Source organism: Aquarana catesbeiana, linkage group LG06 (genome assembly GCF_042186555.1).
Source record: "Aquarana catesbeiana isolate 2022-GZ linkage group LG06, ASM4218655v1, whole genome shotgun sequence".
NCBI lineage: Eukaryota > Metazoa > Chordata > Amphibia > Anura > Ranidae > Aquarana > Aquarana catesbeiana.
Genome location: NC_133329.1, coordinates 306,322,773 through 306,611,130, shown reverse-complemented (window position 1 = coordinate 306,611,130; position 288,358 = coordinate 306,322,773). Strand labels below are relative to the sequence as shown.

Genomic DNA, 288,358 nt, shown 5'->3' with positions numbered 1-288,358 from the left:
AGAGCTGAATGCATACATAATGTGTTTTACTTTGGCCAGCCCCTCCTTACTTACACTATTAGCTGCCCACTGGACAGGTAAGAAGTGTCATAATACAAAAATATAAATACACACTGTACAAATTGGAGCACAATTTTAACATTCTGCAATTACCTATCAAGATAATAATAGGATACAAAAACTTTAAACAGTACCATTTGAAAGTATTCAGGCAGGCCCTTGCACTACATGCTTTGGGGAATTCATATAGAAATCTGACCACAAAAGAGGTAGGTATAGTGTGTATGGGTTTGGCAAAGTCAGCAGATAGAGGATTGGTATCGGTTGATCTAGCGGTTGGGGGGAGGGAGGGTTCCAAATGAGTTTGGGACCCAAAAAAATGCCTCTGCCAGAATTTAAGGACACAAATAAGATTTTTACACATTTTAGGGGGTGTTTAGGGTAAAGCACTAAATACAACAAAATACATTGTTAAGTGACTAGGCGAGGTGGATATAGGCCCAGGAGAGCATGCTGGGGAGGTAAGTGAAGGCAAATATGCATGAAGGATAAAAAAAATTAAACATTCCAGCATGCATGAGGACAAAGGGGACATTCACAGCATATTACAATCATGGTAATTAGGGAATGATGAAAGAAACACAATATATTAGCAAACATTAAATACATAGAATGTGATGTTAAAGGATAAAAATCTTACCTTAACCACTTGCCGACCGCCTAACGTGTATATATACGTCGGCAGAATGGCACGGGCAGGCAGAATCACGGACCCCCCCCCCGGTGCCAGCGGCGGTTGGCATTTGACTGGGAGCGTCGGGAGGCGAGGGGGAGACCATCCGATCGTGGCCCCCCCCTCGCGATCGCTCCCAGCCAATCGGAATCCTCCCCTGCCTGTGTGTAGTTTCACACAGGCAGAGGATGTGATGTCATCTCTCCTCGGCTCGGCAGTTTCCGTTCCAGCGCCGAGGGGAGATGACATGTAAGTGCACACAACACAAACACACACAGTAGAACATGCCAGGCATACTTTACACCCCCGATCCCCCCCCGATCGCCCCCCGATCCCCCCCCAATCACCCCCCCCGTCACCAACTGACAGCAAGCAGTATTTTTTTTTTTTTTTTTCTGATTACTGCATTGGTGTCAGTTTGTGACAGTTACAGTGTTAGGGCAGTGAATATTACCCCCCTTTAGGTCTAGGGTACCCCCCTAACCCCCCCTAATAAAGTTTTAACCCCTTGATCACCCCCTGTCACCAGTGTCACTAAGCGATCATTTTTCTGATCGCTGTATTAGTGTCGCTGGTGACGCTAGTTAGGAACGTAAATATTTACGTTCGCCGTCAGCGTTTTATAGTGACAGGGACCCCCATATACTACCTAATAAATGTTTTAACCCCTTGATTGCCCCCTAGTTAACCCTTTCACCACTGATCACCGTATAACTGTTACGGGTGACGCTGGTTAGTTCGTTTATTTTTTATAGTGTCAGGGGACCCGCCGTTTATTACCTAATAAAGGTTTAGCCCCCTGATCGCCCGGCGGTGATATGCGTCGCCCCAGGCAGCGTCAGATTAGCGCCAGTACCGCTAACACCCACGCACGCAGCATACGCCTCCCTTAGTGGTATAGTATCTGTACGGATCAATATCTGATCCGATCAGATCTATACTAGCGTCCCCAGCAGTTTAGGGTTCCCAAAAACGCAGTGTTAGCGGGATCAGCCCAGATACCCGCTAGCACCTGCGTTCTTCCCCTCCGCCCGGCCCAGCCCAAGTGCAGTATCGATCGATCACTGTCACTTACAAAACACTAAACGCATAACTGCAGCGTTCACAGAGTCAGGCCTGATCCCTGCGATCGCTAACAGTTTTCTTGGTAGCGTTTTGGTGAACTGGCAAGCACCAGCCCCAGGCAGCGTCAGATTAGCGCCAGTACCGCTAACACCCACGCACGCACCGTACACCTCCCTTAGTGGTATAGTATCTGATCGGATCAATATCTGATCTGATCAGATCTATACTAGCGTCCCCAGCAGTTTAGGGTTCCCACAAACGCAGTGTTAGCGGGATCAGCCCAGATACCTGCTAGCACCTGCGTTTTGCCCCTCCGCCCGGCCCAGCCCACCCAAGTGCAGTATCGATCGATCACTGACACTTACAAAACACTAAACGCATAACTGCAGCGTTCGCAGAGTCAGGCCTGATCCCTGCGATCGCTAACAGTTTTTTTGTAGCGTTTTGGTGAACTGGCAAGCGCCAGCCCCAGGCAGCATCAGGTTAGCGCCAGTACCGCTAACACCCACGCACACACCGTACACCTCCCTTAGTGGTATAGTATCTGATCGGATCAATATCTGATCTGATCAGATCTATACTAGCGTCCCCAGCAGTTTAGGGTTCCCACAAATGCAGTGTTAGCGGGATCAGCCCAGATACCTGCTAGCACCTGCGTTTTGCCCCTCTGCCCGGCCCAGCCCAGCCCAGCCCACCCAAGTGCAGTATCGATCGATCACTGACACTTACAAAACACTAAACGCATAACTGCAGCGTTCGCAGAGTCAGGCTTGATCCCTGCAATCTCTAACAGTTTTTTTGGTAGTGTTTTGGTGAACTGGCAAGCACCAGCGCCCTAGTACACCCCGGTCGTAGTCAAACCAGCACTGCAGTAACACTTGGTGACATGGCGAGTCCCATAAGTGCAGTTCAAGCTGGTGAGGTGGCAAGCACAAGTAGTGTCCCGCTGCCACCAAGAAGACAAACACAGGCCCGTCGTGCCCATAGTGCCCTTCCTGCTGCATTCGCCAATCCTAATTGGGAACCCACCGCTTCTGCAGCGCCCGTACTTCCCCCATTCACATCCCCAACCAAATGCAGTCGGCTGCATGAGAGGCATTTTCTTTATGTCCTCCCGAGTACCCCTACCCAACGAACCCCCCCAAAAAAGATGTCGTGTCTGCAGCAAACGCGGATATAGGCGTGACACCCGCTATTATTGTCCCTCCTGTCCTGACAATCCTGGTCTTTGCATTGGTGAATGTTTTGAACACTACCATTCACTAGTTGAGTATTAGCGTAGGGTACAGCATTGCACAGACTAGGCACACTTTCACAGGGTCTCCCAAGATGCCATCGCATTTTGAGAGACCCAAACCTGGAACCGGTTACAGTTATAAAAGTTAGTTACAAAAAAAAGTGTAAAAAAAAAAAACACAAACAAAAATATAAAATAAAAAAAAAATAGTTGTCGTTTTATTATTCTCTCTCTCTCTATTCTCTCTCTATTGTTCTGCTCTTTTTTACTGTATTCTATTCTGCAATGTTTTATTGTTATTATGTTTTATCATGTTTGCTTTTCAGATATGCAATTTTTTATACCTTACCGTTTACTGTGCTTTATTGTTAACCATTTTTTTGTCTTCAGGTACGCCATTCACGACTTTGAGTGGTTATACCAGAATGATGCCTGCAGGTTTAGGTATCATCTTGGTATCATTCTTTTCAGCCAGCAATTGGCTTTCATGTAAAAGCAATCCTAGCAGCTAATTAGCCTCTAGACTGCTTTTACAAGCAGTGGGAGGGAATGCCCCCCCCCCAACGTCTTCCGTGTTTTTCTCTGGCTCTCCTGTCTCAACAGGGAACCTGAGAATGCAGCTGGTGATTCAGCCAGCTGACCATAGAGCTGATCAGAGACCAGAGTGGCTCCAAACATCTCTATGGCCTAAGAAACCGGAAGCTACGAGCATTTTATGACTTAGATTTCGCCGGATGTAAACAGCGCCATTGGGAAATTGGGAAAGCATTTTATCACACCGATCTTGGTGTGGTCAGATGCTTTGAGGGCAGAGGAGAAATCTAGGGTCTAATAGACCCCAATTTTTGCAAAAAAGAGTACCTGTCACTACCTATTGCTATGATAGGGGATATTTACATTCCCTGAGATAACAATAAAAATGATTTAAAAAAAAAAAAATGAAAGGAACAGTTTAAAAATAAGATAAAAAAATAATAATAATAAAGAAAAAAAAAAAAAAAAAAAAAAAAAAAAAAAGCACCCCTGTCCCCCCTGCTCTCGCGCTAAGGCGAACGCAAGCGTCGGTCTGGCGTCAAATGTAAACAGCAATTGCACCATGCATGTGAGGTATCACCGCGAACGTCAGATCGAGGGCAGTAATTTTAGCAGTAGACCTGCTCTGTAAATCTAAAGTGGTAACCTGTAAAGGCTTTTAAAGGCTTTTAAAAATGTATTTAGTTTGTCGCCACTGCACATTTGTGCGCAATTTTAAAGCATGTCATGTTTGGTATCCATGTACTCGGCCTAAGATCATCTTTTTTATTTCATCAAACATTTGGGCAATATAGTGTGTTTTAGTGCATTAAAATTTAAAAAAGTGTGTTTTTTCCCCAAAAAATGCGTTTGAAAAATCGCTGCGCAAATACTGTGTGAAAAAAAAAAATGAAACACCCACCATTTTAATCTGTAGGGCATTTGCTTTAAAAAAATATATAATGTTTGGGGGTTCAAAGTAATTTTCTTGCAAAAAAAAATTATTTTTTTATGTAATCAAAAAGTGTCAGAAAGGGCTTTGTCTTCAAGTGGTTAGAAGAGTGTGTGATGTGTGACATAAGCTTCTAGATGTTGTGCATAAAATGCCAGGACAGTTCAAAACCCCCCCAAATGACCCCATTTTGGAAAGTAGACACCCCAAGCTATTTGCTGAGAGGCATGTCAAGTCCATGGAATATTTTATATTGTGACACAAGTTGCGGGAAAGAGACAATTTTTTATTTTTTTTATTTTTTTTTGCGCAAAGTTGTCACTAAATGATATATTGCTCAAACATGCCATGGGAATATGTGAAATTACACCCCAAAATACATTCTGTTGCTTCTCCTGAGTACGGGGATACCACATGTGTGAGACTTTTTGGGAGCCTAGCCGCGTACGGGACCCCGAAAACCAAGCACCGCCTTCAGGCTTTCTAAGGCCGTAAATTTTTGATTTCACTCTTCACTGCCTATCACAGTCTCGGAGGCCATGGAATGCCCAGGTGGCAAAACCCCCCCCCAAATGACCCCATTTTGGAAAGTAGACACCCCAAGCTATTTGATGAGAGGTATAGTGAGTATTTTGCAGACCTCACTTTTTGTCACAAAGTTTTGAAAATTGAAAAAAGAAAAAAAAAATTTTTTTTTCTCGTCTTTCTTTATTTTCAAAAACAAATGAGAGCTGCAAAATACTCACCATGCCTCTCAGCAAATAGCTTGGGGTGTCTACTTTCCAAAATGGGGTCATTTGGGGGGGGGGTTGTGCCACCTGGGCATTCCATGACCTCCGAAACTGTGATAGGTAGTGAGGAGTAAAATCAAAAATGTACGCCCTTAGAAATCCTGAAGGCACTGATTGGTTTTCGGGGCCCCGTACGCGGCTAGGCTCCCAAAAAGTCCCACACATGTGGTATCCCCATACTCAGGAGAAGCAGCTAAATGTATTTTGGGGTGCAATTCCACATATGCCCATGGCCTGTGTGAGCAATATATCATTTAGTGACAACTTTGTGCAAAAAAAAATTAAAAAAAAAAAAATTTGTCACTTTCCCGCAACTTGTGTCAAAATATAAAACATTCCATGGACTCAACATGCCTCAAAGCAAATAGCTTGGGGTGTCTACTTTCCAAAATGGGGTCATTTGGGGGGGTTTTATGCCATCTGGGCATTTTATGGCCTTCAAAACTGTGATAGGTAGTGAGGAGTAAAATCAAAAATGTACGCCCTTAGAAATCCTGAAGGCAGTGATTGGTTTTCGGGGGCCCCGTACGCGGCTAGGCTCCCAAAAAGTCCCACACATGTGGTATCCCCATACTCAGGAGAAGCAGCTAATTGTATTTTTGGGTGCAATTCCACATATGCCCATGGCCTGTGTGAGCAATATATCATTTAGTGACAACTTTTTGTAATTTTTTTTTTTTTTTTTGTCATTATTCAATCACTTGGGACAAAAAAAATGAATATTCAATGGGCTCAACATGCCTCTCAGCAAATTCCTTGGGGTGTCTACTTTCCAAAATGGGGTCATTTGTGGGGGTTTTGTACTGCCCTGCCATTTTAGCACCTCAAGAAACGACATAGGCAGTCATAAATTAAAGGCTGTGTAAATTCCAGAAAATGTACCTTAGTTTGTAGGCGCTATAACTTTTGCGCAAACCAATAAATATACACTTATTGACATTTTTTCTACCAAAGACATGTGGCCAAATACATTTTGGCCTAAATGTATGACTAAAATTGAGTTTATTGGATTTTTTTTAGAACAAAAAGTAGAAAATATCATTTTTTTTCAAAATTTTCGGTCTTTTTCCGTGTATAGCGCAAAAAATAAAAACGGCAGAGGTGATCAAATACCATCAAAAGAAAGCTCTATTTGTGGGAAGAAAAGGACGCAAATTTCGTTTGGGTACAGCATTGCATGACCGCGCAATTAGCAGTTAAAGCGACGCAGTGCCGAATTGTAAAAAGTGCTCTGGTCAGGAAGGGGGTAAAACCTTCCGGGGCTGAAGTGGTTAATATAGTCCTTCTGCAGGACCTGTATGATGGCAGAACAGGTCTCCGGGATAATGATCCCCAGAGCCTGGGGGGAAATGCCTGTCGAACTTGAGGTCCTGCGGGCTTCTCACCGTCGCCAAGTACCGCAACGTGGCGACTAGCCTCTGCTCCAGAGTGATGGCTTGCCTCATGCAGGTATTCTGCCTGCTGATATAAGGGGTCAGCAAAGCCAACAAACGGTGAAAAATGGGGTCCGTCATCCTGAGAAAGTTCCTGAAATCGTCAGGATTATTCTCACGGATCTCACGGAGCAAAGGCATGTGACAGAATTGGTTGCGCTGGAGCAACCAATTCTTGGCCCATGAACTCCTCCCCACCCTATTCATGGACTGGGCTTGTGTCAAAGTAAGAACCCCAACACCAAGCCCCTGCACAGCACGAATTCTACGATGAGTACATACACGTAACATGGCTTCAAAACGGTAGGCTGGTCAGAACGAAGTAACAGAACGCACTGAAGAACAGCAAGGCCTGTGAAGAGCGATTTGAAAATCAGTAACTAACGGACAAGAACACACTGAATAAACCAATGGGAACTCACTGCACGCACTGAAGACCAGATACAAACTCACAAGCGCAAACTGAACAGCAGAAAAATGAACTGAAAACCACAAGTCTGAAAAAGCGCGAATCGTCTCTCACCAAACTTTTACTAACACGAGATTAGCAAAAGGAACCTAAAGGGTGCCGCGCTTGGTATTGAACTGCCCTTTTATATGCCCCATCGTACGTGGTGTACGTCACCGCGTTCTTGATGTTCGGAAATTCCGACAACTTTGTGCGACCATGTTTATGTAAGACAAGTTTGAGCCAACATCCGTCGGAAAAAAAACAATGGATTTTGTTGTCGGAATGTCCAGTCAATGTCCGATCGTGTGTACAGGGCATTACACTTACACAGTGTAGGATGGCTTCATAAAACAGAGGGGCTGGCAGTGATTTATTTTTTTTTTTACCTTTACAACCACTTTATTTCACTTTACTTCTGTCCTGATGACAACATATACAGTATCTTGCATCTGATTCTTTTATAACTCATTTATAATATGTTTGTATGGAGCAAATTCATTAGTTCATTAAAGCGGGGGTCTCCAACCACTGGGCTGCGATCTGTTACCGAATGCGGTGGGCAGGTGAGCGACCACAGAGATGACATCATCTCTCACCTCCTGCCCTGCTTCACCGCAGTTCCACCCTCACTGTGCAGCCATGGGCAGCAGAGAGATTACATCATCTCTCACTGCCCACCCTCTCTCTAGGACCCAGCCAATGCACATGTGCAGAAAAGCTGGGGAGAGACTGCCAGAGCCCTCTTTCTCTGCTGTTACTGTTGCTGGCCACTAAATTGCCTTCACATTTAAAAAGTGACAAGCGGCATCTGTATTTTTTGGTGACAGGCAACAGAGGGAAGCTTCAGCTGGTGGCTGGATAGTGACATTACACATCTGGTGGCAGGCGACGTGGCAAGTGACAATCTGCATCTGGTGGCAGGCAAAGTGGCAAGTGGCAATCCACATCTGGTGGCAGGCAACACAGAAAGTGACAATGTGGCAAATGACAATCTGCATCTGGTGGCAGGCGACGTGGCAAGTGACAATCCCCATCTGGTGGCAAGTGACAATCCTTATCTGGTGGCAGGTGACGTGGCAAGTGACAAGCTGCATCCTGTGGGAAGTTGATGGTGGCAAGTGCATCTGGTGGCAGGCGACGTGGCAAGTGACAAGCTGCGTCTCGTGGCAGGCGACGAGGGCAAGTGACACGCTCAGAGCTCCTACTGATTCTGCATTATGGTTAGTTGAACAATTTCATTTTATATTACAATGTAAAAATATAAATAATGCGCTTCAATTATCCTGACACCATATCAACCATGGTACAGTGATGATTGAAGTGCCAACAGCAGCCATTACCCCGACAAATTGCCTGCGAAAAACTTGGCATTAAAGTATTGGATAGTGCTTTCAGCAAATACTTCAGAATTTTTATATATATATATATATATATATATATATATATATATATATATATATATATATATATATAAATATATACTGTGATTCTGTAATTGCCAAATATGCTGCAGAAATCTCCCTAAACTAAGTCTGGCTGCAACCATTTTAACTGTGGGCAGCTGAAGCTGCTGTCTGGTCACTTCCTGGATTTACATAGACACACAGAGGCACACCTCCAGCTCTGCAGCTCTCATTGGCCCTATTATGACTCATCTCCCCTCCCTTCCTGGCAAACTCTCACGAGAGTGAGAGAGAGAGAGCTGTGCATGATGTCATAAGCCTAGGCTTTTTTTCAGACAAGAAACAGGAAGTGGGCTGTATAAGATATTTACTGGCAGATTTTTTTTTTTTTTGCTTTCCAAAGTTAAAACAACAAGGGCAGAAGATTTCATAGATGGAAAGATGAAAAAATGACTAAAGTTCCGCTTTAATTGGTAAAATTTTTCTGAAAGTGTTCTTAATTTCTTAATACAGCATTTTTTATGTATGATATATATACACACACATATATATATATATATATATATATATATATATATATAAAATTACATTTTTTGTCTGAGAATAGGTCCTTGTTTATCCTAAGCACAAACCTGCTGTACACACTGTTACATTGACATCACATACAAGGCGGTAAAAAAGTCAGAAGGGATCCCATGAAACAGATTTGAGCCCTGGTAAATGGAGCAAGTAAAAATGAAAGAAGAACAGGTTTCTATTAACTCTACAGATGCTCAAATTTAAAGTGCATTCTATGCATTAAGATAAAAAAACCTTCTGTATATAGAAGCCCCCCTAATACTTACCTGAGCCCCATCTCTATCCAGCGATGTGCATGAGTGCCTCGGCCATCCGGGACTCTTCCTTTCTGATTGGCTGAGACACAATCAAAGTTAGCTAGCCAGGAGAGAAAGGGATGGGGCCTAACCACAGCTCCATGTCTGAATGGACACACAGAGCTGCAGCTCGGCTCGAGTGCCCCCATAGCAAGCTGCTTGCTGTGGGGGCACACAACAGGAGGGAGGGGCCAGGAGCCCCCAAAGAGGGACCCGAGAAGAGGAGGATCTGGGCTGCTCTATGAAAAACCATTTCACAGAGCAGGCATGTATAACAAGTTTGTTATTTTTAAAGGAACAAAAATGAAACATTAGTATCACTTTAAGGTGCATTTCTGCACCATCAGGGACCTGCTATATGTAGCTCTAAGCGTGCTGCCAAATGTTAGAGCAGGAATGACCTTGAACATGTTGACTTGCTGTAATGCCGCGTACACACGGTCGGAATTTCCGACGGGAAATGTTCGATAGGAACTTGTTGTTAGAAATTCCGACCGTGTGTAGGCTCCATCGGACTTTTTCCATCGGAATTTCTGACAAACAAAATTTGAGATCTGGATCTCAAATTTTCCGACAACAAAATTCATAAATTCTAATCGTGTGTACACAATTCCGACGCACAAAGTTCCATGCATGCTCGGAATCAAGCAGAAGAGCCGCACTGGCTATTGAACTTAATTTTTCTCGGCTCGTCGTATGTGTAGTTGACGTTCGGATTTTCCGACAAGATTTGTGTGACCGTGTGTATGCAAAACAAGTTTGAGCCAACATCCGTCAGAAAAAAAACATGGATTTTGTTGTCGGAATGTGCGATTGTGTGTACGCCGCGTAAGAGTTTTGAAGCTAAGTTGCTACTTAAAGCGGACAGACACAACAGGTATGGTTAAATGTTTGTCCTATTTTTCTTATGCTGCCGTGTACACACACGACCGGACTTTTCGACAGCAAAGGTCCAACAGAACTAATCCACCGGAAAATTCGATCGTGTGTGGGCTTCATCGGACCTTTGCTGTCGAAAAATCAGACGGACTTTGGAAATAGAACATGTTTCAAATTCCTCCGACGGACTCGAGTCCGGTCGAAAAATCTGTTCGTCTGTATGCTAGTCCGACGGACGAACAACGACGCAAGGGCAGCTATTGGCTACTGGCTATGAACTTCCTTATTCTAGTACGGTCGTACGTCATCACGTTCGAATCAGTCAGACTTGTCGGAACTCCATCGGAACTCCGTCGAAAGTCTGTCAAAAAGTCCTGCGGAGATCAGTCCGTCGAAAGTCCACTCGTGTGTATACGGCATTAGATTTATGTGTTTCTGTAGCTTGGAGCAGTTTTTGATACTCTCTCAGCTGCATGAGGAATTTCCCTAAGTTATTTTCTTTTATTCTTGTAGTGCACGTAAAAGTAGTTATTTTGGATGCTGGGCATTGTAATAGTTAACACATCAAGAATTATTGGACCTAACGGCTGATTCCTGCCCTGTGGGGTGATTATATAAGGACCAGATGTGTCAGTTCTTGTACAGTTATCATGCTGTAAATCTGCTTTTAAACTGTTAACATGTGGGGTTAAATAAACAAACAAGCTGAATAAACGCATTTCTATTTGGACACATTTGTATATAGAGAGCACAATTGTGCAAATTGTCTCCCCATGGCTAAGCTTTATTCCATGTCACAAATACTTAATTTTTGCTGTGACACACTATTAGAATTTCAAAACCTTGTATACACAAGAGCCAGCGCAAGCAAAGCATATGTCTGAACAAGCCTTAAACGTATTCCGTAGATCAATTTTAAACATTAAAAACTAAAAGTCTTGTCTAAAAACTTGAACCACGCATTTTCTGTTCTAAAGTCTAAACAAACCACCTTAATGTGCATTACTGATTTTCTTTTATTTTGTTACTAGGAACCTAATGTCCTGCCCAGCTGCTGTTCTGTTGTCCAATGAAGGTACTTCAGTGTCCATCAGAGGCATCCATATTTGATAGTACAGTCAAGATCAGTTGTGCTTAGCCCAGATGTCAGTCTTTAGCAACAAGTTAAAAAATAGGGTTTTCTTGTCAGAAACTGGCATATGTGATGTCTGGTCCTAGGCACTAGGTCTTAGGCAGGACTTTTACACATTTATGTTGAATAATTTTTTATTAAGAGTTTTAAGGCTTTACCGGTAATCCAAAAAACAAAACGAAAAAAAAAAAAAAAACATACATGTATCCTGTTCCAACAGCATAGCAAAACACACATGCAGTATACCAGGAGCAGAACATTCTAAGTACGGTGTGATGTAAAGGTAAGAATAGTCATTGTCTATAAGGCATATGTATAAAGTGCATCTAATCTAGTAGTATATACAATAATCTCTACCGGAGTACAATAGAATAAGCATTTGAAAAGTCCAGGTATTCAGTAGGCAAAATACATCCATACTATGTAATTCTACAGTATATCCTCAAGTTTTCTCAGAAATAAAGGAGTCAAGCTTATCATACAAATGTACGATTTTATCCAAAAAAATTTAAGAATTATCTGGCAAGTACCCCAGTTATGTGTCATTTTTTCAGGACCCCATAAACAGCACCACCAAGTGTCTGAGATAGAGGGATTGATTCCATGCAGAAGCGTAGGGCAGCGATATCACATAGATAAAATACGGTTATTACGCTCTTGCGCGAGAAGAGATAGACATCTTGTATGTTATTGCTAGTATGTTGCCCCATTCCATATTGTCTGAAGATACATGCAATTGTTTCAATTTTGAAAGCAATGGAGGTGGGTTTGGATATGACTCCTCCCAAGACAGTCACCAGGCCTGCACGAAAAAGTCTCTTTCAGGTTTCTTACTCCAGCAAGGTCCTCCTCCTGGCTCTCAATCTTTGTCCAGCTGCCTCCTTGACTAGACAGCTTCTGAGAACCACTTCTGACCTAACTACAGCTCTAAGCATTGAGCACAAGCTATGCCCCACAGGCTATGGGCATACCAGACCAGACAATTCAGCAGCACTTCCCCAGGCTGCAGCCTTGAGGAAGAGAGTGTTCACAAGGTCCACCCCAAAAATGTATGCTTTCCCCCAGCATGCACCAGTGGCAATAAAGCCCCTACTGGTTGGACAGGAGAAACATTACTATTCAGAATTTAGGATCACTGTGGCATCCCACTATTGCCAGAGATACCAGTAGCACCTACTGGCAGCAGAAGGGAAAACATCAACACTGAGCTTAGGGGAATACCAAATGAACAAATTAACTATAAATCAGCTTGGGCTGAATATCACTCAGCAAGACTAATTTAAACCACTTTAAGACCAGACCTTCCTGCACAGACCATTTTTCAGACTTCAGCGCTGTCACACTTTGAATGACAATACATGTAACAATGTACCCAAGTAAATTTTATACCACTTTTTAGAGAAAGATATAGCTTTCTTTTGGTGGTATTTAATAAAATAATCTTTTTCATAAATGTAGGCCAAAATGTATTCTGCTACATTTCTTTAGTAAAAAAACAAACAAATCAGTGTATATTATCCACATGCCTACTGGGCAATTAAACCCTCCTCCTGACCAGACCAATTTTCAGCTTTTGGTGCTCTCACACTTTGAAAGACAATTACTCAGTCATGCAATACTGTACCCAAATGAATTTTTTGTCATTTTTTTCATACAAATAGAGCTTTCTTTTGGTGGTATTTGATCACCTCTGGGTTTTAATTTTTTGCGCTATAAATGAAAAAAGACCGAAAATTTTGAAAAAAAAAAAAAAAACGCATTTTCTTAGTTTCTGTGATAACATTTTTCAAAATATTAATTTTTCTTTGTAAATTTTGGCCACAATTTATATTGCTACATATCTTTGGTAAAAATAACCCAAATTAGTGGATATTATTTGGTCTGTGTGAAAATTAGAGAGTCTACAAGCTGTGGTGCAAATCATAAAAAATTGATCACACCTGATGTACTGGTGGCCCATCTCATTTCTTGTGACCTGAACAAGCCAGGAAAGTACAAATACCCCCCAAATTACCCCTTTTTGAAAGTAGACATTCCAAGGTATTTAGTAATATGCATGGTGAGGTTTTTGATGTTGTCATTTTTTCCCACAATTCTTTGCAAAATGAAGATTATTTTTTCCACAAAATTGTCATTGTAATAGGTTATTTCTCTCACATGTATACCACAAATGACACCCCAAAATACATTCTGCTACTCCTCCTGAGTATGGCGATACCACATGTGTGGGACTTTTTCACAGCCTAGCCACATAGAGAGGACCAACATGCAGGAAGCACCATCAGGTGTTCTAGGAGCATAAATGACACATCTTGTTGACTACCTATTACACTTTTGAAGGCCCTGGAGCGCCAGGACAATGGAAATGCCCACAAAGTTACCACATTTTGGAAAGCTAACACCCCAATGTATAATCTATGAGGCATAATGAGTGTTCTGAATGGTTCATTTTATTTCCAGAAGTTTTTGGAAAATGTGGGAAAACAAAGAAAATGCATTTTTTTTTTTTTACACAAAGTTTTCCATTTATAAGATATTTTCAACACATAGCATGTACATAGCAAAAATGACACCCCAAAATACATTCTGCCTCTCCTCCTGAGTATGGCGATACCACATGCGTGGGACTTTTTCACAGCCTAGCCCCATAGAGAGGCCCAACATGCAGGCAGCACCATCAGGTATTCTAGGAGCATAAATGACACATCTAACTTGTTGACTACCTGTTACACTTTTGAAGGCCCTGGAGCACCAGGACAATGGAAACACCCACAAAGTGACCACATTTTGGAAATCTAACACCCCAATGTATAATCTATGAGGCATAATGAGTGTTTTGAACGGTTCATTGTTTTCCAGAAATCTTTGGAATATGTGGGAAAACAAAGAAAATGCATTTTTTTACACAAAGTTGTCCATTTATAAGATATTTTCAACACATAGCATGTACATAGCAAAAATGACACCCCAAAATACATTCTGCTACTTCTCCTAAGTATGGCGATACCACATGTGTGAGACTTTTACACAGCCTGGCCACATACAGAGGCCCAATATTGAAATAGCACCTTCAAGGGTTTTAGGAGCATAAATTACACATCTCATTTCTCAACCACCTATTAAACTTTTGAAGGCCTGAAGCACCAGTACAGCGGAAACGCCCACAAAATGACCCCATTTTGGAAAGCTAACACCTCAACATATAATCTATGAGGCATAATGAGTCCTTTGAACGGTTCATTTTTTTCCAGAAGTTTTTGGAAAATGTGCGAAAAGAATGAAAATGCATTTTTTTTTACACAAAGTTGTCCATTTATAAGATATTTCCAACACATAGCATGTACATAGCAAAAATGACACCCCAAAATACATTCTGCTACTCCTCCTGAGTATGGCGATACCACATGTGTGAGACTTTTACACAGCCTGGCCACATACAGAAGCCAAATATTGAAATAACATTTTAACTGTGGGCAGCTGAAGCTGCTGCCTGTTCACTTCCTGGATTTACACAGACACACAGAGGCACATCTCCAGCTCTGCAGCCCTGCAGCTCTCATTGGCCCTCTTATGACTCATCCCCCTCCCTTCCTGGCAAACTCTCATGAGAGTGAGAGAGAAAGAGCTGTGCATGATGTCATAAGCCTAGGCAAATGACCAGACAAGAAACAGGAAGTGGGCTGTATAAGGTATTTACTGGCAGAAAAAAACATGTTTTACAATCCACAGTTAAAACAAGGGCAGAAGATTTAATAGATGGAAAGTTCAAAAATGACTGATGGTCTGCTTTAAGTACCCTAAAAAATGTACCTTTAATGTTGAATTCTACCTGAAAAATAACAGTGTGCTTCCTGGTATGTAAGGTTGCCTATGCACTTATTTGCCTATGGCCTCATATCTGTATATCTGCGGTGTGTGATGTAAGGCACTGTGTTTCTGACTGCTAGTCACATACAATTTAGACTAGGATTTTGTGGTGTCACTTGTGGTGTTACTGTGCTGCTCACTTGCAGTAAAATCTAACATAAGGAAGCAATGCCCTGCCTCTACCAAGGTGGTAACCTCCAGACAGAGATACTGTGTAAAAAGGTATGGTAAGTCAGTAATGGGGAAAAGATCAGCTGCTTGTGAACCACAGACAATATTAGTGGCAACTCAAGTGGGCCCATGGCAGAAAAGGAAAGATGGGCTCAACATATTTTTTTATAATTAAGAGATGATAATAATTTAAAGAAAGCTACTTACATCCTTCGCAATGGAAGTAAAGAAAATATAAAGCCTTTAATTTAGCAATGTCATTTTCTTTTTTTTTTTTATAATTTTCAATTTTTATTAGGTTTCAACATATGCAATACAGTAGTTTAAAACATAAACAAAGGAGAATAAAGTGATAAAAGGGAAATGGTAGTCACAAACAGCTCTGGAGTGGGGTCTATGTATGACAAAATTAACACACAATCCACAGACATAGGTCAACAAGGAACAGCACTATGTAACAGGGAGAGGTAGCGCTGAAGTAATTACAGTGCAGGCTTCTCTAACAAATAGACCATCAGTAGGGTCCGTGATTTATTTTTGCGTGGCCTGCTATTCCAGAGAAGAAAGAGAAGAGGAGGAAGGGAAGAGTAATAGAAAGAAGAAGAGAGAGAAGAAAGGGGGGGGGGGGTGAGAGGAGAGGGAGAGAGGAAAGAAAAAGTATAAGAAAGTCGCAATCTGAAGGGCGCGTCTCCCCTGGGCTTCAAGCAATCGCATTGTACAGAATGGAGGGGGTTCTCATGAGATCATGGGGGGTCTATTCTTTGATGCCATGGTTCCAATATCGCTGTATGTCTGTCCACCCGGTCCGCTAGTCTAGCCTCCACATCCTTAATTCTGGAATAAAGATCTTGTAGAGACGGAGGGTATCATTGTTTCCAGTAGAGGGCTGCTAGACATCTGGCTGCTGTTAAAATTTGTGTGGCCAACTTTTTGGCTAGTGTGGAAAGTTTAGGGGGGGGGAAGACCCAGTAAAAAAAACTTAGGGGAGAGAAGGACATTTACCTCGAACAGCCAATGGAGCAGTCCCTGGACCAAATGCCAATAGGGCTGGAGGGATGGGCGGCTCCAGTAAATATGAAGTAGCGTGCCCCAGTCCTGGAGACACCTCCAGCAGCGATCCGAGGCCGATGGATATATAGCATGCAGGCGTGACGGAGTTAGGTAGCAGTGTCATTTTCTGTGACCACACAGTCAACAATAATTTCATGATCGACTACATAGCTAAGAAGACTAAGTGATTATTGCATCATGGGGGCTTTTTTCCTATTCAGACTTACTCATCTCTTATGCCGCGTACACACGATCGGAAATTCAGCCAGCAAAAGATCGATGAGAGCTTTTGGTCGGAAAACGCGACCCTGTGTATGCTCCATCGGACTTTTGTTGGCTGAATTCCAGCCAGCAAAATATTGAGAGCATGTTCTCAATTTTTCGGTTGGAAAAAGTTCCTATCCGAAAATGCGATCGTCTATAGCAATTCCGACGTGCAAAATTCCTACGCATTCTCGGAAACAATTCAACACATGCTCGGAAGCATTGAACTTCATTTTCTCGGCTCGTCATAGTGTTGTACATCACCGCGTTCTTAACGGTCGAAAGTTCAGCGACCTTTTGTGTGACCATGTGTATGCAAGGTAAGCTTGAGTGGGATTCCCGTTGGAAAAGCCATCATATCTTTTTCCGACCAAAATCCCGATCGTTTGTACGCGGCATTATTCGTTTTTCCATTATTACAATGAGGTTATGTTAACTAGCCATTAGAGATACATATGGATATTGATAAAGTTCCCCAAATAGCATGACACCTATTTGTATGCACTTGTTTCAGCCCTACAGAACTGGACAGATACATAACAATATTGTTTGGGCTTGTAGGCGTTGGCTGGCTGCCTTCCCAAGTGGTTTGCTTTTGGCTACTTGACCAATGGCATCATAAAGTGCTTTATATTTTCCAGACTCTTCAGTACAGGGTTCATCATTATATTTTATGAACTGCAACATTAATTTACTGTTTAAAGTGAACCAAAGCTTTAAACATTAAAAACCCACCACCACTGTGCTAATATTTATCTAACTCTCTTTCTAAAAGAACAATTCTGCCACAAATTTAGGCTGTAATCATGGTTGTGGGTAGGGATGGGCGCATTCTGGTCGAACTTTGGTTGTTCGTTCGTTCGACCGTTTGTTTGGCCCCCAAACTGACCACAATGCATTGCGGAACTGAACAGTGCATTGCAAGCCCTGATTGGCTGAAGCAGTCAAAGCTTCAGCCAATCAGGGCACAGAGCCCTGTCAGAGTCACGATTGGACACTGTCATCATGATTTTATCCAATAATGGCTCATTCCCACCCCACAGTATAAAAGTATTCTTTCAATGGCAGTCATTTTCAGTGTGATTTTGGCGTGGAGAGAGATAGAACAGGGCTCTGTTCAGTGCTATTAGTTAGTTAGTGTGCTATACTGTGCTATTTTGCGTTAATTGTCAGTGTAGAATATTAGTTTAGTGTCAGTCTGGGGATTGTGTGAGTGTAGTGAGGAGGACCATCATTCAGCTTTGCATAGTGTGTCATTCATACATACATTAGTGTAGAGACAGCTCATATAGTTTCAGTGTAGTGTAGTGAGGCCATGTCAGTAATCTTTACATTAGTGTATAGCTAGAGTAGGGACAGTCTAGATAGCGTCAGTGTAGTGACGGTTGAACACCGTCTATTTAAATGCGTTACTGCCAGTTTAACGCCGTTTACTTCTGTGTGCGTTACTGCCAATTTAACGTCATATAATTTTGTACGTCACTGCCAGTATAACGCCATTAACTTCTGTGTGTGTAAGGCCCCTTTCACACGGACGGATAGAATGGTGCTTTTAGCTACGGATTTTCTAGATTTCTACCGCAGCTAAAAGCACACAATGCTTTCCTATGGGCCCATTCACACACTGCATTTAGCTGCGATTTCGTTACATGCAGTTCCGTGCGAATAGAAAAAATAGAATTGACTGCGTCCAGGAGCGATTTAGCGCAGCTATCTGCACATAACCGCAGGTAATCGCAGTCTTTTGTGTCAACTGCGGATAGCAGCGTGAGAAAAAAAACAAAACAGGAAGCACATCATAGAAGCAGCAGGTATACCTTGAAAATGACACAGGAAGTACAGAGGGATAAAGAAGAGAGCATGGCGGCACGAGATATCCCCCATGAGGCCATCATAGCACTGGTGCATGCACGACCGGAGTTATGGGACTCAGAATGCCCAGGATATGCCGACCGAGTGAAGAGATCAAAGTGGGAGGAAGTATACAGATTTGTCACACCGCACTGGGACGTTCTGTCTACAACTGAACAGGATAACCGAGGTGAGTGCAACGTTTGTCGTGTCTATGTAGCAGGGTACACATGCATCATAGCTGTTTCCCATTCCAACCAAACTTAACCAGAAGCTGAAGATTTACCCCCCTAAAAATGACCAGGCCATTTTGTAGCGATACAGCACTGCATTGCTGACAACTGGGCAATGCTACAAACCAAATTGGTTGTTCTTTTTTTTTTCAAATACAGTGTCTTTGGGAAAGGTTGTCTGTACTAGTATGGTAATTAGTGAAATAAAAAATTGCGGGAGAGACAGCGACATTTTGGCAGACACATTGCACACTTTTCACCCTTTTTTGGGGAGGGGCCAGTACTAATGGGAAATCAAATGGTTGGTGTCTCCCCTAGAAGTGTTTCTTGGGTGGGGGGTGAGAGCAGATCTCTCTCAACTTTTGTTCTTAATGCGTTATGTTTGATATATAACAAATTTATACAATGAAATATATATTGCAGGAAAGGAGGTTTATACACGATGGAGGTCCCTACACGACCGGTACAAGAAGCAAATAAACGAAGGGAGGTCTGCGGATAGAAGCGGAGCACCCTCAACTCGTCGTAGGCCTAACCCCCATGCAGAGGCTTTGTCATTTTTGATGCGCACCACCGAGATGCGGTCGTAAGTGTGTATATATATATATATATATATATATATATATATATATATATATATATATAGAGAGAGAGAGAAAGAGATATCTCTATATATATATATAGCGATATATCTATATATCTCTATATATATAGATAGATATATCTATATATATCTAGATAGATAGAGAGAGAGAGAGAGATATCTATCTATCTATCTATCTATCTATCTATCTATCTATCTATCTATCTATCTATCTATCTATCTATCTATCTATCTATCTATCTATCTATCTATCTAATATATTTTCACTTAATTTTACTTTGTGGGCGGTATAGCCGCACTGTCCCATTGATCGATTTAATGATACATTGATACACACTGCTCCTTTACCACTCTGCTGCTAGCATGATTTTTGTTCACGTCTTGCCAGCACACCACTCCATTTTAAATGGTGTTCAAACCCCTTTTTTTTGTTCAAAAATATTCCCCCCCAGCTCCAGATAGAGGTCTACTCTGTAGTGTACACACGACACTATTCTGTAAACACTCATTTTTTTTTTTTTAAATCTTATTCTTACCTAGAACTGTCTCCAGTGTTCCTGCAAGAGCAAGGCGTGCAAGTTCGTCACCAGAAAATGATCACGCTGACCCAAGTCAAGAAACCAATTCAGAGACAGTTTCATCCCAAGATTATCAACCGGTCACTCAAGAACCTGCGGTATGTATTTTCAAAACGTCACAACCTCCATCCACAATAAAATTATTTATTTATTTCAGGTACATATATAGCGCTGTCAATTTACGAAGCGCTTTACATATACAATATACATTCACATCAGTCCCTACACCCTCAAGGAGCTTACAATCTGAGGTCCCTAACTCACATTCATACATACTAGGGACTAGGGATGAGCTTCGAGTTCGAGTCGAACTCATGTTCGACTCGAACATTGGCTGTTCGCAAGTTCACCGAACAGCGAACAATTTGGGGTGTTCGCGGCAAATTCGAATGCCGCGGAACACCCTTTAAAAGTCTATGGGAGAAATCAAAAGTGCTAATTTTAAAGGCTAATATGCAAGTTATTGTCATAAAAAGTGTTTGGGGACCTGGGTCCTGCCCCAGGGGACATGGATCAATGCAAAAAAAAGTTTTAAAAACGGCCGTTTTTTCAGGAGCAGTGATTTTAATAATACTTAAAGTCAATCAATAAAAGTGTAATATCCCTTTAAATTTCGTACCTGGGGGGTGTCTATAGTGTGCCTGTAAAGGGGCGCATGTTTCCTGTGTTTAGAACAGTCTGACAGCAAAATGACATTTTGAAGGAAAAAACTCATTTAAAACTACCCGCGGCTATTGCATTGCCGACAATACACATAGAAGTTCATTGATAAGAACGGCATGGGAATTCCCCAAAGGGGAACCCCGAACCAAAATTTAAAAAAAAAAATGACGTGGGGGTCCCCCTAAATTCCATACCAGGCCCTTCAGGTCTGGTATGGATATTAAGGGGAACCCCGGCCAAAATTAAAAAAAAAAAATGACGTGGGGTTCCCCCTAAATTCCATACCAGACCCTTCAGGTCTGGTATGGATTTTAAGGGGAACCCCGCGCCAAAAAAAAAAAAAAAAACGGCGTGGGGTCCCCCCAAAAATCCATACCAGACCCTTATCCGAGCACGCAACCTGGCAGGCCGCAGGAAAAGAGGGGGGGACAAGAGTGCGCCCCCCCTCCCTCCTGAACCGTACCAGGCCACATGCCCTCAACATTGGGAGGGTGCTTTGGGGTAGCCCCCCAAAACACCTTGTCCCCATGTTGATGAGGACAAGGGCCTCATCCCCACAACCCTGGCCGGTGGTTGTGGGGGTCTGCGGGCGGGGGGCTTATCGGAATCTGGAAGCCCCCTTTAACAAGGTGACCCCCAGATCCCGGCCCCCCCCCTGTGTGAAATGGTAAGGGGGTACATAAGTACCCCTACCATTTCACGAAAAAAGTGTCAAAAATGTTAAAAATGACAAGAGACAGTTTTTGACAATTCCTTTATTTAAATGCTTCTTCTTTCTTCTATCTTGCTTCATCTTCTGGTTCTTCTGGCTCTTCTGGTTCTTCTGGTTCTTCCTCCGGCGTTCTCGTCCAGCATCTCCTCCGCGGCGTCTTCTGTCTTCTTCTCCTCGGGCCGCTCCGCACCCATGGCATGGGGGGGAGGCTCCCGTGCTTCTCTTCTTCTCTTCTTCTTTTCTTCTTTTCTTCTCTTCTTCTCTTCTTCTTCATTTTCTTCTCCGGGCCGCTCCGCAATCCATGCTGACATGGAGGGAGGCTCCCGCTGTGTGACAGCGCTCCTCGTCTGACAGTTCCTAAATAACGGGGGGGGGGGCGGGGCCACCCGGTGACCCCGCCCCCCTCTGACGCACGGTGACTTGACGGGACTTCCCTGTGGCATTCCCCGTGACGTCACAGGGAAGTCTCGTCAAGTCACCGTGCGTCAGAGGGGGGCGGGGTCACCGGGTGGCCCCGCCCCCCCGTTATTTAAGAACTGTCAGACGAGGAGCGCCGTCACACAGCGGGAGCCTCCCTCCATGCCAGCATGGATTGCGGAGCGGCCCGGAGAAGAAAATGAAGAAGAAGAGAAGAAGAGAAGAAAAGAAGAAAAGAAGAAAAGAAGAAAAGAAGAAAAGAAGAAAAGAAGAAGAGAAGAAGAGAAGAGCGGGAGCCTCCCCCCCATGCCATGGGTGCGGAGCGGCCCGAGGAGAAGAAGACAGAAGACGCCGCGGAGGAGATGCTGGACGAGAACGCCGGAGGAAGAACCAGAAGAACCAGAAGAGCCAGAAGAACCAGAAGATGAAGCAAGATAGAAGAAAGAAGAAGCATTTAAATAAAGGAATTGTCAAAAACTGTCTCTTGTCATTTTTAACATTTTTGACACTTTTTTCGTGAAATGGTAGGGGTACTTATGTACCCCCTTACCATTTCACACAGGGGGGGGGCCGGGATCTGGGGGTCACCTTGTTAAAGGGGGCTTCCAGATTCCGATAAGCCCCCCGCCCGCAGACCCCCACAACCACCGGCCAGGGTTGTGGGGATGAGGCCCTTGTCCTCATCAACATGGGGACAAGGTGTTTTGGGGGGCTACCCCAAAGCACCCTCCCAATGTTGAGGGCATGTGGCCTGGTACGGTTCAGGAGGGAGGGGGGGCCGCACTCTCATCCCCCCCTCTTTTCCTGCGGCCTGCCAGGTTGCGTGCTCGGATAAGGGTCTGGTATGGATTTTTGGGGGGACCCCACGCCGTTTTTTTTTTTTTTTTTGGCGCGGGGTTCCCCTTAAAATCCATACCAGACCTGAAGGGTCTGGTATGGAATTTAGGGGGAACCCCACGTCATTTTTTTTTTTTAATTTTGGCCGGGGTTCCCCTTAATATCCATACCAGACCTGAAGGGCCTGGTATGGAATTTAGGGGGACCCCCACGTCATTTTTTTTTTTAATTTTGGTTCGGGGTTCCCCTTTGGGGAATTCCCATGCCGTTTTTATCAATGAACTTCTATGTGTATTGTCGGCAATGCAATAGCCGCAGGTAGTTTTAAATGAGTTTTTTCCTTCAAAATGTCATTTTGCTGTCAGACTGTTCTAAACACAGGAAACATGCCCCCCTTTACAGGCACACTATAGACACCCCCCAGGTACGAAATTTAAAGGGATATTACACTTTTATTGTTTGACTTTAAGCATTATTAAAATCACTGCTCCTGAAAAAACGGCCGTTTTTAAAACTTTTTTTTGCATTGATCCATGTCCCCTGGGGCAGGACCCAGGTCCCCAAACACTTTTTATGACAATAACTTGCATATAAGCCTTGAAAATTAGCACTTTTGATTATTCATGTTCGTGTCCCATAGACTTTAACGGTGTTCGCATGTTCGAACGAACTTTTTTCCTGTTCGCATGTTCTGGTGCGAACCGAACAGGGGGGTGTTCGGCTCATCCCTACTAGGGACAATTTAGACAGGATCCAATTAACCTACCAGCATGTCTTTGGTGTGTGGGAGGAAACTGGAGTACCCGGAGGAAACCCACGCAGACACAGGGAGAACATGCAAACTCCAGGCAGGTAGTGTCATGGTTGGGATTCAAACCAGCGACCCTTCTTACTGCTAGGCGAGAGTGCTAACCACTACACCACTGTGCCGCCCACACAAAAATTATAACTGAATTTACAATGGCTGCTGCTGTTAGTACAAAATGGTTTCTTTTTTTTGGGGCAAAGTACCAAATCACTACTTCTGGCTTTGGAGGTTTTGCTGCTAATATAGTGGCATCTTTTTTTTGGGGGTGGGGGGGGGATGCCTGTGTCTGATCAATTCACAACAGGTGCTGCAAGCTCTGACACGACTTCAATATTTGGGCAAGCATCAGGTTTATCGGTATGTTGTCCACCAAGTGTGACCTCCACATCAGAAGCATAATCTATATATTCTATCTATTTGCAGGCAAATCCTAATAGGAGAATCCGGTCTACTTCCACCACACGTCGAACATCCCGTACTCAGCAAGAGCCACCTTTTGAGGAATATTTTGATCGTATAATTCAAGAAATCTGAAACCAATCACAACAACCTGCCACAAAAGTTGATGAATTCCTCAACATCTCAGACCCTGATGTGATCTTTTTGAGAATGTTACTATGTGTATTCAGGGAGATTCCTCCTGATAAGCGTACTGAAGTCAGGGGTGATATACATGCCTATCTTACGTATATAGTCTCTGCTTGCAAAGAGCAACGCCCATATCCAAAATTTCAGCCATGGGGTCTTGGTTTTAACACACCTAGTGGCTCTTTTAATAAACCAACGCCAAGTCATCGGTACCATGAGACCACACCAGTCATTAACCCATACGCAGGACCGCCACCAACGTATACACCTTTCCCATCTAATCCTGGTTTTCAAAGAATGCATGTGCAGTCACACCCACTCAGTTCACCCTCATCTTCCCAATCGGGATCCCCTATAGATGTTGGCAGTGAATCAAGCCATTCTTCCCAGCGCTCCACTTACCCAGTGTATGAAAACTTGTAGTTTAACTATTTTAGTTTATTATTTTAATGATGGTTTTATTTTTCAGTTTCTGTTAATGCTTTACAGGAGAATGTTGGACACACTCTGCAGCACTTAATTATACCTTTACACCAGGGGTCATCAAACTATGGCCCTCCAGCTGTTCTGCAACTACAATTCCCATCATGCCTAGTCATGTCTGTGAATCTCACAGTTTGACAATGCCTCATGGGATGTGTAGTTCCGCAACAGCTGGAGGGCCATAGTTTGAAGATCTCTGCTTTACACAAAGTAATGTTTACAACCCCTTTCAGTTAAGGAGACCAAGGTTAGGTTTCTGACACTTTTTCAGAGGGGCCATCTCTAAGGAGAATGTTGGACACACACTGAAGCACTTCCTTTACACCAAGGGTCATCAAACTATAGCCTTCCAGTTGTTATGCAACTACAATTCCCATCATGACAGCTGGAGGGCCGTAGTTTGAAGATCCCTGCTTTACACAAAAAATGTTTACAACACCTTACTCTATATTTATGGAATATTCTATATTTGTGGTTGCTTGAGGGTTCACGTAAGGGATTTTTTGGGATGTTATCTGTTCTACTGAGTCACTCTATATTTATTGGACGTTCTCTGTTGTACCAATTCCTGTTGTACTTGAAAATAAAAAAAAATCTCAACATTCCAAAGGAATGAAAATATAATAAAAAAAATTACTACAGATGAAAGCATCTATGTTTTTGTAAGGTTTTTCTATTTTTTATACCCTTTGTTAATTTACATAGCAAAGATAAAAATAAAAATCCAATTTGAATGAACAAAGTTGTCAACTACTTTATTTCAACAAAACAAGCAGGGTGGTGCAAATGGGTAAATACAATATTAAACAAAATCATACTGCCACGGTAGCTGTCCATCATCACTAAGAAAATAATCGCTGAAGTGTTCACGGACTTGTAGCGCATGATTGCTTGGCCGAGTGGTAGTAACATGCCCTCTGTTTTCTTCTAAAAAAGATAACGGCGATTCATTGGGCACAATCTCCTTTCCCCTTACAAAGTTATGGAGAACACAGCATGCCAAAACCACATTGACTGCATGATCCACTTCTAGATGCATTGCAGTCAGCAGTACACGCCATTTTGCACTACAAATACCGAATGCGCACTCCACCATCCTGCGTGCACGGCTCAGACGATAGTTGAATATACGCTTCTTGGCAGTAAGACCATGCCTGGTATATGGCCTGAGGAGGTGGGTGGATAGGGCAAATGCCTCATCTCCTAGGACTACTAGGGGCAGATCTGGTCCAGCAGTACCAGGTAGAGGCCTTGCCTGTGGGACATTAAAGTCTCCATACTGCAGCCGCTGGACCATCATGGAATTACGAAAAATTCTGGAATCTCCAGAACTTCCATAAGCACCAACGTCCACCGCTATGAAGTGCATGTTTGCATCACTCAGTCCCAGCAGGACAATGGAGAAGTACTTCTTGTAATTGAAATAGCGGGAACCTGAGTTTGGTGGCTTGATGAGCCTGATATGCTTCCCGTCTAAGGCCCCGATACAATTTGGGAAGTTTGTCTTCTCCTAAAATTCCTCTGCAATCTCTTCCCACAGACTGGCTGTTGGTTCCGGCATTACTGTACTCTTAAGCTCCTCCCAAATGGCAGTACAGGTGTCATGTACAACAGTCGACACTTTTGAAATTCCCATGAGGAACTGGTGATGAAGGGAGGTAAAACTCGCTCCAGTGGCAAGGTATCTGCAATACAAAATTGAGAAGCATTCAGAAACTAGAAAAAAGTATGAAATATATATAGATGTAACTCACACACTATTGTCAATAATATAAACCTGCATGTGCATGAATGTAAGCATATGTTAAAGATATGGAAAACCTACCTTAATGTCAGTAACAGCCGCTCTTCTTCACTAATGCATCTTCTCATGTTAGTCCTGTGTCTGGTAAGGCGTCCTCGAACAAGTCGCAACAATTTATCAAAACTCTCCACCGACATCCTCGTATAGTTGTAGAACTTGTCCTGATGAGTTCTCAGTTCGCCATACATGAGGGCAAAGTAGCCGATCGAAAGACGCTGCGAGGTTAAAGGGTGCACCCAGTAACGACGGGGATATCTCCTGCGCTCGATCGCTCTTCTCCTCTTCATTCTCATCAACAGCAATATGAGCATTGCCATCAAACTACCGATACATGTATTCATCTTCAAAGATTTCAGCACAATCGACAGAACACTCCTTTTCACTGCAAAACTCCAACACACACTCAGCCAGTACACAAAGAGACAGGAAATACATGATTTGAACTGCAGAGGACCGAAATGCATCATGGGTAGATTCAGGATCAAACAAAAACATTGACTACCGCAGCTAAACGCAACCGCGTGAAAAAGTTCTTTTAAGGCTCGCCAGTTCCTTAATGTCTTGCAGGACAATTTTATGGGTCAGATGGTAGACGCACCAACTAGAAATAAAACATTACTGGATCTACTGATTACCAACAATACAGACCTGTTCACGGATGTGGAAATACGGGGCAATTTAGGTAACAGCGATCACAGGTCAATTAGTTTCAGTATAAATCACACAAATAGGAAACCTAAAGGGAATACAAAGACACTGAATTTCAAAAGAGCCAACTTCCCTAAACTACAAACCTTGCTAAAAGGCATAAATTGGGATAAAATATTAGGAACAAAGAATACGGAGGAGAGATGGGTTTGCTTTAAGAGCATATTAAATAAGGGCATTAGCCAATGTATCCCATTGGGTAATAAATTTAAAAGAGCGAACAAAAGTCCTGGATGGCTTAACTCCAATGTAAAAATGCATATAAAAGCAAAGGAGAAGGCCTTCAAAAAATACAAGGTTGAGGGATCATCCTCAGCATTCAGACTTTATAAAGAATGCAGCAAGAAATGTAAGGGTGCAATTAGAATGGCTAAGATCGAACATGAAAGACACATAGCGGAGGAGAGCAAAAAAAAATCCCAAGAAATTCTTTAAGTATGTAAACAGTAAAAAAGGGTGGACAGACCATATTGGCCCCATAAAGAATGAGGAAGGACATCTGGTTACAAAGGATGGGGAGATGGTGAAGGTATTGAATTTATTCTTCTCCTCAGTCTTCACGAGTGAATCAGGGGGCTTCAGTAACCAAAACTGCAGTGTTTATCCTCATGACACAACACAGGAAGCACCTCCATGGTTAACAGAGGACAGAATTAAAATTAGACTTGAGAAACTTAACATTAATAAATCACCGGGACCAGATGGCTTGCATCCGAGGGTACTTAGGGAACTTAGTCAAGTGATTGCCAGACCGTTGTTCCTAATTTTTACAGACAGTCTACTGACTGGAATGGTACCAGCTGATTGGAGAAAAGCCAATGTTGCACCAATATTTAAAAAGGGCCCAAAATACATCCCTGGGAATTACAGACCAGTTAGCCTAGCATCAATAGTATGTAAACTCTTGGAGGGGATGATAAGGGACTATATACAAGATTTTAGCAGTAATCAGCATGGATTCATGAAGAATCGTTCTTGCCAAACCAATCTATTAACCTTCTATGAGGAGGTGAGTTGCCATCTAGATAAAGGAAGGCCCGTAGACGTGGTGTATCTGGATTTTGCAAAAGTATTTGACGCAGTTCCCCATAAACGTTTACTGTACAAAATAAGGTCCGTTGGCATGGACCATAGGGTGAGTACATGGATTGCAAACTGGCTACAAGGGCGAGTTCAGAGGGTGGTGATAAATGGGGAGTACTCGGAATGGTCAGGGGTGGGTAGTGGGGTTCCCCAGGGTTCTGTGCTGGGACCAATCCTATTTAATTTGTTCATAAACGACCTGGAGGATGGGATAAACAGTTCAATCTCTGTATTTGCAGACGATACTAAGCTTAGCAGGGGAATAACTTCTCCGCAGGACGTGGAAACCTTGCAAAAAGATCTGAACAAATTAATGGGGTGGGCAACTACATGGCAAATGAGGTTCAATGTAGAAAAATGTAAAATAATGCATTTGGGTGGCAAAAATATGAATGCAATCTATACACTAGGGGGAGAACCTCTGGGAGAATCTAGGATGGAAAAGGACCTGGGGGTCCTAGTAGATGATAGGCTCAGTGCTGGGACAAGGCCATTTGGTGCCCAGGGCGAAGATGGCAAATTGCGCCCCCCCCCCCCGGTTTTAATAAAGAATCAATGTCATTTCAAAACAAGAATATACTTAAAACAATACAAGTTCAATTATGTTTAATGCGATAGAAACAGAGTTCACTCACACATTTTAATATGTATTTTTATTTTTATACCAAATATTGACATAATTAGGAAAAGTGCAAAAAACAAAAAATTTCACAAACTTCTCAACCAACATACATGGCCTTCAGCAAAAAAGAACCCTTAATACAGAATACTAATATATAAAAGTGCAAAATCAAAGGGATTACACTATTTCTCACTGAAACATATAACATTCAGCTGTAATCTTTCCTAAAGGTAGTCGGTGCTGAATACAAAATATTCATATAAATATGAAAAGTGCACAAAAACAACAACAGACAGACATATTTTAAACAACATACAGGGCCTTCAGCCAAAAAGAACACCTTAGTACAAAATATTCATTTAAAAAAGTGCAAAATAGAAATCAAGGCAATAAATGAAAATTTACGTAAACTTGCTGAAGACAGTTGCAAAAATGTCAAGTACAGTGGTGACGGAAAGTATTCAGACCCCTTAAATTTTTCACTCTTTGTTATATTGCAGCCATTTGCTAAAATCATTTAAGTTCATTTTTTTTCCTCATTAATGTACACACAGCACCCCATATTGTACACACAGCACCCCATATTGACAGAAAAACACAGAATTGTTGACATTTTTTCCAGATTTATTAAAAAAGAAAAACTGAAATATCACATGGTCCTAAGTATTCAGACCCTTTGCTGTGACACTCATATATATAACTCAGGTGCTGTCCATTTCTTCTGATCATCCTTTAGATGGTTCTACACCTTCATTTGAGTCCAGCTGTGTTTGATTATACTGATTGGACTTGATTAGGAAAGCCACACACCTGTCTATATAAGACCTTACAGCTCACAGTGCATGTCAAAGCAAATGAGAATCATGAGGTCAAAGGAACTGCCTGAAGAGCTCAGAGACAGAATTGTGACAAGGCACAGATCTGGCCAAGGTTACAAAAAATTTCTGCTGCACTTAAGGTTCCTAAGAGCACAGTGGCCTCCATAATCCTTAAATGGAAGACGTTTGGGATGACCAGAACCCTTCCTAGAGCTGGCCGTCCGGCCAAACTGAGCTATCGGGGGAGAAGAGCCTTAGTGAGAGAGGTAAAGAAGAACCCAAAGATCACTGTGGCTGAGCTCCAGAGATGGGAGAAAGTTGTAGAAAGTCAACCACCACTGCAGCCCTCCACTAGTCAGGGCTTTGTGGCAGAGTGGCCCGATGGAAGCCTCTCCTCAGTGCAAGACACATGAAAGCTCACATGGAGTTTGCTAAAATACACCCGAAGGGCTCCAAGATGGTGAGAAATAAGATTCTCTGGTCTGATGAGAGAAGGAAAGAAAGAAAGAGGGGGACGGAGAAAGAAGGAAGGAAAGAGAAAGAAATAAAGACAAAAAGAATGGAAAGAAAGAGAGATAAAGAGAGAAAGAAAGAAAGAAAGAAAGAAAGAAAGAAAGAAAGAAAGAAAGAAAGAAAGAAAGAAAGAAAGAAAGAAAGAAAGAGAAAGAAAGAGAAATGGGGATGGAGAAAGAAGGAAAGAGAAAGAAAGAAAGAAGAAAGAGAGAGAAGAAGGAAGGAGAGAAAGAAAGAAAAAAGAATGGTAAGAAGGAAGGAAGAAGAAAAAGAAAGAAAGCGAGGGGGCCTGTAGCTGCACCCATCATTCAGATATCCCCGCACAAAGTCAAGGACGTCGTATGACAACCGGCGGGCAGGAAGTGGTAAAAAAAAATTTTTTAAACACAAAGTTGTCAATTTATACAATATTTCTAACACATAACATGTACATACCAAAAATGACACCCCAAAATAGATTCTCCTACTCCTCCTGAGTACGGCGATACCACATGTGTGAGACTTCCACAGCCTGGCCACATACAGAGGCCGAGTACAGCCGAGCATGGCTGGGTATGGCCGAGCATGGCTGGGTATAACTGAGCATGGCTGGGTATGGCAGAGTATGACTGGGTATCACCTAGTATTGCAGAGTATGGCTGGGTATCACCGAGTATTGCAGAGTATGGCTGGGTATCACCGAGTATTACAGGGTATTGCGGGGTATTGCAGAGTATGGCAGGGTATTGCAGAATATGGCGGGGTATTGCAGAGTATGGCAGGGTATCGCCGAGTATCACAGAGTATGGCTGGGTATTGCACGGTATTGCGAGGTATTGCACAGTATTGTGGGGTATTGCAGAGTTTTGCACAGTATTGTGGGGTATTGCAGAGTATTGCACAGTATTGTGGGGTATTGCAGAGTATTGCACAGTATTGTGGGGTATTGCAGAGTATTGCACAGTATTGCAGAGTATTGCACAGTACTGTGGAGTATTGCAGAGTATTGCACAGTGTTGCGGGGTATTGCAGAGTATTGCACAGTACTGTGGAGTATTGCACAGTATTGCGGGGTATTGCAGAGTATTGCACAGTATTGCGGGGTATTGCAGAGTATTGCACAGTATTGTGGGGTATTGCAGAGTATTGCACAGTGTTGCGGGGTATTGCAGAGTATTGCACAGTGTTGCGGGGGATTGCAGAGTATTGCAGTGTTGCAGAGTATTGCACAGTGTTGCGGGGTATTGCACAGTGTTGCAGGGTATTGCACAGTGTTGTGGGGTATTGCACAGTATTGTGGGGTATTGCACAGTATTGTGGGGTATTGCACAGTATTGCACATTATTGAGGGGTATTGCACAGTATTGCGGGGTATTGCACAGTATTGCGGGGTATTGCAGAGTATTGCACAGTATTGCGGGGTATTGCACAGTATTGCACAGTATTGCGGGGTATTGCAGAGTATTGCGGGGTATTGCAGAGTATTGCACAGTATTGCACAGTATTGCGGGGTATTGCAGAGTATTGCACAGTATTGCGGGGTATTGCAGAGTATTGCACAGTATTGTGGGGTATTCAGCAGTGGTGGTCACTGGTCATTAACCTCGCCTCAGCCTCCTCCCCTCAACCAATGCAGCCATTTATTAATCTGTTTTTTAAGTGTTTACTTACACAAGTTCAGACTCAGAAGTTCTGAGTCTGAACTTGTGTAAGTAAACACTAAAAAACAGATTAATAAATGGCTGGATTGGGAGGGGAGGAGGCTGAGGCGAGGTTAATGACCAGTGACCACCACTGCTGAAGATCTGAGTGAGAACACTGGCACTGACTGCGCTCTTCTACCTTCCAGATTGAATCCAGCCTGAGCCAGCCAGCCAGGCAGTAGCTCCTCAGCTCGGCTCCGCTTGATAACAGACAGCGCGCCGACACAACACAGCTCACAGCTCCCGCCTCCCTGCGCTCCTCTCTGCGTCCTCCCACCTCGCCTCTGGCCGTGAGTGACGTCACAGCGCTGGCAGAGACTACGGGACTCCTCCGTAGGGGAGTAAACAGTGTAGTTGTGTGCTGAGGGAAGGGAAGGGAGGATCATGCAGGAGCGCACAGCTGCGCCCCCCCCCATACCAAATGGTACCGCCCAGGGCACGTGCCCCCTCCGCCCCTGCCTTGTACCGGCCCTGGATAGGCTCACCAATGGGATGCAATGCCAAGCTGCTACTAACAAAGCAAACAGAATATTGGCATGCATTAAAAAGGGGATCAACTCCAGAGATAAAACGATAATTCTCCCACTCTACAAGACTCTGGTCCGACTGCACCTGGAGTATGCTGTCCTGTTCTGGGCACCAGTCCTCAGGATGGATGTACTGGAAATGGAGCGAGTACAAAGAAGGGCAACAAAGCTAATAAAGGGTCCGGAGGATCTTAGTTATGAGGAAAGGTTGCGAGCACTGAACTTATTCTCTCTGGAGAACAGACGCTTGAGAGGGGATATGATTTCAATATACAAATACCATACTGGTGACCCTACAATAGAAATAAAACTTTTTCGCAGAAGAGAGTTTAACAAGACTCGCGGCCACTCATTAAAATTAGAAGAAAAGAGGTTTAACCTTAAACTACGTAGAGGGTTCTTTACTGTGAGAGGGGCAAGGATGTGGAATTCCCTTCCGCAGGCGGTGGTCTCAGCAGGGAGCATTGATAGCTTCAAGAAACTATTAAATAAGCACCTGAATGACCGCAACATACAGGGATATATAATGTAATACTGACACATAATCACACACATAGGTTGGACTTGATGGACTTGTGTCTTTTTTCAACCTCACCTACTATGTAACTATGTAAAAATGCATGTAAACGCAGGTGATCGCATTGTACAAATGCAGCTGATCGCAGTGCCTGGAGTTTTGAATTTCACAGAAAAAAAACATGCTTTTAACTGTGGCAGAATAGCCGTCCGTGTGAAAGGCGCCTTACTGTCAGTTTAACGCCATATAGTTTTGCATGTGCTGCTGCCAGTTTAATGCCATATAGTTCTGTGTGCGTTACTGCCAGTTTAATGCAATTTACTTCTGTGTGCGTTACTGCTGGTTCATTTTGTGCGCGTTACTGGCAGTTTAATGCCATATAGTTTTGTGTGCGTTACTGCCAGTTTAACGCCATACAGTTATGTGTGCGTTACTGACAGTTTAACACCATATAGTTGTGCATGTGTTACTGGGAGTTTAACGCCATATAGTTTTGCGCGCGTTACTGCCAGTTTAACACCATATAGTTTTGTGTGCGTTACTGCCAGTTTAACGTCATATAGTATTGTGCGTTACTGCCAGTTTAACGCCATATAGTTCTGTGTGCACGTTACTGCCAGTTTAACGCCATATAGTTTTGTGTGCATTACTGCCAGTTTAACGCCATATCTGTGCGACACTGTACATTTTGTGCATTACATTGCAGTATATTATAGTGTATCCGTGGAGTGTGTCTGTGTAGTGTGAGTACTCAAATTAAAGTGCACCAAACACCTCTTTACATTGATTAAAGTGCATCTACGTCCAGATTTCAGCTTCTTCTTTACATTTGCTTATAAGCACCGCCCCCTCCCTCCCAATAATGTCTGGGAGCACAACAAGGAGAGGCAGACATTCCCTTGGCACTGTAAGGGGGCCAGTAACAAATGTATCCACAGGCAAAGGTGGATGTGATGGTCAGTCTTCAGGCAGGGCATCACTTCTTCTCTTTAGTGGGTTTGCCCATGCTATCCAGCCACAGCATGCAGAGGAGGTGGTGGACTGGCTTACTAAACCTTGTTCATCTTCCTCATCCTCTGTCACACAAGCAGAGACAAGTGTGCAGTCCCCTGCAGTTGCCAGAGTGGATAAACCTGCTTCCTTGTCCACATCCATTCCTGCCATAGCCCCAACATCAACCATTGAGGAGTCAGCTGAGTTATTTGACCACAGCGTCAGCCACTTGCCCCTTAATGATGCCCAGCCATTACTGGATTCAGCTGTTGGTTCTGAGGTTGAGGATGACAGGAACATGAGCCTAGAGAGAGGGAGGAGCACTGGTAGACAAATTGGCATTCATGTTCCCCAAACCGCAGCGTATTGCCAAGTTGTCTCCAGTGGTAACGATGAAGATGAAGGATATGGAAACGATGATGATTATGTTGCACTGTTGCTATCTGCAAACTGTGTCTCAGGCACATCAAACGTGGCAAAAACACCAACCATTTGGGTACCACATGCTTAACAAGGCATTTAATGTCCAGCCCGTTGGCAAGAGCACCTAAAAGCCACACAAAAGGGGCACTAATCTGTCCCTCCTCCTCCTTACCCACTTCAGTCTGCCCCTGCGATACAGAGTCATTACCTCTCAGCAGCCTCAACTGACAGGGATGATGGTATAGCGCATGGTGTCCCAGGTACTAGCAGCACATCTGCCAGCAGCACACCACCAGCTGTAGACTGTAGCAGGCAAATTTATCTGCCCCATCTGTGCAGCGGAAACTAAAAAAACAGTCCCACATGCCCAGCGTCTGAATGCAAGCGTGTCAAAGCTGTTGGCTCTCCAACTTCTGCCTTTCAGCCTGGTGGATTCTGCCCCGTTCCGTGAATTCGCACAATGGGCTGTACCACAATGGCAGGTTCCCAGTCGCTACTACTTTTCACGTAGGGCCATTCCATCTCTCTACCATCACGTGGAAGGGAATATTCTGGCATCACTGGGCAAGGCAGTCAGCTGTAAAATCTACCTTACTGCTGACACATGGTCCAGCAAGTATGGGCAGGGATGATATATTTAGTTCACAGCACACTGGGTAATGCTGCTTGCAACTCGAAAGGATGCAGGACAGGGCTTGGTGCTCTAGCTTGTCGTGCCCCCCACGTGCCCATACAGCTGGTGGTGATGATGTCAGACCTGTGAGCTCTACCCCTCCTCCTCCGCCACCTCCATGCCCTTCTCTGCAGAATTGTCCTATGAACATCAGGTACCCCATAAGCGTTCAAAGGGTTATTCATAGAGTCAGGCTAAAACGTGCCATGCAGTGCTTTAGCTGGTGTGGTTAGGGAACAGGAACCACATCGGAGCAGAGATTCTTGCAGCTCTGCAGGGACAGGCCCAGAGGTGGTTCACACCATGCCAACTGGAGCCAGGAATAGTGGTGTCCAATAATGGCTCAAACCTCCTGCCCGCCCTTAGACAGGGAAAGTTGACACATGTGCCATGCCTGGCACATGTCCTTAATTTGGTGGTGCAGCGTTCAAGATGCTGTCATCCTGAGTGACCCCGAGGAGTCTGCTTCTCAAGCCTCGGCAAATTTGAGACGCATGGGCAACCTCATGCTTCAAAGTCTGTGAAAGGACCCAAGAATACGTGGCATAAAGTAGAAGGATGATTACTGGTTGGCAACCCTCCTTGACCACCGTTATAAGCGGAAGATCTCAGAACTCATCCCATTCCCACAGAGAGTGCACAAGATACAATATTAAACAAAATCATACTGCCACGGTAGCTGTCCATCATCACTAAGAAAATAATCGCTGAAGTGTTCACGGACTTGTAGCGCATGATTGCTTGGCCGAGTGGTAGTAACATGCCCTCTGTTTTCTTCTAAAAAAGATAACGGCGATTCATTGGGCACAATCTCCTTTCCCCTTACAAAGTTATGGAGAACACAGCATGCCAAAACCACATTGACTGCATGATCCACTTCTAGATGCATTGCAGTCAGCAGTACACGCCATTTTGCACTACAAATACCGAATGCGCACTCCACCATCCTGTGTGCACGGCTCAGACGATAGTTGAATATACGCTTCTTGGCAGTAAGACCATGCCTGGTATATGGCCTGAGGAGGTGGGTGGATAGGGCAAATGCCTCATCTCCTAGGACTACTAGGGGCAGATCTGGTCCAGCAGTACCAGGTAGAGGCCTTGCCTGTGGGACATTAAAGTCTCCATACTGCAGCCGCTGGCCCATCATGGAATTACGAAAAATTCTGGAATCTCCAGAACTTCCATAAGCACCAACGTCCACCGCTATGAAGTGCATGTTTGCATCACTCAGTCCCAGCAGGACAATGGAGAAGTACTTCTTGTAATTGAAATAGCGGGAACCTGAGTTTGGTGGCTTGATGAGCCTGATATGCTTCCCGTCTAAGGCCCCGATACAATTTGGGAAGTTTGTCTTCTCCTAAAATTCCTCTGCAATCTCTTCCCACAGACTGGCTGTTGGTTCCGGCATTACTGTACTCTTAAGCTCCTCCCAAATGGCAGTACAGGTGTCATGTACAACAGTCGACACTTTTGAAATTCCCATGAGGAACTGGTGATGAAGGGAGGTAAAACTCGCTCCAGTGGCAAGGTATCTGCAATACAAAATTGAGAAGCATTCAGAAACTAGAAAAAAGTATGAAATATATATAGATGTAACTCACACACTATTGTCAATAATATAAACCTGCATGTGCATGAATGTAAGCATATGTTAAAGATATGGAAAACCTACCTTAATGTCAGTAACAGCCGCTCTTCTTCACTAATGCATCTTCTCATGTTAGTCCTGTGTCTGGTAAGGCGTCCTCGAACAAGTCGCAACAATTTATCAAAACTCTCCACCGACATCCTCGTATAGTTGTAGAACTTGTCCTGATGAGTTCTCAGTTCGCCATACATGAGGGCAAAGTAGCCGATCGAAAGACGCTGCGAGGTTAAAGGGTGCACCCAGTAACGACGGGGATATCTCCTGCGCTCGATCGCTCTTCTCCTCTTCATTCTCATCAACAGCAATATGAGCATTGCCATCAAACTACCGATACATGTATTCATCTTCAAAGATTTCAGCACAATCGACAGAACACTCCTTTTCACTGCAAAACTCCAACACACACTCAGCCAGTACACAAAGAGACAGGAAATACATGATTTGAACTGCAGAGGACCGAAATGCATCATGGGTAGATTCAGGATCAAACAAAAACATTGACTACCGCAGCTAAACGCAACCGCGTGAAAAAGTTCTTTTAAGGCTCGCCAGTTCCTTAATGTCTTGCAGGACAATTTTATGGGTCAGATGGTAGACGCACCAACTAGAAATAAAACATTACTGGATCTACTGATTACCAACAATACAGACCTGTTCACGGATGTGGAAATACGGGGCAATTTAGGTAACAGCGATCACAGGTCAATTAGTTTCAGTATAAATCACACAAATAGGAAACCTAAAGGGAATACAAAGACACTGAATTTCAAAAGAGCCAACTTCCCTAAACTACAAACCTTGCTAAAAGGCATAAATTGGGATAAAATATTAGGAACAAAGAATACGGAGGAGAGATGGGTTTGCTTTAAGAGCATATTAAATAAGGGCATTAGCCAATGTATCCCATTGGGTAATAAATTTAAAAGAGCGAACAAAAGTCCTGGATGGCTTAACTCCAATGTAAAAATGCATATAAAAGCAAAGGAGAAGGCCTTCAAAAAATACAGGGTTGAGGGATCATCCTCAGCATTCAGACTTTATAAAGAATGCAGCAAGAAATGTAAGGGTGCAATTAGAATGGCTAAGATCGAACATGAAAGACACATAGCGGAGGAGAGCAAAAAAAAATCCCAAGAAATTCGTTAAGTATGTAAACAGTAAAAAAGGGTGGACAGACCATATTGGCCCCATAAAGAATGAGGAAGGACATCTGGTTACAAAGGATGGGGAGATGGTGAAGGTATTGAATTTATTCTTCTCCTCAGTCTTCACGAGTGAATCAGGGGGCTTCAGTAACCAAAACTGCAGTGTTTATCCTCATGACACAACACAGGAAGCACCTCCATGGTTAACAGAGGACAGAATTAAAATTAGACTTGAGAAACTTAACATTAATAAATCACCGGGACCAGATGGCTTGCATCCGAGGGTACTTAGGGAACTTAGTCAAGTGATTGCCAGACCGTTGTTCCTAATTTTTACAGACAGTCTACTGACTGGAATGGTACCAGCTGATTGGAGAAAAGCCAATGTTGCACCAATATTTAAAAAGGGCCCAAAATACATCCCTGGGAATTACAGACCAGTTAGCCTAGCATCAATAGTATGTAAACTCTTGGAGGGGATGATAAGGGACTATATACAAGATTTTAGCAGTAATCAGCATGGATTCATGAAGAATCGTTCTTGCCAAACCAATCTATTAACCTTCTATGAGGAGGTGAGTTGCCATCTAGATAAAGGAAGGCCCGTAGACGTGGTGTATCTGGATTTTGCAAAAGCATTTGACGCAGTTCCCCATAAACGTTTACTGTACAAAATAAGGTCCGTTGGCATGGACCATAGGGTGAGTACATGGATTGCAAACTGGCTACAAGGGCGAGTTCAGAGGGTGGTGATAAATGGGGAGTACTCGGAATGGTCAGGGGTGGGTAGTGGGGTTCCCCAGGGTTCTGTGCTGGGACCAATCCTATTTAATTTGTTCATAAACGACCTGGAGGATGGGATAAACAGTTCAATCTCTGTATTTGCAGACGATACTAAGCTTAGCAGGGGAATAACTTCTCCGCAGGACGTGGAAACCTTGCAAAAAGATCTGAACAAATTAATGGGGTGGGCAACTACATGGCAAATGAGGTTCAATGTAGAAAAATGTAAAATAATGCATTTGGGTGGCAAAAATATGAATGCAATCTATACACTAGGGGGAGAACCTCTGGGAGAATCTAGGATGGAAAAGGACCTGGGGGTCCTAGTAGATGATAGGCTCAGTGCTGGGACAAGGCCATTTGGTGCCCAGGGCGAAGATGGCAAACTGCGCCCCCCCCCCCCCCCGGTTTTAATAAAGAATCAATGTCATTTCAAAACAAGAATATACTTAAAACAATACAAGTTCAATTATGTTTAATGCGAGAGAAACAGAGTTCACTCACACATTTTAATATGTATTTTTATTTTTATACCAAATATTGACATAATTAGGAAAAGTGCAAAAATCAAAAAATTTCACAAACTTCTCAACCAACATACATGGCCTTCAGCAAAAAAGAACCCTTAATACAGAATACTAATATATAAAAGTGCAAAATCAAAGGGATTACACTATTTCTCACTGAAACATATAACATTCAGCTGTAATCTTTCCTAAAGGTAGTCGGTGCCGAATACAAAATATTCATATAAATATGAAAAGTGCACAAAAACAACAACAGACAGACATATTTTAAACAACATACAGGGCCTTCAGCCAAAAAGAACACCTTAGTACAAAATATTCATTTAAAAAAGTGCAAAATAGAAATCAAGGCAATAAATGAAAATTTACGTAAACTTGCTGAAGACAGTTGCAAAAATGTCAAGTACAGTGGTGACGGAAAGTATTCAGACCCCTTAAATTTTTCACTCTTTGTTATATTGCAGCCATTTGCTAAAATCATTTAAGTTCATTTTTTTTCCTCATTAATGTACACACAGCACCCCATATTGTACACACAGCACCCCATATTGACAGAAAAACACAGAATTGTTGACATTTTTTCCAGATTTATTAAAAAAGAAAAACTGAAATATCACATGGTCCTAAGTATTCAGACCCTTTGCTGTGACACTCATATATATAACTCAGGTGCTGTCCATTTCTTCTGATCATCCTTTAGATGGTTCTACACCTTCATTTGAGTCCAGCTGTGTTTGATTATACTGATTGGACTTGATTAGGAAAGCCACACACCTGTCTATATAAGACCTTACAGCTCACAGTGCATGTCAAAGCAAATGAGAATCATGAGGTCAAAGGAACTGCCTGAAGAGCTCAGAGACAGAATTGTGACAAGGCACAGATCTGGCCAAGGTTACAAAAAATTTCTGCTGCACTTAAGGTTCCTAAGAGTACAGTGGCCTCCATAATCCTTAAATGGAAGACGTTTGGGATGACCAGAACCCTTCCTAGAGCTGGCCGTCCGGCCAAACTGAGCTATCGGGGGAGAAGAGCCTTAGTGAGAGAGGTAAAGAAGAACCCAAAGATCACTGTGGCTGAGCTCCAGAGATGGGAGAAAGTTGTAGAAAGTCAACCACCACTGCAGCCCTCCACTAGTCGGGGCTTTGTGGCAGAGTGGCCCGATGGAAGCCTCTCCTCAGTGCAAGACACATGAAAGCTCACATGGAGTTTGCTAAAATACACCCGAAGGGCTCCAAGATGGTGAGAAATAAGATTCTCTGGTCTGATGAGAGAAGGAAAGAAAGAAAGAGGGGGACGGAGAAAGAAGGAAGGAAAGAGAAAGAAATAAAGACAAAAAGAATGGAAAGAAAGAGAGATAAAGAGAGAAAGAAAGAGAAAGAGAGACAGAGAGAAAGAAAGAGAAAGAGACAGAAAGAAAGAAAGAAAGAAAGAAAGAAAGAAAGAAAGAAAGAAAGAAAGAAAGAAAGAAAGAGAGAGAAAGAAAGAGAAATGGGGACGGAGAAAGAAGGAAAGAGAAAGAAAGAAAGAGAAGAAAGAGAGAGAAGAAGGAAGGAGAGAAAGAAAGAAAAAAGAATGGTAAGAAGGAAGGAAGAAGAAAAAGAAAGAAAGCGAGGGGGCCTGTAGCTGCACCCATCATTCAGATATCCCCGCACAAAGTCAAGGACGTCGTATGACAACCGGCGGGCAGGAAGTGGTAAAAAAAAATTTTTTAAACACAAAGTTGTCAATTTATACAATATTTCTAACACATAACATGTACATACCAAAAATGACACCCCAAAATAGATTCTCCTACTCCTCCTGAGTACGGCGATACCACATGTGTGAGACTTCCACAGCCTGGCCACATACAGAGGCCGAGTACAGCCGAGCATGGCTGGGTATGGCCGAGCATGGCTGGGTATAACTGAGCATGGCTGGGTATGGCAGAGTATGGCTGGGTATTGCAGAGTATGACTGGGTATCACCTAGTATTGCAGAGTGTTAGGCGCCCGTCTTCTCTTATTGGCCTAGGCTCTTGAGTTGGCTCAGTGGAGGACCACGCCGGCGGACAATCAATTACACATACACAATGTACGTGCTGAATGATTACAATAGTTTATTGAATGATTTGCTGTTTTATGCTGTGCCTCTACAAGACTCTGCCCCATTTGGGGGCCAATCAAAATGATACACATAAATGTTCATTAGCATATTTAGTAATTTCTTAATCTTGTGATTTTCCATATATTAGTAATGTCTTCATCTTGTGACCCTAATGTTAACCCCTATAGTTCAAGCCATTACAGTTCAATGATTCCTTACTTTCTGTTAACGTCTACTGACCATGAGATGCCCAGCCACAACTTCCTAAAAAAAGCTAATTCTGGCCGTTGTTGGCCTTCTCATACCCAGCAACAGTGTACAGAGATAAAAACCACAGACAGATGTTTCCTAAGATGAAGACATCAGACAGGAATAGACAGACAGGGTGATATTGCAATGAGATAATTCAGTCATTAAGTAATACTGTCATGAGATACAATTTGTCACATTCACTGAAATATAATTCATTAAGCAGATAAGCAATCCTGAACTTATATCCTCAGGGTAAAATCAATAATCAAAATCAATAACCAATAATGCAATGTATTATGGAATCTCCTTACAATCCTCCCTTTGACCATTCGATATCATCGAAATGGTCATTCTACCTTTTCGTCACGCCTTAAGGATTCATATCCTCCGGCCTCATTTTCCTGGTTCTCGTACCATACCGTGGGATCTCTGGAAATGGAAGTCAGCTTCATGGTTTCGGAATGTGCTTCGCTACCCTTTTTGCAGAGGCATTTGAGTAACATGAAGCATGCATACAAGAACAATATGAAAAGCAGTATGGTAAAAATTGTCATTGCAGTGTTCTTCAACCATGAAGTGAGAACTGAGGGGCTTGTTGGGACTTTTTCTTATGACATTGGCAAGAACTATAGGGGGGGTTCCATTCAGGAAAGGAGTGATGTTTAAGGGAATGGCCATCAACGGGATCCTGGCTGTACTAGGGTGGAGTTTGCTGCATATCCAACATTTCTCAAAGCCAGACTTTTGTGCATAACTGTACTTAAACTTCAACAACAACATCTTGTCAGTGAAACCTGAAGGGGGTTCAGTGGGGGATATACTTCTTCTATATTTTAAACTAGATGTATTGGCTGTCTGGGCATTTCCACATATCCCTTCTAGTGACCCTAAATCTTCTGGATGGTACACACAATTTGTTATTAACCAAGTAGGTATGAATACTATCAGAATCAGACATGTCCAGAAGCATAATGTTTTTCCTGACACAAAGGTAGAAATCATTTTGTCAGGTACTGTGTACAAAGTTCTGTTACTCGTCTCTTCTCGTTGGTGGGGGATTTGTCTCGTCGTCCAGAGAGATTTGTTTTATGCCTTCTTGAATGTCCTCAAAATCTGATCGCTGTTCCTGAAGAGAGGAGTCTTGGGATGCTGGTGGAGGGTCAGGGGTCTGGGGTTGCTGTGGACACTTCTTTAACCGGCTGGCGTGGATCCAGGTGTTTCCTAGATCGGTCAGTACAGCAGTTCTGGAAACCTTCTCTATCTTCCAAGGTCCAGAGAAAATGGGTCCAACCTTCTTTTTGTTTGCCAGTTGTTTCACCAGTACTTTGTCTCCTGGGATGAAGGGATGAGTAGGTTCTGTTGAAAGAGGAGAAAAGGTGACAGAGACTTGTTCGTTCATATCCTGTAACATACTTACCAGATTTTTCACGTACATTTCCTGTTGAGAATAGATGTTAATGTCAGTGTTTTGATCTAAGAGGGGCAGCTCTATGTTTGCAGGAACTCCCATCAAAATCTCAAAGGGCGAGAGTTTTGTTCTAGCATGTGGTGTTGTCCTGATCTGAAATAGGACAGAAGGAAGGTAATCCAACCATCCTTTCATGGTGCCCCCCGTAGCCTTTTTTAACTTGTCTTTAATGTTCCTATTCATTCTTTCCACTACTCCTGCACTTTGTGGGTGGTAAGGGATGTGCAATTTCCACTGTAAGCCTAGTAGCTTAGCTAAAGTCTGTGTAACAGAGGAGCTGAAGGCAGGCCCTCTGTCTGACCATATGGCCGTTGGTATTCCAAACCTACAAACCCAATGGTTCAGTATGCATTTGGCAGCAATTTTAGCAGTCTCACCTGTACAAGGAATACTTTCGACCCAACCTGACCATTTGTCCACGATCACGCAAAGGCATTTCAAATTGCCTTTTTGTTTGGGCATGTGTGTAAAGTCTATTTGCAAATCTGTTAGGGGACCCAGGGGTGGGGGCAGGTGGCCATGTAATCCATGATTTTTCCCTTGGACATTGTTTTGTGCACAGGTCAGACAACTGCTGGTGAGGAGTTTTGCCTGTTTACTCAAATTGTTTGTACAGAAAGACTTTGCGTATATGTTTGTTAGGGCGGTGGTACCTATATGTCCTGGACCATGGAGATAGGAGAGTATGAGAACACTGCTTGATTCTGGTATGCCCAATATCTTCCCCTCTTTTGACCAAAGACCTTCTTGGTCCTTGGTCAAGCCATCCTTGACCCAAAAAGAAACATCCTCTTCTGTAGCTAATCCCTGTATTTGTGCCACAACGGTTTTGAAGTTGGGTGATGTAAAATGTTCCTTGAAGAACATTGTTGTGGGGGCTGGCTGACTAATGTATAGGGCAGCGGCTTTTTTTGCTTCTCTGTCTGCCAGAGCGTTTCCTTTGGAAACTCTGCTGTTATCCGATGAATGTGCCTTTACTTTGATGACCGCTATCCGCTTTGGGAGAAGAATCGCTTGCAGGAGTGCTTTAATTTGCGTAGAGTTAGCAATTGGCTTGTTGTCAGCAGTTTTAAATCCTCTATTTGCCCATATTACGCCATAGTCATGCGTGACCCCAAAAGCGTACCTACTATCTGTGTAGATGTTTACCTCCTGATCTGAGAAAAGTATGCAAGCTCTTGTGAGCGCCTCCAATTCTGCTACCTGTGCCGAGGAGGGTGGTAAGGCTTTTGCTTCCAATACCACGTCAGGGAGTTGGACAATGGCATACCCTGTCAGGAATGTTGCATCAGAGGGGCGAGAACAACTGCCGTCTATGAAGACGTCCTGTACTCCTGGTATGGGAATGTCAGTGAGATCTGGGCGAGGGCTGGTTATTGCTGCAACCTGTTCAACACAATTGTGCTTCTGATCAGGGTCTTGTGGCAGCCTGAGCAAAGAATGTAAAAGACGGACAGTGGGATTACTTGGTGGTGCGTGTTTGAGGGTGAGGTTAATTCCCCATCTAATAACCTTGGTAGTGTGTGTCTAGTACAGGGACAGAGATGAAAGCAGCCTGTTTGTGCTATAATCTGTTCCCTGACTTGGGAATAAGTCCCCTCGTCTGTTATCGCTGTGGGGCTGATATAGCTATGTAGGTTAACCCTCAGTACTCGGTATAGGAAACCCCTCCTTGTGGCAGGATATACTCCCCTTGCACCAAGTCGGTAGGAAAACCCGGTTGGTCTAGTGGTGAGCAGGATCCACGTCCTGTCCACACTAAGGAACAGTAAACCAAATGTGCAATGTGGGCAAGCGGGTGCTATCTCACTACAATCGGGTTCCTGATTTATGTTGTTCATTTAGTGCATATATGTGTAATGCCTTAATAAAAATTTTCTAAATCAATACAGTACTTTACATTCAATACAGTACTTTACATTCAGTTGTCATACATATATGTATCATACACTTATCTCTAATTCTCTAATTCTCTATACACTCTAACTACTGTATATACTTACGGTGGTACCTAAAAGAAAACAAGCAAAATCTTATATACAGTGGCCAAATAAAGTTACATTATATCAACATGTTATTATAAGTGCACTTTTCAATATTTTCCCCAAAAATTGGGCGTCCACTCAGCCACTCCTTATACTACGGGCGTATTCTATACTTCCCGAGTTTTAAACACACATATATATCTACCTCTACTAAACACAGTCGGACCAACCTAGTCGGACTATTCAAAAACCTGCGAGCCCTTATTAACCCTCCAAGGGACCAGCCTAGTCCGTTGCGAAGGCACAGTTATGTAAATAGGTGGGTATACAAGGTTATTTGAACATGGCAAGCATCAACACCAGTTACCAAAAAATAGGTAAAAAGGAGTAAAATGACTTACCTGTTCAAACACACCCCACTTCTGGTACCAAAACTGTTAGGCGCCCGTCTTCTCTTATTGGCCTAGGCTCTTGAGTTGGCTCAGTGGAGGACCACGCCGGCGGACAATCAATTACACATACACAATGTAGGTGCTGAATGATTACAATAGTTTATTGAATGATTTGCTGTTTTATGCTGTGCCTCTACAAGACTCTGCCCCATTTGGGGGCCAATCAAAATGATACACATAAATGTTCATTAGCATATTTAGTAATTTCTTAATCTTGTGATTTTCCATATATTAGTAATGTCTTCATCTTGTGACCCTAATGTTAACCCCTATAGTTCAAGCCATTACAGTTCAATGATTCCTTACTTTCTGTTAACGTCTGCTGACCATGAGATGCCCAGCCACAACTTCCTAAAAAAAGCTAATTCTGGCCGTTGTTGGCCTTCTCATACCCAGCAACAGTGTACAGAGATAAAAACCACAGACAGATGTTTCCTAAGATGAAGACATCAGACAGGAATAGACAGACAGGGTGATATTGCAATGAGATAATTCAGTCATTAAGTAATACTGTCATGAGATACAATTTGTCACATTCACTGAAATATAATTCATTAAGCAGATAAGCAATCCTGAACTTATATCCTCAGGGTAAAATCAATAATCAAAATCAATAACCAATAATGCAATGTATTATGGAATCTCCTTACACAGAGTATGGCTGGGTATCACCGAGTATTGCAGAGTATGGCTGGGTATCACCGAGTATTACAGGGTATTGCGGGGTATTGCAGAGTATGGCAGGGTATTGCAGAATATGGCGGGGTATTGCAGAGTATGGCAGGGTATCGCCGAGTATCACAGAGTATGGCTGGGTATTGCACGGTATTGCGAGGTATTGCACAGTATTGTGGGGTATTGCAGAGTTTTGCACAGTATTGTGGGGTATTGCAGAGTATTGCACAGTATTGTGGGGTATTGCAGAGTATTGCACAGTATTGTGGGGTATTGCAGAGTATTACACAGTATTGCAGAGTATTGCACAGTACTGTGGAGTATTGCAGAGTATTGCACAGTGTTGCGGGGTATTGCAGAGTATTGCACAGTACTGTGGAGTATTGCACAGTATTGCGGGGTATTGCAGAGTATTGCACAGTATTGCGGGGTATTGCAGAGTATTGCACAGTATTGTGGGGTATTGCAGAGTATTGCACAGTGTTGCGGGGTATTGCAGAGTATTGCACAGTGTTGCGGGGGATTGCAGAGTATTGCAGTGTTGCAGAGTATTGCACAGTGTTGCGGGGTATTGCACAGTGTTGCGGGGTATTGCACAGTGTTGTGGGGTATTGCACAGTATTGTGGGGTATTGCACAGTATTGTGGGGTATTGCACAGTATTGCACATTATTGAGGGGTATTGCACAGTATTGCGGGGTATTGCACAGTATTGCGGGGTATTGCAGAGTATTGCACAGTATTGCGGGGTATTGCACAGTATTGCACAGTATTGCGGGGTATTGCAGAGTATTGCGGGGTATTGCAGAGTATTGCACAGTATTGCACAGTATTGCGGGGTATTGCAGAGTATTGCACAGTATTGCGGGGTATTGCAGAGTATTGCACAGTATTGTGGGGTATTCAGCAGTGGTGGTCACTGGTCATTAACCTCGCCTCAGCCTCCTCCCCTCCCCCAATGCAGCCATTTATTAATCTGTTTTTTAAGTGTTTACTTACACAAGTTCAGACTCAGAAGTTCTGAGTCTGAACTTTTGTAAGTAAACACTAAAAAACAGATTAATAAATGGCTGGATTGGGAGGGGAGGAGGCTGAGGCGAGGTTAATGACCAGTGACCACCACTGCTGAAGATCTGAGTGAGAACACTGGCACTGACTGCGCTCTTCTACCTTCCAGATTGAATCCAGCCTAAGCCAGCCAGCCAGGCAGTAGCTCCTCAGCTCGGCTCCGCTTGATAACAGACAGCGCGCCGACACAACACAGCTCACAGCTCCCGCCTCCCTGCGCTCCTCTCTGCGTCCTCCCACCTCGCCTCTGGCCGTGAGTGACGTCACAGCGCTGGCAGAGACTACGGGACTCCTCCGTAGGGGAGTAAACAGTGTAGTTGTGTGCTGAGGGAAGGGAAGGGAGGATCATGCAGGAGCGCACAGCTGCGCCCCCCCCCCCATACCAAATGGTACCGCCCAGGGCACGTGCCCCCTCCGCCCCTGCCTTGTACCGGCCCTGGATAGGCTCACCAATGGGATGCAATGCCAAGCTGCTGCTAACAAAGCAAACAGAATATTGGCATGCATTAAAAAGGGGATCAACTCCAGAGATAAAACGATAATTCTCCCACTCTACAAGACTCTGGTCCGACTGCACCTGGAGTATGCTGTCCTGTTCTGGGCACCAGTCCTCAGGATGGATGTACTGGAAATGGAGCGAGTACAAAGAAGGGCAACAAAGCTAATAAAGGGTCCGGAGGATCTTAGTTATGAGGAAAGGTTGCGAGCACTGAACTTATTCTCTCTGGAGAACAGACGCTTGAGAGGGGATATGATTTCAATATACAAATACCATACTGGTGACCCTACAATAGAAATAAAACTTTTTCGCAGAAGAGAGTTTAACAAGACTCGCGGCCACTCATTAAAATTAGAAGAAAAGAGGTTTAACCTTAAACTACGTAGAGGGTTCTTTACTGTGAGAGGGGCAAGGATGTGGAATTCCCTTCCGCAGGCGGTGGTCTCAGCGGGGAGCATTGATAGCTTCAAGAAACTATTAGATAAGCACCTGAATGACCGCAACATACAGGGATATATAATGTAATACTGACACATAATCACACACATAGGTTGGACTTGATGGACTTGTGTCTTTTTTCAACCTCACCTACTATGTAACTATGTAAAAATGCATGTAAACGCAGGTGATCGCATTGTACAAATGCAGCTGATCGCAGTGCCTGGAGTTTTGAATTTCACAGAAAAAAAACATGCTTTTAACTGCGGCAGAATAGCCGTCCGTGTGAAAGGCGCCTTACTGTCAGTTTAACGCCATATAGTTTTGCATGTGCTGCTGCCAGTTTAATGCCATATAGTTCTGTGTGCGTTACTGCCAGTTTAATGCAATTTACTTCTGTGTGCGTTACTGCTGGTTTAATGCCATATCATTTTGTGCGCGTTACTGGCAGTTTAATGCCATATAGTTTTGTGTGCGTTACTGCCAGTTTAACGCCATACAGTTATGTGTGCGTTACTGACAGTTTAACACCATATAGTTGTGCATGTGTTACTGGGAGTTTAACGCCATATAGTTTTGCGCGCGTTACTGCCAGTTTAACACCATATAGTTTTGTGTGCGTTACTGCCAGTTTAACGTCATATAGTATTGTGCGTTACTGCCAGTTTAACGCCATATAGTTCTGTGTGCACGTTACTGCCAGTTTAACGCCATATAGTTTTGTGTGCATTACTGCCAGTTTAACGCCATATCTGTGCGACACTGTACATTTTGTGCATTACATTGCAGTATATTATAGTGTATCCGTGGAGTGTGTCTGTGTAGTGTGAGTACTCAAATTAAAGTGCACCAAACACCTCTTTACATTGATTAAAGTGCATCTACGTCCAGATTTCAGCTTCTTCTTTACATTTGCTTATAAGCACCGCCCCCTCCCTCCCAATAATGTCTGGGAGCACAACAAGGAGAGGCAGACATTCCCTTGGCACTGTAAGGGGGCCAGTAACAAATGTATCCACAGGCAAAGGTGGATGTGATGGTCAGTCTTCAGGCAGGGCATCACTTCTTCTCTTTAGTGGGTTTGCCCATGCTATCCAGCCACAGCATGCAGAGGAGGTGGTGGACTGGCTTACTAAACCTTGTTCATCTTCCTCATCCTCTGTCACACAAGCAGAGACAAGTGTGCAGTCCCCTGCAGTTGCCAGAGTGGATAAACCTGCTTCCTTGTCCACATCCATTCCTGCCATAGCCCCAACATCAACCATTGAGGAGTCAGCTGAGTTATTTGACCACAGCGTCAGCCACTTGCCCCTTAATGATGCCCAGCCATTACTGGATTCAGCTGTTGGTTCTGAGGTTGAGGATGACAGGAACATGAGCCTAGAGAGAGGGAGGAGCACTGGTAGACAAATTGGCATTCATGTTCCCCAAACCGCAGCGTATTGCCAAGTTGTCTCCAGTGGTAACGATGAAGATGAAGGATATGGAAACGATGATGATTATGTTGCACTGTTGCTATCTGCAAACTGTGTCTCAGGCACATCAAACGTGGCAAAAACACCAACCATTTGGGTACCACATGCTTAACAAGGCATTTAATGTCCAGCCCGTTGGCAAGAGCACCTAAAAGCCACACAAAAGGGGCACTAATCTGTCCCTCCTCCTCCTTACCCACTTCAGTCTGCCCCTGCGATACCGAGTCATTACCTCTCAGCAGCCTCAACTCACAGGGATGATGGTATAGCGCATGGTGTCCCAGGTACTAGCAGCACATCTGCCAGCAGCACACCACCAGCTGTAGACTGTAGCAGGCAAATTTATCTGCCCCATCTGTGCAGCGGAAACTAAAAAAACAGTCCCACATGCCCAGCGTCTGAATGCAAGCTTGTCAAAGCTGTTGGCTCTCCAACTTCTGCCTTTCAGCCTGGTGGATTCTGCCCCGTTCCGTGAATTCGCACAATGTGCTGTACCACAATGGCAGGTTCCCAGTCGCTACTACTTTTCACGTAGGGCCATTCCATCTCTCTACCATCACGTGGAAGGGAATATTCTGGCATCACTGGGCAAGGCAGTCAGCTGTAAAATCTACCTTACTGCTGACACATGGTCCAGCAAGTATGGGCAGGGATGATATATTTAGTTCACAGCACACTGGGTAATGCTGCTTGCAACTCGAAAGGATGCAGGACAGGGCTTGGTGCTGTAGCTTGTCGTGCCCCCCACGTGCCCATACAGCTGGTGGTGATGATGTCAGACCTGTGAGCTCTACCCCTCCTCCTCCGCCACCTCCATGCCCTTCTCTGCAGAATTGTCCTATGAACATCAGGTACCCCATAAGCGTTCAAAGGGCTATTCATAGAGTCAGGCTAAAACGTGCCATGCAGTGCTTTAGCTGGTGTGGTTAGGGAACAGGAACCACATCGGAGCAGAGATTCTTGCAGCTCTGCAGGGACAGGCCCAGAGGTGGTTCACACCATGCCAACTGGAGCCAGGAATAGTGGTGTCCAATAATGGCTCAAACCTCCTGCCCGCCCTTAGACAGGGAAAGTTGACACATGTGCCATGCCTGGCACATGTCCTTAATTTGGTGGTGCAGCGTTCAAGATGCTGTCATCCTGAGTGACCCCGAGGAGTCTGCTTCTCAAGCCTCGGCAAATTTGAGACGCATGGGCAACCTCATGCTTCAAAGTCTGTGAAAGGACCCAAGAATACGTGGCATAAAGTAGAAGGATGATTACTGGTTGGCAACCCTCCTTGACCACCGTTATAAGCGGAAGATCTCAGAACTCATCCCATTCCCACAGAGAGTGCACAAGATAAAATCTCTTGAGGACACGTTAAAGAGGATTTTATTGAACGTTTTTCCTGACTCCAGTAGGTTACAGTGTCATAGAAAATGTAGTTTTGAGTCTTCTGTTGGTCAAGAGAGGAGCGTTGGAGAAGGTGTCCTCCTAAGTGAGGCATTTGGGAATTTTTTTAGTCGTCTCCGCCCAGGGCTGTCAGCTTCCATATCCCATCGGCAGCGTCTGCATCACATGGTGGACGAGAGCTTTCCAGCTGACGATCCACTGACTTACTGGGTCATGAGAATAGACCACTGGCCAGAACTTGCCCAGTATGCTATTAAGTTGTTGGGCTGCCCTGCATCCAGCGTGCTTTCAGAACGGGCATTCAGTGCTGCAGGAGGTTTCGTTACTGATCATAGAACGCGTCTGTCCACAGACTCCTTGGACCGTTTGACTTTTATAAAAATGAATCAGTCCTGGATTACCAGCTATGAAGCCCTTGATGCCGATGTCACTGATTAAGTCTTCTTGGGATGTGGAATCTCTGCAGGACTTCGAGGCTGCTTAGCTTTGAGGGTGTTCAATCATTTCATCTGGAAGAATGTTTTTGGTATAGGTGTCATGGGCACAATTGACACCCAAAGACTGTTTGACAGGTGCATATCATTGCAATTTGTTACAGCAAGGCCAATTCTTGCTTTCATCAAGAGTTCCTCTATAGTGTTACGGTGGCAAGGCGCTACCACCACCCAAAGACCAATTTTTCTGTACCTGTTTGACAGGTGCATATCATTGCAATTTTTTACAGCAAGGCCAATTCTTGCTTTCATTAGGATTACCTCTATAGGGTTACGGAGCGAAGGCACCAGGACACACAAAGACCAATTTTTATGTACCCCTTACTTCTATCCAATGTCAAAGTGACACCAGAATGTATCCAAAAATCTCTAATCTTGTTCCCAGTGCACTACATTGTGGCCTCATCATACACACTGACTCCCCAGCTGTTGCTGAGCAAAATAAAGGCAGCTTGCAGGGAAAATGTCTTTTTTTTGGCTTTATAAATGCAATTATTGCTGCAGCAGATTCTAGACATGGTACAGATCTGCCACTTTACAGGTAGACTAAGGCCCCCCCCCCCCCCCCCCCCCGGCACTATATTGGAAGGAATTTTTCATTTTTATGCTTTCACTTTAAAAATAAAAAAAAACACTGCTCATTTAAAAATGATGTTTTTCACAAACTTTTTATTATTGATACATGTCCCCCAGGGCAGGACTCGGACCCCTATAACCATTGAATGCCCAGTTACTTGCATATAAGCCTTCAAAATGGGCACTTTTGATTTTTGACGTTCAGGTCCCATTGACTTTAATGGGGTTCGTTATTCCAGTACGAACTTTCGCCGTGTTCGAATGTTCTGGTGCGAACCGAACAGGGAATCGTTCGGCCCGTCCCTAGTTTTGGGGTAGGAGGGGGAGAGGTGTCCGGTAGCCACTTTTATTTAAGAGGTTTACACCGGTAGAGCCACTGATTGAGTGGTACACAGAGCCAGCCAATCAGTGTGTGGTATACCTTATACAATGTCCTTGCTCAATATATAGGACGCACGAAAAGAGCTTTACAGGTACGTCTAGATGAGCATGTAGGAAACATTAAACGTGGTTTCACTAAACATAACCTCTCTAGGCATTATGCCGAATACCACGACAAAAAGCTTAAAGGGACCCTTTTTTTTGGCCATTGACAAGATCAAACTAGATTGGAGAGGTATTAATAAGGTGAGATAAATCTCCAGGCTTGAAACTAAATGGATCTTTAATATGAAATCTTATGTACCGTATGGCCTAAACGTGGATTGGGATATAAATTGTGTTATTAATATTGCATAAATTTATTTTTATCATCCTATTTTATTATATAAGATTTTTTATGATATTATAAAAGTTTTTATTAAATATTTGATACTTATTATATTCAGATTGCTTAAAGTTTAAATATTATTATTATTGTGGACATGTTTTGGATATATGTCTACAGCGATATTTACATATGTATACTCTACTTATATGTTAACATTCATGTCTGTCTCGGCTTCCCTCCTTGTTGCCCGATGTGACCGTGGTTTTATTATATTTATTATATATATCATATTTCGCCGCTAGATGGCGCAATTACATATCGCTTCCTCGTTTTGCCTTGTTTAAGTTAGTTTTCCATTAGTCTAAATGGCGATGGCTCACACGCTCTAATACCATAACTATAGCGGCCCTAAGTTAAGATGGCGCCGCCGTACTATTTACTGTATTTATCGGCGTATAACACGCACGGACGTATAACACGCACATTCATTTTAAGAGGGAAATTTCAGGGAAAAAAAATATTTTTTAAATAAGGAACTTTGAAGCAAAATAAGGGTCAGTGCCCATCAGCAGCCTCACCATTGCCATCAATGCAGCCTGATCAATGCCCATCTGCAGCCTCACAAGTGCCATCAATGCAGCCTCATCAGTCCACATCAATGCAGCCTCACCATTGCCATCAATGCAGCTGCCTCACCATTGCCATCAATGCATCATCCTCACCATTGCCATCAATGCAGCAGCCTCACTAGTGCCATCAATGCATCAGCCTCACCATTGCCATCAATGCAGCAGCCTCACCATTGCCATCAATGCAGCAGCCTCACCATTGCCATCAGTGCAGCCTGATCGATGCCCATCAGTGCAGCCTAGAGGGGACAGGGAGGGTGGCAAGACGAGCGCAGACAGATTACATACAGTGAGAATCTCCTATGATAGACAGAACAGTGGTCCAATGGCGGCCCAGGAGACGGGACTTCCTATTACAGAGGCCGCCAAGTAAACAGGAGATTCTCACTGTATGTAGTCTGACGGCGCCCGTCCCGCCCCCCTCCCTGTCCCCTCTGAGGCAGCTAAAATTGAAGTATTGGCGTATAACACGCACATGCTATTTGCACCCAATTTTCATGGTGAAAAAGTGAGTGTTATACGCCAATAAATACAGTAAATGACGTGCGTGATGACGGGGTCTCAACAGCCAATCCCCCAGCGATGTCCTATCGTGACGAAACACATAGGGTAGGCTTGTGACACCTACATCATCATGTTTTTGTCTCTTCGGAGATATTGGTGTGGCGAGCGGCAGGCAGAGCAAGCCTGAGACGCCGTCGCGATTTTGATGTTTTAACACACCGCGCATTGATGAGCTTCATATTGTGAGTGCAGTTCTTTTTGATTTTAATAAATATCCCTATACATTTCACTATGGGCGGAATTTCTTTATGTCTTTGAGTGCTAAGGAGTGATAAGGATCCAGCAGGCTGGGACGCCCACATAGGTTTTTGGGAGACCGAATTCCCTATGCTTGATGAAACCGCTGGTGTGGTCTTTTTGTCTGGTAAGGAGATTACATATCCACCTTGGGTGATCAGCTTGTTTGGAAGAAGGGTCCCTCATTTTTTCACAGCTTTGTGCTCTCATTTTTCTTTGCTTGCATGGATTATTTTTGAATACACTGGCATAAAAAGGGGGGAGTTTGGGACTTTAAATGAGGCGCACTTGTCGCCTCCATCCCGGAATCAGGTATATACAAACAGGGGAGTTGGGACTTTAAATGAAGCGGTTGGATTGCGGAGGGTTGAAAAATATTAATTTAATAGTCATAGTAAATAGAATAACAAGGATTTCACATATATCAACACACATATATGTTGTTGCATAAAAATGAAGCATATAGTATGGAAAAATACATGCAGTAGTATTGAAATACTAATGGTACGACAGTAACTGGAATTAATCACATAGCCAAGACAATGCAACAACATATATGTGTGTTGATATATGTGAAATCCTTGTTATTCTATTTACTATGACTATTAAATTAATATTTTTCAACCCTCCGCAATCCAACCGCTTCATTTAAAGTCCCAACTCCCCTGTTTGTATATTTTTGAATACACTGGGACTTTATGGATTCACTTCATAATGTCACAGAATTCTTAACTTATGGTTTCTCACAAATATTCATTGTGTATTTTTATAGATCATTGATACTCATTATTCTTTGTGAATTTTATTTCATTTTTGACATCACAATATTTAAATTGAATTGTTTGTCATTTTTATTGTCCAATTTTCTATCCACAAGCTTTTTATATTTCACATATCTTAATGTTTGCAGTTTCACTCATTGAGACCTTGCTTTAGTTTCCCATTATTTCACAGAATTTTCACCATTACTGAACAATTGAAATGCACTTTTAATTTAAGAAATTCTTTTTGCATTCTTCACACATTATCATTAGCGCTGCACCCACTCCATGTTTTTTATAGGTTTGGGTTTTGTATATAGAACTGTTTGGTGCTGGCAGCTTAATATATTTTTTGATTTATTTCAAATTTCTTTATCATACACTGTTTTCAAGCGCAGCGTTAAACTGTTTTTTGTTTTTTTTTCCAATCAGTGGCTCTGCCTTAAAGCTGATCTCCAGGATACTTGTTCTACAAATACTGCCATATATGTACATTGGAAAGCTTTTAAGTATTTACATACAAATATAGTAGAAACGTACCTTCAAAATCTGTGACATCATCACTCTCATTGAAAAATGCAGCTCTGGATGGGGAAGTATTATAAAGAACAGATATGTCACATCTGCTCTCTGTGCTGTGCCACAAGGATAAATCACAATTCTCTTCATGCAATGGGAATCATAGTTGTGAATGTGCTGAATGTGGTTGGAGATGTAGGGATGGATATGCCAATGTAAACATTGCCATTATGGTCATGGCAAGGGAGAAACCAGGAGAATTCTGGCCAGTCACTCAAAAAGCACAATGTGAGTGGCAGGTCAGACCCAGAGTCTGAGATGCCCAGGCCTGCCCACTACACTGAGCCAGGTCTTAATTATATCACCCTACACTGGAAAATAGACTAGAAAAAGTATGCTTTGAAGACCAATGGCCAGAGCATAGCGGTCACCAGTATTATAAAAACGAAAAAGAGGGGTCATAGCCATTTTTATGTCTGATTCCAGCATTAGCATCTACACACAACTGTATAAAAAGGTAAGAAAAGACCTCCCGCTCCAGCTTTAAAATACTTTCCTGGATAAATATAGTGGCCATGTGACCTCCCAGCCAAGAATTCAGCCAACACAGGTTGAACAGAATTTTGTTTTGGTCACTAAGACAGTTCACAAAAAAAAATGTGCTTCAACTGTGTGTTTATATGTTTGCTTACACTTACATTTTAATTTGAAACGGGATATTATTTACAGATCATATGTATATTTGATCATTATGCTAGGTCTGTTTTCATTGGAAATGCCTAATCGTACAGCACAGCGAGTGTTTTCTGTTCTCTCTTAGTGCAAATCTATTAGTTTGTAAGGACTGAAAAAAGTTATAAACTCTTAATGCAGCTTATCCTGCCAGCATGAGGACTACGCTGAATGATTTTTGATTAGTCAAGAGAAGGAGACTGAACAAACCTGTTTGAAACAGTGAGCAAGTTACAATGCAAAAAAGTCACATCCGAAATTATTTTAAAGAATATCCATCACAATATTAAAAAAAAAAAAAAAGCTCAAAGGTCTCTCTGCATCTACACTGCTCATCTTGACTCTCTTGAAGAACTAAACTTCATGCTGAATCTTCAACATCTCAGAATTCTGAGTCAGTAGCGTGATCCTCACTGCACACATGCTATAGTTCCTCCTGCTTGTTTCTGCCATATCAGGGGAAGCTTTTGGTGTCCGTTTATGAAGCAGTGATCAGCGGTGATCCCGAGGATCACCGCTGATCACAGTCCATAAACAGTTTATGAAACAGTGATAATCGGGGGAGAACATGTTTGAACTTGTTCTCCCGCCGATTATCTCTACACACGGAGAATCCTCATTGAATGACACAGTAACGCCAGTTTATGAAGCGGTGATCTCACCGCTTCACTGGCGATCTGTGTCAGAATTCACACTCCCAGGTTCACCAGCTCAGAGGTGGTGAATCGGGGAGTGAAGAGGAAATCTGGGGGGATCTGAGGGGGAAGGAGGAAGATTTTTAACTTCCTTATGCCTCGTTCAGACCCCCCAACACTGTAAGCATGTCCCCCTGTCATATTTATGTGTATACATATTTATACATATATACATATAATGTGTATATGTATATATATATCATGTGTGTGTATATACATGTATATATAGTGTGTGTGTGTGTATACATATGTGTATAATGTAGGGGGACACATTATTTTATTAACATTAATCCACGCCGTTGAGCGGTGATAATTTATCACTGCTTGATAAACTGACATCTGGTGCTGTAATCTCGTAAAGTCTCACGAGATTCCAGTATCAGGGGACGTTCTCCACTGTTTGAAGCATTTGTAGATCACTTCACTCCTCCAAAGGTGAAGCGATCTACACCGCTTCATAAACTGGCACACAGAGGAGAAGATTCTTCACTGTGAATGCCGGAGAACGAAGCAGTGAATAGATTTCACTGCTTCATAAACGGACACCTTTATCTTCAGAAGAGTGAAGACTGACCCACAGGAGGGACAAGTATGTAATAATAATAACTCTTTGCTATGCAAATAGGCATTTTTATGAGTTTTTTTAATTTAACGAAAGTTACTTTAAGTAAGCATAACTGTAATGCCTTGTACACACAGTCAGACATTGATCGGAAAATCCAACAACAAAATCCATGGATTTTTTTCCGATGGATGTTGGCTCAAACTTGTTTTGCCTACACACGGTCGCACAAAGTTGTCGGAATTTCCGATCGTTCTAAACGCGGTGACATAAAACACGTATGTCGGGACTATAAACGGGGCAGTAGCCAATAGCTTTAGTCTCTTCATTTATTCTGAGCATGCGTGGCACTTTGTGCATCGGATTTGTGTACACACGATCGGAATTTCCGACAACGGATTTTGTTGTCGGAAAATTTTATAGCAAGCTCTCAAACTTTGTGTGTCGGAAATTCCGATGGAAAAAGTCAGATGGAGCCCACACACGGTCGGATTTTCCGACAACACGCTCCAATCGCACATTTTCCGTCGGAAAATCCGACCGTGTGTACGGGGCATTTGTGTTCTGCTTCAGTAATCTAAGCACTGAAGGTGTGATATCTATAACTGATCCAGTTGTGGTGATATAGCTTAACAGCTTAACAAACAGTCTAGTAGCTTGGCAGCTTATTGATTCAATCCAAATTACATCCTGCAGATCATAGACAGGTTTAATCCAAAAAACGTGTTCAAATCACAACAGATGAAGATCAGATAGGTCAAAAAAATCATAGTGTGCTAGCTCCAGCAGAATACAGTCCATGTCGTGAATGCAGACCAAAGAATGAAAAAAGAAGAAGGTGGGACTGACTACACAGAGCATCCCATAGCTATGGAGTGAGACAAGACAAAATTATTTAAAGGCAAAAAAAACAAAACATATGCATGTGTAATATGATAGTAAGAACTCAATATCGACTAGTTTTCCATTAAACAATAACCAATACTAAGCAAAGCATGTAAGAACCCTCTAACTACCCAACCCTTTGGCTTCAATAACTTTCAAGTCATTGATTAGAACAAGTGTGCTACAAATAAAGTCAGACTCCTAATTTGAATTCTTGTTCAAAATGGTCAGTAATTAATGGAACACAAAACACCCTTGCAGTGGGGTCCACTAGTTATGCTTGTTATTGCTAGGGGGTCTAGGAAGTATTATTCTCTTCCCCATGCCAGCAGGCTCCAGTCCTGTTCACCTCTCCACAAAGCCCTGACCTATGGATGGTCCCTCAGCATCATCACATACAATGCAAAGCTATTAAACCTGCATTGTTTGTTGAGAGTTTGAGAGTGCAATGGGTGTTGTGGGAGCATCTTAGAGAGAAGGCAGTGCTAGACCAATTGCACGGAAAGAGGGACCCTGCTGGAGCACAGAATAAGATATTTCTCTCTATTCTGGCATCCCTAGACATAGCAAACTTTTAACCCTTGCATTACAAAGACATTTTTTGTTCCAGCCTGGTTTAAATATTCGTACCACTGGATGCAAATCAGGCATTTCCAAAAGTACAGATTTTTTTAAAGATTTGCCGTTTTTCTTTAAGTCTATAATTGGGTTAATACTGCAGACTGATGTTATTTCAGAAACAATTATTTTAAGAAGTTCAACAATCCAGTTTAAACACTTAGTTCGCTCTTTCTAGTTTCTGTCTCTTTGTGGTGTTTGATCATTGGCCAATTCCCAGGATAGCCCCAATTTTGCAGATATGTTCCCCCACTGTTCCCACTCCTACACACGTGACACCAGAGACTATCAAGAGACCTCTCTGTATTTTGGGCACACAATGTTTCCATTCACAAAGTATGCCGTTGCCCAGTGTTTTCCTAACTCACCCCTAATACACCTCCTATATGAGACAGCAAACTTCCTAAAATAGCCATAATGTTCCCGCTGGACATGTTAGTCAGGGCTGTGGTATTTTTTCTGCAAAAAAAAAAAAACCTTCAGTGCTCATTAACTGCTTTCTTTCCCTATTTCAACATGACATTTTGCTGAGTGTCCACTGACATTTAGACAGTATTTGCAAGTTTTTAGACGATATATAACATTTCAACGCAAAATATAAAGCTTCAGTCTTGTTAAAACATATCAGTGATAGCAGAAATTATGTTGATTTTTAGAATATGATTTAGGCATAAGGGGTTTTGCATCAAATTTTTGGAAAACATTTAAAAACAATGCAGAAACCCCCAACAAGGGGATAGGAGAAGAATTTCCTCTCTTACCCCCTTGTTGGGGTTTTCTGCATTATAGCTAGGGATATATACCCCCTTACCCTGGACCTAGGAACCTAGCTGCATTTATTGAATTTATTTCATATAAAAACAAAATGGTTGACAGATTTTTTTTGTTTTGTTATTACCAGTGAATGGAATTGCTTGAATCCAAAAGCATATGCATTCCTGGAGTAATTTCTTATATCCACTGCACTCACATTGACAGAAATCCTTTTTTTTAAACTGGTAATTGCACAGTAGTTGGGGAATAGTGTCAAATAGTGTGTGACAATTCTGGGATCAACATCCAATAGATCATCTTTAGTCCCAATCAGGATTTGTTTTTCTCAGAGAATAGGTGCAGAAACTCCCCCTTTCCAAGTCACCCCTTTTCTCTGCTACTACCCACCTCTGAGCACCAAGAAAGGAATGAAATATATCCTCTGTAACCAGTTACAACAGAGCTCCCTGCCAGCAACAATAGATCCCCCTAATGAAAATGGACCACCCGTAACAAAATGCCCCCCCTCCCAGGAAAAATAGACTTCCAGCAACAACAGCAAATCTCCCCATAGGCAGCATCAATTGATTCTCCATCAGCCAGCAACAATAGACCCCTCCCTCAACAGTAGATCTCTCCCAGCAACAACTGACCCCCCAGTAATATAAGACTCACCCCCAGTAACAGTAGGTCTCCCACCAGCAACAATAGACCCCCTCAGAAACAATAGACCACCCTGCGAAAATAGATCCCCTCCAGCTAGAATAGATTCACCAGCAACGAGCAACAATAGACCCTGCAGCACACCCCAGCAACTCTAGCCATTACTTACAGTCAGTCCTGGAGGTCCCACAGTTTAGTTCCCCCACATTTCCACTGAAAAAAGAACCCTGGTTCCAATTGACAGATGTTCTATAATAAGATTTGCCACATCAATGTAATTTAAAGTGATTGTAAAGTCTTGTTTTTTTTCCAATAAAAATAACAAACATGTTATACTTACCTGCTCTGTTGCAGTGGATTTGCACAGAGCAGCCCCGATCCTCCTCTTTTTGGGTCCCTCTTCTGTGATCCTGGCCCCTCTCTCCTGCTCAGTGCCCCCACAGCAAGCAGCTTGCTATGGGGGCACCCAAGCCGAGTCACAGCTCCCTGTGTCCATTCAGACACGGAGCCCCAACCCAACCCCATCCCCTCTTTCTCCTGATTGGCTAGCTGACTTTGACAGCATTGGCAGCCAATGGCAAATATGCTGTGTCCCAGCCAATCATGGAGGAAGAATCTTGGACAGCTGAGACACTCATGGACATCGCTGGACAGAGAGGTAAGTAGTAGGGGGTACTGAGGGGGCTGCTGCACACAGAAAACTTTTTATCTAAATGCAAAGCATGCATTAAGATAAAAAACCTCCTGCCTTTACAACCCCTTTAATGCAAGTCAACGAATCTCATCAGATGTGACTGGCTTTTAGAAATGCAGTGCAGTGTGACACAACCAATTACCAAAAATCATATGACCAAGTTAGTCTATATAAATAGAACTCAATGTTTCAAAACTCTTGAAAGAGACCTACTATGACCAATAAATATTTACAGGCTGACTAGACCAATAAATCTAAAAAAATAATGGGTCATTTTTTTCAACCCTAAATTTCCACAAGTTGTTTTTTTTTTTTTTTTTTACTGCCGCTCAATCAAAGGATCATAAAAGTGTGCATCTCTTGCCGAATAAAGTGAAAATAACAGGAAAAGTGTTTCATTGTGTTTCAAAGATTCATTTAAAGCTGATCTCTGTGCACAAAAACGCTTATGGTAATATATGCCTCAATAGCCCCAACCTATATAAATTCATTTTATGTGCACCACATGCCTTTGAAAACCCAGTTTCTACTTTGAAAAGCAGCAGTGACATCATCATTGTACATGACCTGTGGAAAGAACAGAGCTGTGGAAGGAGCCCAGAAGCCCCATCCACTAAAGGCTGCCTACAGAAGGGGCGGAGACAAGACCAGTGACCCTGCACAAGGAGAGGGAGAAGCAATGACCAGTCTTTATTACAGGAAGCTCCTGCACAGAGGCAAAGTTTTACACCGGATTACTGCAGAGATCTAGAAGAAATACACAAAGCACACCAAGAACACACATGCCTCTTGTATTTATACAATATTTGTTTATAGCAGAGCTTTGTTTTAAAGAGCTTCGGAGGTGTGGGGATCCCAGGTAGATTTTCTCACTGTTTGCAACTCTTGTGCTTATTGATTTAAAGTGTTACTAAACCCAGGACCCTGCAATCACTATATCTGGTCTCCCACAGTACACAAAACAGGGAAATGCAATTATTTTAGTAAATATAAACTGCTAAATACCTTTTTTCATCAGCAGTTAGAGCAGTCTTGTGACTTTTATCAGTGTCTGGTTAAAGCTTGTAGGAGGAGTTTTCATTCTGCGCTGACTGTCCTATGAGGCTAAGGACCCCTGACCCTCTATCTGGAAAGTGCTGATTAGTCCTGTGCTGATCACATGCACCCTCCCAAGAAAAAAAAAAAAAAAAACTCTTTAGCAATACACACATAACTGAGCATGTGCAGTCTGTCCCTTTTCTCTGTATTATTAGAAAACATATTGGGGACACTGGAAGAAGGGGCAGTTCAGAAAAGGCAGGATCAAACAGCCTTTTTACACATTGCAGAGTGAGTATAATGAGCATGCTTTACTACATATACAGACTGATTTTACTGTTGTGGGTTTAGTAACACTTTAACAGAGTTGTAATTAAAAGTCACACAGTCCTGATGACTGTTAAATGAAAATAGCTAATAATTGTCCTGTCCAGCTCTTGAGATAATAGTTGGTAAAATGCAATTGAGTAATATATTTGGTATAATGTAATTATGATGAAATACATATACTAAAGCTGTTATACCTGCAAAATTTGTGCATTTGTATTTCTTTCTATCCATTTCTGAGATTTATACCACTATGCTCCACAGCACAGTCCAAGTTGCAATTGCAGAAGACCTGATTTATCTCTGCTGCTATTAATGTATATCTAAACCCAAGAAAAAATAGAATATATTGCAGTTTACCTGCACTTAGATGCAATGGCTGCATGGGTTTTTTTTTAGGGGTGAGTATATTAGCTGAAAGTACAGAAAACTACCTGTTGCTCTTGTTGAAAATCCAGTGTCCTGTGAAGTACACTGAAATTTCTAACAACGCGTTCAGCTTAGCAACCTCTGTAAGAACCCTAGTTACAAATGGCTTTACGAGAAGGTAAAAATTTACATATCAGGACAGAAAAATGTAATGTGCACATACTGTATTGGTTGGTAAACAAAAGAAACAGCATCTTTGTTTTGACCCCTCTGACCTTAAAGTCCAGGAACAGTCAATTCCTCCACACATGATACAGGGATGCTCTTGCTGTGCACAGTAAGTGTACAGTAAGTATAGCATTCCATAGCCATTTAGTACATGCTAGCTCATAAGCAGGTTACAATAGCTAGTTAGGCACTGTCCCGGCTGGGAGTTAATGCATTTCCCAGTTCTTTATTTTTTGGCGAGTATCTCTAGATCTGACCTACTGGTCCTGTAAATAAAAAGGACGTGGTTTGGAACCCGAAGAAGGAAGGAAGAAAGGGAGGAGTGGGAAGTCAGAGACAGAAGAAAGGAAGGAAGAAAAGGAAGAGAAAGAGAGCTGAGAATGTATTTCGTAAGGGAGTGAGACAGAGAACAAAACACGTGAGGAGCAGAAAGATTACTATCTGGATGTAAAGCCACCTGAACTTGGGGTTCGCCCCGAAGACACCAGCACTGGAGAATGCCTCTGAAGGACTTGCGTCTACATGAGAATGCCTCTGAAGTATTTATAATTGCTTGGAGTTCACCTTTGCAGGTACAGTATGTGGGGGCAGCACAAGCCTGTAGTTAGGAATAGGGGCATAGAAAAAATCCTGTTCTTGTATGTTGGACTTTGAGATGTTTATTTTTGCACTTTTCTTGAGTAAAGTATTGAAACGTTGACCCTGCCTCATCTGAAGCTACTAAAAGGGGTGTAGTGCAAGTAACTGGCACACATAATTCACTGAGTGGGTCTTAAACACATTGGGGTATGAAGATATCAGTATGGAGTGGAGTAGTATGAAGACATTCCTTCTGCCATCAGTCTGTCTTCCAGAGCAACTGGAGCAGATTCACGCCGCATAGGTTCCCATCCTGTATAAGGTTCGAGTGTGAAGTTGAGTGCACGTGTGGAGCCCGAGCAAAGTGCACAGAGGGGCCCACTTCGGTACTGGGGTATGGTAGTGGAAAACGCTGGACAGGTGGAAGTGGACAAGGCTCAGCATGTCCCTCCTAAATGCAGACAGAAAAGGTGTACATTGTCATTGGGAACCGAGAGTTAACTGGAGAACTTTTGAAGTGCAAGTGTACATGGTATTCATTCATCTCTAAGACAAGAGGTCTGCCGTAAGAGTGAGTATTCCCCCACAGCAGCCTCAGCCTTGCCCCAGGGCATGGATGGAAATGGCATAAAGCAAACGTACCCCGTGTGCGGTAAAATGACCCTGCATAAGGTGCCTTGTGTAGCCCAGAAGAACCCGCCCCGAGGGTTAACCTCTCATGTGACCCTTGCTTGGCACCCAACAAGAAAGGAAACATGGAGAATGTGACCACCTCCCATGCAGCCCTCTACCCCCAGCCTGCAAGCTCACTGCCATGTCTTCTGTATTCAGTTATTTTTTTCAGTGAGTCATTATTAAATTCCATTTTTCATAAGCAGTGGATCTCTTATTAAACTGCAATTCTCGAGAACACTGTGTTTACAAATTAGTTTTAATAATTCATACAAGGGTTGTGCAGCACTCTCAGCATGGTATTCTCTCATTTACAGAGAATCAAATTAATAAACAGCAAAGAATAGAGTATGGTGTGGTCAACTATGTAAAATGTTTTATAATCGAGGCCTGATATGGTCTTCCAGGACAGGGGATGGAAATTATTGGTTTGTACTACTGACTGCTTATAATAATAGTAGTCAAAAATTGAATAAGACATGAGATTGTTGTGTAATTTTTAACTAGCTAAATAACTAAGTTTAGCATTGGGCTGAAGAATGGCCAGGAAAGGCAACCTCTTTGTAAATGACTTTGCTTAGCAGTACAACATCAGGATGACGTCTTTGGTACAAGCTTTGTTCTTTCCTATTCAAACTACTTTCCACAATCAGAAATATTCCTTGAGTTAGACATCTTTGTTTAAAGCTGAGTACATCAGTTTAATCTTAAGTGAAGGCTACTTTTGCAGCTACTACATGGATACAACTATAAATAGGGGTCCTTGATACAGAGAGAGCTGGCTCCCTCTTATAATGTTACTTCACCTAAATAAAGTAGAAGACCAAAACTGTAATAATTTTACTACTAAGGCAGGCCATACATTCATTCCTGAAACCAAAGATGTTGTAGGGAAAGAAAATTGCTTGATTCACCCATCAACACAGTCAGTGTTGATGCAGAAATCCCTCCCACAGAGCTGTTGTGTTCTCCTGGCAGGGAGTAGCAGGAAGCCATTCCTGACAGGAGAACACAGTGATTATTGCTTTGCTATCGTCTATAGCTGCTGGCAATAATTGCATGTGAAAATCCGACATGATTGTACCCAAGTTGAAAGATGGATTGACTTGGGTAAAATCAGCCTGCCCATAGATGGTTCTTCTTTTTTTTGTAATTCCTTTATTTCTTAAATGCGCACAGAACAGTCAAACAGTTTACAAATAAAGGCATGTCATTTGAAAGTATCACAAAAGAATACAGTATTCATCGAGCAGCAATAACCAGATTGCCATTACCAGTAAGAGACAGACACGGGGGGGTGTCCAAGATTGCGATGGGAGCAGACGTGTAAAATCTGAGCTCCGCTGCCTATCCTATCTTTGAGGCAACAACCTGCATGGTTCACTGTCTTCTGCTCTGGGGGTCTGAGCGGATGATACCAAGTGGAAAGCGGAGGACGGGTACCTGCAGAACTCCACACACCACCTAAAACTGTGAGTGATTCCCGTGGTGCTCCACACGTGTCCAAGATGGCGATGGTAGCGGCCGTGTGAGAGCTGAGCTCAGCTTCCTACCTCCACTGCATATCTCAGCTTCACTCAGGGATTCTGGAGCAACAGCCTTCATTGGACACTGCCTTCTGCTCCCGGGGGTCTTTGCGGGTTATGCCAAGTGGGAAGCGGTGGATGAGTAAACGCAAAACACAACCTAATACCATGAGTCATTCCTGAGGCACTACACATGTGGCCAGCATGGTGACCCAAACTAGTTCGGCTGACCCAGTGGAAGTTCATACTGATTGGTTCCAGGCTCTTATGCAGGCCATTACTGGCTGCAAAACTACTCTGATTACCCTTACAACTAGAATAGACACTCTTTAGATGGACTTTGGTCTTATTAGAAGGGACATGGAGACATTCAGGGGCCATCTGACAGAGGCAGAACAGCGCATAGGAGACACGGAGGACACGGTGCGTGATCATACAGCCGAGCTGCACACCCTCTGCATTAAAGTTAAATCCCTTGAATTTATGGCAGAAGATACTGAAAAGCACAACTGAAGAAATAACCTGAGGCTCATCGGGGTACTTGAGTTTGCTGAGGGCCAGGATCCGGCGGCCTTTGCTGAGCGCCTTCTCCTTGCAATACTGCCTCAGGCCCAGTTTTCACCATACTTTACAGTGAGGGGCGCACAGAATGCCGTCCACTACAGGCCCAGTCGGCTCCCTGCCCCACAGCTTTATCCTGCAGCTCCTACACTTTAGGGACAGGGACCAGGTCCTCCGGGAGGCTCGGAAAAAGGAAGAGTTGCGATATGAGGCGGCTAAATTGATGAGTTTTCCTGATAACACTGTGGAGACACAGAGACTCCACAGATCCTTTGACTGGGTGAAGCAAGCACTACGCCGCAAAGGCCTCAAATATAGTAAGCTTTTCCCTGTTTGCCTTCGGGTACAGAATGGCAATACTGTTCAGTTCTTCACATCACTGGATGAAGCCTCCAATTGGATTTGAGACACTACCTAGATCTTAAAACAGCTCTTAAGACATCATGTGTTGGCCTCTGTTCGGGTTGGCTGCCTAGACTTTTGTTTCTGTTGAGACACCGATACCAACAAGGAGGGTTTTCTTCACACATGAAGGCATATGCTCGAAGCTTGCTATTGACCTTTGACCCTGCATCCTGTGGATTACATTTCTTACCTGTAGGATGGAAATACTCTCCCCCTCTGGGTGTCAACCACAAGTTTTGATCCCTCTCTTTTAGAAAGGCTCTCTTGTTCTTACTGTTTATGTGGTTTGCAACTAAGGACAGTACCCTCGAGGACCTCTCGAGAGAATTCTTCAGAGCTCCTACTGGACAATCGGCAGTGTGAATGACTCTTTAAGCTCTTTATTTACCTTTTAATGACTTCCGCTCTCCCCTCTTCTTTGATTCATAGGCCCCGAGTGGCGTTTTGCCATGTTACTGTTTGGGATCCAAGCAAATCACATTTGGAGTGATCTTGTAGGGTGGGTTGGGGTGGGAATGTTTGGCTTAGTTTTTGTTCTTTTTTGTTTTGTCTTTTGGTTCCCCTTTTTTCTGTATGGTACGTACGGATCTTAAATATGTGCTCTATATTGTGGTGGTATATATACAACAATACTGTGCTGATGTCCCTGTTGGGTCTAATGGAGGATCCAGGGAGAGATTAGAGGTTAATTTTTTCTGGTAAAGACTATCTATGGCCCCAGTGACACTGATTTCCTGTAATGTCCGGGGTTTACATTATACTAAAGAGCTCATTTGTTTTTAATTATCTCAAAACATATCAGCACCATATTGCTATTTTACAGGAGACCCACTTGGTGGAGAGCAGAATCCTGGGTCTTAAGAGACCTTGGGTAGTAACATTATTATCATGCAACCCACACGACACATGCGAGGGGGGTCAGTATATTAATCCTGAAGCACCTTGACTTCCGCTTGCTGGACCTCCATCTAGACCCTGAGGGTAAATATGTAATCTTACATGCTGTTATAGATACGGTGGAAGTGGTTGCAGTGGGAATTTATTTACCTCCTCCTGCCAGTGTTTCCGTGCTAGCAAAAATAATTCTAATTGTAGCTCGCTATTCCACTGATAATGTTCTTCTGGCTGGGGACTTTAATAAATAAATGCCCACATTTGAATAAGCTATCATCTGATGTTACCACTGAATCCGCTCTTTCTAAATGGGCAGCTGCCTTGATTTCTATGACCTGTGGAGATGGAAACAACCAACGGAGTGGGGATTTACTTGCTACTCGGCTACTTATGTCACCTTTTCTCGTATAGATCTCTTGTATGCTAGTGTCGCAATGCTCCTGATCATACAAGAAGTGTCTATTCTTCTGAGGGGGGTCTCAGATCACGCACATATGCTTTTGCGTTTGGATGTGGGGCAGGACTCCTTGCGGGGGCTGAAACTGTGGAGATTATCTAGATATTGTATTTTAGGCAAAAGGGTTGAACCCCAGATGATTAGTGCTATTTTGGATTATTGGTCACGTAATCCGAGGACAGCCTACTCTGATCTAGTTTGGGATGCCTTCAAGGCCTTCACCAGGGGGCAATATAGGACCGTCTACTACAGTTGATTCAGCTGCGGGATCGGTGTATAGGACCATTTTTAAGAAAGGGCAAAAGGGGCAGCTGCCCTGGGCCCCATCATTGTTGTGGGGCCCAAAGCAGCTGCCTCATACTTGCCAATTATCCCTGTTTAAATTCCCTTTATGTAATATGTAAATAGAGGCGGCATTGATATGTAAATGGCCGTGGACCGACAACATTGATATGTAAATAGAGGTGGCATTCATATGTATATCATGCCCCCCTGAGGTCATATTCACCATCACTTCTGCTGAATGCTGCACACTGGGAGGTAAAGGGGCATGCTGGAAAGTCTTGTCTACAACTGTGGTCATTAAGCCTAACATCAGCTTGTTCTGCAAAGGTAAGCAAATTGGAGGTGGAACACTTTTTAAGAATAACATGGTGCCACAGCACCCTGGATTTTGGTGCATGTGAATACGCACATCTCAGCAGATGCGTGAGGGTGTCATTAACAATTAATGGCACTGCTGTGTATCTGCTAAAGAGCAGCACATTTCAGTGGTGTCAGAAAGGGATTTTGCATGTGTTCCCGACACACACACACACACACACAAATGTGAACACAGGCTAAATGTCTCATTTACATTAGTGGTCAGTGTAAATCTTCTCATTACATTGGGGCTTGGTGTACAATCCTTTCATTCACACTAGTGATCAGTGTGAAGGTCCCCCTTACATTGGTGGTCAGTGTAAATCCCTCTTTACATTGGTGGTTACTGTGAATGCTCTAATTACATTAGTGATCAGTGTAAATCCCCATTACATTAGTGGTCAGTGTAGAAACTCCTCTTTATATTGGTAATCGGTAAAAAAAAAAAAAAAAACTTGCATTTGTGGTCAGTTTCATATCCTCCCTTACATTGGTGGTCCATGTAGAAGCCCCCTTTAAATTGGTGGTGAATGTAAATTCCCCCCTACATTGGTGGCCAGTGTAGAAATCCCCCTTTATTGATTGTTGATGTAAAATCCCCCATTACATTGGTGGTCAGTGTAAATTCCTCATTACATTGGTGGTCATTGGAGGTCATTGTGTATTCCTCCTTACACTCGTGGTTGGTGTAAATACTCCTATTACATTGTTGTCAGTGTAGAATATTTGTGGGTGGTGTAAAGTCCCCTGTTACATGGTGATCGGTGCAAATTCCCCCTCATATTGATGGTCAGTGTAAATCCCCCCTCACATTGGTGGTCACTGAAAATTCCCCATTACATTGGTGGTCAGTGTAAAATCCCCCACTACAGTATATACTGTACTTGCCAAAGATTTCCAGCTTTGCTCTACATAATTCAGAATTTGCCACAGTGTACTGCCTACTAACTAATCCCATCCCCCCACCACTGCCACTGATCCCATCAACCCCCCAGCATTGCCACTGATTACATCCCCCTTCCCAAGCATTGCCACTGATCCCAGGAGTCCCAGGATCCCTAGGAGTTTTCTGTCTATTGATGGGTCCCCTCATCTCCACAGTCCATGGTGTGCAGGCAATGAGGAGATAATGTGCTATAACCATTGTCAACCAATCAGTGAGGAGTAATGATGTGCACTAACCTCATGCAACCAACCATTGAGTGGTAAGGATGTCCAGTAACCTCTAGCAACCAATCAGTGAGCAGTATTGATGTACCGTAATCTCCAGCAACCAATCAACAAGGAGAAGTCATGTGCTGTAACCTCTAGCAAATAATCAGTGAGCCATAATGTGTGCTGTAACATCTAGCAGCCAGTCAGTGAGTGGTAATAATACACTATAACCTTTGGCAACCAATCACAATCTCTGCCTGATCTGATTCAGTAAACTGATTTTGAATCTAGCTGCTATTTTTTGTATGTCTCAGAGCAGGTGGAAAGTAAAATTACATGGAGGGGGGGGGGGCAAGAAAATGTTTGCCAACCAATCAATATTAAAGACGGCTCTGTTGATGCACCACCAGTGCAGAGCTTTCTCAGGTATGGCAGCAGGCAGGTGTGAGTGCATCTGCACACACAGTGAGATGAAGACTTTTGAAGGGTGGCCTGGTTTCAAGAACAGTAGCAAAGCCACTTCTCTCCAGGAAAAAAATCAGGGACAGACTGATATTCTGCAAACGGTACAGGGATTGGACTGCTGAGGACTGGGGTAAGTCATTTTCTTTGATGAATCCCCTTTCCGATTGTTTGGGGCATCCGGAAAAAACCTTGTCTGGAGAAGAAAAGGTGAGCGCTACCATCAGTCCTGTGTCATGCCAAATGTAAAGCATCCTGAGACCATTCATGTGTGGGGTGGCTTCTTAGCCAAGGGACTTGCAACTTGAACACAGACATGAATAAAGAATGGTACAAAAACATCCTCCAAGAGTAACTTCTCCCAACCATCCAAGAACAGTTTGGTGATGAACAATGCCTTTTCCAGCTAGATTGAGCACCTTGCCATAAGGCAAAAGTGATAACTAAGTGGCTTGGGGAACAACTAGCATTAGAATTCTGGAAGATACTAGAGAGCTTTCTTGAGCTCTGCCCAAGCATCAATTCACTCCTTGACAAGTGTTGCTATTTGTTATTTTTAGTATTTAAGAAGTGCATGTGCTGATTTCCAGCAACAGAGAGATAGAATGTCTTTGCCTCTGACTGTAGGATATGGGACTTTAGCAACTGTGTCAGTTCCTGTTCATGAGGCACCATGTCTGATTAAGCATTCTATTGACTGGCTGCACAGCGGGTTTTTTCCCCCTTTAGTGAATGGAGAAATCAAGATGAAAGTCTCAGTGCTCAAGAAACAATATTGTACTTTTGTGGGTGTGAGGAAAAAAAATCTTAGCCAGTTTCATTATATCCTTATGTCCAGCCAGTCTTTAATTACTATAGCTAGCTTGTTTCACACTTACTAAAGAGCTGTAAAAAAGTGATCTTAGAATATTATTTGGTCTTAAAGTACCTAATACCCTAGTCATTAGTCATTCTGAACAAATAATTGTCCTATGGACACCAGCCAACATAAAAAAATGAAAGTAAGTGATCAGTGAGTAGGAGTTTGGCCAGACTACAGATCTGATAAATGTATTTGTGCCCAGAAGACAGTCTTGGTCAGTTGAGGCATTCCTGTACATTGCCCTGTATTTCTTGTCTTCATAATTCAGAGCTATATAAACATGATACACACACATCTGAGAACACTGACTTCACACTACAGGAACATTTTACACCCACCATCAGCACTTAGCTAATGTTAACACAAAGCATCTGTTGCACATCATAGTAGTGAATCCCATGGAAAACAAAGGCTGGTATAAATGCATGCATCAGACTACCAATTGCTTGATACCCAGGGGTGGCAGTAATGAGCGTCCGGCTCGGGAGCTGAGGAGGCAGAGGAAAAACCAACCCAACAGAGCACAAACGGGGCAGACATGGCCGGGATGGGGGAATGTGTCACCAAAGATCTCCCAGTATCCATTAATGTCAACTGAAACATAAATGCATATGTATCAATAGGTGCTGCCATACCAGCATAGAAGTAAAGTAGTATATGAAAAGAGTATGTATATGCATGAACCAAACTGGTTCAATAATGGTATGAGCTAGGAATCTAGGGGACGATGGAGAAAAAAAAATGTGGATAAAAAAAAAATATATAGAAATAAAATGGAACAAAAACAATGTGATAAAGTGTGTGTCCCATATAGCATGTATCCAAGTCCATTGTATATGTCAGCTGAGATAAAAATATATGTATATCAGTTAGTACTATACCAACAGAGTAACCATGGAGTATGCAATGTAATGAAAAAAATATGTATATATATATATATATATATATATATATATATATATATATATATATATATATACACACACATGATCCAATGTTGTTCAAAGCTAGATGGACTTGGCTTGGAAACTCGGAGACAGTGAAATGACAGTGAGATGAATGTGTAATGGTCTGTACACGAATGAACCATGAGAGTGATTATAATGATGTACGAGACAATGTTTATGGCAGACCATGCTAAAGTTAAGTGCTCAAACGTGAAGGGAGTGAATGGATGATTAACATCCATCAAGGAGTGTGGACTCACCTTGAATGAAATAAACTGCTGTATGTGAGTGGAATAGGAAACAGGACAAACAGATCCCAGCCATGACTAGCCCTCAATCTATATCCTCAGAGGGCCCAGTGAGTTCCACCTCAAACGCCATGTGTGTGTGACAAGGCAGCCGAACGTGGATAACGCTCGCCACCAGAGTGGGGCGTGCCTGTGCAGACGCCCCCAAGTCACACATACTGACATTCCACGCAATAGCGAGCTGAAGCCGCAACTGTGGAAGTCGCACGGTAGGCATAGTCGCATGGCGGACGCTCATTACTGCCGCCTCTGCTGCATCTGGGTATCAAGCAATTGGTAGTCTGATCCAGCCTCTGGTGAGTATAGGGCCATGCGTTTTTGGACCCTCTTGACTAATCGTCATGATACCATGTTTGTGTTGATACTTATTTGGTTCATTATACCCCCTACAGATGTACTACACGCGCATCTACCCCTGATGAAGTGAGCATGGTCTTGCGAAATGCGTTGGGATACTTTTTATGCATGTGTACTCTGCAATTTACATTTTATACCTTGATACATGTAATGACATTTTCTACTGTATGTATCATTTCAGTGGCTTGGCTATGATTCATGTTTATGTTTGCATGACTATTTTAATAAATGTTGAGACTGCATTTACTCTGTCGATTGTTGGCTAAACGCATTCACCTCATTTAAAGTTCCGGGGCGATTTCCTATTTTGTGTTGCATATATTGGGATGGAGGTGGTTTGCAGGTGACACCAGACCTTTTACTTTTTGTCTGTTAAAAGGAGAAAAGGATCAGAGTTGCTGTCCATTAACCACTTGCCTACTGGGCACTTTAACCCCCTTCCTACCCAGGCCAATTTTCAGCTTTCAGCGCTGTCGCACTTTGAATGACAATTGCGTGGTCATGCAACCCTGTACCCCTATTAAATTTTTATCTTTTTTTCACACAAATAGAGCTTTCTTTTGGTAGTATTTAAATTGTTTTTGTTCCATTTTATTTCTATAATTTTTTTTTCCTCCACTTTTTTTCCACCCGGTGACCCCGCCCCCCTCTGGCACACGGGGACTTCCCTATGGCTTTTCCCGTGTTGTGAGAGGGGGCGGGGTCACCTGTTTACGTGGCCTGCCCTCTGTTATATAAGCAGGGCTTTTTTTCAGGGGGAACTTGGTGGAACTCAGACCCTTTGGTGCATGCTCACCACAATCACTTGTAAACACAGAAGTCTGGTTTCTGTGCTTACAAGTGACAGCTCTGCACTCTGTGTGTAACCCCCATGAACTCTGCACTCTGTATGTAATGCAATCCTGATATTTAATGCCCCTTTAAGACCCTTCTACTGTTTGTGAAATATGACCACACCCACTATTTGATGTGATTTGGAGGGTGTGTGTGGGGGGGAGGGGTTTTGGGGGGTCGTGGTTGAGTTCCAGCACTTATTGTTTGAGAAAAAAAGCCCTGTATATAAGAGATGTCACCTGAACAGAAGTGTCAGACTCCCATTGAGGCAGATCGGAGGACGAATCGAAGAAGAAGATGCCGGACGAGAAGACCGGAGGAAGAAGCGCATTAAGACAGAGGAAGAAGCGGGGGAAGAACAAGATGGAGGAAGAAGAAGAACACCGAAGGAAGACCAGAAGAAGATGGAAGAAGAAGCGGGCAAAGAAGAAGACATTACTAAAGGAATTGTCAAAAACCGTCTATTGTCTTTTTTTAACATTTTTGACACTTTTTTTGTGAAATGGTAGGGGTACATTTGTACCCCATTACCAATTCACACAGGGGGGGGCAGGATCTGGGGGTCCCCTTGTTAAAGGGGGATTCCAGATTCCAATAAGCCCCCCGCCCGCATACCCCCACAACCACCGGGCAAGGGTTGTGGGAATGAGGCCCTTCTCCCCATCAACATGGGGACAAGGTAGCCCCCCAAAGCACCCTCCCAATGTTGAGGGCATGTGGCCTGGTACGGTTCAGGAGGGGGAGCTCTCTCGTCCCCCCCCCCTTTTTTCCTGCGGCCTGCCAGGTTGCGTGCTCGGATGAGGGTCTGGTATGGAATTTTGGGAGGACCCCACGCCATTTTCTTTTTTTCTTTTTTGGCGCGGGGTTCCCCTTAAAATCCATACCAGACCTGAAGGGTCTGGCATGGATTTTGAGGGGAACCCCCACGCCATTTTTAAAAAAAAATTTGGCACGAGGTTCCCCTTAATATCCATACCAGACCTGAAGGGCCTGGTATGGACTTTGGAGGGACCCCTACACATTTTTTTTTTAAATTTTGGTTTGGGGTCCCCCTGTGGGGGAATCCCATGCCGTTTTTATCAATGAACATTTATGTGTATTGCTGGACTGACAATTCATTATAGCCGCAAGTAGTTTTAAATGACTTTCCATTAGAAATGTCATTTTGCTGTCAGACTGACAGACTAAACACGGAAAACATGCACTTTACAGGCATACTATAGACACCCCCCCAGGTATTAAATTTAAAGGAATATTACACTTTTATTGTTTCACTTTAAGCATTATTAAAATCACTGCTCCCGAAAAAATGGCAGTTTTTAAAACATTTTTTTGCATTGATATATGTCCCCTGGGGCTGGACCGAGGTCCCCAAACACTTTTTAAGACAATGCCATGCATATAAGCCTTTAAAATTAGCACTTTAGATTTTTCATGTTCGTGTCCCATAGAATTTAATGGTGTTCGCGTGTTCGAACAAATTTTTTGCCTGTTCGCATGTTCTGTGCGAACCGAACGGGGGGTGTTCGCCCATCCCTACTTATTTGGTTCATTATACCCCCTACAGATGTACTACACACGCATCTACCCCTGATGAAGCGAACATGATCTTGCGAAGCGTGTTTGGATACTTTCTTTGCATGTTGTCTCTGCAATTTACATTTTATATCTTGATACATGTAATGACATTTTCTACTGTATGTATCATTTCAGTGGCTTGGTTATGATTCATGTTTATGTTTGCATGACTATTTTAATAAATTTTGGGACTGCATTTACTCTGTCAATTGTTGGCTAAACGCATTCACCTCATTTAAAGTCCCAGGGAGATTTCCTGTTTTGTGTTTTCTCCTTTTAACAAGCCATTACTGAAAATGGATGCTGGTAATGGATATATTTAGAACCACAGGTACACCACGTACCTCTAATGGTACTTTAGAATAAATTTAAAGCAGGCAGGCAAACTTTCAAGTACATAGAAATAAGCAAAGCACATTCATTTCATGCACGTGAGGTTGAAGCCACAAGGCCCGGTACTTTCTCATATGATGCTGTTATTTACTTACATTCTGTCAAATGTACCTTCAGCAGGGAAGGGCATGAGAGTCACAGCTGGATGGAAAAAAACAGCACAGATGGTTTGCGGACTAAGCAGACATTATTCTCTTCAGCCTTCTTCTCTGTGACTCATATTGTGAACTTTGTAACTTCACTGACTGTTAGATTCCTGACCACTGGGTAGTGTCCATCATCCTTCCATGGTAAAATACATCACTGTAACCACTACAAATAAACAGGCGTTCAAACTACCCCTGGTATACTGCTATCCTCCTGACAATATATGAAATAGAACATTTTATCCCACAAGAAGACAAATTTTTCTTATCTGTCAGCGTTTTCTTTGTCTAAATATTTCCTAAGCCCTGGGGCTATTTCTAAGACTGTTTAATCACTTTTGCCTTGTTTATTCAAAATGCAACAACACTCAAATCTAGGAAAGGAACACATATGACTGTACAGCCTACCTACATGACTGGCTTCATAGAATCAGTGCTGAGCTTCTCATGGGCCGAGGAAGAGTTGGTACTGCTGCCTTGGACCACTGTGTATCAAAGTATCAGTGGGGTTGATTTACTAAAACTGCATGGTGCAAAATCTGGTGCAGCTCTGCTTAGAAACCAATCAGCTTCCAGGTTTTATTGTCAAAGTTTAATTGAAAAAGCTGAAGTTAGAAGCTGATTGGCTGCCGTGCACAGCTGAACCAGCTTCTGAGTGCAAAAGTTATGGTAAGATTTGTGTTGATTCAAGCTTTTGTTCAGTGCATATTGTCATCTATGTGAAAATAATTCAGACAGTTGTTGCATGTGATACTGCCATACATGAGCCAAACACGTGTCTTGTTATCATCCATTCTATACAGTACACAAATCACTGACTAGGATGAAAGAGACAAGTTTTAAAGATAACAGTAGGGAAGGGTTCATGAGAAGGGGCTGTGAGGGCACTCAGTTAAAAGAGAGAATAATGAGAAACTTGGAAAGCATCCTGTGTTTATATAGCTTTTGAGTGTCTATAAAAGGACCCACGTGTCAGAGTATGCTAGACCTCCATTTTATTCAATGATCATATACATCTTGTTTCTATGATTAGAACTGCAGGCCCATTACATGTTTTCTGTACAACCAGGGTGCCCATGCATGGATCGAAATTCAGCCAGTCTCTGCTGAACCGGCTGAATTTTGATCCATGTATGGCCGGCTTTAGATTAATGTTGCTAGACAGAATCACAATTGCTATGTCCACAAGGGATTTGAGGTCGAAGAAGACACTTGTGCTTTGTCATTCTTTGTTGTAGGGGGGCAGTCAGCTAGATTCAGTCTACATCAATTGACTGTCATTGTTGCCTCGAGATAAAAAAAAAGGCTCCTCTGCTAGATCGGGATTTATGTTTTCACACATACAGTATCTACAAAGCAGACCACCTTCTTATAGTAAACTTAAAACTCACATCCAGTTTTTAACACCAACCCCCCAACATACATTGTTAATTACTTTATAATTTCTGTACACTTTTTTTTTCCAGACTTTTGACTGGTCACGTGATGTCTTTGGGTCATCTTTTGTTTGAAGCAGTGGTGGATGGTTCTGAATATAAAAGGGAATAGTACCATGTAATGACATCAATGCTGTTCTCTGCAACATTTTACTGTGCAGGGCAATACAATTAAGTGTTCATCAGGGTGACTTTGGTGCTTAGAGATGTTTTCAGGTGACTTCTGTGCTCCCCCTTCAGATTACCCACTCACCGGCTCCAAGCATCCCTGCAGGGGTAGTAGGCATGTAGTGCTTTATATGGAGATCACTGCTCCCTGTTGTCTGCGGTGGATGCCCCGGATATGTCCTGGCTGATTGGTAGATGCTGTTTATGCCAGATACACCTGGAAACTTCTTCCCTCCAGTCATGTGATAAGGGGATAGAATGAGTGAGAACGGGCAGACTTCCTTCACTGCACAGCGGCGCTCTCTATTGCCACCTGCAGGCTGGAGGGTGAAGAACGCCGAATCCTCCCTGCAGGTATGCTTGGAGCCGGTGAGTGGGTAATCTGAAGGGGGAGCACAGAAGTCACCTGAAAACATCTTCTCTAAGCACCAAAGTCACCCTGATGATGTTCTGGTTTTGATGCAGATAAAAGTTTATGGGACTATTACTATATACTAACTGGTTTTGATGCAGATAAAAGCTTATGGGACTATTATTATATATTAACTTGACCTGTTTACTGCAGCATATGTTGGGTTCAAGCTTCACTATATAATTTGTACTGTATTCGCTTGGTTGATTTTCTGTGGCTGATCTATCTATCTATTTATGTAGATGTGATAGTATACATTAGCATATATATATTGAAGCGTATCTGCCTATACATTATACTTATATAGACAGCCCATATGTATATTATTCCTTTTTTAACACACATTATTATATACCCCATTAAATCAACCTAGGGACCTAAGGGCCTCTCTTTACCTATTTTATACCAACCACTTGGGTTTAGTATCTCATACACTAACTGAGAAGGTATAGGTATTGACGTATGATTCTCTAGTATTAAAAAACACCTTTTGTGGTTTTTCCTAATATGCGGTGGCATTTAGGTTTTTCTTAGGTAGCGCCATTACCCCATTTAGGTAGTTCTCCAAGATGTTTGTTCCTTCAAAAGTGTGCAAGTATACCTAAAATTTGATGTGGTTTTGAAGGCACAGGACAGCCACACCAAATATTGATTTGATTTGGCTTTCTCTCCTTTTTTTATTCTCTATATTGTTAGTTGTTAAAAAAAAAAACCTATTAACACATCTATTTCTGAAAGCATTTTTAATTTAAAGCAATATCCTACATTATTATTTAGGGCTGCCTGGGATCTAAGGAGCAGTTTTGGCATCTGAAAGACACCATGGCAACATCTGAATCGATGACCAAAGCCTTTTCAGCTCAGTTGTAACAGGATGGGTAATAAGCTGAATAATAAGATGGGGAGTAACCGTAACTTTCAGTTTACTAAACGTGTAAAGTTGGAAGCCATAAGGCAAAACAGGTTCATGCATGCACTGAAGAATAATGAAAGCCATACAAACATATGAATGCTAAACAAACATGGACTCTTCACACCAATGTCTCTGTGACTCAATCAGGGCAAAGCAGGAGATACACGGCTTGAAATTCAGTCAATTCCTGCTGGATTAGCCGAAATTCATACTGGGTGGCCGTGTTGGCACCATCAGGCTTGACAAACTTTGATTGAAAAATTGAAAATTGTTGGTCACACAATGACTACATCGGTTGTTGCGGCTGTCTGAATACAACAGATGGTAGGCAAGTTTCTTGGGTGATTTCTCTAAAGCTACAGGCTGAATCAGAGACAACTAAAAGTGTAAAGATAGTGTAACATGTGGCTGCATCACTTTGTCCCTGTAAGACTCTATAAAAACAGAGAGTCAAGCTGAGAATCCCTACTTCACTAAAACAGTACAGAACACAGCTACTTCAGACTATTCTCTTAGCCAGTGTCCCTCTCAGTGATGTTCTATTATTATGTTCTGGGTAGCTCTAATAACACAGGTGAACAGCTGAAGGGATCCAAGAAAGAATTACCACTCCACTGAGGTGCTCCCTCCTCAGTGACTGGGCCTTTTGGAGAAGCTGTATGTCGTTAATCTTTGGCCCGGCTGTCCACATGCTGTTTTGGACAGTGGGGGTCTTCCAACCTGGCTACAGATCATTTGCCCAGCTACCTTGGCCTCATCAAGTGTGGCCTCTCTGAGCTGCTTGGGGAGGAAACCAGACACATCTATCTTTCCTGGGCATGTCTAGGAACCCAGTGAGTTGTGGGAAAAGGAGTTAAAAGGGCCTGTGCCTGCATCTGGGTATGATGAGTAAACAAGCACTCTGCTACACAGTGTCATTGTAGATCTGAGGGGGACATTCAAGGGAAATAAAAAACAGCATTTTTGCTTTCACATGATTGGATGATAAAATCATCAGAGCTTCATCTCATTTCAGAGCTTCCCCTCAGATCTACAGCGATCTACAACGACTGCACTTACAAGTGCACTTTTAGTGAAAAGTGGATTTGCCTTTAGTAAATCAACCCCACAGTGTCTTTACACGTCTAACAGTCTATCATTTGTGTTGGTAAAAATTCACTTTTTCTGTTACTAACTTAAAGTTGTACCATTTATATAACTGCGCGTTAACATAGGTCTATATGTTATGGTGGTACTCAGCGGCTCAATGTAGCCAAAACACAACCTGGAGCAAGTTTCCACCCATTGCTTTTAGGGTTCTTTCAACACAATGAGCAGTGTACTCAAGGTGGTTTATTTGCTAAAGGCAAATATGCTGTTTACTATGCAAGGGTAGTTGCACTTTGCAAGGGAACTTTTCCCAGAGCTTAGTAAATACGATAAAATGTCACTTTGAAAAGAGTATCCAATCATGTGCAAGGAAAATAAAAAAACTGCATTTTTGCTTGCACATGGTTGGATAATGGAAGTGAGCTGACCATCACCTCACTTACAAAGCTCTTGGGGAAAACACCCCTGAAAAAAATGCAGTCTATTTGCCTGTATTAAATCAACCCAAAGTTATACATGAGACCTTGGCATCGATGGCAGTAGAAGCACATGTTTTGCGCTCAAGTGACAGTGCAAGTGCAAACACCACATGTTCTGCTTGTATGTTTCAATAAACCATAAAAGTAGCAGGCAGGATGGGTCACTCTGGGTTCTATCAGGGCTGTGCAGACTAGCCATGGAGGTGGGGCTTTGGTGACCCTTGATTTCCATTGTACAGCTACCCTTTATGTAGAAAAAGTCTGTGGACAAGTTGACTGCAATGTTTTTGTTTTTTTTAGGATTAGTTGGTAGTCATAGATGTAAGACGATTGGTTTCAGATCCAGGCAATGACATTAATAAGTGTCTTGATACACCTCCATCTGATCATGGTCAGGGAAATAGTTCACTTTTTCTAGCTGGTCACTTTTGCTCACCTGAGATAAGACAAACACATGGGTTGCCTTGACGGATGATACGAAACATGAATAATTATATCTTGTATTCTTGTATTTCACTTGCTTTTAATAGTGTAATAATAAATGAAATAATTTTTAATTTGGTGTATTGCCTCCCATACTGTGCCGCTATAGTCCACTTTTACAGGCAACAGGAATGTTCTCCCGCTGTTACCTATGTAGCGGTGTAGTTGCCACTAGTAACAAACATCCACCATATCACCCTGTTGCCAGACTCCCATATATCACTTGCAGAGACAATGAACAGTCCTTTGCTGGTTTTGTTTTTGTTTATTGGGGGGTACAACTTGGTTGGGGAAAGGGGGTATATGGGAAGCCCATAGAATAATTCACTTTGCCATCATATTTAGAGATTTGTTTACAGATTAGCACATAGTTTGAGTCTGAAGTGTTGATGTACACGTTTTAACAATTACAGTCTTTTCCCTGCATCACCATGCAGACTATTGCTCCTCCTCTGCTTAACTCCTGCAGACTATTACTTCCAGAACTTCCTCACCCATGACCGTGTAAGGATGAAGACATCGCTCTTGCCTGTGTAAGAGTGATGTTCCCAGAAATACTTTCCTCCTGCACAAACTTATACTGTAGTTATTAGTATAATTTCACATCTTCTTCTTTAAGCAAAAAGGACCTACTCTGAATAGCAGACTCTGGTTTCTTGCTGCTACGAGGCCAGAGGCCTGCAGTACCTCTCCCCAGAGGCCTAGTAGTTTAAAAGCACATACTGAGTGGTGGACTACTGTTCCCAGCTAGCCCTACTTGCAAATCCTGTGCCCTCAGGTCACATCGATTTGACACAACTCCCCACAGTTTCTCCTCTGATCCAGGACTCCTCATCATTGACCATGTAATGATGAGTACTTCACTAATGACCGTGTAGAAGTTAAGTTCCCTCACAGACTTCCTGGCACATTCAGCCCTCCACTGTGGTACACTCACCGACCTTTCTCTGCCCCGAGTCCTTGATGGAGAACTTAATCAGACCATATGTTCCGACAGCTTCATCTGCCCCTCTGCTCCAGGAATTTCTCATCAATGACTGTGTAAAGATGAGGACATTGCCAATGACCGTGTAGAGGCAAAGTTCCTTCACAGTTCTCCCCTGGCCTCCTCCTACGATCGGCGCACCACCCCAGATGGGGGTGCCCTCCTGCTGCTGTCCATTCTCCACTTCACATGGCCAACAACTCCTCCCAGTGGCATGTTACCTCAGCTTATATAGGAGGCCCGCCCCCCCTGCCAATACACGTTGGGGATTGGTCAGGGCTCCCACATGAGCTGCCTAGTTCTAGGCAGCTCATGTGGGAGAACATTCTCCCTGGAAGCAGGGGAGGTGCCTCAGAACTAGAGCACAGGTGGTCACACCCACTGTTAAACTAACCACTTTTTGCCCCCAGATTAAAACAGACAGGCCTAGCTCAAAGCATAGGCCTTTCTAAATTTACCTGTGCTGACAGACTAGCAAAAATCCTATACTAGCACCTACCTGTTGGTAGAGGGTGCTTCACCTATTTGTTTGTTTCTGAATAATTATATCATTTTGGATTCACTGAGCAGATTATGTGTGCCCATTCTGATTGCGATCTTTGTCTACTAAGGCCGGGTTCACACTGGTACGACATGACAGTCGTACAACTGTGGATCCGACTTTGACCTGTGACTTGAAGTTCGACATCCGTCTGATGGATGACGTCTGACGTCAATGAACCGGGATCAGACTTTAATCGCGACAATGCCACAATGCCACAATGCCAGGCACTTTGTGTCTGGTATGAATTTTGAAGGGAAAATCCACGCCAAATAAAAAAAATAAAAAAAAAAATGTTTTAAAACAGCATGGGGTTCCCCCTCCAAGAGCATACAGGCCCTTCAGTCTGGTTTGGATTTTAAAGGGAACCCCCACGCCAAACAAACGGCATGGGGTCACCCCCAAAATCCATACCGGACCCTTATCTGAGCATGCAGCCCGACAGGTCAGGAAAAAGGAGGGGATGAGCGAGTGCCCCCCCTCCTGAACCATACCAGGCCACATGCCCTCAACATGGCTCTGTGCCCCCCACCCCAAAGCACCTTGCCCCCATGTTGATAGGGACAAGGGCTCTTCCCGACAACCCTGGCCATTGGTTGTTGGGGTCTACGGGCGGCGTGCTTATCGGAATCTGGAAGTCTCGTTTAACAAGGGGGCCCCCAGATTCTGGCCCCCACCTTATGTGAATGAGTAGGGGTACCCCTACCCATTCACCTAAAAAAAGTATCAAAAATAAAACACAGTACGCAGTAATTTATTAAGGCAGCTCCGGCGTCTTTTCCGATTTCTTCTCCCTCCTCCGCTGAGGACTTCTGCCTCTACTGGTTCTTCTCTGCTCTCCGCTGATGTCTTCTAGCCTTCTCCGGTTCTTCTCCCTCTGTCCACTGTCTTCTGCCTCTGCCGAGTCTCCTCTCTGCGCTGTCTTCTTCCTCTGTTCTTCCTCTGATGTTGACTCAATGCTCTCACCCGCTCTAATGCTAGCTGTGCGGTGTGCGACTATTTATATTGGCATGGGGCGGGGTCACCGGGTGATGTCTCTTGAAGGACCCACCCCCTTGTGATGTCACTGCCCCATCATGCCTCAGGCGGTGATGTCATAAGGAGATGGGGCCTCCATGTGACGTCACGGGATGGGCCCGCCCCATGCCAATATAAGTAGTGGCACACCGCGCAACTAGCATTAGAGCGGGAGAGAGCATTGAGTCAACATTGGAGGAACAACAGAGGAAGAACAGGAAGGAGAAGAAAGCGCAGAGAGGAGACCTGGCAGAGGTAGAAGACAGCGGACAGATGGAGAAGAACTGGAGAGGGCTAGAAGACATCAGCGGAGAAGAACCGGTTAGGGGAGAAGAACCGGCAGAGGCAGAAGACATCAGCGGAGGAGGGAGAAGAGCCAGAGAGGGGAGAAGAAATCGGAAGAGACACTGGAGGTGCCTTAATAAATTACTTTAAAAACCTGCGTACGGTGTTTTATTATTGACACTTTTTTTAGGTTACTGGGTAGGGGTACAATGTACCCTATACTCATTCACATAAGGTGGGGGGATGGGATCTGTGGGCCCCCTTGTTAAAGGGGGCTTCCAGATTCCGATAAGCACCCCCCCATGTTGAGGCACGTGGCCTGGTATGGTTCAGGAAGGGGGGGGGGCGCTCGCTCCTCCCCTCCCTTTTCCTGACCTGCCGGGCTGTGTGCTCGGATAAGGGTCTGGTATGGATTTTGGGGGGCCTCACGCGGTTTTTTTTTTGTTTTTTTTTTCAAATTGGCGTGGGGTTCCCCTCCAAGATTTTCAGAGCACAAGTTACATGCCAAAGTCAGATCAGTTAAGACGGCGATCCGACTTTAGTCCAACTTCAATGGGCTGAAGTAGGCTCAAAGTAGTGCAGGGAGCATTTTCAAAGTCGGACCGACTTGTGTCAGACCAGTTAAGACGGCTTTCATAGGGTAACATTGATTTGAACACGTCATGCGACATGAGCTCCCAAAGTTAGAGCGTTTGTTGCACCAGTGTGAACCCAGCCTAATGGCTTGCCTAATCATTAAATCATTACAAAAAAGGCTGCATTATATCTTTGCAGGGCTTCATTTAGCTGTCAACACAAGGCATCTACAAACATGCCTTCTTCATAAAATATTTCGTCAGATTGGACACCCTTACAGAAGAATAAAATCTTAATGAAACTCTTGGTTATGTCATTGTATGGTATCATTATACCTCTTATACACTTCCAGGGTTAAATTGTTTTCTATGAAGCAATGGAACAAAAGACAGAGCATATGTTTGTCATTACTGGAAACAGTTAAAAAAAAAGGGAAAAGAAAGTAGAGTCTGATGGAGTGAATGCTGAATGCGAGAGTAATTCATCCCAGCTGCACCTTACCCCATTCCAGCTCCTAGATTGTATTTGCATCCTGATGTAAACGAAGGGTCAATCAAAGGGGACCTTATGTCGCCTTCATTAAAAAAGAAATAATTGTCTTTATGCACACAAGGGACAGACAGCATTCTTCCTGAAAGCTTACAATAAGCTTTATTTTTATGTTAGATTGTTAGATTTTCTTTTTCTGGAGAGCTTTTACTGTCCTGTGGGCACTGTTAACTCCTTGGAGTTTTCCCACCTCCTTCCCCCCTTTCTCTCATTTTTTTATACTTTCTTTTTTTGGGGGGGGGGGGGGGGGGGGGGAGAGAGTGGGTACCTAGTTTTGATATTTCTGCCCCCTTTGTGACACATCACAGGCCCCAAAAGGCTGCAAGATGATTTGCAAAGTACAGTGTGGCTCACGCATGCGCAGTGAGAAGTCAGCTGTGAGGCCGCAAGCAGTCCATAAAATAATGTACAAAAACACTAAACATGCCTTTTCTATACTCCCCAACTGTCCCAGGACAATTTTGGCAAGATATTGGTGTCTCACAGGTCCACAAGCCAGTCTCCAGGAGAATCTTCACACTTCCAGCACCTGATCTATGTCAGCACCGTCAGGTAGAGTGATCTCCTACTTGACAGTGCCTTCATATTCCCAGAACATATCTAACTTTGCAGTGTGGTACAGGGATCCTCTGTGTCTTAGGTATGAAAGCCATTGAACACCATTGATACGTTCCTGACTGAGCTCCCACTGACACCACTGCAGATGGGGCTTGTTTATCCCACTGACACCAATGGTGTTTTTTTCCTATTTACAGCAATACTGGGTATTAAATTCCTCTCATTGGTTGCCAATCTTTCTTATTTCACTGACTGCCAATGCCCAGGCATTCTTCTTCCCATTGACACTATATCCATGATCAATGCACTCTGCAAGCTGTGCTCATGCTACATACCCCTTATCAAATTATCTCAGTGGTTTCCAAACAGTTTCCAACTACTTTCTTTAAGGTAGAAATGGACAAAGTGTTATCTCTGTGTCAGTGTTGCCAACCGCCAGTATTTTTACTGGCAGCCAGTAAAAAGCTGGTACTTTTCTCCTTCCAGTAAATGTCAGTGACAAGAAAAGGTTGCCAGTAAAAATAAATAAATAAAAAAAAAATGGCAGTGACGCTCGGCTCGGACCGGATCCGGACAGTTCCGGTCCAGATCCAGCAGAGACCATCCGAGCGCCTGATGGAGTGTGTTTGGGTGGCTCTGGGCGGGTCTGGCGGAGGCAGTGTATATCGTGTGATGTCATGGTGCAAGGGCCCCCGAGCGGAACGGTCGGAGCTTTGCATGTGGGTCTGTGGGACAGGAACGGGACAGGGAAGCCGGGAGCAGGACTGTCAGTGCTGTTTGGACTGGAGTGGACTGAAAAGACCACCTGGCGTGGAGAGAGATGGTCACTTTGACTCAGGAGGGGATGTGTTGTGACGGCGAGGTATCATCATCTTTGCTGCTGCACACTGCTGTCAGTGTCACTGTGAGAGTCAACTTTATGTGTGTGCGCGCCCATTCTAATTTCTGTCCCTCTGCCACTTACTTACTATATCGAAAATAAAATAAGAAATATGTTTTTTGCCTTATTATCTTCTTTAATTCACATTGCTATTTGCATATTGTACTTGTTTGTAGCCTAAATTCTGAAATGTGCCATTTAAATTGTAATTGTGTAACTTGGAAATACCAGTAAAAACTTGGCTGTGTCAGTAAATTGTGGGTGACTTGTCAGTAAGTTTCAATTTGGTAGGTTGGCGACAGTGGCGATGCGTTCATAAAGGGTGCAGGAGTGCGCCCCCTCTCTCCTGGTACCGCTCTATCACCATAGATAGATTCATGCATTGGATGAATCTATCTATAGTCACCGCTGACACCCCCTATTCAGGTGTCTGGCCCCTTTTCGGGCACTGGGCACCTGAATTACAGCGGCGGGGTGTTTTTTGGAAGTACCTGATTAGAGCCGTAGGCTCTAATAGGTGCCCAAAAAGGTGAACAGCGGGCGCATTGCTGTGCGTTCTCTGTTCACTCAGCTGTGTGTTAGCAAAGCAAAGGAATTCGCTTTGCTAACACTGAACCGCCTCTCAGCCAATCAGGTGCTTGTGTCTGTTATCTGTCACCTGATTGGCTGAAACGTCAGGCGCTGTGATTGGACGCCTTATAGAGAGGACGAAAGAAGACGACATCGAGGAGCAAGCAGGACACCGCGGCTGACCCGCTGCGAGACAGGTAAGTGCCAGGCGATGCACACTGGCAGCATTTGATGGGGCACAGTAGCGGCAATTGATGAGCACACTGACAGCATTTGATGGGGCACAGTAGTGGCAATTGATGGGCACACTGACAGCAGTTGATGGGCAAACTGGCAGTAATTAATGGGTACAGTAGCTGCGTTTGAAGGCACAGTGGCTAAGCTTGATGGGCACAGTGGCTGCATTTGATGGGCACAGTGGCTGCATTTGATGGGCATAGTGGCAGTGCTTGATGGGCACAGTGGCAGCGCTTGATGGGACAGTGGCTGCGTTTGATTGCACAGTGGCTGCGTTTGATGGCACAGTGGCTGCGTTTGATGGGCAGAGACAGTGCCTGCGTTTGATGGCATAGTGGCTGCGTTTGATGGCACAGTGGTAGTAATTGATGGGCACAGTAGCTGCGTTTGATGGCACAGTGGCTGCAATTGATAGGTTTTTTTTTTTAGTTTGCTTGTGCCCCCCAAAAAACTTGGAGCACCAGCCGCAACTGGTTGGCGACACTGCTCTATGTGTTTATGCTGTGTCTGAGAATATTGTGGATAAAAAGACTCTTGCTTATGGATGCAGTGTATACTGAGAGAAGGCTGACACTGGCCATTTTTTGGAGCATAATGTTGTCTCCATGTCAATGTGTGTCCTCTTTATTAATGTTCAAACATTGTGAGGTATGCTTTTGTGCATTTACCCTTCACTGAAGTTTTTTTCAGGTAATATCTTGAAATTTTATGTAGAGTCGCAATTTGGCACTAACACACAAATAAAGAATTTACTTTACGTTTTAAAAGACCATCTCATCACTTGTAAAAATCTAATGTCTTTTATGAGGTTTCCAGTCTTGGCATATGTGTAGAATAAAGTCTCTGCAGAACATTTCTTGCCAGCGTTGATTAGAATCATCATGCAACAGTGCCATCTACTGAGAATTTGGTGGGTACTGCAGTTTTTTGTTATTATACACTGGTAAAATAAACTATTATGAAATTCCCAAAACAGTATACGCTTTACATAGCATGAAATACAAGTAAACTGTAGTGCATAGTTGCCAACAGTCCCGAATTTCCTGGGACAATAACGATTTTGGGACCCTCGTCCCGATCGGAGGCTGTCCCGAATCGGGATTTGCCCAGGGTTATCGGGAATGTTTGGATTTAACCTTTTTTGCAGCTGGCTTCAGCAAAATGGCCACCAGAGCCGCCACTGCCGCTAGATCGCTCCCCCTTGTGTTCAGTGGAGAGAGGAAGGGGGCTCGATCCGTGCAGCCAATGAATCGGCCCCTCCCCTCTCCATTGAACACACGGCGCCGGCGGCCGCTCTCACCACCATGCTGTATGTCCAGCATGGGAGGATGGCAGGGTGCTGGCAGCGGAGGATGGCAGGGCAGGGTGTAGGCAGAGGTGTCATGTATCCGAGGTCTGAAGGAGGAGGAGATTGGTCAGCCCCATTTAGAAGTCTCAGCCTGCCTCCCTCCCCTCTCCTGGGGGATGTGCTGCTTACAGAAGGAGGAGCAGAGTCTGGGATACACATCTGCTAACTGTATGTCTTCCAGAACGATGGCCCCCAGAACGATGGGGGTGCTGAGGACTCTGGTGTGAAAGGGGGGGGGGCTGAGGACTCTTATTGGAAAGGAGGGAACTATGGACTCTGATGGGAACAGGGGAACAGAGGACTCGGATGTCAAAGGGCGGAACTGAGGACTCTGGTTGGAAAGGGCGGAACTGAGGACTCTGGTTGGAAAGGGCGGAACTGAGGACTCTGGTTGGAAAGGGCGGAACTGAGGACTCTGGTTGGAAAGGGCGGAACTGAGGACTCTGGTTGGAAAGGGCGGAACTGAGGACTCTGGTTGGAAAGGGCGGAACTGAGGACTCTGGTTGGAAAGGGCGGAACTGAGGACTCTGATTGGAAAGAGGGGGGACTGAGGATTCTGATTAAAAGGGGGGGAACTGAGGACCCTGATTGGAAAGGGAGAATTGAGAACTCTAATGTGAAAGGGTGCCAGGTGACTGCAGACTTTGATGTGATGAAGGAAAGGGGGGTGGGGCTGGGGACTCTGATGGGAAAGGAGGAAACTGAGAACTGTAATGTATAAAAGGTGCCAGAAGACTGCAGACTCTATGGTGGGGACATTTAACGTAAGAGAGCACCTTGATGGGGTCATTTGAAGTAAGAGGGGCACCCTAATGGCAGAAATTGATATAAGGGTTCACCCGGATTGGGACAGTTGTTATAAAGGGGCATGCTGATTTAAGTAACAGGACACTTTGGTAGAGGCACTTAATGTACGGGGACAGTCTGATGGGGACCCTGTTGTAAAGAGGGACAGGGATCAGAACTCCTGATATAAGGGAGACTCCAACAGGAGCACGTGATATAAAAGGGGCCAGGTTCTGTTTTATCATCCTAATCTGATAACAGCCTTATACATAGATGTATTCCCTGTTCACTCCTGCACAACCTCTGCGCTACCTGTCAGACGTTACTTCCGGGTTGTGACTCGAGTTACAGAAGTGCACCAAGTATACTGTGGAACCTCAGATTACGAGCATAATCTGTTCCAGGAGTATGCTCGTAATCCAAAGTACTCGCATATCAAAACGAGATTTTCCATTGAAGTCAATGGAAACAAAAATAATTTTTTCCGCATTGACTTCAATGGGATGCAATACCGCATGCGGCCAGAGGCGGGGGGTGCCAGAGAGCCTCGGAAACGGCCGAAAAGGCGCAAGCACACCTCGGAAAGACTCCATTCAAAAGTCTTTCCAAGGTTTGCAAAGGTCAGCCGAACTGTCCTCGGGCATTTCCGAACACTGACGATTGGCGCTGTTCTGCTCCGGCGCCCCCCACTTCAGGCCAAAAGCAGAACTGCACACCACTCGCAAACCGAGTTAGGATCTTTAGAAATACAGTGCTCGTTTTGCGAAACGCTCATTAACCGCAAACCAAGGTTCTAATGTACAAGGAATACTGGTTCCCTCCATGTATCACACTGTCTGTGACTCATACATATGTTGACAATGTGCCCCCTATTTTATTTTTTAGTTGGTGTCTTTTCAGTTGGTGTCTGGTATTGCAAACTAAAAGCTGGATCTAGCTTTAGTTTGCAATACCAGACACCAACTGAAAAGATCTATTACTGGAAGAGGCCCAGTAGCACTTTTATATACACTGTCTCCAGGACATTTATCTCACCCTCTATTTTCTTTTTTTTAAGTATGATGGCTACATGACCATCATACGTGTCTAGCCCTCTTTTAGGGTGGGGGTTATGAGAAATGGCCCTACCCAAACAGGATACTGATCTAAACCTGTATGTAAAGACTACCAAAACCTTTGCTGAGTGGGATTTATAATAAAGTTAGCAGTGCATCCACCCAGGACATGGCCTCCCTAGAAAATTAAACCATAATCTAATAGTAATTGGGAGTAGTAGACCTACTGCAACAAGCATATAAAGTATTTAGATGCACACCACTATAGATATAATACAAGCTTTATAAGATATTATGTCAACAAAATGACCTGATAGGAGTCTTGGTGGAATTGTGGACACACAGTATATGTGGGTATATGTAGTTAATAGAGATACCTCCAGATAAAGTTTGCAGCAAAGTCCAGGTGCAGGTTCCCTAAGGATGATGTGGAGTGTCTTGGTATCAGAGACCTGAAGACAAGATCAGCAGTCACAGGAGTATCCTCCAACTGTTGTCCAACCAGCCTGGAATGATGCTTCTCACCAGCAGAAACTGTGGTAGGGCATTAGAACTCAAAGCCAGCCTATCTACTCTGTGCTTTAGTGTCGCCCTAGTAGTTTCTAATATGACATTTTTTTTTCTATTGATGGACTTGTGTCTTTTTTAAACCTAACTATGTAACTATATGACATGCAACTGGACCTCCAACTACCAGAAGTGGCAATTGGATGCCTAACCTGGCTCTAGCCTATGCTGGTTATTGAGCCTTAAAACGGTAAATACATTTTTTTTTTAAATAAACAAACATGTCATAATTACCTCCTCTGTGCAGTTGGTTTTGCACAGAGTGGACCAGATCCTCCTCTTCTGAGGTCCCTCAGCGGCACTCCTGGCTCCTCCTTCTCGAGTGCTCCACTGCAGAGCCGCTCTCCCTCGGGGACCTGTGCGGGCGTGCTCCAGTGTCCTGCCACGTCTATACACAGACAGCAGGACTCGGCCCGCCCCCCGCTCCTGTGTCAATGGATTTGATTTACAGAAGCGGGAGCCAATGGCTGCGCTGCTATCAATCTATCCAATCAGGACCCGAGACATCGGCTGGAGTGGGTGTGCTCGTCCCCGTCGCTGGAAAGACCAGGTTCAGGTAAGTACAAAGGGGGCTCTGGGGGGCAGCTGCATCACAGGATGTTTTTCACCTTAATGCGTAGAATTCTTTAAAGGTGAAAAACCAAGGGTTTACAACCCCTTTAGGCTACAACTATAGAATCCTATACCAGAAGGAGCAGGTCTAACTAGAACAGGAGCTGCATATAAACTCTATTACATGTATTATTGAGATAACAACATTAAAAAAAAAAAAAACAAAAAAAAAAACAAACTCGCCTGTCACTAGGATTCAGAAATGCACTCAAGAAGCTATGGGCAGCTGCAGTTAAACTATTGGAACATAGTAATACTTGCATAATAGTCTCTGCTTCTGATCTGGGTGAAAATACAGCAGCAGTAGCAGCCCCTGTGTGTGTATAAAGCCATATGGCTCAGTTTTCTGTCTTTCCCTTCATTTCTTCCATCTGGGGTTGTCAAAGCCCCTCCCTGGAGACAGGAAGTGGTAATATATAAAGTATAGGAAAAGGGGGAGAAATTGCGCTCGGTGTTTTATTTAAAAAGTGAAAAAGGAAATATGAAAAACGTGAAGTAAGTCCTGCCGCTAAAACACAATAACCCCAATACAAGGGCACACAAACTAAACAATATATACAACAGTGTAGCGCTGGACTAATAAAAATACGCATATAATAATATATGCGAAAGAGCCAAGATCCCAATATTTATAAGTGAAATGTGAAAAAAACATGTACCACTTAATCTCCAACAATTAAGTGTCTAAATACGTGTGATTAGATCAAATGCACCAATATGTATCCAAAACGAAAATTAATATATAATAAACTTAAAATATATCATATAAATCTGATGTGGATAATTAAAATTAAATCGACATGTGATGAGAAACTTATTTCAATTATATATTAATTGATCGTTCGTGCTTAGTGATCACAATGAAAGTGAAAAATGAAAATGAATAATTGTAATGAAAGTCCCAGTAAATAATGAACCAAAAGTCCCAAACGTGACAACACTCCAACACAAAATCCGGTTTTTTTTTGGGGACTTAAAAGGATTCTCCCCCTGTAGGAGATGCAATGTTTGCAGCATCAATTCATTACGAGAGAGGAGAATAACAGAATTCATCTCTAGTGGTACTGGTGCCACATACTCCATCAAATCGCTTATCACATGTACAACCAAATGCGTAGTATATCTACTGAGGTGTCCATGTGGGTTGGAGTATGTTGGCCGTACCATTAGGAAATTGAATGTGAGGTTGGCGGAACATATTACCAACATCAAACAGGGTTTCGATAAACACAGTGTCTCTAGGCACTATGATGCCGTACACGATAGGAACCCTAAGGGAACTGTGTTCATCGGCATTGAGAAGTATGTTCCCCATTGGCGGGGTAGCAATGGAAAAAGAACAATCTCTAGATCCGAAACCAATTGGATCTACAGATTGAACTCCCATGCCCCGAATGGGTTAAATATAGAGTGGGATATCAACTGTTACATCAACAATAGTTGAAAGAAATTTCTTTGCTGGTGATTCCCCCCTCTTTAGACTAACAGCTATTAAAACTTCACACAGATGATCCTCTCCTTTCTTCTTCTTTTTTTCCCTTTTTTACCTTTTTTATTGATTGTATTTTTATTTGTATTTTTATCAATATATATTTACTTACTTTGTGATTTTAGACATATTTAGATTATCAAGTGTCCATTTTTGATATACAAATTATGATGTTTGTATTATATTGGAAACATGTTTATATATCGTTTATGGGATGGCTGATGGGGAGCTTAATTCCACCCACATCTATTTTGGCTTCCTTAGCACTCTAATTATTTGCACTTCATTATGTGCCCCATATTGGTGAATTATCTTTATTCCGCCACTAGATGGCAGTGTGCAATACACACTTGTAGTGGGAGCTATCTTATGCCTCTACACATTAAAATTAATCTGGAGTGTGTTTTGCACTTTTCTTTTCCAGCCACTAGATGGCGGTGTACGTTTTTAGTTTTATATACATATATTTCTATATATCAAGGAAGAGTGTATGGGCGATTTGTATTGGCTTAGAATGACCAACAATTAAGTATCATCATCCGCCCCTGTTCCCCCTCAGCCAATAATAGAGTTATGACGCTATGGCGCTTGTATATTTAAAGCGCATGCGCGAGCGTGGCCACGTACCCCTGATGACGTCAGTTGTGACGAAACGGCCGTAGGGTCACAACGCGAGCACGCATCGCGCATGCGCGATTGGATTTTAAACGGCGGCGGAGTTTTTTGTTTCATTTCTCCCTGCCAGAAGTTTTATTTGTTTTCATGCCTTTTAAATAAACCAGTGAGATTGTCCTACACTATCGGAGCTCTCTCTTTTCCTTTTTGGGGCATTTTTGATTCAATCCCTATTGCATCCGGAGGGAAACACTTGCTACACTCTGCTAGGGGGCCCCCCTTGGCTTCCCATAGGAATATCTGGAGAACATCGGGAAAGCATGGGTGAGGACACCATCTGGATTGGTACATCTCTACAGAGCCTGTTTTGACCCCCCTGAATAAGGGCGGTCGCAGGCTGTCCGGTAAGCCTCCAATTTGTCCTTTGGTGGTGGGCAACAGCTGCGGTGGAATATCGAACCGGATTTTGTGTTGGAGTGTTGTCACGTTTGGGACTTTTGGTTCATTATTTACTGGGACTTTCATTACAATTATTCATTTTCATTTTTCACTTTCATTGTGATCACTAAGCACGAAGGATCAATTAATATATAATTGAAATAAGTTTCTCATCACATGTCGATTTAATTTTAATTATCCACATCAGATTTATATGATATATTTTAAGTTTATTATATATTAATTTTCGTTTTGGATACATATTGGTGCATTTGATCTAATCACACGTATTTAGACACTTAATTGTTGGAGATTAAGTGGTACATGTTTTTTTCACATTTCACTTATAAATATTGGGATCTTGGCTCTTTCGCATATATTATTATATGCGTATTTTTATTAGTCCAGCGCTACACTGTTGTATATATAATATATAAAGTATACATAACACTGTGATAATAGCAGCAACAAGAAACGCCAGCAGATAACACATTTGAAAATTAAAAAGTGTGAAAATGTTGTAAAGGTGAATTTTAAAGGCTTGAAGAACTCTACTATCCAAGCAAAAAATGTAATACTTCTGATACTTTTTAATACTTTTTTTTTTTTTTTTTTTACACAAGAACAAAAATACATAATGTATTAACTAGACAACGAAGTCCAGCATTGTCTTGCTTGCAGGGAAAGTTCTCCCTACATTTCAATTCAGGATGGCTGCCCAGGAGAAGAGCAATGAAATCCAATGCACCCAGAGACATGCTGCAGGGGCATTGGCCATGCGCATGCATGAGAGCCCACAAACTGCCTCCTGAAATGCGTGATAGACATCCCAAGAGGCAGTTTGCTGGATCTTGCACATGCACAGAAATGCCACGGGAGCTCCAGTAGATACCCAGGGCATGCCTGCAAATGCATGGTGTTCGGGTATGTCATCCTTGCCTAGGAAAGGATTAAGAACATGGATTTAAGATTTTTTTTTTTGCAATTGTTTATGGAAGGGAAGGCAGGAGAGAAGATATACATTGAAAAGCCTGGTATGTGCTTTGATGGCTTGCATTATTACAGATCGTCTGTTAGTATATCTGACAGAGGGAACTTCTGTCAAAGCTTGCATTAACACATTTTAGCGACCATTACAAGCAATTACATTGACAACGCGTTTGCTTTATTCCTGTGTAAAGCAACCCTTCATATCTTGCAGTACACAACAGCCACCATGTGGCAACATCTTAGTATTACTCTTACTCAGACAGTCCATTAATGGAAACTGCCTGCACTCTTCATAGAAACCAAACACATGCCAACAGTTTTCTTTGCAGAGTAACATCAGAAACTAAAAGCTGAAATGAATATGCACAACATGACTTTTTCTCTTTTAGTTTTATACATTTTTAGTATTTATACTTTGACTCTATAGGTATATATCTATAATTTGTGGTATAATATTGGCACACCGAAAGATGTAAAGTGATATTCCAGCGATATTAGATCAGGTATATACTCCCATACAAAGCTGCTTACACATGTGGTGGTAACAAAAAGCATAGGGTGCCTCTAGAAACAGGACACAACTGTTGTGTCTTTTTTCAACTCTGCCTACTATGTAACTGTAGAAAAAAAAAAAAGTCCAACCTATGTGTGTGATTTTATGTCAGTATTACATTGTATATCCCTGTAGTTGTTGATGTTCAAGTGCTTATCTAATAATTAAAAAACTATTGATGCTCCCCGCTGAAACCACTGCCTGTGGAAGAGAATTCCACATCCTAACCACTCTTACAGAAATAACCCTCTACGCAGTCTAAGGTTAAACCGCTTTTCTTCTCACTTTTAGTGAATGGCCGCACGTCTTATTAAATTCCCTTTTGCAGAAAAGTTTTATCCCTACTGTGGGGTCACCTCACCAGTACGGTATTTGTACATTGAAATAATATCCCCTCTCAAGCATCTCTTCTCCAGAGAGAACAAGTTCAGTGCTCGTAACCTTTCCTCATAACTAAGGTCCTCCAGTCCCTTTATTAGTTTTGTTGCCCTTCTTTGTACTCGCTCCATTTCCAGTACATCCTTCCTGAGGACTGGTGCCCAGAACTGGACAGCATACTCCAGGTGCAGCTGAACCAGAGAGTCTTTTAGAGCGGGAGAATAATCGCTTTATCCCTGCAGTTAATCCCTTTTTTAATGCATGCCAATATTCTGTTTGCTTTGTTGCTGAGCCTGTCATCTACTAGGACCCCCAGGTCCTTTTCCATCCTAGATTCCCCCAGAGGTTCTCCCCCTAGTGAGTAGATTGCATTCATATTTTTGCCACCCAAATGCATTATTTTACATTTTTCTACATTAAACCTCATTTGTCATGTAGTTGTACACCGCATTAATGTCTTCATATCTTTTTTCAAGGTTTCCACATCAAGTTATTGCCCTGTTTAGCTTAGTATCGTCTGCAAATACAGAGATTGAGCTGTTTATCCCATTCTCCAGGTCGTTTATGAATAAATTAAATAGGATTGGTCCCAGGACAGAACCCTGGAGGACCCCACTTTCCACCCCGGACCATTCCGAGTACTCCCCATTTATCACTACCCTCTGAACTGGCCCCTGTAGCCAATTTTCAATCCATGTACTCACCCTATGGTCCATGCCAACAGATCTTAGAAGGGTAATAGATCAGTTTGGCAAGAACGATTCTTCACGAATCCATGCTGATTACTGTTAATGATACCGTTCCCATTACTAAAATCAGCTGGTACCATTCCAGTCATTAGACTGCTCGTAAAAATTAGGAACAATGGTCTGGCAATTACTTGACTGAGTTCCTTAACCGCTTGCCGACCGGCGCACGCCGATTTAAGTCGGCAGAATGGCACTGGCAGGCAAAAGGGCGTACAGGTATGTCCCCTTTAAGAAGCAGTGTCGCGATGTCCGCAATCATGTTACAGAGAGGAAGAACGAGGAGATGCTTTTGTAAACAAGTGACAGGACAGTGATCACAGCCCGCTCTCATCGAGAGCTGTGATCACTGTTCTGTGTGTTGAAGTCTAGCCCCCTCACAGTTAGAATCACTCCCTAGGACACACTTAACCCCTTCACTGCCCCCTAGTGGTTAACCCCTTCACTGCCAGTGTCATTTACACAGTAATCAATGCATTTTAATAGCATTGATCGCTGTGTAAATGACAATGGTCCCAAAATAGTGTCAAAAATGTCCGATGTGTCCGCCATAATGTCACAGCCCCGATAAAAAATAAAATAAATAAATAGTATTTGCAGATCGCCGCCATTACTAATAAAAATCAATTTAATAATAAAGATGTTATAAATCTATCCCCTATTTTGTAGACGCTATAACTTTTGCTCAAACCAAATCAATATAAGCTCATTGCGATATTTTTTTACCAAAAATATGTAGAAGAATACATATTGGCCTAAACTGAGGAAAAAGATTGTTTTTTTATATATTTTTGGGGGATATTTATTATAGCAAAAAGTAATGCGTTTTTTTTCAAAATTGTCGCTATTCTTTTGTTTATAGCGCAAAAAATAAAAACCACAGAGGCAATCAAATACCACCAAAAGAAAGCTCTATTTGTGGGAAAAAAAACCCGTCAATTTTGTTTGGGTACAATGTCACACGACCGCGCAATTGTCAGTTAAAGCGACGCAGTGCCGAATCGCAAAAAGTGCTCCGGTCAGGAAGGGGGTAAATTCTTCCGGGGCTGAAGTGGTTAAGGACCCTCAGGTGCAAGCCATCTGGTCCAGGTGACTTATTCATGTCATTAAAAAAGTTTTTCAAGTCTTTTTCTAATTCTGTCCTCTGTTAGCCATGAGGTGCTTCCTGTGATATGTCATGAGTATAAATAAATATTGCAGTTCTTATATAATCAAAAGAAAATAATTTTTAGATACAATTTCCTTTAAATATTGTTTTTATTATGGATTTGGCATCTTGGCACTGTTAAGCCGATAAAGAGAAAGAAAAACAAACATGAACATCGGAATTGCTGGAACATCATTATGATAGCTGCCCGACTCATTGACAAGCTGTAAACTGTAAGCAAAGATATAGAGCGCTTTATGTTGGATAAAATCTATCTGTGGGATCTTTATAATATTGCAGCAGAACAAATAACATACATTATATACATGTTATGCAATCTCTCACTTAAACAATACAGTATATCAGATATTTGTAACATAAGAGGAAGAAAAGACCTATACATTGCTTGTAGTGGCTGCTTTTTCTTACCGCCAGACTTTTACCCTTGAACAGAACATGAAGACTTAGACAGTACATGAGGCGTCCACCTCTCAAGACTTGGCCATGTCTGAGTTATGGACTGCACACAAATAAAGTTTGTTGTTTGGGATGAGAGTAATGTGCATCGTCACTGCCCTTTGTACAGTCTCAATGAATAAGCCCATAGAATAATTTTTAATTGCACCTTTGCCTTTTGGAAGCCAAGCATAAAAAGAACTAATAAATATACACTGAGAATTGATTTATACTTGCTGTATAAAATAAATAATAAAAACAACTGGACTGATTTAGCCATTCTACTATCAAAGTTCCATCAGCTAAGTTTACTGAGAGAGGCACAGGGAAGTATTTTATGGAGTAGAAGTCCATTTAGGCCTAACTGGAATGTGTGATTCAATTAAAACATAGCTAAACCTTCAACTTGTTCATTGTTTAATTATTCTTTAAAGAACACCTGTTCACAGCACATTGGTGGTAAACAAAGTACGCTTGAACAATATTCAGCTCACTAAGACACCTTCACTAAGGGTGCACACCTCTTCATGAAGCAAAACCTATGTTAGTGAGGCTTGAGGAGGACATCTGGTAAACGCTTTTAAACGTTCTCAATATCACATTATAACACAGATAATAACGAACGAGCTCCAAATCACAGCCAACAAACAGAAGTCACTTATCACAGAGCCAATTCCAATAAGCTGAAATCTGGTTGGCTGGTATAGGTTACTCCACTTTGAACATCAATACTGCTTGTCACATTGCCTTAATGAGCAAATCAAATCATTTTTCTAAAGTGGCGTACCATACCATTCGTTTTGCAATTATTTTACCATTATCCTAGGACACATTTTACTGTTCAACATTGGTCTCACCTCACCACAACAAATTATATTTTTCTTTTTTTTTCTCCATAATATAATATGGATTTCAGAACTGAAATTCATGCATCGAAATGCAACATTTTGGCACATCTTTAAATGTTTGGCACCATTAACTGACTTTTACAGCTAAGACACTAGGTTTCAGCTTTAAAATACAAAGGTCAAGTAATTTGCCTTTTCGGGAGGCTATGCAGCATACAGGTTTTTTTTTTTTTTTTTTTTTTTGTTTGCTTTTTTTAAATATTAGATTATAATAAAATGGGAAAATGTATACCAACACCTCCAGATCCCACATCTACATACTTCCTGAAAATGCACGATTCTAAAGATTGAAACATCAAGTCTGTGGAAGCTTTGATAAGTTGTAGGAAAGTCTGTCAAACAGTTCATGAGCAGGAAGAAACTGAACATTTTCAGTGAAGGAATTGAAAACTCATCTTGGAGACAAATACGAAATTCAGTGCTGAAGTTCTCTTGACTTTTGGCCATGCACTCCACATCATTTGGTAAGGAGAGACATTCATTCTGAGAACCAGACATTGAGATGTATCATTACGCACAGCTTAGACAAAGAAAACAAGGCCTGGTGATACAGAGGTCTCTCTTGTTCTAAACTCGACTGGGAGGCAATGTACAATGAAGTTCACTTGTTTATTATTGAACCTGTTTCCATATGCGTTTTGGGATACTTCTTGTAAGCGATGGTTAAGAAGTCCTCCACTGCATCAAGACATATCAGGCGATCCTAAGACAAATCACAAATAGTATGCATTGTTACGCAACAGGAAAATATAGTCCAACTCTACCATTCTGACCGATTTCAAATAAATAGGACTTCATGTTCCCAAGTGCACAAAATACCCAGTGTACTTTTGCTTAGAATAGAACGCTATAAAATAGGATCACAGTCACTGATGTCACTACAGAATATTGCAGGTATGTAGCGATCAACTTGGGTACAACCAGCCTGCCGGATTCACTTGTGATTATCGCTAGCAGCTGCTATAGCTCCTAACAATAATTGTTTTCCTCTCCTGATGGGGATGTCTTCCCCTGTCGGCATTGTCTAGGCTGATGGGGAAATCTTGTGAATTTCTTTCCTGCAACCGATGGTTGCAAGAATGAAATTTACCCAGTCTATTGCCGCGTACACACGATCGGACATTCCAACAACAAAATCCTGGATTTATTTCCGACGGATGCTGGCTCAAACTTGTCTTGCATACACACGGTCGCACACATGTTGTCGAAAATTCCAAACGTCAAGAACGCGGTGACGTACAACGAGCCGAGAAAAATGAAGTTCAGTAGCCAGTGCGGCTCTTCTGCTGGATTCTGAGCATGCATGGAATTTTGTGCGTCGAAATTGTGTACACACGATTGGAATTTCCAGCAACGGATTTTGTTGTCGGAAAATTTGTGAACCAGCTCTCAAATTTTTGTTGTCAGAAATTCCGACAACAAATGTCCGATGGAGCCTACACATGGTCGGAATTTCCGACAACAAGCTCACATCGAACATTTGTTGTCGGAAATTCCGACTGTGTGTACGCGGCATATGGCTGTGCTAAATCACTCCTAAGCATAGTTTTGTGGAGAGACAAAGTGCCACATCTGTGGTTATAATTATTACACAGACAGATAAAGCGTCAGACTTTTAAGACACCAAAGCAATAATGTATATAAAAAAATATCACATGTATTAAATAAATGTTCCTACATAATATCCAATACATCTATAACATCCAATGCCAACATCCACATTGTGCATTCTCAATACTACATATAAAAAATACTTTTTGATAGACACTCTAAGCTACAAAATATGACCTATTAGATATGTTTGTATTTTATATGTACACTACAAGGTTTTAAATGAAAATGCATTTAATAAAATGTATTTTATTTTTTTTTTAAATCTATTGTTTTAGTGCCTTAAAAATGCGACACTTTGTCTTTTGGATTAAAAAACACAGGCCCCTCTCCTCATCTCCATAGCATTTGAAGAAGGTGTTCTTTAGTTCAGAAAGGTAAACTGGGAAGGGCTGATAACAGTCGTAGATGCTGCTGCGGAGTCCACAGAAGTCAGGCGCTCAATGGATTTCTGGAAGGCATATGCACCAATTGAAAAGATATCACTAAATATTTTCAGTGGTATACCCCACAAACCAAAAGAAAAAGGAAGCAAATAAGATCAATTATTTTTTAGGGTTTAGGTATACTTTAAAGCTACTATACAAGCATAATGGTACAAGTTAATGACTTCCAGTCGAATTGTTGATCATTGTATTGCTCTGGTCTACAATATTAGATTGAATAGAAAGGTAAAGTTATTTTGTTAAAGTAAGCTCTAAAAAGTTAGCTAGACAAGCCTTTTTTCTACATAGCCAAGTCCCAGCTAAAAGGTGGCATATAAAACATTGGTGGCTGGTTACATGGCTGAAAATGCAGTCATATGAAGTGTGCCTTCAGCAAGGATCATGTGACGAATGCCTCAGGAGTGGAGTTACACTTGAAAATCAGGGATCAGAAAAATACACTTACCATAATATAGAGGTATCTCTCTGGTAAGTCCCAACCAGCTGGGAAGATGGTTGTCTCATCTGCAAGTCGCAAAAGCATTTCCATAGCCTTTTTCATGTTCTTTGGGCTACTGATGGTGCTTTGCTTTGTAACAGACAAAAGAGTTTCTGCTTCTTTTTGAAATCCTGGAACACATAATCACATTATTAAACTCAGGAAGAGTGAAGTTAAATTTGAACTTCAGTCATGAACAATTTTTGGACATTTGAACTTTAAAAATAAAATTCTCTCTAATGAAGCATGTACCATGTGCGGCTGCCGCTGCGATGGTGAAATGCTTTACTTTAATTCAGCCCATATAGTACAGTAAACATTGAGCAACAAGACCTAAAAGGTTTTCTGAAATTGGAGGAGACTGTCTGTCACTCCTCCAGTCACAAAACACCCTGTATGCTGTGAAAAGACATTTTCTGAATGGAGGATGTGCAGAGCGAGCAACCAGATATCATGAAGTTTGGTGCTTCTTGTACCGTACAGGCTAAATCATAATGAGAGTTTCTAAATGCAGCTACCTCACATGGAACACAGTTCATTAGTTTGTTTTCTTACAGGACAAATGCCCAAAAATTGTACACTAAAACTCAAAACAAAAAAAAGCTACATAATAAAGTGTAATATACAGTAGCTTGTTCTTTCCATATACTCTGCCAGGAGACCAACAGAAATGTTTTGAGATCTGACCCAAAAAGTAGAGGTTCTTCAAAGATGGATGGTACCAAAGGTTTCTTTAAGGGCAATTGTCCACAGATTTTACTACTCATCTATTGTTACCAACATATTTTAAATTTGAAACACACACACACACACACACACACACACACACACACACACACACACCCCCCACAGTGCCTTGAAAAAGTATTCATACCCCTTATAATTTTCCACATTTTGTCTTGTCACTCAAAACCAAAAACCTAAATGTATTTTATTGGGATTTTATGCGACAGGCCACCACAAAGTAGCACATAATTGTGAAGTGGAAGTAAAATGATAAATGGTTTTCCAAATGTTTTACAAATAAATATCTGAAAAGTGTGGCGTGCATTTGTATTCAACCCCCTTTACTCCGATACCCCCCCAACTAAAATCTAGTGGAACCAATTGCCTTCAGAAGTCACCTAATTAGTAAATAAATTCCACCCATGTGTAATTTAATCTCAGTATAAATACAGCTGTTCTGTGAATCCCTCAGAGGTTTTTTAGAGAACCTAACAGCATCATGAAGGCCAAGGAACACACCAGACAGGTCAGGGATAACGTTGAAGAAGTTTAAATCAGGTTAGGTTATAAAAAAAAAAAAAAATATCCCAAGCTTTGAACATCTCATGGAGCACTGTTCAATCCATCATCTGAAAATGGAAAGCGTATGGCACAACTGCAAACTTACCAAGACATGGCTGTCCACCTAAACTGACAGACTGGGCAAGGAGAGCCTTAATCAGAGAAGCAGCCAAAAGGCCCATGGTAACTCTGGAGGAACTGCAGAGATCCACAGCTCAAGTGGGAGAATCTGTCCAGAGGACAACTATTAGTGGTGCAGACCACAAACCTGGTCTTTATCGAAGGAGTGGCAAGAAGAAAGCCATTGTTAAAAGAAAGCCATTAGAAGTCACGTTTGCAAGAAGCCAGGTGGGGGGACAAAGCAAACAGGGCAATCTTAGAAGAAAACCTGTTAGTATCTGCAAAAGACTTGGGACTGGGGCAGAGGTTCACCCTAAAGCAGGACAACTACCCTAAACATACAGCCAGAGCTGCAATGGAATGGTTTAGATCAAAGCATATTTATGTGTTAGAATGTCCCAGTCAAAGTCCAGACCTAAATCCAATTGAGAATCTGTGGCAAGACCTGAAAATTGCTGTTCACAGACACTCTCCATCCAATCTGACAGATCATGAACTATTTTGCAAAGAAGAATGGGCAAAAATGTCACTCTAGATGTGCAAAGCTGGTAGAGAGATACCCAAAAAGAGTTGCAGCGAAAGGTGGTTCTACAAAGTATTGACTCAGGGCTGAATACAAATGCATGCCACACTTCACATATTTATTTGTAAAAATCTAGAAAACCTTTTATCATTTTCCTTCCACTTCACAATTATGGTGGTAACATGACAAAATTTGGAAAATTTCAAGGGACACATATATATATATATATATATATATACACACACACACACACACACACACACATACACACATATATATATTTTTTATTAGTGCCTTGAAAAAGCGTGTGTATATATACCCCTTGAAATTATTTTATTTTTATTTCCTTAGCCATTAATGTCTAAACCACTGGCAACAAAAGTGAGTAAACCCCCAAGTGAAAATGTCCAAATTGAGCCCAATTAGCCATTTTCCGCCCCAGTGTCACGTGACAAGTTAGTGTTACAAGGTCTTAGGTGTGAATGGGAGCAGGTGTGTTAAATTCGGTGTTCTCTCTCTCACGCTCTCATACTGGTCACTGGAAGTTCAACATGGCACTTCATGGCAAAGAACTCTGAGGATATGAAAAATTGTTGCTCTACATAAAGATGGTCTAGGCTATAGGCAGATTGGCAATACCCTGAAACTGAGCTGCAGCATGGTGGCCAAGACCATACATCGGTTTAACAGGACAGGTTCCACTCAGAACAGGCCTCGCCATGGTTAACCAAAGAAGTTGAGTGCACATGCTCAGCTCATATCCAGAGGTTGTCTTTGGGAAATAGACCTATGAGTGCTGCTAGCATTGCTGCAGAGGTTGAGGGGGGGGGGGGGGGGGAGCAGCATGTAAGTGCTCAGACCATATGCTGCATACTGCATGGCTGTTGTCCAGAAGGAAGCTTTTTCTAAAGATGATGCACAAGAAAGCCTGCAAACAGTTTGCTAAAGACAAGCAGATTAAGGACATGAATTACTGGAACCATGTCCTGTGGTCTGATGAGACCAAGATAAACTTATTTTGTTCAGATGGTGTCAGGCATATGTGGTGGCAACCAGGTGAGGAGTACAAAGACAAGTGCGTCTTGCCTACAGTCAAGCATGGTAGTGGAAGTGTCATGGTCTGGGGCTGCATGAGTGCTCCTGGGACTGGGGAGCTACAGTTCATTGAGGAAACTATGAATGTCAACATGTTCTGTGACACACTGTAGCAGAGCATGATCCCCTCCCATTGGAGACTGGGCCCCAGGGCAGTATTCCAATATAACGACCCCAAACACACCTCCAAGATGACCACTGCCTTGCTAAAGAAGCTGAGGGTAAAAGGTGAAGTACTGGCCAAGTAGGTCTCCAGACCTAAACCCTATTGAGCATCTGTGGGGCATCCTCAAATGGAAGGTGGAGGAGCGCAAGGTCTCTAACATCCACCAGCTCCATGATGTCGTCATGGAGGAGTGGAGGAGGACTCCAGTGGCAACCTGTGAAGCTCTGGTGAACTCCATGCTCAAGAGGGTTAAGGCGGTGCTTGAAAATAATGGTGGCCACACAAAATATTGACACTTTGGGCCCAGTTTGGACATTTTCACTTAGGGGTGTACTCACTTTTGTTGCCAGTGGTTTAGACATTAATGGCTGTGTGTTGAGTTATTTTGAGGGGATAGCAAATTTACACTGTTATACAAGCTGTACACTCACTACTTTACATTGTAGCATAGTGTAATTTCTTCAGTGTTGTTGCATGAAAAGATATAATAAATATTATAATATAATAAAAATTAATTTACACACACATACATATATACACACACACACACACACACACACACACACACACACACACACACAAATTGTATTACTGATTAGTGTCAACTTTTTACACAGCATACCCAAGTCCTCTAGTATCTTCCTCCATCTCGTTCTCACTTCTCGTCTGGCTTGCCTCAGGGTGTAAATTTCATAGTTGAGTTTCTGCCATTCCTAGTTGTTGACAAAGAATTATGACAAGTGAAGACAGAAACCCAACATACCATTTATACTTTGAGTGCAAAGATTTAGGTTTCAATTTTCTTTAGAACCAGAGACCTTTGGTTATTTTTAGAACAGCAAACTGGTTGGTGTTGGTTTGTTTAGGAGCTTGTATCATATGTTAGAGGAATACACCAATAGATACAACATTAATACATTAAAGCATTGCATTTTAATATACAGCTATGTTTGTATTGTATTGAACTGCAGCAAGTAAAAAGCCAACGACTATAAATAGAAATTGCCCCAATAGAGTTCAGTAAATCAATAGTTTCACTCATTACACACACACCTACCTTACGCTCAAGCTATTTAAAATGTCTTTAAGCCACAATGTCAATGTCATTCACTCTCAATTGCAAATCTGGAATATTGAAGATGCTATATACAGTACATCAAGGCATTTAGTGCTCCCCCATAAAGATGAGGTTGATGAGGTGTTTTTTGTATGGCATGTGCTTTAAAATTTTAAAACAGCAAAAAGGGGTTCCAAAAAAAACACAATGATCAACTAGAAAGCGATTTTGTTGCCACATGACCTACCTACTGTAGGATACCGTAGTACAAGTTAGCCATGGTATCTTATTTCACGACACGTATTTGTTCTGCTTTTTTAAAACTAAAAGTCTTCAAGGTACAGCTTAAAACACTGTACAACTAAATTAAATTGCAGAAATTGTTAATATTAATATAACTTTATAGGAAGAAATAATTTAAAAAAAATGCAGTAAAGACTCAAGCTGCTTGTAAGCCTTGCCGATAATGGAAAACCCAATTTCTTCCATCTAAATCATTTCCTGAACCTTTTATTCTTCATGCTCTCTGAGCATTCAGCCCTGACTGTACTGGCCAATGGCCTTCTTAGAGCACAAATAACAGGTGGGTTTTACCTGCTGCTACTCTTTTTTCTGCATCTAAAGCTGGCCATAGGCAAGTATTTTTTGTTTATTTATTTTTCCTGATCAGTCAGTGGCTAAACAAAAAATATAACAAACAGATTCTTCCATCCCACACAATCAAGGTAGACAGATAAATACCCAACATCAGGACATTGTATTTTGACAACAGGAACTGATGCTTTAAGAATATACTGATCAGCAGCTGCTAATCGACAAAAAGTATTGCAACTTGTTAGTTCGGCAGAAGTCAAGCTAACAATTGACTTTTGTTGAATAGGGAAGGCCACACATTGATTGAAATTTTAGTTGCTGCTTGTTGAACTTTGATTGTCTATGGTCAGCATTACAAAGCTAGGGTTTTCTTCACACTTGTCAGAGTGGTCTAACAAGGTTCTCTTTAGTGGTATCTCTGTCAGAACACCCTAAGGTCAGTCCACGGCCCAGTACTCTGGCTATGCTACCTGGCTTAGCAAACTTGTCTTTTCTGTGCCCTCTAATATCTTGTATGAAAAAGACACGCAGATCTTAGTTTTCCTGAGATTTCCCCCTGTTTTGACCCTTTAAAATGCCAGTGGGAACATTTATTTATGGAAATCTGAAAAATCTCAGACTTGCCCACACCTTTAACATGTTTAGGCAGCCCCACAAATGGACTATCCAAAACCGCTTTCCTAGTCGACCATTATCTAATAATCAACTCTCATAACCTCAAGCATTCATCATCTCTATTACCTATTATATGTGTCCCTCCCCTCCTACAATGTAAGCTCATTTGTGTAAGACCCTGTTCTTCTCATGTGTCAGGTTATGCAATTATGTTGCCTGGAGTGTGTAGTTTGCATTCTTAATTTTTTTTAATGACTACACATTTACTGCTTAGCAATATGATATTAAAAAGATACCCTCCAGTCAAAACCATCTGCTTATGGTTTCAGTTTTTCATGCAGGCATAGCTGGAGTGAACCAGACCACTGTTTGTTGATGGTAATCTGGAAACATTTTTATTTATGTCTTTGTAATGAGGAAGATATATTCCCAAACACATCCACTGCAGCCTGTGTAGTGTCAGACAGTTCAGAAAAGTCTGAACTGTCAAAGTGCCAGTATTAAAAGGTTTCTCACAGCCACCAGTCAGTCACATTCAAGCCTGTTTTAGAAGTGAAATCTCACTGATTATACATCAACTGGAAAGATAAAGAAAGCCGACAGCACAAACTTCAGGAAGCTGAACCAGACCATACAGAACCTCTGGAACCTGGTCATTGTACATTTACACATAGCCTTTCTCAACCAGGGTTTCCCTAAGGTTTGTTAGGGGTTCCATGAGCCGTGTGCCTCTCAAATAAGTTCCTTGCTGACAAAATTGTATTTTTTATTTTCAGCTAGCTGTAAAAAGGGGATTCTTCCCAATGGCCACAAATGTAAGGAGCATTCTTCCCAGTGACCATCACACTAATATACCATGACATGTAGATTATTAGCAAGGGTTTCATAGGATTGGAAGGTTATTACAAGAATCTGTACAAGTTAAAAGGGTTGAGAAAGGCTGACATAAAAATATAAAGATCAGCAAATTGAATGGCTGTTAATCTATTGTGGATAGCTCTAGCAGTGAGCTGACATTTTTTTTCCCTTCATCCTCTTGTTCATAACTGCCTTGTTTGCAATACACTGAACTTAAGAAAGTGTACCAGGAGACTAAGGGGTTGATTTATTAAAGGCAACTAGACTGTGCACTCTGCAAGTGCAGTTGCTCCAGAGTTTACTAAATGGGGTAAAGCTGCACTTTGCAAAGAGTACCCAGTCACAGTGGCGGGTAATGCTCCATCGGTCGGGGGGGGGGCAGCAGACGGACCTGACCACGGACCCCCCGGTCGCTCCAGCCCGTGAGGAGCTCGCTCTGCTCCTTTGTCTATGGATGAACAAAGCAGGCTAAGCTGCTATCTATGGATGACATTGCCTTTACCTGCAGGCTCTGGGCTCTCCTTCTTACAGTCAACTCCTCATATCTGGAGCCGGGTGCTTTTCTGGGCTTGCTGCAGAGGACTCCACACTCTGCCCCCGGACTGACATGTTGGAGGGTGCCCGCTATTCCTTCGCTGTGAGGTCTGCTGCGGTGCACTCCCTCCCTTCTCCTACCACCATGGTCTATGCTGTCCTGACAGAGCAGTGCTCAGCACATGAGAATGCTTGCTGCTGGTGGAGAAGGAATGGAGCCAGGCAGAGCAGGGAGAAGGAGAAGAGTGACTCTCCCCTGTGTTTGAATCCATCAGCAGCAGCATCCCCCCTCTGTGTCCCAGAATCCGTGTCCCCCATCCGTCTTCCCCTCTCAGCCAATCGGGTCTTCGGACTCCCGGCCAATGGGGTCCAAGGAGCCACTTTCCGATTGGCCGGAAGGAGAAACAGGAAGACATTAGCGAATATTAAATCCGCTAATGTCACACAACTGGGTGGGCTCAGGGCGCAGTGCTTTAAACAGAAGGGATGGTGCTGCGCTAATCCTAATGTACCCCACAGTGTCTATATGTACATAAATGTTGGTAATCAGTGGCTAAAAATCAGTGTGCTGGTAAATATGAAGGTCAGGCGGTGACAAAATCGCCTATGGTGCAGACTACAAATAAACATAAGTGAGCATGAATCCAAAGTAGCGGCGTGTAAGAACAATAGTGATCAATCAACCTAAAAACATAAATCTATATATTACATCTAAAAAATATTGGAGCCAGAGAGAGCTCCCAAAACACACGCAAAAACAGTGATATATATATTAAAAGTACAAGGTTACACTGAATGTCCGTGGGGATCTGCAATCACTGCAGTATAGTGTCTAATACCAATACTGGCTGCTTAAAAGAGCAATAATGACAATACATAAAACGGTGACTGGTGCAGCAACAAAAAACGTGTTATACTTAAAGAAAGTGCCTCGTGCAATTGAGAAATTTCCAATAATCATTCAAACGTGCCAGATAATAAAGAATATATATAAAAGTAATAATTGAGGACAAAACAGCAATAAAATAGGCAAAAAAAAAGGAAACAAAAAGTATAAATATACGTGCAATGTTACAATACATGTCCGTGGGGATCCATAGTGATACAATAGAGTGTCCAATACTAATGGTCAATGCTTATACTTAAATAAAGCAATATTAAAAGTTCATGGAGAAAGGTGACTTGTGCAACAGCAAGGTATTTCAAAATCCAAAAGGTGACTTGTGCAATGTCAAAAACTCCAATGCTTTTTATAATGTGCCAAACAGTGGAAAGGTATGAACGGTGGTTGGATCTTTTCTTGCAATAACTAGCACAGATAGAAATGTGAAGTGTATACAGGTGCTCTTCATGCAGACGATCCTACACTGGACGGTAATGGCCCCTTACCTCATTAACCTGAGGTTAAAGCATAGGACAATCGAGCGCTGCTGGTGTCTCCTGTGGGGACGGGTCCTGCACTCAGGGCTGTCTTTCAATCTACCTCAGATCCTCCAGGGGTATAGTAATCAAAAGGAGACAGGGATGCCATATAGTGTAGTAATTTTTGAACTTCACAGAGCTTTTATTGATGAAATAAAACAGGGTACTCACACAGATAAAAACAGGGAATGCAGTGTATCCAAACGAGCAGCGAACTCGTACACTGCTGACAGTGGAAGGTGTGCCTATCCCTACGCGTGGCGTCACGGGTCACGTGGCTTCATCATCCCCTGGAGGATCTGAGGTAGATTGAAAGACAGCCCTGAGTGCAGGACCCGTCCCCACAGGAGACACCAGCAGCGCTCGATTGTCCTATGCTTTAACCTCAGGTTAATGAGGTAAGGGGCCATTACCGTCCAGTGTAGGATCGTCTGCATGAAGAGCACCTGTATACACTTCACATTTCTATCTGTGCTAGTTATTGCAAGAAAAGATCCAACCACCGTTCATACCTTTCCACTGTTTGGCACATTATAAAAAGCATTGGAATTTTTGACATTGCACAAGTCACCTTTTGGATTTTGAAATACCTTGCTGTTGCACAAGTCACCTTTCTCCATGACCTTTTAATATTGCTTTATTTAAGTATAAGCATTGACCATTAGTATTGGACACTCTATGGTATCACTATGGATCCCCACGGACATGTATTGTAACATTGCACGTATATTTATACTTTTTTTTTCCATTTTTTTGCCTATTTTATTGCTGTTTTGTCCTCAATTATTACTTATATATATTCTTTATTATCTGGCACGTTTGAATGATTATTGGAAATTTCTCAATTGCACGAGGCACTTTCTTTAAGTATAACACGTTTTTTGTTGCTGCACCAGTCACCGTTTTATGTATTGTCATTATTGCTCTTTTAAGCAGCCAGTATTGGTATTAGACACTATACTGCAGTGATTGCAGATCCCCACGGACATTCAGTGTAACCTTGTACTTTTAATATATATATCACTGTTTTTGCGTGTGTTTTGGGAGCTCTCTCTGGCTCCAATATTTTTCAGATGTAATATATAGATTTATGTTTTTAGGTTGATTGATTACTATTGTTCTTACACATCGCTACTTTGGATTCATGCTCACTTATGTTTATTTGTAGTCTGCACCATAGGCGATTTTGTCACCGCCTGACCTTCATATTTACCAGCACACTGATTTTTAGCCACTGATTACCAACATTTATGTATATATAGACACTGTGGGGTACATTAGGATTAGCGCAGCACCATCCCTTCTGTTTATACTACTTATGCCCTTAGGGTCAGGTTGGACCCTATTCGGTGCAAGCTGCTTTTCCTTCACTATTATTGTCCTTACATGGTAGCGCGGGAATACAATATACCTTTAAGGGCGCAGTGCTTTGCCCCCCGAGCCCACGCCTTTTTGAAGCCGATTAGAGCCTAATGTGTCTGGCACCCCGCGTGTAGATAAGGGGGCCTTACGTATGGAGGGGCCACCATTGCCCAGTCACGTGCAAGGAAAAAAAAAAAAAAAAAACGCATTTTGCTTAGCTTACACATGATTAGATGGATGGAAGTCAGCAGAGCTTCTACTCATCCAATAAGCTCTGGAACAACTGCACTTTGCAAAGTGCACAGTCTATTTGGCTTTATTAAATCAACCCCTAAATCTCCATTTGCAAAGTAATGAGAAATAAGTATTCGAATCATACTTTAGGCTCTACAAGCCTTTTTTTTTGTTTTTTTTTTTTGTTTTTGTTTTGAGGATTAATTTTACCTACATTATCTGAGCGTGCCAACATGTAATAAACAAGGTGTAGACTATGTAATTAAAAATCCACATCCAAGGTTCTGTATAGCCAAGATAGACTTTACATTCACATTTCTAAATCAGAGGAATAGCTGCTCATCTAAAACTAATAGTATTTATCTGTAAAGATCTTCTGTACAAAGACGTATCTGTGCAAACCACAGTCACTAAAATGCCAAAACCAACTTAAAACCAACTGGCATTTCAGTGTCTATGACTTGCAAATATGCATCTTTGCAAACCACAGACACACTGAAATAGAAATAGCAGTTGTTTTTTTGATGTTCTACATGATCTAGACATTAATTTATCCCACATCTGGCTCTAGCTATATTTAGGAAGCATCTGTTGTATAGGGAAGCAGTAATTAGAGGATGCAAAGTTATATATGGAGAGAGATTGTCAGAAAAGTGTAAGCCTGATATACAAAAAGGAACACGTTGAGATTCAGGTGATGAGCACTGAGCTGGGAATAGGGATAACAAATTCCTTACAGATCTTCTAGTCAGTTCACATCTCATTAAACAGAGCAGCAATTAACCCTCATGCTGCAAACTTGGGATAGAGGGATTATTTACCCACAGGAAAAAAAAGGCATAGCTAGATTAGAGTTAGAGTTAAAGTGCTGAAATTGTTATACAAGAATCTGTGAGAACAAAGAAGTCACAGAACTATGTGGCTTAATGGAATACTTCCATAATAGCCAGAATTAAACCACATCCTCTAACAATGTGGTTCTCAGTTCAAAACACTGTTCGGAGCAGAATACCTAGGAAACAACTAAACACACGCACTGCAAGTGTGTTTTACCTGCAAAAGACTTTTTAATGCTGTACAACCAGTCCTACAAAATGCACACCTCTGCCACAATAAAAAGCCAAGTTATTTATTTTATAAATTCCTGGTTCAGCTTTTCTGCCAACTGTAGTCCCCTCCCTGCTAATTGTACAAAAGTAATCATACCATTTCACTGTCCAGTTAAGCTGCAGGTGAAGAGGCGACAATAAAAGCTGAAAATACAAACAAAGGGAAAATACCGCGCTATGAGCACAATAAAAGCTGCACTACTAAAATCGAGAAAAAAAAAAAAAAAAAAGTATCCCCTGCCTGACTGTACAGTGTTGGGCAGGCCCCCCCCCCCCCCCAAAACAAAAATACACAGAACAGTACCCTTATGAGTAGGAATGAGCCAAACACCCCCCCCGGTTCGGTTCGCACCAGAACTTGCGAACGGACTGAAAATTTGCGCAAACTTTAGAATCCCATTGAAGTCTATGGGACTCAAGCATTCAAAATCAAAAGTGCTAATTTTAAAGGCTAATTTGCATGGTATTGTCCTAAAAAGGGTTTGGGGATCCGGGTCCTGCCCCAGGGGACATGTATCAATGCAAAAAAAAAGTTTTAAAAACTGCAGTTTTTTCGGGAGCAGTGATTTTGATGATGCTGTGAAGTGAAAAAAAAGTGAAATATTCCTTTAAATATCGTACCTGGGGGGTGTCTATAGTATGCCTGTAAAGTGGCGCATGTTTCCCCTGCTTAGCACAGTCCCTGCACAAAATGACATTTTTAAAGGAATAAAAGTCATTTAAAACTGCTTGCGGCTTTAATGTAATGTCGGGTCCCGGCAATATGGATGAAAATCAGTGAGACAAACGGCATGGGTACCCCCCCCCCCCCCAGTCCATTACCAGGCCCTTTGGGTCTTGTATGGATATTAAGGGGAACCCCGCACCCAAATTAAAAAAAGGAAAGGCGTGGGGCCCCCCAGGCCCTATATACTCTGAACAGCAGTATACAGGCGGTGCAAACAAGACATGGACTGTAGGTTTGTTGTTAAGTAGAATCTATTTGTAATTTTGAACTGGTACATTTTTAAAGTGTAGCTCCAGCCAAAAAATCTATTTTAAGCTTTTTGGAAAACATAGGGAAGGGTTATCACCCCTGTGACATTTGTTTCGCTGTCTGTGCTCCTCTTCAGAAGATTTCACCTTTTTAGTGAAACAAGGATTGTTGATAAAGCATCAGTGGAGAGGAGACATGTTTTTCCCATATTAACTCTTACAGGAGAGAATTTCCCTTCCTAGGGGTAGATTTCATCTCACTTCCTGTTGTCTCCTTCCGTTTGCAAGTAGGAGTCGTTTGTAAGTTGGATGTTTGAAAGTAGGGCCTGCCCTATATACTCTGCAGAAATTGGGGCCTTTGCACAACACTGTAAGCCCTCACAGTAACTCATGGTGGGCGCAGGAACGGGCCCTTCTGTGAAATATTAGATCAAGAATTGTAATTACATGCACCTGTTGAACAGGGGCAGAAAAATTGGGCCTTTGGTGGTGGTGGTGTTGCCACAACACTGTAAGCCCTCACAGTTACTCTTGGTGGGCGCTGGAATGGGCCCTGCTGTGAAATATTAGATCAAGAATTGTAATTACATGCACCTGTTGAACAGGGGCAGAAAAATTGGGCCTTAGGCACTGGTACCACAACACTGCACATCCTCACAGATACTCTAGTTGGAGCGCAGGAATGAGCCCTCTTGCAAAATATTGCATAAAAAAAATTGTAATTACACACCCCTGTTAAACAGGGGCTGAAAAATTGGGCCTTAGCCTCTGATGGCAGCGCCCAGAACCAAAAATATTCTTATAAGCTATCAGCATGATCATTGAGGAGGAAGAGGATAGTCACTCAGCATAACAGGATAGTCACTCCGCAAGCATCAGCATAGGCAGTCTTGAAGGGATCTGACATTTCAAAAAAAATTATTTGGTTACATCAGCATCAGGTGCTTGGTAGCTGGTGGTGATCCAAAACTGATTCATTTTTATGAAGGTCAGTTGATCGACCGAGTCGTGGACAGGCGCACCCTGTGATCGGTTACAAAGCCTCCAGCAGCACTGAATGTGCATTCCGAAAGAACGCTGGATGCAGGACAAGCCAGTAGCTCAATTGCATACTGTGCAAACTCTGGCCAGTGATCCATCCTCAAAACCCAGTAACCCAGAGGATTTTCGGTGGGAAAGGTGTCCAAGTCAGATCTTGCCCCTAGGTATTCCTGCACCATGTAAAACAGACGCTGGCGATGGTTGCTGGAACCGATCATACCTTGGGGCTGCGGACTAAAAAAATTGTCTGAACGCATCGGTCAGACGGCCACCTTCTCCACTGCTCCTTCTTTGACTGACTGAAGCCTCAGCAACATGTTGTCCAGGAACAGGAGTTTGTAACCTCCCAGTCTCTGGGAACGCGTTGCACAGACCTTTCTGCAAGGCCTCCTGAAGATGTTTCATCCTCTGCTCCCTCTGCGACAGCAACCTTGCCCTTATAACGTGGATCAAGGAGGGTTGCCAGCCAGTATTGATCCCTCTCCTTGATACCACGAATACGAAGATCTTTCTGCAGGCTTTGCAGGATCAGGGAGGCCATGCAGCGTAGGTTTGCTCAGGCATTCAGTCCGGAGTCCTCTGGGTCACTAAGGACAACATGATTTGCAGCCACCTCCTCCCAGTCATGTACAAGTCCATGGGTTTCTTAAGGACTGTAAATGAACCCTTAAAGACTGCTGCTGATGCTGAGTGCCAGGCTCCACCTCCATGCTGACACAATCCTCCTCCTCCTGTGTGATTGGCGGGCACGCAGGAACACTGTCTGGATAAAGGGGGCCTTGAGAGCTAAGGAAGTCCTCCTCTTCCTGCCTCTGTTCTGCTTCAAGTGCCCTGTCTATTATTCCACGCAGCGTGTGCTCCAACAGGTGGACAAGGGGGACAGTGTCACTGATGCATGCACTGTCACTGCTCACCATCCTCGTGGCCTCCTCAAATGGTGACAGGACAGTGCATGCTTCCCTGATCATGGCCCACTGGAGTGGGGAAAAAAAAAAACAAGCTCCTCTGACCCTGTCCTGGTGCCATAGTCGCACAGGTACTCATTGATGGCCCTCTGCTGTGTGTGCAGCCGCTGCAGCATGGCTAACGTTGAGTTCCACCTGGTGGGCATATCACAGATTAGGCGGTTCTTGGGCAGGTTAAATTCCTTTTGGAGGTCAGCCAGCCGAGCACTGGCATTATATGACTGGCGGAAATGCACACAGACTTCCCTGGCCTGCCTCAGGACATCCTGTATGCCCGGGTACCTGTCCAAGAACCGCTGCACCACCAAGTTAAGGTTGTGAGCCAAACAGGGCACATGGGTCAGTTGTCCCTGTCGGAGGGCGGAGAGGAGGTTGGTGCCATTGTCACAAACCACCATTCCTGTCTTAAGCTGGCATGGCGTCAACCACCTCTGAACCTGCCCCTGCAGAGCTGACAGAATCTCTGCCCCAGTGTGGCTCCTGTCCCCCAAGCACACCAGCTCAAGCACCACATGGAGGTGTGGCTGAATTCACTAGTAGAATTTTGGAGGCATGGTGGCGGAACAACCTCCAACGCTACTGCACCCTGTCCTGCATCCTTCCCAGCTGCCAGTAGAGTCACCCAGTGCACAGTGAAAGATAGGTAACGTCCCTGTCCATGCCTGCTGGACCATGAGTCAGCGATAATATACACCTTACCGCTGACCGCCCTGTCCAGTGAGGCCAAGACATTGCCTTCCACATGCCTTCCGTGAGAAAAAGTGGCCTTTGGGAACCTGCCACTGAGGATCCGCACATTCCACAAACTCACGGAAGGGGGCAGAGTCTACCAACTGAAAAGGCAGCAGTTGAAGTGCTAGCAATTTAGCCAAGCTAGCATTCAACCGCTGGGCATGTGGATGGCTGGGAGCGAACTCCTTTCGGCAGTACAGCAGCTGGGGCAGGGAAATTTGCCTGGTACAATCTGACGTCGGTGTACTGATAGCAGATTGCCCGCAAGTACTTGGCTGTGACACACCCAATTCTACACCTTCATTCCTCTCAGTGCAGGTCTCAGAGAGGTCTGAAGGTATAGTGGGGTTGGAGATCCCAGCTGATGAGGAGCAAGGAGAGGTCCTCTTTGTTCTTTGGTGTGGGTCTTTTAGATACGCTTGCCAACGAACTGCATGGCAGGTCAACATATGTCTGGTCAAGCATGTGGTGCCCAAGCGGGTGATGTTTTGGCCACGCGAGATACGCTTGAGACATATGTTGCAAATTGGGATCTGATGCACTAGTCTCAAAAAAGGCCCACACCAAAGAACTTTTGGAATATTGCGCAGAGACAGCAGCGCCCTGCAAATGCAGTGTGATGCAGTCGGTGTGCTGCCCTTAAGCTGGCCCCGGAGGGCATCCTGCCTCATTGGTGATGTGCCTCCTCCTCTCTCATATCAGGCACCCACGTGGAGTCAGTGACCTCATCATCCCCTCCCTCCTCATCACTGGAGCAAACCTGGCAGTATGCTGCAGCTGGGGGAACAGGACTGCCAGATTGCTGTCCTTCTTGGGCACCCCCTCTGTCTGGGCTCCTGTTACTGCCTTCCTCTGAGTACCATCATCGGAGCCTTCAAGATGCTGGGCATCCTCCTGGAGCATGTACCCAACACTGTGGTCAAACAGTTCGGGGGACTCCTCAGGAGGACATGGTGGGGCTAGGGAAGGAGTGACTGATGCCATTGAGCCAAGAGAAGAGGCCGCGTTGGCAGCTGCTTTGCCAGACAAAGTACCCTGAGCCTGGGTGAGAGAGGATGAGGAGGATGAGGAGGATGAGGACAGCTTGATCATCCACTCGACCAAGTCTTCCGCATATTGCGGCTCAACACGGCCAGCTGCTGAAAAAAAGGGCAAGCGTATCCCACGGCCACGTGCTGATGAGGATGCATCGTCTCCACGACCAGCACTGTTGCCTCTAGACACAGAGCCTGCTTACCCTCTTTTATTGGCTTGTGACTGTCTGCCTCTCCTTGTTGGCCTTCCAGACATACTAATGGCCTGCAGTGAGATGTAGCTGCACAAAACTGGAATGCATATATTTATATATATTATATATATATATATATATATATATATATATATATATATATATATATATATATTATATATACTATATATACTGATTATACTGCATCTAGCAGAATGCCTGCCTGTGGTATTAATAGGATCAGAAGAAGAACGACCAGCACTTGTCTTCAGGTAGCTATAGGTGCAACTGTGCAGGGTACACAGTACACTAACTGTAAATACTTCAAGCTGCCTGCCTGTGGTATTAATAGGACCAGAAGAAGAACACCAGCACTTGTCGTCTTCAGGTAGCTATAGGTGCAACTGTGCAGGGGTACACAGTGCACTAACTGTAAATACTTCAAGTAAAAGTGACGGATCTAGCTAAACTGAATACAGTGTGTATATAATATATTAATTATATATATATATATATATATATATATATATATATATATATATATATATATATATATATATATATATATATATATATATATATATATACATACATACATACATACATACATACATACATACATACACACACACACACACACACACACAACACCTGGGATGCATATATATACTACACAATACACTGTAAGTGCAGCTGACTCGCCTGCCTACTCCAACTTAAATCAAATGACACTGTCTCTCTCTCTCTCTCTGTCTGTCTGTCTAATTCTCTCCGCCGCCGCAACACACTACACAAGGCTGCCACGCAGGTGGCCTTATATATAGTGTGGGGCGTGTACTAAACCCCCTGAGCCATAATTGGCCAAAGCCACCCTGGCTTTGGCCAATTATGGCTCTCTGTGCAGACTGCGCTGTGATTGGCCAAGCATGTGGGTCATAGTGCATGCTTGGCTAATCATCAGCCAGCAATGCACTGCGATGCCACAGTGAATTATGGGCCGTGACGCGCCACTCGAATTTGGCGCAAACGGCCCATAAAGTTCGAAATTCGGCGAACGGTTGAACACACGATGTTTGAGTCAAACATGGGTTCGACTCGAACTCGAAACTCATCCCTACTTATGAGCATTACAGCACCAGTATAAGCCATTCTGTTGTGGAAATATCTTGGCAAAGACAGACAGTGTCCTGTGCCATCGGATCGTAATCTTGTAAGTGATCTCTTGACATTTACTAAAAATGGAAGCTTTATGCGCAAATAATATTATTCTTTCATTCTGTTCATTTGGGAATGTGATCTAAGTAAATTTCTGAAGGTGTGCCAGGTTTGCTTGGGAGTATATACTCACAAGTAATTGATAAGATAGGGAGATGGTTCACCTAACTGTATCACAACCCTGATATACTTTCTCAAATGTTGCTGGGCGTCTGAATCTGGTGTCATTTAGGTATAGAACGCAGGAAATGAAATAGTTGTTGCTGTCGCCACATTACCAGCATGGGGATATTATCTGTAAAGTTGGTCCTATCAATGGGTGTTTTTGGAGAGTTTCATTGTGCCCTTTTCTGTCCATTTAGTTTTGGCTAATGAAAGGGGGAGCAATCTTGCTGCAAGGAGAACCAGAGCTTATATGTTCCATGTCTGCACAAGTCGATTACCCTTTCAATGTATATGTCAGTATAGTAAAGGGCCAGGTTCTGGGAACGCCACTCCACCTTTACCTTGGACTTAATCAGGGTATTTTTAACTACTGCAAACTGCTTTCCCTTGCCAGGTGAGTCTTATAAAATTGTCCTATGCCATAGGACAACCCTGTAAAAGATATGCTTAATACACACAAATTCAAGACAAACCCGGGTGAGAATCCGGCAGTCCTGGAAGACTCTCAGAAAAGTAGTTACGGGTAAGTCGAACTCAACTTTTCTCTAAGCGTCTTCCAGGACAGCCCATGAGATGATGAGCCAGAACTTACCAGTCTAGGGAGGGACAACTGCCTGAAGGACCTTACAACCAAATGCCTGCTCCTGAGCAGATAAGAGATCCAGGCGATAATGCCCAATGAAGGTCGAAAAACTGGACCATGTGGCAGCCCTGCAAATTTGTTCCGGTGAGACTCCAGCCCTCTCACCCCAAGACGCAGAAAAGACTCTTGTTGAATGTGCAGTGACAAAAGGCAGAGGAACTTTCCCTTGTGTGCTTCTGAAAAGAGGACAAACAAGGCATCTGTTTTTCTAAAGGTCTTGATGACCGCAAGGTAGACGAGAAGAATTCTTCTCACATCTAAAAAACTAAAATTTTCTTTCTTGGTCGCCCTTTGGCGAACTACAAAAGGTTGGCAAGACAATGTCCTGGGATCTGTGGAATGTACTGGCCACTTTGGGCAGAAATCCTGTATCAGTTTTTTAAAACAACCCGATCCTCAAAAATTGTGAGGAGAGGCTCCTTCACTGACAGGGCCTGTAACTCACTTACCCTACGAGCTGAGGTAATTGCCACAAGAAAAATTGTTTTTAAAAGGTAAGTAACTTAACTGAAATACCCTCTAGGGGCTCAAAAGGGAATTCTACCAGAGTTTGAAGCACCAGGGACAGGTCCCAGGTTGGACAACTTCTAACTACTACTGGCCTGGACCTAGAAATTGATTTGAAGATTCTAGCTATAGTGGGATTTTCAAAGAGAGAAAATTGGAGAAAAACACTGATAGCTGGCGCCTATACCTTTAAGGTACTAACTGAAAGACATTGGTCGACACCCTCTTGTAAAAAAAAAAAAAATCTAAAATTGAAGGAACATCATGAGTTAATCTTTGATTTTCATATAACCATGAGTTAAATTTCTTCCAAACCTTGGAATATATGGATCTAGTGACTGGTTTTCTGCAATTTACCAGGGTCTTGACTACTTTGTCAGAGAACCCCTGGGCGCTTAGCATCTTTTCTTCAGATACCAGGCCGTCAAGTTTAAAAGGAAACCACCTGTGAGGGCGACACTGGACCCTGCGATAAGTCTTCTCTATTTGGAAGATTCAGTGGAGGCTCTGAGACCAGAGTCTGTAACAGGGAAAATCATGGACTCTTGGTCCAAAAGGGGCTGTTAGGATAAGATCTGTTTCTTCTAAAAGAAACTTCCAAAGGAATTCTAGAATTAGCCTGATTGGTGGGAAGGCGTAACAGAGGCCGAATGGCCACGAAGTCGCCAGAGCATCGATCCCCAATGATTGATCCGCTGGGTTCAGAGAAAAGAACTTCTGTCTTGTGATTGTACTGATCTGCAAACAGGTCTGCTTTGGGACAGCCTGATCTGTTGGTGAGACCCGTAAAGATTTTGGAATGAAGGGACCAATTGTCTTGACATACCCGGTAGCGGCTCGATAATCTGCCAGACAGTTTTGTGTCCCCTTCAGGTGCACTGCTGAAATGGAGGCTAGATTCCCTTCTGCCCATGATAAAATCTCCTGGGTGTCAGAATGAAGTATCCAACTCCTCGTACCTCCCTTTGTTGAGGTATGGAACCGTATCGATGTTGTCGGATAAAATCTGAAGATTGTGACCCCCGATTTCCGTCTGAAATGCCTGCAAGGCTCTCTGAACCGCTAGAAGCCCTCTCTGATTTGATGAAGCTCTTGCTTCCCTTGAGGACCATTCTCCCTGTGCCATTGTGTTGCTGAGGCGGGCTTCCCATCCCCAGGAACTCGCAACGGTTGTGATCCTCTGGGTTATAGGAATGGACCATGGTAGACCTCTTGTTAGGTGCAGGCGTGTCCTCCACCACCACAAGCTTCTTTTTACCCTGGCAGGTTTTTGATTGAAAACACCGTCTCCATACAAAAGTGCTTGTCGACTTCAGGATAAGCTGATATTTTCCCGACGGCTTTCTGATGACGAATATATGGGAATAAAATCCCTTGCCCTCAGGGGCGGCGCCAGGTGGGTGCTTGGGTGTGTTAAAGCCCCCCAAAAATTTTTTCAAGCACCCTCATAGCACCCCCAAAAATTCCACTGAGGTATTGGCATAAAATTCACACTATTTTTTTAAAATAATATTGTACCTGCTGTGAATCTTGTCTGCTACTTGGCTGGGGACTCTTTTTGAAGAGGAGGGATACAGCCGCATAAGCCGGTGATGTTTAGTTAGTCCCGGCTGAGAGGGGGGCGGATTGATTCAGAATGCTGTGCAGAGGTGCTACCTTTTAAAAGCCTCTGTGTCACATGGTGCCTCTGCATCTGGCGCGAGAAAGATGAAAGAAGAGGGGTGGAGCAGAGAGAGAGCCCAGAAGCAATGAAGGTATGATGACTGCTGAGCTGCTGGCTGTTTTCTAGATAAACCACTGGGGAGGGAGCAGAGCTGCTGTAGGCAGAGAGCTGAGTGAGTCTGCAGTGCTCCTCATCTGACAGGAGAAGGGGGAAGAAGGGGGGGGTTTCCTGTTATGCAGGCTGTTATTCCGAGGAGGAATTAGGATGGTTGATGGCTGTTCTTTTTATAAGGGAGCTGCTGCTGATTGCTGAGCCTGGGGAGGTGGAGGGAGACTCCACTCTGTAGTCCTGTTATTTGATTTATGTCAGCAGCAGGCAGTCTGATCTGCTGTAAGAGGAATCCTGTCCTGTGATCTTGGCACTCTGATTTGCCTTGGGCACTGGCACTGCAATCATTAGACTACCCCTCCCCCAGATCAGGAGTGCCTGATTTACAATACCCAAACAGAGCCAGTGCTCCATCCCTCTGTCCATCCCTCTGTCCCCTTGTTCATCCCTCTGTCCCCTTGTTCATCCCCCTGTCCCCTTGTTCATCCCCCTGTCCCCTTGTTCATCCCCCTGTCCCCTTGTTCATCCCCCTGTCCCCTTGTTCATCCCCCTGTCCCCTTGTTCATCCCCCTGTCCCCTTGTCCGTCCCTCTGTCCCCTTGTCCGTCCCTCTGTCCCCCTGTCTGTCCCCTTGTTCGTCCCTCTGTCCCCCTGTCCGTCCCCTTGTCCGTCCCTCTGTCCCCTTGTCCATCCCTCTGTCCCCTTGTCCGTCCCTCTGTCCCCTTGTCCGTCCCTCTGTCCCCTTGTCCGTCCCTCTGTCCCCTTGTCCGTCCCTCTGTCCCCTTGTCCGTCCCTCTGTCCCCATGTCCGCTCCTCTGTCCCCATGTCCGCCCCTTGTCCATCTGTCCATCCCTCTGTCCCCCTGTCCATCCCTCTGTCCCCCTGTCCATCCCCCTGTCCATCCCTCTGTCCCCCTGTCCGTCCCTCTGTCCCCCTGTCCGTCCCTCTGTCCCCCTGTCCGTCCCTCTGTCCCCCTGTCCGTCCCTCTGTCCCCCTGTCCATCCCTCTGTCCCCCTGTCCATCCCTCTGTCCCCCTGTCCATCCCCCTGTCCCTCTGTCCATCCCCCTGTCCCTCTGTCCATCCCCCTGTCCCTCTGTCCATCCCCCTGTCCATCCCCCTGTCCATCTGTCCATCCCTCCGTCCCCCTGTTCATCCCTCCGTCCCCCTGTCCATCCCACCATCCCGCTGTCCCCTTGTCCATCCCGCTGTCCCCTTGTCCATCCCGCTGTCCCCTTGTCCATCCCGCTGTCCCCCTGTCCATCTCTCTGTCCCCCTATCCATCTGTCCATCCCCCTGTCCATCCCACTGTCCCCCTGTCCATCCCACTGTCCCCCTGTCCATCCCACTGTCCCCCTGTCCATCCCACTGTCCCCCTGTCCATCCCACTGTCCCCCTGTCCATCCCTCTGTCGGCCCCCTGTCCATCCCTCGGTCCCCCTGTCCATCCCACTGTCCCCCTGTTACACTCACAGCACACTCCTGAATAGGAGGTGGCTACAGCAGCCATGGATAGATTCATGCAATGCATGAATCTATCCATAGTACACGGGGGGGGGGGGGGGAGGGGGTGGCGCCCGAGCGCCCTTAATGGACGCACCGCCACTGGAGCCCAGGTTGGCAACCCGTGGACCACGATCTACCAGTCGATCGCATCCAGGTGACTGGTAGGTCCTGGGCTTGCCGACTTTCTGTCACTGATTGTGGATAAAGGCTGCAGCCGGCCACAGAACAAGAGAAGCAGGGCTGGAGGTTGCAGATGGCCGTGGGGACATCAAGCCTGCCTCATGAACCAATTCCTTGTCCATAGTTCAGGTGGAGTGATACCAATAGCACTCCACCTCTCATTCTTGGTAGCGGAATCCACAACAGCTGGAAGTGCTGCAAGAAGTTAAGGTCAGTGGGCATAATAGGGCACAGTAAAAGCTATGTGGGCACAATAGCAGCTATATACTGTAGGCACAATAGCATAAAGATGCTATTGAGCCCATATAGATGCACAATACCAGCTATATGGGCACAACATGGCATGTGTACACCTTTGGCTGCTGCCTCTGCAGCTAAAGGCGGTAGGGATTGGGGAAGGTAAAAGTGTGACTCGACCACCGGGTTTTACCAACCCCAATCTCATGTATAAAGAAGCCCTAAGGGTACCACAGCCAAATGCAGCTAAGGGCTGTTTTACAAGTGGAACAGGCACCACTGTTCCTCTAAAAAGTGATCTAAGATTGTTTGACAGGTTGTGAAAAGGCTGATTTAAAGCTCTAACTGCTATGCATGCAATTACAGTTTGAAAGTACAACCATTGTAGGTGTAAACCAGGCGGTAAAGAAGTAATATATCGCCTCCTCACCACCTGCCAAACACCTCTGAAAAGCAAAATGCGCGTGAATCAGTTTTCAAAGGAGCTTGCTCCAAGTTTCTGTGCAATTCAGTGTGTTGCGATTTTGCAGCCTATTATTTGAATGGCTGCAAATCGCACCAGACTGCACAAAAAATAGTGCATGCACTACTTTTCAAAAATGCACTGTGCCAAATAACATGATGCTGCACTACCTTACCTTAACCTCTGGTGAGTTTTCACCCAGTGGGTGATGGTGCACGGAAGTAGCTGCTAATAGCTTGCAGAGGATTCAATATGCTTGTAGACAATTCTAATGAACTTTGTTGATGTGAAATTCTAATAGGGGTCACTTGTATTGCACATTGCACTTTATATGCATGCACAGATTACACTTTTATTGTTTTTAGCACATATTTAATGTATATATTTATTGATACTTTTAATGCTTTTACTACTTTCTTTGAATTATTGTGGCGTATATTGAGGACATTTTGTAGTTTTTTTGGGTATGGGACAACGTGCCCGACTGCATGGCCTGTTATCAATATGTAACTGAGTTTTTAGATGGTTCTCTGGCTTCTTTGTGGCTGTTGAATTTTAATACCTAACTACTACCCACTGACTTGAGGTTATTGCTGGCCCTGACATATGCTGGGGGGTATAATTGTCGGCCTCAATTGAGCTTATTTTACTTCACAATCTCTTGAGTGTACCTCCAGGCTCTTTTTAGCCTATACAAAGAGGGAGAGGTGGCACACTACAAGATAGATTGGGAAGAATCACTGACATTTGGCCACACTCAATTTAGCCACACACACACACACATTTTGCGGCACGCTTTGCGCACCAGGTCAGCACCCTCTATTTTTGTTACAGCACCTGCACAGCACCCCCAAAAATTTTGGCCTGGAGCCACCCCTGCTTGCCCTGATCCAACCAGGGAACCTGGATCAGGACCTTTTGATCTAACAAGTCTCCAATTTGTAGACCCAGGGCCCTCTCTTTTACCCAATCTTGGGGAGAGAAGGTGACCAATAATTGCTCTGGTGGCTGGCAAGAAAATTCCAGCCTGTACCCATTGGTCACTAGGTCCAGGATGAATGGACTTGAGGTGACTGCTGCCCATTGTGGGAGAAAAGTCCTCAACCTTCCTTTCCTCCCACTGGGAGACACTAGTCACTGTGGCTTGATGGGTTCTTGAGGAGGGATAAACAAGACGCTCCCTCTACCTCTGCCCTTGTGACCTGTCCAATGTTTTTTGGGCCTATTGTCCTTTCTCTGGGACCTTGCTGCCTACTTTGGCCACAAATTTTTTTTCTGGCTGTCTGCATTATTTTTATTCTCTAGAAAGGCCTTTTTTCTATCGGCTGTGCGTTTCAGCGCCTCTTGCAGACCTGGACCAAAAAGCCTGTTAAAGGGAAGACCACATAGGCACAATTTTGAGGCAGCGTCGCCTGACCAGATTTTAAGCTATAGGCTTCTTCTGGCCAAATTCACTAAGGCCGAGGTCCTAGCTGTCATTCTTACCAACTCTGTGGAAGAATCAGCCAAAAACCCCACTGCATGAAAGAGGAGAGGGAAAGATTTCAGAATCTGCTCTCTAGAGGTACCTGCCAACAAGTGTGTTTGGATTTGTGTCAACCAGGGCTTTTTTTCAGGGGGAACTTGGTGGAACTCCGTTCCACCACCTCTGGCTCAGACCCTTTGGTGCCTGCTCACCACAATCACTTGTAAACACAGAAGTCTTGTTTCTGTCTTTACAAGTGACAACTCTGCACTCTGTGTGTAACCCTCATGAACTCTGCACTCTGTAATGCAATCCTGATATTTAATGCCCCTTTAAGACCCTTCTACTGTTTGTGAAATATGACCACACCCACTATTTGATGTGATTTGGAGGAGGTGTGGAGGGAGGGGTTTTGGGGGGTCACGGTTGAGTTCCAGCACCTATTGTTTGAGAAAAAAATCCCTGGTGTCAACCATACCTTTAAATTTCTGGCTACACAAGTGCTGGTTTAAGATTCCCAATGGCTGAGTCCCAGGCTCTGTGAAGAAGGGTATCACCTCTTCTATCCATCTGATCCCCAAGCGTGCCCATATCATCAAATGGTAGGTCCGAGTTTTTAGAAACTTTTGAAAGAGGTGCATCTAACTTAGGATTTTTGTTCCATGGCTACGCTGTGTCCTTTTCAAATGGAAACCTTCTTTTAGTGTTACAGGAAGAGAAATGTTTTCTCTGGATTTTCCCACTTCAGCTTGATAGCATCAAGAAGGGAACTATGCACTGGAAAAACTCTAGCCTTTTTCTTATGTAAACCTTTGTACATAAGGTCATGTTTTGGGAATTGTACCTTCTCCTCTTCTATATCAACTGTCGTATAGATAGACTTTAATAAGTCATCTATATCCTCCAATGATAACTTATTCCTCAAGCCCCTTGCAGATTCTTTATCCCTGGGCCTTGTATCTGACCCCGATTCTTCCGGAGAAGACTGGGCAGATCAGGCATCAGCCTTAGAGTCTTCACTCTCCGCACTCTGCTGTGGAGTGCTAGGATCGGCTGAAGTCCTAACTGGAGATGGACCCTCTGAGGGAACCTGAATTTTGCCTATTAGAGTTTTAAATGAGCTAAATGTGGACATAAGCTCATCTCTAACAGAAGTCAGCATTTTCTGACAGGAGACTACTGGGTCATCCTTAACTAGGCTGTCTATACAGGTGCAGCAAACTGCTTTGCTCCAGCAAACTGCACATTTCCTTTTTGGTGACTGCGCTTGGGCCTTGCCCTGAGACTTGGCCTGCAAGAGAGCAAATGACCCAAATAAATTTTATGACACATACACTCCATAACACTCCGTGCAGGAGGAAAGGAAAAATGTGCCCCCTTCACCTAGTCCCTACTGGTTACAAGGGGGAGAACACTCACAGGATGTGCAAGCAAGTAAAATACACTTCAGGCTTACCTGTGAGGTGCTGGTGTTAGGGCCGGCTTCCACTGCCTGTGCAGGTGTTGCAGAGGAGTCCATGCTGCCCCTGTAGTGGTCCGCAGTCTCTGCTGGGTTTCACTGTTTTAAACACCAGCCTCCCAGCATTCCTGTTCGCGCCATTTTTAGAGACAGGAACTAGCATCTTCCGCGCCAGCTGATGACATCACACGCCCCGGAAGTGACCCCACCGGATACTTCCTGTGGACCAGCTTGGGTGTGGCTTCCTCTCTTGCCCTGCAAACTCCAGCCATGCTGTTTAACAGGGAGAGCACAGCCGACTGCCACCATGCAGCTTGCGGAGCTCTGACATACACCGTGGTGCTGGCATTCCCCATGCACTGAGAAGCAGGGACAGCAGTCACAGACCTACTCCCCTGGTGGATGTGCTGCTCTGAGACAAGAAGGTAGGAATACTGCCCCCAAAAACGCCACAGGAGCCATGCTCATGAGACCTAGGGGAACCTGTTCCCTTTTATCTGCTGGGGGTTAACGTGTTTTCTGTCCTGGTAGGAGGAGCCCTAGGTCTCATGGGCTGTCCTGGAAGATGCTTAGAAAAAACATTTTCCATGTAATCAGCAGCAGCTGAATACAACAGCCGACAGTAGGGACGCCTGTTTCCAGGTTGCTAAGCATAAATAGAGAAATTGGTTGAATTCCCTTGTTCAGCCTGAGTGTGGGGGAAGAGGGTTGAACAAGAGGAATCTGCATGTGTATAGCTAACTTTAGAATAATTTACAGAATACAAGTGGATCTGTAAATGGGTAAAGCTGCAGCAGGCCAGAAGTATAGCATGAGCTATACTATCTGGCTAAATGAAAGTGTAAATTTACAATAACTGATATCATTATTCTTTAAAGATTATATTTCTATTGATAAAAAAAATAAAATAAAGCTGAACTTTAATCAGCATTATATTTTGCTGTACTAGATTTGACCCCCTACCTTCATCACGCTAACGAAATTGAAAAAAAAAAAACTTTTCATTTTTCAATACGTAAGTTATGTACACAAAAGCGAATGACAACCATCCACCCAACTGGAAGTGGGTAGTAAGAGCATGAACCCCTCATCAAAGATATACATCGTGTAAGAAAGACAAGCCCCCCCTCTTCCCCTAAGAAGTACAGGAAGCATAAAAAGAGATACATGTAGTAAAAAAAAAAAAAAAAAAAAAAAAAAAAAAAAAAAAAGGGAGATGGTACAACACCCTATGAAAGGGGGTTGAAAATAACCCCATAACAGATAGGGAGGAGCCCTGTGAAGCATAGCATAGACAAAGTCCAGGCAAAAAAAACCACAAGGGGCAGGTTAGAGCTAGGCGAGAGATGATCGCACCCCAGAAGCGAACCCCTAATGATAGCTAGATGCCATTTAGAGTGGAATTGAAAACCCAGGGGTTCCATATATTTTTTTTGTAGGGGGTGACTACAGGTGTGAGGGGGACTGAGAGATTACAGGTGTGAGGGAGGGCTGAGAGCATACAGGTGTGAGGGAGGGCTGAGAGCGTACAGGTGTGAGGGAGGGCTTAGAGCGTACAGGTGTGAGGGAGGGCTTAGAGCGTACAGGTGTGAGGGAGGGCTGAGAGTGTACAGGTGTGAGGGAGGGCGGCTGAAAGCGTACAGGTGTGAGGGAGGGCGGCTGAGAGCGTACAGGTGTGAGGGAGGGCGGCTGAGAGCGCACAGGTGTGAGGGAGGGCGGCTGAGAGCGTACAGGTGTGAGGGAGGGCGGCTGAGAGCGTACAGGTGTGAGGGAGGGCGGCTGAGAGCGTACAGGTGTGAGGGAGGGCGGCTGAGAGCGTACAGGTGTGAGGGAGGGCTGAGAGCGTACAGGTGTGATGGAGGGCTGAGAGCGTACAGGTGTGAGGGAGGGCTGAGAGCGTACAGGTGTGAGGGAGGGCTGAGAGTGTACAGGTGTGAGGGAGGGCTGAGAGCATATGTTTCGATATTACAGCAAACTTATGTTTTAATTTTCAAACCTTTGCAAATCCACAAACCTAAATGTATTCTATGCAACCATTTATCATAAGCAGAAAGCCAATATGAATGTAATCAAATAACCAAAAACTGGCTGTATCTCTGCATAATAGTGACATTAAACTTCACTTTGCTCACTTCAGAGTCTTTCTCCAGTTGGCGTCTAGTCTGAATCCAAGTGTGTAGCATCCGATCGTCCACAGCCTCTGTGTGAGACAGGTCATGGGGGGAGCTCCACAGGTTTCTCTCATCATCATGGATTATACTCGTGGAGTAGGTCTGGATATTGTTGTTGTTGCTATTAAGGAATTAAGGAACAAAGAACCATCAACAAGTTAAAAGTATTCGATGGGAAAATAAAATTAGGTAGATATGTTTATGCAATTATTATTCTATAACATAATCTAGTTCACAAGAACAGCCTTATTGGAAATGTGCATCTGCATACTAAATGTATGAAAATGTGCAGGTATAGCTCTGTGAAATAGCTCTGTGACATGTATTGGCTAAGCCATTATTTGCTCTAAGCGCACCCAAGGGAGACATAGTGGACAAAAATGCCTTTTTAGTAATGTGGAGCTAAGGCTCCCTTATTGTAAAATCATAAATCGGGTAGGCTTAGATCCCTCCACTGAGTCTGCCAGGTTAGAATTTCTCTTTTAATCTGAGCTAAACATTCCTATCCTTTTCAGTCAAGGAAACTGCCATCTTAGCCTCGGTTTGATCTGCAACTGCCATGAAAATGTGATGCACATGTGATCAGTTATGACACCAGTCATTCGATGGTTTGGGTGATAGCACAAGTAAATTAGACAGTTAGCATTCACGGCATGCCTTGAATGTAACTGATTTTTGAAACAATTAAATCAATGGGTTTAGTTGCTCTTTAAACTTGCAGCTTCTTTCAATTCTAGATACCATTACAGTGTTACTAAACCTAGGACCCGGCAATCACTATATTTGGTCCCCCTACAGTACACAGAACATACAAGCAGAATCTTTGGGGCCGGTTGGGAGTGCTGTATTTAGCACTCCTAAAATACTCTGTCCATTGGAATGAATGGGCAGCGCTTTGAAAGTGCCTCAAAACTGGAGTCTCTTTTGGGGGGGTTAAAAGCGCTCCGCTAGCGGCCGAAAGGAGGCGTAAAAGCAGTCTTACATATAACTTGTGAAGTGACTGGCCTCGGGTGATACACAGAGATGAAACAAATTCTCCTATATAAAAGTTATGTGATGGAACCATCGCACACTCCGCTTGAATACTCCCGTCAGTATACCACTTCCTCCAGTTTGAACATAGATATCAGATATTATAGCCGCATATTGCAATCAAGAATTAGGCAGGACTAGTTTAGCTGCAAAACTGAAACTCTTTATTAAACAAGAATACAGGTTTTTTTTTTTTTTTTTTTTTTTTATACACTACACACTAAGGTGAGGCTGGTCACAACAAAGGATCTCATTTCAGGTCCGACTTGCCGGCATTGAGCTCTCAAAGTACAATACACATTATTACAAAGTATAAACACATCCCTTAGCAGACAATAGGCAAGTTAATTAGCACAATTACCAATACAAAACAGTGATCTCCCCCCTCCTTAGACTAGTAGGCCACAGAATATAGCAGGAGACCTACTTACAATAAACACATTATGGCAGGGGACCCCAGTGGTTTTAGCAGATTACATTGCTGATTTGAGGCATAGAGGCCCCAAATATGGATATGGAAGCTCCAGTTCCCAGAGTCTGTGATTTGGGGGGGGGGGGGAACCATGAACTTGAATCAGAAACAAGACCACTCCATGGATCCCCAGGCATACACCTTCCAAAAGAGAAGAAGTATTCCCTTAAATGCCAGGGCCCATAGTCAGTGGGTAAGAGGCTTGCTCCCAGTCCTCTCCAAAAGCTCCTGTCCCAGCTAGGTCTGTCACAAGTTATGCCTGTCTATCAGCAGTCTTCTCTACATCTATTTAAAGTGCTGAATACATAAAGCTTGCCTTAAAAAGTTTAAAGAAAAAGGGAGCTGAAATTACATTCTGCAGAGTTCAGTGAGGAGAGCTCAGAGAACTGATTGGAAGGAAGAGACACACCCCCCTTCACACTGCACAGGGGAAGAGCGCTGAGACCGTCAATAAGCTGGAGGTCCCTCCCCATCACCTTTTTTTTATCTTGGTGCCTTAAGGCATGCTGGGTGACTGTATTTATACTAGGAGAACACATGTGCACATGGTCTTTGGCTGGAGAGCGGGGTCCCAGAGGAAGGGAGGCTGCTGCCCCTCCTCTGTATAGGCTGCCATTTGGCCTCAGGTGGTTGACCCGAGGGCCAGGGCCACAGAAACTGCAACCCAGATGTCCTGCAGAGCTGACAGAGGGAGACCTACCTAAAAGGATCTGTTCCTGGGTACTGTGAGTACAGACCTAAATCTAGAGGCCTGTTCTGTGAGGGCCGTCCCTGCAAGCTAGCAAAGTCAATGGACGGGTGGCAGCTAAAGGGGATACTGGTTAGTGTCCTAAAGAATTAGCGTTCATGGAATCTGCTGACAGAGCAAGCAAAAGGCTTATTCTTCCATACTAATGCTGTATGGTTCAGCGGAGGATCTGCTATTCAGTTCAATCAAGTGAGGCCAAGTGAGAGTTGTCCTCTTCTGTGCATAGTTAAAAGTTGGAGAATCCCACAAATCCCTTCTTCTATCCACGTTCTACCAATAAACATAAAAACAAAACAAAAAACAAACAAGTCCCCTAGACTGGTCACTAGGGCCGGTGCTTAACTATTTTGTGCCCTAGGCAAGACTAATGCCTTGTACACATGACCGGACTTTGACCGAACTGGTCCGACGGAACGAATCCATCAGACAATTCGATCATGTGTGGTCTTCATCGGACCTTTTCTGTCAAAAAAATCTGTCGGACTTTAGAAATAGAACATGTTTCAAATCTTTCCGACGGACTCAAGTCCGATCTAAAAATCCGTTCGTCTGTATGCTAGTCCGACGGACAAAAAAAATTGATTTTTAAAACAGCTTACCTGTAAAATCCTTTTCTTGTCGTACATCACGGGACACAGAGCACCATAATAATGACTATCTGGGTTATATGCTACCTTTAGGTGATTGGACACTGGCAAGCAATAGTAAGAAGGTTCCTCCCATATAACCCCTCCCATACAGGAAGTACCTTTAGTTTTGTAGCAAGCAATGAAGATCCCAGAAAAAAAAAAAAAATAAAAAAAAATAAAAAAAAGGAGGGGAGGAACCTCTGTGTCCCGTGATGTACTCCAAGAAAAGGATTTTACAGGTAAGCTGTTTTAAAAATCAATTTTTCTTGATCGTACATCACGGGACACAGAGCACCATAATAATGACTATCTGAGATGTCCTAAAGCAATGCATTTGAGGGGAGGGAACATAGTATTCCTACACCCCTTTTTAGGCCCAGACTTATAAAGCTGCTTAGAGCATGCTGTGGCCAAAAACAGTCTCCCTTTGAGACCTAACATCCAGTTGATAAAACCTGGTGAACGTATGAACTGAAGACCAGGCGGCCGCTTTGCAAACCTGAGCCATAGACACCTGTTGGCGGACTGCCCTAGACGTACTAACTCCTCTAGTAGAGAGCGCTTCGAGATATCGAGGTGGAACCTTGTGTTTCAACTCATAAGCCTGGATAATGACCTGGCGAATCCACCTAGAGATGGTTGAACTAGTTGCTGCCTGTCCCTTTTTAGGACCCTCTGGCAGAATGAAAAGAGTCAGTCTTTCGAAAAGGGTCTGACATCTCCAAGTAAACCTTGACTGCTCTCACCACATCCAGTGCGTGAAGTGACCTTTCCTTCTTAGACCCAGGGTTGGGAAAGAAGGATGGTAAAATGATATATCTTGATTTAAGTGAAAATTGGAAACCACCTTAGGTAAAAAATCTGGACGGGGTCGCATCACCACATTGTCCTGATGTACAAACAGAAAGGGTTCTTGACAAGAAAGGGCGGCCAATTCTGACACCCTTCTCGCCAAGGTTATGGCCACCAAAAAGATCAATTTTCTAGTTAATAGGATCAAAGGAATATGTCTAATAGGTTCAAAGGGTTGACTCCGTAGAGCTGATAGCACTAAGTTCAAATCCCAAGGGCATAAAGGCGGCTTAACCGGCGGCCTAATTGCAGCACCCCCTTGACGAAGGCTCGTACCAAAGAATGAGATGCGATTGGCCTATGGAAAAAATATGATAAGGCTGAAATTTGTCCCTTAATGGTCCTTAGAGATAGGTTTAGATCAGTTCCTGTTTGAAGAAAGGCAAGGACCCTCCCAATCGAATACTTGCGAGGGTGCCATCTTCTCCTCTCACACCAGGAAATGTATGGATTTCCAGACCCTATGGTAAATGCTTCTAGAAACTGGCTTTCTAGCATTTATCAGAGTAGACAGAACAGATCCTCTGATACCACGTCCTTCAGCACCCTGGTCTCAATAGCCATGCCATCAAATTCAGCGACCGTAAAGAAGGATGATATATGGGACCTTGAGACAACAGGTCTGGATGGTATGGGAGACACAACGGATCCTCCACCGCCATTCCTCACAATCTCTGAGTACCAAGACCTCCTGGGCCATCCTGGGGCCACTAGAGTTACTGTTTTCTGTTCCTCCTGTATCCTGCGTAACAGGTGCGGCAGCATCTGGATTGGAGGAAAAGCGTAAATTAGGGAAAACCGTTCCCAGGGAATCGCCAATGCATCCGTCCCTACGGCAAGTGGATCCCTGGTCCTGGATACAAAGCTGTCCACCTTGGCATTGAACCTGAAGGCCAGGAGATCTACCTATGGCATCCCCCAATGCTGGCAGATTTGAAGGAACACCTCGGGGTGAAGAGACCATTCCCCCGGTAACAATTGCTGATGACTTAGGTAGTCTGCCTGCCAATTGTCCACACCTGGAATAAAGACTGCTGACAGAAACGGTACGTGCCTTTCTGCCCAAATTAATATTTGATTTACTTCCCTTTGGGCTGCCCGGCTCCAGGTGCCCCCTTGGTGGTTGATGCATGCCACAACCGTGGAGTTGTCGGACTGGACTCTGACCGGAAACCCCTGCAATCTGGATGTCCAGAATAGGAGAGCCAAACAAGCTGCTTGGATTTCCAGTAGATTGATGGGCAAGGTCTTTTCTACTTGGGGCCATTTTCCCTGTACTGAGGCCTCTTCCAGGACTGCTCCCCAGCCGAGACGGCTGGCATCCGTAGTCACCACCTTCCAGGTTACAGGCGGAAAGGATTTTCCAGGATAGTTTTTGGAACAACCTGGAGTGGAACTGCGCTGAAGGATGCCACCATCTTGCCCAGCAGCCTCATGCACAGTTGAATTGAAGGCCTTCCTACCCTTTTGACTTCCCGGACCAGCTCCACTATGGACCTGACCTTTAAGGGAGGTAAAATTACCCTTTCCTGGGTTGTAGCTAGGATTAGGCCTAGATATGTCAAGACCTGAACTGGACAAAGGGCTGATTTGTCCGTATTCAGAATCCATCCTAGGAACTTCAGGAAGTGAACGGTAGTTGAAACGTTTTCCACTAAGGTGGAGTAAGACTGGTTCCTTAACAGAAGGTTGTCCAGATATCCTACGACCGAGATCTTTTGGGACCTTAGAAAAGCCAACACTGGAGCCAAAATTTTTGTGAAGACTCGAGGGGCCGGAGGCTAGATCGAACGGAAGTGCCACAAACTGGAAATGACACCCCTCTACTGCAAAGCGCAGAAATCTTTCATGGGGACCGAAAATTGGCACATGTAGGTACGCATCCTTGATGTCTATGGATGCTAAAAAATCCTCTCTTCACAAAGATGCGATTACTGAATGAACCGACTCCATACGGAAGGTTCGGACATTTAGAAAGGAATTTAGGGACTTGAGGTCCAGAATGGGCCTTACCTCCCCATTTGGTTTGGGCACTGAATAGGTTTGAATAGAATCCTTTGAATTTTTCCTTGTGCGGAACCTCGATAATTACCTGCTGCCTTTCTAGCTGTCTTAAGGCTAGGAATAGGCTTTTCTTTTTTACTGGGTCCGATGGGACTCTGGATACCAGAAACCGATTCGGAGGAAAATCCCGGAACTCTATTTTGTAATCTTGTGTTACTGTGGAAATGACCCACCTGTCCTGAACCAATTTTCCCCAAGCGTCTGCGAACCGCTGCAGTCTGCCCCCCACTTGCAAGAGTGGGGGCGCCCCTTCACAAGGAGGACTTGGAATTGGTTTTGGCTGGTTTCTGGGTCCAAGGTCTTTTTTGAGGTAGGCGGTTGAGGCCGTCGATACCTCTTGGGTGAAGAGGCGCCTGGCCTGGGAGCGTTGGGGATCTTAAAGGAAGGCTGCTTATTCCTTCTTTTAACTGGAAGCAAGGAGCTCTTTCCTCCTGAGATCTTTTGGATATATTTATCCAGATCTTCTCCAAACGCTCACCATGAACAGGAAAAGCCGCAAGTAGCCTTTTGCATGGCATCTCGGCTGACCAAATCTTTAGCCACAAGACTCTGCGCATATGGATTGAAAGCAGCGCAAAACGAGACATCTGCTGGATCCAGTCATTTAATGAGTCTACCGCAAAACATAAAGCGCGAGGAAGTTCTGAAAATTCGTCAGAAAATTCCTCCTGAACAGGTAAGTTCCCGATCAACCTTTTAAAACGGTCCTTCAAGGACTGACAAATACCGATATCTGCAACTGTAAGGATTCCAGCTTTTTATCTGCTGGATCTTTAAACCCTTGGGCATTATCCACTGGACAGGTTAAGCTTTTATTCACTGATGAAATGGCGGCATCAACCAAAGGCGTATCCCACCTTTTTCTGAATTTTTCCTCCATAGGGTATAAAAAGGAAAACATTTTGGAGGCAAATATATCCTGTCCAGGTGGTCCCAGTCAGCGTAGATCACCTGCTCAAATAATGGATGCACAGGGAACGCCTAGGAACCTTGCTGAGGCCGCAAGGATCCCAACGTAGCACAGGAAAGCCCTGGTCCCTGAACGGGGGGGGGGGGTAACTTAAATCCTGCTCTCACCATTTCAGCCAAAGATTGGATGAATAATTTTTGGGATTGGGAAGCCGATATAGGTTCTTCGGAACCTGAATCCCCCTCCAAGAATTCTTCAGCTTCTGCATCCTCCCTAACTTTTACGGCCACCTCCTCCAAATCCTCTGCCCATTCTGGATCCAAATCACAAGGACCCAACTGGCTAAGAGCGTCCTGGTGCTCTAGTGATTCTCCACTGGGACCAGGCTCAGGAGAGGGAGGTCTATGATGTTTCTTCCCTCCCTGCGTTACTGAGGCAATCATACCCGCTATTTAGCCTTCAAGGCCAGCTAGGGCTGATGCCAAGTCATCCTTAGTAACATAAGCCGATGCAGGGATATTGGTAGTGGCCACTACACCTGACAGATGCAATGGCTCAGCCAGGCCAAATGCCGCAGGTCTTTCAGGGGAGATTGATGCAGCAGTAGCCTGAGGTTGATCTCCTGTTTTTGAAGGAGTCACTTTAACCCCTGGACTTGCCCTGCTCCCTGAACCTCGTTTTCTGGAAGACATTGCTTACAGGGTTTGAGGAAATAAATATATATATCTATCTATCTATCTATCTATCTATCTATCTATCTATCTATCTATCTATCTATCTATCTATCTATCTCCTCTCTAGTGCTATATAGCTGAGCCCAGCGTATAGCAACTATCCCGGCCTTTAACCTTCAACGTGTTGCAAATGGCCAACTCACGTGCCCAGACCTTGTGTCCCACCGCACTTAGGATCCTGGCTCTTGCGAGCCTACACTGACAAGCAGCAATGACACACGCTGACTTCCCTCTATATGCACGCACGCCCGGGAATTTACTGCGCATGCGCACACCCACGGGGAACCTCGCGGCGACCTCCCCGCGCGGGCATGCGGCGCACATCACTGACGCACATGCGCGCCCGCCACACATGCGGGAGACACCAGCCTCAGCAGTTTGTAACATAAGGCACAAAAATTTTTGGCAAAACACCACATGTTATAGCAACACAGTAATACAGTTTAGGCCTCCAGAGGGAGCACTCACCGATCCTCGCTGCAGGGCCTGGAACAGGCCCAATCTTCCCCTATCACCGCGGGTAGCGCCACAGAGGACCTTCAAGGACCGGGTCCCCCTTTGTTTCGGGGTCCACACCCTTGGACCTGTAAGGCACCCTTCTGGTTTCCTTGGGCAGGCGATAGACCAGGAATACCATATAACAAGGGTCCAGCACCATAAAGGACACATTACAGGAAAAACCTTGTTCTTGAACCAAGGCTCGGGTACTATCCACTTTAGCTTTAATATGCCATCCGAATGGATCCAATTAAAACATCCTCACTGGGACATTATTGAAGAATTTGAAGAGCTTCCACAGCCGTGACCATCACCTTCAAGACACTGGCAAAAAAAAAAACTAAAAGGTACTTCCTGTATGGGAGGGGTTATATGGGAGGAACCTTCTTACTATTGGTTGCCAGTGTCCAATCACCTAAAGGTAGCATATAACCCAGATAGTCATTATTATGGTGCTCTGTGTCCCGTGATGTACGATAAAGACAAAGGACGCAAGGGCAGCTATTGGCTACTGGCTATGAACTTCCTTATTCTAGTCTGGTCGTACGTCATCACGTTCGAATCGATCAGACTTTGGTGTGATCGTGTGTAGGCAAGTCCGTTTCATTGGAACTCCGTTGGAACGCAATCGAAAAGTCCTTCGGAGTTCAGTCCGACGAAAAGTCCGGTCGTGTGTACACGACATAACACTCCCACCACCCGCCTGTTAGTGCGGGTACCGTTAGTCTTGCCTAGGGCCACGCAAGTGACAGGATCAGACCCAAGCATCTGGCTGCAAGATAATCAGCGGGAGGCCCAGGGAAGTCTATACTTAGCAACCCCTATCTATCTATATATATATATATATATCTATCTAGATCTATATCTAGATAGATATATATATATATATATATATATATTTTTTTTTTTTACACACTGTTACCGATTAACATTTTCGTGTTCGTGTATGTATTCTCCCGGCAGGCTAAAGGATTTAAGAAAACCCCTGCCCATTGGGAGTATCTCAGCCAATCTAATGCCACCAGATACCCAGCCACCTATCGGCAGAAGAGAGAAGTGCAGCAATTCTAGACTTGGGGTGAAGTCAATTAATCCCTAAACAATGAGACAAGGTAACTACACCTGGAACGTAAATTTAGGAGCAACCCTGCCTAAACATCAGGGTGCTATGGTAATATACTGCAGCTCACCAATCATTAAATTCAGTGACTGCAGTGGTTTATTTAGATATACTAGCAGATTTAGATACACTAACAAATTAAAGTGGTAAATGTGTTTTTCTAAACATTCTGATACACATTTGCAGGACAGTGTGTACTATTGCAAAACAGACTTACTGGCCAGATAACCAGGTGAAAACAGAGGGAGCAACACCTAACAATAATAAAAAAAAAATAATGCAGCCACCACTAAGAATTGGTAAGTTGCAATATAATAATGTATAATGTATAATAATGTATAATATAATGTCTGCTTTTGGGTTTATTACTGCTTTAACCACTCTTCATGTTGCACTTTGAGATTTTATTACAGGAGATGATTCTCTTGATAAATTAATTGGTAACAGCATGTTAGAACTGAAGCTTACTTACATTTTTGGGGGGGATATAGCATCAGGGACAGAACTTACCTAGAATGAAGAGTATCCAATGTCCTGCTGGCTCCTGATCACTGTACAAATTCTCTCTTCAGGGATGCTGGATCCTCCTCCAGAATACCTTGTATTATTTTCCCAGAGTGTAAAGTGTTCTGTGATTGGAGGAGGGGCACCCTGTCATTCATCTGTTACCATTCTGGGTAAATGATACAAAGTGTTTTGTGAACGGTTGAAAGGGGAGTGTGAGCCATGAAAACCTCCACTGTTATAGCCAGGGCAGTTAACCCACGCAGTGCTGGAAGTTCACCTCTGTGAGGACATTTCAGCATCAATAAAGAGACTTTTACAGAAACTGTACAGTATATTCTTCATTAGAGGCAGGTTATGTTCCTGGTACACCCCAAAATACATTCTGCTACTCTTCCCAAGTATGGCAATACCACATGTGTGAGACTTTTACACAGCCTGGCCACATACAGAGGACCAACATTGAAGTAGCACCTTCAGGCGTTCTACGAGCATAAACGACACATCTAATTTCTCAACCACCTATTACACTTTTGAAAGCCCTGGAGCACCAGAACAATGGAATTGCCCACAAAATTACCCCATTTTGGAAAGCAAACATCCCAACGTATAATCTATGAGGCATAATGAATCTTTTGAATGGTTCATTTTTTTCCAGAAGTTTTTGGAAAAATGGGAAAAAAAAAAAAAATTTATAAGATATTTCTAACACATAGCATGTATATAGCAAAAATTACACCCCAAAATAGATTCTGCTACTCTTCCTGAGTATGGCGATACCACATGTGTGAGACTTTTACACAGCCTGGCCACACACAGAGGCCCAACATTGAAGTAGTAGCTACAGGCATTCTAGGAGCATAAATTACAAATCTCATTTCATTCCTACCTATCACACTTTTGAAGGTCCTTGAGCACAAGGACAATGGAATTACCCACAAAACAACACCATTTTGGAAAGCAAACACCCCAACGTATATTCTATAGGCATGGCATGGGCTGCAAATAGGTACTCGGGTACTTTGATGGGCTGGAGACAGGTACTCGGGTAACTTGATGAGCTGCAGACAGGTACTCGGGTACTCTGATGGACTGTGATAGGTACTCTGATGAACTGTGACAGGTACTCTTTATTGGGGGGGCAATCAGTGTGATTGGTGTACACTGTAAGCGGTAACGAGATGTTACCGCAATCTCCTTCTCATACACGATCAGTGTGTGAGAAGGAGATCCCGGTAACATCTCATTACCGCTCTATGTTTACATTTAGTGATCGGCTGTAAAAGGATCACAGCCGATTGTGTGGTAAACAGCCGCCGGCCAATGGAACGAGCAGTGTTCCCGGGAACACGCTGCCACCGACGTGCTCATGCGCACGCGCCGTGCAAAGTGGGGCGGTACAATCTGATCGCCCGTGACTTCATCGCGGCTGATCACATAGTAAAACAATAATAAAAACAAAAAAAACGCGCTATAAAGTATTATAAAAAATCGTGAAAGTGTATAGTCCTATACAGAAAAAAGTCCAACAATCATAGGTGAGTGACGTGAAATTCATCAATAGTTCATATGTTGTAGGGTGAAAATTCAAATGAAACACATCTATGTGGTGAAATGCTTACCAGAAAGTAAGCCAAAAACGGGCGAGTGGCTTAAAACCCAGCCTGGGCCTTTATAAAACGATCCCAATGAGACAGGATAGGTCACACTCATCCCGTGTATTCAGATCCACAAAGGATTACCCAAAAATATATAGCAAAACATAGCATAATATGGATAACATAAAAAACTCAAAAGAAGAGAATAGTGCAACACTCAACAAAAAACAAAATCATATATATTCATAAAAACATCCAGTGTCATAAACACACATAGGATCGTTACGTGAGTGCCATGCAATCATGCAATAAAGTGTGTTTTCCCTAAATGGGAAAAAAAATGTACGTGAACCTGACACGCCGCCACCGAAGGAACAGGGATGCGCCCACACTCCCTGTTTAAATGGATGGACGTCATATGACGCCCGCCCAGAACGAGAGCCATGTCATATGATGGCCGGCGGGCGGCAAGCGGTTAAATATGTTACGATTGTAATTCAGATACATCTGAATTTCTGAATAATAAAAAGTTTTGTCTGAATTTAATTCAGGAACGAAACAAACCGCACATGTCTACTTGTATCCCTTTGAGTTGGAGAGATCCTTCTCCCCCCTCAGCAGTTATAAGGTTTAAAGAGGAGGCAATCAGAAGGATGGAGAACTCTTCCTTACCTCTCAAAACAAAAACAAAAAAAAACAAAAAAAAAAAAAAAAAAAAAAAAAAAAACACAAAACCTACATAAAAACAACCAAATGTGGTTTTATTGGATCGATTTTGCTTTTTCAGACAAGGGCAAGGCTCTGATGAGTGATTATTCATAAATTTGGGTACCCTCCATTATCACAGGTGAGAGAAGACCCTTATTATCCCTCAATCCCATGCTAATTTCCCCTTTTAGTGGCAATCCCTGCTTCCCCCACTGCCCTAAGTCATACCAAGTCCTCCTAGTGTCCTTCCTTTTGCTTACATATCTGTGCCTTCTGTTATACCCTTCTCACCTCTCGTCCCCCCCCCTCCCCATTTTTTCCTAGTTGACAATACCTTGAGGTCATAGACATTGAGGTACCAGAAATTTTCTTACTATAGCATACTACTTTTCTCAAAAGAATGTACTGACATATCTTGATAATTATGCCCTGTTCACATTGGAAAGTGATTATTCTGTACGAACATTTAGAGTATTGTAAAGTAGCTTGATACTGTTTAGGATTGCTTTATATTGTACCAGAGGCCTGCTGTTCTAAAAAGCAAAAAATAAATAAATGCAAAGCATGTGATGTATTGTGACACATTGACACGGCTCCCTTCATAGTGCACAGTAGTGTGGTAGGATGCAGCCATTGGTATGGACATCCCTAAAAACCATGTTACACCTATCACAAAGGCATAGAAAGCAAAGTGCAGTGCAGAAAAAATGCTAAATTGGGACTCCAACAATGCTACAGCCTTAAAAGCGGAGCTTCACCCAAAAAGGAGAAGTTCCGCTTTAGGCACTCCTCCCCCCCTCCTATGCCACATTTGGCATGTAATTTTTTAGGGGAGGGGGAGAGGGTACCTAGTGTTGACAGGTACCTGCTCCCACTTCCGCTCGGATCGCCTAGGCGGCCTGAGCGGAAGTTCTCCTCTCCCCCTCCCTTCAATCTTCTGGGACATGTCACGGGTCCCAGAAGATTGAGGAGCTGCAGTGCAACTCAAAATGCGCACCCGGCTGTGAAGCTGCAAGCTGTTACAGCTGCGTGCCCACACTTGTAATGCCAGCGCCAGGAGCAGAAAGGGAGAGAACCAAAGGGTTCAGGCGGCCACATCGCTGGATCCTCGGGACAGGCGAGTGAGTGTTTATTAAAAAAAAAAAAAATCAGCAGCTACACTTTTTGTAGCTGCTGACAAACCCCCCCCCCAAAAAAACACAAAGACCTTTGGCACTCCGTTTTAATGTTGATATACAAACCATTGACTGTTCTAAAAGGCTAGCATGCGCCCCCACCTCCCCCCACCTCATGTGACAGTACCCAAGATGGAGAGCAAGGAGAAAGTGTCCTGCTGGAGGGGGAATGAGCCTGACCCTCAATGGACCCTGGCACTCCCCTTGGAGAGAAAGTATGGAGGTACCCACTGTCTGTGGAGCTCTGAAGATATTGCCGTTTGCCTGATCATCCTTATTTTTGCAAAACCGATTCCCTTTATGTACTTTTTCGCACTGTGACAGCAGGAGTCTGGAAGACATGTTGCTGGAAATATCTGAAGTCCTAATCCTCTATCCTTGTGAGCTTGGAGCAATAAAACATCTTTGAAAAAGGCAGAAAGTGACTGGCACCCAATGTTATTTTAATTCTCCACTTCAAGTGGTTCTAAGGAATTAAAGTTTTTTTTTTTTTTATCCCAATTCATTCTCTGAAAAAGAAAAAAAAAAAAAAAAAAAAAAAGGAGGTGGGGGGATGCAAAAATGCAACATTGCTCCATATGGACCAACACAAAATTCAGTCACTACATTCCAAATATGTTTCATGTACACGTTAGAAACAATACACAAATGCCATGCAAATTGTATCTCAAATGTCTGCATGTTAGATGAAAAACTTTGCATGGCCATGATCAATTAGCATTACATGGTAGCATTTCAGTGAAGTTATTCACCAGTCTCCATCAAAAAGTAGAATACAAATACAGCTGTCTTCTTAGACTTGTGTGGAAGGCTGGAAGCATACACTGGGATCATGACAGGGCCAAACTGTTAGGACTACATCTTGTCAAACAGATTTTCATTTTATTGAAGCCTAAAAACATCCAATTTAAATAGCTATATTTTTATTATTTCCATTTCATATGTATTGTTTAATGTAAAAAAAAATAAAAAAAAAAACTTTGACATCTGATCCATAATTCTACAGTACAGTGTGGGTATATAAGAATAAATTTAACGAGCAGCTATAGTTAAAAAGTAATATCTATCTAACCTGAAGAAAAAAAAAACATAATAAATCGCAGCTTACCAGTCTTTAGATATGATTGCTGCATTGTTTTCTTTGGCCACAGATGGATAAAAATTCAGCCAGTTTAGCAGGGACCATCTGTATTGATCAGCGTGTAGTCATACCTGTCTGACAGAAGTCGATCGTTAGATCGACATCTGTTGGACAAGTTGGCAGACTTATCAATCAGCTGCTGCAGCCTCATTTGTATGGATGGAGGAATTTGTTATTTCTCGTTTAGCCCCCTGGCTGAATGAAAAAAGGAAGGAAAAGCAACCCATCTATGGCCAGCTTTAGTTTTCACCTGGTGAGCTTGCCAGTAACACCCTCCATAGACAAGAAAGACAATGCTCACTCATTGGGAGCAGCGTTGACACCCTAGAACAGGAAATGTTAGGACTACAAATCTCCTCGTTCTCTTCTCCATACCATAGCGGGGAGATGTTCTGTAGTCCACAGAGACCAGGCAGGGATAATAACAGTGCAGAGGAGTATTTTTTTTTTTTTTTGAATGTATCTAACAGACTTGACAAAAAACTTTGAAAGATATATTTAACAGACCAAAGAAGCAGTAATAAATAAATAATAATAATAATAATAATAATAATAAGTATATTGTTAGGCTTTACATATACTTTAAAGTGTTACTAAACTTACAACAGTAAAATCAATCTGCATTTGCAGTAAAGCATGCTTGTTATACTCATGGTGGAACCTACAGGCAGGTCCATAAATATTGGGACATCGACACAATTCTAATCTTTTTGTCTCTATACACCACCACAATGGATTTGAAATGAAACGAACAAGATGTGCTTTAATTGCAGACTTTCAGCTTTAATTTGAGGGTATTTACATCTAAATCAGGTGAATGGTGTAGGAATTACAACAGTTTGTATATGTGCCTCCCACTTTTTAAGGGACCAAAAGTAATGGGACAGATTAACAATTATCCATCAAACTTTCACTTTTTAATACTTGGTTGCAAATCCTTTGCAGCCAATTACAGCCTGAAGTCTGGAACGGGATGGGTTTCATCCCTGGTGATGCTCTCCCAGGCCTCTACTGCAACTGTCTTCAGTTCCTGCTTGTTCTTGGGGCATTTTCCCTTCAGTTTTGTCTTCAGCAAGTGAAATGCATGCTCAATTGGATTCAGGTCAGGTGATTGACTTGGCCATTGCATAACATTCCGCTTCTTTCCCTTAAAAAACTCTTTAGTTGCTTTCGCAGTATGCTTCGGGTCATTGTCCATCTGCACTGTGAAGCGCCGTCCAATGAGTTCTGAAGCATTTTGCTGAATATGAGCAGATAATTTTGCCCGAAACATTTCAGAATTCATCCTGCTGCTTTTGTCAGCAGTCACATCATCAATAAATACAAGAGAACCAGTTACATTGGCAGCCATACATGCCCATGCCATGACACTACCACCACCATGCTTCACTGATGAGGTGGTATGCTTTGGATCATGAGCAGTTCCTTTCCTTCTCCATACTCTTCTCATCACTCTGGTACAAGTTGATCTTGGTCTCATCTGTCCATAGGATGTTTTTCCAGAACTGTGAAGGCTTTTTTTAGATGTTGTTTGGCAAACTCTAATGTGGCCTTCTTGTTTTTGAGGCTCACCAATGGTTTACATCTTGTGGTGAACCCCCCTGTATTCACTCTGGTGAAGTCTTCTCTTGATTGTTGACTTTGACACACATACACCTACCTCCTGGAGAGTGTTCTTGATCTGGCCACCTGTGAAGGGTGTTTTCTTCACCAGGGAAAGAATTCTTCGGTCATCCACCACAGTTGTTTTCCATGGTCTTCCGGGTCTTTTGGTGTTGCTGAGCTCACCGGTGCGTTCTCTCTTTTTAAGGATATTCCAAACAGTTGATTTGGCCACACCTAATGTTTTTGCTATCTCTCTGACGGGTTTGTTTTATTTTTTCAGCCTAATGATGGCTTGCTTCACTGATAGTGACAGCTCTTTGGATCCCATATTGAGAGTTGACAGCAACAGATTCCTAATGCAAATAGCACAATTGAAATGAACTCTGGACCTTTTATCTGCTCCTTGTACATGGGATAATGAGGGAATAACACACATCTGGCCATGGAACAGCTGAGCAGCCAATTGTCCCATTACTTTTGGTCCCTTAAAAAGTGGGAGGCACATATACACACACAGGTGGGTTTGAGTTGTTAGTTCGCCCCTCATCCCCTTGTTTAGGGCATTCAAAATGATTTCCTCACAGGTTGTGCATTGGCCCTCCTCCATGTGTTCGAGCTTGCTTGCTGTGACACAGCCAAATGCCTCGTGGCCACCAAGGGTCGCGTTAAGTGCCGCAGTAGCCTGGCTAAGGAAAATGGTTGCTGACTCCTCCAGGTTCCTCGCCTCCCTGGTCCTTTTGGTTGGAGAGCGGAGGGGAGGAACATGGGATTCCGTCAGACTGCTTGCCACGGCCTCCTCCTGGCTGAGACTTTCCTGTGTATGAAAACGGTACATAGTTTGTTTTTTGGTCATCAACCACACACAATTTTGAGCTCATGACTGTTGCAAATTGAATGTTACCAAATAGAAAAAAAGACTATCCTTCTGACCCCAGCATTTTTCATTCTTATCCCAATCATTTTTGGCTACTACTGTCTATTGACATGTAAACCACTTTGTTAAATCAGAAATTAGTGATTAACAACATCTATCATTCAATTTTTGACAAGAAATATGTTCAACAATGCTATACCTGGCTCAAGCTGGGCTCCTCCACATCTTCTTCCTGGGTGGAAGGCCCAGGTTCGACTTCAGGAGCCTCAGCTGATGTGGAAGGAAGTGTAGATAGTGATGGCTTGGGTTCCGTCTGGTCTGACAAAAACGTAGTCTGTCTTAGTACCACAGCCTGGGTACATATACGTCATCTGCTGCTGCTCCGGATCTCATGGAATCCTGGACCTTCTTGCACTCCCTATTATATGTGCTCCTCAGGCTACCAATTTTGGCCTTCAAATAGCTTATGTCTGCCGTGGAATACACCAGCTTCACCAATTCCAACAGTTTATCCAGCGCTGCCCTCCTCTTTTGCTTGTTGGAGTAGTCCCTGCATTGGACTTGGCAGCTCCCTGTACATATCTAGGAATTTGGGCAGGAAGTCCGGGTCAGGGAATTTATCCACCATTTTAGCTGCAAGACACAACACAAGACAAACCGTAATGTCAGGCTCTCCTAATCTTGTCCCAATATAGGCCTCAATCTATAAGCAGTATAAGCCACTAACCACTGATGCCCCAATTACAATTCAATACAAAACAATACAATTACCTTCGTTTGCATGATCGGCGCTTACAATCCTCCGTCCTCCACTCACAGATTATACGCACGATACCCGCGTGTTATGCTTTATATACACTGCGCATGCGTCAAACTCCGCCCCTGTCCTTCTTTCTAGTGCATCCCCTGCCTCTTCTCTTTCAGGGGAATGGGAGAGCACATGGCGGAAACACAGCAGGTGTGTGCTGTTTTCAGCAACGACGAGGAAATCCCGGAGCAAGGCAGTTCCACATCCAGGAGGAGATATAAGGCCTCAAATAGGTCCTTTGAAGAGATGGTGGACATCTTGAAGAGGGCAGACTATGATGGGAAGTATGGACCGTACAGAAACCCAAATGTGAGAAAGGCCAAGATCAATTGTGAGGAGTCTGCAAAGGACTTTTGGGGTACAAGAATCCAAGAAGCAAATGAGGAAAGGCTGGTCAAACCTGAAATTGAGGGATCAAGTATCAGTATAGAAAGATCAGGAAAGTGCTGCAAAAAAGTTTTTGCCGTGTGTTCCTATTATTATTACTTTCATGCTGGTACATGTGCTTTTCTTTACTGTTGTACAGTTTAAAAATGGCAAGTTTGAGGTTCGTGGGCACAGTAATCGTTCACATTAAACATTGTTCGTTCAACCACTAATACAACGTTTTTGGCAGATGCAGGTTAACTACATTTGTTCATGCCTATTTTGATTAAAAGAAGTTTATTACATTGTTGTCTAGATGTGTTTGAAACTATAATGAAATGACAACTTGATTCAGTGTAAGGAGAGGACACTCAGCAGCTGTTTACACATCTGGACGCAGGAGCACTAAATGTGGGACACCACAACAACCTTTTTATGGTGTCCCACACAGGTGCTTCAGTGGATACTAGGGGTCTCTCCATGTGTGAAACTTGCACACATTTTTTTTTTTTTTGAGGACAAAGAGGACATTCACAGCATATTCCAATCATGGTAATTAGGGAATGATGAAATAAATATAATACATTAGCAAACATTAAATACATAGAATGTGATGTTAAAGGAGAAAACTTACCTTAATATAGTCCTTCTGCAGGACCTGTATGATGGCAGAACAGATCTCTGGAATAATGATTCCCAGAGCCTGGGGGGAGATACCAGTCATGAACTTGATATCCTGGAGACTTCTACCCCGTCGCCATATAGGGGGACAGCAAAGCCAACAGACGGTGATAGACTGGGTCCATCATCCAGCGATAGTTCCTGAAATCGTCAGGATTATTCTCCTGAAGCTCCCGCAACAAAGGCATATGAGAGAATTGGTCACGATTAAGTAACCAATTCTTTGTCCATGAACTCCTCCTGACCCCTGTTCATGGACTGGACTTGGGTCAAAGCAAGAACTCCAACACCAAGCCCAACAACAGCACGAACTCTACGACGAGTACCTAACCGCAACATGGCTAGAAAATGGTCGGCTGCTCAGAATGAACTGACAGAACGCACTGAAAATCAGAAAGGACCTGATAAGAACGAGCTGAACATCAGAAACGAGCGGACAAGAACGCACTGAAAAACAGAAGCAAACTATAAATAGAACGCACTGAAAGACAGGAACAAACTGCCAACTTGCACTGAAGAACAGATACAAACCGACAAGCACAAACTGAAAAGCAGAAACGAACTGAAAAGCATGAATCGTCTCTCACCAAACTTCTACTAACACGAGATAAACACGAGAGTAGCAGAAGGGACCCAAAGGGTGGTGCACTGGCGCATTCACGTTCGGAAATGTTGGCCAACTTTTGTGTGACCGTGTCTATGCAAGACAAGTTTGAGCCAACAACCTTCGAACAAAAATCCATGGTTTTGTTGGCGGAAAGTCCAATCGTGTGTACGGAACATTAGTATGTTGACAGAACATGGTTCTACTAAAAAACAACAAAAGTAATATTTGTCTGCCTTCCGGTGTTCCAATTAAAGGCTCTGTGCAAGCTTCATGTAATTCTGAGAAAGATGTTTGGGAGAAATTGACAAAACAGAATTTATTATGAATGTTCAGTCTTATTGACAAATAAACAAAATATGAAATGTCCATGTTGGTGGCACACATTGGAAACAAACCAACAAGAGATGGATCTCGGAGTTTTGGTAGATCATAAGCTTAATAATAGCATGCAATGCCAAGCTGCGGCATAGATTAGATAGATAATATTGGGGAACAGCAGAAAACGCAGAGAAGAGCAACCAAACTGATAAGAGGCATGGAGGAGCTTGGCTATGAGGAAAGATTAGAGGAACTGAATTATTCTCTCTTGAGAAGAGGAGGGGGGGAGGGGGTAGGATCAACATGTATAAATACATAGGTGGTCCATATATAGTTAACTTGGTGTTGAGATATTCACTTTAAGGTCATCACAAAAGGAAAGGAAGGGGGCACTCTTTACATCTGAAAGAAAAAAAGATTTAATTTCCAAATACGGAGAGGCTTCTTCACAGTAAGAGCTGTGAAAATGACTCCCTCAAGTGCTGGTTCTAGCCAGCTCAGTAGATTGCTTTAAAAAAGGCCTGAATTATTTCCAAAATGTACACACTGGGGGTTATTTACTAAAGGCAAATCCATTTTGCACTACAAGTACAAACTACAAGTGCAAAGTGCACTTGAAATTGCACTTGGAAGTGCAGTCGCTGTAGATCCGAAGGGGACATGCAAGTAAAATAAAAAAAACAACATTTTAGCTTGCACATGATTGGATAATAAAATCAGCAGAGCTTCTCCTCATTTCAGATCTACCCCTCAGATTTACAGCGACTGCATCTCCAAGAACACAGCCTCATCTCAGAAACTTGTGCTTGTTCATACCATCTGTGTGGGCTGTATTACTCACAAAACAAAGACTATTCAAATAGCCCTATGTGCTAGGTCAGTTCACACCAATGCGCAGTGTTAGTGAGGACTTTAAAAAAAAAAAAAAAAAAAAAAAAAAGTTGCATTTTTGCGCAATGCAGCGTATTGCCATGTATTACAACACGCTACAGCAATAGGGCAAAACCATTATGTTAAAAACAAAAAAAACAAGAACAAAAACACACAACCGCATTGTAACTTGTGGTAAGAATGCATTGCACCATGCCACAAGTTTAGAAAAAAAAAAAAAAAACACACCACACACACACATTATGCATGCCCTGTGATGTGAATGAGCCCTTAGACTCTATTCACACTAATGCATCTTTTGATGCATTTTGCAGATATGCATGGGAATTTTTTAACATGGGTTCCTATGGAACATGTTCACATCAATGCATTTCTGTGTCTCTGCATTTTTGGAAAGGGTCGGGGACTTTTTTTCATGCAAAATGCAGCGTTTTGCATGTAATAGAATTCAATGGACCCAAATTCGATTTTTTTTTTTCTTTTCTTTTTTTTAACACTGTATACAGTATAAAAAAAAAAAAAAAAAAAAAAAAAAGGAAAACGCGGCAAAAACACATGTTCAAAAACGCGGCAAGCACGGCAGAAAGCACTGCAGAAACGCTCCAAAGCAACATGCATAGATGTGAATCGAGGCTTAAAGCACATGGATATTCAAATCAGGCTAAGTATGCAATGTTCAAGCAGTGTAATCTCTACTGTTAACACAGTGCAGCCCAGGAGAAGTTTCTCCCAAGCTATTGACTAAGTAACATCATCAACATGTTTGGACACTTTAATTGCACTTGTTAAAAAAGTCTATTTTAAAAATACTACTGCTGTCAGATAATATATTTAAAGTGGTAGTAAACCCTTAAATATACCCAGTAAGGTGACTGGCCTCAAGTTATGCAGAGATGAAACCAATCCTCCTACATACAGCAAGTTGTACCAATTTATCTGCAGCCCTCTCTTCTCTACTGCCGCTCAAAGTACAGAATTTTTACAGCTTGTCTGAGCTTTCAGAAGGGGGGGGGGGGCAGAGAGAAGGAGGGGTTTACACTCTGTAAATCTCAGTGAGAAGTGCTCTGAGAGCTGATGGAAGGGCAGGGACACACCCCCTTCACAGAGCACTCAAGAATAGAGCAGAGATTGTCAACAGACTGTATGCTGAAGCTCACTTCTCATCACCATTTTCTCTTGGTGTGAGGAAAACCTGTCAGAAGTGAGGATAGTAGATAGAGGAAGGAAGCAGCAGACAGACGTGACAGATGCTCTGGATTGAAACAAGTACACACAATAGAGGGATACACTTGATTCATAATTAAGTTCAGAGGTTTACTGCCACTTCAAATATAGGTGACTTAAAATAAACTGAATGTCAAGACAGCTCAAAATACAATAAATATATGTTGGACCAACTGTGACAAGATTTTACAGGGTGTCTCATGTTCTCGAACATAGCTTATCAGGGGAAAAAAATAAAATAAAAAAAATAGGAAATTGATATTTTAAGACCTGTAGAACAATGATTTTATTGTTGATTCGGGATTCTTCAAGGATAAGGATTGAAATACTGTGCAGTGATATGTTGCATTTATATAGTCCTAGGCAGAAGTGCAAGGCAGACCATGCCAGTATATATTATATGCCCATCAGAGCCTAGAAATCTTGGTGAAATGGAGTACCATTCCTGTACAAAATTTTAGTTTACTAGTGTAACAAAAACGGGGGGGGGGGGGGGGGGGTAGATTCCAAAGTGGCAATGGGGAAGGGGGGGGCAGGGGAAAGTAGGAGAGGGGGTGGGAAGGGTTGTCCAGTTTTCCAGTGGGGATTGGGAGTTAAGAAAATCCTTTAAACCAACCATAGAGGATTCAAATCTCAACTGGTTCAGCAGGGCAGGCTGGCTGATTGGATCAACTTTGGTACATCGATCGACTTGGGGTACAACCAGCATGTTGGATTTCTAGCACACGATTACTGCCAGCGGCTATAGCTTCTATAGCTGTCTTCTCCTGGCAGGGGCAGCTCCCAGCACCTCCCCGACAGGAGAACACAATAGCTTTTTGGGAGGGATTCCCCCATCAACACAGTCAGTCAACCTGTGGTTGCAGGAAAGAAAATTGCAGCATCTATGGCCTGCCCAAGTCAGAATGTGTTGATAGTGACAAGTCAAGAGTATTAATTCCATAAAGTGATGCGCTTGTATTATCTATTTCAAAATGTGCTGCCTCTTGTGCCTATTTGATACTACTAAAATAAATGAAACATTGTGTAAAACTTTTGTTAAATAGTAACTTGTGTTTAAATAAACCGTAGCAACTCCATTACATAGACACATATAAAAAAGGATATGGTAGGTAGTTTTCTGATCAAAGTCAAAACATAATTAATAATCCACCAAATTATATTAGAACGATACCTCCTCCTCTGATAAGCCCAGATTCAGTGAGACTCTGTCAGCGGTGGAGCGGCTTGTCTATAATCAGCCGCCGGCATAGAAGAGTAGATAGCTCAGCTCCTTCTCCTCCTCTGATAAGCCCAGGCTCAGTGAGACTCTGTCAGTGGTGGATCGGCTTGTCTGATCATCCGCCGGCATAGAGAGATAGTTTGCTCAACTTCTACTGGTCTTCCCCCATATACAGGATAAGATTAAGAAAAACACCATTGCGCACATACCCTGTTTCCCCGAAAATAAGACCTAGCGTGATTGTCGGTGATGGCTGCAATATAAGCCCTACCCCCCAAATAAGCCCTAGTTAAAGTCCTTGTAGGTCTTGTTTTCAGGGTAGGGCTTATTTTCAGGGAAACAGGGTAGGACTTATTTGGGGGGTAGGGCTTATATTGCAGCCATCACTGACAATCACACTAGGTCTTATTTTCGGGGAAACAGGGTATCAGCCAAATTTTAGATATCATAAAAAGCCACTTAATGCCACTCACATGCTCCCTAGGATATAGATCGCATTTAAACAGGATAACGGTCAGTCACATCCAGCTCCGTGCTGCTCAGGGCTGCTGCTCACACACTCACAGGCAGATCGCACTCCAAACAGAGCGTCACAGGCTAATTCTCCCCACGCGTATCATCACTGACACGTGACTTTTTCAACTTGAAACTTTCAACTTGACCCTTGAAAAAGTCACGTGTCAGTGATGATACGCGTGGGGAGAATTAGCCTGTGACGCTCTGTTTGGAGTGCGATCTGCCTGTGAGTGTGTGAGCAGCAGCACTGAGCAGCACAGAGCTGGATGTGACTGACCGTTATCCTGTTTAAATGCGATCTATATCCTAGGGAGCATGTGAGTGGCATTAAGTGGCTTTTTATGATATCTAAAATGTGGCTGATATCTCCGCAATGGTGTTTTTCTTAATCTTATCCTGTATATGGGGGGGAAGACCAGTAGAAGCTGAGCAAACTATCTCTCTATGCCGGCGGATGATCACAGACAAGCCGCTCCACCGCTGACAGAGTCTCACTGAATCTGGGCTTATCAGAGGAGGAGGTATCGTTCTAATATAATTTGGTGGATTATTAATTATGTTTTGACTTTGATCAGAAAACTACATGCTTTATATATTGGAAATTCTCATTATTAATCACTGGCTGAAAGTTTTTGGGAGTGTTTGATAGAAAAAGGCTCGGAACAACATTTTCTCCTGAACATATCCTTTTTTATATGTGTCTATGTAATGGAGTTGCTATGGTTTATTTAAACACAAGTTACTATTTGACAAAAGTTTTACACAATGTTTCATTTATTTTAGTATTATCAAATAGGCACAAGAGGCAGCACATTTTCAAATAGATAATACAAGCGCATCACTTTATGTATTTATTTTAACTAATTGTGGGGTGTCACTAATTGATTGCAGCTGTATTACCTTATTTATTTATTTTTTCACTATTGGATTTTTTCACTATTTTACTATTTCTACAAACCTCTTTTTTAGTCCACTTCAGCGCTTTAGGAATTTTATAATTGAAGTCAAGAGTATTGTTTATCTCCCAAACCAGGGGCAAAGTCAGGGTTGCTTATAAGAGGGGCCTAAGGCAGGCCGTACATGTGATCTCCTTTCCTGCAACCATGGGTTGCAAGAAAGAAAACCACATGATGTCCCCATCAACACTGACTTTGCCGATTGAGAAATCCTTCCTGTGGCGCTATTGTGTTTTCCCGGCATGGGAGGGGGTTAACAAGGGGAGCCGTCCTTTCTGGGAGAACACAGTGATTATTGCTAGCGGCTATAGCCACTGGCAATAATTGCATGCTAGAGATCCGACATACTGGTTGTACCCAAGTTGATCGTTGAATTGACTTGGGTTAAACAGCCTTCCCCTACATGGATCGAATCTTGGCCAGTCCCTGCTGAACAGGCCGAGATGCAAACCATTTATGGCCAGCTTAATTGTGATGCTATTTTCAGAGATAGATTTACGGATGCCAGAGTTTTGAGGGATGGGCTAATAATAGGATGGGTTTTTAGAGCTTTAGTGTGATTTTCCTTTACCCTAGAAAGACAGCAAAGGTTTAAAAGTGAGTTTGCCTATTCTGGAGCAAAACACTGGTTTTACATCGTTCCAGGACTCTAAAGAGGTGGGTCATCTGGTGATATTATATAATATAGGTAGTAGCTGCACCAAACAAACTTACCTTCACTAATGAATGCGCCCACTGGGAGCACAGTATAAACTGTATGTATTATTAGCTACATACAGTATACTGCTTTGTGTTCTGGCAGCAGGATGGGGACTTTCCATCCAATTTTTGGATTAAAATCAAGCCGGGCTGAGTGCTGCTCAGCCATTCACAAGAAGCTTTGTATTTTCTGAATGAATACAGGGCTCCCTCTTATTGGCTGAGGTAGAGGATGACATCACGATTTCCATATCAGCTAGCCACAGGAAGCCTTGTATTCATTCAGAAAGTACAACTTTGAACTTGAAGCTTGTGTACCACAGCACTGTGTATTGTATGTAGCCGACGTCACATACAATTTATACTGCGCATATGGTAGCAAAGGTAATAGTTAGTCTGGACTAGATTGGTCTATTTTAGAGTGACAGAAAGCTTGAGTTTGGTTTTAAAACAAAAAACCCTTCTGTGCTGCAGCTGCCCCCAGAGCCCCAATTTCTTACTTAAACCAGATCGTTCCAGTGACGAGCATGAGCCCAGCAGCTCCAGCCGCTGTCTCAGGTCCTCGTTGGATAGATTGATAGCAGCGGGAGCCACGTGTTCATTAACACGTGAGCGGGGGGCAGAGTGTCCTGCTGTCTATGTCAGTCAGGTGGAGCCAGAAGCGCCACGGGGGACCCTAGAAAAGGAGGATCGGGGCCACTAACTGCAAAACCCTTGCACAGAGCAGGTAAGTATAACATTTTGTTTAAAAAAAAAAAAAAAACAACCTTTATGTAGCAAACTCCCGGGGCCCCTGAAGCCGAATGGTGACCTCCAGAGTTAGGGACAGCTGACATCCTTCTGTGTAAAGTGGGTTACAAGGCATGGTGGGAGTGATGCAAGATGAAATGGTGGGTGCCAGACACTTTTAGAATGCAAAAAGAGATTTATTGTCTCTTGAATAGAACTGGGGGAGAAAGGGTTAGGGCCAGGGCAATCTAAGCAGATGCAATGATAATTAGCAGACTCTGAGACTTCTATAGGTAGACAGCTATACAGGTGAAGGCATCCAGTCGGACACCACTTCTGTACAGGTAGGACCGCTGTCTCCTATGGCAACAGTCTTGTAGTATTTGCTTACGAACGGTAGTTGTATTCAACTATTGGCAATACAAACCGTTCTCTGTTTATTCCACAATCACTCACTGTGGATCTTTGATCAAAGAACTCCCAGTCTTTCACTAGACTTCGGATCTAATAGCCACTGGATCCCCTGAACTCTTTCACTGTTTACTGCACTCAGTATCTTCCTCAAGTGTCACCCCTGCTGACCTGCTAGGTCCCTGGCTTGAAACTCACTGAAGCTTTCCCACTTTTTCACAGTCTCCAACTGATGAGAAGACTGCTCAGGTACTGACTTCAGATTATTCACAGTGATCTCCGGTAACAAGGTGGATGGTCCCTTAGTGGCGTCAGCTTCCCCTTCCACCTCTGACCACAGTTGGTTCCCCGTCCGGCAGAACCGCTACTTCTGGTTGGACTGCAGGCCAGCATTCCCAACCCTACGCTGCTCTCCTGCTTCTGGATAGGTCTCAGACAACCTAGCAGCCAGATTCCCCTTGGGATAGGTCTCAGGCTTCCAGCCTAGCAGCCCAGGGTAGTACAACACACGTCCACCCAGACAGCCATCCTGTTGGCACAGAACCCTGATCACCTGACTCCACCCAAATAAATATGCTCTCTCCTAGCAGGCCAAGGGACTTAAAGAAACTCCTACCAATTGGCTGAGACACCCCATTCATTCATAATCTGTTTTTGCTATGCCCTTGTCTTATCCAATGTCATCAGCTACCATGCCACCTAGTGACAGAGCAATGAAGTGCAGCAATTCCAGAATTAGGGGGAAAAAAAAAAAAAAAATCAACTGATCTCCTAACAATTGGCCAAGGCAACTATCGCCTGGCAACTAAATTTTATAGCAACCTTGCCTAAACTTTAGGGTGCTACATCTACAATCACGTTAATAACAGAGTGATAAGGATTTGTTGCCTACAGTAACAACTGTATTTTTTTTAGTCTGAGATAAATTATGAGACATTTTTTTTGTTCAACCAGTGGGTTGAAAAAAAAAATAAATAAATAAATAAAATTGACAGATTCTTGCATTCACATAAGTGATAAGGATGCAGGAATCTCCCCTGTTGTGCTATTGTATTCTGACAGAGGGACCCGCTCCTCCTCCCACCCTCCATGCTCAGAATACATTGATCAGCGATGCAGTCATTGGGTGCATGTGCCGATCAAATGCTGGTTTTCCAGTAGGACTGTTCAACATAAGTTAGACCAGCTTCTGCTGAAGAGACAGTGGTACACACGTACTGAAAATTCTACTAATTCCTCCTGAACCAAATTTTTGCTACGTGTATACCCTGCTTTATATCTATAGGCAAAACCATTGTTTTCATTCTAATCACTTTGTATATGAAATCTGCCTTTGTATGTCCTTACAGACAATGCCCCATGCTGTGAGAACATTAACATTATAGCAGAGAATGAGGAATGTGTCTGTTTAAAAGGGGCTATCAAGTCCCCTAGACAAAAACAAGCAATTAACCCATGCAGGTGCAGCCCCAACACAAGAGAGGATTTTTAGATTTCCTGAAATTCAGCTTTAGGCCCCTTTCACACAGGTACCTCTGCTAAGTGGAATCCTCTTGCTCTCCTTTGATCCTCACTGAGCAGGTGGATGACAGGTTCATGTCCTCTCCGCTATGTAGAACAGACACAGTCCCACTCTCCCCAATGGGGCAATCAGATGGAAACAGACCACCTGTCTGTTACCATCCACTCTGATCCACTAGACGAATGAAGAATAAGACCACCATCCATCTGTTTTTGGCAGACAGGATCAGATGGCGGCGGACTTGTGTCCGCTGATACCCGCCACTCCATAGAAGAGAGACCGGAGGGTCCGATCAAGTCCGCCTAAAAAAAAAAAAAACCTGATAGGCAGACATGATAGGACAGCCCATATAACTTCTGGTCATTAAAAATGTATACCTTTGGTGTGTCAGTTAAACTGCACTACAAAATTAAAAACCTGTAACAATACTTCTGTACTCTTGATCAGTGGGACCACTCACACCTGCAGATTTTTTTTTCCTTGTAGCCAAAAAGAATGCGTTTTAAACAATAACTTTCAATATATAGCATTATAAAAATATACAAAGTTTAAAATGCAAGGAGTCTTGAAATACAAAGATATAACAAGCCTTTAGCTGCATATACTGCAATAATGCTACTTGAAGGGGAGGGGGGTCACCGAACCCCACAAACAGCGTATCTTTCACATACATAGTTTTGTTATTAAGGCCTGATTCACAACTATGCAGGTTGCAGTTTACATTTTTCAATAAACGCTTTTGATCCATTGAAGTCTATGGAACCAAAAACAAGTCCCTGGCCCTTTCCATAAAATGCACAGATGTGAACTACATCCATAGGAAACCATGTTAAATGGACTGTAGTGTGTTTCTACAAAACTGAAAATGCACAGGTATGAACCAGGCCTAATGCAATTCAATAGGCAATGTCCTAGCAAATAGAATTGTGTTGTGGTAATTTAGTGCAATGCTTGGGCCAAAGTGCACGACCTTAGTGTTCAGTGAATTCTGCAATCAACGTTAATAAATTCTAATTTGGTGCATCAGCTGCCCCTCCTCCTCCTCATTAACACTTGAGCTTAGTGTTATGCAGTTCCCAAAGAGTGACAACCCTCAAGGTGAAGAATTCCAATTATTTTTCAAAAGGCTGATTCACACCTCAATCTCAAAAAAGTGCATGAGCAGTAACACACACTTTTGGACCTTTAAACTTTATTGATTTTCAAAAAGGTTTACCATCATCCCCGTATTATTGTAGGCAGAAAAAGAAGAAATGCACCCTTGGGACTATAAAAAGGTAACCACTAAAGTATTATTTAAAAAGTGTTTCTTCTATATATCAAGATCATTGGACTTATGTTGGAGAGAATCATGCATTTTTTAAAATGCTTAAATAGAAACATGACATATGAATGCCATATCTTGTTATGTTTCTAAGTAATATGTTGCCTAACCATTTTTCTCATATCTTATGGTTGTTACAAATAGCATATTTAAAACTAACACTTTTTTTAATGTCCTCCTATTTAAATGTCTATGGCACAAAAAACACATAACTCTGCTCCTATACTACAAGTTGCACGAACAAAAGAAAAAAAAAAAAAACGCGCTTGGCTACGCTCACATGTTCATGGGGGGTATTACGCAGCTGGAAGTTGTTGGTACTCCTACACTCCATTTGATTTTCAGTTTACAGGTTCCAGAAGCATAATAAAATGTCCTGAAGAAACAGCGAGGTCTGGGCACTCCACATACCACAAGTATTAAGTTATTAAACCTGTCCAACAATCTATCATGTTTTTCAGGACGCCTCGAAGGCAAAATGCTTTCACACAAGATTCTTGGATGGCCCAAGGTTGGAAGAAATGCAATTTTACATTTTTTTTTTTATTTTTTTTTTTTTACAAAATGAAAAAAAAAAACAAATCGACTTACTTGACTAAAGGCTGCTTCTCGTTTTTTGGATAATCGATGCACCCCAGTCTCACACAACACAGAGCACACAGCCAGTCCTTCAGCCCCATGGATTCTAGAGCAAGATAAGAGACATGAAGTGAGCAGACTGAAGGCTCACCTTCCTCTTCTTTCCTCACTCACAGCATATAAAGCGCCTGTCAATATGATGAGTGTCTACAAAACCAGAAGCTCAGGTACAATGCACAGTACAATATTACTTTTTCAGCTCTAGCACAGAGTAAAACATTCTCTTGAAGAATATAAACTGGAGAGGGGAGGTTAGTAAAAAGCTCAAGATCTCAGTCATGTGGTTAAGTAACTCTAACCTGCTTGACGATCAACCATTTCTAAATGCTAATTACTTATTAGCATTTGTGTGGAAGGTTTTGTAAGAGGCACACCGCACAGCCTAGTGCAAGCTCAAACAAAACATTGCTGAATGGCTTGTCGGCTTGCCCATCAAACTAGTTGTGTAACTGGAATTTTTAGTTTAGAGGATGATCTTGTATTGTAATGAAATGTTATACAATGTATTTGTATTGAACGGAATCAACCAAAGGGGATGCCTAAAGCTCCATACACACTATTAGATTTTCTGCAGATTTTTGTCTTCAGATTTACTAAAACCATATAATGAGGTCAAACCTTATAAGTTCCAATTTGTATGCAATCAGGCAGGCCCTTGCACCACATGGTTTTGGTAAATCTGAAGACAAAAATCTGCAGAAAATCTAATAGTTGTGTATGGGGTCCAAGGGCAATTCCTAGCGTTTGTCCCTGGAACTGTTTCTAAATGCTGCAGGGTTTTTTTTATCCAGCTTTGTAAAGAAAACCTTTATGTGAACTAATATTTATTTTTCAGTGGTCCAGGCATCTTAAAATTGAACTCGCATATGAAAACTGTTTTACCTGCCAAAAGGATTTGTATCACTGTCCATCAGGTCCTCAGATAGCCTTCGGCTGGATTCACACCTATGCATTTTTAGTGCATTTTGCAGATTTGCACTACAGTCAATTTAACATGGTTTCCTATGGAACATGTTCAGTAGTGTAAATCTGCAAAATGCAAAAAGCACAAAAAATGCATAGGTGTGAATCCAGCCTTAGTCAAGAGCGGGGACTTGATCGTTCTCTGGTGTAGTTTTCATTTCCACCTCCAGGTCTCCTCCCCTACCCTGTGACTGTATTACTGATTGCAGACCTGCATTTTTGTCTTTTATATATGCCTGGAGTTCAGCTTTAACATTTTATTTATGGCCCATGTTTAAGACCTCATTGGGGTTTATTTACTAAAGTTAAGCTAATCAGCTTCCAGGTTTTATTGCTAAAGCTTAATTAAACAAGCTGAGGTTAGAAGCTGATTGGTTTCTCTGCAGAAGTGTGACTACTTTTGCACTCTCTAGCTTTAGTAAATAAACCCTATAGACATGGGCACTCAGGCCTATAGACTATGAATGGTCTTAAGCTACCACGTGCTGCATGCAGGCAGCCCATTTTGGAGAGGGAGGAGCAGATACCCTCTTTTTAGAGGCATCTAGCTCCCACTTCCTCCCAGGGCTCTGCAGTTGCGGAAGGAAGTTCACCTCTCCCTCCCTGCAATCTTCTGGGACACGTCACAGGTCTCAGAAGATTGCCCGGCCATTCACGGTGTGCAGTGCGTGCTCGGCTGTGAAGCCCACAGTAAGAATGCCGGCGCCGCAGAGAGGAGGGTAGAGGTGCAGGGCTTTGTACACCCGCATTGATTTACCGTAGGACAGGTGAGTGTCCGATTATTAAAAGTCAGCAGCTATACTTTTTGTAGCTGCTGACTTTTAAGTTTTTTTTTTTTTCGGTGGAACTCCGCTTTAAGGAATAAAAGGCTGGCCATACATTATACAATTTTCCTTTAGCTTTACCAAAACCATATAATATGTGGTCACACCTAAACACTTTCAATTTGTATGCAATCAGGAAGGCCCTTGTACTACACGATTGAAGGTATATCTAAAAAAAAAAAAAAAGAAAATTGTATAATGTATGGCCAGCCTAAGGGCTACCTTTTGCTAACCTAGTTCTGAAAATGTCTGTTACTTGACTGTCTTTAAACTATGGTAAATATTTGAGTCACTCACATGGCATAAGCATTCAGCTACCAAAGTGAAGAGATACAAAGCTTCTGCTCTAACTGAAATTTCCTACAACAAAAAAAAAATAGGTGTGCTCTCCTTTTTAAGGCTCGATTAACATCTATATATGTTGCTTTTGAGCATTTATGCATTGTTTTTTTGTGAGCTTTCCTAGAAGCTTTTTTTACCACGATGATGCAGCAAATTGCAAATTTTTATTTTTTTTTTTTTTAATTAATATTTATTTATTTTTTAATGCTTTTTTGTGGCATAAATTTGTTGTCGAGCAGATTTAAAAACGCAAATCTCGCCACAATCACAGTACAAACCCACTGCATGGTTCTGCAGCTTCTCCATTGAGATCTATTGAACCAAAAAAGCACAGTTTTTCGTTTTAAAAAAAGTCCCTGTCCCTTTCCAAAAATGCAGAGGCACAAAAAATGCATTGATGTGAACATGTTCCATTGGAACCCATGTTAAAAAAATGTCCAGCATTTCTGCAAAAAGCATGAAAAAATGCATTGGTGTGCATGGAGCATAAAGCTGAAGTTTAAAGAGGAAGTAAAACCTGATGGGTTTTACTTCCTCTTTTTTTTTCCCCCCTCCAAATTAAAAGCATAATGGGCTAGTATGCATCGCATATTAGCCCATTATGTTACACTTGCCTGCAAACGAAGCCCGCGATGTCCACACTGGTGGCCGCGTCCATCTTCACCCCTCTTCTTTCTGGGGCAGTGGACTCTGGCTCTGTGACTGGCCTGAGTCGATTGTTCCCTTTTCCTCAGTGCGCATGTGCCGATGATGTCGGCGCAAGCGTATTTGGTAAATATCTCTTAAACGGTGCAGGTTTAGAAGATATTTCCAGTACCTACAGGTAAGCCTTATTGTAGGTAAAAGTGCTGTATAAGGGTTTACAACCACTTTAATCTTCTTATACTTTGCCTTCCCTAGTTCCTCCATTCAATTCTCATCAACCTGCTAATGCAATTTTTAAATAAAACCTTCCTATTTTCATTACATTCCTTATTTTATACCCAGTGATGTCATCACTGAATCTCTGTGTTCTTCTATGCAATGCAGGCAGATCATGGGTAGTAGGAGGAGTCAGCAGGGTTCTGTACCTAACTTCCTGAAAACATCACAGCACCCTGCCTGGTGTCTCAGTACTCCGCTAGCCCAGCAGTGGTCTGGCTCGTGGAAGGGTTTATGCAAATATCAATGCCTTCATGGGTGGGTGTTAGTCTGGAGGTGTGGGCATTCCTAGGCAGGCTTCATATGCATGCAGATCACCCCAGGTAGCCACCCACATGTGAAGCTGAGCCTCCATCATTGAAAGAACTGAAATCTAATAAATGAAAGGGTTTATGATTTAAAAGGGGGCTGCAAACACTTATATGAAAGGGATGTGGGCTGTGATCTGAAAACACTGATATAAATAGGGAATATGATGTGAGCGGGGGACTGTGATGTATATTACTATGCATTGTCATAGCTCCCAATTGTCCCTGATTTGGATGGACTGTCCCTAATTTGGAGCAATGTCCCTCTGTCCCTCTTTCCTCCTCATTGTCCCTCATTTTGGTCTGATCTATATAGTTGTATATAAAATGCACTTTTTATCTTTCTTTCAGTGCTAAACCTTTCATCTAAATTGCTGTATTTTTCCATTTTAAAAACCAAAAAATAAAGGAGGGCGTGACAGGAGGGGGTGTGTCCTATGCCTACATACGTTTTCTGATAGCAGTAAAAATCAAACACACGAAAGCGATGATCATACCACACATGTTGGGTACCAATGTGAATACCAGAGTGAGAGGAATCATTCTAGAGCCATCATTCACAGTTAAGCCCTAAAATGATGATCTGTAAAGGTTTTTAAATGGTCCCCTATGAACAAATTTTGAGTACTGTAGTTTTTCGTCATTTCACAGGTGCAAGCAATTTTAGCAAACAGAAAACAAAAACTCCTGTGCACAGGTGGATCACCATATAGAGATGCGTCAACACAGGCCTTGCTGCCCTCAAGGACGGGAAACCCTAGTGCAAACCGAGACAAAAGAAAAACAGGGGCGCACCAGCCTAGTGTATTAACTTTTATAAAAGGATTTATTTAAAAATGATTAAAAAAGAAACAACTCACAAGCAATGGATGGAAGAGGCACAACACGAAGTATACCGACAGCCAGCATGCGACTATAGGATGAGCGATGCCTTCCAAAAATCGTAGAGAAATGCATACATATCACCTTAGTCACCTGTCACCAGGCTGACTCTTGCTGCTCGTATTGAGAGCGAGTCGGCCCCTACATGTTGGTCCCGCCCCAAGTTATCTGTCATCAGGCTATCTCGTGCTGCTCTTATTGAGAGCGAGACGGCCTTTGTATGTTGGCCCCGCCCCCGGTCACGCGTCATCATGCTGCCTCTCGCCGTTTGCATTGTGGGCAAGCTGTACGAGATGCGGAAGGGGCGATGTAGATCCCGCCCCCCTCCATCAGATTGGATCGCAAGCACACCAGCGTGCGCTCCATTGAGTTATAGCCACACTGCTACCGGCCTCGTCACTTGCTACAGAGGGGCTCAACTTGTACGGACCCACAGGAAAGTAATTCAGGTATTCACGCTTCCTTATCTTTGGCATCTACATCAAGGATGTATTTTTTATACATATATATACTTCTTATCTTTCATCATTTATAGCTCATGTTTTATTTATTTATTTGTGTGATGAGATGGGTGCATCTATGGAGTGGGAGGTCCCACCCACTATGCCTATCACTGCTCGCCATGACCTTTATATTTCCGCTCTTGTCATCTGTCGCATATTATGTGCACAGCATGCGTTGTTTCACCCCGAATGGTTCAGCTTGCCTTTTGGGGTGTGTGTGTATCTGTGCACATGCTCAGTATGAAATAGGGTTTTTTTTTGTTTTTGTTTTTTTTTTTTTTTTTCATGCTGTTTGTGTATATGTCCTTGTGTATGCATGTGCATGTGTATGTGTACACAGATATCTCTCTATATGTACTATTACTACTACTATTATTACTATCTATTACACAAACCATGTTGTGTTTACCAATTGGAGAACTTAGGAGGGAGGGATCCCCTGAGGGGAGGAGCTGTATATCCCACCCTCGTTTCATGGACACTCAGGCATTTATAAGGAGTGACTGCTGAAGGAGGTATCTTTGCATAGCTCTGATGAAGAAGGGATTTTCCCTTCGAAACGCGTAAGCTGTTGTGATATGTATGCATTTCTCTACGATTTTTGGAAGGCATCGCTCATCCTATAGTCGCATGCTGGCTGTCGGTACACTTCGTGTTGTGCCTCTTCCATCCATTGCTTGTGAGTTGTTTCTTTTAATCATTTTTAAATGAATCCTTTTATAAAAGTTAATACACTAGGCTGGTGCGCCCCTTTTTTTCTTTTGTCTCGGCAAGCAATTTTAGGGCTTTATATATTTGCTATCTATATCCCCCATGAAACCTCAACTTTTATATTTCACCTAAAAATTGGGATAATATGTTGTGTTTGTATGCACTAAAATTTATTTGCGTCATATTTTTTTTTTTTCACAGAAAATATAGATTTGATAAACAGTAGTGTAAATATTTTGCGATATTAAAAAAAAAAAAGCAACTGCCAACATTTTATTCTACAGGGTCTCTACTCTTAGAAAATATATAATGTTTTAGGGGTCTCATGTAATCTCCGGGCCTAATACTGTATGTCCATCTTAACACGAGCAAAAATGGGAAAAAAAAGTTTCTGGCAGCGAAGGGGTTAATAATAAGTGGAGATGGTAAAAGAGGGGAGTGCCAGCTACCTACCCTGCCATGTAGCAGTACACAGTAGGTGAAGCCATGGCAGAAAGGGGAACTGGAGCCAATACAGTTTTTTTCATTTTATTTATAATTCCAGTCTCACCAAGCCCCCAAGGTGCCATGCCACCACCCTACCTTCTCCTGCCACATCGGATCTGTCAGGTGGCAGCTGCAGGCTCTAGCCTTGGTACCTTTGGCACTGAACTTCCCTTCCATTCCACTTACAAAATAATCCCAAACTGTATATTTAGGGGCCCCAGTAGCTTCATGCAATTGCCATACCTTTAGGCCCTTTTTGGCATGCCTGAAGCCTGGCCGAAAAACTCCCATATTGTTAGCATTGGCTAGTTGCTGCCCGTAGCAGGAGCTCAACCACTGCGGCTTTTTTTTTTTTTTTTTTTTTTTTTTTTTTTTTTTGCGGCTTTTTCTGCAACGTACTCCATTGCACACCGAAGAGAAAGTTTGATGTTGCTTTGGTGTCAGTGGCCATACTATTAACCCCCCTCCCCCCTCCCAACAGTGATGGTCAGTAATTGTGCTGTTAATCCCACATCCTACACTGGTACACGTGAGTAGTGCCAGTTTAAACCCTCCCCTCTATTGGTTAGGAGCAGTGTTTTTTAATGCATACCTGTTGCATTGTTCGTTAAGCATAGGTGTGCGCAGCCTATTGCATTAGGGTGTGCACCCCAAAGCTCAAACACACATGCTTTTCTCTGCAGCTTCAGCTGCACAGAACAGAGAAGTGCTCTGTGCTGAGTGGCTTCCTAGTCATTCACACATTGAAGCGCAGTAAACACAGTTTACTATGGTTCAGTTATGAATGAACACAGTGAGTGAGTGTGTTAATTTAGAAAAGGAAGGCACCAGTAAATTACATATTTACTAGCCCCTTTCCTGCTCTTCATCCTGAAACATCACCCACACCAGCTGGGGGGGAGAAGAAAGGAGGGAAACCAGCAGCACTGTGGGGGGGGCAACATGGGGGAATCGGCACTGCACATATTGATTGGGGTGTGCCCAGGCACATCTGGCACACCTCCTGCACACGCCTATGTGGTCAAGGTAGTGTTTCTTCCACCCTCTGCCCATGCATTGGTGATCAGATGAAGTGTTTTTAACCTCCTCACCCTGTTTTCCTGCATTGGTGGTCAGTGCAGTGTTTTTTCTAACCTGCAATCCCCCTTCCCATATTGGTGATCAGTGCCAGTGTTATTTAAACCCCCCCCCCCTGCATTGGTCATCACTGGCAATATTTTTTTAAATCCTCCCCACATTGGTGGTCAGTGAAGTGTTTTTTCACCCTCTTGTTAGTGAGGAGCAGACCCCTCCATTTCAGCACGCAGCAAGTGACCTAGGTCCACATGTCACATGGGCCTCAGATATTCGGTGGACTATCCTGTAACCATGGAGAAGACATGAGCCCTCTCGCAGGAGGTGTTCCCAACCAGTATAGGTTGTTGCTATCAGTGATCAGGGCAATGGTTTACAACCCGTGATTCAAGCACCTGTTGGAGAGAGAGAGAGAGAGAGAGAGAGAGAGAGAGAGAGGCAGGCAGAACAGCTATCCCCTAATCAGCCCTGTTCTGGAGCAGGCTTCCTAGCAGAGTGTTTGACTACCTGCCTACGCACACTCCCACACTGTCTTCTCTCCCTTTTTTATACAGCCAGGACTTTATTTGTATACTGACAGCTGCATTGTGTGTTTTAATGCTGGGTGCTGCAAAGCAACTCTGTGCCCTGCTGCAGCTCTTTAAAGTCAGCAGATGCCCAACAGGTGATGGACCCAGCCTAGGACATTCGCAGACCACACTGGGATCAGGTGGTCTGCGAATTGGGCACCAAGATACTAGAAGGTACTGGATGGCACATAGAGATGGCACATGAGCTTCATAGTGAATCCTATCATCTAGGTTCTTCCTTTGCAGAAAATAAAATGAAAGCTGGTCAAGGAAACTTGAGCTTGTGATAAGTCAAACAGATTGGCGTCTACAAGTAAAGATCAGTACTGCTTTTTTACAGAAATGACATGCATAATCCTAATTAAATGATTTGCACTATGAAGGCAGTCATTTTCCTTCTCATTAACATGAAAAGGAGTGGAATAGAAATGATCTTACACAAGCTACTTGTGTAACAAATCGATTTGCATATCACAGATTGCCCTAAGCAGAGTTTGAGTTTACAGGCAACATACTGGTTAGGGAACCTGTTTTATCTGTTCAGAAGTAATCAACTTTAAAAAGTAGAAATGAATGAGAGGGGGGAGTTCTGGGACTTTAAATGAGGCACAATGAATGTATCTCCATCCCTGATTCAGGTAAACAAGAAAGGAATGTGGAACTTTGAATGAGGCAATTGATTGTGGAGGTAGATTGGTTAGTAAACAAGTAAAAAAGTAATTTCATATATATACACACACACATGGCATGAACATAATGGATACATCGATGCATATATGTCAGCACATGAGAAGTAACGAAAAATTATTGATAAAATGGTATAAATACATATTTGTACACATCATAGAAATGGCATTTGGCAATAAGGTGAATGATATAAATCTTGAACATGATTAATTGTAGATATAGTACAATATATTTCCTATTGACAGGCATTGGTACACCAGAGCTGCTGTAAAAAGAAAGGAAGATACACATACACATTATAAATTACCTAGTACTCAATACATTTTGAATGTATAAAAGGTATATATGGGCCAGTGAATCGGTAATGAGCGCCAGACTTGACTGAGCACCCCACTGAAACTCGACGCGTTTCATGGCTATATGTCATTCATCAGGAGTTGGGTAGAGATAAACTGTAAATACAAATGGGTATGTAGTATTAGTTAATATATTCTACCCCTGAGGGGTGAAAAGACCTCATGGGGAGAAAGGGTTCTATACTCACATTGTGCTTGGCTAGCAAGATGGAACCCCAAACTGATTGTCTGTTCTGGAGCTGAGGCAAGGAACAACGCCCTGGTCAAGCAAACATCCACATAGCATTCCCGATCGCCACAACACATTCCACATTTGTGGGGATGATTACAAATAAAGTGTTCTTAAAAAATGTATAAGAATATGTTAAAAAAAGTGAAAAGAGTGAGAAAATGTGAAAAGTGAAATAACATGATAAATGATTGGGATGAAGAAAAAAAATAAATTGAATAAGTGTGTAATATGTGTGTGTATATGTATGTGTGTATATGTATATATATGTGTGTGTGTGTGTGTGTGTGTGTGTGTGTGTGTGTGTGTGTGTGTGTATATATATATATATATATATATATATATATATATATATATATATATATATATATATATATATATATATATATATATATATATATAAATAAATGGGTATGTTGCATGTGTCAAAAAAGGGGCTAGAAAAAGAATATGTGCATAACTTACGTGTGTGTATCCAGTGAATGGGCTGTGTGTGCTACCTCCCTGATGTAAAACACATAGTGAAATGGTAAGCCCAAGCTCACCTGCTTATGTAATCCGGGTGTGGGGCGGGTCCCCGGACAACGTCGAATGAGAATAGGAGTTGACAGTGAGCTCCACCACTGGCGCAAGCGCCAAAGTGGAGCCACGCCAACCCCATCTCCGGCGTGAGATGGACTTAGAACGTCCCTACATCGTGGCGTCAAAAGACTCCACAAACAGGTCATAGCATGACGCTGATGCATAGGAGGGCCCCCTGCCAATATCTCAAGAGAGACATGGAAGGGAAGCACTGATACGCATCACAGCTCCGGAATCAAGACAAGGAACAGACGCCCCCCATCCCCAACCCAGACCAGCCTCAGTGTGGATAGAGTCATTTAAAACAACAGAGGCCCAGTAGGAAAATATTTTGGTATGTAGGTAAATTGTAATTGGAAAAAGTGGGCGTGGTATCAGGTGGTATAAAGGCGTTGGCAGGTCACTATATAGAAACTGATTTCTTCCACCTAAAATTAGTGAAGAAAAAGAAATATGACCTGCCAAATACCATAGTAACAGAAATCATAGAAATGTATGATTAATTGTAATAAAAGAAAATGCATACATTTAACTCACAAAAGGTAACATGCCATTTTATTAAGTAAATATTTGTGCATTTTCTATGTGTTGTTGTGCCAGCTGCATCAAATGATGATGTTAAAATTGATATGCAGCAGTTTCCAATTGATGTGCACCAAAATAATCAAGCACTTGCACCAATGTTCTATGTTAAAAATGTTTTTAAATGATACAGCATTACCACAGTGGTATAAATGCTCTAGTGAAGAGGGAACTCTGGTAGGGTGAGTATAAAGCAAAACTTAATACTCACCTCTCCTCCAGAAAGCCCCCTTGTCTGTGTCAAAATCTTCTCCTCTGGCCTCTTCCAGGTTTAGGGTCTGGTGGAGTCAGGATGATGTAACTCATATGCATGCGCACTGGACCAAACTAATTTGGGTACTGAGGTCTGCTGAGAATGTACACTATAATGTGTCCTTTCTTTAGCCTAGATATTATATTGCGTATGTTGGCCTTTGCCTCTGCAGCTAGTACTGCTCAAATAACTCCTATAAATATTCTGAATAGGTGATGGCTAATGGTTTGTGAAGTTGAGTGATTCTAAGTATAAAAATATATCTAGATTCACCCGCTTTATTTAATGCGATTTCTAAATTTGTAAAAAAATAATAACAATAGTTTTGTTAGAAGTACAACAGCAAGTAATGCAAAGTTGCTTTATAGCATGAACTATATATTTATATATATATATATATATATATATATATATATATATATATATATATATGCATTATACCTTTCTATGCAGCAAGTGGTGCTGCAGTATTATAGTGTGTATCTATGATATGATGTACTGGGAGGAAGTAATGTTTTTCCACTGTGTGTACTTGCTTGTGTTCATTCCTCGCAAAAGAAAAACTGGATGATTATCTGTACAAGCTCATCACCACAGACCAGCAAGCCAATATAGTCTCTAATAACATACACAGCAAATATTATTCACTTATGGCACAGGTGACTGGGGCACAGAAGTCCAGAAGCTATACAGGGCATTATAAAGAGAGGTTTATCAGAAGATTTAACAATAGCTCCTTGCAAAGTGCTCATGAAATGCAAGTGCTGTTTTGAAGCAAAAGCCACACATGCTCCCCTTCCACAGGCATCTAAAAAAAAAAAAAAAACTTTTTACAAGTAAAACAGGCGCAGTGCAACAGTACCTCCTATGGAGTGTACCTTGATAGGCCAGGGGGGTCGAGAACTATATATAATGATAATTAATAAATATATATATATATATATATATATATATATATATATATATATATATATATATATATATATATATATATGCTGGTCTGTCAGGGCTGCCACCGATGGGACCAGAAGCAAGGTCCAAAACAGGCTGAGAAGAAACAAGGAAAAGGGGCGCCTCTAAGTATGTATCAATAAAACATTATAAAAAACAATATCCACTCACATGGAAGATAGCAAATCCGCATTCAAGCATGTCTCTGGATGAGAGGAAAAGAGAGGGACTGCAAGCTTCAGCATGTCCATAAATGGCTGGCGAATCCACATGAGATGATGTGAGGTGGTGGGGCATAGCAGTCTTTCTCCTTGGCACACAGAGCAAATATGTGATGGTATGTTGAAAACATCCAGGCATGTGTGGGTTCCAGGGGAGGGGGAAGGAGGACGCCGGGTCCTGTCACAAGCAGTGCCGTCATGTAGTTGGTCTCGTCTGGTAGCACGGCCATGGAGAGGGAACCAGAACAAGGCTTGGTACGCACACGCTTTTCCAGAGCCCATCACCAGAAACACCAATCCTTGAAAGCTGTGAAGTGAATGTGTCAAGCAAACCAGAAGAAAAGGTCGACCAAAGCAACCTGTGCAGGAGTCAGAACAAGAGGTGGTACTTACATTGCTTAAACCAAGTTCCCCAGCAGATCCTGCTGAACTGCCTGAAGTCAGAAGATCCATTTGGACTACAAAGGGGATACCACCCCGCAAGCGGTCATACACTGTCAAAACACAGAGCATGCTTGAGCCAACATCCTGGGAAGACAGAAAAACTGCCAAAACGTGAAGCCAATAAATGGAGAGGGCTAGCAGAAGAAGAATTAAAGTCACTTCAAGAAAATAAAACCTGGACACTCACAGAGCTCCCTCCTAACCGCAAAACTATAGAAAGTAAGTGAACTTTCAAAGTAAAGTCAGACGCAGAAGAGAATATCCACAAATACAAAGCCAGACTAGTTGCCAAGGGTTACTCCCAGAAATCTGGTGAAGATTACGATGAAACTGTCATTCCTGTCATAAAACACCCCACCATCAGAGCGCTTCTAATGCCCTGTACACACGGTCGGATGGAATTTTCCAATAGAAAATGTGCAATCGGAGCTTGTTGTCGGAAATTCCGACTGTGTGTGGGGCCCATCGTACTTTTTCCATCGGAATTTCCGACACACAAAGTTTGTGAGCAGGCTATAAAATTTTCCGACAACAAAATCTGTTCGCATAAATTCCGATCGTGTGTGGACAATTCCGACGCACAAAGTGCCACGCATGCTCAGAATAAATTCAGAGACGGAACTGCTCGGTCTGGTAAAATTAGCGTTCGTAATGGATATAGCACTTTCGTCACGCTGCAATGTTTTAAATTGTTTAATGCAGTGCACTCTCTTCTTCTTTATAATGCTAGAAGAATGAAGTTGTTTTGCTGATCATATTCACACAGACTTCTCACAAACGTCTTTCTTTATTATTTATCGTGATTTCATGAATATAATATTTTGATTTGTCACATCTCCCGAAAAGTTTTTTTTTTTACTTTTAGATTTTGTATTTTTTTTTTTTTTTTTTTTTTTTTAGTTTTTTAAATCCCGATCTCCTGTTATTTTTTTAATAATTTTTTTTTAACTCCAGAATAGTTTTGGGTGTGTTTTGTGTCAAGTTACCACAACACCATTATTATCTTGTATTATTTAATCTCAAGGAGGTTGTTTGGTGTTGGTGTCTCTTGTTTATTTCACATTGTATTTTTGAAATGTACCTGCCTCCTCACAAACAAACTATCCTTTTTGAAGGAAAACACACATAGGCTAGTATTATTAAAAAAAAAAAAAAAAAAAAAAAGAAACTTTTTATCTTTTCTCAGACCAGATTGAACCCAAGCCATCACTTTCTTGTCTTCCTTCCACTCTTCCTTCCAGGCTGTGTCTGTGATGTTGGAGGTGTGGCAGGAGGAGGAGGATGATGCAACTCACACAGGTGGGTATTGGGTGTGATTTGGCTTAGTTAACTTAGTTAATGTTTTATAAATGATTTCCTCACACATGAGGGGTTGGCCCTCCTGCATGTCCTGAAGTTTGGTAGCAGCCATGCAGGCTAAGGCCTCTTCACGAGTGGGGGTGGCTCTGAGGGATCCAGAAGCCTCCTGAATCAGCCTGAGCGCTGACTCATCCACATTACTCCCCTTCCTAAGTCTTTTGTTTGGAAGGCGGAGGGGATGAACCTGGGATTCTGTGAGGCTCCTACTGGGCCCAGCCTCCTCCTGACTGCCACTAACCCCTGCCTCCCCCTGGCTGCCACATTCCACTTCCTCCCCCTGGCTGCCACATTCCACTGCCTCCTCCTGTGTGCTACATTCTACAGCCTCCTCCTGGCTGAGGTCTTCCTGTGTATGAAAAAGGGACATAGTTTTAGTTTTTTCTTCATCGATCTCATGACTGTTGCAAATTGAATGTTAACAAATATAACAGACTATCATTCTGAACCCACCATTTTTCATTCTTGTCCCAATTATTTTTGCCCACTACTGTCTATTGATATGTAAAACACTTTATTAAATCAGCAATTAGTGATCAAGAATAAAATCTAGCAAACATCATTTATTTATTGACCAGAAATCTGTAGAAGATTGCTATACCTGGCTCAAGCTGGGCTCTTCCACTTCTTCCTGGCTGGAAGTCCCATGTTGGACATCGGAAGCCTCACCTGGGGTGGAAGATAGGGTGGAAGGAAGGGTTGAGAGGGATTCCCTGACTTCAGTCTGGTCTGTCAGAAATCGCAGTCTCTCATAGTACCACAGCCTGGGGACATAAACATCATCTGCTGCAGCTCCGGATCTCTGGGAATCCTGGACCTTCTTGCGCTCCCTAAAATATGTGCTCCTCAGGCCACGAATTTTGGCTTTTGAATAGGGGATGGTTGCCGTGGGGAACACTGGCTTCACCAACTCCAGCAGTTTCTTCAGTGCTGCCTACCTCTTTTGTTTATGATTATAATGCGGGTGTTTGACCTGCCATAGACAGGGCAGCTCCCTGTACTTGTCTATGAACAGGGGGAGGAAGTTGTGGTCATTGAAGCCATCCATTTTATCTGCAATATACAAGACAAACCTTAATGTCAGGCTAAACTCTCCTAATCTTGTCCCAATATAGGCCTCAATCTATAAGCAGTATAGGCCCAAGTTAAAATAGTACCTTCGTTATTACGATCGGCGCTTCTGATACTCCTTCCTCCGCTCACAGATCTTAGGTACGACACACGCGTGTTACGCTTTATATACACTGCGCATGCATGAAACTCCGCCCACCCCTGATGTTCTTTCTAGTCTATTCCCCGTCCCTTCTCTTTCGGCACAGTGGGGGATAGCACATGGCGGAGAGACAACAGGTTCATGGTAATTCCAGCAACGAGGAGGAGGAGGAAAGCCTGGAGCCAGAAACGTCACGATCCCAGAGGAGAAGATTTAAGGCCTCAAATATGGCCTTTGTTGAGATGGTGGAGATGGTGAACATATTGAAGAGGGCTGACTATGACGGGAAGTATGGACCTTACCCAAACCCAAATGTCAGAAAGACCAAGATCACAGCGAAAGTTGTGAAGAGTCTGCAGAAGAATTTTGGGGTACGGCGATCCAAGGATCAACTGAGGAAGCGGTGGTCGGACCTCAAATTAAGGGAGCACGATCAGTATAGAAGGATCAGGAGAGTGCTGCAAAAAAGTAAGTAGTTGTCGTGTTCCTATTCTTTCTTTTTATTACGTTCGTGCTGCTCCATGTGCTTTTCTTTACTGTTGTACAGTTTAAAATGGCAACTTTCATGTTCATGGACACATTATTCGTTCGTAGGAAACATTGTTCGGCCACTAAAACACCATATTTTGGCCAGATGCAGTTCAATACATTTTTTCTGGCCTACTTCACTTAAAATAAGTTTGTTGGCTAGATGGGTTTGTAACTTGAATGGAATGCAAACTAGATTCTGTGTAAGGAGAGGACACTCAGCAGCTGTTTACACATCTGGACGCTGGAGCACTAGTGTGGGACACCAGAACACCCTTTTTATTAGGGGGCCCACACTGGTGCTCCGGTGTATACTATAGGGGTGTCTCCATCTGTGAAGCTTGCACAAAATAGGTAAGTATTCAAGCTTGACAAAGGACAAAAAGATTTCTTCATCTAGGAACTCTGCCAAAACAGACAATTGGACCCCACTTCCAAGCAATGTTTCATATTTCTATTTCTGGCCTCAAACATCTGTGCTAAGTATACCTATTTTTTTCACATAGGAGAGAAAAGACTCGGAGGACACCACTCATCAGAGGAGACCACGGATCCCCCACCTCAGGAAGAAGGGGAAATCCCACAAACCCAACCAGAGGAGGAGGAGGCAGACGTTATAGAACTTGTCACCACAACAGGTGAGTGCCTGCGACCACAGCCTCAGGTAAGCGATGGATGCCTGCATATTTATAATACATGGTGTGTTTTTTTTTGTTTTGTTTTGTTTCAGGTGATCGTGATGTTGTGGAAGAGGAATGTCATTTCACAAGTGAAAGTGCCCAGATCCTCATCGGGGAGATAATGAGGTGTAATAGGGATTTAGAAACCCTAAAGAAAAACATTAATGATGTTCAAAACAAAATGAAGAACATCACTGATGATTTAGGGAGACTATAAAACACTAAGAGATCCCTAACTTATTGCAGGTTTCTTTTTGTTTTTCTGACTAATTTTTGACATATTATAGAAAAGCCACATTTTGAAGATGCATACAGTGTGTCAACATGTGCTATCTGCCATCACGGGAGATCAGGGAGATCAATGTACGCGTTTTGTGGGTGCAACCCCTTCCTCAATAATAAAGTAGCTGCACCCCCAAAACACGTCCCTTGATCCCCCATGATGGCAGCTAGCACATGTTGACATTAGGCAATTAGTGTGCATCTTCAAAATTTGGCTTTTCCAGGGGTGACATCACCCCATCTGCTGAACGTAATATCAAACGCAGTTTATAAATACTCATGTCTGATATTGCCTTCACTTTCTATAGAAGCTGAACTTTGTAAGTTCCAGAGTTGTGTATTTTTTTTATGGTTTTAAACATGCCTGTTTTACCTTAAAAGGCAATTTCTACTTATTAATGTGACCTAAAAAATTGTTGTACAACAAACATGTTGATTTGTTCAAAAACCCTTTTAGAAACACACGTGATTGTGCTTTATTAAAAAGATTGATAATCAACAATGTGTGGCTTCTTCTTTCAATGCTCAAAAGCAGTTTTTGGAGTAAAGTTGTTTTCAGTGACAATGGGGGTTATTTACTAAAGGCAAATCCACTTTGCACTACAAGTGCAGTTTCAGTGCAGTCTCAAGTGCACTTGTAGTGTAAACAGTATTTTCCTTTAGTAAATAACACCCAACAGTGCTTTCTAATTTTACACAATCGCGCCATTTTCAGGACTCCCCAAATTTCGGTCATGGTGTTGAAATTTATTATTATTTTTGTCAGTAATGCATTACATACATTAACAAAAAAAACAAGGTGTGTGTGTGTGTGTAGCAGACCCACAACATAATAATAATAGTTAGCCGAAGAAGAGATTGTCACCTCATGTGTCAACGAAATTTAGTTTGCACTGTTGAAGAAAGGCCAAAAAATTAGAACATTGATAAAAGATAACCGAGGAGACAGCTAAAAGAAAGCCAAGCAGTAAATCAAAGCAAATATTTGTTCAGTTTAAAATATATTTTTATTTAAAAAATGTCTCAGACATTGGCATATCGATGGCCCCCCACCCGCAAAGTATTCCATGTATCTTATATGGACCTCGCGGGCACTCTGGGGGGGAAGCCAGGACGGCCAGCTTCAAGCGGCGTCAGGGTTGGTTCATTAATATTAATTCTGGCCTCAGGCCCAACTGGGCCAGCATAGTTCAAAGAATTTCTCCTTTAAAAAGTTGTGGAGAACACAGCAAGACAGGGTGATGTGATTGAGTTTATATTCCGCCATGTGTATCGGTGTAAGAAATAGGCGGAACCGGCTGGCCATTATTCCAAACGTGTTCTCCACTACTCTTCTGGCTCTGGCCAGCCGGTAATTAAAAACCCTCTGGTCCGAGGTGAGGGTCTTCATAGGGAATGGCCGCATAAGATGGTCCCCCAGCACAAACTCTTCATCCGCAACGAAGACGAATGGGAGTCCTTCCGCATTGTCTTCTGGCGGTGGCAAGCCCAAGCTGCCATTCTGGAGATGCCTGTAGAACTCCGTCTGGGCGATGACTCCACCATCTGACATCCAGCCATTCTTCCCCACGTCCATATACATGAACTCGTAAGTAGCCGACACCACCGCCAACATCACAATACTATTGAACCCCTTGTAGTTGTAATAGTATGAGTTGGGGGGTGGGATGATGTGGACGTGTTTCCCATCAATTGCCCAGACGCAGTTGGGAAAGTCCCACCGCTGGGCAAAGTGGGAGGCCACAGTCTGCCATTCCTGTGGGTTGGAAGGAAACTGTGGAGTCAAACAAGAAAAAAAATTATTCATTTTGCACATAAACATTGAAAGCAGATTAGACACAAACATTATTGGCCAACATCAATATAACATTTATTTTAGGGAGTATTTAAAGACAAAGGTATAAGGTCCACCTATCAGATTCCTCACCCCCTCTAATGGGGCCATTTTAAAAATTTTAGGGGGGGGAGATGTTTTGGACTCTGCCTGAATTTAAAGCACAAATAACATTTTTACACATTTTAGGGGTTGTTTAGGGTAAAGCACTACTATGGAGCTGACAAAATACATTGTTAAGTGACTAGACGAGGTGGATATAGGCCCAGGAGAGCATGCTGGGGAGGTAAGTGAAGGCAAATATGCATGAAGGACAAAAAATTAAAAAAAAAAACCAGCATGCATGAGGATAAAGGGGACATTCACAGCATATTACAATCATGGTAATTGGGGAATGAGGAAAGAAATACAATATATTATCAAACATTAAATACAATAAAATGTGATGTTAAAGGATAAAAATCTTACCTTAATATAGTCCTTCTGCAGGACCTGTATGATGGCAGAACAGGTCTCTGGGATAATAATCCCCAGAGCCTGGGGGGAGATGCCTGTCGAGAACTTGAGGTCCTGCAAGCTTCTCCCCGTCGCCAAGTACAGCAGGGTGGCGACTAGCCTCTGCTCCGGAGTGATGGCTTGCTACATGCAGGTATCCTGCCTGCTGATTATAAGGGGTCAGCAAAGCCAACAAATGGTGAAAAGTGGGGTCCGTCATCTGGAGAAAGTTCCTGAAATCGTCATGATTATTCTCCCGGATCTCACGGAGCAAAGGCATGTGACAGAATTGGTAACGATGGAGCAATCAATTCTTGGTCCATGAACTCCTCCACACCCTGTTCATGGACTCGGCTTGTGTCAAAGTAAGAACCCCAACACCAAGTCCCCGCACATCACAAACTCTCTGAGTACGTACACACAACATGGCTAGAAAATGGTCGGCTGGCCAGAACGAAGTAACAGAACGCACTGAAGAACAGCAAGGCCTGTGAAGAGCGACCTGAAAATCAGTAATGAACGGACAAGAACACACTGATAAATCAATGGAAACTCACTGCACGCACTGAAGAATGGATACAAACCCACAAGCACAAACTGAACATCAGAAATACGATCTGAAAACCACGAGTCTGAAAAAGCACGAATCGTCTCTCACCAAACTTTTACTAACATGAGATTAGCAAAAGGAGCCCAAAGGGTGGCGCGCTTGGTATTGAACCTTTTATAGCCTTGTCGTACATGGTGTACGTCACCGCGTTCTTGACGTTCGGGAATTCCGACAACTTTGTGCGACTGTGTGTATGCAAGACAAGTTAGAGCCAACATCCGTTGGGAAAAACCGATGGATTTTCTTAACGGAATGTCCGATCAATGTCCGATCGTGTGTGCAGGGCATTAGTGTTGCAGTCAGGAAGGGCATGCAAGTGAAACATCTAGACATCTAAACTGCTTTCCTATATGGAGACATTAAGGAAGACCTTTTACATGGGGCAACCACCAGGGTTTGAGCAAGGAGACAACTTTGTGTGTAAACTTCAGAAGAGCATCTATGGTCTTAGGCAACCTGCAAGGATGTGGAATGAGAAAATGAATGAAGTGCTTACTAGAGAGGGAAGAAGTAAAACAGACCCCTTTCTCTATTTCAGAAATCAAGAAGACAAATGGTTATACATACATATTTATGTTGATGACATTATAACCTGTTTTGAACAAGAAGGGGATTACAATCAGTTCACAAGCTGAAAGAAAATTTTGAAATCAAGGAACTTGGGAACATTAGCTACTGGGAATCCAAATAGAGAGAGAAGAAGATGGAAGTTATCTTCTCAACCAATCTCAGAAAATATTCAAAATCTTAAAACAATTCCATATGCTAGATGCAAAGGAAGTGAAAAATTCTATGGAACCAGCCTATCTAAAGAGCAATGAAGCAGAGAACTTGCTGCCCAACAATGACACATATTGCAGAGCAATCGGTAAGCGACTATATGTTGCCACTGTGACAAGACCAGGCATGGCTGCAGCAGTGGGCATACTATGTAGGAAAGTTTCAGATCCCTGTCAGCATGACTGGAACACAGTAAAAAGGGTGATGCAGTACCTCAAAGGAACAATTCAGTCGAAGTTACTGTTGTCAGCAACATCAGATCCCAAACTTATCAGATATGTGGATGCTGATTGGGCCAGGGACTGCACAGACCGCAAAGTGGATTCATCTTCCAGTATGGGGAAGGAACCATAAGTTGGTCTAGTCAAAAAAGCAAGCAACTGTCGCTCTATCTTCAACGGAAGCAGAATACATTTCAGCAGCACACGCGTGTCAAAAAGCAATATGGATTTGTGAACTTTTTGTGGACATTGGGATAGACATGTCAAAACTAATTCCCATTTTTTGAAGACAACCAGGGATGTATAAAGCTTACACAATCAGAAAGGGTCAATCCTAGAAGCACACACATCAACGTCAAGAATCACTTACTGAGGGACCATCAAGAACAAGGCATCAGAGGAGATGACTACTAATGCACTCACAAAGCATTTGTCAAAGGAACGTCATAATTATATCCAGAAGAAGCTGAATGTAATTTGATAAAGCACATGCTGTTGAGAAGGGGTGTTGGAAGTACAATAGCAAGTAATGCAACATTTCTTTATAGTGTGAACCATATATATGCATTATACCTTTCTATGCAGCAGGTGGTGCTGCAGCACCATAGTGTGTACCTATGACGTGTGTACTTGTTTGTGTTCAGTTCCTGTCTCCATGCTGATAAAGACATGTTCTGCAATCCTCCATGGAAGCAAAGCGTATTGCTGTATACAAGAAGCTTCCAGTGCATTATTTCAATACTCTGCACAAAAAGTTTTAGGTTCTAATAGCTTTTGACATTAATCCACAAATGATTATGCATGCTATTACTTCTTAAAATAGCACTAGCTTATGTCCTTATCACCAGGTAAAGGCACTTAATAGCAACATTATTGCCAGAAGAATTATCGGGCAATTCACTGAACTATAATGCATATGGTATTTTCATATTCATCTGTTTGACTTATATTGTACTTCCCATTCAAATGTTAAGCAATGATACTGGTCATCATGGAATCCTGCATTATTACACTTTTGTGAGTGGAAGAAGAATAGCAAATGGTGCAGTGCATGAAAGTTCCCCCCGCTGGTCCAGTATGTGATTTTTAAATCATTGAAGATAATCTTTGTGTAGCACCCTCCTAGATGGGCTGCTTGGATATTTGATTTATTTTGGCTGTGCGTGATCTCACAGGTTGCAGGTTTGACTGCTTCCCCTGCCTTCTGGAGGTTTCCAGAACATAAGGCTGGGAGAGTCAAATGGGCAGCTTGAATATTTATTGTCCTTTAGCCAATCCCTGGGAAGGTTTCTCCAGTAGGTGGCTAGAGAGAATGTAAATAGTCTGGGATCTGGGGCAGCCCTATTCTTGTCCTGCTGGAGAAGTTCCACAGCCTTGGGGGCAAAATTTGTAAGAAATATATTGCACTTACACCCAAATAGACAGCAGCCAGCACAGCAACCCTAATTTATCAGAGGCATCACTAAGCTCTTCACTTGTTTACTAAAGCACTATATTTTTTTACTTTATTTTTCACTGTATGGACTTTTTTTTTCACTGACGTTATTTTTATATAATTTTGCAATTATGCCAAAGATCTATACATCCCTGGATAAGTACAAATACAAAGACGTTTTCCTCTATGGGACTTTAAAAGGAAAAACGCTCCTTAGCAGTCAAATAATGTTGAAAACATATTTTAAATTTTATTTGAAAAGTTAAAAACATGGAGGTATAGCGTGATAAAAAATCAAGCTTGCATATATAACTAAGGTGCAATATCAAAAAACATATACAGACAACCACTTGACTCTGTTAGATATGAAAATAGGACAGAGAATGCCCAACGCGTTTCAAGTTTAGTGACGGTAATCCTCTTCTTCAGGGACTAGTGGTTCAGTAACGAATATTAGTGTCAACAATTAATAGAGAACAGAAAGCAGTAAGCATTCATTATTATACATAAATACGAAAACGTATACAATAAACGTATTAATAATATTGACACTGACCATATATTTTAGATATCACCAATATTGCATCCTATTAAAAACAGGGAATGATCTGCCATATATCACACGAGCTGGAGAACATCCATGGAGAGAAAAGGCATGGCAGGCCCGGAATCGGGCATCCAATTAAAAACAGGGAAGGATCTGCTGACATGTATCACACAAGCTGGAGAACAACCATGGGGAGAAAAGGCATAGCAGGCCGGAATCAGGACCAGCCACAGAGGGCACTTTGCATCCACCCAAACCCAAACAAGCCACAGCTAAAGCAGGGATACAGCTTAGGTTTCTAGGACATAAACAAAAGAGGAAAAGTTATTTATCACAGGGGTGTGCGTAGTTAGATGGTATGGTTTTTTGTATAAATATAGAAAACTGGTCATTTAGAAACACCTTTGGTGGCTAGTATATTGGTAATGGGTAGACAAGGAGAAAGGGATGTACAAAAGGCCGGACAGATCACATCAGGCCGACCGCATCAAAACGCGGGCGGCCCCTGTGCGCCGAGTGGATGATCCTGAAAGGGTTCGCTGCACCTCGCCCCCAGTGGCTATTGGTGTAATGGCAGTAGAGACTAACCTCAATGTTCACAGAACACAATACAAAGACAAATGAGTTATTGCATAGAAAAAAAGGAAAGTTAATCAGGTCTGGACCATATAAATACAGTATCCATCAATCATGCATTAGTCTGCTTTCTTTATAGGTATCTGATGCGATTTGTCCTGCCTTTTGTACATCCCTTTTTCCTTTTCTGCCCGTTTCCAATATACTAGCCACTGAAAAGGTGTGTGTACCAAATGACCAGTTTTCTATATTTATATATAAAACCATACCATCTAACTACGCAAACCCCTGTGATAAATAGCTTTTCCTCTTTTGTTTATGCCCTAGAAAACGAAGCTTTATCCCTGCGTTAGCTTTGGTGTGTTTGGGTTTGGGTGGACGCAAAGTGCCCTCTGTGGCTGGTCCTGATTCCGGGCCTGCCATGCCTTTTCTCCCCATGGTTGTTCTCCAGCTTGTGTGATACATGTCAGCAGATCCTTCCCTGTTTTTAATTGGATGCAATATCTAAAATATATGGTCAGTGTCAATATTATTAATACGTTTATTGTATTTGTATTTATGTATAATGATGAATGCTTACTGCTTTCTGTTCTCTAATAATTGTAGACAACTAATATTTGTTACTAAACCACTAGCCCCTGAAGAAGAGGATTATCGTCACTAAACTTGAAACGCGTTGGGAATTCTCTGTCCTATTTTCATATCTGGCAGAGTCAAGTGGTTGTCTGTATACAGTATGTTCTTTGATATTGCATCTTAGTTATGCATCCAAGCTTGATTTTTATCATGCTATACCTCCATGTTTTTAACTTTTCAAATAAAATTTAAATATGTTTTCAACATTATTTGACTGCTAAGGAGTTTTCAGCCAAATTTGACTTCCTTTTTTTCCAAGAAATAGAGCTTTCTTTTGGTGGTATTTGATCACCTCTGCATTTTTTTATTTTTTGCGCTATAAACAAAAAAAGTGACGTAATTTTGAAAAAAAAAAGCAATATTTTTTACTTTTTGCTATAATAAATATCCCCCAAAAATATATAAAAAAACAATTTTTTCCTCATTTTAGCCCAATGTCTATTCTTCTACATATTTTTGGTAAAAAAAATCACAATAAATGTATATTGATTGGTTTGCGCAAAAATTATAGCGTCTACAAAATAGGGGATTACTTTTATGGCATTTTTATTATTTTTTTTTTAGTAATGGTGGCGATCTGCAAATTTTTATCGTGACTGCAACATTATGGTGGACACTTTTGATACTATTTTGGGACCATTGTCATTTATACAGAGATCAGTGCTATAAAAATGCACTGATTACTGTGTTAATGACACTGGCAGGGAAGGGGTTAAACACTAGGGGGCGATCAAGAGGTTAAGTGTGTCCTAGGGAGTGATTATAATTGTGGGGAGGATGGGCTTCCACTCACATGACAGCGATCACTGCTCCCGATGACAGGGAGCAGTGATCTCTGTCATGTCACTAGGCAGAACAGGGAAATGCCTTGTTTACATAGGCATCTCCCCATTCTGCGGCTCCGTGACACGATCGCTGGGATACCGACAGACAAGTCCGCGGGTCCAGCGGGCACGGTCACGCTATATGCGACGGGCGTGCGCCTGCTAACCCCACCAGTTGAAGGGGACGTACAGGTATGCCCATTTGCCCACCACTGCCATTGTGCCGACGTATATTGGTGTGCAGAGGTCGGCAAGTCCCATAGAGGAAAATGTCTTTGTATTATTTTTATATGGTCATTATTACTGCTTAAGATTCATTTTGAGCACTAACAGTCATTGTTTATATTTTTTTGAATTCTGTAGCCTTGCACAGCCTCGGGGGCGACTGCTACCCCTTTGGAGCATTTGTACTGGAGTTTGCTGATGATCACCAAGGTCCAAGCTGTTGCATAGCTGGGTGGCCAATTCCTAAGTAAATTCCCTTAAAGCCAGCTAAGGGATATAACCTAAGGGTCTGGTCCAGAGAACTCACTGAAGAGTGCTCAGTAAAAGCTGGAAAGTGTATAGCTGTCCTGTGGCATTGTGAGTACGAACCTCTCCTTCACTGGAGAGTGTCAGGTAAAAGCTGGGAGTGAGCAGCTTTCCTGTAGCCATAGAGAGCCTGGAGTAAGTTATGAACTGTAAAATTGTCCTGAGAAAATGAGATTTCTGGTGGAAACTGGGAAGTGTTGTCCTAAGACATTGCCCTAAGACATTGTGACTGCTGACCTGAGCTCAGGGTCTTAGTTCTGCCACCCACCCTTCCTCCCTGACATACAGACTATCCAGAAAAGCCTAGCATAGTGAAGCATATCCTCAGTGTTCTTGGTGTATTCCATATCACCCTAAGCTCTCACCTGTTACAAGTTCTAAAAGCAGTAAATCTTAAAAAGGCAACCCCTAGACTGTTTATTGTGATTGGCAGCCTCTGTACTGTTTAATAAAGAACCAGTTAATATCAAGGGTTCCTGCAGGGGAGTGTTGTTTTCTGAATGTGTTGAACATTTTTAGTGTCATAGGACTCACTTATGTATTTTGACTCATTTACAAGTATTTATCAGGTATCTGGAACCTTTTTCAGTTTAGGTATTGCTGTCCATATTTGCCTTGAAATGCATTTTTTGTTCTGTGTGAATCCTGTCCATGTGTGGGAACAGTGGTATGGAAGTGAAGAATTAGTTATTTATTTCAGGAATTTAGATTGCACAAGTCACATCAACCCCAGAATTCAAGCAGCTAATCTTAATCTAAGGTCCCTATCTCACATGCATGAACAAACTAGGGCCAATAACCCACCAACATGCCTTTGGATTGTGGGAACAAAACAGTACACAGAGGAAAACCACACAAGCACAGAAAGAGCATACTGTACAAACTCTATGCAGGTGGTGTCCTGGTTGGGATTATAACCAAGAACCCTAGTGCTGTAAGATAGGAGTGCTAAGCAGAGGCATACTCTCTGTTGAGAAAAAGCACAGGAAACAACAAAGGTGTGAACGTGGAGCATAGTTAACAGCAGTGACTCTTTCCTGAAGGGCTACCAGAGGAACCCCCCCCCCCCCCCCCCCGACAAAGTCAGTTATTGCAATTCAACATTAGATGCTCAGGTTGTCTTATGTAAAGGATATCTCTTAAAATGGCTAAAATGATCTAGGCCTGATGCAGAATATGTACAGTGTTAAGAAACCATAATATCTCTTTATCAGAGCAAAAACCTCCCCAAAGCAACATTGATGGAACCAGATAACATCAAAATTATGTTTAGGCAGGGTGATTTGCATATACTTTTTTTATATTTTCATGTATATGACAAATTCAATTTGTAGTGTCATTTTTCAGTAATAACTAATGTCAACTCAAATTTTACATCTGTGATCTTCCTGGCACCAGGCCAGAAAATATTTTTTTTTTTTTGTAAAAAAGAAAAAAAAAAACAAAGAAAAATATTCAACTAAAGCTTTTTATTTTTTATTATTGGATAGAGCAGAAGTTTCAATTCTCTATTGGGATTTTATTGCCATCTGTGTCTCTGTTTGTGAGATTGTTGGGGCGGAAGTGATGGAAAAACCTGTCTAACAGAAACACATACATAAATAAATGCACGTTTTTAGAAGAGTGGGGAAGATACAGAACTTTTGATGTTATAATTGGTGAGTGTGCCTTTCTGTCGTGGTGGCAATCATTCCCCTATTACTTGTTTTATTGTCATAGGGAAAGCTTCTGGGGAAAGGTGTCCTCAAGGCGAGTATTGAAAGCAATAAAGAATTGACAGAATGTTTAACTCTTCATTTCTCTATCCAGTTAGGCTTTAAATCTCACCTCAAGTGGCACCCTGGCAATGCAATAGGGAAGGGGGAGTATGGCTCCTGCAAGATCTAGATACTCTGGAGCGTGGTATTGGGTGGTTTGTGCTGGAACTAGTGTTAATTATGACGTCAAATAAATGTGAAATGGGAAAACTCCTGCACTGTCAGAAAGGCCTATACTAAGGAACACTGCTGCAACACCTGTGTGACTGATCCAAACAGACAAAAGTGTATATGTAAAAGTAAGTGGTAGTTGCGCTGTGACTAAGGGAAGGAGAAGTGGAAGTGGAGGGGGCTAAGTGAAATAAATGGAGAGGTGAAAACGGCCGAAGTGGATGCGTCCACAAATGCACTAAACAAACATACAATAAAAGGCCAAAAGTACTAACAAGGGTTAAATAACTAAAATAAATGGCAAAAAAAGTTATAAATAACAGTGATAAGCACTCAGTTCAGTCCAGGTGAATAAGAGCTAGTATCCAAACTAGCACATAGTGAAAACTCAAAAGGCCGAATGTGATAAGTCCAAATGGGTAAGTCCCACCACCAAATAAAAAAATTCCAAAAGAAGGGAGAGATCTTCAGTGGAAACACCTCCGTGTTTCCACTGAAGGAAAAACTCCTTTTTTTTTTTTTCCCGTGAAACTCCTTTTTTTCCCTCACTTGATCAAGACTGGAGTCGTGAGGTCCCTTACCGCTTGTCGCCCCAGCCAGGTTCAGCCTCTCCTGGGTGGAAGTCCTTCCTGTACAGCCTCTTAACAAAGCTATATGGTTGGAGCCCCATTCTGGTGGTCTGGGGGGGCATATATCAGCCTCTCCTGCGTGGAAGTCCTTCCTGTACAGCCTCTAAATGAGCTATATGATTGGAGCCCCATTCTGGTGGTGCAGGCTTTTTAAAGAAAGCTTTAAACAAGCTTTGACTGTTTTGCAATTAAGCACAAGCTGTATACCATACAGCAGTAAGGTGAGCTGCTTGCAAACACAGAGGTGTTTCCACTGAAGATCTCTCCCTTCTTTTGGAATTTTTTTATTTGGTGGTGGGACTGTCATATGCTTACCCATTTGGACTTATCACATTCAGCCTTTTGAGTTGTCACTATGTGCTAGTTTGGATACTAGCCCTTATTTTCACCTCTCCATTTGTTTCACTTAGCCCCCTCCACTTCCCCTTCCCTTAGTCACAGCGCAACTACCACTTACTTTTACATAATTATGACGTCAAATTTTAATTTAGTTTCAGACATAGCCTTTTCACTAAAATGCCATTTTAGTTTTAGTTGTATTTTAGTCATCTGAAGTGTTTTAGTAATATTTTAGTCCACTAAAATCTCCTACATTTTAGCCAGCTAGAATCTCCAGTACATTTTCGTCAACTAAAATCGAATGGGTTTAGTTAACTGCTCGCCAACTGTATACTGTGTATATATACAGTGGCAAGGCGGCTCTCCTGCATGTACTAGGTACGTGATGCAGCACTCCCCGGTCTGGGGCATGAATGCGTGCTGGCCTGCTCCCGCAGTGATTAGACACAGCGGGAGAACGGCGGACGTCCATGGGCACCCACCGATGCTTCAAGCGGGCTTCCACTGAAATTTAAACTTAATCTTACCCCCTTCAGTTAATTGCATAGATGTTCAAATGCCGCACCAAATTTTTTTTTTATAGCTGTAATTACCTTTATATTGTACTTTATTGTGGCACTTCCTGTCTTTCCTCCCATGGGAGTAGGCGTGTTTATTGCCTTTCCCCGGCGCCGCACGGGGAAAGGCTTCCCAAGATTCAGTGCAGAAACAATGATCATGCGTGTGAACAAGCTGTGAATGAACAGCATTCACCACATCCTGGAAATCAATGCTTGTGGGCTTCACATGCCCACAAGCAACATGGAAACAGCCAGCATCACAGTTATTCTTCAGTAGGCAGAACAGACAGAGGTGGAAATATTACACCCAAACTGTGAGTATTATTTTGGGATTAGCAAAGTGTCTTTTAAAAAAAAAAAAAAAAAAATTGGTCGCCGGACTCCCGCTTTCAGTACACAGGCAGAACGATGGTCTGCCTATGTAAACAAGGCAGATTACCATTCTGTCACTACAGAAGACATGGATCCTGGGTCTCTGCTACACAGTGGCACGATCCATGCCTTCTCCTAGTACAAGCCCCTCCCCCACAGTAGTAAAGCACTGGTCAGGCAGACATTTAACCCTTTGATTGCCCCTTATGTTAACCCCTTCCCTGGTAGTGTCTATAGTACAGTGACAGTGCATATTTTTTAAGCACTGGTCACTATTAGTGTCACTGGTCCCCAAAAAGTGTAAGTTAGTGTCCCAACTGTTTACCACAATATCACAGTTCTGCTATAAGTCACTGATTGCCACCATTACTAGTAAAAATAAATAAATAAATTAAAATATCCCATAGTTTGTAGACACTATAACTTTTACGCAAACCAATCAATATATACGCTTATTGGAATTTTTTTTTACCAAAAATATGTAGCAGAATACATATTGGCCTTACTTGATGAAGAAATTAGATTTCATCAATTTCTTTCATCAGATATATTTTAAAGTAATAAAATTAAAACCGCAGAGGTGATCAAATACCACCAAAAGAAAGCTCTATTTGCGGGAAAAAGGTCATAAATTTTATTTGGGTACAGCGTCACACAACCGCACAATTTTCAGTTAAAGCAACGCAGTGGCATATTGCAAAAAATGAAAAGAAAAAGGAATGTTTCTGCGCAAAGGAATAAGTACCAGTTTAAGGGTTGGAACTGATTAATGGAACTGCTGCCTCTACCAGTTACTACCACTAGGTGGCGTAAATGAAAAAGTAAAAGAAACCAAAGTAGATATGGCGCTGTTCTGTTAATATATATTCCTAATAGCAGGTGTTTTTGTTTGGAGGATTGATTTAAAGAGATGCTAATAAAACCAGAAATGGAATTACTAAGGATTGTAGTTCCATTTCTGTTCCCTTCCAAATGATCATAATATCTGTTCCCTCTTCTAAGAAATCAATCAGAACATTTATGGGATCACCTTCTCGGGTACTTGGAATAAACAAACCATCGATTACAGATCTACAGCTTTATAAAAATAATGGACGTATCAGGACAAGAACCTTCTTTAAAACAACAGATAGAAATGGGTATATCCCAACCAACAGTTGCCATCATCGCCAATGGATTGGAAATATACCGAAAGGTCAACTAATGAGGATGTTCAGAAATTGTAGCAACATAGAGGACTACAATACCCAAGCAGATACTACCATAAAAAGATTTGTGGAAAAAGGATATAAGAAGAGTGAACTAGTAATACTGAAGGAGAAAATCAAATACGTGGACAGAAATCTAATGATAGAAGGCAAGGCTAATGACAATAAGAAAAACAAAAAAGTAGATGTGGCTTTTATTATGGGATTTAATATACAACACAAGGTATTAGAGAAGATCATCAAAAAAATATTGGCCAATTCTCCAATCTGACAAAATCTTGAAAACTGCCATACCATCAAGACTAGGGATGAGCCGAACACCCCCCTGTTCGGTTCGCACCAGAACATGCGAACAGGCAAAAAATTTGTTTGAACACGCGAACACCGTTAAAGTCTATTGGACACGAACATGAATAATCAAAAATGCTAATTTTAAAGGCTTATATGCAATTTATTGTCATAAAAAGTGTTTGGGGACCTGGGTCCTGCCCCAGGGGACATGGATCAATGCAAAAAAAAGTTTTAAAAACGGCTGTTTTTTCGGGAGCAGTGATTTTAATAATGCTTAAAGTGAAACAACAAAAGTGTAATATCCCTTTTAAATTTCGTACCTGGGGGGTGTCTATAGTATACCTGTAAAGGGGCGCATGTTTCCCGTGTTTAGAACAGTCGGACAGCAAAATGACATTTCAAAGGAAAAAAAGTCATTTAAAACTACTTGCGGCTATTGATGCATTGCAGATCCGACAATACACATAAAAGTTCACTGATAAAAACGGCATGGGAATTCCCCACAGGGGAACCCCGAACCAAAATTTAAAAAAAGACGTGGGGGTCCCCCTAAATTCCATACCAGGCCCTTCAGGTCTGGTATGGATATTAAGGGGAACCCCGGACAAAATTAAAAAAAAAAAAAAAAAAAAAAAAAGCCGTGGGGTCCCCCTCAAAACCCTTCAGGTCTGGTATGGATTTGAAGAGGAACCCCGCGCCAAAATTAAAAAAAAAAAAAAATGGCGTGGGGTCCCCCTACAAATCCATACCAGACCCTTATCCGAGCACGCAACCTGGCAGGCCGCAGGAAAAGAGGGGGGACGAGAGAGCGCCCCCCCCTCCTGAACCGTACCAGGCCACATGCCCTCAACATTGGGAGGGTGCTTTGGGGTAGCCCCCCCAAAACACCTTGTCCCCATGTTGATGAGGACAAGGGCCTCATCCCCACAACCCTGGCCGGTGGTTGTGGGGGTCTGCGGGAGGGGGGGCTTATCGGAATCTGGAAGCCCCCTTTAACAAGGGGACCACCAGATCCCGGCCCTCCCCCCGTGTGAAATGGTAAGGGAAAAACTGTCAAAAATGTTAAAAATGACGAGACAGTTTTTGACAATTCCTTTATTTAAATGCTTCTTCTTTCTTCTTTCTTCTATCTTCCTTCGGTTTCTTCCTCCATCTTCTTCTTCTGGTTCTTCTGGTTCTTCCTCTGGTGTTCTCGTCCAGCATCTTCCTCCATGGCGTCGGCGTCTTCTTCCCTTCTTCTCCTCGGGCCGCTCCGCATCCATAATGGCATGGAGGGAGGCTCCCGCTCTTCTCTTCATCTTCTTCTCTTCATCTTCTTTTCGGGCCGCTCAGCATCCATGATGGCATGGAGGGAGGCTCTCGCTGTGTGACGCTTCTCCTCTTCTGATGGTTCTTAAATAATGGGGGGGCCGGGCCACCCGGTGACCCCGCCCCCCTCTGACGCACAGTGACTTGACGGGACTTCCCTGTGGCATTCCCCAAGTCCCCGTGCATCAGAGGGGGCAGGGTCACTGGGTGGCCCCGCCCCCCCATTATTTAAGAACCGCCAGAAGAGGAGAAGCATCACACAGCGGTTGCCTCCCTCCATGCCATCATGGATGCGGAGCAGCCCGAAAAGAAGATGAAGACAAGAAGATGAAGAGAAGAGCAGGAGCCTCCCTCCATGCAAAGCGGCCTGAGGAGAAGGGAAGAAGACGCCGACGCCGCGGAGGAAGATGCCGGACGAGAACACCGGAGGAAGAACCAGAAGAAGAAGTAGGAGGAAGAAACCGAAGGAAGATAGAAGCATTTAAATAAAGGAATTGTCAAAAACTGTCTCTTGTCATTTTTAACATTTTTGACAGTTTTTTAGTGAAATGGTACCCCCTTACCATTTCACACAGGGGGGAGGGACGGGATCTGGGGGTCCCCTTGTTAAAGGAGGCTTCCAGATTCCAATAAGCCCCCCGCTCGCAGACCCCTACAACCACCAGCCAGGGTTGTGGGGATGAGGCCCTTGTCCTCATCAACATGGGGACAAGGTGTTTTGGGGGCTACCCTAAAGCACCCTCCCAATGTTGAGGGCATGTGGCCTGGTACGGTTCAGAGGGGGGGGCGTTCTCGTCCCCCTCTCTTTTCCTGCGGCCTGCCAGGTTGCGTGCTTGGATAAGGGTCTGGTATGGATTTTGAGGGGGACCCCACGCCATTTTTTTTATTTTGGCCGGGGTTCTCCTTAATATCCATACCAGACCTGAAGGGCCTGGTATGGAATTTAGGGGGACCCCCTTGTCATTTTTTTTTTTTTTTTTTATTTTGGTTCGGGGTTCCCCTGTTATCAATGAACTTTTATGTGTATTGTCGGACCGGCAATTGATTAATAGCCGCGAGTAGTTTAAATGACTTTTTTTCCTTTGAAATGTCATTTTGCTGTCAGACTGTTCTAAACACGGGAAACATGCGCCCCTTTACAGGCATACTATAGACACCCCCCAGGTACGAAATTTAAAGGGATATTACACTTTTATTGTTTCACTTTAAGCATTAATAAAATCACTGCTCCCGAAAAAACGTCCGTTTTTAAAACTTTTTTTTGCATTATACCATGTCCCCTGGGGCAGGACCCAGGTCCCCAAACACTTTTTATGAAAATACCAAGAATATAAGCCTTTAAAATGAGCACTTTTGATTTCTCCCATAGACTTTTAGAATTTGCCGCGAACACCCCAAATTGTTCGCTGTTCGGCGAACTTGCGAACAGCCGATGTTCGAGTCGAACATGGGTTCGACTCGAACTCGAAGCTCATCCCTAATCAAGACCTACCTTTATTTATAGGAAGGCACCAAACCTTAAGAATAGATCGGTTCATAACACTTTGGACCCCCCAAAACAAATTTGAATCTCAAATCGCTTAAAGGCTTTTTCAAATGTGGGAAATGCCTTCCAGGTAAAATTAGCAAAAAAAAAACAGTAAGAAAAAAACTAATTTTATTTCTATGTCAAATGGATCCAAATATACCATAAAAGAACTTATCACATGTAATAGCACTCATGTGACGTATGTATTAGAGTGCCCTTGCTGCAAACAATATGTGGGTAGAACAACAAGAGAATTACATGTAAGAATCCGAGAACACATTAATAATATTAAAAACGGATTCAACATAGTGTCTCAAGACACTATTTTATTTTACCATACATATACCTAATGATATTATTTTATGTAACTTTTGAGACTTCACATATATATATATATATATATATATATATATATATATATATATATATATATATATATATATATATATATATATATATATATATATATATATATATATATATATTATACCTCTCATTAGTATTCGTGTCCTTTCCCTATGTATTTTTTATTATTTTTTTTTTATTTTTTAAATTTTGTTTGTTTTCACATATTATTTTTCCCCTTTTCTTTCCCCATTTTTACTAAAATTAATTTTCCTCATTTTTTTTTTTTCCTCATTTTTATTATTTTCATTATTTTACCATTTTTTTCATCATTTTTCTTAATTTTTCATTTAACTTTTCATTTTGAATTGATTTTTATTTTATTTTTATTTTTTTCATATGGATATTTATTTGGTTCGGAGTCTGGGCACTTGGACTATAATAAATTATTTAAATTATTTAAATTATTTAATGTTTAAACTATTAAATATTTAGCAATAAAACATGGTATTTTATTTTATATGCATCTTATATGTAATTTTAACTAGTAAAATTGATATAATTTAGTAATGACAGTATTTGTAATGCAGGGTGATATTGCATGAGGCTTTATTATAGCGAATTGGATATATAGCTTATCAGTATGCATATTATGGGAATAGCAATGTAAATTTAGTAACCTTAGTCAAAACGGTCATTACAATGATATAAACCTATTCCATTAAGGTTGCGGACTCCGGTCTGGTAAATCACATCAAAAATGGCCGCGATATATACACATAAACATAGCCTCAGCAGTCTTCGGTCTTCAAAATCATACCCAAAATGACCGCCGTAAACGCGAACTTTGGTCTGCAATGTCTCTCCCAAAATGGCCGCCATAATTATCATAAAGACATGCAAATCACAGATCATTATAAATAGGGATTGAGGCAAGCACTAATGCACGCTCCAGATGATGTCAGAGTGACGAAACGCATAGGGCGGAGTCAGCATACGTCCTTGCATCATTTCCGGCTACAGGCGCTGGTGTCAGCAACATATGCTTGTATTATTCCAATTGAATGTGAGTACCTTTCCACGTGTTTGTGCAATAAATAGGTTGCTACAGTATTACGCTATTGGGCTCCCTCTCTCTTTTTTATGATGTTTAAAAAAAGATGGGATCTCCTCGTAACCAACAAGGACAAGATAAACCCTAAATTGCTACACAGTGGCATATACTGTGGATGCCTTAGGCCCCAGGAGGGGGAGAAGTATCTGGTGAGTGCAGCCATAATAGGAGCACGAATAAGGCACGCACTGTGTGATCACCCATTGGGAAGTTAATTAGATCAAAAAATGGATTTCTTCACTGGCACAAGAGCACTTTATTGATTTCAAATGTTTTTAGACTATTGTTTTTATTAACTAATAGTAGTATAAGATTAATGCCGCGTACACACGGTCGGACTTTTCGTCTACAAAAGTCCGACAGCCTGTCCGACAGACTTCCGACGTACCTTCAGCGGACTTGCGGCAGACTTTCTTACGAACGGACTTGCCTACACACGACCACACAAAAGTCCGACGGATTCGTACGTGATGACGTACACCGGACTAAAATAAGGAAGTTCATAGCCAGTAGCCAATAGCTGCCCTAGCGTGGGTTTTTGTCCGTCGGACTAGCACACAGACGAGCGGATTTCGGGGTCCGTCGTACTTACGACGTAAAGATTTGAAGCATGTTTCAAATCTAAAGTCCGTCGGATTTGAGGCTAAAAAAGTCAGTTGAAAGTCCGGAGAAGCCCACACACGATCGGATTACCAGCCAGCTTTAGTCCGTCAGCGTCCGTTGGACTTTTGTAGACGAAAAGTCCGACCGTGTGTACGCGGCATAACAGTTGGTTTTTCACTGGCACAATTGGCACTTTATTGATCTTATATAATTTTGCACTATTGTGACAGTTTAGTCATTATTGGTAATTTGGAAGTTTACATTCTGGGGGATCTATCCAGCTTTACATAATTTTTTCACATAACTATTCGCTTTAGACTGTATTTTATGGTGATAAACAGAGAAAGGTGAATTATGTTCTCAGTATGTAAAGTATTTAAACATACCTAAGTACCACTTTTTTTAATTCAGGGATTTGTATTATATACACTTAGATTTTTTTTTTAACACATCAGAATCATCATATCGGTTTAATTTATTTATAGCTTATATATTTTTCACAATCACGTTTACAGGAAAAATTGGGAGATCAAGCTGTTTTCAAGCAGGCATTTTTGTTCAACCATAATTGGGGTTTAACTAACAGCACTTACCAGCAGCATCATTTGTATTCTACCTTTTTTCTCTCACTGACCTGTCCCAATAATTGGTAGTGGCAGTGGTTTTATTAGCATCTCTTTTAAAATCAATCCTCCAAACAAAAACACCTGCTATTAGGAATATATATATATTAACAGAACAGCGCCATATCTACTTTTGGTTTCTTTCAATATTGCAAAAAATGGCCTAGTCAGGAAAGGGGGCGGGGGGGGGGGTGGATGGGTGGGCTAAACCTTCCAGAGGTAAAGTGGTTAAATTGTAATGCATTATTTAAGCTTTTTTCTAGAATTGTCATACTCATTATATAATTCTGGAATAAAAATAAAATAACATGTTTATTTTTTATAGCATTAAGGTTTGAACATGCACCACAGACACAAAGTTAGCCGTTGTCATATATAATGTCTTTATAAATAAAAGCAAGGATCATAAACAAACAAAAATATTGCTTTTTGACAAACAGAAGTGCAACTTTAAAATATAAAAAAAAAACAAAAACAAAAAAACCATCAACTGTAATGTCATTACACATATTACCTGAATATATTACCAGTATTAAATATTTAAAAAATAAGAAAATACAGCATTTTTGCTTGCACATGATTGGATGATAAAAATCAGCAGAGCTTCCCCTCAGATCTAGAGCAACTGCACTTCCAGGTGCACTTGTATATTTGCCTTTAGTAAATCAACCTCATAGTCTTTTGGCTAAAATGCCATTTTAGTTTTAATCATATTTTAGTCATCTGGATTGTTTTAATTTTTAGTCGTATTTTAGTAGGCTAAAATAGTGTTAATCTAGTCGCCAAAAATATTTTAGTCAACAAAGTTAATACTGGCTGGAACCTGACAGGGGGTAGAACTATGTCCTTCTACTCATAATAATATAATTCGTAATATGCTTTGGGAGAAGAAAACGTTACACTTCTTGCCAAGAAGTTCTTGGGGGGGGGTTGGCACCTATTCACATGTCAGGTCTGAAAATGAAGTGGGGGGGGGGGGGGGTGGATGGAAATATCTGCTGCACACAACCCCCATGTGCCCCAAGCCCCGCAAAGAGCTGCCAGCCTGCTGCAGAGCCCTAAGCCATAACATTTTGGTCATTTTTTTTTCTTCTACTGACCATTGACACAAGAATGTTCTTCTTCCTACTGACCACCACCACCAGTTGCCAGAGCATTCTTTCTTCCAATGACATTAGAGTGTTTTTCTTTCCTTTCCTTTTTTTTTTTCCTTTTTTCCTTTCACTTGTCACTAACACTGGGTAATGTCTTTCTTTACTGACCACCAACACTGGGGCATTTTTTAGACAGGGAAAGAGCCATGTCTCTCCCATGCAGGATGCTGGGTAACATCTAATAATCCTCACCTTGTCTTTTCAGTGATTTACAGTAGACCAGTATATTCTGTAAAGTGTGTTGATTTCCACTGTGTCTATGTTCTCATTGTTGGCATCCTCTCCTCTTTCAAATCCTTCAAGTCACATGGCAGAACCCAGACCTTCTTGTCTTAACTGTCAGGCAGATCTCCCCTTTCTGCTCTGGAATTGTGTACACACGATCGAGATTTAGGACAACGGATTTTTTTTGTCGAAAAATTTGAGATCCAGGTCTCAAATTTTGTGTGTCGGAAATTCTGACGGAAAATGTCCGATGGAGCCTACAAATGGTCAGAATTTCCGACAAAGAGCTCCCATCGAACATTTTCCGTCGCAAAATCCGACCGTGTGTATGGGCCATAAGAGTGTTTTAGCAACAGATGTAACATTGTCAATCCAGAAAGCTGTGTGCTAAGTGTGACTAAGTGCTAACTTACAAGTTACAGGCTGTGAATCAGCAATACCAATGCTGGTTGCTTTCCCCCTGAAACATGTTTTTTTTTGTCCCACTATATAGTAGTGCAAGCAGGCAGAGTCTTTACAAGGGTGGCAACTCTGCTTTGAATTCAGGAGCAGTGCAGCATTGTTGCCATTCCATCACAGGAACCTGCATTCAATTAAACACTTCAATATCTACTTTAATGCCTGCAAAATATTACAAAAAAATATTAATTTATATGTGTCAAAATCCAAAAATAACAAAAAAGCTTTCAGCAATCAGCATCCACAAAAAGTAATTTAATCCCAAGTGAATATGGACATACCAAGGTGGGTGTAGTGGTACTTGCAATCACCTCTTTCCAATTCTCATATGAAAGGCCGGCTACCCAGTCGCACTACAATCACTAAGGATATTATTTAAGTATAAAATTTGCTAACACTTTCATATATTTACTATATGCCAGACATTACCCACAACATGTAAGTACACAAAAATATGACAAATATTTTGGTAGGTTCCATGATGGCCTAAAAGGGGACAGCCACCTGTAGGACTACATACAAACTGAAGGTAAATACATGAAAGAGATGACGAACAATCTCCAACAGGCAATGAAAAGGAATCTGTAAAAATTGTACCCTTTAAAGAATGTAATACTACACTGAGCAAAATTATAAACGCAACACTTTTGTGTTTGCCCCTATTTATCATGAGCTGAACTCAAAGATCTACGACTTTTTCTATGTACACAGAAGGCCTATTTCTCTCAAATATTGTTCACAAATCTGTCTAAATCTGTGTTAGTGAGCACTTCTCCTTTGCCGAGATAATCCATCCACCTCACAGGTGTGGCATATCAAGAAGCTGATTAGACAGCATGATTATTGCACAAGTGTGCTTTAGGCTGGCCGCAGCAAAAAGACCCTCTTAAAATGTGCAATTTTACTGTATTGGGGGGTTTGGGGGGGTCCGAAAACCAGTCAGTATCTGGTGTGACCACCATTTGCCTCATGCAGTGCAGCACATCTCCTTCGCATAGAGTTGTTCAGGTTGTTGATTGTGGCCTATGGAACGTTGGTACATTCCTCTTCAATGGCTGTGCAAAGTTGCTGGATATTGGCAGGAACCAGAACGTACTGTCGTATACGCTGATCCAGAGCACCCCAAACATGCTCAATGGGTGACATGTCCGGTGAGTATACGGGCCATGCAAGAACTGGGATATTTTTAGCTTCCAGGAATTGTGTACAGATCCTTGCAACATGGGGCCGTCCATTATCATGCTGCAACATTAGGTGATGGTCGTGGATGAATGGCACAACAATGGGTTTCAGGATCTCGTCACGGTATCTCTGTGCATTGTTAAATGCCATCAATAAAATGCACCTGTGTTCATTGTCAATAGCATACACCTGCCCATACCATAACTCCGTCGCTACCATGGGCCAATCCATCCACAACGTTGACATCAGCAAACCGCTCACCCACATGAAGCCATAGATGCTGTCTGCCATCTTCCCTGTACAGTGAAAACCAGTATTCATCCGTGAATAGAATCCCTCTCCAAAGTGCCAGACGCCATTGAATGTGAGCATTTGCCCACTCAAGTGGGTTATGAGGATGATCTGCAGTCAGGTCGAGACCACGATGAGGACGACGAGCATGCAGATGAGCTTCCCTGAGACGGTTTCTGACAGTTTGTGCAGAAATTCTTTGGTTATGCAAACCAATTGTTGCAGCAGCTGTCCAGGTGGCTGGTTTCAGACGATCTTGGAGGTGAAGATGCTGGATGTGGAGGTCCTGGGCTGGTGTGGTTACACGTGGTCTGCAGTTGTGAGGCCGGTTGGATGTACTGCCAAATTCTCAGAAATGCCTTTGGAGGTGGCTGCAGTCAGCATGCCAACTGCACACTCCCTCAAAACTTTCGACATCTGTGGCATTGTGCTGTGTGATAAAACTGCACATTTTACAGTGGCCTTTTATTGTGGCCAGCCTAAGGCACACCTGTGCAGTAATCATGCTGTCTAATCAGCATCTTGATATGCCACACCTGTGAGGTGGATGGATTATCTCAGCAAAGGAAAAGTGCTCACTAACAAAGATTTAGACAGATTTATGAACAATATTTGAGAGAAATGGACCTTTTGTGTACATAGAAAAAGAAGTAGATCTTTTAAGTTCAGCTCATGATAAATAGGGTCAAACACAAAAGTGTTGCATTTATTATTTTGATCAGTGTATTTTACTGTATTTATGAGGCTTGATCTAATTTAACACAGTCCATTCCATAACATAAGGTAAGTTGAGATCCACTAACAACAACTTACCGGAAGGAGCATTGCTGCATAAGCTTTTGCTGATGAGTTGTTTGGGAACTTGAAGTGCATCATGAAGGTGAAAACCTAAAATTAAATATATTAAAAAATTGTGTAAGATTACAATCACTGTTCTATATTTGGCCTTTTATAGAAACAGAATTATCTTGAAATGTAGTCAAACAAGTTAACAAACCATATGTAACCAATATTTGTAAATATTGTGTCCAATGCAAAACTTCTTTGGCTGTTTTGAAGTGTTAATCCATGTACAATAATGACCACTTGAGACATTCTACATTAGACACTAGTTATGTGGACATGCTGGCCGAACTGTAAGAAAGTTGGTCAATACAAAAAAAAAACATGAACCAAAGTCAACCTTTCTTCTTCAAAAATGTAATTTAACCTTTAATCCAAAAAAATCCCAGATAATCCGGAAAATGAGAAGACCCTCTGCATAGTCCCTAAACAGTACTTTGTCATTCTGTAATAGCAAATACTAAACCATATGTAACAAAGCACAGTCTACTGTTTATGTAGTTTGTAATGCCCAGTGTGCTAAATATACTGTAACTTTGGTCTGCATTCCTATCGATAATACTTTGTATAAATTTAAAGCGTAGCTTCAGCCCAAACATTTCTTTTTTATTTGGATAATTTTCTTTATCAGGATTAGAGATAGGAAGGCCTGTAAAAAAAACCCAAAATAATTGGAAAAAAAAAACGTTATTTTCCCCGTTTTTTTATTTATTTATTTTTTCTGTAAAAAATGGGAAAAAAAGAAAGAAGTGTGGAATATGTTCTTTTATGACATGGTATTCAATAATATAACAAGAAGACCTTAATGAAAGATTTCTGAGACTTTATGTAAAGCATTAAATTATCGAAAAGTCTCTCAGATGAAGACAAGCAAATCCTGAAATACAATTCTAGTAACACTGCACTTCTCAATGCAGTTTTCAAACAAGACATATCTGCCACTAGGGGGCACTACAGAGGAAATGCTTCACCTTAGTTTGTTTATGGTCTTTATATTGTATCTCCTACAGTTGGGTGATTATTGGGATGCCAGGTGATAGTTTCTGTTCTCTGAGGCTTTATTTGACAGGTAAGAGGGTGAATTTGTCTGACAAATTAGTTTTATCTTTTTAACCTTTAAATGGTTCCTATTAAAGTGCTCCACCATCACAGCATTATGTTTACCTATAGTTTGCTCAGTAAATTGTTTGTTCCTTTCCTCCTTTCAGTAAAATGGTGAGAGCAACATCTAGAATTTGGAAACATTTGCACAGTGCAATTTTTGCTGAGAACAAAGCTGCAATTAGCAAATATTGTGAGAAGAAATATTATTTTCCAAATGCTACAAGGATGAAGGTATGCCAGAGGTGCCCTATTGACATTTAAAAACATTATGGAATGAAATGATGAGGACCAGAATTAAAGTGCAAGTAACTTTTCTCTCCAGAGTTCTCATTCCAGAAACTTTCTGCTGCTTCTGGATAATCACAAAGTGTTTCTTCACCAGCAGCATCTTCAAGTAAGGACTTTTTACAAACTAGTGCCTCACAAAATTACACAATACCTTAATTTATAGAGAAAACTACACCTGAAAAATCAGGAGAACATTCATCAAGCCCTTCATAGAGCAATATATGCGTCTGGATCAGCATTGTCAATAACTGAACATGCATATTGGCAGGAAGTTTTTATATTATTATGAGGGAAAGGGTTACCTGTTCTCGTGTGTAGTTGAAATGTTCTTAACATATACAGGCCTTGTTATTCTATTTGTAATAAAAATTCATTTTTTAATAAGCAAGTTTAGTTTATTTACAGAATAAGCTGTAATTTTATTTTAAGCATAATACTTTTGTATACACTGCATGTTACATCTCTAAGCACTATGCAGCAATGGTACTGAATAACCACACAATCAGGCTTACATCATTCTGCTTTTAACCCTAGCTGACCATTTTGTCAGCATCAATATTGTGAGGCAAGAATAGAAAATATTATCTGTTTAAGGAAGTGTGAAGAGTGAAAACTGATCACTAAAGAGTGAAGAGTGAAAGCTGACCACTAAAATCATTATACTTAGAACTCCTTATCAATGTGCTATTTTAGAGCAAATACACTTATTTTCAATGGATGTTGTATCTTGCTTCAGAATGGGTTTGTAAGGACAACCAAAGAAAGCTGTAGCGCTAGCCTAGTGATGGCCATACACATACCAGAAATCTTATTCAGTAAAATGGCTGTTTAGAATCATAACTTTCAGAAACAAATTTACATAAAAAAGGTGGTTCAATCAATACATTTTCCTTTGCTGTGTTAAAGGGTTTTGATTGAAAGAAGGATAGTTGGGGGGCAGGAGGCGGAGCCTAGCGGAGCAGACATGCATTGTTAGAGCTCCACACCGCTGAGGAGAGAAGAGAAGGACAAAGCGGAGCCTGCAGGCTCAAAAGGTATCCATTTGAACCTTTTTGCCCCAGGGAACAAACTGTGAAAGTTTGGGCAGGAAATATGGTACTGGGAGGAAACCGTGGCAGAAATAAAAATCACCTCACAAAGAGCTCACAGGCACTCACTGCAGCTGAAGCAGCTCCAGTCACCTCACAAGATACAGCATCAGGGCGCTCTCACAGACAGAAAATGTCACAGCAAGACTCTCCATTTGAGTCAGATACAGAACAAATCCTCTCACAAACTTCTCCACAAGCCTCCTCAGTATCCCCAGTAATATTATTACAATTTGAAAAGATGCTTCATAAGGCTTTAAAACAAACCTCAGACCAAATAACAAAAAGCCTAACCAAAGAAATAAGAGAGCTGGGAAACCGCACCGCAGCCTTAGAAATAAAAATGGATGAAATTGAAATTACAACCCAAGAAACTATAACAGAATTGGAACAATTAAAAAAAGAGAATTTAATACTTCAAACTAAGCTTGAAGATTACGAAAATAGAGCCAGACGTTCAAACTTGCGCATAAGGGGAATACCTGAAACTGTGACAGACCTGCAATCTACTATTACTGCTCTATTACAAGAACTAAAGCCAGATATCCCTATTGAACGTTTAGAACTGGACAGAGTACACAGAGCCCTCACAGCCAAAAAGAAAGATGGACCCCCACGTGATATAATCACAAAATTTCATTATTACAGAACGAAAGAACAAATACTAATTGCTGCAAGAGAAAAAAAGGAACTTAATTTTCAAGGACACAATTATCAAATTTTTGCTGACCTATCCCAACTTACTATTACTAAAAGACGATCCATGAAACCCCAACTAATGGAACTGCAACGCCACAACATTATGTATCAATGGGGCTTCCCCTTTTCAGTCAGATTTAACTACCAAGGTACAATTTACAGAAGCAGATCAGCAGATGAACTACAACAAACTCTTTTAAAATTAAATCTGACAGAACCCACAAGCAGCAACACTCCCACACGCAGAAGAATGGCATCATCTTCACCTTCAGGCAGCACCCAGAAAATTCCAGAACAAAATGGGAATCATCATTCTCACAAAAGAGGCCGTTATGCCACATCATCCATGGACCAAGAAGATTCAATGGACTGACATCCTAATTCCTGATATCTCTTCATTTATTATACTAAGAGATGGTTCTCTATAAAAAACCTATATTTATAACTGAATGTAACTGCATTCTGATAGTCACACACTGTGTGGGATCATGTTACATTCCAGTTATATTTCTTATTACTTCTGATTCATATAGCCTTAGAATATATAAGTGAAATAAGGAAATTCTTGTTCAGTTATATATTATCAGGTAATAACAATAGATTTATTACTTTTTAGGACAAATATGTTCAATAATCCTGAAGTAATGAAAGCTTTTTTTTTTTTTTTTTTTTTTTCTTTCTTTTCTTAAAACAAATATATTATTACCTAACTAGTTCCTAGAATTTATGTTTTTGTTTATTCTAATCTGAAGCAATACAACCTCAATTTTATGAGTTAACATATCTAAACAGTTACATATGAATAAAATATGTAATTGTTTACTCTAAAAGGGTTAAAATCCCAAAATAATTCAAACTATCTTCATCAATACCAAAGTTATTAACAGTACCTTTCTAACTGAATTATTAAGCCTAGGGCAAGACTAACCATATACAACCACCCTGGAATAAATAATTTCAACAAAAACTATATTCTGCACTCCAACTAATGAAACATCATTTTGATGTCTTTTGACATAGCACTTCTCTCCTCTAAGCGGAAGATCCGTGTACCCCCATTAGCCCTCCTCATTCTCCCAACCATATTATGTGGGAGTGTGACGAAGGCATTTATTCCCCTGAGAGAGATATTTATTCTCTTTCACGGGTAAATTGTGATTACTTGCAAAAAATAATTTATACAATGTATCATCTAATCTCATATGTTTTTTGTTTACTCTTTACTCCAGAATTCACTGGTTTCTTTTCTATCTATTCATCTCTTCAGTCCACACAGGTTGATCTGCGCAGTCAGCTCTGCATAACAAAAAGTAAGTCAAAACTATTTGATCTATTGCCATGGCACCACTGAATATACTTTCCCTGAATGTTCAGGGAATAAATGTCCCTCAAAAAAGGACCAAAGCCTTCCGTACTTTCCATAACAAGAAGGCTCACATAGTATGCCTCCAAGAAACACACTTCACCAAAGATTCTACTCCAAAATATATTTCTCCTTTTTATCAACAAATTTACACGGCTTCTGCCTGTACCAAGCAAAGGGGAACTCTAATTGCATTTCACCGATCCACACCATTCACCTTATCATCAGAAATTAAAGACCCAGAAGGTAGATACCTGATACTCATGGGTCATATAATGGATACAGCAATCACGGTGATTTCCTACTACGCTCCTAACAAACAACCTACACCATTCCTCTCACATATATTACAAGTGATTAATACACACAAAATAGGAACAGTGATAATGTGTGGGGATTCGAACCAGGTCCTCCTCCCATTTCTAGATAAATCACCTTTTACACCATCCAAAATAACCTCTAGATTACCTTTTTCTCAACTTCTTTCCAAATACAATCTGGTAGATTCATGGAGAGAAAGTAACCCAATGAAAAAGAAATTCACTTATTTCTCGCACCCTCATCAAACCTTCACCAGAATAGATCATATTTTTCTAACAATAGGAATGATACCAGAAATTATTGCATCAGATATAGTTCCGATTCCGTGGTCTGACCATAATGCAGTATACACTACTATAGCCTCAGCCATACCAAAAGCGCATGACCCAACGTGGTACTTACCGGACATAATGCTCAAACACCCACTACATCAGATGGCCATTGAACAAGCTTTAAAGGAATACATATCAATTAATAATACAACAGACATCTCCCCAATAACACTGTGGGAAGCTCATAAGCCTGTCTTGCGTGGTACAATACAAAGACAAATGGCACTATTTAAACGGGAACGCAAAAATCTAGCAAAAAACTAGAACTCAATTTTAATGCAGCCTACATATCATTTCAAGATAATCCATCTCAGAGTACAAAATCTCATCTGGAAAAATCTAGATTGGAATACGATCTATTTCTCACTGAGTCAGTTGATAAATCCCTCAAACGCTCCAAACACAATTTCTACATGAATACAAACAAACCAGGTACATATTTGGCTCGGGCATTAAATTCAACTAACAAATCTTTCAAACCAATACGTTTGAAATTATCAAAAAATGTTTACACTTGTAATCCAGTTAAAATAGTCCATAAATTTCACTCACATCTCGCAACTTTATACAAGACAAACAATGAATTTAATCCTACAGAGGCTGAATCCTTCTCAAAAATAACCTTACCTGAGTTATCTCAGAATCAAAAAAGCAGTTTGGATGAGCCTATAACTATAGATGAAGTTGCTAACGCCATAAAAGACCTAAAACTTAACAAAAGACCAGGCCCAGACGGCTACTCAGCTTTATACTATAAAACATTCTCAGAAATACTCTCTCCCATTCTCACTGAAACTTTTAACAAACTTCTAGATGGACATTCTTTTCGGCAAGAAACACTAATGGCAATTGTTTGTATGATCCCAAAACCCCTTTCTGATGATACTTCCTGTGTGAATTATCGGCCTATCTCTCTGTTAAACCTCAATATTAAATTATTAGCAAAAATAATAGCAAAACGCCTCAATAGCATTATAGGAAAATTAATACATAGAGATCAAGTAGGCTTCATGCCAAATAGACAGGCAGGCGATAATATACGCAGGGCAGTGTTATTGGCACATATTGCTAAAAAACGGAAAATCCCTTTATGTTTTCTATCTCTCGATATTAAGAGGGCATTTGACACAGTATCCTGGCAATATATGCAATATTCATTACAAAAATGGGGTTCTGGACCCCACTTTTTAACATGGATCAAAGCATTATATAATAAACCCAAAGCCTATATAAAATATGCTGGATACAAATCTGAAGCCTTTAATATCGAAAGAGGTACCCGACAGGGTTGCCCATTATCTCCCTTATTATTTGCCCTTATACTCGAACCCATGGCCCAATATATCAGAACAAACCAAACTATAACTGGCATTGAAGTAGGAGGTATTACACACAAATTATGTATATTTGCAGACGATATATTACTTTTTCTATCATCACCACAGGTCTCTGGTCCTAACTTAATACCAGCTCTTGATGGATTTGCAGCCCTATCCGGCCTTATGATTAATCCTAAGAAATGCCTAGTGCTTAATATTTCACTCACAAACATGGAATTGATCCTGGCTAGGGCTGCACTCCCATTCACATGGGCAGAAAAATCAATCCCATATCTTGGAATTAATTTAACAGTCTCTCATTCTGACTTATTCTCAACCAATTATCCTCCTGTATTAAGACAGATCACAAATCTAATAAAACAATGGTCGCAACTTCCTTTATCCTGGATGGGGAAGATTAATGCAATCAAAATGACTATTCTACCCAAATTGCTTTATCTATTCAGAGTCCTCCCTATTCCAATTCCTTCCTATTTTTTGAGAATAGTACAAAAAAGAGCAACTTCGTTTATATGGGGCTCTTCTAAACCACGTATACCTATATACACACACTACATCTTCCCAAAAATAAAGGAGGCCTGGGATACCCTAATTTTACTAACTACTACAGAGCGGCACATTTGGCCAGTCTGTCCAAATACCATGCAAAACAGGAAATCCCATTATGGGTATTTATAGAGGCTTCAGAAAATGACCCTCTATTAATATCAAATTTATTATGGCTTGATCCTAAAGACCGCTTTAAAATTCATAATCCCATAACTAAACACTTCTTATCTCTCTGGGATAAACTAAAAACCAAATATCAGTTACAATCTCCACACAATCCTCTCCTTTCTTTTATCAGAAATCCGGCCTTTTATCCGGCATGGATCTACCCAAATTCTTTTAAAGCTTGGACAACATCAGGCATTCAGACACTAAATGACTTCATAGCATCTAAATCATTCCTTTCATTCCCATCGCTTAGAGAAAAATATGATCTACCAAACTCTGAGATATTTAGATATCTCCAAATCAAAAATTTCTATACACCATTCCTAAAGGGGGATACACCATTATCCCAATTATCCATTTTTGAATCAATCTGTACAAAAGATCCATTTGCTAAAGGTACAATTTCATCACTTTATAATCAATTATATGGAGTACCGAATCTTAATAGACCCTCTTACGTTCAGAGGTGGGAGGAGGACCTGGGACGAACTTTAGAAGACACGGACTTGTCTAACATATGGCTCACATCTAAGTCATCTTCACCCAACATCTTAGCACTGGAGACAAATTATAAAGTCCTAACTCGCTGGTACCTTGTACCCGCTAGAGTGGCAAAATATTCACCTAATACCTCAGCTCTTTGTTTTCGAGGATGCCCAGAAATAGGCACATATTTACATATATGGTGGACGTGCCCAGTAATCCAAACCTTCTGGAAGGAAGTCTTCGTGATTGCATCTAAAATATTTAAAAAAATAATACAACCAGATCCATATTTAACTTTACTTAATCTAAAACCGGAATGGTTAACACTCTCTCAATTCAAACTTATGATCCAACTAATAACGGCTGCAAAACAAACAGTGGCCAAGGCATGGAAATCTCCTACATTGGTACTAGCAGAAACAATTCACAGAATGAATAATACAATGTCCCATGCTAAGATGGTAGCCATCGATCAAAATCAAATTCCAAAATTTGAAAAACTTTGGCATCCTTGGATAAAACAACAGTTCCTGTCAAACTTCAATGACTCTGTCCTGTTGCCATGGTAACAGATTAAATGACTTACAGAGACACCCATTCTAAGGCTTCAAAGAGAACTAAAAAGAATAATAAACTGACGAGCGGGACAACCTTGTGGACCATACCTCTACCTTTCAACCCTTTTTCTTCTTTCTCTTTCCTTTTCTCCACCTTACAATTAAAGCTCATTATCAGAATTTATTTGACCTATATACACTCTACTTGTAAACAATATGTATAGTAGGTATAAATCATTTAAATACCTACAAAAGTAACTAAGGAAATGATATATATCTTTAATTTAGGTTTACGTGAACCCAATGTTTAATATTTGAAATTTCATGATATTTACCTATATAAACCCTACTGTAAAACAATGAGCTTACTTTATAGATCCTTGTAAACTTACTTTATGTATCTTTATAACATTGTATACTCAATAAACTTCTTTTGACAAGGAAAGAAGGATAGTTAAAAAAATTGATTCTATGACCAGCCAATCATGTATTGCAAAATACTGTCAGGGCAGCCATCAGAAATTTTTGGGCCCCTTACACAGCTTTAGGCCTGCCCCCCCCCCGCCCCGAGCTTGACCACCAACATTTTCAAGGCTTGCCCACGGGCTATCCCACCAAATCCACACACTGGACACCTCACCCGCAGGCACTCAGCCCTCCCACCTCAATCCTGTATATGTCAGCCCCCCTCAGTCCTGTATATATGCCAGCCCCCCCCACAGCTATATATATGCCAGCCCCCCACATCTGTATATATGTCAGCCCCCCCACACCTCTGTGTGTGTGTGTGTGTGTATATATGTATGTATGTATATATATATATGTGTCAGCCCCACACATACACAAATCTGTAAACACTCAAGCCTATGGTCCCTCCCTGTACACAAACAGCCCCCTCCCTTTCTTTCACAGCCCCTACTTGTAAAAGAAATATTCCTACGTAGTCCCAGCTTGTTGCTGACACAGAGAAGCACAGTACAGGCAACTCATATGAGTGGTGCACGTGCACATAGTAGCCAGAGGCGGCAGTAAAGAGCTCGATGTCTGAGCTCAATGACACAGAGAGCAGCAGAACCTGCAAGATCATTTCTATCATGCACAACACGTCTTCCTTTTACCCATCCTGTCTTCTTCTGGCCCGGCGGGCCCCACGGGCCTGGGGTCCCTTATAGTTGTATCGGCTGTACCCCCCTGATGGCGGGCCTGCATGCTGTATATGGTTAGTATAAAGCCTTGTACGCATGGACTTCAGCTTGTATAAAATCTAAAACATTTATAAAAGTCACTTTATAAAATGGCTTTAGTAAGCTTTCAAGAATCACAACTCCCCTTGTACTTTCGATCCGCTTGAATGTAAGTACTACAGGTCTTGTAGACCACAGTGCTATGGCTGTGTTTCAACTTCCCACTCCTGAAGGCCATTCACAAAATGAAGCCTGGGGCTCTATGGGATTGATTTACTAAAGGCAAACAGTCTGTGCAGTACAGTTGCTCTAGATCCGAGGGAACATGCAAGGAAAATAAATAACAGCATTTTTGTTTGCACACAATTGGATGATATAAATCAGCAGATCTTTCCCTCATTTCAGAGCTTCCCTTCAGATCTAGCGCAACTACACTTGCAGATGCACTTGCAGTGCACAGTATATTTGAGAGAGAGGCAGAGACATGACCATAGTGCTGGGGTCTATGAGAACATCAACGATAACATTCGAGCAGCCCCAGCAACAATAGATCCCCCGGCATCCCCAAGCACCCCTTGCCAGTATATACATTCAGTGTTGGAGGGCCAGAACTGTGAACCTCTGCTTTCTTGCTGAAAAAAGCCCTGTGGGAATTGGATGAAGGGAAGATTCTGGACAGCCGCACTCAAAATCAAATGCCTTTATTAAAAAAAGAAAAAGGTAATAATCCAAAAAGTACAAGCCACAGCAAACAACGGATCACAGGAGCTGACGGGTTTCACACTTTCAAAAGTGATTATTCATATTGCCTATGCTTAGCCTGCACCTGCTGTTCCTATCCTGAGGAGAGCTACATTTCCAGACACCCTTCCTAGAGCGGCATCTCTCTTCCCTTTGCTCCTGGACTTTGAAAAAAGCCCTGTGTTTACTAATCTTTTTACTTTTTAAAAAGAAAATTCTAACACAGCAGCTGCTTGTATTCCACTAATTCAGATGATACCGAAGAGTTAGGAAGCACGTCATTTTAACATTCATGTGAACTTAGACTTAACATGTAACTCCAGCCAAAACTTCCACTGGGAAGACAAGCTGAAATATGGACCTTACCATGCCTGTCAGCCATTAGATATGAATGAGTATACTGAGCAAAATATTCCAGTACACACCTACACATTCCATGCTTATTCCATGGATAAAGCACTGCATTGCACCAACCTGAACATTGCTTATCTTGCTAAGACATTCATGTGAACCCCTCCTTCCATGAATGAAACAGAGAGAGATGGAGGTTAAAAAACACAGGCACTTATTGCTTTCCTGCAGCCTAACAAATACTCCATACGTTATCACATGTTACATTACAGAATGTAGAGTACACTTTCTCTCAGAATTATCATCTGATGTGGAAAAATAAATATTACCATCTGAAAAGCTATAGATATAGTATCATCAAGTGGATGTTATTAGATTGGGATGACTACATTTTCTAAAAGATACCGTTATTCAGCTCTGCTCATAGATGTTAGCATTCCTCTGCTGCTTATATATAAACTGTAAGCCATTCTGTCTTTTCATCTATGATTAGCCCCTGCTATGTACTGTATATAAAAGCATGCAGAAAAGTGATATAAAAAGTTTGATTAAATTGATATGGGAAGGGAACAATTAGCCAAACAGCAAGGGAAGCAATCACCACTTATTAGAGTTTTTTCCTTTCTAAGGGGGTTAGAGCCACTGATTAGAGGAAACTGGTAATGGAACAAATGGGGGCTGCCATTACTGACCACCTTCTGAAAATTCTAGTTATTTGGCTGAACTCCTTATCTAAATACTTCTGTGTCAGTTACCCAGAAAGTATTAAAGTCTTTGGATCGCAACAACAAACCAGACAACTTGCATTTACAAAAGGAGAGGTCTACAATGTTAAAGTGTTACTAAACCTAGGGGCCTGCATTCACTATATCTGGTCTCCCGCAGTACACAGAACATGGCAATGCAATCATTTTAGTAAATATGAACTGCTAAATACCTTTTCCCATCTACAGTATATAGCAGTCTTATGACTTCTATGAGTGTCTGGGGAAAGCTTGTAGGAGGAGTCCTCATTCTGCTCTGACTGTCCTATGAGGCTGCATGACCCCTGACCCTCAGTCTGGATAGTGCTGATTGGCCCTGTGCTGATCACATGCACCCTCCCAAGGAAAAAAAAAACTCTCTCGCAATACACAATTAACTGAGCATGTGCAGAGTGTCACCAAGACTTTGATAGCAAGAGATGGGTTTAGAGAAGACAGCATCAAAAAGCCTTCTTACACAAAGCGCAGGATTACCCCCTAGGTTCCACGGTGAGTATAACAGGCATGCTTTACTGCATATACAGACTGATTTTACCATTGTGGGTTTAGTAACACTTTAACCTACAAAATTTGTCAGTGCAGGTTTCATTTAATGGGATCAAGCCCCCCGCCTCCCATCCATTCTTTAGAAGGCATTAAATAAAAGCTTAATTATCAAAACGTAAAACCATATATTAATTTCTACATTGTATTTCAATTATTTCTAGCCTACTCCTATTAATCAGAACAATTTTGAAGTTTGTAAACTTACTTTGTGGCAATTCTACATATTTACTTCCTTGAATTCTGTGACTCATAGTCGCTATGCACTGTGGGTAGTCACTGCTGTGTCACATATTTCACAGAGCCTGCCTCCTGAACTGAAGTGGTGCTGAGAGGAGGAGTTTCAGGAGGCGGAGTCAGTACAAGAATCTCCTTGCACGCAGAAAGACACCATGGGATATGTCGTTCTTAAAACCAAAATTAAACAGTAGAGGAGAAGCTGCAAAGCATACAGGAAATCCAGGAAGTTGTAGAAAGAGATCAGCAGAATTCACACATAAAATTTCTCAAGTAAGCTTATAACGAATGGTAAAAATGAACTAATGTTTGTATTGCTATTACAATGCAGATGCAATGAAATTAAAGTGTATGCTGTGTCCATAGAATGCCTTTAAGTAATTCATATAATGGTTGTTAAAGCCCTAAATTATTTAACCTTGTGTAGCACCCTGATGTTTAGGCAGGGCTGCTTTTAAATTTAGTTGTCTGGCGATAGTTGGCCAATTGTTAGGAGATCAATTGATTTCTCCCCAATTCTGGACTTGCTGCACTTTTCTCTTCAGTCACTAGGTGGCACTGTAACTGGTGACATTGGATAAGACAAGGGCATAGCAAGGGCATATTAGGAATGTGGTGTCTCAGCCAATGGGCAGGGATTTTCTTGGGTCCCTTGGCCTGCTGGGAGAGCCTATTTATTTGGGTGGAGTCAGGTGATCAGGGTTCAGTGCCATGTGGATGGCTGTCTGGGTGGACGTGTGTCATGTTGCTCCGAGCTGCTAGGCTGTAAACCTGAGGCCTAGCCCGGGGACATCTGGCTGCTAGGCTGTCTGAGGGCCTATCCAGAAGCAGGGGAGCAGCGTAGGGTTAGGACTGCTGGCTTGTAGTCCAACCAGAAGTAACGGTTCCGCCAGCTGGGGAACCAGTTGTGGTCAGAGGTAGAGGGGAAGCTGTCGCCACTAAGGGACCATCCACCTTGTTACCGGAGACCACTGTGAGTGAGCTGAGGCCAGTACCAGTGCAGACTTCTCACCAACAAGGGACGGTGAACAAGTGGGAAAAGGTCAGCAAGTGCTAAGTCAGGGACCCAGTGGGACAGCAGAGGTGACGCTTGTGGGCATCAGCGAGTGCCAAGCCAGGGACCTAGCGTGTCAGCAGGGGTGACGCTTGAAGAGTATCTGTGAGTGCCAAGCCAGGGACCCAGCAAGGAAGCGGGGGTGACGCTTGAGGAAGATACTGAGTGCTAACAGTGGAGGAGCTCAGGGGATCCAGTGGCTATTGGATCTAAAGTCTAGTGAGAGAGACTGGGAGCTCACTGAGTGAAGACCCACAGTGAGTGAGTGTGGGGTAAGCTGAGAACTGTTCGTGTTGCAAATAGTTGGATACAATTACAGTTAGTAACTTTTACAAGATTGTTGCCATAGGAGACAGTATCCTACCTATACAGAAGTGGTGTCCTGCTGGAGGCCTGCACCTGTATGGCTGTCTGCCTATAGAAGTCTCGGAGTCTGCCAATTAACATTGCATCTACCTAAGGGTGATGGTAAATCCTCTCTCCCACAGTTCTGTTTAAGAGACAATAAATCTCTTTGCATTTAAAAAGTGTCTGGCGCCCACCCTTTCCATCTTGTATTACACCCACCATGCCTTGTAACCCACTCTACACAGAAGGATGTCAGCTGTCCCTGACTCTGGAGGTCACCATTAGGCCTAAAGGGGCCCGGGACTTTGCTACACTTGTTTGAATGCAAAATGTAACCCCTCCGTTGCTGGTTCAGCAGTGAATCATCCAGACTTTGCTATTTTGCAGAGCTCCAGAAGCTAGTTAATAGGATTGGTTAGGTTAGCTCATCCCTAAGCAGAATTTCTTCTGAATGCACCGTTTATATATGTATTGGATTGACCCTTTTCTAAATATATCATATGGGATGAAAACTGTTACCATGGGGACAGCACAGACCCAGGATGTTACATACTGGGTGTTCCATCACTGCAGCATCATGGAGCCTCAGCAGTTTCATCCTAATTAGCGAGCAGGACTCTTGGCAAAGCTATACTGCAGAGTCGGCTGGAAGTAAAGGAAAATCATTATATTCAACAACGCCTGCTGCATCTGCAACCGTAACCTCTCAAATATTTTTTTTTTTTATTTATATCTTTATGCTTTTGCTTATTGTGAGTGACTTTCTTTACCCTTTACTAGATATAGATTCTAGAGGCAAAGATGTATAAGGCTGTGCAACTGCCACTAGCGAGTAAGACAGTTATTTATAGTCTATTGTGAATCTTTCACTAATAGCCATTTCTTATGACAGATGATCTTATAATGACTTCCACATCTAATAAACATGACTTTCATTGACCCTTCCCAAGTCATTATGCTGGCTGTAATTAATTCTATGATCTGGCAAAGGCTGGTGGTGGTGGTGGTAAGGTTAAGTTCCCAAATGCCTTCTGAGCTACTGTTGAAAAATTAAAATGGACTCTAGTACTGAACATACAGTGCCTTGAAAAAGTATTCATACCCCTTGAAATTTTCCACATTTTGTCATGTTACAACCAAAAACGTAAATGTATTTTATTGGGATTTTATGTGATAGACCAACACAAAGTGGCAAATAATTGTGAAGTCGAAGGAAAATGATAAATGGTTTTTAAAATATTTTACAAATAAATATCTGAAAAGTGTGGCGTGCATTTGTATTCAGCACCCTTTACTCAAAAAAGTTTTGGGGAAGTAGGGACTTTCAGGAATACATGACATGGTAGGGTCATGTGTTTCCATCCCTAGGGACTTTAATTGATATCATGATCTGGTAAGGTCATGCATATCCATCCCATATACATTTGGAAAGGAATGTGTACAAACACGGAGGGTGGGACTTTGAATGAAGCACCGGACAGCAAATAAATAGATGGATGAAAAAAGGGGAATTTTATTGAAGAGCTGGATAGGAATTGCATATATAAATAGTTCTGATAACAATAATACAAAGTAACACATATATATATACACACACTGGTTGAGCCATTGAAGATCTCATGTAGAAGTATATTAAGGTAACCGCAATATATACTGGACAGCAGGTAGACAATGAAATTCCTTAGTTCATCACAAGACAGATGGCTATAGGCAATAATTCATTTGGTATTACTCGTGGGACCTATGGTCTCACTAGACCTGAGAAGATAAATACATAATAGCTTGAAGAATCTCAATAAAATTGGTAAGAACACGGCAAATGATAGCTCCACGCGCTTCGTGGCTTATGCCACTCGTCAGGAGCAAGCGCGTGTGGCATCTGTAGGGATAATGTAGATGTAAGAAAAAATGATGACGTTAGGGAGAAGGACAAGTTTAGGGGTGGGGTATCACCCCCTCCAACCGAGGCTTACTTACTGAAGTTTGATGTAGTGTCTATATGGTGGTAGGGCCGCACGAGAAATCCGGACAAACAACTCCAACCGGGAGCTGAGGTGGAAGGTCCCGAGGACTGGGGGGGGGGGCGGTACAAGGGGCGGCCACAGCAATCGAGGACAAACTAAAAAAAGAGAATTGTGATGTGTGAACAGTAAACCAAGGGAAGAAGGAAAGAGAACGGGAACAGGGAGGGTGGAAGGAAAAAGAGAGAGAGAGAGAGAAGAAAAAGGAGGGAGAGCGAGAGCGAGAGGAGGGAGGAGGGGAGAAAAGGAAGGAGAAAAGGGAAAAAAGGGGGGGGGAGGGGAAATAGGGATGTGAGGGGGGAGGCCAGGAGGAGGAAAAAAGGGAGAGGAGAGAGGGAGAATGAGGAGAAAAAATCTAGTAGAGACAATTGCCTTCAGAAGTCACCTAATTAGTAAATTGAGCCCACCTGTGTATAATTTAATCTCAGAATAAATACAGTTGTTCTGTGAAGTCCTCAGAGGTTTGTCAGAGAACCTTAGTGAACAAACAGCATCATGAAGGCCAAGGAACACACCAGACAGGTCATGGATAAAGTTGTGGAGAAGTTTAAAGCAGGGTTAGGTTATAAAAAAGTATCCCACGCTTTGAATATCTCATGGAGCACTCTTCAATCCATCATCCAAAAATGGAAAGAGTATGGTACAACTGAAAACCTACCAAGACAGGGCCATCCACCTAAACCGACAGGCCGGGCAAAGAGTGCATTAAGCAGAAAAGCAGTCAAATGGCCCATGGTAACTCTGGAGGAGCTGCAGAGATCCATATCTCAGGTGGGAGAATCTGTCCACGGTACAACTATTACTCATGCACTCCACAAATCTGGCCTTTATGGAAGTATAGCAAGAAGAAAGCCATTATTGAAAGAAAGTCATAAGAAGTCCCGTTTTCAGTCTGTGAGAAGCTATGCGGGGGACAAAGCAAACACGTGGAAGAAGGTGTTTTGGTCAGATGATATCAAAATTGAACTTTTTGGCCTAAAAGCAAAACGTTATGTGTGGCGGAAAACGAATACATTACATTACCCTGAACACACCATCCCCACTGTGAAACATGGTGGTGGGCAGCATCATGTTGTAAGGATGCTTTTCTTCAGCAGGGACTGGGAAGCTGGTCAGAGTTGATGGGAAGATGGATGGAGCCAAATATAGGGCAATCTTAGAAGAAAACCTGTTAGAGTCTGCAAAAGACTTGAGATTGGTGCAGAGGTTCACCTTCCAGCAGGACAACGACCCTAAACATACAGCCAGAGTTACAATGGAATGGTTTAGATCAAAGCATATTCATGTAGATGTGCAGAGCTGGTAGAGACATACCCAAAAAGACTTGCACCTGTAACTGCAGCAAAAGGTGGTTCTACAAAATATTAACTCAGGGGGTCTGAATACAAATGCACGCCACGCTTTTCAGATATTTATTTGTACAAAATTTTTAAAGCTATTTAGCATTTTCCTTCTACTTCACAATTATGTGCCACTTTGTGTTTTTCTATCACATAAAATCCCAATAAAATACATTTATGTTTTTGGTTGTAATATGACAAAATGTGGAAAATTTCAAGGGGTATGAATACTTTTTCAAGGCACTGTACATAACCAAAACAGTAGTCTGTGACCACTGCATGCGATATGTGTTATTGTGGCCAATATAAACAATATTTCAGATTTTTAGTAAAGGAAAAAAAATACTGCATGGTGATAAACCTGGTTGTTGCTACTTGTTTTCCACAGTCCGCAATCCTCCAACAAACATAAATACTCACCTCTATCACATGACCATTGATCGCTCCGTTCTTGGCCTTCTATAAGTCACTGCTCATCACTCTGCCCCTCTAGTGCTTACTGGAGCACTGGGCTGGAGAGGGGGCAGACTCAACTAGTTTTGGTTCCCAGCTATGCAATGAGAGCCAGAGCCAGCTGTCAGTCAGTGGATCCTGACAATATGGTCACTCTTTGGCTCATTAACAAGTCTAGGGGTGTTCTTCTTGGTGTTTTTATTTTTGGGATAACTGGGATGGGGTTGAGGAAATTGAGTGGGATACTCCATATAGAACTATGTACAAGATGAAGACCGTAAACTTCCTTCTGTAGAGCTGAAGCAGAAGCCTGGACTTGCCTTTGTAGTAGAAGCAGTTCAAGCACACAGACTTTTTTTTACAGCAAACGGAGCAGAGTCCCTTCACAAAGAACTAGATAGACCTAGCTCTTCAGGACATCTGCCATTGTCCACTTTACACAAGCACACAGCTCATTTCCTAGCACCAGAGGGGTGGTAGCAACCCAAAGGCCTCTAAGATCTCTCACAGCAGTCTGTCCTCACAAATGACCAAGGACAATTGATTGCCTCCTTCCAGCATCCATGTGACACCTTTCTCCTGTGATACCAGAATAGATCTTCAGATGACAGCCCCTCAGTCAGCTCTCTGTAGATTTAGCAGCCAGGCCCTCAGGTCGCCCACCTGAGGCCTCACAAACAGCAAGCACTTGGCAGCAAGCTCTCCATGCTGTGTTCCATCCCTGAAGAAAAAAAAGACTGATTTGTGTCTTATGCCGTGTACACGCGGTCGGACTTGCCAACGGGATAACCTCCGTCGGCATTTCCGACGGAAAGATTTAGAACATGTTCTCTATCTAAGTCCGTTGGAAATGCTGACAGAAAACTTTTTTTCTGTCAGAAATTCCGACCGTGTGTATGGGGCATTAGAGTATTTATATAGACTTTCAGCAGCCTTCAGGGTCACTCTCCATGGGACTGGCAAGGCCTGTATAAATATTCATGCTGCTGTTTGCATCAGTCCATGCCTATTTTCCAGAGGATTCTACTGTTCTCTGGAAGGCAGAGGAAGCAATCAAACCAGCAGCAACTGAAACACTAAACAGACCTAAGTAATCACAAGCAGCTGCACTGATTGCAGTGAGCTCATATACAGTAAATGTACCTAACAAAGCAATTTCAGCCACACTGGTTATACTTGGGTAGATTTACTAAAACTGGAGAGTGCAAAATCTGGTGCAGCTGAGCATGGTAGCCAATCAGCTTCTAACTTCAGCTTGTTCAATTGAGCTTTGGCAAAAAAAAAAAAACTGGAAGCTGATTGGTTTCTATGCAGAGCTGCACCAGATTTTGCACAAGTTTTAGCAAATCAACCCTAGTGAGCCAGAACTAAATATACCTAATCCTAGCACCTATCTAGGAGGGTGCTCCAGGTAGTATGCAAAATGTCTATCTTAATGTGATACTAAAGTTTCTTTTTTCGTTAAAAATAACAAACATCTTATACTTACTTGCTCTGTTCTGTGGTTTTTGCATAGAGGAGACCAGATCCTCCTCTTCTCGGGTCCCTCTTCGGTGCTCCTGGCCCTTCCCTCCTATTAAGTGCCCCAACAGCAAGCAGCTTGCTATGGGGCACCTGAGCCACAGCTCCCCGTGCCCATTCAGACATGGAGGTGCAGCCAGGCCCCCCTTTCCCTCCTCATTGGCTCATTGACCGCGTCAGGAGCCAATGAGGGGGGGGGTCCCGGAAAGCCGAGTCTCTCGTGCAACATCGCTGGATCTAGATGGACCTCAGTTAAGTATTAGGGGGGCTGAGGGGGGCTGCTGCACACAGAAGGCTTTTCATCTTAATGCATAGAATACATTAAGATAAAAAAAACCTTCTGTCTTTACAACCTCTTTAATGTGTATTTTGGTGGGTTGCAAAGGTTCAGAAAGTGCCATGTCTTAAAGTAATCAACATGTTTGTCTTGTACATTGGTTGTGTATGAGATCAGAGTGTGTTGGATAATGTGGTAGGGGTTTAAAAACAAAGCAATCTGTCTCTAACGTGTGTAGAGCAAGAACAGGGAACAGAGAACTTCTATAGATTCCTCTATGCTGTTAAATTTATTAAAAACACAAACCCTATACATAGGTATATGGACTTTTTACAGTAATCTGTTCATCAGTGTTAATTTTGTTGACGAAAACATTTTCATGAAAATTTTCATCAGCGGCCTTTTTACAGTGGCAAAAACAAAATGAAAAGTGCACCACATTTTCGCCCTCTGACGAAAACTATGACGAAAATCGATTCCGTTTTCGTTAACAAAACTAAAATGTGAGGGAGGAACTTTAAAGCCCCATACACACTATCAGATTTTCTGCTGATTTTTTTCCTTCAGATTTACCAAAACCATATAATATGAGGTCAAACCTTAGGAGTTTTAATTTGTATCCAATCAGGCAGGCCCTTGCACTACATGGTTTTGGTAAATCTGAAGACAAAAATCAGCAGAAAATCTCATAGTGTATATGGGGCTTTACCCTCACGATCTTCTGGTTTCCATGGAGCTCCGTCTGTGTAGAACCAGAGAGTGCTTCCATTACCAGCAAGCAAGCAAGTTTGTAGCATGCTTAGCACTTAGCACTGTGCAGCATTACAGGCCTCCCCTCAGATCACCATCCAGAGCACTGTGCAGCATTGCAGGCTTCTCAGACCACCATCCCAGAGCACTCTGCAGTGTTACAGGCCTCTCAGACCACCGTCCCAGAGCACTGTGCAGCATTACAGGCTTCTCAGATCACCGCCTCAGAGCGGCTATTTAGGCCAATAATATAAATGTGTTCAGGTTTATTTTGATCAATCAACAACAGAAAAGTAGCATGCACTTATAGCAAGGAATGAAGCTGTGACTCAAAAAAGCAATATTTTTGTAAAAAACTTGGTTTTACAGAGGAGACGTTATATAAAGGCTAAATCTGTGTCTATGTCTAGTTTTCTCAAGTCTTACCATAAATATTAACATGATATTTGTTTTTTTTTTGTTTTTTACTCCAGGAGTGTATGAGTTTTGAAATTCTAGAGAAATGCCTAAATAATGCATTGCAATTTAATTTAAACACATTCGATTTTGGCTAAAATGATTTTAGTCGACTAAATATGACTAAAACTCAAACAATTGCAGATGACTAAAATGTGTCTAAAATTAAAATGGTATTTTAGTCAAAAGACTATGACTAAAATGAAACTTGCTGCCATAATTAACTCTATTGTCCAGAAACTCCTTATAAGATACAGTAAAAAAATGTAGTACATTTTTTTTATTTATAATAATCTAAACTCAACAGAGCCAGTAGAAGTACATAGGTGAAGAGTAGGGATGAGCTTCGAGTTCGAGTCGAACTCATGTTCTACTCGAACATTGGCTGTTCGCAAGTTCGCCGAACAGCGAACAATTTGGGGTGTTCGCGGCAAATTCGAATGCCGCGGAACACCCTTTAAAAGTCTATGGGAGAAATCAAAAGTGCTAATTTTAAAGGCTTATATGCAAGTTATTGTCATAAAAAGTGTTTGGGGACCTGGGTCCTGCCCCAGGGGACATGGATCAATGCAAAAAAAAGTTTTAAAAACGGACGTTTTTTCAGGAGCAGTGATTTTATTAATGCTTAAAGTCAAACAATAAAAGTGTAATATCCCTTTAAATTTCGTACCTGGGGGGTGTCTATAGTATGCCTGTAAAGGGGCGCATGTTTCCCGTGTTTAGAACAGTCTGACAGCAAAATGACATTTTGAAGGAAAAAACTCATTTAAAACTACCGCGGCTATTGCATTGCCGACAATACACATAGAAGTTCATTGATAAAAACGGCATGGGAATTCCCCACAGGGCAACCCCGAACCAAAATTAAAAAAAAAAAATGATGTGGGGGTCCCCCTAAATTCCATACAAGGCCCTTCGGGTCTGGTATGGATATTAAGGGGAACCCCAGCCAAAATTTTAAAAAAAAATTGACGTGGGGTTCCCCCTAAATTCCATACCAGACCCTTCAGGTCTGGTATGGATTTTAAGGGGAACCCCGCGCCAAAAAAAAAAAAAAAAAACGGCGTGGGGTCCCCCTAAAAATCCATACCAGACCCTTATCCGAGCACGCAACCTGGCAGGCCGCAGGAAAAGAGGGGGGGACGAGAGTGCGGCCCCCCCCCCCTCCTGAACCGTACCAGGCCACATGCCCTCAACATTGGGAGGGTGCTTTGGGGTAGCCCCCCAAAGCACCTTGTCCCCATGTTGATGAAGACAAGGGCCTCATCCCCACAACCGTGGCCGGTGGTTGTGGGGGTCTGCGGGCGGGGGGCTTATCGGAATCTGGAAGCCCCCTTTACCAAGGGGACCCCCAGATCCCGGCCCCCCCCCTGTGTGAAATGGTAAGGGGTTACTTACCCCTACCATTTCACTAAAAAACTGTCAAAAATGTTAAAAATGACAAGAGACAGTTTTTGACAATTCCTTTATTTAAATGCTTCTTCTTTCTTCCTTCATCTTCTTCTTCTTCTGGTTCTTCTGGCTCTTCTGGTTCTTCCTCCGGCGTTCTCGTCCAGCATCTCCTCCGCGGCGTCTTCTATCTTCTTCTCCTCGGGCCGCTCCGCACCCATGGCATGGGGGGGAGGCTCCCGCTCTTCTCTTCATCTTCTTCTTCATCTTCATCTTCTTCTTCATCTTCTTCTTCTTCTTCTCTTCTTCATCTCTTCTTCCTTCTTCATTTCTTCTGCGGGCCGCTCCGCATCCATGCATGGAGGGAGGCTCCCGCTGTGTGACGGCGTCTCTTCGTCTGACGGTTCTTAAATAACGGGGGGCGGGGCCATCCGGTGACCCCGCCCCCCCCTCTGACGCACGGTGAATTGACGGGACTTCCCTGTGACGTCACGGGGAATGCCACAGGGAAGTCCCGTCATGTCCCGTGCGTCAGAGGGGGGCGGGGTCACCGGGTGGCCCCGCCCCCCGTTATTTAAGAACCGTCAGACGAAGAGACGCCGTCACACAGCGGGAGCCTCCCTCCATGCATGGATGCGGAGCGGCCCGCAGAAGAAATGAAGAAGGAAGAAGAGATGAAGAAGAGAAGAAGAAGAAGAAGATGAAGAAGAAGATGAAGATGAAGAAGAAGATGAAGAGAAGAGCGGGAGCCTCCCCTCATGCCATGGGTGCGGAGCGGCCCGAGGAGAAGAAGATAGAAGACGCCGCGGAGGAGATGCTGGACGAGAACGCCGGAGGAAGAACCAGAAGAGCCAGAAGAACCAGAAGAAGAAGAAGATGAAGGAAGAAAGAAGAAGCATTTAAATAAAGGAATTGTCAAAAACTGTCTCTTGTCATTTTTAACATTTTTGACAGTTTTTTAGTGAAATGGTAGGGGTAAGTAACCCCTTACCATTTCACACAGGGGGGGGGCCGGGATCTGGGGGTCCCCTTGGTAAAGGGGGCTTCCAGATTCCGATAAGCCCCCCGCCCGCAGACCCCCACAACCACCGGCCACGGTTGTGAGGATGAGGCCCTTGTCTTCATCAACATGGGGACAAGGTGCTTTGGGGGGCTACCCCAAAGCACCCTCCCAATGTTGAGGGCATGTGGCCTGGTACGGTTCAGGAGGGGGGGGGGCCGCACTCTCGTCCCCCCCTCTTTTCCTGCGGCCTGCCAGGTTGCGTGCTCGGATAAGGGTCTGGTATGGATTTTTAGGGGGACCCCACGCCGTTTTTTTTTTTTTTTTTGGCGCGGGGTTCCCCTTAAAATCCATACCAGACCTGAAGGGTCTGGTATGGAATTTAGGGGGAACCCCACGTCAATTTTTTTTTTAAATTTTGGCTGGGGTTCCCCTTAATATCCATACCAGACCTGAAGGGCCTTGTATGGAATTTAGGGGGACCCCCACATCATTTTTTTTTTTTAATTTTGGTTCGGGGTTGCCCTGTGGGGAATTCCCATGCCGTTTTTATCAATGAACTTCTATGTGTATTGTCGGCAATGCAATAGCCGCGGTAGTTTTAAATGAGTTTTTTCCTTCAAAATGTCATTTTGCTGTCAGACTGTTCTAAACACGGGAAACATGCGCCCCTTTACAGGCATACTATAGACACCCCCCAGGTATGAAATTTAAAGGGATATTACACTTTTATTGTTTGACTTTAAGCATTTTTAAAATCACTGCTCCTGAAAAAACGGCCGTTTTTAAAACTTTTTTTTGCATTGATCCATGTCCCCTGGGGCAGGACCCAGGTCCCCAAACACTTTTATTGACAATAACTTGCATATTAGCCTTTAAAATTAGCACTTTTGATTATTCATGTTCGTGTCCCATAGACTTTAACGGTGTTCGCGTGTTCGAACGAATTTTTTTCCTGTTCGCATGTTCTGGTGCGAACCGAACAGGGGGGTGTTCGGCTCATCCCTAGTGAAGAGTGACCAAATATTGAATGACAATTGGCAATACTATACAGAATAATGGAACCTATAGCAAATATAATAATGTAAAGCGGCACCCAAAGCGTTTCGATATCATGTTTCTCTTCTTCAGGGGTGTAAGCTTTCAGGTTCAAGGCCTTTTATGCAATATGAGAACAGTAAATATCACACAGTTGTATGTGATATTAATGGGACACAAGTGAAATACACCAACATTACTGTATATATCCAAAACACATAAAAGGCCATAAGAGATTACAAGCATAAAAGTGGGTAGTGCTGCCACCACAGGATGATGCCAGCAAAGAGAAACCTCCAGAGACCATGGTGCCCCTGCCACTAGGGTCACTGGAAAAGAGGGCAGAGACGAAATGGTGCAATCAGGTATTGCTGTAAAGGAAAGAAAGGAAGGAATGATAGAGATTGAACTATATAGCCAAAGCTATATTGGATAAAGCATGTTTGCATATATGTAAATTCATCTAAAAGTGTCAACCTATTAGAAGACAAATGTACATGTTAAAAGTAAGCATGTTCATGAAGATGACATTAAATGGTGGTTTGCCCTTAATGTTGGAACTGGCATCACATCAAGAAGGTCGTGTCCAGAAAAGGACGAAAGGGAGGTGTTTTATGATCTAAGGAAGTGTAAAACAAAGATAAGGCTAAAACATAACAATCTCTAGATTAGCATCAAAAAGAGAGGTGAATTGTGGTTCACATATTAGGTACATACCAGGTGTAATCATCTAGCCTGTGTGTATGGCGAGCATCGCATTAGCACATTGGGATGAAGGGTTTATTTATGAGAGACCGGCTTGAGAGCTGGCCAATGAGTATAGGTGGAAGAGGGCAGGACCAATGGCTGAGCTGCTCAACAAGGGAACACCTCCCGGCCATGTGGCACAAGACGCGAGCTTGTCGCGGATGGCTCAATGACCTCACGTGTCATGCGGCTGCAGATGCACACATGGCCAACCCAGTACAGGCAGAGAGTGAAAGAGAGGCTTGGTACGGAGCCAAGCCTCAACCCCAGTTGGTAGATGATGGCCGCAATGCCGAAAATATAGCCGCCCCAGGCCATAGAAACTGTCAAAGAGGCTATTGTGTGCACCAGGTGGAACTAGAAGAGCTGAGGAACGGAGGCACGTCTGCTGGGTCATCCCAGAAAGGCAGCAGCACCCACAAAAAAGAAGAAAAGAAATTGAAGAACAAAATTGTAATATCTATATACAGTACATCCTGGAATTCATAATGCAGTTTAAACATGTTGTAACACCATCACAAAAAAAGAGAAAAATAAACTCATTCATGATAAAAATAACAATAAATGGAATCCAAACGAATGGACAGTATAGATGGAAAACACCCAGGGAAAGATAGTTTATAACAATGTAGATCTCATACAGGGAGTATTAACACAGATAATTATTCGTCTCAACCTCTTGATGAGAACCCATCTAAAAAAGGTCTAAGGCTTGGTTCACACTTGTACAAATTGTAAATCCAGTTCACATGACCGGCTCTAAAAGGAGCCAGTTCACACATCTCCAGGGCGGCTACGGAGGGAATTGCACAAGGGCCCTGTGCGTGTTTGGCTCCATTTCAGGTCTGTATTCTCCAGAGTTCCAATTTAGTTTTTCCAACATTAAATCTCCCACAACCACAAGTGAGAAGATACATGACTCCCTTTGTCTTGCAGTTAGAATATTGCTTGAGCCTATATTTTACCCATTTGGTAGTATAATGGATCTATTGGTATATATATATATATATATATATATATATATATATATATATATATATATATATATATATATATATATATATATATATATATATATATATATATATATTGGCAATATCCACAACTCCTACATCTGAAGGTATGAAGGTACCTAATATTTGCAAGGGTCCCTTCTTCTCATTTCTTTGAATTCACTCTGAACCAAATGGTCCTTGACGGATCTTGCTCATCTAAAAGTGAATAATCTTTTTTTGGGGCACTAAATTACCTATAATGGGGTCGATATTGAGAAGATGCCAGCATTTATGTACAATCTTTTGAATTTGTGTGTGTTGGTTGGAGAATCTAGTAATGAGTCGTACTGGATTATCACAGGTGGTTTGCTTCTTTTTAAAAAGCAAATCATGTCATGTGTGTTGAATTGCCCGTTTGTAGGCTTTCATTAAGCAGGTGTGTGAGTACCCGCTCAGTAGGAGACGTCCCCTCAATTTATTTGTTCCTAATTTAAATGTATTAAATTCAGACCAGTTCCGACATAGCCCTAAATATTGACTATAAGGTATAGATTTAATAGGAGGCTTGAGATGGAAACTGGTGGCATGTAGGATAGAGTTCCCAGTGGTGGGCTTACAATATAGGTTGCTGGTAAGGCAGCCATTATTGCCCTTGTGTATTTGTATGTCTAGAAACAATATCATTTCAAAGCCATGGTGAAATTGAGGTTGAACAAATTAGTATCCAATGCTTGAACAAATTAATGAAGTTTGTTTAACCACCTAAATACTGGGCACTTTCACCCCCTTCCTGCCCAGGCCACTTTTCAGCTTTCAGCGCTGTTGCACTTTGAATGACAATTGCGCGGTCACGCAACACTGTACCCAAATAATTTTTTTTTTTTCCACAAATAGAGCTTTCTTTTGGTGGTATTTAATCACTGCTGGGTTTTTTATTAGTTTCTGTCAGACAATATTATAAATAAGTACATTTTCTCCTTAACTGATGTACGCCGACAAAGAGGCACTAATATACAGCACTGATGAGCACTGATAGGCAGCAATGATATGCAGCAATGATAAGCACTGATATGCAGCACTGATGAGCACTGATAGGCGGCACTGATGGGTACTGATAGGTGGCACTTATGGACAATGATAGGTGACACGGATAGGCAGCACTGATTGGCGGCACTGATAGCCACTGATAGGCGGCACCGATGAGCAGGCACTAATGGGCACTGAAAAGCAGCACTGACTTGCATCACTGATGGGCACAGATTGGCCTCACTGATGGGCACAAACTGACATCATTGATGGGCACAGATTGGTGCCCTGATCATTTGTACAGGTCTCCCCTGTGAGGAGATGACACTGATCAGCTCTCCTCTTTTCACACTCAGTCAGTGTGAGGGGAGGAGAGCCAATAAACGGCATCTTCTTGTTTACATGTGATCAGCTATGATTAGACACAACTGATCACATGGGTAAAGAGCCGTGTCATTGGCTCTTTACAGAGATCGGGGTAGCCTCGTGTCCCAGGGACACAGCGTGCCCCCGCGAGCGTGCGATTGCGATGAGACTGGCCGACATCATATGATGACAGGCCAGAACAAGAGAGCATCTCGACATTGATTTTTACTAATAATTCCATTCGAAAATGTAGTATCAATCCTGTAGAAGTCCTCATGAAATTGATCAATAATACTAGTGGGAATGGAACAATACCACTTATTGTTTTCAAGGACTTTGTTGCACATTTGGAGATTCTGTGTATTGTCCATAAGGACAATATCCCACTTTGTCTGACGGTTTGATGGTTATATTGGGATTATACATTCATTCGTGAAGAGCTTTCCTCTCTCCTTCAGTGAGGTTGCTGGATTCTTTTTTAACTTTAAGATTTCTAATTTCTTCACATGTAAGGTTAATGAGGGCAGCCACATTAGCGTTCAAATTAAGAGGAGGGAATTAATCCGATTTCTTTTTGTTAATAGTGTAAGTGTGGGTGGGCACTGGATCGGTTGGTTCTACTAAATCTAGTAGTTGTTCCATATCCAAGAACTCAATATGGTCTTGTTAATCCTGATCTTCTAAAAGGGAGATCGGGTCCTCAAGAGCATTGACATCCTGGTCTCCATTGTTTATATTGTTGGTGGATTGCTTTTTATTGTATGTTTTTAATTTTAACTTTCTAGCAGAGTGGAGATCTTTCAAGACTTCAAATTGATCTAAATTGTTATCAGGACAGAAACTTAAGCTTTTCATAGGAAATTGTGATTCTTCATTAGAAAGTGTGTGGTTTGGACAAATTAAATATGGTCAGTCCAGAGTCATCGTATTGTCTTGACTCTGAGGAGGATTTCGTGTTCTGTGATGTATTGGGCAGGATCATATTGGGATTGTGCTGCTGTTCTAAAAAAATATTGGTCTGAGTGTTTTGTGTTTCATGATTATGTGGAATAATCAGACCGTGTGTCTGTATTTTGGACTCCTTGGAGAAGATAGGATAGGAAAAAAGAGAAGTACCATCACCACCCGTGCTTTACTTTCCACCAAAGAGGATCACTATCACCAGCATTGAATTTACAGATTCTACCATAAGCACAATGTAGGTGGTGTTGGTGAGACCCATTTCTGCATTATTAGTTTTGTAGCAAGAATTAAGAATCTTGTTACTTCCAGTACCTACCTACTTCCATTTCCCAATGATCTTTGCATTGTAGTGGAAAAATAATAAAAGAGTATGGGACTTTAAATGAGGCAGGTTCAAACACAAATTTGAGAGTAAAAATAAATACTTTTAATGTACATGAGTATCAAGTTGCGTAACGTTATATATAACAAAAAATTGCTCAGTGCATATGCAGACATCTTGGAAAGTAAATTGCATACATATAAACAGAGTGTAAAACATAATTGCCATAACAAGGGGACAATAATACATATTTCATGAGTATAACTTGTAATATACAGTAAAATTCATAAAAATCTTGGTGGAAATGTGAGGGGTTACATCCTCAACAGCTCGACGCGTTTCGTCGGTTAGCCGACTCATCAGGAGCGGATATTGAATATCTGTAAATAATGGAGATGTTCTAAATCAAAAAATGGGGCCCATGATATGGAAAGTATTATATGTAAAAAGATATATATAGAGCATAGAGATGGTCAAATCCACAAACTTACATCCCATTGGAACACTGAACTCCGAATAATCCCGGTGTGCAGGGGTCACCATATCAAGCCTCCCCGGGAGCTGAGGTATAGAAGTCCGTCCATAAGTAACAGGCCCACACTGAAAACGTCCCCAACCAGGAAACAAATGTAGTATATTGGGTATTGTGCCAATAGTGGCCAGTAAATCTGTAAGATAATTAAAAATATTGTATATGATACACCCGGCAGCACTGTCAAGCATAGAAAAAATAGGGATACATGGGAGGAAAAAAGGTAAAAATAGGGTGACAAAAGTGCAGGATGGGGTGTAGGTAGTGATATACCTGCTGGATAGTGTGCAAAGCAGAGATAAAGGTGGGATGTAAAGGGGGACCAGTGAGAATTCTGAAAGAATAAGTAAGCAAACACTGGGAGCGTGCTTACAGAGAAGAAACCTATTCGGTGATGTTCATGAGACAACGATACAAGTATAGAGTGGAAAAAAGGTGAAAAAGTAGAATATAAACAAGCCGTGACATATAGAATTACCCTGTAGTACCAGGTATAGGTTGTACGTGTGCAGTAAATCAAGCAGTGCAAGCCGGTCATCTGGTCAGTTGTAAATGGGGACTCCCAGGTGAGCCGGTCAAATAGGGCAGACAATACCAACGTCACGCAAGCGTGATGACGGGCGGGAAGCGTCTGCCCGCCAATGGCGCCAGACCTAATCCCGCCAATGTATCAGCCAGATGGAGAAACCGCAAAACCAGACGGCGCCAACTAAGGACGTCACTGGTGCGGAATGCGTGGCGTCGATACGCACGAGGCTAGCGGTCCCCATGACACCCGTGAATAGCAAGGGCGGCAAGGGGCGGCGCCTGATGCGAATCGCAGCTCCCGGGAAATGGAAGACAAAGGCAACCAAAGCAAAGCAGGCACGATGAACAATATCCACTAGGGATGAAAAAACTGTGGAGCATAAGTCGGTACAAAAAAGGGGGGGAAAATATCTAAAACCCCACGTATCGCAAGTGCATAAAAAATAGTACATAACATCCAGAGGTTGGGGATTATAAGGTCCCATCAAACCTTCGGGTAGATATATGAGTATAAAAGGGGTAGCTACATGCTACCCATTGTGTAGGAACTCTGCCTCCATCCCGGTTTCAACATACAACAGAGGGGGGAATGTATATCTCCATATACTGGGACTTTAAATGAAGCGCACAAGGAAAGGGGGGTAGTGCGCCTCCATCCCTAATTATAAATTCAAAAAATAATAAAAGAGTATGGGACTTTAAATGAGGCAGGTTCAAACACAAATTTGAGAGTAAAAATAAATACTTTTAATGTACATGAGTATCAAGTTGCGTAACGTTATATATAACAAAAAATTGCTCAGTGCATATGCAGACATCTTGGAAAGTAAATTGCATACATATAAACAGAGTGTAAAACATAATTGCCATAACAAGGGGACAATAATACATATTTCATGAGTATAACTTGTAATATACAGTAAAATTCATAAAAATCTTGGTGGAAATGTGAGGGGTTACATCCTCAACAGCTCGACGCGTTTCGTCGGTTAGCCGACTCATCAGGAGCGGATATTGAATATCTGTAAATAATGGAGATGTTCTAAATCAAAAAATGGGGCCCATGATATGGAAAGTATTATATGTAAAAAGATATATATAGAGCATAGAGATGGTCAAATCCACAAACTTACATCCCATTGGAACACTGAACTCCGAATAATCCCGGTGTGCAGGGGTCACCATATCAAGCCTCCCCGGGAGCTGAGGTATAGAAGTCCGTCCATAAGTAACAGGCCCACACTGAAAACGTCCCCAACCAGGAAACAAATGTAGTATATTGGGTATTGTGCCAATAGTGGCCAGTAAATCTGTAAGATAATTAAAAATATTGTATATGATACACCCGGCAGCACTGTCAAGCATAGAAAAAATAGGGATACATGGGAGGAAAAAAGGTAAAAATAGGGTGACAAAAGTGCAGGATGGGGTGTAGGTAGTGATATACCTGCTGGATAGTGTGCAAAGCAGAGATAAAGGTGGGATGTAAAGGGGGACCAGTGAGAATTCTGAAAGAATAAGTAAGCAAACACTGGGAGCGTGCTTACAGAGAAGAAACCTATTCGGTGATGTTCATGAGACAACGATACAAGTATAGAGTGGAAAAAAGGTGAAAAAGTAGAATATAAACAAGCCGTGACATATAGAATTACCCTGTAGTACCAGGTATAGGTTGTACGTGTGCAGTAAATCAAGCAGTGCAAGCCGGTCATCTGGTCAGTTGTAAATGGGGACTCCCAGGTGAGCCGGTCAAATAGGGCAGACAATACCAACGTCACGCAAGCGTGATGACGGGCGGGAAGCGTCTGCCCGCCAATGGCGCCAGACCTAATCCCGCCAATGTATCAGCCAGATGGAGAAACCGCAAAACCAGACGGCGCCAACTAAGGACGTCACTGGTGCGGAATGCGTGGCGTCGATACGCACGAGGCTAGCGGTCCCCATGACACCCGTGAATAGCAAGGGCGGCAAGGGGCGGCGCCTGATGCGAATCGCAGCTCCCGGGAAATGGAAGACAAAGGCAACCAAAGCAAAGCAGGCACGATGAACAATATCCACTAGGGATGAAAAAACTGTGGAGCATAAGTCGGTACAAAAAAGGGGGGGAAAATATCTAAAACCCCACGTATCGCAAGTGCATAAAAAATAGTACATAACATCCAGAGGTTGGGGATTATAAGGTCCCATCAAACCTTCGGGTAGATATATGAGTATAAAAGGGGTAGCTACATGCTACCCATTGTGTAGGAACTCTGCCTCCATCCCGGTTTCAACATACAACAGAGGGGGGAATGTATATCTCCATATACTGGGACTTTAAATGAAGCGCACAAGGAAAGGGGGGTAGTGCGCCTCCATCCCTAATTATAAATTCAAAAAATAATAAAAGAGTATGGGACTTTAAATGAGGCAGGTTCAAACACAAATTTGAGAGTAAAAATAAATACTTTTAATGTACATGAGTATCAAGTTGCGTAACGTTATATATAACAAAAAATTGCTCAGTGCATATGCAGACATCTTGGAAAGTAAATTGCATACATATAAACAGAGTGTAAAACATAATTGCCATAACAAGGGGACAATAATACATATTTCATGAGTATAACTTGTAATATACAGTAAAATTCATAAAAATCTTGGTGGAAATGTGAGGGGTTACATCCTCAACAGCTCGACGCGTTTCGTCGGTTAGCCGACTCATCAGGAGCGGATATTGAATATCTGTAAATAATGGAGATGTTCTAAATCAAAAAATGGGGCCCATGATATGGAAAGTATTATATGTAAAAAGATATATATAGAGCATAGAGATGGTCAAATCCACAAACTTACATCCCATTGGAACACTGAACTCCGAATAATCGCAGCTCCCGGGAAATGGAAGACAAAGGCAACCAAAGCAAAGCAGGCACGATGAACAATATCCACTAGGGATGAAAAAACTGTGGAGCATAAGTCGGTACAAAAAAGGGGGGGAAAATATCTAAAACCCCACGTATCGCAAGTGCATAAAAAATAGTACATAACATCCAGAGGTTGGGGATTATAAGGTCCCATCAAACCTTCGGGTAGATATATGAGTATAAAAGGGGTAGCTACATGCTACCCATTGTGTAGGAACTCTGCCTCCATCCCGGTTTCAACATACAACAGAGGGGGGAATGTATATCTCCATATACTGGGACTTTAAATGAAGCGCACAAGCCACTATTGGCACAATACCCAATATACTACATTTGTTTCCTGGTTGGGGACGTTTTCAGTGTGGGCCTGTTACTTATGGACGGACTTCTATACCTCAGCTCCCGGGGAGGCTTGATATGGTGACCCCTGCACACCGGGATTATTCGGAGTTCAGTGTTCCAATGGGATGTAAGTTTGTGGATTTGACCATCTCTATGCTCTATATATATCTTTTTACATATAATACTTTCCATATCATGGGCCCCATTTTTTGATTTAGAACATCTCCATTATTTACAGATATTCAATATCCGCTCCTGATGAGTCGGCTAACCGACGAAACGCGTCGAGCTGTTGAGGATGTAACCCCTCACATTTCCACCAAGATTTTTATGAATTTTACTGTATATTACAAGTTATACTCATGAAATATGTATTATTGTCCCCTTGTTATGGCAATTATGTTTTACACTCTGTTTATATGTATGCAATTTACTTTCCAAGATGTCTGCATATGCACTGAGCAATTTTTTGTTATATATAACGTTACGCAACTTGATACTCATGTACATTAAAAGTATTTATTTTTACTCTCAAATTTGTGTTTGAACCTGCCTCATTTAAAGTCCCATACTCTTTTATTATTTTTTGAATTTATAATTAGGGATGGAGGCGCACTACCCCCCTTTCCTTGTGCGCTTCATTTAAAGTCCCAGTATATGGAGATATACATTCCCCCCTCTGTTGTATGTTGAAACCGGGATGGAGGCAGAGTTCCTACACAATGGGTAGCATGTAGCTACCCCTTTTATACTCATATATCTACCCGAAGGTTTGATGGGACCTTATAATCCCCAACCTCTGGATGTTATGTACTATTTTTTATGCACTTGCGATACGTGGGGTTTTAGATATTTTCCCCCCCTTTTTTGTACCGACTTATGCTCCACAGTTTTTTCATCCCTAGTGGATATTGTTCATCGTGCCTGCTTTGCTTTGGTTGCCTTTGTCTTCCATTTCCCGGGAGCTGCGATTCGCATCAGGCGCCGCCCCTTGCCGCCCTTGCTATTCACGGGTGTCATGGGGACCGCTAGCCTCGTGCGTATCGACGCCACGCATTCCGCACCAGTGACGTCCTTAGTTGGCGCCGTCTGGTTTTGCGGTTTCTCCATCTGGCTGATACATTGGCGGGATTAGGTCTGGCGCCATTGGCGGGCAGACGCTTCCCGCCCGTCATCACGCTTGCGTGACGTTGGTATTGTCTGCCCTATTTGACCGGCTCACCTGGGAGTCCCCATTTACAACTGACCAGATGACCGGCTTGCACTGCTTGATTTACTGCACACGTACAACCTATACCTGGTACTACAGGGTAATTCTATATGTCACGGCTTGTTTATATTCTACTTTTTCACCTTTTTTCCACTCTATACTTGTATCGTTGTCTCATGAACATCACCGAATAGGTTTCTTCTCTGTAAGCACGCTCCCAGTGTTTGCTTACTTATTCTTTCAGAATTCTCACTGGTCCCCCTTTACATCCCACCTTTATCTCTGCTTTGCACACTATCCAGCAGGTATATCACTACCTACACCCCATCCTGCACTTTTGTCACCCTATTTTTACCTTTTTTCCTCCCATGTATCCCTATTTTTTCTATGCTTGACAGTGCTGCCGGGTGTATCATATACAATATTTTTAATTATCTTACAGATTTACTGGCCACTATTGGCACAATACCCAATATACTACATTTGTTTCCTGGTTGGGGACGTTTTCAGTGTGGGCCTGTTACTTATGGACGGACTTCTATACCTCAGCTCCCGGGGAGGCTTGATATGGTGACCCCTGCACACCGGGATTATTCGGAGTTCAGTGTTCCAATGGGATGTAAGTTTGTGGATTTGACCATCTCTATGCTCTATATATATCTTTTTACATATAATACTTTCCATATCATGGGCCCCATTTTTTGATTTAGAACATCTCCATTATTTACAGATATTCAATATCCGCTCCTGATGAGTCGGCTAACCGACGAAACGCGTCGAGCTGTTGAGGATGTAACCCCTCACATTTCCACCAAGATTTTTATGAATTTTACTGTATATTACAAGTTATACTCATGAAATATGTATTATTGTCCCCTTGTTATGGCAATTATGTTTTACACTCTGTTTATATGTATGCAATTTACTTTCCAAGATGTCTGCATATGCACTGAGCAATTTTTTGTTATATATAACGTTACGCAACTTGATACTCATGTACATTAAAAGTATTTATTTTTACTCTCAAATTTGTGTTTGAACCTGCCTCATTTAAAGTCCCATACTCTTTTATTATTTTTTGAATTTATAATTAGGGATGGAGGCGCACTACCCCCCTTTCCTTGTGCGCTTCATTTAAAGTCCCAGTATATGGAGATATACATTCCCCCCTCTGTTGTATGTTGAAACCGGGATGGAGGCAGAGTTCCTACACAATGGGTAGCATGTAGCTACCCCTTTTATACTCATATATCTACCCGAAGGTTTGATGGGACCTTATAATCCCCAACCTCTGGATGTTATGTACTATTTTTTATGCACTTGCGATACGTGGGGTTTTAGATATTTTCCCCCCCTTTTTTGTACCGACTTATGCTCCACAGTTTTTTCATCCCTAGTGGATATTGTTCATCGTGCCTGCTTTGCTTTGGTTGCCTTTGTCTTCCATTTCCCGGGAGCTGCGATTCGCATCAGGCGCCGCCCCTTGCCGCCCTTGCTATTCACGGGTGTCATGGGGACCGCTAGCCTCGTGCGTATCGACGCCACGCATTCCGCACCAGTGACGTCCTTAGTTGGCGCCGTCTGGTTTTGCGGTTTCTCCATCTGGCTGATACATTGGCGGGATTAGGTCTGGCGCCATTGGCGGGCAGACGCTTCCCGCCCGTCATCACGCTTGCGTGACGTTGGTATTGTCTGCCCTATTTGACCGGCTCACCTGGGAGTCCCCATTTACAACTGACCAGATGACCGGCTTGCACTGCTTGATTTACTGCACACGTACAACCTATACCTGGTACTACAGGGTAATTCTATATGTCACGGCTTGTTTATATTCTACTTTTTCACCTTTTTTCCACTCTATACTTGTATCGTTGTCTCATGAACATCACCGAATAGGTTTCTTCTCTGTAAGCACGCTCCCAGTGTTTGCTTACTTATTCTTTCAGAATTCTCACTGGTCCCCCTTTACATCCCACCTTTATCTCTGCTTTGCACACTATCCAGCAGGTATATCACTACCTACACCCCATCCTGCACTTTTGTCACCCTATTTTTACCTTTTTTCCTCCCATGTATCCCTATTTTTTCTATGCTTGACAGTGCTGCCGGGTGTATCATATACAATATTTTTAATTATCTTACAGATTTACTGGCCACTATTGGCACAATACCCAATATACTACATTTGTTTCCTGGTTGGGGACGTTTTCAGTGTGGGCCTGTTACTTATGGACGGACTTCTATACCTCAGCTCCCGGGGAGGCTTGATATGGTGACCCCTGCACACCGGGATTATTCGGAGTTCAGTGTTCCAATGGGATGTAAGTTTGTGGATTTGACCATCTCTATGCTCTATATATATCTTTTTACATATAATACTTTCCATATCATGGGCCCCATTTTTTGATTTAGAACATCTCCATTATTTACAGATATTCAATATCCGCTCCTGATGAGTCGGCTAACCGACGAAACGCGTCGAGCTGTTGAGGATGTAACCCCTCACATTTCCACCAAGATTTTTATGAATTTTACTGTATATTACAAGTTATACTCATGAAATATGTATTATTGTCCCCTTGTTATGGCAATTATGTTTTACACTCTGTTTATATGTATGCAATTTACTTTCCAAGATGTCTGCATATGCACTGAGCAATTTTTTGTTATATATAACGTTACGCAACTTGATACTCATGTACATTAAAAGTATTTATTTTTACTCTCAAATTTGTGTTTGAACCTGCCTCATTTAAAGTCCCATACTCTTTTATTATTTTTTGAATTTATAATTAGGGATGGAGGCGCACTACCCCCCTTTCCTTGTGCGCTTCATTTAAAGTCCCAGTATATGGAGATATACATTCCCCCCTCTGTTGTATGTTGAAACCGGGATGGAGGCAGAGTTCCTACACAATGGGTAGCATGTAGCTACCCCTTTTATACTCATATATCTACCCGAAGGTTTGATGGGACCTTATAATCCCCAACCTCTGGATGTTATGTACTATTTTTTATGCACTTGCGATACGTGGGGTTTTAGATATTTTCCCCCCCTTTTTTGTACCGACTTATGCTCCACAGTTTTTTCATCCCTAGTGGATATTGTTCATCGTGCCTGCTTTGCTTTGGTTGCCTTTGTCTTCCATTTCCCGGGAGCTGCGATTCGCATCAGGCGCCGCCCCTTGCCGCCCTTGCTATTCACGGGTGTCATGGGGACCGCTAGCCTCGTGCGTATCGACGCCACGCATTCCGCACCAGTGACGTCCTTAGTTGGCGCCGTCTGGTTTTGCGGTTTCTCCATCTGGCTGATACATTGGCGGGATTAGGTCTGGCGCCATTGGCGGGCAGACGCTTCCCGCCCGTCATCACGCTTGCGTGACGTTGGTATTGTCTGCCCTATTTGACCGGCTCACCTGGGAGTCCCCATTTACAACTGACCAGATGACCGGCTTGCACTGCTTGATTTACTGCACACGTACAACCTATACCTGGTACTACAGGGTAATTCTATATGTCACGGCTTGTTTATATTCTACTTTTTCACCTTTTTTCCACTCTATACTTGTATCGTTGTCTCATGAACATCACCGAATAGGTTTCTTCTCTGTAAGCACGCTCCCAGTGTTTGCTTACTTATTCTTTCAGAATTCTCACTGGTCCCCCTTTACATCCCACCTTTATCTCTGCTTTGCACACTATCCAGCAGGTATATCACTACCTACACCCCATCCTGCACTTTTGTCACCCTATTTTTACCTTTTTTCCTCCCATGTATCCCTATTTTTTCTATGCTTGACAGTGCTGCCGGGTGTATCATATACAATATTTTTAATTATCTTACAGATTTACTGGCCACTATTGGCACAATACCCAATATACTACATTTGTTTCCTGGTTGGGGACGTTTTCAGTGTGGGCCTGTTACTTATGGACGGACTTCTATACCTCAGCTCCCGGGGAGGCTTGATATGGTGACCCCTGCACACCGGGATTATTCGGAGTTCAGTGTTCCAATGGGATGTAAGTTTGTGGATTTGACCATCTCTATGCTCTATATATATCTTTTTACATATAATACTTTCCATATCATGGGCCCCATTTTTTGATTTAGAACATCTCCATTATTTACAGATATTCAATATCCGCTCCTGATGAGTCGGCTAACCGACGAAACGCGTCGAGCTGTTGAGGATGTAACCCCTCACATTTCCACCAAGATTTTTATGAATTTTACTGTATATTACAAGTTATACTCATGAAATATGTATTATTGTCCCCTTGTTATGGCAATTATGTTTTACACTCTGTTTATATGTATGCAATTTACTTTCCAAGATGTCTGCATATGCACTGAGCAATTTTTTGTTATATATAACGTTACGCAACTTGATACTCATGTACATTAAAAGTATTTATTTTTACTCTCAAATTTGTGTTTGAACCTGCCTCATTTAAAGTCCCATACTCTTTTATTATTTTTTGAATTTATAATTAGGGATGGAGGCGCACTACCCCCCTTTCCTTGTGCGCTTCATTTAAAGTCCCAGTATATGGAGATATACATTCCCCCCTCTGTTGTTTGCATTGTAGTGGTGGAGTATTTAAGAAAGAGGATTATATATATATACAATAAGATATATTATATACAGTGTTTGTGTATATATATATATATATATATATATTATATAAATAAGAGAAAGAGTATAATATATTCTTGTTAAAGATCTATATGGAGTGAGATTCACAATTGATCTCAGAGGGTTACGTTTATACTGAGCAGTTTGGGACATGATGTACGAACCGAAGGAACCTATAAAAGAATTCTCTATGCATATCATACTAGCTTTGTATTTGAGAAAATTATTTACAATCATTGTCAGTATGCAGCTGGTGAAGAAGCATAACCCTTTTTGCTTGCCATGCTTCCAAACCTCCCAGCATAATGATTTCCTCCAGGTTATAATTATTACATAAGGGGGTAAATGTGGTATATGCCTTATATTGTAGCATATTCTTTATATAAAGGGGTAAAGTAAGCAGTTATAGTTACCCAAGTTGTCCATCTTCTAGAAATTGAACAAGGGAGGGTGTGGAAGTGATTGTGGCCAAAACTGCCTGAATTTTGTTCATGTAACCCTATCTGACCATAAATTGCAACTGAGAAGCTAAACAGTATCCATATAATTTTTAGTATGTTTACCCTTCCCACCACAGATAAAAGTGGGTTAAAGGATCGGTTCATCTTTAGTAACATATTACATGTTACACCCCTATTCAGGGTGTTTCGCAATGCATGTCAGCTATACTTTGCATTGCAGCCCCGCACTTTTTCCCTAGAAGCCACAAAAGTGAGTTTTGTCATTTCTCTGCTGCAGGGGAAACCTCAAACATAGGATCATCGTCTCCTGGAGAAGGAAGATGCCAAATTGACTACTCTTAACATCTTTTTCAAAACCGTGGCCCAGCTATATGATGACCCTCAGCGTGCGGCTTCTGCAGAGGCAGCTCGCCACTCTCTCCAACGAGGCTGCAGAGCGATTGAAGACTATGTGACAGAATTCAGACGTTGGAGTTCTGACACAAGCTGGAATGACTCTGCACTGCATCACCAATTTCACCTGGGACTTTCTGAACCTCTGAAAGATGAACTGGCCAGGTAGGAGTACCTAGTTCTTTGAAGGGACTGATTGCCCTTTCAATCCAGATAGACTGACGACTCAGAGAACGTCGGCTTGAGAGATCCACCAGCCAAGTCCATCCTGTATGGATGCTGCCTAAGGTGTCGTCACCAGTCAACCCGGTTCTTCCAGCTGCACCTGCATCCAATGAACCCGAACCCATACAGTTGGGTCTCCTATGCCCTTTGCTTACACCAAAGGAAAGTCAACATTGCAGGCAGCATAACCTATGCCTATACTGTGGAGAGGCAGGTCATTACGTGCAGAACTGTTCTTTGAAATCACGTTAAGTGCCTGTCCATCTCTTCTACTAGTACCCTATCAGCTCTGACTACCTCTACTCAAGTAACACTGCTGCCAAACAAGCCTACTGCTGCCAAACATGCCTACTTTGTCTCTCTTATTAATTCCTTGTCATCCAGTCCCCGTCGGCTCTTCTCGACCTTAAACTCTCTGCTTCGTCCCCCACCCCCTCTACCCACTAACTCACTCACTGCCCAAGAGATTGCCAATCACTTCAAATACAAGATTGATGCAATTCGTGAGGACACCTCCACTGTACATGCATCTTGCCCACCCAACATACCTTGCCTAACAGCACATTCAACACTCTCCTCTTTTGAATTGGCTACTACTGAAGAGGTTACAAAACTTTTCTCAGATGCACACCTAACCAATTGTCCCTTGGATCTTGTTCCCTCACAACTACTACGGTCACCCTCTTCTTCTATCCTATGCTCCCTCACTCACATCTTCAATCTCTCCCTCTCTAGTGGCACCTTCCCCTCCCCTCTAAAACATGCGCAGATCACTCCCATACTTAAAAAGTCCTCACTGGACCCTACCAACCTGAACAACTTAGGACCCATCTCATTGCTCCCATTCACCTCTAAACTTCTAGAACGCTTAGTGTACAACCTTCTTAGCTCCTACCTCAGTGAAAATAACCTTCTTGACCCATTACAGTCTGGCTTTCGCTTGCAGCACTCCACGGAAACTGCCTTACTAAAACTCACTAACAATTTACTAACTGCTAAAACCAACATCCAGTACTCCATATTCCTACTATTTGACCTCTCTGCGGCCTCTGATACTGTTGACCACCCGCTCCTTCTCAATAAACTACATTTCCTTGGCCTCCGAGATTCTGCTCTATCCTGGTTCTCTGCCTATTTATCACAGCGCTCCTTCAGTGTCACCTACAACTCTGTCTCCTCCTCTCCATTGCTCCTTTCTGTGGGAGCCCCCAAGGCTCTGTTCTTGGACCCCTTCGCTTCTCTATCTACCTCCTCCCTTGGTCACTTGATAACCGCCCACGGCTTCCAATACCCATTATACGCTGATGACACCCAAATTTATCTGTCTACTCACCTCACTCCTTCAGTCTCCTCTCGCATTACTAATTGACATATCAGCATGGATGTCGCACCACTTCCTTAAATTAAATCTCTCTAAAACTGAGCTATTAATATTCCTCCCTGCCCGTGCCCCCCTCCATGACTTTTCCATCAAAATCAACAATGCAACCATCAGTCCCTCCCCTCACGCCAGGGTACTAGGTGCAATCCTAGACTATGACTTTTCAGCCTCAAATCCAATCGTTGTCAAAAGTTTGTAGAATTCACCTCTGTAACATCTCTAAAATTCGCTCCTTTTAACAAATGAAACTATCAAGCTCCTCATTCACTCATTCACCTTGTTATCTCTCGCCTTGACTATTGCAACTCCCTTCTCATTGGCCTGCCTCTTTATAGGCTATTCCCTCTTCAGTCTATCATAAATGCTGCTGCCACACTTATACACCTTACTAACCGCTCAGTGTCTGCCAACCTTCTCCTCCAATCTCTACACTGGCTCCCAATCACCCAGCGAATTAAATTCAAAATACTAACCACAACATACAAAGCCATTCACAACTCTGCCCCAAGCTACATCACCAATCTTGTCTCCAAATATCACCCAAATTGTCCTCTCCGCTCTTCTCAAGACCTCCTACTCTCAAGCTCTCTCATCTCCTCCTCTCATGCTCATCTCCAGGATTTCTCCAGAGCCTCTCCCATCCTCTGGAACTCGCTAAATCCACCTGTCCGGCTATCCCCTACTCCTTGCTACCTTCAGGTAATCACTGAAAACTCATCCCTTTAGGAAAGCCTATCACGTCTCTAACTAATCTTTTACCACTTCCATCAGCTCATTCTCCACAGTTACAACATTTTGTACCACCTGCCCCACCCTATTAGATTGTAAGCTCTTCTGAGCAGGGCCCTCTTAATCCTCTTGTATTTTATTGTATTATAACTGTATTGTCTCCCTTTTATTTTGTAAAGTGCTGCGTAAACTGTTGGCGCTATATAAATCCTGTATAATAACAATAATAATAATAATAACACTTCCTATCTCCTTTCAGCTTTCAGGAAGAACTATTCCGGTGTCCGCAATCATTGAATCAGGGACCTGCAGCTTGTCCTTCGCAATGCAGTATCAGATTCCTCTTTAGACCAAGTGGCCTGTGCAACGCGCCAGTCGCGTTTCAGTACTTTTTATTCAAGGACTTCCTGGACATTTTTGTCATTGTTTATCTTTATATTTTGACATTTTCTGTCTCCCTGGAACTTCATCATACACATGTCAAGAAAGTTCTTAGCCTGCTCAGGCAACACAGACTTTACGCAAAATCAGAAAAGTGTGAATCTGAGCAACAGAGCATTCAGTTATTGGGATTCATTCTCTCCACTGAAGGAATCAAGATGGATCCACAGACAGTTTCTGCTATGCTGGACTGACCCGCTCTAACCGATAAGAAAGGAATTCAAGGTTTTATCAGTTTTGCTAACTTCTACCAGGTTTCATTAAGGGATTTTCTGAAATCATCGCCCCTATTACATGATTAACTGATCAGAACATGCTTTTTTGTTGGTTTTCTGAGGTCCAGACTACTTTTGAAAGGCTAAAGGGATTGTTCACGTCTGCACCCATTCTAATCCATTCCGACCAGCTCTTTTTTATATGCTTGAGATGGATGCTTCCCGAAGACGTGGTAGGTGCAGTTCCATCACAGCACCAGGAATTTAAGACTCTGCTGAACCCCATAGCATTCTTCTCGCATAAGCTTTCTATCGCTGAAAAGAACTCTGATGTGGGAGACCATGAATGTAGGAGACCATGAAGTCCATGCTGGAAGAATGGTGGTACCCCCTGGAAGGAGCAGCGCATCCCATCCTGATCTACACTGATCATATGAACTTTGAGTACCTAAAGGCGAGACTTCCAAGACTAACAAGCGACTGAGACTTCGTCAAGCCAAGTGGGCACTCTTCTTTTCTAGAATGGTGTTTCACATCACATACAGACCCGGGTCCAAGAACACCAAATGCTCTGTCTCGTATGTTCGACGACCCTAAACAACCACCTTCCTCTGATACCATCCTATCAGCCAGGAACTTATTATTATTACAAACGGACCTTTTAACCCAGGTTAAACAAGCATCAGTTGGGGTGACACCCCCTCAGGAGTTCCAATGACAACTAAGCAAGAGTTGCTGTGGTTGGAAGAATTTTTTTGTGCCTGAAGAGGTCTGTTTACCAGTACTCAAGCTCTGTTATGATCATCCACTAGCTGGTCACTTCGGGATTGGTAAAACCACCTATTTAATCCAACGCCTGTTCTGGTGGCCAGATCTAGTCAAGGACTACAAAGATTACGTCAGCTCCTGTATCGATTGTACCCTTAACAAGAGCAGCAGAAACAAAGCCTAAAGTTTTCTCGGGAGAGAAGCAGGCCCAGGCTGCCCATGGTGGGGGGCGCAATGTCAGGAAATGAACATTTGTGTGCGAAGACACACAAGCCTAAGAAATCCTGCCTGTGACCAGTTAGCAGGTGCACATGCGAATAGTGCAGTGTGTCAGTGCTGTTTGGTCTATTACGTTCCTGTGTTCCTGTTATCAGTTCCTGCTGTTCTTCTGTTGCCGACCTGATCCTGCCTCTGACTCTGCCTGAATGCCACCTGTACTGACCCCTGGATTGACACTGGAATATGCTTATGCCTGCTCCTTCTGCTCATCTGCTCTGCTGTTACCGACCCTGTCCTGTTTTGGAACCTATTGAATAGGTATGTGTATGTCTAGTGAGGGGATTATGTGTATTTTTGAAGTCCCTCGATATACAGTAATAACAAGGAGATTAGACTTGTCTGCCAGAAATTGAGCAAAACTTTTTAGAAACTCAGGACCGTTTAGGTGTAATGTAAATGTTGGTCAAAATGCATGTAATGGAATAAATAATGCAAAGCATAAAATTATATTCACCTTATGGTAGAGCAGGGTCTGCCTGCAGGAAAAAGGATGCTTACTCCACGCAAGTAATTGATATTATAATATTGTATAGAATGCTGGAATTGCACTTTTTTTAAGGAAGTGTGCACAGTCTTTATTAATATATGACTCCTGAAGACAAACCACTGACAAAACATAGTACGTTTTTTAATTGGGTCACGGAGAACCTTCAAATTCCAGAAGATAACGTTAATATTTGGTATACTCCACATGGTAACAATCAGGAAATATCATTATGGGAAGGAAACAGTTGTATGCATTTGTAATTCCCTCCAGATGAGAGTTTGCACAGGTAACTTTCAAGACAATTAGGAGTAGCATGGGGTAAGCAAATTATTGAGTCTCTCCTGCAGCTTGTCAGTCACCATTCAAATGAAAATAGTAAGAAAAACAACAAACACCCTTTCCAAAATAGTGGAGAGAAAAACACAGGTGAGTGAAAAAACATCCACACAAGGTAACATGGGAGGTTACAGCGAAGGTAGCTTGACAGTCAATGACAGCATCCTCTGGAGTGTCATTGTGAAAAAGTCAATGATAACACCCTTTTAAACAATAGGAAAACAATAATCCCTTTTTGAATCACAGCTGAGAAATAGTACTACTTTATTACCATTAATGGTGCTAATAAAGGTCTTCCTCTAGTTTTCTTGAGTGGGATTTTTCTGTTTTTATAGTTCAATAATTTTATTAAGAAGGTTCTGGGAGGGTTCCCCAGAGGGAAAGTTTGGCTTAGGACCCTATGAACAGTGGATTAAGACAGTCCTTTCCAAATGTAATTAAGTGTGAAGATTCAATACATTTCATTATTTTTATTATTATTATACAAGATTAATATAGCACCAACAGTTTACACAGCACTTTACAATATAAAAGGAGGCAATACAAAAAAATACAAGAGGATTAAGAGGGCCCTACTCAGAACAGCTTACAATCTAATAGGGTGGGTGGTACAAAAGGTTGTAACTGTGGGGAATGAGCTGATGGAAGTGGTAGGAGATTAGTTGGAGACGTGATGGGCTTTCCTGAAGAGATGAGTTTTCAGGAATCGCCTGAAGGTAGCAAGAATAGCCGGACCAGTGGAGGTAGTGAGTTCCAGAGGATGGGAGAGGCTCTGGAGAAATCCTGGAGACGAGCATGGGAGGAGGAGACGAGATAGCTTGAGAGTAGGAGGTCTTGAGAAGAGCGGAGAGGACGATTTGGGTGATATTTGGAGACAAGATTGGTGATGTAGCCCGGGGCAGAGTTGTGAATGGCTTTGTATGTTGTGGTTAGTATTTTGAATTTAATTTGCTGGGTGATTGGGAGCCAGTGTAGGGATTGGAGGAAAGGGTTGGCAGACACTGAGCGGTTGGTAAGGTGTATAAGTCTGGCAGCAGCATTTATGATAGACTGAAGAGGGTATAGCCTATGAAAAGGCAGGCCAATGAGAAGGGAGTTGCAATAGTTAAGGCGAGAAATAACAAGGGAATGAATGAGGAGTTTGGTGGTTTCATTTGTTAAAAAGGGGCGAATTTTAGAGATGTTACAGAGGTGAATTCTATAAACTCCTGACAATGATTGGACTTGGGGCTGAAATGACAAGTCAAAGTCTAGGATTACACCTAGTACCCTGGTGTAAGGGGAGGGGCTGATAGTTGCATTGTTGATTTTGATGGAAAAGTCATGGAGGGGGGCATATGCAGGGGGGAATATTAATAACTCAGTTGTAGAGAGATTTAGTTTAAGGAAGTGGTGCAACATCCATGCTGATATGTCAGTTAGTAAGTTAGTAATGTGAGAGGAGACTGAAGGAGGTGAGGTAAGGAGTAGACAGATTTGGGTGTCATCAGCGTTTAAGTGGTATTGGAAGCCGTGCACGGTTATCAAGTGACCAAGGGAGGAGGTGTAGATAGAGAAGAGGTCCAAGAACAGAGCCTTGGGGGACCCCCACAGAAAGGGGCAATGAAGAGGAGGATACAGAGTTGTAGGTGACACTGAAGGAGCGCTGTGATAGATAGGCAGAGAACCAGGATAGAGCAGAATCTCGGAGGCCAAGGGAATGTAGTTTATTGGGAAGGAGCAGGTGGTCAACAGTATCAAAGGCCGCAGAGAGGTCAAGTAGTAGGAGTATGGAGTATTGTTTGTTGATTTTAGCAGTTAGTAAATCGTTAGTGATTTTTAGTAAGGCAGTTTCCGTGGAGTGCTGCGAGCGAAAGCCAGACTGTAATGGGTCAAGAAGTTTATTTTCACTGAAGTAGGCGCTAAGACCGTTGTACACTAAGCATTCTAGAAGTTTAGAGGTGAATGGGAGCAATGAGATGGGTCTTAAGTTGTTTAGATTGGTGGGGTCCAGTGAGGGCTTTTTAAGTATGGGAGTGATCTGCACATGTTTTAGAGGGGAGGGGAAGGTGCCACTAGAGAAGGAGGGATTGAAGATGTGAGTGAGGGAGCATAGGATAGAAGAAGAGGGTGACCGTAGTAGTTGTGAGAGAACAGGATCCAAGGGACAATTGGTTAGGTGGGCATCTGAGAAAAGTTTTGTAACCTCTTCAGTAGTAGCCAGTTCAAAAGAGGAGAGTGTTATTATGTTTCAGTCAGTTTTCAAGGTAAAGCAATCAACTGTAATTAACTTTTATATAGTTACATTGTTAGTCAGGTTGAAAAAAGACACAAGTTCATCTAGTTCAACCAATAAAAAACATCATACAATCCCATATACACAACCTACAGTTGATCCAGAGGGAGGCAAAAAAAAAAAAAAACAGCAAAGCATGATCCAATTTGCTACAGATGGGGAAATAAATTCCTTCCTGAATCAACTTTCCCTATAAATGTTAGTACCCAGTAAAATTATGTACATTTAGGAAAGAATCCAGAACCAGCTCTTGAGGGAGTCTATTCCAAATTTTCACAGCTCCTACTGTGCGGAAAACTTTCCATATTTGGTGATGAAAGCTCTTTTCCTCTAGATGTAAAGAGTGCCCCCTTGTCCACTGTAATGACCTTAAAGTGAATAACTCAACACCAATGTTAAACGTACACAGCAATGTCTCCTTATTTCAAAGTTCAAGTATTGCATCATGAAGTTTCGACAGAAATTTATTTTCTTTACTCCACACAGAGGACCAATGATTCTCCCTTGCCTCAGCTCCACAGAGGAGGCATGTATAATAACTCCTGGGGGAGTATAGCCAAGGATGCCATACTCCACTGGATTGATGGAACCTGTATACTGACTACAGAACATGGTGATCTCTCATTCACCCACTCTCCAAAGAAATCCAAGGGATGACTTCTAGGTCTCCTCCCAACTGAGCCATGCCTCCCAACACCACACTCACTGACATGCTGTCTCCTGACTAAAGAAAAGCACCTATCAAAGAGAGGGCAGACCAAGACCAAACAAGGAATGATTAAGATTAAGAATAACTTAAGTGTCCTCTTTTACCGATACTGCCATTTAAGTGAAAACAGTTAAACAAGTGGGGTGCAAAAATCCTCTGCAATGCTGAAAATATCTAGCTCTTGTGAGTAAATTAACAAACTGCTTTCAGCTGGCTAAGGCGTGAATGTCTATTTTCAGATCATCTAACCCTGAGAAAGTGAACTTTCCTTCACAGAGTAGAATTTTAGGTCTAGCTTCTCACAAGAAGTAATGTGCAGGTCCAGTGTGTCTGCTTATTGAAGGAAAAGTATGCCCAAAGCTCTTTTGGCCATATTTCTCCTGTAGGATAACAGGGGTGAACTACGTTCAGCACTCCTGTAACCCAGAATCAACCGACACTCAGCTAAAGGTGTAAAAAAGTTAGGTATTATGCTCATCTTTTCTTTGTCTTCCATGATGCATGGGATGACGTCATCCTTTTAAAGATCCTGGGGAATGGTGATTACACCAAGTTTCATGGGAAGATCCTGCAGAACAGTGCTGGGAGCACCTTCTCAGCAAGTTTTGATCTACTCTAAGTTCCCCGGATCTCACCAGAAGAAGGATGGCTGCACCCTCGCCACAGTGCTGAAGATGGAAGCCAGAAGAAAAGTGAGTATAACATCTAACCAGGTTATTTTTAAAAAGTAGACCTTGCATTTTAACTGCAAGGTCCATTTAAAAGCTAAATGTTCCTAAACGCTTGAAGAAGTATTCATTTTATTATATGCTGAATGGGGGCTTGTTTACATCTGAAGAAGTGACATGCATTCAGCAGCATTTTTCAGTGTAGACAAATTTCAGAATTTGAAGATGAGAAATCCACTGTTTCCAGTATAGTTTGTTCACACCAATGCATTGGAACATGTAGTAGGGAAAAAACTCTGAAAGGTGCATTTTGAGTGATATGACCTTTACCTTGTCCTCTAAAACAATTTCAGTTGAGTCTTTTAAAATGTATCATGATTCAATTTTCATGCTTGTAATAAAACTCAAAGTTTTGATGTGAACAACTTCTATTGTGCCACTCATTACCTTAAAGCACTGAGCACTGTGCTCCCCTGTTCCCCTCATGCAGTTCAATACAACATTGAAAAAATTACATAAAAGTGGGGCAGAACAAAGAAGAACAGTTATTTAGAAAGATGCTTAGTGTATATTTTTGCATGTTTCCTACTGCAGTAGTTATTATTAGAATCAATATTATGATGGGAGTTGCCAAGCTATGAAATTTCTAAGACACTGTCTAAATCTTCCCATCTGGAAAAAAGGAGTAAAAAAAATGTCTCTTGCCCTTTCTGTACAAAACATTAAAAATATTTGGCTTTAAAAACATTTTGTACTTTAAAATTCAAGTGCCTGTTGCACTATTATCTAAAATGTAACCAAGTACACTTTGTGTGAATTCTGATTGGCACCTGGAAAAGGGAATGCTTGAAACAGAGTGAATCTCCCACTATGTCCAGGAAGGTCCTAGAGATGTGTACTTAGTTTGTATAGGAAGGAGTCCATGGTGTGCATGTGTGGGAGGAAGTAGGAGAAAGTGTTGTGCGGTGCTGGGCAGACCACTCAGGGGATCAATGACAGGTAAGTATGTGCTCTTATAAAACTGCTGGCAGAAGGGGTTGGGGCACTCTAGCGGTGCAGGCTCGATAAGTGCATGTAACATTTAATGGACAATGACAATGGAAAATGACATGCTGCATTACCTTTTTCAGGAAAGTATGCCTGAGATTTCAATAGAGTCCCATACTTCTGCTACCCTTGGTGAATGCAATTTACAAATATCTACATAAAATTTGTTTGTGGACAGGGCTGGGTTTAATGCACCCAAGGCCACTTTGTAGTTACCTAGCCTTTGACCACTTACCTATTAAAGCCTAACTCTTTGTATGACTAAAAGAAAACCATAATTCATATTACATTTGTGTGCATACAAAGAAAGTATGTTCACTTGGGTAAGAAAGTTGTCTGCCACCCTCTTGAAGATTTGCTGAGCAAGAATTGTTCACAAAAAGGAAATGACTGATAACCGTGACCCAATTTACATATGCTAGCAATTAAAAGAAAATAAAAAAAATCAAATTAAATTATAGTAATATATAAGAAATTAGATACATTTGTGCCACTAAACATATAAGTGCTTACACCAAAAAGATGTCAATTCTATCCCAATATACCATAAACAGTAAACAGTGTCCATTGATTCCAACAAGAAACAAAAAAAAAAGTCCAAAGTGAATCCAAGCAAAAACATGATACTTCAACACCAAAGTGAATGATTGTGCCTCCTCTCAACCAGCATGTGTGTGTACAGCTCACTCACCAGAACCTCTTGACCCCTTTTTACAGGAAGTCAAGAACAGCATTTGGTGATCTCTTGTTGGCAAGTTTCTGGGTTCAGAACACTCTTCTTCTATCCACTCAACCACCACTCCACCCATTCAGCCAATGACTCGAATGTACGGAAGGCATCCAGAACCAAACCGGCCATAATGGTGCTCCGGCGCCTTTAAACACTCAGCATAAAGCTTGCATAAAGAGGAGGAGAGAAGAGGAACCTCTTACGGTGTAGTATGTTGAAAATATATTAAGAACAAAGTAAAATTGCAAACAAAACAACAGGGGGTGTGCAGCGCTTCACTGTGGTTAGTAAACAAAAGTCTTATAGTATGAATAAAGTCCCAAAATATAAATCCGGGGCTTGACTTAAAAAAAAATCTTCTGTGTATACCAGGATAAATCCAGCAATATGTGTGATATGTCTAACCACTCACCAGAAAGTGGAAAAAATACAGCATCAAATAAACATCACCCAATGTGTTTGGGAAAGGTCTGTCACAATCGTGCACCTCCACCAATCTAAACACTTAACAGATGGCAAACAATGATATGCCTTAGACTGTTACTCTGAAGCAAAGAGTCATCTTGAGCTAGCGCTCACTTTTTCTTTTTTGTTTCAAAGTAAAATTACACTTACACTAGGATAAAGTAGTTCCAGCATTAAAATCAGCGTGGAAATGCCGGTTTGCATTCCACCTGCGTTCCAAGCTGGCAGAAGTGATGTGTCCCGGAAGTCCCACCCAAGAACATATTCTTTAGCACAATTCATAACCACCATTTGCTTCACAGGTTTTGTCCTTTTTGCGCAGGTATAGGACTTTCTAGCCCTATTGTTTAACCAAGAAATGTTCACACCGTTATGTTGTCATTCGAAGCATTAAGGACATTTCCACAAAAAACCCTGCATAAACAATTAAAATGCTTGATTACAAGCAATTTCACAGGAAATGCCATACAAAATATCTGTAAAAAAACCTTTCCACTTTCAATGAAGCACTTTCAAAATGTTTGATAGCACTTTCTAACACTTGTACATTCACATATGCTTTTGCTAGGCCTTTTCAAGCTTTTCTAGTTTTTGCAAATGCCGACTATAAATATCCCTAGTCATATAAAACATTTGTGCATGCATGAATAGCTCTTATCTACTCATTGTAGACAATGTAAGTGTTACTCCTTTTTTTTTCCTCCCTTGATCACATATCTTTCTCTGATTAACATTTTTATTACACAATTCCTCATTTGTATATTGCAGTTATGTGCTTAACATATCACATGATCCAACTCTAATCACACATGCTACTGCTAACTCTGCTCTTTACACTGGTATAGTGTGACTCACTGCAGGTTCACACATCATAATCAGAGATCTCGCTCCATTTTCCTCAATCTCTACTGCCCCCACCACTAGACATCTCCAGGTCTATTTTCTCCACACACGTCAACATATACGTCTGTACTCCCACTCCTAATAACACACATCTCCCATCACACACGTATTATGCTGGACAGGCGTCTCCAATATTACCATTCTATACCATTATTGTTACTTGTACTTTTTGCAGATTCTACACATTCTAGGCTGCACAGTATAGAGTCCTCTCTGCATACCATATAGCAGGATAACCAACACAACCTTCATTATCTCAGTGTAGCTACAGCCTACCATCCACTCAACTATAGAATGCAGAATTCATACATAGAATTGTATGTCCAAACATTTTTACGGCAGCTGTGCCAAAAATTGCCAAGATCGTGAACAATGCATGATGTTTTGTTTTTTTTAAACTTGTAGTAAAAAATGTATTTTCAAATTGAGCTTTACAGTCACATTGCACATCTTAGGAAAGAGATACTCCTAAAGTCATACTCAAACAGAACTGTTAAGGGCTAACCATAATTCAATACAAAGACAGGTTGCATCAGTACTAATTTACTGCTAGATAACTAGTTCTTCACTTATTGTAAGCAACTGGTGATATTCTTTAAAGGCATTGCACAAATGGTGTGGCTGGTGCCATCTGTCTACGCATGAATAGAAGACAGTGTGACATCTATTGTGTTGAAAAGGCAGCCTGTGTTAATTATGAGACACATACAATATAAAAAAAAACAAAAAACATGGTATTGTGAAATATACATGGTATATGTATGAACAGAAAGACAGATGTACTACAGAAAGAGATGACAGCAAGCCGGATATAGATAGATAGATAGATAGATAGATAGATAGATAGATAGATAGATAGATAGATAGATAGATAGATGGTACTGATAGATGGTTTAAATGATAGACATAACATTCTAGATAGATAAATAGATATGGAATAAGAAGCTAGTCCTTTTAGCTTGAATCAAATGCAACTGCATTAGAGAGATTACTGTTCTGCTTTTAAAGAATTGTGTAATCTAATGTCCTTATTTGTGAAATGAAGGTTGCCTGGATAAAAATGCAATGGATTCATTGCTGCATGGGCACAGACATAGATGATATGATAGGTATTTGTATCCATACCTTTTGTCTTAGGATCAAATCCATCCTTCTGCAGAGCAGATTTCTCTGCAGGTTGCGGATCCCTCATTTTTTCCAACTGAAGACTGTGCTGAATTCACTTGATGCTCAGTGTGTGACTGCAAAACTGCACAGGCAGCAGCTGAACCAACACAGGTGGGGAGAGGGGGAGAGCAGGAGAGCTGCAGCAGTACCGTCAGTCCTAGAGTGTTATAATGCAGCTGCTACCCATACTGTAGATCTTGAATATATCAGCCCCTCTGATACTTGAATCATGAGTGTTATACATTTGATTAACACCTTATTATAGAACTAGAGGAAACGATCAGTAATCAAATACCATTTCTACAGCGGTAAGATCTGATAAAAAGCAAGTGATGCATTGCTTGCAAAAAATGTCTAAAGGTGCATTGATAAATGCTTTATTGCAAGGAATAGTCTTTGCAAAAGAGGATGTTCCAACCAGGGTTGCCAACCGCCAGTAAATTTACTGACAGTTTGTAAAAATCAATGATTTTTTAAAAAAGCCAGTAAATATTAGGGGCTGATAATTTCATGCTGTGTTGACTTTTTAAGTGTAAATCAAGCAAATTACTTTGTTATAGGTATTGTCAGTGGTTCCATATCATGTTTATACTGTTCAAATATTCACTGTGTTAGTTTTCAATAGGAGTTCTGTAATTTCTCAGGTTGCCAGTAAAAAAATGTGCTCCGCCAGTAAATATTCCAAGTTTTGTCAGTAAAAAATGCTGCGGGAGGTTGGCAGCCCTGACCTCCTGGTAAAAAAAATCACCAATGTCAATAGAATATCATCTCTGATTCTGTGGACAAAAATAAGTAGTTTTTTTGTTTGCGGCCCATCAATCTATTAAGTCGATCATGAAGAAGTCACAAGTGGGCCTGGTAGACACTTGTGGACAGATGCGTCCACTTGAGAAATCTGCCTGTTTATGGTCTCATGAAAGCCTAAGGAATATTGACAATTCTCATCTTAGGAACCAAACTCTAAATTGCAGAAACTGAAAGTCATTGGAGTCAGTTTGATTTTACGCATCAGATACTTTAAGCTGATGGGGCACGAAGTTGGTCATGCAAGAATGCTTTGTGTTACAGTTAAAGGGAAACTCCACTTTCATAGGAAAAAAAAGTGTGTATATATATATATATATATATATATATATATAATGTACTGTTTATACTGCATATACAATTGTGACACAAGCTGTATTGTAATTAACCACTTCAGCCCCAGAAGATTTGGCTGCTGAATGACGGGCCATATTTTGCGATTCGGCACTGTGTCGATTTAACTGACAATTGTGCGGTTGTGGTACGTTGCACCCAAACAAAATTGACATCCTTTTTTTCCCACAAATAGAGCTTTCTTTTGGTGGTATTTAATTGCCTCTGCGGTTTTTATTCTTTGCGCTATAAATAAAAAAAGAGCAACAATTTAGAAAAAAAAAAAACGCAATATTTTGTACTTTTTTTTTAAATATGCCCATTTTTTTTTAAAAAAAGCAAATTTTTTCTCAGTTTAGGCCAATATGTATTCTTCTACATATTTTTGGTAAAAAAAACCGCAATAAGCGTATATTGACTGGTTTGCGCAAAAGTTATAGCGTCTACAAAATAGGGGATAGATTTATAGCATTTTTATTATTTTTACTAGTAATGGCGGCGATTTGCAATTATTATCAGTACTGCAACATTATGGCGGACACATCGGAAACTTTTGACACATTTTTGGGACCATTGGCATTTATACAGCGATCAGTGCTATAAAAATGCACTGATTACTGTAAAAATGTCACAAGCAGGGAAGGGGTTAACACTAGGGGGCGATCAAGGGGTTAACTGCGTTCCCTGTGTGTGTTTCTAACTGTAGGGGGAGGGGACTGACTTAGAGGAAGTCACAGATCATGATTCCTAGCTAATAGGAACTCACAATCTTTCACGTCTCTCCTTAAAGAACAGGGATTTGTGCTCGCAATGGCTAATGGCGGTCATTACAACCATCGGCCACGAGCATCGGCAACCCCGTTGTGCAGCGGGCGCGTGCGCGTGCCTGCTATCCCAATCCCGTGAGCTGACGTATAGCTACGATGGCTTGCGGGATCGTGCCGACCTGCCGCAGTAAGATGATGGTGGCTGGTCGGCAAGGGGTTAAAGGGTAACTCCACTTTTGTGGTGAAAAAAAAATAGCAAATAAAGAAAAAATAATATAGCGTATACAATTGCGATAAAAGTCATAATGTAATCGAATGGTATTAAAAATTACCTTTCCCTTCCAATCTGCAGCGCTGTAATTTTCTGTGAAATGCAATGCAAAATGGCAACCTGGAGGCATCCTGTACACATATGGTATAAAGAATGCCCCCCCCAGATATGTAATTTCCTGCTTGTGTGATTGGCTCACTGATTTTCCCAGAAGTCTGCACTAAGATTTAGATCTTGAGCATCCCTGCAACAAAAATTTTATTTTTGATGAGATACTCCCAAAAGGAAATCACATCTAGAGGGATGTAGCAAATTCCTCATTAGAGCCCTGCAGGTGTAGCAGGTGACTAATAATTATAAAAACACTCTCATACAGATAAACAAACAGCTATTTCTTCAGACTAACAAAAGGTAGGAATTTGCAACAAAGTTTGTTGAAATCCCTGCAATGTACATAGATCACCTAGAGGGGAGCGTTTTTTTTTTCTCAACAAAGGTGGAGTTAGCCTTTAAGTTTTGCTTTTTTGGCTACAATGGAAAACAACATTTTCCTTGAACAACTTTTACACAAACAACAAGTACTAATAGGAAAAGGTGTAAAAACATGTAGTCACCTGTGTTGTCACCTGAGCAGGAAGTGAAGGCAAATCCTCTAACAGTAACACCTGTTGCTATGACAATTTTCTAAGATGAGAATATGTTTATTTTGGAGAGATTTCCTTTTATTAAATGTTGCATCACCAGGTCAGGAAATAAGGGGGAATCTTCCCAGCAGGACAAAGAAAGTTTTAGCTTTAAATACACCCTTAAGTGTTTTTTTCACAAAACCTAGTCGGCACTTGAGTGCTTTTGACAGGTGCAGGTACTCATACAGTATTAACCCCCACAGCACCATAAGATCAATGCTGAAGGGGGTATCCAGTGAGGAAGAGGAGTAGAAGAGGAGTGAAGATTTTAAGGAACATAAGCATGCACCAGCACATAATACACTGTTCATTCATTCGTGTAAGTATTGTTCCTGGTACTGATTTAAAATATGAACTGCCTTATTTTGCTTAACATGGCAGCATATGGCAGCTTACATAGAGTAACAGACTTCCAGCACCGTTATGCAAGAACAGCTCATAGGTGCCTAAGCTCACACACTTAAACGTATATTAGGCCACGAGTTAACATGCTTTGCATTTAAATGAATGGGCTGCCTAACACACCAAAGTGCACCAAAGTGCAATTCTCTCTTTTGTGCAATGCAGTCAGAGCCAGATTTACATCTCAGGAGCCTATAGGCAGAAAATTCTGAAGCCCCCCAGTAAGAACGACTTTTTTTTTTCTTGATAAATTACCGCAGATTTTTTGTAAAAAACACACTAAAATGAATTTTAGGGCAAACAAACGCAATAAACTACCCACATTTTTGGTAAAGGCGAGTTTGCACCGAGTAAATAGATGCCCAACATGTCAAACCCTAAATCTGCTTTTGGCATAATTTAAAAAAATCCATCTGTATAATTATAAAAGCTTTTTTTTTATTAAATATGTTTAAACTTAAATTTGAAAATGTTTTAGTAAAATAGCTGTATTAACTAATCAGGATTGCAATAGGCCAGGTTCACACTATTGCGAATTGGATGCGGGATCTCTATGGAGCCAATGCGGCTACAGTGCGAATTGCACAGGAGTCCTGTGCGTCTTTTGGTCCGTTTCAGGTCCGAATTCAGCCCAAAAGTCGGGCTGAAATCGGACCTGAAACGGAGAACCAGGACGCACAGGACCCCTACTGTGAGCCTCATCGGCATTAGGTGTGAACCGAGCCTTTAAAAAAACTTAACTTAAGCTAAATTTAACATAGCCGCTTCTGTGTACATCTCCTTGGCTGCATCAGGCTTCTGCCATGCCAGCCTGAGCACACCTTAGCTATAGCTACACGGCCCTGCTGTCCAATCCGTCTTCCTGGAACCACTGTCAATGAAAACAGCTGAGGGCATTACAAAAGGCGTTTCTGGGGATTCATCTTTTGTGTTTACAGGCATACAGCATAGGGTGCTACTGCACTGTACAATACTGTACTGTACGCTGCTACTGCATCAAGACAAAGTGATTTGAACCTTGCCATCCTATCACAGGAGGTCCCTGGAGAAGGACAATTACAGGAATGCAAGACAAAGCAGAAGAAGGAAGAAAGGCAAGCTATCATATATTTGATTTTCAACTTTAAATTACTGCACACTTTAAACTTTCAAGCATGCTATACATTAAAGTGGTATAAAACCCCAAAACAAAAATATAATATATTACAGCTTACTATTAAATGTAGTGGTTGCATCTATTCTCTTTTCAGCCATTATTTTCACTTGGTGATTCGGATAGTAACACACTTCCTTTCTTGGGATGTCCCCAGTCCACTGAACAAGCAATGAAGACACCTTTGGAAAGCAGCATTGTCAGTTTGGGGAGAGGGTACAGTTAGATGTGCTAGCAGATCTACATGGATTTGAATAACAAATTAAAGCTGAATTTCAGCTAACGCTTTTAAAGCAGTTACAGCATGAGTTTTATTCTTTTCCTTGGATAAAGGTTTTCCATAAATGTAAAAAACTGACCAATGTAAACCCCCCTGTCATTTTCAATGCTATAACTCCCACTTTTGTTGGACAGCTTGGTCTGTGAAAGGAAGTTGAAAAAATAACTGATTTACTTGCAGGATCATGTGTAAAAATGATGAAAAAAACCCCTAAAAAATGGAAACCAATGCAGACACCACATTTACAAATGGGTATACTACTATATTACATTTTGTGGGGGATGGGGGTGGTTACCGCTTTAATAATGAGTTACTAAATACAGACTAAAAGGTGTTTCCTTAAGTTGAATGATAATGGTGCCTATAATGGTAGAAACATTTAAATAATATAAAGAACTTTTACTTAGTTTTGATGTGGTTATGGATATAAGTAATTACAGCACTAACAGATGCAGTTAGCAGGACCTCATTCTGTGTAAAGCCTCACAATTAGCAGTTAGTCTGCCGATTCTCAAAAAGATGTTATTAACTCCTGGCTCATCTGTTCTTTGAAACTACTTGAAAATAAAAATGTAGGCAATACTCTCCCAGAGTAAATTTTGAGATGCAAGCTTTCAATCCTCAGTTCTCTTTACAAGGCAGGGTTCCATAAAATTACTGGGAAATCAAACTTCTACATACAGTATGCACAAAGAACTGGTGTCTGACAAAGAGAACAGAGTATTTTCAAATTCTTTCCCCCTGAAATATATTACCAGGGGTTTCACCTACATTTGTATATTCCTCTTGCTATCTATGACTAATGAAAAAATGCAAATATAATACCACGCTACGCCCTTAAATAAAACACAGCAGCTAACGCAGCAAACAGACAATTGCAAAAATACTGATAAAAGTAAAAGTGCAGCGCTAAAACTTCAAGTGATCAAAGACATTTGAATAGGTCTCACAATGATCAGTATAAACAATGTGGAACTCTAATTGAATGAATACACAGTGATTTTGCATAAAATAGAATAAAAGAAAAAAAACATTAAAGTCCATGAGTGAAATGAAAAACCAAATGCGTGGTGAAACCAAATGACCCTTAAAGAGGCATATGCCAAGTGTTCATAAGATCAATTTGACATCAAAATAGTGGATAGATGGTGAAACAATAAGTGAAGGTGAGTAGTCCGCCACCAATAGAATGAAGGCTTACTAGATGGTTTTGTCAGAAACCATGAAATCAGACCGAGACAGAAGTACAGTTAAATCACGCTTGTTTAATAATAAAAGTAAATAGAACAAATGTAGTCAAAACATAGCCAGAGTTCAGGAACCAGAACAGATAGTCAGACAAGCCAAACGTTGGGGAGCCGGAGATGAGCGTAGCAAAACAGCAAGCAGGATCTGGAGCCAGAAGGGATGTCAGCCAAGCAAGTCTTTTAAGAGGAATGCAGGAGAGAGTCTCTGTGATGTTGACTAGGGCGAAGCCAGAGATCCTCTGGGCTGGACGGCTTAAGTAAGCAGGACTGAGGCAAGGTGCAAGGTCTAGGTCCCCTAGAAAATCCATGCCAGATCCTTAATTCAAGCATGCAGTCTGGCTGGCCAGGAAAGGGGAGGACAAGCATGCAACCCCTCCCCTCTTGAACCATAACAGGCCATATGCACTGAATATAGGGGGAACCTTGCCACAGGAGACACCCTGGCAAGGCACCTTATTCCCATGTTGATGAGGACAGTAACAAGGGCCTCTTGGCCAGTGGTTGTGAGGGTTTGCAGATACCCCATATAAATAAGGGGGTCCCCAGATACCACCCCCAATGTAAATGTAATGTAATTTTAAAAAAAGGATAACCTAGAAATCCAAATGTTGTTTATTAAAAAATAAAAATCCCCCCAAAAAAGGTCACACATTATAAATAAATCATCAATCATGATGCCCGCCAACTCCCTTAATTTAAAAACCAGACATACCCAGTCTACATAACAGTAGCCTGACAGTAGTGCTTGCCTAAAACCAGCTCCGTAAGCTGTCATCAGCTATATAAGGGAAGTGGTGGGGGATAGTAGTGGCATCATTAGATATTGTAAGCTCTTCTGAGCAGGGCCCTCTTAATCCTCTTGTATCTTATTGTATTATAACTGTATTGTCTCCCTTTTATATTATAAAGCGCTACGTAAACTGTTGGCGCTATTTAAATCCTGTATAATAATAATCATTGATAAAATGTGGCCATGGCCATATATGGTCAATGTCATTGCCCAAATATAGCCAGTGCCAACATGGCTGGAAATTTCTGGCCATGTAAGCAATTGCCAGTGACAGCAGCTGTTGCTAGGGGTGCGGATGGTGCCAGGACCCTCTGCTTCCTTAGGAATCATTGACAGGGGGGAAGCTGTCATACATAAAAGTCGTAGAAATACCACTTCTATATATGATGCTTGGCTCCTACTAAACAGGGGGCCGAACAGCAAAAGTTTGGGCATTCAACCCTAATTGCAAGCTAAGCTAATTTTCATGTTTAAAACCTCATTTGTGCAGATTCGTCTTTTTCTTTTTTTTTTTTTTCTTGTCAAATTTGTTTATTGAATAATAATTTGTTTATTGAATTTTAACAATTAGCATGCATAAGTACATATGGTGGCAGCAAAAGAAAAGATCACATATATGGTAATAATATTGATTTGTAGTTCCAACATAAACTAAAAGTAGTTTAACTAAAACAATTTTAGCATGGATCTCACTACTAAAAAGATTACGTCATTCATTGTATAAGAAAGGATAAAACTTAGACCAGGTTCAGCTTCGTTTTTCTACATTTTGAGACCAAAAATTAGATCTAGCTTTATTATAACTTTCCAATCTTTCAAAATTCCTTATAAATCTATCCACGCATCCAATATTTGGCATTTGTTATAATAACTGTGTATAGTAAGATTTAGAAACTAAATTAGAACCAGGATCTTGGATTTTGCTAAAGAAACGTATCAGTTTGCAGGATGGAAGGTTTCCCAGCTAGCTAGAATACAGTACATATGGACTTTAGCTTACCATCCATTGCTGTGCATACAGCCTAATTAAGCATATTCTCTTTATTCAACATTGTGTGTAAAAAAAGCAAATTGCATGATCTGATTACAGTAATATCTGCATTTTTACCCTTGGATGTACTGACCAAAGATACTGGAGCATTACACTAATAAATAGACATTAAGCATTCATTTAATATTTAAAACTGGAAGAAGCCAACCACCACAGAAACTACTGTAAGCTGTGTAATATATTTTAAATGTAGGGACCCTGTCTTCAAACCTTGTGTATTGTACTGAGTTTGTCATTTGGTTTATTTTCCTAGGCAAATATAGAAAGACAGCGCTATCACCTATATTTGCCCATTGTTAGTGTTATTTTTACACCACACTGATAACTGCTGCACTCACTCATTTTTTGAATTCTTTTCAATGGCTTTTTTTTTCTTTATTTTGCCAAGTCTTCCAGGGGACCCCTAAGTGTTTAGCCCACCCTTGGATATCATTGACGTGAGATTGTGTTAATGCTGTGCATACTGTCACATTGGTTGCTTCAGTTTTAGGTACAGATGCCAGAGGTCAGACTTTTAACAGTAAGTGCCGGGTGAAAGTTGTGTGAATCTTGTGTGTAAAAATGTAAAAATAGACTCAATAGTGTAGTTACACAGACGTGAAGGACATATCCATTATTTCACTCATGGTCTGTGAGCCTCTATGACAGCAACGGAACGCTGTAGGGCAACTGAGCTGAAGTTCAGCCATGAAATGTCTAAATCAAGCATACCTTATTACATCTAATGACATTGTTTATGTAATCCTGTTACATGAAAATGTTGAATATTGAAAATCAGCTTTGTTTTTTTAAACAGTATGCAAGTAAATGACATAAAATAAACCATAACCTATGTAAAAAAAACACACACAAAAATTCTGTCTTTTTTTTTTTCATGTCAGAATTTTTTTTAACAATGCTTCAAGTACAGAAATATAACTGTTGATCTACCAGATATCCGTTGTGATTCTGTCTTGCTGCCCTAAAATCCCCAGCACCATTGTCAGCTCTGCCTGCTGGACTACAGAACTCCTCCTATCCTCACCTCTCTTGGTCCCCTGCACATTCATAAATTGATTTATTTGCCAGCAAACCCATGATGTTGCCTTCACTCTGAAGAGCCCGCCTACATACTATGTGTATGGAAAGGAATTTTGGGGAGTGTAGCTCTGAGGGGTATGCCTAGATCAATAGGGACTGATCTTCCAGTTGCTGCCACTGTAAAAGTTGTAGGGGCCTAATAATGATTGTCTTTCATGTGTTTGCCCTTCCATGTGCTCCTTGCTGTGAAGGCCAGTTATAGGTGGGGGCAGGGGCCATTTGTTTGTTACTGGGGTAAAATATGGTCCGGGGACACACTGTACACCTTTGCTGCCATTGTGCTCTTGCTGGGTGTCCAGTGTGCTTCTATTCCTTTAAGGGGGATTGGGCTGCCTCCAGGCCCACCTGCCCCTCATCTATCCATTTAATGCATGTGCTTCCATTGTGGACAAGCTTATAAATTCAGTAGCGTTAGGACTGCAAGCATACACAGGGTGCCGTGAAGAGGCCTTGCAGCTTATGCATGCATTTGCAAATGCGTGCTAACTAAACCCCTGTTTTTAACGCAGACTGTTGGACAGGTTAATTTGGTCAGTGGCAGACTGGTTGGTGAGTTGAGCTATGGAATGTTCTGTTTTTGTCTTTCATGTGTTTGCCCTTCCATGTGCTCCTTGCTGTGAAGGCCAGTTATAGGTGGGGACAGGGGCCATTTGTTTGTTACTGATGTAAAATATGGTCCGGGGACACACGGTAGACCTTTGCTGCCACTGTGCTCTTGCAGGGGGTCCAGTCTCACACAGTCTGGGTGTCACAAACTGATGAGGATAGACCTCACCAAAGTACTTGTCTACTCTTCTGGGATACATGTAAGCTTATACCAGGTTACCCCATTTATACCCTATTACTGCAGTCATTTCTTTCCTTTTATCCATTCAGTCCTGATTCATCAGGTACTGTCTCTGCTGCCTCTTATTATACCACCTCCTTTGGGCAGTGGATATGGTTCTAGTTATTCAAGCTATTCAAGTTTTTGCTCAGATCTTCTTGATCTTTATTTTTTTTTTCTTCTACCTGATGTAATTTATATATTTTTGCACATCATGACATATTTATTTATGCATTCCCCCTTTTGTTGTTCCCAGATCTCTTTTGGCAGTCATTTCTGCACAGTACTACATATATCTCATTCCAAGACCAAGTCACCCAGTTTCTGTGTGTGCGGGGGGCATTTTCGCACACGCTCCGCCGGTGCACGGCTCACCACAGCTCCCGGCAAGGACCACTTTCTTGGCCTTGGTTCCATTATTGCCACACCTCTTTGTACTGACTTCATGTAAGTACTCAGGGGGGACTCATTTACCTCTCCCTGCCACAATCAGTCGCATATAGCATATAGATTAATTTCTATTTCACTACACTTTACAGATATTTTAGAGCATCCTGCCCCTGATGAGTGGTTTACACGAAACGAGTCGGACATTTTTGTTACGCAGATACATGCTCATACTCTACCATCAACTCAGAATATTCTCCTTCAATCAATTATGGTTTTACGTGTTCTCACCATTTTATTTTCACCGCTCAGTGCTGTTTTCATGTGTATGTGTGTGTATATATATATATATATATATATATATATATATATATATATATATATATATATATGTATTCATTGTATGTACTTATCAGCTGAGACCACTATGTGGCGTCCAGTTGACATATTTGATGTATTCTCGATGCCCTATTGTATGCGCACATACATATGTGTGTATAAACAATTATGGAATGACATTTATTACAATGTTCTTTTCTGTCATGTGATTTATGTTTGTGATATGTTTGATACATTTTTTATGACAAATAAATACATATTATATTCGATCCACCTCCACGCTGTCCATGGACCTCCTTTTAAAGTCCCAAAACTCCCAATTTCTTTTCTCATCTATTCGTTTAATGCATGTGCTTCCATTGTGGAGACGCTTATAAATTCAGTAGCGTTAGGACTGCAAGCCTAATAATGAAAGCTGTTTCTTTCATTATAAGGTATCTGAAAAGTAAGTGCTGGGACATGGTCTAGAACAGTGGTTCTCAACCCTGTCCTTGAGTACCCCCAACAGGCCACGTTTGCAGGTTTTCCTTTATCTTGCACAAGTGCTTTAAATCAGAGTCAATGGCTTCGTATTTTGGACAGCTATTTTAGCTAAGAGAAATTATCATTTTTTGGCTTTCACCTGCCTGAAGCTTTTTCTTTGCATTCACTATGGGGCACTTTTTATTCATTAAGTTACCCCCCTTTATTTAGTATGTCACATCATTTGATGTGGGGTATTATCACTGTTATTGGGATTTTTATTTTTCATGAATTTTCATTTTTTACACTTTTTTATATTAATGATTTTATATCTACGTTAAACACTTTGCACTTTTATGGAGATTTGTCTAGATTTAATAGCACAGTGGGTTCACTTATTACTGATCACCTTTGAACAGCGCCACTTCCCCTGAAATAGATTTCTTTTGACCTCTGAACCTCACTGAGGTGATGTTCCTTGTTAGGGGGGCTGCAGTTCTTTTCTCCTAAGCGCGGAAATTTGGTGTTTCTTACCCGGCATATATTACCAAATATAGGTTTAACCTTCTGATCGCTCCCCAGTACAGGTTTTAGCATCAGTTAGGGTCAGCGTCAATCCCAGGCAGCGTCAGATTAGTGCCAGTAGCGCTAACATCCATGCACACACCATACACCTACCTTATTAGTATAGTGTTTGAACAGAGCAATATCTTTGATTTGATCAGAACTATATCAGCGTCCCCAGGTGTTCCCAAAAACGAGGCCTTAGCGAGATCAGCCCAGACACCTGCTAGCACCCGCGTTTAGCCCCTCTGCCCAGCCCAGCCCACCCAAGTGCAGTGTCAATCGATCACTGTCACTTACAAAACACAACACACATAACTGCAGCAGGCCTGATCCCTGCAAATGCTAACAGTTAATTTTTTGGTAGTGATTGAAGCAGTCGCTGATAACCAGGTGCTCTTTTGCCTGTGAGTCGCACTATTTGTACCAGTGAATTTAGAGGCCAAAATGTCCAGACAGAGGTAAACTAGTGAAGAGGCCTACACGTTGCTGAGCATGACAGATGAGTGCGAAGGGGAAGCCACCTCACTGTCAGATTCAGGCTCAGTATACGAACAGGTAGAGAGCAGAAGCACCCTGACAGATAGCTCTGATGACAGAGTAGTGTTCCCTGCTAAGGTCAGGCGTACCTGACCCCGTCCTTCTGTTGTTGAGGTGCAAGAACCGCAGGGCTCTCGTATGGAGCAGAGAGCCAGTACTAGTGCCACTCATTCTTCTGGTGAACTGGCAAGCACCAGCGGCCTAGTACATCCTGGTCGTAGTCAAACCAGCACTGCAGTATCACTTGGTGACATGGCGAGTCCCATAAGTGCAGTTCAAGCTGGTGCAGTGGCTAGCACAAGTAGTGTCCCGCAGCCACCAAGAGTTCATACACAGACCTGTAGAGCCCATAATGCCCTTCCCACTGCATATGCCAGTCCTAATTGGGAGCCCACCACTTCTGCAGCACCCATACTTCCCCCATTCACTGGCCAACCCGGAATTCAGGTGGAAACAGTTGATTTTACGTCACTTGATTTTTATTTACTGTTTTTCACGGAAGATATCTATTATTCTATTGTGGACCAAAGCAATTTGTATGCTGGTCAATTCATCGCCGATAATCCCCTATTGACCCTTGCCAGAGAATGAAAACCTATCACGGTTTCCAAATTTAAGACCTTTCTGAGCCTATCCCTCTTCATGGGCATAACTAAAAAAAGTGCGTTGCGGTCATATTGGTCTACTGATCCAATTCACCATATGCCCATGATCTCTTACGAGGACGCGATACGAGCAGATCTTGCGGTTCATGCATTTCAATGACAATGAACTCTGTCATGCTCAGGGTGACCCTAAATACCATCGGCTCCACAAAATTCAGCCCCTCATAAACCACTTCAACCAACAGTTTGCAGCCTTGTTAACTCCTGATCAAGTTGTCTGCGTTGATAAGTCCCTGAGTCTTTCAAACAGTATCTCCCCAGCAAGCGTGCCAGATATGGGGTCAAGTTGTATAAGCTCTGTGACAGGGCAACAGGCTATACATATAGTTTTATGGTTTACGAGGGAAAAGACAGTCACGTGGAGCCCCCCAACTGCCCAGACTACATAGGGAGCACTGGCAAGATTGTTTTGGACATGGTGTCACCCTTATTCAGAAACGGGTACCACTTATACGTTGACAATTATTACACAAGCATGCCACTTTTTAGTCCCCTTTTTGATTGTGAAATTGGCGCATGTGGCACCGTGCGACCTAATTACTGGGGCTTGTAGATCCCTGACTTAGATGGGTGGAGAGAGCCTGCTTGAAGTGTAATAATTTGCTTGCAGTGAAGTAGAGGGACACACGGAATGTTTTCGTTCTGTCCTCCCTTCACGCAGATACGACAGTTGAAATTCCAATGGTGACTGGTGTTGTTGTGAAGCCCCTCTGTGTCCACCAATACAACCTTAACATGGGTGGGGTGGACTTCAACGACCAGATGATGGCGCCGTACTTAATTGCCTGTAAGGCCAGATTCTGGTATAAAAAAGTGTCTGTATACTTATTCCAATCGGCGCTGCTGAACCCAGAGGCTTAACTAGAACCTTCAGGGACCCGATGCAAGAAACCATGAAGGGCCCCCTGCCCCCTTCCATCCAACCCCCTGGGCTTCCAATTTTGGGAGGGTTTCCATGGACATCCTCCCAGAACCCTGCTTCCCACATGCCCCCTGGGACGTGCATCCACGTTCAGAATGATCGGATTTTCCTACAACTTTGTGTGACCGTGTGTATGCAAGACAAGTTTGAGCCAACATCCGTCGGAAAAAATCCTAGGATTTTGTTGTCGGAATGTCCGATCAATGTTCAACCGTGTTAACAGGACACAAGAGGTTTTTTTTAAACTATCGACCAGTGGCGGCTGGTACTCAAAATTTTTTGGGGGACGCAAACAAACTGAAAAAAAAAACCCCATCAATAGCAGCCACTGTGCCATCAAACAAAGCCATCAATTGCTGCCAGTGTGCCCATCAATTGCCGCTACTGTGCCCCATCAAATGCTGCCAGTGTGCCCATAATTTGCTGCTACTGTGCCCCATCAAATGCTGCCAGTGTGCCCATCAATTGCCGCTACCAGTGTGCATCGCCCGGCACTTACCTGTCTCACGGCGGGTCAGCGGCATTGTCCTGCACACTCCTCAATGTCTTCTTCTGTCCTCTCTATCAGGCGTCCAATCACAGCGCCTGGCGTTTCAGCCAATCAAGTGACAGGTAACAGCCCCAAGCACCTGATTGGCTGAGAGGCGGTTCAGTGTTAGCAAAGCAAATTCCTTCACTTTGCTAACACACAGATGAGTGAACAGCGAACGCACAGCATTGCGCCCGCTGTTCACCTTTTTGGGCATCTATTAGAGCCTACAGCTCTAATCAGGTGATTCCAAAAAACACCCCCGCCGTTGTAATTCAGGTGCACCTGAATAGGAGGTCAGCGGCGACCATAGATTCATGCAATGCATGAATCTATCTATGGTGATAGAGGGGTAGCTGGAGAGAGGGGGCGGCGCTCCTGCGCCCTTTATGGACGCACCACCTCTGCTATCGACACTTCCTGCTAAAATCACTGATTATGGAAGAAAGTTCCTCATCCTTACCGCTTTAACAGTAAAGAACACCCTACACAGTTGAAGGTTGAACTGCTTCTCCTCCAATTTCATTGAGTGGCCACATGTCTTAAGCTTCCTGAAACTGAATAGTTTCTTCCCTATGCTTAAATAGCCATTGAGGTTTTTGTATATTGCTATCATCTCAAGCGCCTCTTCTCCAGGGAGAATAAGTTTAACCATTTGCCGACCAGCCGTCGCAGTTGTCATGGCACGGCTGGGCGAAACAACGTTATGTATTGTTGCTTTGCCCTGTGGCCACTAGGGGCATGTGCGTGCCCCCTGCTCACCCACGGAGCCTATGCGAGCGCCCGGTGGTCAGCGATCTGTATGAACAGCGATCTGTCATCTCCCCTATACAGTTCCCTCCCCCCTTCAGTTAGAACACACATTAGGGAACACAATTAACCCCTTGATCGCCCCCTAGTGTTAACTCCTTCCCTGCCAGTGACATTTTTACAGTAATCAATGCATTTTTATAGCACTGATCGCTGTATAAATGCCAATGGTCCCAAAAATGTGTCAAATGTGTCAATGTGTCCGACGTGTCCGCCATAATGTCGCAGTCCTGATAAAAATCGCAGTTTGCCGCCATTACTAGTAAAAAAAAATTTATAATAAAAATGCCATAAAACTATCCCCTATTTTGTAGACGCAATAACTTTTGCGCCAATGAATCAATATACGCTAATGGTACGATTTTTTTTTTTTACCAAAAATATGTAGAAGAATACATATCGGCCTAAACTGAGGAAAACAATAGTTTTTTTTATATATTTTTGGGGATATTTATTATAGCAAAAAGTAAAGAATCTTGCGTTTTTCTAAATTATCGCTTTTTTTTGTTTATAGCGCAAAAAATTCAAACCGCAGAGGTGATCAAATACCACCAAAAGAAAGCTCTATTTGTGGGAAAAAAAGGATGTCAATTATGTTTGGGTGCAACGTCGCACGACCGCGCAATTGTCGGTTAAAGCGACGCAGTGCCGAATCACAAAAAGTGCTCTCGTCAGGAAGGGGGTAAATCTTCCGGGGCTGAGGCGGGTAATGTCTGTAGTTGTTTTTTGTAACTGAGGTCCTCCAGTCTTCTTATTAGCTTTGTCTCTGGACTCTCTTTAGTTCCAGCACATCTTTTCTGAGGATGGCATACTCAAGATGTGGCTAAACCAGAGTTTTGTAAAGTGGTAGAATTATAGTTTATCCCTTGAGTAAACATCCTTGTTTTCCTTGCTGCAGCTTGGCATTGCATGCCATTGCTGAGCTTGTGATCTACTAGGATCCCCCGGTCTTTTTTCATCATGGAGTCCCCCAATGGTTCTCCCCCTAGAGAGTAACTTGCTTATTTTTAGCCCCCAAGTGCGTTACCTTACATTTTTCAACAATAAACATCATTTGTCATGTAGTTGCACACCCCTTTATTTTATTGAGGTCTTCTTGTAAGATTTGTGTAAGATTTCTGTATTCTGCTGTGACGTTATTACTTAGTATCTTGCCCAGTATAGATAGAGCCTTGGGGTACTCCACTTACCACACCAGAATGTTCTGAGTACATACTATTAATCACCACCCCTTGGATGTGCCCCTGTAACCAATTTTCTAACCAGGTACATACCCTATGCTCTAAGTCTTTAGACCTCAATTTTAAAATTCAGCATTTATTGGGAACTGTATCGAAAATCCAAAATCCAGATACACCACATCCACAGGCCTTCCTTTATCTAGATGGCCGCTCATTTCCTTGTAGAATGTTAGCTGATTAGTCTGGCAAGAACGATCTTTCATAAATCCATGCTGATTACTACTAATGACACTGTTTTCATGTGCAAATTCTTGGATATAGTCCCTTATCATCCTCTCCAATAGTTTACAAACTTTTGATGTTAAATTGACTCACCTGTAGTTTCCAAGTATGTATCTCTGCCCTTTTTTGAATATTTGTTCTCTTTGCATTGCTTTCCTTGTGTGAAATCCTTGGTGTTCCTGCCAGTCCCTCTGCTTTCCTATTAAAAACTGATCACATTAAGCAGGAGAACACATTGTGGTCAGTTCTCTAGCTCTGCTGGGAACTCAGCCTGTTCTCCAATAATCAGACTTGTCCTGGCATCCCCCCCATCTGCATAGCCCCTCACTGGGAAGCTCAATGTACGGTTGCTTCTCCTCCCCCAGCTCTTATACAGCTAAGAACAGAGGGAACAGAGGGAATGTGATCACTTATAAAAAAGGGAAAAATAGGTATTTATAATTTTTTTATATCTATATACAAATGTTTTGCCTTTCACTTCAGTATTAAGCTGAATGGGTTGTTTTACAAGGTGATCATTTACAATCACTTTAGGCTGTCCATAAAAAATTAGGAATAACGGTCTGGCTATTACCTGGCTAAGTTCTTTGAGGTCTCGTGGGTGTAAGCCACCTGATCCTGGTGATTTATTTGTATTGAGTTTTTCAAGTCTTTTTCAGAAACTGGCTTCTTTACGCTACAAGGGTACATTCTATGATGTGTTACTAATGATCCAGTCTTGATTACTATACCCCACCTTTAGCTTTGTAAAAACTGAGGAGCAGAATGCATTTAGTACAGTTGCCTTCTTTTTGTCATTTGTAACCAACTTCCCCTGATCATTTTTTTATGAGGCCTATATGCATAGTTGCCAACATTCTGGTTTGGGGTCTGTTTAGGGACACTTTTTTTCTGTAGGCAGAGTATTATTTTAATTGGGGGCAGAGCATTCATTTGTAGGTATGTTCTACAATGAGTAAAAAAATGTGGTGTATTCATTTAAATTAAGCTAAATATTGGGCGTGGCTTAAAGGGGGTATGGTTAAATAGAGTCTGAGACTTACACAGTGTAAAATGTGTTAATATATAGGGAATATAGGTAGGGCAGGGGGTTGGGGGGATGGAGAAAAGGGCGGGGGATGAGCGGAGTTGGGGTGGGGATGGAGAACAGAGGGGGTGAGCAGAGTTGAGGGGGTGGAGAAGAGGAGTGGTGAGCAGAGTTGGGATTTGGGGGGATGTAGAAGAGGGGAGGTGAGCAGAGTTGGGGGGGTGGAGAAGAGGGGGAGGGTAAATAGGGTTGGTGAAGGGAGGGCTTATAAGCAGAGCTGGACTGTTCCAGGCTGCTGGGAGGGGAGATACTGGGACAAAAGTTGCACAAAAGTTGCTGCACAGGACAGTGAAGAGACCGCTTCTATAGGACTCGCCGCAGCTGTAGCTTTTCTGGTGGCAGGCATGGTACCCTCAGGTGTCTCTCACTGTCCACCACCACACCCCTCCTCTTAAATAAGCCAGAGACTAGCCGAGCAGAAAGGTGCGGTCCTGCAGCTTCATAAGGCGCAGGAGACCCCAGCACTTCCACAGCTGATCACAACAATCACAAGCTGAGCTGGGACAAGACTGCATACTAAAAGGAGCATGAGTGGTAGTCATGAGTCAGTGTGACAGGGGGGTGCATTGAACCCCTGCAGCTATGCCATTGGTGTCGCCCGGGTGCGGTCCACACCCACATAGTGACTCCTATGACAAAGCCTATTTTTAAAGATTTTGCCCAGGACATCGGTCTGATTTATGTGAATGTCCTGGGCAAATCAGGACTGTTGGCAACTATGCACTTCTGTGCTCAGCTAAAGTAACTGAGCACACCTAGCTCAGCATAGAGATACCTGCAATCACATCACTAATGAAATCCTCCCAGCTTACCTCACACACACTCCACAGAACAGCTCAGACCAGGTGCTCTTTCAGGTGGGTGGGATGGATCTCTGAGGCTGGGGGCCACCAGGGGCCACCCCATCCCACCCACACAAACAGCAGAGTAGCCAGCAGAGAAAATGCTCTGCCACAGGGTCCTGCAATCCTGTACAAGAGAGCCAGGAAATGGTGGGGGGGGGGGGATTACAGTCCCAATTGTGTATAATGCAATGGTAGCAATGTTATTCTGCCTGTTGATCTAACACTTTCTTAACACATTAAAGCCAGTAATAGTAACCTTTAAAAGGTGGGCTGGGCACCATCTCAGAGGCCGGCCACACCCCTTCCCTGTGTCCCAGCCAATCAGACACCGCAAGCCTCGCAGGCTCTTGGGTGGTGTTCAGTCAAAGTGACATGTAATGAGAGTGTCTGATCTGAGCCGCTGGGGGAGGAGGTAGGTTGAAAGATAGATCAGCAATCAATGTTCTGCTGCTCTGTTTCTTGGCACCCTGCCCAGCAGCACCTGAGCTCCGACCTCAGTCACTAGCAAGGCTGTCCATGACAGAGGCAGATTTTCGGAATTCTGCCTGGGACAGGCTCAGACCGTGACATCGATCTGATTTCCATAAATGTCCTTTGCAATCCGTGACTGTTGGCAATTATGTACAGTATATGCTATGATCTAACATTGTTATTATTAATATATATATATTTTTTTTAAAATGTTTTTTTTTTTAACTCTCCTCTATTATGTGACCCCCAGTAGTCTATTTTAGCTGTCCTGATTGCACTCTTGCACTTCTTTTTTGCGATCTTTGTAGTGTTGTAATGCCGACAATGACCCCTCGGCCTTATATTTTTTAAAGGTCATTTTCTTCTCTTTTATAAATCTGTTTACCTCAAAGTTTAGCCACTCAGGTTTAACCTTATCTCTTATATATTTGTTTGCTCGTTGGAATGCACTGGTTATTACCTTTATTTAATATGCTCTTAAAACACTCCCATTTTTTCTCAGTGTTCAATGTTTCTAGAATTTGATCCCATTTAATATCTTGTAGTAGAGTTGGGCGAACAGTTTGAGCCGAGCAAAGGATTATTTTTGACAAAACCTGCTTCACAATTCAAACCCTAGCTCCAACTCCAATATGTCTGGTGAAGACCAGTTACTCCCAGAGTCTGCACCTGGGCAAGAGTCAGTTCCCATCCTGCATGTGCCTCAAATGGTCTTGATCATCCTAGCTAGCTTGAACGTTTCTAAAATCCCAACTCCAGCATATTAACCCCTCCCTATCATTCTCTTTACCACCCTCCTCTAAGTAAGTGCTGGTATGAAAAAAAAAATCTCTTCTCTTGCCTTCTGTTTAGTTCTTCTCTATCAGGTGTACATATCACTACCTACATGATGTGGATACCTCTTACTGATTGAGGCAACACTTCCAGCAGTCGGGTCCCCCTTCATATGCTCCAGAGCCAGGAGAACTCTTGGGGGCAGTGAGGGGACAAGTGTCCAAAAAGATAAGGAGCAAAGAAAAATGCCTGGACCCCAGGCAAGAAATTAGCTTGGCTCATATGATATGATTTTTCTTAATGTTCTGTCTTGAGTACACAACAGAAAGAAAGAGGAAACCTCTCCAAAGTGAGTGTAAATTCCCTCTTGGATAGTTGTCATCGGAGCAGTGTCCCCATGCAATGGACCTTGGGTTCACTCTGCAAACAATTGCCAGAGACAGAATTAGAGCCTGCCCATAACAAATGTGGGTCACAGGCTCATTCTACTGATACTGAAAGAACACTGCTTATATATTTTTTCTACCTCAGGCTCTCTCGGGGAAAGGGCTATATCTGATCCTGGCTGTCAAATGTAATGGTAATCATTGCCTCTTTGGCTCACAATGACCACTAACTGTAGCGATCTACATAATACTATTATATAAACCTTTCTGTGTACATCATGAAACCCTGCATGCTTTTTTTACTGCACACAATCAGAGAGGGCAGCAAAAGTCCACAGAAAGGACAAACTGAATTTTTACATCAATAGTTTAAAGCCTAACTTTGGACTAATTCTGATTTAATGGTCCAACTGGAGGTGTGGAAAAAAAAAAAAAAAAACTTACATCTTGCAGTTCCCACCTTTGTTTCTACATATCTGAAATCTGAGATTTCTTTTTAGCTACATTTCTAAAAAAGCAGTACTGGGGTGACAATATCAGTTCTTACCTCCAATTTATAATAATTGTCTGATGAGTCACAGAATTCTCTTCCCTATTCACAGATCTTGTTACAGTCAGTGAAAGCAATGAAAGGACTTTTCTCAAAAGAGGACAAGGGAAGAGGGGGGTGCTAGTTGGGAACTTTTTCAAAGCATCACTGATGACCCAAAGCTATTAATTTTCTCAACGCTGGAAGTTTAGACAAAGGAAGAGAAAGGTGCATCCCTGCAGTGAAGATTTCTACAGGATCCAGCTGCCTGCAGCCTGCAAGTTAGCTTAGTTAGGTTAAAGAAAAACAAAAGGAGAGGAGCGCCTCTAAGTAAAAAGGTTTATTACAATTGACAAGATAAAAAGTAGCCACTTACATATAAAAACACAACGGTGCTCTAGGCGAGATGATGTATATCAGAAGAGAGTGATGTGGAGAGAGCCGGTTCCCAGGAATGCCCCAAATCCCTGCTGCAATTCGGCGGGGAGCCTGGACGGAACGCAGCCAGTCCTGCAGAGGAGCGGAGCAGCCAACCCAAGGAAGCAGCCTGTGACGTCAATAACTTGGAACAACACAACGCGTTTCTGAGCGTGCGCAAGGTCCGTGAGGCGCATGCGCGCTTCTTTCTCAAGTGTAAAGATAGGGGAAGGGTGAAACACTATTTATAAGCGCCATCTGCTGGCTGAAAACGCTCACAACTGATTGAATAATCAGTGATGGGTATTGTGTACCTCGAACAATGATATATACTGGATATCAGGATCTGTATATTCTGTGATAAGTGCATAACATGCTTAAAAAATAACTATATATAAGAGCCGTAGCATAACCTTAGGACAGCTGTAATGAGGGGCATATAATAATGCAGATCCATGAGAAAAATACAGGAAAAAATTGTTATATGTATATATAGTTAGAGAGAAAAAAATTGTTGTTAATTTATATGTAATAAATAAAAAAAAGGAACTCTAAATTCTTCTCCAATTAAGCAGAGAGAAATGAGCGGCAGCTAACACTGGAGAGGCTGCTATATCAAGACATATCATATCAAATGTAGACATGTGCACACTGAAATATTTCATTTCGGAATTTCGTTTTCGTCCGAAAAATAAATTTATTTAGTTACTCCCGAAATTTGTTTTTATTTATTTCGTTTTTCGTTAAAAATTGCATTAGTCCGAAAATCCAAATTAAGGTTGAATCTGTCATTGAAGGCTTATGGTGTCTGTCAAATGTTCAAAGAAGATTCGACGGAGCAGCTAAACTGTACGATGCCGTATAGTTTACCCAGTGGCGTAGCATGGGTTGTCAGCACCCGGGGCAAGGCAAGTAATTTGCGCCCCCCCCCTAACCTGCGGACTTTTATCACTCCCCAAGTCCCTTCAAATACAATAATACTGACCTACCTGATTCCTATACTGACCATTACACACTACACTGACCACTATACTATACTGTCCACTACACTAAGAACTACACTGACCACTACACTACACTGACCACTACACTATGCTATCCACTACACTGAGAACTACACTGTCCACTACACTATACAATACTGACCACTATACTACACTGACCACTATACTGTCCACTACACTGAGAACTACACTGACCACTACACTAACCACTACACTACATTGACCACTATACTGTCTACTACACTACACTGACCACAATACTACACTGACCACAATACTACACTGTCCACTATACTACACTGTCCACTATACTACACTGTCCACTATACTACACTGTCCACTATACTACACTGTACTGACCCTTATACTACACTGTCCACTACACTATACTGACCACAATACTACACTGACCACTACACTGTACTGACCACTACACTGTACTGACCACTACACTAAGAACTACACTGACCACTATACTGTCCACTACACTGAGAACTACACTGTCCACTACACTATACAATACTGACCACTATACTACACTGACCACTATACTGTCCACTACACTACACTGACCACTATACTGACCACTACACTGAGAACTACACTAACCACTATACTGTCCACTATACTATACTGACCACTACACTGAGAACTACACTACATTGACCACTATACTGTCTACTACACTACACTGACCACTATACTACACTGTCCACTATACTATACTGTCCACTACACTGTACTGACCACTACACTACACTGTCCACTACACTACACTGTCCACTACACTGTCCACTACACTATACTGACCACAATACTACACTGACCACTACACTGTACTGACCACTACACTACACTGACCACAATACTACACTGTACTGACCACTATACTACACTGACCACAATACTACACTGTCCACTACACTGTACTGACCACTACACTACACTGTCCACTACACTATACTGACCACAATACTACACTGACCACAATACTACACTGTCCACTACACTACACTGTCCACTACACTATACTGACCACAATACTACACTGACCACTACACTATACTGACCACAATACTACACTGACCACTACACTATACTGACCACAATACTACACTGACCACTACACTGTACTGACCACTACACTGACCACAATACTACACTGTCCACTACACTGTACTGACCACTACACTACACTGTCCACTACACTACACTGTCCACTACACTACACTGACCACTACACTACACTGACCACTACACTGACCACTACACTACACTGACCACTACACTACACTGTCCACTACACTGTCCACTACACTATACTGACCACAATACTACACTGTCCACTACACTGTACTGACCACTACACTACACTGTTCACTACACTGTACTGACCACTACACTGACCACAATACTACACTGTCCACTACACTGTACTGACCACTACACTACACTGTCCACTACACTACACTGTCCACTACACTGACCACTACACTGACCACTACACTAACCACTACACTACACTGTCCACTACACTATACTGACCACAATACTACACTGTCCACTACACTGTACTGACCACTACACTACACTGACCACTACGCTACACTGACCACTACGCTACACTGTCCACTACGCTACACTGTCCACTACACTACACTGTCCACTACACTGTCCACTACACTACACTGACCACTACACTACACTGACCACTACGCTACACTGACCACTACGCTACACTGTCCACTACGCTACACTGTCCACTACACTACACTGTCCACTACACTACACTGTACTGACCCTTATACTACACTGTCCACTACACTGTCCACTACACTACACTGTCCACTACACTACACTGACCACTACACTACACTGACCACTACACTACACTGTCCACTACACTACACTACACTGACCACAATACTACACTGTCCACACCACTATACTGACCACTACACTATACACTATACTACACTGTCCACTACACTATACACTATACTGTCCTGCCTAGTCTTCCTATACTGACACTACATATACGGCGCCTGTCTCTTCTCTCCCCCCCCCCCCCGTTTATCTATTTCTTACCTTATTGTGTTGCATCGGTCTGGAGGATGAGAAGACATCTGCCCCGGCGCTCACACTCTCGTCTCCCCTGCGCTCCGGCCGCCATATTCATTTTTCCCGGCGCACTGTGATTGGGCGAATGGGGGTCATGTGCGGAGGCGGGACTTCAGGAGCGACTGTGATCGCGGATAGGCCAGCCCCACGCCGCACATGACCCCCATACGCCCAATCACAGGGCGCAAAACACTAGACATGGCGGCGGAGCGCGGGGGACACAGGAAAAGAAATTAGGAGGAGGCAGCCAGTAGTGACACTACTGGCACGAAATTGCGCCCCCCTAAATTTCGCGCCCGGGGCCACGGCACCCCCCGCACCCCCCACGCTACGCCACTGAGTTTACCTGCTCCGTCGAATCTTCTTAGAACTTTCAACAGACACCATAAGCCAAAGTACGTGTGTACTTAGTTCTAGCTATTTTACTGCTCCTCCTCTTTGGTTACAATCAGCCAATAACATTCATCATCATCATTATTTTTATTTATCTTTTCTCCCCTATGTCGAATCTTTTCTCCCCTACGTCGAATCTTTTCTCTGTACGTCGAATCTTTTCTCTGTACGTCGAATCTTTTCTCCCCTACGTCGAATCTTTTCTCTCCTACGTCGAATCTTTTCTCTCTATGTAGAATAATCTTGGACTAATAGAGCTAAGGTTAGGCACATTTGACCACAGGTTTGATGGACACAGATTGTTATTGTCATCATCATGTTGAATCTCCTATCTATTAGACACGTGCATTCGTTTTCGTCCAAATGCATTTTCGTCTGAATTTCAGGTATTTTCGTTATCGTTTTAACAAACGATAACGAAAGTGCAGAATCCGAAAAACGAAAGATCCGACATAAACAAATGTTTTATTTTCGTTTTCGTTGCTACAACAGTTCGATATAGATAGGAGATTCGACATGATGATGACAATAACAATCTGTGTCCATCAAACCTGTGGTCGAATGTGCCTAACCTTAACTCTATTAGTCCAAGATTATTCCACATAGAGAGAAAAGATTCGACATAGAGAGAAAAGATTCGACGTAGGGGAGAAAAGGTTTGACGTAGAGAGAAAAGATTCGACGTACAGAGAAAAGATTTGACGTAGGGGAGAAAAGATTCGACGTAGTGGAGAAAAGATAAATAAAAATAATGATGCAGTCTCGGTTCCCCTGTTTGCGACTTGCTTCAGTTGCTACACTTATACTTTCACAAATGTCAATTTGTGTTTTATTATTACCTACCGTTTTTTTGTCTGATCACTTTGTAGCGTTATATGGGCTATTAGACACAGACATATAATTTTTATTTTCATTTGCCTCCAATGATTGGATCTGGTTGTCCTGTAATTTTTTTTTTTTATTTCTGTAGTGGCCCAACCCCGTATGCCCGGCACAGTAAAGAAGCTCTATCTCGGGTGCCTTTTGGTAGGGGCTTTCTCTGACAATTCCATCTGCCACTCCTCTTTGTTTTGGTGGCATCCACTTTGTTGGTCTCCTGGAAACTTCTCCATGCCGGTGGGACGTACACGCGCTGCGTCACTCCGCAATGTGTGCATATGATGTCATGTTGCGCATGCGCGGCGTGGAGGCACGGTACAATTGCAACTCAGGGGGCCTTCCATGAGCCCTGGGTCATTTCCGGAGGCGCATGTAGCTATCATCAATTAGGTGGGCGGTGTGGCGGAAACCAGCAGGCATTTAAATACCCCAGCTTTATTCTCATGTCATGATGGCCACCCGGAGGATGAGCTGGGGATGCTTAGAATAGATCGAATATTACCAACAGTGAGTAATTTTGGGAACCCTGTATATTATTTCTTAAACATTCAATACCCCACTTACATGGGGCGATTGCTGATGTTCATCATTGCTTCTTGGTATTTTTTGGGGGCTCCCTTTGATGGCTGCCTTCAGCAGTGATCCTCACTATACATATTTTTCTTATTCTTATTTTTAGGATCCCTTTTCCTAGCATATCCAGATCCGGCTGCCATCACATGTTAGGTATGTGTTACCATCAGGCAGCCTTTGGTTTCTATGGCTGTGTATATATTATTATTATTATTATTATTATTATTCATGATTTATATAGAGCCAACAGTGTACGCCGCACTTTACAATGTAGAGGGGGGACAGCACAATTACAGTACAGTTCAAGACAGAAGGGACGGGAGGGTCCTGCTCGTACAGCATACATTCTAAAGGGAGGGAGTGGTGGGTGTGGGATATGCTTCCCTGAATAAGTAAGTTTTCAGGGATCTCCTAAAGGTGGACAGGTTAGGGGCTATACTATACATATATGTGATTATATGTTTATCTGCTCTTCTTCCCAGGACTCCCTCCTTAGGCCGTATCCATATCAGTATCCTTGGTTTAGCCTCATTTAGGGATTCATCATACAACCCAGAGCCCCCTTTGGTTCCCTTTGGGGGCGGGGTGCTAGTCCCTGTATTACATTTTTCCATCTAATTTTGGCTTGGAGGCACTCGTATCGCAGATACTCTTTGCAAATAGCTACAACACGGGCAGGGTTGCAGGAGACTCCATGTGACACTGTTTTTAAATATGAATCTGGATTTCTTTTCATGGATACACAACTAAACAAGATGTGAGTTGCTATTATATTGTCTTTCCCATGTCTGTATGCTATTGAATAGTTGCACTAATTTACTTTTAGTTATCTGCATTCAAGTTGATATACATCCTGTTAATTCCTATGAAGGAGACAATAGTTTTCTCTGAAACCTGTTGGGTATAGGATATTGTATCTATTTGTTATATACCTTGATTTTTTTAGTTGTCCATGACCATGTTCACCACTTTATGTATATTTTTCCTTGAATAAAATAATCTTTTTTACTTTAACTTTTTCATTGGTAATGCCAATGACGGGAGGACTTTTTACAATTTGGCACTGCGCTGCTTTAGCTGGTAATTGCGCAGTCATGCAATCTTATACCCAAACAAAATTTGTGTCCTTTTTTTTCCCACAAATAGAGCTTTCTTTTGATGGTATTTGATTGCCTCTGTGATTTTTATTTTTTGCAATATAAACGGAAAAAGACTGAACATTTTGATAAAAAATTATATTTTCTACTTTTTGTTATAAAAAAAAATTAACAAACTCAATTTTAGTCATACATTTAAGCCAGAATGTATTCAGCCACATGTCTTTGGTAAAAAAAAATTCAATAAGCATATATTTATTGGTTTGCGCAAAAGTTATAGCGTCTACAAACTGGGGTACATTTTCTAGAATTTACGCAGCTTTTAGTTTATGACTGCCTCATTTTTTGAGGTGCTAAAATGTCAGGGCAGTACAACCCCCCCAAATGACCCCATTTTGGAAAGTAAACACCCCAAGGAAATTGCTGAGAGGCATGCTGAGCCCATTGCATATTTTATTTTTTGTCACAAGTGATTGAAAAATGACAAAAAAAAAAAAAATTACACAAAGTTGTCACTAAATGATATATTGCTCACACATGGTATGGTTATATGTGGAATTACACACCAAAATACATTTTGCTGCTTCTCCTGAGTATGAGGATACCTCACGTGTGAGATTTTTTTGGGAGCCTAGCCACGTACAGGACCCCGAAAAACCAATCACCGCCTTCAGGATTTTCTAAGGGTGTAAATTTTTGATTTCACTCCTCACTACCGATCACAGTTTTGAAGGCCATAAAATGCCAAGATAGCAAAAAAAACCCCAAATGACCCCTTTTTGGAAAGTAGACACCCCAAGCTATTTGATGAGAGGCATGTTGAGTCCATGGAATATTTTATATTTTGCCACAAGTTTCAGGAAAATTAATTTTTTTTTTTTGCACAAAGTTGTCACTAAATGATCTATTGCTCAAACATGCCATGGGCATATGTGAAATTACACCCCAAAATACATTCTTCTGCTTCTCCTGAGTATGGGGATACCTCATGTATGAGACTTTTTGGGAGCCTAGCCATATACAGGACTCCGAAAACCAATCACTGCCTTCAGGCTTTCTAAGGGCGTAAAATGGTGATTTCACTTCCTCACTGAAATGACAAGATAGAACAAAACCCACCCAAATTACCCCATTTTGGAAAGAAGACACTTCAAGCTATTTGCTGAGAGGCATGTTGAGTCCATGGAATATTTTATATTTTGCTACAAGTTTCGGGAAAATTACAATTTTTTTTTTTTACACAACGTTGTCACTAAATGATAAATTGTTCAAACATGGCATGGTTATATGTGGAATTACACCCCAAAATACATTCAGCTGCTTCTCCTGAGTATGGGGATACCACATGTGTGGAACTTTTTGGCAGTTTAACCGCATACAGGACCCCGAAAACCAATCAGAGCCTTTAGCTTGGGGTGTCTACTTTGCAAAATGGGGTCATTTGGGGGGGGGGGGGGGTTGTGCAATCTTGGCATTTCATGGCCTTCAAAACTGTGATAGATAGTGAGGAGTAAAATCAAAAATTTACACCCTTCGAAATCCGGAAGGCGGTGATTGGTTTTCGGGGTCCTGTACGCGGCTAGGCTCCCAAAAAGTCTCACACATGAGGTATCCCCGTACTCAGGAGAAGCAGCAGAATGCATTTTGGGGTGTAATTTCACATATAACCATGCCATGTTTGAACAATATATCATTTAGTGACAACTTTATGCACAAAAAAAAATTTTTATATAATTTCCCCGAAACTTGTGACAAAATATAAAATATTCCATGGGCTCAACATGCCTATCAGCAAATAGCTTGGGGTGTCAACTTTCCAAAAAGGGGTCATATGGGGGGGGTTTGAACTGTCCTGACATTTTATGCACAACATTTAGAAGCTTATGTCACACACATCAACCACTCTTCTAACCACTTGAAGACAAAGGCCTTTCTGACACTTTTTGTTTACATGAAAAAATATTTTTTTTTGCAAGAAAATTACTTTGATCCCCCAAACATTATATATTTTTTAAAGCAAAGGCCCTACAGATTAAAATGGTGGGTGTTGCAATTTTTTTTTTACACAATATTTTTTCAAATGCAATTTTTTTGGAAAAAACACACTTTTTTTAATTTGAATGCACTAAAACACACTATATTGCCCAAATGTTTGATGAGATAAAAAAGATGATCTCAAGCTGAGTACAGGGATACCAAACATGACATGCTTTAAAATTCGCACAAACGTGCAGCGGTGACAAACTACATACATTTTTAAAAGCCTTTGAAAGCCTTTATAGGTTACCATTTTAGATCTACAGAGGAGGTCTACTGCTAAAATTACTGCCCTCGATCTGACCTTCGTGGTGATACCTCACATGGATGGTGCAATTGCTGTTTACATATGACACCAGACCGACGCTTGCATTCGCCTTTGCGCGTGAGCACTGGGTTTGTTTTTTTTTTTTTAATTATTTATTTTCCTTTTTTATTATAATTTTAAACTGTTCCTTTCATTTTTTTAATCATTTTTATTGTTATCTCAGGGAATGTAAATATCCCCTATGGTAGCAATTGGTAGTGACAGGTACTCTTTTTTGAAAAAAATGGGGTCTATTAGACCCTAGATCTCTTCTCTGCCCTCAAAGCATCTGACCACACAAAGATTGGTGTCATAAAATGCTTTGCCAATTTCGGAATGGCGTTGTTTATATCCGGCGAAACCTTAGTCATGAAATGCTCGTAGCTTCCGGTTTCTTAGGCCATAGAGATGATTGGAGCCATTCTGGTCTCTGATCAGCTCTATGGTCAGCTGGCTGAACCACCGGCTGCATTCTCAGGTTCCCTGTTGGGACAGGAGCGCCCGAGAAAACCATGGAAGATGGTGGGAGGGGGGATGTTCCCTCCCACTGCTTATAAAAGCAGTCTAGAGGCTAATTAGCTGCTAGGATTGCTTTTATATGAAAGCCGGCCGCTGGCTGAAAAGAATGATACCAAGATGATACCTAAACCTGCAGGCATCATTCTGGTATAACTCATAGTCCAGCAGCATACCACGTTGCTGGTCCTTGTTGGGCATACATTGTAATGTTCTATTTTTCATGCAGCCTTTCATGCCACCATTAGAATACCGCTCTTCATCCACCCACTTCTAATGATGGGCATACATGCACCATTTTTTTTTACTGTGGTGAAATCACCTCCAACAGTGCTGGAGTCACTGCTTTACATATCGTGGGAGCAAACGCTGTTGCTGTCAAGATAAATAAACCTGTGCTGCAGTAACAACAATAAACAAAAATAACACAACAATAAAACAAAGTAACATTGCAGTATAACAGTAAGACTTACCATACCTGCAAAGCAAATACATTGCAATCTGTGCCTAAAAAAATATATGCCGAAGCATGGAGGCAATCCCCCCCTAATGTTAGGAGCAAATCATTCCTTCACCCCTGCTGCCCCCATGCTTCGGCATATATGCTCTTTTTTTTTAACTGTGGTGGTGAAATCACCTCTGACAGCGCTGGAGTCACGGCTTTATGTATCGTGAGAGCAAACGCTGTTGCTGTCACGATAAATAAACCCGTGCTGCAGCAGAATGGCATACCTGCTAAGCAAATGATGGTTAACAATGAAACAAAGATTACTGTATAACATACCATACCTGCAAAGCAAATACAATAAAACATAGCAAAAACAGAGAGAATGATAGATATAGAACAATAGTGAGCGAACAGTAGAGCAGACAGTAGAGAGCGAACATAAGAGAGAGAACGATAGAGAGAGAGGAGAAAAATACAACCACAACTATTTTTGGATTTTTTATCTTATATTTTTTTGTGTTTTTGTGTGTTTTTTTTCACTTTTTTTACTTTTATAAAAGCTGTAAAAAAAACTGTAAACTGTGCAGAGACCAGGTTGGTCAGGACAGGAGGGACAATAAAAGCAGATGTCACGCCGAAATCCGTGTTTGCTGCAGACATGACATCTTTTTTTGGGGTTTCTTTGGGTAAGGGTACCAGGACAAAAGGAAAATGCCTCTCATGCAGTCGGCTCACTGCATTTGGATTGGGAAGTTGGGCAAGAGCACCATCTAGAAACAGAAAGGCTCTGATGATCTCTTCCTGTAATTTAAGGAAGGATCCAGTCTGTCATGAAGCTCTGTATAGCACATGAGCGTTCAGCAAAGCCAATTGAAATAAGTATACAGACACTTTTTTATACCAGCGTCTGGTCTTATGGGCAATTAGGTATGGCACCAACAACTGGTCATTAAGGTCCACCCCTCCCATGTTAAGGTTGTATTCATGGACACAGAGGGGTTTCTCCACAACACCAGTCGCCATAGGAAGTTGGACTGCCGTGTCTGCGTGAAGCGAGGACAGAACGAAAACATTCCATAAATCCCTCCACTTCACTGCTAACAAATTATTACACCTCAATCAGGCTCTCTCTCCCTGTCTAAGTCGGGATTCTACAAGCCGTTGGGGGATGCCCCGGCGATTAGATCGCACGGTGCCACATGCGCCAATTCCATAATCAAAAAGGTGACTAAAAAGTGGCACGCTTGTGTAATAATTGTCCACGAACAAGTGGTACCCCTTTTCGAATAAGGGTGACACCAAGTCCCACACTATCTTACCAGCGCTCCCTATGTAATCTGGGCAGTTCTCCGACTCTATGTGACTATCTCTTCCCTCGTAAACCATAAAACTATATGTATAGCCTGTGGCCCTGCCACAGAGCTTATACATCTTGACCCCGTATCTGGCACGCTTGCTGGTAAGATACTGTTTGAAAGACAAGCGGCCAGAAAACTTAATTAGGGACTCATCAACGCAGACAACTTGATCGGGAGTAAACAAGGCTGCAAAACGTTGGTTAAAGTGGTTTACGAAGGGCCGAATTTTGTAGAGCCGATCAAATCCAGGGTCACCCTGAGCATGACAGAGTTCATTGTCGCTGAAGTGCATGAACCGCAAGATCTGCTCGTATTCTGTCCTGGTCATGGAGGCAGGGAATGCGTGCGTATGGTGAATTGGGTCAGTGGGCCAATATGACCACAACTCACTCTTTTTGGTTATGCCCATGAGGAGGGATAGGCCCAGAAAGGTCTTAGATTTGGAAACCGTAATTGGTCTCCAATCTCTGGCAAGGGTCAGCTGGGGATTAGCGGCGATGAATTGACCAGCATACAAATTGCTTTGGTCCACAATATCAAAATCACCTGAATTCCGGGTTGGCCAGTGAATGGGGGAAGTACGAGTGCTGCAGAAGTGATGGGTTCCCACCACTTCTGCAGGAAGGGCACTATGGGCTCGATAGGCCTGTGTTCGTCTTCTTCTTGGTGGCTTGCCACCTCGCCAGCTTGAATTGCTCTTATGGGACTTGCCACGTCACCAAGTGTTACTGCAGTGCTGGATATATGACCAGGATGTACTAGGCCGCTGGTGCTTGCCAGTCCACCAGAAGTAATAGCAGCGCTAGTACTGGCTCTCTGCTTCATACGAGAGCCCTGCAGTTTTTGCACCTCAACGATAACAGAAGAAGATCGGGGTCTGGTACGCCTGACCTTGGCAGGGACCGAAACTCCATCGTCAGAGCTATCTGTCAGGGTCAGGATTGTATTCTGAGCCTGAATCTGACAGATGAGTGACTTCCTCTTCACTATCTGTCATGCTCAGAAACGTGTAGGCCTCTTCACTAGTGTACCTTCAATTTGCCATCTTGGGCTCTAAATTTCCTGGTACATTAGTGAGACTCACAGGTAAAAAAGCTCCTGACTGTTATCGACTGATTCAAACGCTACCAAAAAAAACTGTTAGCGATCGCAGGGATCAGGCCTGACTCTGCGAACGCTGCAGTTATGTGTTTTGTAAGTGACAGTGATCGATTGATACTGCACTTGGGTGGGCTGGTCTGGGCGGAGGGGCTAAACGCAGGTGCTAGCAGGTATCTGGGCTGATCCTGCTAACACTGCATTTTTGGGAACCCTAAACTGCTGGGGACACTAGTATAGATCTGATCAGATCAGAAATTCGATCCGTTCAGACACTATACTACTAAGGGAGGCGTATGATGCGTGCGTGGGTGTTAGCGGTACTGGCACTAATCTGACTCTGCCTGGGGTGACGCAGACCCTATCTGACGCTAAAACCTAACTGATATCACCCGACGGGTGATCAGGGGGTTAAACCTCGTTTGGGTAAAATATGGCGGGTGCCCTGATGCTATAAAAAAAATCTAGCCAAACTGCGTCACCCGTGACACTTATACTGTGATCCCAGATGACAGGGGGTAATCAAGGGGTTAAACCTTTATTGGGGGGGGGTTGGGGGGGTCCCTAGACCTATCTGGGCCTTATGCCGTGTACACATGATCGGAATTTCCGAAACAAATGTTCGATGGGAGCTTGTTGTCGGAAATTGTGACCGTGTGTAGGCTCCATCGGACATTTCTTGTCGGAATTTCCGACAACAAAAATTTGAGAGCTGGTTCTCAAATTTTCCGACAACAAAATCTGTTGTCGGAAATTCCGATCGCGTGTACACAATTCTGACGCACAAAATTTCACGCATGCTCGGAATCAAGCAGAAGAGCCGCACTGGCTATTGAACATTTTTCTCGGCTCATCGTACATGTTGTACGTCACTGCTTTCTTGACGATCGGAATTTCCGACAACATTTGTGCGACCGTGTGTATGCAAGACAAGTTTGAGCCAACATCCATCAGAAATAAATCACGGGATTTCATTGTCGGAATGTCTGATCGTGTGTACGCAGCATAAGACTAATTACCCTAACACTGATTTTTGTCACTAATGACACTAGTACAGCGATAAAAAAAACCTGATTGCTGTACTGGGTGACACAGTGACAGGTGGTGAAGCTGTTAACTGGGGGGGTGATCGTGGGGGTGAATTGTGTGCCTACGTGACCTGGTGTCAGTGTCGTGTTGGTGCAACTCACTGTTTGATGCTCTCTCCTCTCGGTCTGGAACAAAAAGACCGACACGAGGAGAGATGACATCACTTCCCCTGTCAGTGTTTACAGTTACACGACAGGGGAAGGATATCATTCATCAGGAGCGATCACCAGGTCCAGGCCAGATTTAATTGGCTTGGGCCTGGGGATTGATAAGCTCCTGATTGGTGAATGCAGCAGGAAGGGCACTATGGGCTCGATGGGCCTGTGTTTGTCTTCTTCTTGGTGGCAGCGGGACACTACTCATGCTTGCCACCTCGCCAGCTTGAACTGCTGGCGAGGTGGCACCACGTCACCAAGTGTTACTGCAGTGTTGGATGTATGACCAGGACGTACTAGGCCGCTGGTGCTTGCCAGTCCACCAGAAGGAATAGCAGCACTAGTACTGACTCTCTGCTCCATACGAGAGCCCTGCCCCCCAGCCGGCGCGCACATCACATATAGTAACAGGATTTTGCGCAGCCGGACCAACCTGCCGCAGTGAAACTGCGGCGGCTGGTCCGGAACTGGTTAAAGTCCCACCCTTAGGGGTTCCCCTTTTCTCTTTTATCTAAACGAATGGAATGTAACAAATCAATATTAATAAATAACAATATTAATAATAATAATAAAAACGTTTTATTATTATTATTATTATTATTAATAATAATAATAATAATAATTCATTCCCCGTTATGCCTTGTGACAAGACAGTGATCTACTGCTCTCTGTGATCCAGAGCAGTGATCACTGTCCTGTGTGTTCAAGCCCAGCCCCCTCACAGTTAGAATCAGTCCTTAGGACACACTTAACCCCTTCACTGCCCCTAGTGGTTAACCCCTTCACTGCCAGTGTCATTTACACAGTAATCAATTCATTTTTAATCGCACTGATCGCTGTATAAATGACAATGGTCCCAAAAATGTGTCAGAAATGTCCGATGTGTCTGCCATAAAAATCGCAGATCGCTGCCATTACTAATAAAAAATAAATAAATAAATAAAAATGCCATAAAACTATCCCCTATTTTGTAGACGCTATAAATTTTGCGCAAACCAATTAATATACGCTTATTGCGACTTTTTTAACCAAAAATATGAAGAAGAATACATATCGGCCTAAACTGAGGAAAAAAATTGTTTTTTTTATATATTTTTGGGGGATATTTATTATAGCAAAAAGTAAAAAATACTGCGTTTTTTTCAAAATTGTCACTCTTTTTTGTTTATAGCGCAATAAATAAACACCGCAGAGGAAATCAAATACCACTAAAAGAAAGCTCTATTTGTGGGAAAAAAAGGACTTCAATTTTGTTTGGGTACAGCATTGCACGACCGCGATATTGTTAAATCGACGCAGTACCGAATCACAGAAAACGCTCTGGTCTTTGGGCAGCCAAATGGTCCGAGGCTGAAATGGTTAAACAGTATCTCACAAAAGTGAGTACACCCCTCACATTTTTAAAAATATTTTATATCTTTTCATGTGACAACACTGAAGACATGACACTTTGCTACAATGTAAAGTAGTGAGTGCACAGCTTGTATAACAGTGTAAATTTGTCGTTCCCTCAAAATAACTCAACACACAGCCATTAATGTCTAAACCGCTGGCAACAAATGTGAGCACACCCCTAAGTGAAAATGTCCAAATTGGGCCAAAAGTGTCAATGTTTTGTGTGGCCACCATTATTTTCCAGCACTGTCTTAACCCTCTTGGGCATGGAGTTTACCAGAGCTTCACAGGTTGCCATTGGAGTCCTTTTCCACTCCTCCATGACGACATCACGGAGCTGGTGGATGTTAGAGACCTTGCGCTCCTCCACCTTCCGTTTGAAGGATGCTCCTCAACAGGGTTTAGGTCTGGAGACATGCTTGGCCAGTCCATCACCTTTATCCTCAGCTTCTTTAGCAAGGCAGTGGTCATCTTGGAGGTGTGTTTGGGGTCGTTATCATGTTGAAATACTGCCCTGCGGCCCAGTCTCCGAAGGGAGGGGATTATGCTCTGCTTAAGTATGTCACAGTACATGTTGGCAGTCATGGTTCTCTTAATGAACTGTAGCTCCCCAGTGCCGGCAGCACTCATGCAGCCCAAGACCATGACACTCCCACCACTATGCTTGACTGTAGGCAAGACACACTTGTCTTTGTACTCCTCACCTGGTTGCCACCACACACGCTTGACACCATCTGCAGCAAATACATTTATCTTGGTCTCATAAGACCATAGGACATGATTCCAGTAATCCATGTCCTTAGTCTGCTTGTCTTCAGCAAACTGTTTGCGGGCTTTCTTGTGCATCATCTTTAGAAGAGGCTTCCTTCTGGGATGACAGCCATGCAGACAAGTTGATGCAATGTATGGTCTGAGCACTGGCAGGCTGACCCCCGACCCCTTCAACCTCTGTAGCAATGCTGGCCGCACTCATACCTCTATTTCTAAAGACAACCTCTGGATATGATGTTGAGCACGTGCACTCAACTTCTTTGGTCGACCATTGCCGACCTGTTCTATATGGAACCTGTCCTGTTAAACCTCTGTATGGTCTTGGCCACCGTGCTGCAGCTCAGTTTCAGGGTCCTGGCAATCTTCTTATAGCCTAGGCCATCTTTATGTAGAGCAACAATTATTTTTTTCAGATCCTCAGAGAGTTCTTTGCCATAAGGTGTCATGTTGAACTTCTAGTGACCAGTATGTGACAAATGACACAGGGGAGGGAAAATGGTTAGATGGGTCCGATTTGGACATTTTCACTTAGGGGTGTACTCACTTTTGTTGCCAGAGGTTTAGACATTAATGGCTGTGTGTTGAGCTATTTTGAGAGGACACTTTTGTGAGATTCTGTATAAATATATATATATGTATACAGTGTATATATATATATATATATATATATATATATATATATATATATATATATATATATATATACTGCTCAAAAAAAATAAAGGAACACTTTGAAAACACATCAGATCTCAATGGGGAAAAATATCATGCTGGATATCTATACTGACATGGACTGTGTTAGAAACAAAAGGATGCCACGTCGTTTGATGGAAATGAAAATTATCAATCTACAGAGGGCTGAATTCAAAGACAAATATTCATCTCTTCTGACTGTTTTTCACTAGTTTTGCATTTGGCTAGGGTCATTGTCACTACTAGCATGGGGCGATACCTGGACCCTAAGGAGGTTGCACAGGCAGTCCAACTCCTCCAGGATGGCACATCAGTATGTGTCATTGCCAGGTTTTCTGTTTCTCCCAGCACAGTCTCATAAGAACTAGAGGAACCAGTTACTCTAGGGCAATGATTCTAACCTCAGTCCTCAAGTACCCTCAACAGGCTATGTTTTGGGAACTTCCCTTAGATAAAATATCTCTTATTAATACCATGTCATTGATATTGATTTAAAGCAGCTGTGCAAAGTAATGGAAAACCTGAAAACATGGTCCATTGGAGGTACTTGAGGACTGAGGTTGAGAACCACTGCTCTAGGAGAGCTGGACAGGGCCGTAGAAGGTCCTTAACCCATCAGCAGGACCAGTATCTGCTCCTTTGTGCAAGGAGGAACAGGATGAACACTGCCAGAGCCCTACAAAATGACCTCCAGCAGGCCACTGGTGTGAATGCCTATGACCAAACAATCAGAAACAGACTTCATGAGGGTGTCCTGAGGGCCCGACGTCCTCTAGTGGGCCCTGTGCTCACAACCTTGCACTGTGGAGCTTGATTGGCATTTTTCATTGAACACCAGAATTGGCAGGTCCGCCACTGGTACCCTGTGCTTTTCACAAATGAGAGCAGGTTCACCCTGAGCACATGTGACAGACGTGAAAGGGTCTGGAGCAGCCGTGGATAGTGTTATGCTGCCTGTAACATTGTTCAGCATGACCTGTTTGGTGGTGGGTCAGTGATGGCCTGGGGAGGCATATCCATGGAGGGATGCACAGACCTCTACAGGCTAGACAATAGCACCCCAACTGCCATTAGGTATTGGGATGAAATCCTTGGACCCATTATCAGACCCTACGCTGGTGCAGTGGGCCCTGTGTTCCTCCTGGGGAACTCGGCCTCATGTGGCGAGAGTATGCAGCCAGTTCCTGGAGGATGAAGGAATTGATACCACTGAATTGCCCCCACGCTCGCTTTACCTAAATCCAATAGAACAACTCTGGGACATTATGTTTCAGTACATCTGACACCACCAGGTTGCACCACAGTCTGTTCAGGAGCTCAGTGATGCCCTG

At 42.4% G+C, this 288,358-nt stretch overlaps 1 protein-coding gene and 3 long non-coding RNA genes across 7 annotated transcripts; 1 reads left to right on the top strand and 3 right to left on the bottom strand.

Moving 5' to 3' along the window:
* Nucleotides 1–41,140: 41,140 nt before the first annotated feature.
* Nucleotides 41,141–75,931, bottom strand: LOC141147769 (uncharacterized). The gene is made up of 2 exons (XR_012245129.1): nucleotides 75,634–75,931; nucleotides 41,141–42,755 (listed from the first exon to the last, which is right to left on the bottom strand). It is a non-coding gene; the product is annotated as an uncharacterized lncRNA (long non-coding RNA).
* Nucleotides 75,932–97,677: 21,746 nt separating this feature from the next.
* MREG (melanoregulin) lies at nucleotides 97,678–250,387 on the bottom strand. Of its 4 annotated transcripts, XM_073633580.1 has the most exons (7): nucleotides 250,172–250,383; nucleotides 198,166–198,240; nucleotides 158,710–158,803; nucleotides 129,142–129,301; nucleotides 105,299–105,389; nucleotides 101,453–101,616; nucleotides 97,678–99,653 (listed from the first exon to the last, which is right to left on the bottom strand). In XM_073633580.1, the coding sequence occupies exons 1-7, from the start codon at nucleotides 250,236–250,238 to the stop codon at nucleotides 99,552–99,554; spliced, it is 753 nt and encodes a 250-aa protein (XP_073489681.1). In that variant the 5' UTR covers nucleotides 250,239–250,383; the 3' UTR covers nucleotides 97,678–99,551. The 4 variants fall into 4 exon arrangements, with proteins under 4 accessions (XP_073489681.1, XP_073489682.1, XP_073489683.1 ...); XM_073633581.1 differs by lacking the exon at nucleotides 198,166–198,240 and having other exon boundaries at nucleotides 250,172–250,387; XM_073633582.1 differs by lacking the exons at nucleotides 198,166–198,240; nucleotides 250,172–250,383 and adding an exon at nucleotides 159,057–159,172.
* LOC141146864 (uncharacterized) lies at nucleotides 226,433–230,152 on the bottom strand. Its single transcript, XR_012244993.1, has 3 exons — nucleotides 228,570–230,152; nucleotides 226,868–228,458; nucleotides 226,433–226,756 (listed from the first exon to the last, which is right to left on the bottom strand). It is a non-coding gene; the product is annotated as an uncharacterized lncRNA (long non-coding RNA).
* LOC141146863 (uncharacterized) lies at nucleotides 230,654–236,460 on the top strand. The gene is made up of 5 exons (XR_012244992.1): nucleotides 230,654–230,811; nucleotides 230,923–232,513; nucleotides 232,625–234,215; nucleotides 234,327–235,917; nucleotides 236,029–236,460. It is a non-coding gene; the product is annotated as an uncharacterized lncRNA (long non-coding RNA).
* Nucleotides 250,388–288,358: the final 37,971 nt, after the last annotated feature.

What these genes read in the sequence shown, in the direction of transcription:
- MREG (XM_073633580.1), bottom strand. Translation starts at nt 250,238, where the DNA reads ATGAGGGATCCGCAACCTGCAGAGAAATCTGCTCTGCAGAAGGATGGA. An exon ending in GAGAAGCAGCCTTTAGTCAA is followed by an intron (nt 129,302 to 158,709) that starts GTAAGTCGATTT and finishes ATTCCTTAATAG; the next exon opens with CAACAACAACAATATCCAGA. An exon ending in GAAGATACTAGAGGACTTGG is followed by an intron (nt 101,617 to 105,298) that starts GTATGCTGTGTA and finishes TATGTGTTCCAG; the next exon opens with GATTTCAAAAAGAAGCAGAA.